This window comes from Rhipicephalus microplus, chromosome X, assembly GCF_043290135.1.
Source record: "Rhipicephalus microplus isolate Deutch F79 chromosome X, USDA_Rmic, whole genome shotgun sequence".
NCBI lineage: Eukaryota > Metazoa > Arthropoda > Arachnida > Ixodida > Ixodidae > Rhipicephalus > Rhipicephalus microplus.
The window spans coordinates 74,036,552-74,311,027 of record NC_134710.1 but is presented as its reverse complement, the minus strand read 5'-3'; the positions used below and the strand labels follow the sequence as shown (position 1 = coordinate 74,311,027).

The window sequence follows — 274,476 nt, the reverse complement described above, 5'->3', positions numbered from 1 at the left end:
CAAATATCATGACTCTGGTAGATCAACTGCTTACGACACAGACGGCCTGGGTTCTACCTCCACTTGGAGCTTAAATTTTTTTATTATTTGTTTTTAATTTTATTGAAATCTTCCTAAATTTTTGGATCATATACAGGATGATTTTTCACTAACAACCAACGACGCCAACGCCGAGACCATCGCCGAAATTTCTGCGAAATGAGCTATGTATCACTGTCACGTTAATAAAAACTGTCAGAAACGTGAGATTATCTTCAGGTCTCTTGTGTTGAACAGTTACTTATCAGAATGTTTACGGTTGAATTTTTCTATTCACTTCCGTTGTCACGAAAAACTCGTATCGTAAGCGGATTAATTTTAACGTATCTCACTTGCTTTGTACTTTTCTTATGTTCCCCCCTGTGACCTACCTACCAGTCAGACTTGTACATACATGAAATGTTCTATTGAAGTTACTCTATTTTAAGTACTTTCACACGACTGTGATACCTTGAAAGTAGTCTGATTGATTGATTGATTGATTGATTGATTGATTGATTGATTGATTGATTGATTGATTGATTGATGTGGGGGGTTTAACGTCCCAAAACCACCATATGATAGTCCACCATATGAAGTAGTCTGAGGGAGCAGTTTTTTTTTGTAACTTAACTACGCGCAAGCCTACGTGGCACGCCTACGTGGCGCAAGCCTTTCACTATACAGGAAGTAGAACTTGCCGTTCAACAATTGCTATTGTCAAAAATGCCAGGACCTGATAGAGTATCTGGCGAGTTTTACAAAGCATTTAAATCCATACTGTGCCCTGTACTGCTCGAAATTTTCACGCTGAGATTGAATCTGGAGACGCTTGCTCGCTCTTTTACTAAAAGCCACACTGTTCTAATCCCAAAATGCTCAGAGAGAGAAAAACTTCGTCACGTTGATGGCTACAGACCAGTTACATTGTGCAACATTGACTACAAAATCTTTGCAAAGGTACTTTCAAACAGACTTTAATTTGCAATGTCAATAATTATTGGTGCCCATCAGACGTGCGGTCTAAAAGGTCACTCAATACAAACTGATATACACATTTCTCGCACATCATTGGAACATTGTTCACACTCATATGAACAACTGGCAATACTGCAAGTAGACTTAGCGAAAGCCTTTGATCGGGTTCACCATTCTTTTCTGTTTTCTCTTCTCGAGCATGCCAACGTTGGCTCCACTATATTTAAAGGTATGAAATTATGCTGCAATGAATGTTTAACCCGTTTATTTGTTAGAGGCTACCTTTCGAAACCCGTGTTTCTCAACTCGTCTGTGAAACAGGGCTGTTCATTGTCGCCAATACTTTTTGCTCTTTACTTGGAACCACTGTGCTTAAGTGTAATTCGATCTAGTAACATCCGCGGTTTCAGTGCTTATGGGAATGAGGTAAAAGTATTGGCGTGTGCGGATGACCTAGCGTTCTTTTGCACAGATCTTTCTAGTATAAAAATGGTAGGGTCAACAATCGGAAAATTTGGAAAAGTTTCAGTGGCACGAGACGGTGGTTTGGCCCATGGACATATAAACCAACCCACTTTCAGGGTATAGAATGGTCTTGTGTACTGCAAAAATAGCCAGGCGTTCCATTAGATGCATATCGATCAAGTGCACATTATTGAAAATCCCCCCCCCCCTAATGCGCTATGCCCAGGCGTTTATTTCTCATAAACTTTCTATCATTGGCAGAGCTAAAGCATGCAACCTGTTCTTGGCAACAAAAATATTCTATGATCTGCAAATGATGTGTTGTTCGAAGCTTTACATGCAAATGTTTTATTGTATATTTGCTACCTTTATTTGGTCATCAACCTATGAACCGACAAGGCAAGATAATGTTTTTAGACCTGTCTGCACAGGTGGTCTTGGGTTGGTACATCTCTTTATTAGACAACTGGTGTGGCGCTTTTCCTATTTTAGTCACTGTGCTCATTCACTGCTTCGATCATTCTTACGAATGAGTTTCGCAGATGGTTTACGAAATTTAGTGTTATCTACAAATTTTGCATTGCCTCCTTATCTGCAAGGGTTCATGCGTGAAGTATACGAATCAGTGCGTTTCCTGACAGCCAGATTATCCAATGAGTACTTGTTCTCTAGCTCAAGAAAATACCTATATTATGCTGTGTTGGATGTGCTCTTTCCGGCCGACTTTACCGCTCACTATGTATTAGACTTTCTGGTCATGACGTCCTACTACGTGTAACGAAAATGCCTATTTCATCCATAACCAGGACATTTTTTACGAAGTGCATACAGAAACAATACCTGTAAAAACCTGGTTAAACGCAAAATGCATATTGGCATCCTCATTTGACTGCCACTTCTGTGAAGTTCCAGAAACAATCAAACATAGCTTTATTAGTTGTAAGGACACCATACCTTTTTGGGACGTCCTGCAGAGGGCTTTAAAAAAACGTCTGGATTTAAATTCTCATACCATCCGTTATCTTGTACCACTCAAATGCAACGACATACCAGTTGACATGCTGTTGTTAATGGACATGCGTAGTTTATGGAAAACTCACATGTTGGACAGGCATGTGAAACCAATGGTGTCTTCGCGATGCCATTTTGTGCAAATGACTGTGCGGCTAAGGAACTTTTATGACCAACTGCAATTTAAGCCAGACTGGTATGCTGAGCTCATGAAGTGTGCTACTCAAATACCCCTTTAGACATTTCGTTGTATGGGATTTATTTTATAACGTCCATTTTGCAATTGTCGACTTGACCATGTGTATGTTGTACACTATGTATATAGGAAAGCCACAGTTGTATTAAATACAATGTAAGAAAAAAACCCAGCATAGTTCAGAGGTAGAATACTGAACTGGCACACAGCGGACTCGTGTTCGAGCCCCACTGTGTCATTGGTGCCAATTTTCAAAAATAGTTTCGCGTGATCTGGTTACGGAAACCGGCAGCGGTGGACAACTGCGCGTGACCAGGGTTGTGATCTCATAACAGCTTTCGCTGTACAAACTTATTGATCCTAGGCTTTGTGTTCTACAAGATAAACATAGTCTGATTTCTTAATTCTCCTCACGACACCAGTCTGCTCACTGGGAACGAAATGAATGGGTGTATGCATGATTTAGGTTAGTTTTTAAGACTTTAAGTGTAAACTGACAAAGTAAACATACTTGAGCGAAATCTTGCGTAGTACAAATTGATCCACAGTGCCCCGCTATCCCGTACCTCGTCACCATACCACGATTTTGGCGCGTAAAAAAGGAACAGCAATTATTGTTAAGATAAGGTAAGCCCTGTACGCCCCATGCATTTTTGGTCATTCTTAAGAACCGTTACCTTCGCGATTAAGAACATTTTACACGATACATACATCATTTCCTTCCAAACTTCCCGCTCTTTGAACTGAAGCAGATTTATTTAAACCTACCCAATCTTAATATTTTGGTGCATTTTTAACAGTATATGACCTAAATTTTTAACTAATTCGCATCTATGAAAATTTGTAACGCAAAGCCATAAACTGCGTAGTCTCGACTCTGTTTCAGTACTGGCAGGCATTTATGTAGAATACGAATGAAAATAATCAAATGGTTATCTCGCAATGCATAGAAAATAAGGGTACTTAAGTTATAAAAGACATATTTTTATAGATAATCGAGTTTAAGGATTGAAAACAGCTGAAGAGCGAACATACTTTGTCACAAACATCGTTCGAATATTTTTAGTAGCTACAAACTTGGTTATTACTATGAAATTCAATTTCCCACTTTGAAGCCTCTGATTGCTTGCCTCGCTTATTTTGTGAGCTTTCATGCAGCTCTTACGGCAGTGTATGTACGTTTGTGGTCAACATTTTTGAACAAATTGTCGGTATTTTTGGCTAAGCTTCAATTCTAGCTATTTACTAATATCGGCTTGGGCAATACTACCATCATTAAACGAAAGAACAACATCCAGTGAGGCAATTATTCAAACTCTGAACCTAAACAAAGACAGCAAAAACTCTGTGACGTAATTCCCATTACCTCAACACTTGAATGGCACTCTGCACACGCAGCTCCGTCTAATTGCATCACAAACAATATGCATGTTCATTAGAGCACACCCATTGTAATCCTGCGCACGATTAGCCTTGAACGACGCTGGAAAGAAGAGAGGTTCAACGATTAAGGGCTTAGCGGTACAGCGTTCAGAACCTCAGTACGTCATCTGAGTCTATTCGCATTTGCAAAGGCATTTGTTGCCGTAAAATATACAGTCGCTGAAGACCTTTTTACCCTCATCAGTTCAACTTATTGACAAACACGACGAACGCAAGGTGAAACGAATAAGGTTATGTATGGGCTGAAAGTGTTCGAACCGATGCACTTCGAAGACCACGTGCACACGTAAAGGCGTCTTTGGACGGCCTCGGAATTAACAAACCATTCCCTATACACTGCTGCCTCCAGACAAGCATTTGGGCTTTCGCACACAAAGTTTTTTTAAGAAAAACAATCCGTAAGCACGGGGCGCCTACGAGGGACTTTCCCTATAATGTGCGTGTTAACTGACCACTTGCTATCTGAAAAAAGTGCTTTTGAGCCCTAAAAATACTGTTTAAGAAAATTAATAATGTGGAAGATGTGCACAAAGAGACACCCTTCATAAATTGCAAAGAAAAAAGTGATTTTTTTCTTCGAATTTCGCCTTGCCCAGTGCCTTCACACCAACCCAACGTGGGCAACAATTACATTATTTCATGCGTGACGAGGACGACGAATGAGGGCCGATCACAAGTGCTCGGTGCTGGATTGCTGCTCGTGCACCATTCCTGACCGTCACATTATCTTCAAATGCTTACGCTCCAACCCGCCGGATTCACCACTCTGTCTGTGCATCTATTGTTGCAGCAACGTCAGGAAAATGAGAGCTAACATAGATCACGAAATGCAGTTGCTCCAGTAGTCCCCTTTTCTGCTATGCTGTAAAGTTAGCTTCTCTGCTATGCAGTTTGAACAGCTAATAGCGGCTAGTCACTTACAGCAAATATGCTGTTCAAGCTCGGTTTGCTTACGCAACGACGTAGAAAATGTAGAGTCCGCTCTCGTGATATAAACACTCATAAGAGCCCCAGAACGTTCTACTTGGACCACGTGTCCACTTGAGGACCTTGAGGACCACAGATTCCCAAGGTCCTCAATACCAGGTGTCAGAGTTGGTACAGACTCTTGAAACAAAAAAACTGGGCCCAAAGAGCGCCGACCAAACGAACACCGCCTTTAGCCTACCCTTGTCTGTCATAGTGAAGTTCTTGTGTTTGCCCCTTTCTCCGGTGCGAATCGGGAAAGCCGGCTCTCGAATGTCGCTGCTGAGAATGAGACTCGGACTGGTTGTACGCAGTTTGTTTACACCACGTGCTCTCGGCGCGCTCCGGAATTCGTCTCTCCGAACCCTCCCCGCGCGTCTGTTATAAACACTGCTGCACGGGGTCTTCATAAGTTCGTGCACGGTGTTCTCGGGTAAAAGTCACGTCCCACGGTTTGGGCACAATGCTCTAATGCCTGCAACATTGGGCATACGCATGTCAGTAAAAGCAGAAAAGGAAGACACGATTGTGATAATTTACAATGTGTGGAGCTGTTGTATTTAATGTTTTTAGTGTGGCAGAGAAAGACAACTATCATCTTCAAGAACCAGTTAACACTCCTTTCGCCATCTTCTTCCTCGCTTCCGTCACTCCCAAAAGAAGCGCGTTGATCAGACCATGCATAGGAAAAGGAGGAAACCTCATTTTTACAACAATATCTGCGTGGTTCGGTGCCCTTACTATTCACACGATAATAAATATAATAAGACCATTTTTATTGAATAAAACGACAATACATTTTCCCTTTTCTAGCTTTGAAATGTTTTTTTTTTTTTGCTAGGCTACCCGAGGCTACCCGACTCAAGCTCAGACACCAGGGTAGGTGTAAACCACGATTTTAGTATGTATGAATTTAAATGTCAATCTTGGATGATGCAACGTGCATCTACACCTTATTCCAGACCGCTGCTGCTGCAAGGCGTTGCATGTGAAGTATTACCATTGGTGCCCAATGCTGCTCAGGAGCAACAACTCATCACTCGCCTGTAAATATTCATACTTTCTTCCTGAAAACTTATTGGCATACTTTATAATTTCCTTGGGCACGCGAAAGTATTCTTGATGTTGTTCATTGAAACAAAAGTTTGGGCATCGAAGGGTTAAAATTCAATTTGAATGGTTTTTGAGAACATTCAAGGCTACTTAGGCAATTTACCCTGTACCAGGCTCATCGCGCAGGAAGGTGCGTTTGCACGCATTTTTGCTATGACGTCACAACCATGTAGACAAGAATTGGGGACCTTCTTGCAGGTTTGTGAGTCGCAGTCGCAGTGCGTCATCGTCAGCGCTTTCTGTTGACACGTACTTGCAACTCTGCTTTACACGAGCGCACTTTCATTAATTACGATGAGAACTGAATACCTCAGTCGATTTCAGCACGCTTTTCAGGAGCCGGTAACGTTCGCGCGGTACAGCAATGGCGGCAAAGGTGACGCCCTTATGTTCAGGGGCTCAAATGCATGGATAATCTTTACCAACCTTATATCCGGTAAAGTTTGAAACGTTTTTCTTTTCTTGAGGAGTTGATGTATAGTGTGAATGTGATGCTTAAAGTATTTTCGTATCGTATTCCTCATATCACTGAGAGAAACTGCCTTTGCTGATTACTGAAGTTGCGTAAGTGTCATATATCTTTCAACTAATCAGCACGCAGGCGAGAAAAAATTCCCATTTTTCAGCGTCAAGGTTAACTTAAATTTGTCCACGTCATATATGAACTTCAACAAAAATGCAAGCAATTGTAACTGGAGCTTTATGCAAAATGCATGCATATGGGTAATTCAATGATGAGAACAAAAAAAAGTTACCCACCGATGTTGTTGCTGTTGTTGTTGTTGTTGTTGTTGTTGTTGATGATGATGATGATGATGATGTTGTTGTTGTTGTTGTTGTTTTGTCGTTGTTATTGTTGTTGTTTATGCTGCGCAGTTAAGTCATCAATCGATTATTTAGGTTATGATGGAGCTAAAGATTAACAGGCACAGACTTACGAGAGGAAGAATGCGGTGTGGATAAGAGCAAATGGGGTCACGCAATGCATACAGACTGTATATTACATATTCTCCAATACAACATGAGAATGTCATTAGGATATCAGAATGTCAAGGAATGTACATTTTGGGTTTGGTATAACCCTCAAGCATTTGCAGCAATAGGATCGTTTGAGCAGATTAGTACAATAACAGAGTAGTAGTGATGATGGCTGGAAGAGGGCTTCGTCCTTGAGTGGAAATAAACGAATGGATGAATGATAACCGATTAAGGTTATGTGTCATATACGTAGGAAGCCACTCAGCTCGACAAAGGCAGCCGCTTGTGAATATATGGTTATTATAAAGATACATTAACTGGACGAAATCTTTGTACGAAAAGAATATAGTAACCAGGTCATGCCCAAACACTTGGGTTGTTTGAAAATGGCGGGTCAGAAGCAAAATACCCTTGGGAAGCGCGGCAGCGCCGTCTCTTGGGTATATGCGAAAGGAGCCTGCGATCCGTAGCTGCACGCTGCATCGGAGGAAAGAAGAAAAACGCCAGTGAGTCACAAAACGCCCGCGAGATGACGGCCCCGTCGTATAAACGCACTACATCGGTTACTACGCTGTACCAATCCCTGTACCTCACTTATTGCCGCCGTTAGCTGATAAAAAGACACGTGGTCATATTGCGTGCCGTTTGAGCTTTCCGTTTTATGTTGCTGTCATTAACACGATAAGGCGACCCACATTCATAACAAAACACGCTTCAGTCGTCGTGCCATATAAAGCAATGGCTTCAATAACTCCCAGCTGTTTTTAAACTGCACGAAGCGAAATAGTTATTGTGCTACAGCTAGCGCTGATATAGGATGTCTACTTTTCATTCAACGTTGCGACTGTCGCGCAGGAACTAAGTAACCTATTTGTTTTGAACCGTTAACATGTTTGCAAACTATTGCGCTTAATATGAAAAAAAAAAATGTGCAACAATGCAGATCACTGTACTTACCAATTCACTCGCAGGCGTTGTTTCTTGGGGCCAACCCACGAAACACAAGAAAAGCTAAATACCTTATAGTAAATGTTCAAAAAGGATAGTCCAAAAGTATCTAAGAAGTCTTGTTGAGATGTTATTTAAACCTAAGCAGCTTGAATACCTCCTGTAGCTGTGCTAACGTCACGTTATTATACAGCCAGAAAACTTCTATCAAGAAGTCTAAAAAATGTCTTTCTTGATTTTTTTAAAGAAACTTTGTAAACGTTTACTATACTTATATTATCAGAAGCCTATTAAGCTTCTTGCCAAGATTCTAAAAAGACTTTTGTTTGATCTTTTACCACCTTTTTTAGACATTTCTTTTTCATGCAAACCAGCTTGTTGAGCATTTCCCGCGGTTAATTTGCTGCACCATGTCAGCGTTTTACAATCGGTACATTAAGCTGTTCACTGTCGAGAGTGACAAGTAGGAACAGCAACATAATTTGGCATCAAATTATTACTGGCACTATTCTAATTAGGAAAATTGGTGACATAATTGTTGAAAGAATTAACTAGTGATTGCCATCTATCATTACGATAATTTGTTTCGCTTGGAGACAATACGGGCTTTTAAACGTCAACTCATTATTGTTTCTGGTGTTGCCTGGAATGCATTGTACTGCACATCTAAAAGTAAATGCAAAATTTCAACAAATCTTGTTGCATACTTGTAACCTTTATTAAACATAACAATGACTGCACACTTTGTCCCAAAACTTGCATGCTTTATAGTAACTATAATTAAACAAAGCGATTTAGGGGCTGGCCAGTTGCTTGGTCCAGGAACCTGCACACATACAAAAGGCACAAACTGTTCTCTTCGAGCAGACTTCTATCAGTGCAACGAAATTAAGAAGGCTAGCTCAGCAAACACATTGGCCCAGTAGCAAATATATAAAGGTAGAAAATTTGTTATAGCCAAAAAGCAGCAGTCAAACAATTGATTTTTTTCGTATCCCTAAATTTAGGTATGTTAGAACCCTGAGTAGTTAAAATTAATGGGTTTTACCACAAATGTGGTTAACAGTAAAATTGGGATTTTCGCAACACCCCAAATTCTAATTCCATCTCAAAATACTCACACACAAAAACACAGCGAAGTTAAAAACTCTACAGTATTTCAAAATGCCTTCTGTCAGTCTTCATTAACAATGTAAAACATGGTTAGGTATTACTAATACATCACAAATGGTTAGGTATTGGCAAAGTTAGGTATGATTAAGTATGATAATAGAAAATCACTTGATTGCACTTACGGCATTAAATTCGAGAAGACAATGAAATAAGGTTACAAGAACAATAAAACAAAATATTCAGTCAATATTACAGTGAAAATAAAACCATTGATCTGCTACAGCCTTATTGCAAGCAAAAAGTTCAACTTTAAGTGAACTGCAGATTACACATAAATTAAACGTGACATAGTACCTTAGAAAGCAGCACAGACACATTCAGAGACATGCTTTGTGCTTGTAATAAAATTGAGCCTTAAGAACAGAAAACTGCCTTTGCAGATAAGCTATGTGTTCAGGGGAACACAAAGTAAGACAATAATGCCATCAGCTGCCCAATTAACTAAGAATACCGAAACTTTGGTGCCTACATTACGTGGGTACGTTTGCATAGAACAGTTTGTGGCAGTCGTGATTCTACACACTCCCACTTGCAAAAATTATTCGAGCATGTCTATGCTCTGAGATATTCCACTCGGAAGTTATTTGCGCTTTTCATGATTACGCATGCAAGGTAGCGAGGATCACCAAAACATTACTCCCTGGTGAGACAAGCAGTCAGCGCTTGCTATTCCAGCCGGTAGTAAAAAGGTAACCATTATAATGCTTGTGTATGGCTTTGATCCATGATCAAATTATATGCGGCACCTCATGGAGTAGTAGCTGTGTGCTAGTGCTCACTGTCCTGCATGCATAATGATACAAGCCACAACTATACTTTCCAGCGGGATATCTGAGCTCAAGCATGTCAGAATTCTTTGGACCTATGTACAAATGTGACTGGCTCAAATTTTTACTATGTGCATGGCCGCCTGCTGCAGTCACTAACAAGTTCAGTATTGAATCTTATTCAAGGGCACGGCTGACAGTGATAACTATTCTTGTATATTGTGTTCCCCTGAACACTTAGCTATCTGCAAAGGTGGCTTTTACACGCACAACTTACAGCAGCGACTTTAAAAAAAGGCTTAATATTGAACATCCCGAACATGCGAGCTTCTTGAATACAGCAACCAGGTGGCTCAGGGAAGTTCCCTTTCCATAGGAAACAGAAGTCATGCGCAGCTGCTGTACATTTAGTAGCCAACTTTTACACGAGCCACCATTGATGACAGTCTTGTCCGGAATTCTTCCACACTCAGTTCGTACGAGGTGCATGCATAGGCTGCAATGGAAATACTGAAAAAAAAACAATTTGTGTCTCTTAGAAACATGTGTCTCTTAGGAAAACTGAATTTGTCAGTATATTAAAAATGATTTGGAACAATGTGTCTTAAAACAAGCAGGATGTACACAAACTAGAGATGTTACAAGCAAAGCTTTCTTGATGTTTTTGGCGAACACATTTGCAACATTATGAAAGAAAATGCAATTTCCACATTGTAGATGTGTCAAAACCATACTGGAATTGCACTCGTGCATAATGCGTTGAAAGCAATCGTACCTCAACACATACATACATAATGGTATGCACTTTTATCAAGTATCTATTGCAGCTAACCTATGTTATTGAACAAGAATCGATTTCAAATACAACTAATGTAGCTTTTTTTAGGCTGATCACACTGGAACAATTATACCAATAATGTCATAAATTGGTGTCAATAAATTACTATTGTGTGCTGCCAAATTATGGTCATCAGTTTTAATGATTCTGGTTGGCTAAAATGGCAGCACCTCTCACTCAAGCACCACAGGCTGTCAATGCAAAAAAAAACATATGAGGCACCCTTCTTGAACTTGAACCACACACCATCTCAATAAAGCATGCAAGCTTCTGCAACGATCTCCGGGAACCAAAATCTTGGAAGCTATTGACCACGATTTAGCAATAAGATCTGATGAAACTGATTTCCGAATTTGTATAATTCCTTCAATGTCAATAACTTGAAAATTTGGAGTGTATATTTATTATACTCAAATAAATACGGTGTCCAATTTTATATTTTAACAGCAATACGTGCATGGCTTATGCATGCTTACCATGATTTATAACATTATTGCGAGTTTTGAGTGATAAATAAAATATTGACTCTGCACATACCACATATTCCGTCAACATAAGTAAGGCATGCCTAGAAAGTTTACTTTATCTGATATACTGTTAAGCTTGTCATTAGTCAAAAAATTTCATTAGAGGTGGTGCTATAAACAATTATTAATGTTCGTACACGTAAAAGTGCTTAGCAAAGTTTCAACACCAAGGTTGGGCAAGGTGCAAAAAAGATTTAATAAACCAAATCAAAATACAAGCATAGTAGCAACAAGCAGAGTAAAATCGATGGTTCTCGAACGCGTGGACTTATGACTGAATTAGTGCTCGCACATTAAGGTAAAACGATTTGGCCACATTTAGCCATAAAATATTCGTCCTAAAATACAGTTCAGGATAAACGAATGGCTTAAAATGCACGGATTCAGGCCGCATGAGGCAAGCTATGTTGCTGGTGTATACCGAAAGTTAGAATTTTAGTAAACGAGCTGCATGAACACTCAAGTGTAGGTGCGACCTTTGCGAGCCCTATGACGATGCAACACGCTGCACACGAACACGCATCAACTCGAGTATCACAGTAGTTTATAAAGACGCGTGCCAGCGTGGATGCACACACCGGCATACATTCTGCCACTCGCAAGGAAAAAATTGAGGGACGCCAAACAGAACCTTGCCAAAACTTCTCTGATAGTAGTCATAATGTATAAATACTGTAGCTGTTTAAAATGGAACGTACAGCAGATGAAACTGCCTTAGACACGTTCACTTCAACAGCGCACAATATGAACAGGCATCAACGCCTACAGCTAACAAACGCCCCAGAATTGATAAACAAAAATAGGGGTCGCTCGCGAGCTGCCCCCCTCCAACACTACTGCCAACTGAGGCGGACAGCCGCCACAACTCTGCTCTAATCTGCCGCCGGATTGCCGCTACGCGTGCATGCTTCACACTCCACACAAAAGAAAAAAAAATTGACCGCACTTAACTTCGCACTGCTTTGCCTTTACTCTGCTGAAGTAATACAGAAAAGCTGGGTCCCCGTGTAAACAAAAGCTCACTTATCGTGCACATGACAGGAAAAACGTGGTGAGTGATAACAAAGCGCCGACAGCAGCAGTGTGGTACATATCTTGCGAGTGCTCCACGATATCGGAACCCACACGTCTTCGCTTGAGTATAGCACATCTTCGTAATCAGCAGCACTGGCAGAACACAAAACACGAACACAAAGCGCAAGCGCACCTTTAGAACACGAGAGAAATCGACTCAAACCCGCTTCTTCGAGAAGCGACTGAGCGGCCGGTAAACACGTCCAGACAAGTAAAATTGTTCTAGCCGCGCAGGTGCACACCGAATTTGCGCATCTCAATTTGTTAATGCTGACTAGAGAGCTCAATTATTACATTTATATATGTAAAAATATATAAATATATATACTAGACAAATATGTAAAGCGAATATTGTTCTGGTACAAAAAAAAAGAAAGAAACCGTAGAAAACACCCCCGAAACCTCAACCGCGAATTCTACCAAAGTCCTAGAAAATAACTTTTGGTAAACGTTTTGAAAAAGACTTTTTGTAAAGAACGTTTCCTCAACGTCTTCTAAAAAACTTCCTTTGAAAAACGTTTATTCAACGTCAAATGTTATACCTAGATGTCGGCATACCTTTCTAGACGTTTTGAAAAGTTTATACGACGTTTCGTGTTTCTTGGGAAGAGGATCAATAATGACATTACAAAAGCCATAGCTAACCTAGTTGACGCCCATAAGGTTGCAAATATTAAAAACGACTTTATGTAACTCGTGGAATTAATGTTCAGCGTACACCGCATTCAATGCCATTTGAGCTTCATTACAGTGAAGCGCGCGATTCAGGCTGATCCACCACGTGTAGAACAACTCATTTGAAAACTCGATAAATAGTTTCTTCAGTTCTCCAGCATGGCAATTCGTAGTTGATTACCCTTCAGAGAAAGCTGTGCTCGTGCTCATAGCGAGGCCCGAAATTCGCTTGGAGGAGCTGGGTGTTTTACCGATGACAAATAATCAAAACAGGGGTTTTGAAGGCTTTGAACAAGTAGCCCCCCCCCCCCCCCAAAAAAAAAAAGAACTGGCTATGGGCCCAGCTGTACTGACAAATCTGATGAAATGCAAAGCAAGGACAAGAGTCATGTCTGTTCATGAAAGTCATGCTGCTCGAGGGAGCCGCACTCAGAAAGCTTCTAGTGCGTAAGTGAGCTTCACCACTGACCAGAAGTCTTCAAGGATTATGTGTGCAGCATTTGTATTGACTGAAATTTTCCTTCGCGAATGATCGATAAGAAGCTTTTATGAATGGGGACCCAGAGCGCCTCACAAGAACAACTGGTAAGCAGGTGTTCTGTCAGTTTATGCATAGTAAACATCTTTCCCGCACTTATTACAATTATGTTGGGGACAAGTTCTAGTGTATTTACCTCTCCGAAGCGACACGAGTAATATAGGAGCAACAAACAACACGGTATGGAATAGATGCTTAAAAAAAACGTGACACTCCTGCAGAAGCATATGAGAACCAAAAAGTTCCAGATTTTGTCATCAATCCAACCAATATTCCGCAATGTATTCAGAAACATGTGTTCCTTTATTTTTATTCTTTATTTATTTATAACACACTGAAGACCACACGATTCGGTGCTTGCAGGGAGGGCACTCATTTTATATACAAAACAGAGTGTCCAATACGAAAAACACCAGTACAGTTAGTTCAAACATATATTCAAATTTTCAAACATAGGGCTAAACGAACCCTAATATGAGTATATTAAAGGTACCTTACAACCAAGATATGAATACGGTTAGTACAAATAATATACCCACTTTCAAACACAACATTGAACATGGACAACGTGCCCGGATTTTAAAAAATTCAGCGCCACCGCGATGGCCTAGTGGCTAAGGTACTCGGCTGCTGACTCGCAAGTCGCGGGATCGAATCCCGGCTGCAGCGGCTGCATTTCCGATGAAGGCGGAATGTTGTAGGCGCGTGTGCTCAGATTTGGGTGCACGTTAAAGAACCCCAGGTGGTCGAAATTTCCGGAAACCTCCACTACGGCGTCTCTCATCATCATAGCGTGGTTTTGGGACGTTAAACCTCCAAATCAATCAATCAATAAACATTACATATGTTCTCATTGATACAGGCGACACGTCGGGTTAACGTCATTTGTAGTTGCCCCACCACGGTGGTCCAGTGGCTAAGGTACTCGGCTGCTGACCCTCAGGTCGCGGGATCGAATCTCGGATGCGGCGGCTGCATTTGTGATGGAGGCGGAACTGTTGTAGGCCCGTGTGCTCAGATTTGGGTGCACGTTAAAGCACCCCAGGTGGCCGAAATTTCCGGAGCCTTCCACTGCGACGTCGCTTATAATCATACAGTGGTTTTGGGACGTTATTCTCCGCATATCGGTCAATGTTGCACACACATACATACCTTGAAGAGTTGCATATGTTTATATAACCAGTCGTTTGCACTTGCGCAACGATGCCAACTGGGGCACGCGTATTAGCAACACCAGAAGCTGATATTGCCAAGTTCCTTTCCTCAAGTTTTATCGCCCCGTTACACTACGTTCAGCGCAAACCGCGCCATACGATGTTGGAGAAGCTTCAAAGCTTTTGTAGATCATTTTGTTAAGATTACGCCCACTTCGGGAACGTCACAGATTATTGAGGAACCTACGTCGCCGCTACTGATAACGCTAGAGTATTCGATGGCAAGGGTATAAGTACCGACACGCTTCGCCGCTTGTCAGTTGATCGACGGCCGACGCTCTGCCCGCTGCTATCAGTGCCAGTGCTTCGAGGTAATCTTACTTATCATTCCTTGGCCACAAGTTCACCCCGAATAAACTGTTTCATCTTCTATATGTAGTCGAATCCTTTCGGCCACGTCACGACTTTGTGACATCTGGTGGAGGTGCTGCTTCGTTCATGTACCAGACGCCGCCGTGAAGCCATGAACTAAGCCCAAGTGGCAAAGAAGACGCTAACGCTGAACATCGAGCAAGTCGCAGGCAGAGGCGACTGCAGCCAGAGTACGGGCCCCTTGCAGAAAACACCAGGCAGCTTCAGATCACGCCTAGGATGGTAACAACAATGACAAATCCCGCGCAGCCTACACCAATCGTTCTCCGATGGCCCAAGGAACAACCAACTTTCCGTGGATCGCCAGTCGAGGACCCGGAAAGCTGGCTCGAAGCATTCGATCGAGTCGCTGCTTTAAACACCTGGACCAGAGAAGGTAAGCTTCGTCATGTTTACTTCGCTTCAAAGATGCCACTCGTATATGGTTCAAGAACCAGGAGCGAACCCTGGAAACCTGGGAAACATTCCGCATTAGGTTCCTGGCTACATTAACGAGCGTCATTCGAAAAGAGTGGGCTTCCAAACGCTTCCAAACGAGAACGTAACACTCTTTGCCGAAGAGATGACCAAGCTATTCCACCATGCCGACCCCGAAATGCCTGATAATAAGAAAGTCCGTTTCCTAATGCGAGGAGTAAAGTAGGACCTGTTCGCGGGTCTGATGCGTAACCCACCAAGCACCGTCCAAGAATTCATCTCCGAAGCGACAACGATTGAAAAGACGCTGGAGATGCGCACCCGACAATTCATTCTGCGCTCGACGCCAGAGTACGCCGAAGTACAGCCACTGTACTCCGACGACCTCCGCGATACTATCCAAACGATCGTGTGGGAAGAGCTGCGCAAGCTGTTTGTTACCTTCGACGCAGCCTCAAGTGGATTCGATCGCCGACATTGTGCGAGAAGAATATCGGCAATCGCTTCGAATTCCCCAGGCATCGCTGCCCAAGCCGGAAGCTATGAGCTACGTCACTGAAGCGCACCACAACGCTCCTCCCCGCCCACGTCAGGATGCTGCCCCACCGCTGTTCCGGCGGCAGACACCACCGCAACCGCCATCATTGACGTCCTATAGGCCTCCCGTAGGCCAGTGCTACGCGTGAAGAAAAACCGACGTTTGGCGCGCCCCCGACGTTTGTCGCGCCCGCTTTGCTATCACTGCGGTGAGGTCGGCCACACCAACCGCCGTTGCCAGTATCGACAGATGGGTCTACGGGGTTTCGGCGTCAACGCGCCGTGTCCACAACGTAGTTAATGACCACACGACATCGCCAACTACGTGGAAGGAGCACAGCGGCCACCCCGGCGCTCTTTCCGTTCGCCGCCACCTGGCTGGTACGCCTCACCATATCGAAGGAACGCTAGCCCTGCTCGGGGCCGATCTCCAAGCCCTTACCTGGAAAACTAAGGGCGGCAACCGATGGAGGTGCGGTTGCACTACGACGAACTCCCGAAGATCATCAGCTGCCGCCGCTGACGACGACGCCAAGACGTCCCAAGAACCCACCGCTACCTCAACGTAGTCCCGTTGTCGAAACTTCGTGGCCAGAAAAATACCTGATTACGCAATGTCGAAACAGTAGTGCAAACCGTCGTAGCCGTGATCCGACGCCTCGACACAACCACAACGCCAGGTGACGAACTACTGACCTCGATATTCTCATCAACGGCCACAGCGTCACAGCTCTCGTCGACACCACAGCTGTTTATTCCGTCATCAGTGGGACTTTCGCCGCGAATTTGAATAAAGCTAGGACCGCTTGGGAAGGCCCTGAAATCCGTACAGCCAGAGGTCACCTAGTGACACCAGTATGAATCTTCGCAGCTGGAGTGACCATTAACAGCAGCATTTATCACGGAAGCTTCGTTGTACTGCAGCATTCCTCGAGAGGTATCATTCTTGGAATGGACTTCTTGAGCCTCCACGGTGCGGTTATTGACCTGAGAACAAAGTCGATAACACTTTAGAAAAAGCACTGCCGCCACACATGTCGTCAGGAAGGCACGCCTTAAATGTGCTGGACGATGAAGTCACTATTCATCCTCCCTCCAACGTCAGCATTTCCGTCAGCACTCAAGAATCAACAAATATGCAAGGCGTCGTTGAAGGCGGCCAGCAGCTGTTGATCATCTGCCAAATTTACGTCGCCAGAGGAATAGCCGAGCGGCGAGAAGGGAACGCAAGAGTGATGCTCACGAACTTGAGCAACGAGTAGAAGCATGTGAGCAAAGGCACGACGGTTGCCTACATCGAAGAGATACTGGAAGCCAGCAACGCTTTCGCCCTTACCGATTCCGCCGAATCTACTTCGACGACTGAAACCCTTCAACCAGCTCTCAACGTTAATCCGAGCCTTCGGACGCATAAATTAGAGCAGCTCAAAAACCTGCTCCTGAAATACAAGAACTACTTTTCGTCGTCATCGAGAATTCGACAGACCCCAGTCGCGAAACATCCAATTGTAATACAAGAAAACGCCAGGCCACTTCGTCAGAGTAAGTACAAAATTTTGACGCGAGAACGCGGGGCCATAAAAAAACAAGTCGACGAAATGCTCCGCGACAACATTATCCAGCCTTCAAAGGCCCCGCCGCGGTGGTCTAGTGGCTAAGGTACTCGGCTGCTGACCCGCAGGTCGCGGGTTCAAATCCCGGCTGCGGCGGCTGCCATTCCGATGGAGCCGAAAATCTTGTAGGCTCGTGTTCTGACATTTGTGTGCACGTTAAAGAACCTCAGGTGATTGAAGTTTCCGGAGCCCTCTACTACGGCGTCTATCATAATCTTATGGTGGTTGTGGGACATTGAATCGCAAATATCAATCAATCGTGCTTCATAGTACCTGCGACAAAACTTTGCAATCGGCGACAAAACTTTGCCCCTTCTCCCCCCCCCCCCTTTGATGAACAACCCTGTGCACGCTTCCCAGCTGTCCGCGCAGCCCTTCCATAAATGTTCGAGCTGAAATATTGCCTGAAAAGTTTTCTTATGAATATTCTCACACGGTATCTGAGTATTATTTAGTTCGATAAGAATATTCTCACACGGCATCTGAGTATTATTTAGTACGAAAACTGATTTTTAATCTGGCGTCTAATTAACAGTCTACTTTGATTTGTACAGGTAGAATATATAAACCAGGGTACTAATAAGTGCACAAGTTGCAGTGGCCACGTAGCTAATTAAGATATACCTGATTAGGTTTTCCAAACATGGTCCCTAATGGGCACATTTAAATCATGGAGCTGAAGCAGATCATTGGTAAGTAATATATGGCTCTTGCAGTGATTTCCAAACTATCACAACTTTCGAGATATCGACATTTTAAAGAATCGGTGAGCAATAAATCATTCAGATAGACTGAGGACAAAGCTACATTATTCAGTCTTTTGAAGTATATGCTGCCGCGTCGTATTTGTTTCCTTTCCCCCCGTTTATAGATATTCCTATTTTCTTCAATAATTTACGCTTTAGTTCTTTGTTCTTTTATTTATTTAGCTTTTCTTTCCTGTTTACTTCAGTCAGAAATCAGATATCGAAAACATGAACCTTTACAAAACGTGAACAGTAGAGGCATAGCAAGAATAAATGGGGCACGTTTCTCTCCAGCAATTCGTTAGAACACTAAGTGCGATGCCAATGCTCTTTCTAGCGAATTTTCGTAGCAGCTGCCTCGAAAGTGGCACCAATAAGAATTATTAGCCGGCACACATGGCTTTGATCAAAAGCTTAATTTTAGCAGCTTCAACGAAGAGTGCAAACATGAACACAAGAGAGGGTTACAAGACAGCGCATCTGTGTTTCTCTTCTCTTCAGTTCATGTTTGCATGCCTTAATTTGAAGTTTACGTCACCGGTTGCATTAACATGCGACTTGTGAGAGACATCATAACGGGCGGACCCATAATAACTTTATGACCTCCTGGGCTCCTTGCTCAAATAAAGACACACGAGTGTTCTCTGTATCGAACCTCAGAAGACCTAATGCTCGTAACGATATCTGCTGAGACATTCTAGCGAATATGTGCGAGAAAATAGAGAAACAGAAAGTTCCATGACCCCAGACACCACGCGCGAGGTTGAATCAAGAGGTGGAAACTCCCTAACACAGCACACAAACTTGCAAGCACACAACGTTCACGTAATATTACATGTACAACAATCACACTCACCACTGCTTGTTGCTCGTGCTGCACACCCACGCTTCGGTCACCGAGTATATATAGACACCATTTTCTGACATCCCATGTAGTTCTGGATGGACCCTTTTTTTACTAATAATTAAGCAATAAACAAGCACGGCGTAGGCATATATTTGCGGTGGCCTAATTTAAGCACTTATACACACACGCCTTTCATCTTAAACCGGTCTAATGTTCAGTACTCCTTTAACAATAACGAAAGTTCTTCATCAGTTGGTGCTCTGTCGTACTGGCTGATTTTGCGTTTGGAGTACTGTGTGAATCCGCAAAATGCACTGAATTGTACACAAAGCCCGAGCGTCCGTGCATGAACATTCAACAATGCATATTCAGCAGCTCCAGTGATGAACCGAGATACACCACCACTACCGCGTTCGACGACTATAGGCCTCATTCAGGAGTACGGCATGGTTATACGGCGAATGACAGCTGGCGATCACAAAATGCTTGCTGCTGTGCAGTTTTCGTCTCGTTATTCTTTCCATGCACAGAAATAGGTGTCCGCTATCCACGCAGTTTAAGCTACGGAGTGATAGACTTAAACGAACAAGACGGTGTGGAGTCGCGGTTTCTTATTGCTTGCATTTATTGCATAGGAATGCATTCCGTAGGCCGTTTCTCTGTGTCTCCGCCTCGTTCAGCGCTCGCCTTCAAGTTAGCCATTTGACAGCTGCGGTCGCAAGGCGCACTGTTACTCATTCAAGCAGCCTTTATTTTTTGTGAAACACATTCTTTGCCTCGCCGGTGGTCGGTGCTAGCTCGTAGAGCTCGCCACAGTGGCCGGCGCGCAGTGCGAGCTCGCTACGACACCGGTTTGATAGTTGATACCAATGGCATAGCGAGGCCTTCTAACCGCTTAGATGTGTCAGCAGGTGGTATAACGGTGACACTCCTAGAAGCCACCGTCGGCGGAGTCGGGACGAGGGCGTCCCCGGCGAAACTCTCACACCGGTCACCGGCCAACCTGCCGCGGTCCAGCGAAGCCTTCTTCGGACTGCTTTGAAGTTCTAGATGGTGAAACTCCAGGGGTAATCGCCGACGATCGCAACAGCTTACTTTTGTTACCATTGAATTATTCTTTAAAATTTTTTGTAACTCAGCCCTTTGACGTGAGGCATTCGCAGCGTTTCGTTAAGGAATCGAACCGATGTCCAGCGTGGTTCAACAGTGCGAAATTCCTTGAAACGGTCACACCTAACACCAACCGGTCGTTACAAACGTTCGCTGCACTGATAATTTCGCTGATTGTCGACAGATGCTCACATGATCAGCCACACAAAGCACTGGTGTTTCACACCGACCAGTGCAAACATATGGCCGTACACACACACACACACGCGCGCGCGCACGTCACGACTAAAGAGTGTTTTTAACTCCCATAGAAAGTTAGTAACCATGTGACCTGAAACTGTGTGGGGAGTTTATTTAACAAGATCATGTCTTTCATAAACTCTGTCATGAAGCAGGGGGCGTTTTACGACGACATGTGCCGAGTTTATTCCGTACTAGGGAGTAAATAATTGGGCAGGTGAGTTTTGGGGGCTCAATGTGCTGGAGAAACTTCCATCTCGGCTAATTTATGCTTACCTCCCATCTACGCACTCTCGCATGTTGATACCAGCGGCAGTGCCGCTTTCACCACTGGCGGCTGCCGGGCATCTAACTAGAAATAAGTCATGAAACGAACATTTGTTTCATCACGTCAATGGTGAAGTCACCAAATAGAGGGAGAGGGTTGGCGTGTTGATTGATATGTGAGGTTTAACGTCCCAAAACCACCATTTGATTATGAGAGACGCCGTAGTGGAGGGCTCCGGAAATTTCGACCACCTGGGGTTCTTTAACGTGCACCCAAATCTGAGCACACGGGCCTACAACATTTCCGCCTCGATCGGACATGCAGCCACCGCAGCCGGGGAGGGTTGGCGTGTAAACTCGTTCTTCCTACTTTGCATGCGAGCGGAATGTGTTCGTGCCTTCAACTGATCCTTTGGCTGCTAGGATGATGTGGCCATTCGTAAAGCTTTGTTAAGTCATTTTTTTATTCACCTGTTCGGAAGTGGTGAAAGTCAAGCTGATCGATTTTTAAATTGATGAAACTCGATCGACAAAAATAAAATGAATGCTTTGCACGTTTTACATAAAAAAACAGAGACAGGCACGTAGTATGAAAGTGTCAATCTACAAAAGCAGCTTTAATTTACAACTGACGTATAAACATAATGACCAAAAACTGAACGCAACGCAGAATATCCAGACCAATGTGAAAATCATCAAAAATCACGGGTTAGACAAATCGTATTTTACTCAATCAGCGCAGCGATGGCGTAGTGGTTAGAGCATCCGCCTCGCATGCAAAAGGCCCGTGTTCAAATCCCGGTGCCGCGCAGTTCCCAACCAGATAAAAAAAAATCCGCGTGGTGATGGAACTGCATTAAGAGGCCTGGGGTGTGGCCTCACCGGCAAAACACCGCCGGGAACGCACTCCCTCACCAGAGAAGGATTGGCCACCCTGGTGCAGTATCTGGCCACTACCTCTCACATGCATACGTCAAATAACCCACGGCCCACAGTCCCCAGCAGCTGTGAAGCAAATGACCACGGCGGCGGTCAGATCTGCAACGCAGCAGAGGGTGCTAAGAATCAGTGGATCCGGACAGGCCGCCATTGGAACCTGAACTTGGCAACGTTTAACGCTAGAACCTTATCTAGTCATTCATCATCATCAGCCTGACTACGTCTACGCTACATCATCATCAGCCAGATTACGTCTACGCTACGATGTAGACGTGACTACGTCTACGTCTACATCAGCCTGACTACGACACCGATCATCATCAGCCTGACTACGTCCACTGCAGGGCAAAGGCCAGCCCATGTTCAGCCAGTTAACCCGGTCCTGTGCTTGCTGCTGCCAATTTATACCCGCAAACTTCTTAATCTCATCTGCCCACCTAACCTTCTGTCTCCCCCTAACCCGCTTCCCTTCTCTGGGAATCCAGTTAGTTACCCTTAATGACCAGCGGTTATCCTGTCTACGCGCTACATGCCCGGCCCATGTCCATTTCCTCTTCTTGATTTCAACTATGATATCCTTAATCCCGTTTGTCCTCTAATCCACTCTGCTCTCTTCTTGTCTCTTAAGGTTACACCTACCATTTTTCTTTCCACTGCTCGCTGCGTCGTCCTCAATTTAAGCTGAACCCTCTTTGTAAGTCTCCAGGTTTCTGCTCCGTAGCTAAGTACCGGCAAGATACAGCTGTTATATACCTTCCTCTTGAGGGATAGTGGCAATCTACCTGTCATAATTTGAGAGTGCTTGCCGAATGTGCTCCACTCCATTCTTATTCTTCTAGTTACTTCAATCTCGTGGTTCGGCTCTGCGGTTATTACCTGCCCTAAGTAGACATAGTCTTTTACAACTTGAAGTGCACTATTACCTATCTCGAAGCGCTGCTCCTTTCCGAGGTTGTTGTACATTACTTTCGTTTTCTGCAGATTAATTTTAAGACCCCCCTTTCTGCTCTCCTTGTCTAAGTACGTAATCATGAGTTGCAATTCGTCCCCTGAGTTACTCAGCAATGCAATGTCATCGGCGAAGCGCAGGTTACTAAGGTATTCTCCATTAACTCTTATCCCTAACTGTTCTCATTCTAGGCTTCTGAAAACTTCCTGTAAGCACGTGGTAAATAGCATTGGAGAAATTGTGTCCCCCCGCCTTACACCCTTCTTGATTCGTATTCTGTTGCTTTCTTTATGAAGCACTATGGTAGCAGTTGATCCCCTGTAGATTTTTTCCAGGATGTTTATATATGCTTCATCGACACCCTGATTCCGCAGTGTCTGCATGACGGCTGATATTTCTACTGAATCAAACGCCTTCTCGTAATCTATGAATGCTATGTAGGTTATATTCTGAGCATTTCTCTATTACCTGATTGATAGTATGAATGTGGTCGATTGTTGAGTAGCTTGTTCGAAATCCATCTTGTTCCTTTGGTTGATTGAATTCTAATGTTTTCTTTACTCTGTTAGCAATTACCTTTGTAAATAGCTTGTGTACTACAGAGAGCAAGCTGAGCGGCCTGTAATTCTTCAAGTCCTTGTCATCGCCTTTCTTATGTATTAAGATGATGTTAGCGTTCTTCCAAGACTCTGGTACTCTTCCCGTTAGGAGACACCTCGTAAACAGGGTGGCTAGTTTTTATAACACAATCTGTCCTCCATCTTTCAGCAGATCTGATGTTACCTGATCCTCACCAGCAGCTTTGCCTCTTTTCATGTTCTCCAAAGCTTTTCTGACTTCTTCTATCATTACATGTGGGGTGTCATCTGGGTTACTGCTAGTTCTTATAGTATTGAGGTCGTGGTTGTCTCGGCTACTGCACAGATCTCTGTAAAACTCCTCCACCATTTTAACTATCCTATTCATATTGGTAATTATTTTGCCTTCTTTGTCCCTTAGTGCATACATTAGACTATTGCCTATCCCAAGTTTCCTCTTCACTGCTTTGACGCTTCCTCCGTTTTTCAAAGCGTGTTCAATTCTCTCCATGTTATACCTTCTTACATCGCATACCTTACGTCTATTAATCAACTTCGAAAGCTCTGCCAGTTCTATTTGGTCTTGTAGCGATCGGGCTATGCCTTGACCCAGCGAGTCATTTGCCACGCCGGATTAGTGCAAAAAGGACAGTCTCGCCACGTCTGGACGGAGGAAGCAACAGAGGCCGGCCCCACGAGACGTCGCCTACTGATTGACAGCGGCGCCAACGGGCTGGAATGTCGCCAAAGAGGGTTTTGGAGCCGCCACTCTATCTCCCGCCTGGGCCAGTCACGCATCGTTGGCGCGTTAACCGGCAGACGACGACGGCGCTGGTCAAAGGGCTCTCCCCAGAGGATTCCACGAACCGGGCACCTCTCAAAAGATCGGCGCTTGTTTAATCCATTGTCAAGTAGCCGACCGGCTGACTGCCTATGCCCGCCAGGCATTGTCCCGGGGTACGAGACGTAGTGTCGCCAAGACGCCACCCAGAGGACAACAGGGACGGCGTCTTCCTGGGGGAGACCGCGGCGGCTGCCGCGGATCGCCCCGCTAATTGAGCGAACATAATCGGCGGACCCTCTGAAGTATGCGGCCAGGATCGTGGGCACTCTCGACTAAAGACACACACGACGAGGAAGAGCCCGGCTGGCGCCACCAAAGTGCAGTGTTCACGTGGACCTTGCATGCTCGCCCCCCCCCCCCTCACCTGTGTGTGCGTGATTGGTGGTCGAGTCGTAGAGGAGGAGCCCGACAGGGCATAAAACGACGCGGCAGAGTGCTGGACGTCGCTTTGAACTATGTAAAGTTTAACCACCACGCTCGTGGTTTGTGAAACCACTAGTTCTTCTCTTCTCTTCTGTCATTTCAACAACTCACTGTAAAGATGTAAATAAATCCGTTAAGTTTGCTCAAAGCTCTCCCCTAGTCCTTGGCTCGACGGAGCGACGGCGATCGGCCCCGCTACCCGCAGACTACGGTCGCCGCGACGCGCAACAACTGGTGGCAGCGGTGGGATGTGAGCCTGGAGGACGTAGAATGAACAACACGCCGAGATCATGGAGACTGGCAGCTGTGGACTGGTGAGTGCTGGCTTTGGTTTTTTGGTTGCCAGGCTGATAAGATAGAAGTGCAATCTTTTCGCTGGTAGAGGCTACCACAGAAGCAGTTGTTTACGGAACTTCTGGGTAGAGAGTGAGCTGCACCACACTAGTTCTCTGTCATGGATTTGAAGCGTTTGTTGAAGAATCAGCTCCTGATTCTGGGGGAGGAGCTGGGAGCAGAAGTAGATACGGGGATGAAGAAACACGCAATTGTTGGCGCTATCGAGGGCTTGAATCTGACCAGTGAAGAAATTAAAGAAACGTGGAACGAGATTCAAAAGCAACAGGAACAGGAGCGCGAGAAAAAGCGTCAGGAAAGGCGTGAGGAACAGGAGCGTCAGGAAAGCCTTAAGGTAAAACTGGAAGAGACAAGAAGATCAATACAGTGCCTTAGATGGTCTCAAGTAAATTCGTGGATCCATGCATTCGAAGAGGGCGAGGATATAGAGAGTTACCTAACCTCTTACGAGAATGTTTGCACAGACCTAGGTCTCGACGAAGACTATTGGTCTATCGCCTTATTGAGTGTCTTTCCATGCGACTTAATTGGTAGAATAGGGTACCTTTCCGAGGACGAGTTCAACAGTTACAATGTAGCTAAGGCAGCCTTACTGCGGTGCTTCGGCATCAGAGTCGACAGAAAGCAAATTAAATGCAAGCTCATGAACGCTCCGTTGAAGAACGCGCGGTGGTGTGCTGGTATTAACACCAAGCCTGAGAGGGGTCCGCGTGTCTCTCATAGCACCAAGGTGAATAGTGAGAGCAAATGGGAGATAGAAAAACGGGAGCGAGGTGAAGAGTTCGAGCGAGCACTCAGCCTAGATATTGTACTGTCGGAACAAAAAGTCGAGGCAACGCGGTGGAAGATTCAGCCATCCGCAAGTATAAAGCACGAGAAGTGCGAGGTGCAGCCCAGAGCTTTAAAGAAGGCTAGCACGTGTGAACATAGCGGCGGATTCAAAGGCGAATCGAGTTTGAGTGCTGCGAATGAAGCTGCGCTGAGTAGAGAGGCCGACGAAGGCCAGAGCGAGTGCGACGAGGTGCTTTGCCAGTTAACTGTTAGCGAAACAGCTAGAATAGCTGTAGAGAATCTGGCACAGACCTCAACTGTGTTTTTCGCGGCGGTGAATCTTGCAAATGAGGTCGAAGTAGGCAAGAACACCGGAGAAGGCTCAGAAGCAGCGAGCGTAGAGAATAGTATCAGGACAGTTGCAGACAGCTCTCAGGAATGCGAGCAAGATTTTTCGAAGGGAAACAGCTGCTTTGTTCCTAAGTGTGTTAACCAGTCCGCCGGTCTAGAGGGTGAGAATAAAGATGACCAGGTCGAAAATCATTTAGACCGCGCGACTGAGACAGCTGACGAAAGCTGTGAGAGGATTCACGAGTGTGAGATGCGATCGGGAGGCTCGGAAGCGACACGCAAAAAGCGGCGCAGACGAAAGAGACGTCGCAAATCCGCGAGAAAGACGAACAGTACTACGCGTGTAAAAGAAGGCGCAAAACCTGTCAGCGTAGCAAATAAGAGCTTTGCAGCAGCGTCGAAATTACATTGCATGCGTCCGAGCAACCGGACGAAAGGTAAGAGGAAAGCGGGTTCGCGAATGGAATTGCGTGGAGAGCGCCGGTCTTTCCGTTCTATCCACAGAACGTTTCAGGGCGCACCTGAGTACCGCGTTAGCACAGGTGAATCGGCCAGACAGGGCGACAGAGCCAAGAAATCAAAGTGCTGAAACACTGTGGCCAGGTGGTGCAGAGGCACCCTTGAGCGGTAAAACCATTGATAACTCAACCGGCAACGAATTCACCAGCAGTGCAGGACAGGTCGGTCGCAGACGTCGCCGGAAACGAGAGAGGCGTACGCGAGCGACAAAGCGAAGGGGTGAAAGAAGGGGCAATCAGCCGGGCGAGCGGCCCAAGAGTAGGTTACCAGCCAGTTCAAAGAAAGGTCATTTGTGGCTTAAAGTAAGGTTCCAACGGCGGAAGGGTAGGCCCCAGCGCGCATCCCCGCGAGGGAATGTACGCAGGAGATTTAAAGCTTTGCGGGAACGGGATTGTAGAAGGAGTCCTAGAAAAAAAGGAAAAGCCACAATAGCTAAGCACCACACGCGAGCTAGCCCAAAGAAAGCATGGCCACTCTGTCCCACGCATCGCTCCGGTCCCCTACGCCGAACTGACAGAAGCCCGCCAAAATCGCGAATGAGGCGTAACGCTGCAGTTCAGCTTGTTGCTCGTGCACGTTGTCGTCTCGCGCGTTTTCAGAGTAGAAGACCACGACCGCCGCGTGTACGGCTGAAGGGGGAGCGGCGGCTGTAAACGGGAGAGTCAGACACAGGAGTTTTTTTGGAAACAAACTTGTTTGGTTATATTTGGTTTTAAAGTGGTGTTCCTGTGTCATCTCCACAGCTAGTTTGCTTGGACATTTTTTTCTTCCCTCTAGATTTTGTTTGCGTATAAGCTTTGTCAAAATTTCGAGTTGAAGTGTTAAGCGTTATGCGGAAGCAGTGACCCGCGTCGGTCAACCGACTGCTTCGAAATTAGTTTTTCTTTGAGAAAACAAAAATCGTAAATGAAGTGTGGTTTGCCCGCTAAATTGGAAAGCGTGGTAACGTTGGTCGAGCGGAGCAGGAGTTTCTATGCTTCGTGCCCTTTAGTGAAGCGCGGCATCGCATGCCGTCTTCAATAGAGTAAATGAGCAATGTTTGGGAAGGTTGTAGAATAAAACTAAACAAAAGCAATTTTCGAAAATTTTAGCTATGGGCAAGAGTATTAGTGTGGTTGCCATTTAAAAGAAAAAAAAGCGTAGGTGCATTGTGGCACATTTGAAAGACCGGCCTGGTTGCCGAAAACTCATTGCCGGCGCTTGCTGGTTCTAGCAGTTGGTCTTTGTGGTATCAATGGTGTTGGGAGACTGCGGTTACTGTGATCTCTCCCGTCGAGCAGCTGATACTACCCGACGTCCGAGATCTTCCCGTCGGCGGAGGAGCTGTAGCGATCGGGCTATGCCTTGACCCAGCGAGTCATTTGCCACGCCGGATTAGTGCAAAAAGGACAGTCTCGCCACGTCTGGACGGAGGAAGCAACAGAGGCCGGCCCCACGAGACGTCGCCTACTGATTGACAGCGGCGCCAACGGGCTGGAATGTCGCCAAAGAGGGTTTTGGAGCCGCCACTCTATCTCCCGCCTGGGCCAGTCACGCATCGTTGGCGCGTTAACCGGCAGACGACGACGGCGCTGGTCAAAGGGCTCTCCCCAGAGGATTCCACGAACCGGGCACCTCTCAAAAGATCGGCGCTTGTTTAATCCATTGTCAAGTAGCCGACCGGCTGACTGCCTATGCCCGCCAGGCATTGTCCCGGGGTACGAGACGTAGTGTCGCCAAGACGCCACCCAGAGGACAACAGGGACGGCGTCTTCCTGGGGGAGACCGCAGCGGCTGCCGCGGATCGCCCCGCTAATTGAGCGAACATAATCGGCGGACCCTCTGAAGTATGCGGCCAGGATCGTGGGCACTCTCGACTAAAGACACACACGACGAGGAAGAGCCCGGCTGGCGCCACCAAAGTGCAGTGTTCACGTGGACCTTGCATGCTCGCCCCCCCCCCCCCCCCCCTCCTCACCTGTGTGTGCGTGATTGGTGGTCGAGTCGTAGAGGAGGAGCCCGACAGGGCATAAAACGACGCGGCAGAGTGCTGGACGTCGCTCTGAACTATGTAAAGTTTAACCACCACGCTCGTGGTTTGTGAAACCACTAGTTCTTCTCTTCTCTTCTGTCATCTCAACAACTCACTGTAAAGATGTAAATAAATCCGTTAAGTTTGCTCAAAGCTCTCCCCTAGTCCTTGGCTCGACGGAGCGACGGCGATCGGCCCCGCTACCCGCAGACTACGGTCGCCGCGACGCGCAACAGTCTGTTGTACTTGACACTTTCATGATTTGACGCTTCTTATAGGTTCTTTGTTTCCTGGGAAAGCTTGTCAGTTTCCTGTCTAACTACCCTGCCTCCAACTTCCACTGCACACTCCGTAATGATACTTGTCATATTATCATTCATTTTATCTACGCTAAGGTAGGTTTCCTCACTAAGAGCCGAGTACCTGTTCTGAAGCGAGACTCTGAATTCCTGTACTTTCCCTCTCAGTGCTAGCTCATTGATTGGCTTCTTGCGTAACATTTTCTGCCGTTCCTTCCTCAAGTCTAGGCGAATTCGAGACCATACCATTTTATGGTCACTGCATCGTACCTTGCCAACCACTTCCACATCCTGCACGATTCCTGGGTGTGCACTCATTATAATATATAAGAAGTAAGGACCCACAAAACTTTAAACCGTGGCTACATGAATTTCATGAACAGGAAAGAGCCTATAATTACTTAAATCGTTTGAACTACATGGCGAAAGTAAAAGAAGCAAAAGCAATGTAGCCGAGCTAACACCGATTCAAGCAGCTTTGCTGCCATTGACCAATTAGTCTTCCTTCCTGCAGTGCATTCTGTCAGTCTAGTCAGGCTTGCTGAAAACTGGGTTGGCTCATGTACTCGTTCAAAACCAATACTTGCTTGAATAGTGAATCACATGTGCTCTCCCGTTGCCACTAGGAAACCTGAAAACCTTCGAGGAACTGGAAATCCCTGGGTTAGCACACCGCAGAGCAGCGAAAAACATGTCTTGCCCGATTTAGACATCTTCGTCGAATGCATGGTTCACTTTCGTTCTATGCCCACCGTGACTTTTCTTTATCTTTTCCGTAGTTAGAGTGTCAACCGAGTGAGATAACTGAGCGCGATCCAACTTGTAATATTGCTAAGCGAATGGCGAGAAGGAGCGTAGGCAAGTGCTACGAACTCAAGCGAACCACTTCGCGTGCTTCGCCTGATTTAAAATACACAAAATAAGAAATAAATAAAAATGCATATAAACAAAGGGAAAATCACAGCGGCATAGAATTTCTTTATTTGTAAAAACTTTTGAAAGCCAACGAATGCGAACATCCACATCAACCTCACTCCGTTCAGCCAGATCTTAGGATGCCTGGTAACCGCTACAGGCGTGAATGTTCCCCTGCAACTGAAACTGTAGTGGTGAGTTTTCGGGGCCTAGTTGCATCATTCATTCTGCGGAACATCGTTCTCCGACACGGGGCATACCGCGAATCGCTAAGCGACAGAGGACGCGTGTTGCTGTCCGACGTCATACAAGCCCTTGTCACTGCACACAGCATGGTCCCCGCACGTCTACAGCATACCACCCAAAAACGAATGGCATGACAGAGAGGTTCAACCGCACACTATAGCTTGGTCACACGATATATGTACGTCACGTCGGATCACAGTAACTGCATGGGACGCTGTTTTACCACTTGTGGCCTACGCCTAGAATTCTGCCATATCAGCCACCACTGGCTTTTTGCTGTTTTTGCCGTGGTTTAGCCGAAAGCTTTCTTGTGCAATGGACACAATGCTTCCATACCGACCCGACGCTTCCTTACGCGCGCCTGTGCCTGAAGTGGCGAAGTACGCAGAAGACTGCAGGCAGCTCGCTCGTAAACTTTCCACAGCCGCTCAAGGTGGCGAAAAACAGCGACAGAACAATGACGCACATGCACAAGATTTCTTAACTGGTTCTCTCGTTTGGTTGTGGATCCCGCCTCACAGCTATGGACTTACAGACAACTTTCTCGCACGCTATGATTGCCCCTGCTGCATGAAAGGCCGTACGTCTCCTGTCAACAGCATCCTGTGAACGAACCCGTGACGCTATCCCATGACCTCGTGACATCGCAAGCGGGACATGCTTCCTGTCAGTCGACTTAAACCGTACTATGACCCCTTCATACTGCCTTCTCCTTAAGACGCCAGGATGGCTGATCTTCTAGTACGGGAAGAAGAAATGCTCGGGCGTCTGTTGCTGATCAGCCTTCATGTTGGATCAGGGCTACATCAACTGCACACGTCATCATTGATTCACAATAAAATATCATACGACAATTAGCAAACCTACTTAATTGGCTGCTGTCCGGACATTATGGTTTCCTATGCAGGTAACTGTCACCTCATCTCTATATCCCCAAAAACCGCGTAATTTGTAATTGATTGAATACTATTATGGATATTTTACAGAGATAAGTATGCCCTTCACCTACTTTTAAAAGTAATTTTGCAGTCTTTACGGAGAAAGAAGAAAGGTTTTTCTCGCCTCAACGTATACGTTTTAACTCAAACACGCTTTTAATATTTTTTTCGTAAATCCGTTTCCCCCGATCTATGCGTGTGCAATTTTAGTGTTTTCTCGCAAAGCATGAAGGTGAAATGACTGCCGCGAATTCTCGGACAGCTACGATGAAACACAGGACACAAAGAAGAGCCTACTCGCAATTTAATTTTTGTTCCTCCAAAAGCACTGCTTAACCACCTTCAAGCGTGCGAGCGAAACCAAAGAAAGAGAATAACGGGATTTTTAGAAACACCGCCAAATCCTTCCAAGCAGGAAGCTATACGAATCCTGATAAATCGTCCCGGAAATAACGCTGATACATCGTTCGCCAAATCTGTGTATATACATAGCCTCAGTCAGTTCCCGATCCATCTTGTCTTTACTTTTCCGCAAAATGAATGCGTTGTTCTACTTTCTACTTTTGTAACTAACAGACAAGAGCGAGAGAGAGAGAATAAGGATGAAAGAAAGGCAGGGAGGTTAATAATGGCTGAGCCTGGTAGGCTACCTTGCACTGGGGAGGGGCTAAGGGGAATAAAAGTTAGAGAGAGAGAGAGAGAGAAGGAAAGAAATGTCACTCATGCCCCGTCGACAAAATGGCAGTTATGTGCTTAACATCACTGACGGTGAGTTACACCCGCATCTTAATCAAATGAGCACATTCGTTTCATTAACTTGTATGCACGGTCCCATGCACCCAAAATCTTGCCGACGGTGAAGCCATGATGGTGCCACTCGCGTCCTCAATCAGCAGACTTCCGAAGGCTTGCAAGAACTGGAGTGTTGGTGTCAAGCAGTTGCAACACGCTTCGAGCTGTCTGTGTCTACATTTTGCTCAGAAGCACACGCCTAGCACTGACCAGGGTGCTGACCATTCCAATAATTTGTCCTTCGTTCGTCAAGTTATGAGGTACTGATGAAGTGTCCCTCGTCTGATGCCTCTCATCAGGTGCATGTATCTTTGGTAGTTGGGGCCAAGCGTCACCTGCATTGCTGGTAGAGGCACCACTGTTCTTTGAGACGGTTGCGTTCGGACTGGGTAGTAAGAATGAAGTGTCAGCACCACTGCATATAGCAGAAGCGCCTTTGTTTTTAGAAGCTACAGCGCTTGGCCCGGGTGCATGAAGTGGAGGTGGTTTTGGACATGCTTCGTGAAACAACGAGGTTTTGGAGGCTTTGGTGCGGCGCCGGCGAAAACACTGTCGTTGCGTAATGGATGCAGCTGCTTCTCGGTATGAGATGCCATCTCTAGCCATTTTCTTCAGTGTTGTTAGCTCCCTTCGAATAAAAGGGCAGTCCTTCGAAGAGGCATCATATGGCAAATTGCAATTTGATCACTGCAGTATCGTGGCCTGGGACGTGTCTTTGTTATGGTGCCCAGTGCATCGGGAACAGACGGAACAGTTTGTGCACACACCACTTACGTGACCAGACTTTCATGCACCTGCAGCACCGAAGTGGTTTCGGCACAAAAAAGTGAACTGCGTGTCGGAAGGGGCCCACTTTTACGTGTGATGGAAGTGATTCTCTCTTAAATGTAATCCTAACGCATCGTGATGTTCCGATACGAAATATACTTGCAATGAAGGCATCTTCCGAAGCCGGCTTAATCAAGACTGGTAGGTCCGAGTTGGTAATGGCTTCGGCAATATCATATATTACCCCAGTGCTCACTTGTTTCCCCTGTGGTATATGAGAGCGGACTTTCATGCTTTTAAGTTCCGTAACTTCACGCAATATGTCAAGCGCAGTCGCATGATTGACGTCAATCGCTAGAATGTTCTTGTGGCTATTCACTCTGACTTCTTTTATTTCGTTCGACCCCAGTGCCTCTAGCTGTACAGACACGGCTTGCCGGTTAAGGCGTCTCATGTTGTCCCTAGCGAGAACTGGCGTGAAGATCACATGGTGGGCTTACTCGAATCGGGTAACGTTCTCAGAAACCGTCTCCTTCCCTTGTGGTTCCTCACAAGCTCGAAGGTGTCATCCCCTGATTCTTCACAGCTGACGTGACCGGGTACGGTGTCATCACTGTCAGTGCTGCTGTAGGAGATGTAGCGCTTCCTAGAAGAAACACCCGTGGTCGTTCTAGTGTCCGGTAGTCTTCCGTTCATCGCACCCTCTACCTCCATCGCACACCAGCAGGAGACCACGCTTGACAGGCGAAATAAAAATTACTCAGAAAGAACCATGGAGATGGAGCGAAAAGTGAACGAAAAATAACTTGCTATTGGCAAGTGGCCGGCCGTAACACACACACAGATATATATATATATATATATATATATATATATATATATATATATATATATATATATATATATATATATATATATATATATATATATATATATATATATATATATATATATATATATATATATATATAGAAAACACTGCGTCAAGTGCACCTTCATCTTTCATAGCACGAACATGCTACATTTAGTTAAGGATATTGGAAGCATGGCACTTCTCCGAGAAAGAAGGAACTGACAACGACAAGCGCTGCCCGAAAGAGCGCCAGTAAAGCCGACGAGAGAAGATACGGACGAGTGCGTGTGTTTGCCCAACCGTGTCGATAGGATATAAATTGTCTACTAATTGAAGCACGTAATCAACTACTCCCGGCAGCTTCTCACGCAGTCGTTCTATAGATGTTCGTCTGCCGTTTTTGATTAACACTCCGGGTTGCTCTGGAGAGCAAACGATAGCTGGAGAATCCAGAGAAGAAGCGACAATGGGGCGTGGCTCTTGATACGTCCTTGAGCACCCTCCTCTTTGGGGCGCCCGCCTTGTAGCACCGAGACGCCTCGTTGATAGATATTTCCATTACACAGGTGGAAAGCGCAAACGACGAGCGAGGCTGCCAAAGTTTCGACCAGGCTAAGAGCTCGGAGCAGCGGACGCGATGAAGCAGTGAAAATCGCTGACCGTTATTCGGGGCGTGTGCTGCGGACGAAGTGGCGGCCAGCGCTCCTCGGCTGATCCGAGCGGCCGATGATCGAGTCTCTTAGCGCAGTAATTGGGTTTCGAGAATGGGACGCCGGCAGAAGACAGCCGGGCAGGCCTAGAAAAGGAGCGGCTGTTCGACCTCTCGGAAAGGGCCGAGACACGCCTAAAGCGAACCCGCATAGCAGCTGCGTGTCTCCTCACCGTGATGACAGCTCGCACGCGCGAGAAGCACTCGTCGATCGGTGCGAAGAAAATCTCGAAGAAACGCGTGGTTCTTGTATGTATCTGCCGGACATCGCTGATGCGGGGGCCGTGCAAGAAAGCAGAAACGGGAAAACCAAAGAACGATCTCGAATCCGCAGGCGAAGCACCTGATTCTCTCTATACAGTCCCGCACTTTTGGTGTGTCTCTCTTCGCTTATCTAGACATCGTGGCCGCGTGATTGGGGGCCCGTATTTGAGGCGCGCTGCTCCCTTTTGCGATGGCACACGTGCCACCACGCACTTCTTAGCGGAAGTTTTTTTTTACTTCTAATCAAGAATACCTTCCTATCGGACTGTCTCCCGGGAAACATTTTTGAAACGGCGACTTTTGATGTCTGTGCCAAGCCTTGAACCTGGCCTTAAGTGTCCCCAAAACGTTGACTGATAAAAGCGAGAGAAGGCAAGTTGGCACGATTCATAAGCAATGTGTCATTTCGTTTACTTTCAAAACATTTTCCTCTTCTCTGTGTTTCTATATAGGCGCGTCTACAACCGTAAAATTAAAGGTCAGGAGAATCTTAGTTTGTACGATTTCTTTGAAGGTCTATACACTCAACATCTGACTTCTTCTTAACTCAGTTGCACGAAAAATTGAAGTACAAAAGGAAGACACCTGGACACAGCGCACACAGCTGGGTTCCAATTGTTTTCCTTTTGTAGTTCAATTTTTTGCGCAACTCAGTTAAGATGAATTACCAACTCGCCCAGCAGTCCGTGCTTCTCCTACCTAAAATCAAAGCGAAATACAATTATTAGCGATGATTATCAGACACATAACCATAAATAGTTGTTTATGTCTGCAGGACTACCCTCTTTTAGTTCGCGAACCGCGCACACTGCCAAGCGTGTCACCTGCACACCATATACCCCTTGCTTTACTGGTCTACGGCCCCTTACATTTACTTAAGTCATACTTTTCAAAAAACGATAGCTTTTTAGTTATCAGCACGTGTATTAAAGAACAGCTAAATAAATCCATGCTTACATCAGTTAAAGTATAAAAAATGTGCAACTGAAACGCGTCATAAAAGCTTAACAGGTGTAGAGCAACCGTAAACAACGGTAAAAAAGTGCAGTGACGATGTGCAAAAAGCTGCGCAAAAATTGGCTAACATGAGTATACCAACAACAAACAGAAAGTGAGGATGTGGAACAAGATGCATCAAAACAGGCGGACATGAGCACGCCAAAGACGAACAAAAAGTGAACATGTGGAACAAGATGCACAAGAAGGAGCTAACATGTGTATATCAACAACATTCAGAGGACGAAAGCAGAAAAAGCGGTAACCGCAGTCAAAGAGTTCGGCAAGGGAGGGCATGTCATAACGGCTAATAAAAGCACGTATAAAAAAGAAAAAGAAAGGAAAAAGAAAATGTGTGTGTGTGCGCGCGCGCGCACGTGTGTGTGTGTGTGTGTGTGTGTGTGTGTGTGTGTGTGTGTGTGTGTGTGTGTGTGTGTGTGTGTGTGTGTGTCACAGACACAAGCAACAATATGCACAATGAAGTAGACAGACGCGCGTAAGTGGCGATTTACTGACGCTGCGGCTAGGGTCTGGCCTACACGCACAACTAAATTTCATTTAGTGTTGCCTATAGCTGGTCGCATACTAAACGACGCAGCGTGTGGTGGAAATCAGCTGCATGATCTCCGTCGGTACTATGCAATTGGGCGTTTTGGAAGCGCAGCATTGTCTGCTACACAGCTTATGCTTTCACAATGATATTGTCTAAATAATAAAGGGTCACAACAAATAAGCAGGGAACTCCCGTTCGACATGTGCTCTGCGCGGGAACACATATATATGCATGGCAGGTGCAATTCCCGGTCGAAAGCGCTCTCTGCTCGATCACCGTCGTCTGGTCAAGGATGCGATTAACCGTGCGTCGACACATTGGGCTGTTGAGCAGGGCTTGCAATCGCCGTCGCTGCTTGTCGCATTCTGTATGTTGGCGAGCCGGTGATCTCGAGATGATAGAGTCGCGGAAATCGCTCTCCTTCGGTGTTGCCTGGCTGGAGCGCCGTATATCAACGGCCCGCTGGTTATACCGTCGCACATTTGCGTATACACGTTGCGTGAAACGAAGCGGGTTCAGAAACACTATAGCGGTAGATAGAAGGGTGATCGCGCAGCAGACTTGGGCGCTAAGAGCGAGCGCAATCTCCTATATACACGCGCTCAAATGCTCTGGAGTGGTCGGTAATGCTCCGCCGAAGCGACGGTTCATGAGCTCTAGACATGCCGATAATGCTCAGCTTTTTACCGCACGCGCCGCGAAAGAGTTTAACCCTGTTACGCCGAGTGCATCTCTCGAGGCTAAAGCACGTCCACAGGGCACCAATTTGTGGAGTAATCAATATAGGAGTAATCAACATGGGAGGGTGCATGCAGCACGATATTTACAAGCGCATGCATTAAAATGAGCCCACGTGATCTTCCTTACACGCTGTTTTCTTTCCCCGACCTCACCTTTTTATTTTTTATTATTGGCTGAGGAGTAATCACGCTTATTTGACTGATATGTAGGGTTTATCGTCCCCAAACCACTGTATGATTATGATAGACGCGGCTCCGGAGATTTCGACCACTTCGGGTTCTTTAACATGCGCCCACATCTGAGCAACAGGGCCTAAAGCATTTTCGCCTCTGTCAAAAATGCAGCCGTGACAGCCGGGATTCGATACCGCGACCTGCAAGTCAGCAGCTGAGTACCTGAGTCACTAGGCCACCGTGGCAGGGAGGAGTACTCATGCGATCAACTGGAACCAAAGCAGCGAATCTTCATTTTCGCGACTTAATAGGCCCAGTGATAACTTTTTATGTATATTGACACGATGCAGGTTGTGGGTGAAATATATTAAAAACACTCAGTATATTTGCTGCGTGTCGATAGCCTCTAAACGAGGGCTCACAAACAAGAGGCCCAGGAACCTTTCTGCGCTCGATGCCCAGCCCACGTGTGGCCATCTTCGCCTCAATTTTTTTGTTTTCTTTTTTCGTGATTATGTTCATATAGCTGCGCAGCCATGACCGGTATCAAGCATCTCCTTTGCGAGGCACCCCATCAGGTCAGCATGTGTTGGAAGGACACTAAAATAAAAAAATGAACCGCTTTCCATTGATCATTCTGCCCTGAAAACTCCAATGACGTTCCTTTCACTACCACAGGTCAAATAACAGATGAGGAAATCAAGGTAGAAGTTTCATTTTTAAATTTCGCACCGAAATCTGCTCGCATGACGCCACGCATTTCGAAATGTTATATGCGTAATTTGGCTACCTTGGCTCAGCGACATTTCCTGAAACATGGTATGTTAAGCCTCTGGCTTCCTATAAGAGAACAATGTACTTCATTTTTACCGAATAGGAACTATACGTAGGCCCTTGTAAACACTGCGAAAATGAACGAGGTCGCGACAATAGTTGCGGGAATGTTAAGATGGCGTCGACACCCACATATATATATTTTTGCGCGATTTCTTGTGGCAAGGCAAAGATGGGAAAAATCTAAGTGAAACTAATTTATTGTCCGCCCTATCTGACCCGAGACAGCATCAACGATTGCTACAATGACACTTATACACGTTCTGAAGAGAGCTGGATTGCTCTAATTTATTACGGAATTATTGTAAATGCGTATCACCTCTTTCTCTTGAGATCCTCTCAACTCCTTTTGCTCCTTTCTTTTTTCCCGTGTGAAGATTAGCAGGCATGCAAGAGGGACACGCTGAGGCCAACCACTCTGCTTTCTGATAATTTCGCGATCTGTCTCTTCTTGTGAAAAACGAGGTGATCTTGGTATTGTGAAAGGAAGTTACTGATGCCAAAAAGATCGTTTGTCTCTTCAGTGTTCAAGCAAAACAGTGGAACAAAAGCTTCATCTTTCTGAATCTGCGTCTAGAAACCACTCATGTTAGATATCAATATCGACGTGTTTCGCGAAACCTGACGTCAAATCCCCTCCATAAATGACCTATACATAAGATGTGGGAAAGTTCTCGTTTCAGGTAGCAACATCAGCTGGCATTTCGCTCAAACTGCTTCTCACCCAAAAACCTTCTTCGCCATTCCCGTCTTTCAAGAAAAAAAAAACGTGATTGTGTCTATTGTTTCCCTATGGGATGCGTCGTCTAATTTTCTTGTAGCTGACGTGTGCTTGAGTACTCTGCCCTACACGTTCCTGTGAATGACGCATTATTTAGAACTTGTCAGGAGAGTGTCATGGGAAGTTTATTCTAGAAAAAAAAAAAGAAATGACTTGCAAGAAAATGAAAGAAAAATAAAAACAAGCATGCCTTTCCAGCGAAATGTTGAACGAGTATGTAAAGTTCATTTCTGGAGTAACGCAATAAATGTTCGCGCTTGCGTAACACTGCCATCATTCGTGAGCAGAGGGACATGCCTGTTCAAAGCAGACCTCAACAATATACTGATCAGGTACTGTACTCGGAGAGATATAGCTATAGGCTGAATCTCTCTGGACAGTAGCAACAACATAACTTCGTCGCACTACAGCTGACTGGTACAATGTGCTGTGTATCAAGCAGTGCAGCGTCGAAAAAAGGTGCGAAGCTTCTCAGTTAAGACGACGTTCATTGTCATTCAAACATTCCCAGAAAGGAATACTTAACGATACAGACAGTACATGACTACCGGGAAACTGGAACGGTCGTTATATTCCCCGAGCCCGGAGAATGCATGCCTATAGCTTGGGTATATGGTAAACTATTTTGGAGCGCCTCTTCATAGTGATAGTGGTCCGCCAAAGCTCAGCCTCTTCGCTCAGTATTGGGATGATTTGCCGCCAAAGCCTGTGTTGCGTTCACCAAGGCGAGACCATTTCCTGCTGGTGGGGAAAATGTGTGCCGTCACGCAAGGCAGGGCTCGTGGGAACGCACTCTGAAAGCAATACGAGACGCAGATGAGCGGGCGCGCAAGGACAAAAAGATGGAGCACTGGCAGGTCTGTATTTGCAGTAGAAATCACATGTATCGACGTGGCGTCCACTTCCTCGTCATCAGACTTCCGCGTGGCGTACCTGAAACATCCGGAGTCAAAGGTGTGCGCTTCGCTAACGCACACAGACGAAAAAAAAAATATGTCGCGCATGAACGGCAGTGCCATAGTATACAGTACAAGGATTGAAACTAGTTCCGGTTGCGTAAACGGCTACGAACGTCTTCCTTCGGCTTCGTAAGTGCAGTTAGTTAACCCCTGTTCGAATTTTAAATGCACCGTCACGCTCTCAAACGCTCGACTTCTGCGGGACTGGAGCTTAGTCCGAACGCTTTCTGCATGCATGCAGTACACGTGTACTCAAACGCGCGGCTCGGTGGCTCACAGATCTGCTTTTACTGTGGCGGAATGCAGAAATTCATTCTGTTCTGTCGTGCGAAACTGGCCTAAAAACCGCAGTGGTTTAACGGATGGAGCCCGGCTATTACGCTGGCTGCATACGCGACGCGCCCGCGGTAGTGCCAGAACTCGCTGGGTGATGCCAGTCTATAGTTCTGAACGAACGACAAAATAACGCATGAACAGGAAGGACTGACGTTTTTTTTTCTTTCTTTTTTTCATTATACATTCCTTTAATGTAGCTTATTTTGAATTTGAAAGATAATCGATGAGCTTTCAAAGTTCTTCCGAAGCTTGAGTGTGACCCATGGTTCGTGTTTGCTGCTTGACATCTTGACCGCCATACCAAGGTACGAGGACAGTGCAAAGAACGATGACACGGGCGAAAAACTTTCAACTTACATAATCACAGCGACGCGTCAACAGAACAGATACACTCATAAGCTGATGCAACCGCGCACTTGCAAAAAAAAAAAAAACCTACACCTGCCTCTGATCGGAACTGCATATGAATGTATCACTATAAGAAAAATTGGCAGATCCCACGTACTTGGAAATCAACGTTATGCGAAGCATGCGGAGGGAAGATTACCGTGTTGCAATTCTTTATTGGGCGACACGTCATGAAATGGCGATAAATATATGTACAAATGTTGCACGCACAGACATACGTTGAAGAGTTGCTGATGTTCATATAAGCAGTTGTTTGCACTTGCGCAACAATGCCAACTAGAACATTCGTATTAGCAACACCAGAAGCAGATATGCAGCGCTGATGCTCACGAGGATGCTAGCCCTGCACACTGCTACATAAATCAACTTCAGCGCGTGACAACTAACCACAATTGAGGTTAACCCGACGTGACGGCTGTATCAAAGGAGTACATACGTGATGTTTATAAAATTGGGTAGGCAGTGCACTGCAACCACTATTGACGTTTCACGAACATTAGCGCCTATTTGAAAAGTAGCTCCTAGACCCAACGTAGCTCGGTAGTAAAATGCTTCATTGCCACGCAGAATACTTGGATTCAATTCCAGCCGGGACCCTGACGTTTATTCTTTGCATTCGTCGGGTCGACGCTGCCGATGACGGGTATTTCTTAACGCTCGCGTGTTAAAATTGTCCATGTGTGTTCTCGTCGTTCCTGTGTATAGATACTAAGCGTCGATCCCATTCGGCACATGCCCGCATACCAGCGGCACATACGCTCCCGTGGGTATGTGCCACTGTTTGGAGTGAAGTGTTTGACGACGCACGCGATGAGATTGTGAAATTATTGATGTCTTGGCCAGCGCGTCATATTCGTCAAACTATCTTACCCTCCACTACTAATTTTTGTTTACGCCAAGTTGAGGGGGTGACCACGCGAGCACCCAAACGTAAGCGGCTGGCTGGATAGATAGATAGATAGATAGATAGATAGATAGATAGATAGATAGATAGATAGATAGATAGATAGATAGATAGATAGATAAATAGATAGATAGATAGATAGATAGATAGATAGATAGATAGATAGATAGATAGATAGATAGATAGATAGATAGATAGATAGATAGATAGATAGATAGATAGATAGATAGATAGATAGATAGATAGATAGATAGATAGATAGATAGATAGATAGATAGATAGATAGATAGTAGATAGATAGTAGATAGATGGATAGATAGATAGATACGCTGAAAGCCGCCAAATTTCGCTAAGAAATACTTCGCATTCAATAAGAAAGAAATGTCAATTCAGTATTACCGATAGATCCATTGGCCTGCTTCAATCGGAGATGTTTTTTTTTAATGAGTAGTTGTCATACTAAAAGCTGATGAGTGCATTTGTTGGGTTCTGAGCATGTCACAATTGTCCATTTATCGCGACGTGTCACTGTCATTAAATAAGTTTAATATCTACGGCCCACGTCGTCGTTTAGTTAACTCACGGTCATCGTCTTTTGTTAGCGGTCACTTGCTCGCATTCGGGTTGTGAAAGCTGTCAAGTGTCGCCAGATCTTGAATATAGAAAAACGCATCGCCGTTCTGACTGGTTTAAATATAAAATAAGTGGCTTTTGCACACGCGTATACGGTCACTGCTAATTTCGCAAAGCTGAAGAATTCCCATATACACGCCGAGCACTGTGTGAGCGGGCCGCCTTCTGCGGGCATATATATGTATACCTCACCGTGACTCCAGCATTTCCAGCTTGTGTATCATTTGGTTTTGAGACGTTAAACCCCACATATCACTCAATCAGCTCGTGTGTCGCCGTAATGCAATAATAGGAGCATGCCGTCCGGCAAGCAGGGTTTTCTCTATAGTGCCACGTCGTCACCGTTGAGCAAGCAAATAAGAGTGTCGTCACGACTCAGCTAATATCATGGCCAGTCAGCGCTTCCTCGTGGTCGCGGCATTCTAATAGCCTCCCTTCGCTTCGTTGCGTCTATGCATGCGCATGTTTATGTCTGCGATTAAAACAGCGCACCCGTCCGGCCTATAGCTCTTACGAAACGAGCAATAGGCCTGTAAGGTTTCGCTGAGACTCGCGCACAGAATGGGGGAAGATATTACAAGCACGCGTTGCGTGCATGGTTAGTTGATTTCGTCAAATAGTCACTATATACTTACGAACAGTTTGCCCGTCGCCACCTGAAGCAAGCGAAACGTGCGCCTCTGTTTAACGCAAATGTATGATATTGCTGTTTATTACTTTAAATTCCAATCTAAATGACGAAAAACGTACAAAAATTGCCATTTTTAAGTCATAATTTTTTCGATGCAGGGTTGATTCTGAAAATATAATACATCATTGGTTTTTGTTTGTAATTTAAAAAAGTAAAAAAACACTTTTGAGTGTGGCTTTTTCTCAGTGCATGCCATAGTAGTGGGTCAGAATGTCGGAGCCGAAGTATTTATTTATTGCAACACACGGTCATTATCATCATCATCAGCATCAGCCTGACTACGTCCACTGCAGAACAAAGGCCTCTCTCATGTTCCGCCAGTTAGCCCGGTCCTGTGCGTGCTGCTGCCAATTTATACCCGCAAACTTCTTAATCTCATCTGCCAACCTAACCTTCTGTCTCCCCCTCACCCGCTTTCCTTCTCTAGGAATCCAGTTAGTTACCCTTAACGACCAGCGATTATCCTGTCTACGCGCCACATGCCCGGCCCATGTCCATTTCTTCTTCTTGATTTCAGCTATGATATCCTTAACCCCCGTTTGTTCTCTAATCCACTCTGCCCTCTTCTTGACTCTTAAGGTTACACCTACCATTTTTTCTTTCCATTGCTCGCTGCTTCGTCCTCAATTTAAGCTGAACCCTCTTTGTAAGTCTCCAGGTTTCTACTCCGTAGCTAAGTACCGGCAAGATGCAGCTGTTATATACCTTTCTCTTAAGGAATAGTGGCAATCTACCTGTCATAATTTGAGAGTGCTTGCCAAACGTGCTCCACCCCATTCTTATTCTTCTAGTTACTTCAATCTCGTGGTTCGGCTCCGCGGTTATTAGCTGCCCTAAGTAGGCATAGTCTTTCACAACTTGAAGTGCAGTATTATCTATCTCGAAGCGCTGCTCTTTTCCGAGGTAACTGTACATTACTTTCGTTTTCTACAGATTCATTTTAAGACCTACCTTTCTGCTCTCCTTGTCTAACTACGTAATAATGAGTTGCAATTCGTCCCCTGGGTTACTCAGCAATGCAATGTCATCGGCGAAGCGCAGGTTACTAAGGTACTCTCCATTAACTCTTATCCCTAACAGTTCCCATTCTAGGCTTCTGAAAACCTCCTGTAAGCACGCGGTAAATAGCATTGGAGAGATTGTGTCCCCCTGCCTTACACCCTTCTTGACTGGTATTCTGTTGCTTTCTTTACGAAGCACTAGGGTAGCAGTTGATCCCCTGTAGATTTCTTCCAGGATGTTTATATATACTTCATCGACGCCCTGATTCCGCAGTGTCTGCATGACGGCTGATATTTCTACTGAATCAAACGCCTTTTCGTAATCTATGAAGGCTATGTATAGTGGTTGGTTATATTCTGAGCATATCTCTATTACCTGATTGATAGTATGAATGTGGTCGATTGTTGAGGAGCCTGTTCCAAATCCTGCTTGTTCCTTTGGTTGATTGAATTCTAATGTTTTCTTTACTCTGTTAGCAATTACTTTTGTATATAGCTTGTATACTACAGAAAGCAAGCCAATCAACCTGTAATTCTTCAAGTCCTTGTCATCTCCTTTCTTATGTATTAAGATGATGTTAGCATTCTTCCAAGACTCTGGTACTCTTCCCGTGAGGAGACACCTCGTAAACAGGATGGCTAGTTTTTCTAACACAATCTGTCTTCCATCTTTCAGCAGATCTGATGTTACCTGATCCTCACCAGCAGCTTTGCCTCTTTGCATGCTCTCCAAAGCTTTTCTGACTTCTTCTATCATTACTGGTGGGGTGTCATCTGAGTTCCTGCTAGTTCTTATAGTATTAAAATCGTGGTTGTCCCGGCTACTGTACAGATCTCTGTAAAACTCCTCCGCTATTTTTACTATCCCATCCATATTGGTAGTTATTTTGCCTTCTTTGTCCCTTAGTGCATACATCCGATTTTTGCCTATCCCAAGTTTCCTCTTCACTGCTTTGACGCTTCCTCCGTTTTTCAGAGCGTGTTCAATTCTCTCCATGTGATACCTTCTTACGTCGGATACCTAACGCCTATTAATCAACTTCGAAAGCTCTGCCAGTTCTATTTTGTCTGTTGTACTTGAGACTGATGATTTGACGCTTTCTAATGAGATTCTTCGTTTCCTGGGCAAGCTTGCCAGTGTCTTGTCTAACTACCCTGCCTCCAACTTCCACTGCACACTCCGTAATGATACTCGTCAGATTACCATTCCTTGTATCTATGCTAAGGTTGGTTTCCTCACTAAGAGCCGAGTACCTGTTCTGAAGCGAGATTCTAAATTCCTGTACTTTCCCTCTCAGTGATAGCTTATCGATTCGCTTCTTGCGTATCAGTTTCTGTCGTTCCTTTCTCAAGTCTAGGCGAATTCGAGACCGTATCATTCTATGGTCACTGCATCGTACCTTGCCAACCACTTCCACATCCTGCACGATGCCTGGGTGTACACTCATTATAAAGTCTTAGCACCCTCTGCTGCGTTCCAGATCTGACCGCCACCATGGTCAATTGCTTCGCAGCTGCTGGGGACTGAGGGCCGTGAGTTATTTGACGTATGCATATGGGAGGTAGTGGCCAGATACTGCACCAGGGTGACCAATCCTTCTCTGGTGAGGATCCTTCTCTGGTGAGGCAACACACGGTAACACACCGCAAATTGCATGGACGTTGCTTCGTCATAAGAAGAACTTTCTAGAATAATAGTTGCTCTTTGTGTGGTATATAAATTTATAAGCATGGTGCCGAAGCATTGTCGTCGTCTTTCGTGGTTACCTGAAGCAATATCCAGGGTGAACACAACGTCCGAGTGGCTGCTGGACACAAAAACTATGTCGTCGAAAACGCTGGTTTCTGTACCGCTCCAATTAGGAAGCACCTCTTCTGCATTGCCACCACCGTCATTCTTTGAGAAGTGGCGTTATGAAATTACTCTTGCCAGCCATAAAACACGCGCAAGAGACACGGAATGCGGTTTTACATAGACAACTACCTCCGTCTTGGGTTCAAAATTGCAAGCGGAGCAAGTTACTAACGCGATGACCATGATATAGCTCTTTGGCGGTGTAAGCTACAGCAGAAGATCAGGCCGGACGAGTGTGACTCATCGTTGGCGACATTGGTAGAAACCTAATTGTGTGACGATTGACGAGTGCAGCTCGGGGTTGTGGTTATAAGGCGTAAAAAAATATTCCTCTCCGGCAGCTATATATAAGTGACTTTTGAAAGGCGAAAAGGAAGAAATAAGCGCAGCTCCGTGACTGCCTCTCTCTCAATGGAGGGCACCTCCACAGTTCTGCGCAGGGGATGCGGTAAGTGAGGATTAAAAAGGATAGGGAGGAATTAAAGGTATAGAGATAGAGAAAGGAGCAGGAAGAGAGAGAGGCGCAGGGACATGCCACATAAGGAGAAGATAGGAAAAATGGACACGGTCACAGAAGCCCGAGTACGGGGCACCACTCAGCGAGAGCTCTTGTTGGCGTCAGGAGATGGCGTAGGGCGAGCCAGTCGGCCAGAGCTGCGCTGTCGTCGGAGATCGCGGGGGCACAACCAGTCGGCATGGAATCTAGCGAGCGAGTCCCCTCTCGCACCTATACCGCATCTGTCTTACCCTAACGAAGAGTCGAAAGAAAGATTCCGTCTTCCTTCATACAGGGCGACTTTTCTGGAGAAGTGAAAAGATAAGCGCAATCCAAACTCACGATATATCAGCAGGCGTCTGCCCCCCTTATTCGAAAGCTTTATCAGACAAGCCGTAGTGCGATTAATTTCACAGTGTTTCTCGGCTTCCTTTAGATCTGGTTATTCGAAGAGCCGGTTACGGCAATATTGAATGGCAGACTTAGTGCAGAAGTGCTTGAAGCCCGTGGACTTACATTTAGTAGCACCTTAGAGGGACACTAAAGTGAACTATTAAGTCGAAGTTGACTGTTGCAAGGGCGCTCCAGAAAGCTTGTAGTGTTTACTTTTGTGCCAAGGAAGGACCTATTTTGAAATAAAATCACGTTTTAGTGCTCCGCATCGGGTTAGCCCACTTCAGATTACCCGCCTCAAGAAGCGGACCATCCGGACTAGTGTACTAGAATGTAACCGGAGAGACTCACGTCACTATTTTCATGCACAACGTTGCCCGGCTTTACTGCGCTAGTAGCAGAAGACCGAAAACAGCGGGAGCCACAGCAGCATCAACGGCCATTGATCAATTTCCCGCCATTGGCTTCGAGATTGCAGACGCTTTTTTTTCAACTGCTTTCCGCTAGATGACATCACCTGTCCGGTGTAACCATGGTTACACTGGACAGGTGATGGTTACACCAAAAGACATAGTATAGAGCATGATTTCATACGATGTCTTGTGGAGTGGAGGTGCGCCCCGATAGGTGATGCCAAAGTTATTGTATCATACGAGTTGCGAAACTACGTTCCGAAACCCGGACACGCCATCGGCTGACCTACCGGGAGTGAGCCGATCGTCACGCCATCTGGGAGCGACAGTTCAAAACACTGCATCGTCACTTGTGTGTGCGCTTTTTTTTTTTAGGCTGCTCAATGCCCCACGCAAAACTGGCGTTGTCACCTCAATAAATGGCATCAGCTTGCACGGCCCCCGCCACCGCTGTGAGCTGTTTTCGCTCTGAAAAGGCGTAATCAAAGCCGGGTCAAAGCGTCAAGGTTTGTTTCGTGCTACGGTGGTTCTAACGCTGCGCCCTGATTATTTCTATTACTCCTCGTTTGCTCCTTTGAAAATGTGCGCTTGAGATTGATTGCTCACGGGAAGTTTGACGAATCCTTTAACTGTTCCCCTCTGCGGTTCATGATGTGTCTGACTAACACGACGGGCGTGATGGCCGCACAAACAAGACACAGATACGGTAGAGTGCAAACCAAAGCACAACAATACCGATCAGTACTTACCGTGAATTGGCTGCTTTGTCTTGCACGCAGCGATCCAATTCCACTAATAGCGAAATCAATGAGACACTGGCTGGGATGCCACATAATTATGAAAGCCCGACGACAAGAAAGTGGGAACATTTAACATTGCTGTTTACTTGCAACTAGCACTGCAAGCGTTCTTTCCTTTTCAAGTGCTATGTTCGTGGAGTCTTTACAATGGCAGCGGCGTTTGCTGCTCGTGCAACATCGCCTGCTGCCGTCGACAGACTTACAGGTTGGATCCACCCGGATAAACGCTGCATCCCGCTTGCATCACGCCTTGCCGCTCAACATGAACATGCCGCTCATAGACACGTTACTTCTAGCGCAATGCCGAAAACATGAAAAAGGACACAGCATCAAGAGAACAAGCAGCTCCTCTGTCCCTTATCACGTCTCCACCACTGCGACAATGTAAGATTTTCAGCACCCTTAGGCAGCAACTCACCTTGGAACAAGTTCTAGGTGCTGCCATGCTGTTTGGTAGAATGCGGCGGCGCTCACGATCTCGCTGAATGCAAAAACACAAAATATTGCGTTTTCTAGTTAGTTTTGCTGTCAAGCGACAGCGCTTCAATCTACTCACTTCCACCATTTCAGCCAATGTTGCGTTCGGATTTTGATACATGAAGCCCATGGGGAGTTTCGCAACTCGTATGATTGAATAGCTCTGGGTGGCGCCGGTCGCTGCCATATTGGAAAAGGAAAGACTCGGAAGCAGACGACAAAGTTTGCTTCGTAGCTCCGCTCTTGCAGTGGTCTTTGGAGACTGTGACATGCTTTTGCAAAGCAGTTAAAGATCTTACAAGGTCGTGGTGACTTCGTGCGTCGCTTATGGCTGCACAAATCGCATAAAGAAGACACCTGGGATCACTCTTCACGTGTAAGTTTTCTCGCTTCGTTCGCTGACGATCGCCTGTTTTTTCGCGTATTTTGCTAAATTAGAAACAATATCAAAGGTGCGCATGCGTTTAATACATGCGTATAGCTGTATGGAAGGTAACTTGAAGCTGATTGCTGATTTATTTGTGGGGTTTAACGTGCCAAAACCACCATATAATTATGAGAGACGCCGTAGTGGAGGGCTCCAGAAATTTCGACCACCTGGGGTTCTTAAACGTGCACCCAAATCTGAGCACACGGGCCTACAACATTTCCGCCTCCATCAGAAATGCAGCCGCCGCAACCGGGATTTGATCCCGTGACCTGCGGGTCAGCAGCCGAGTACCTCAGCCACTAGACCACCGTGGCGGAGAAAATTGAAGCTTTAAATGCTCGCTGACATGACGTTGTGCATGAGTTTTTAAGTTTATGATGGACGAAGCACTTGCGGCCCACGGCTGCACGTATCAAACATTGGAACGAGTATAGGACGTCTGAATGCGCTTTGAATTCCAAGTTTTCTGGTGTTGTCTTACAAGGCAAGACTGACGGCGTGCATGCATATTTTTTTTTGGTGAGTGAATATTGAATTTGTGCATATTTATCGAGGAATTCGCAAACGTAGAAAATAATATCATGCCTTGATTATCCGTGTTACAGGTTTCCGAAAGACAGTGCGCTGCGTTCTGCCTGGGAACGTGCTGTTCGAAGAAATAGTTGGAGAGCTACGGACGGTGACCACCTCTGTTCTATTCACTTCGAAGAGTGCTGCTTCGACAGAACTGGGCAGACAATAACCAAATTGCGGCCTGGCAGTGCACCTTCGATTTTTCCTGCTTTCCGAGCGCATCTGCAAAAACCTGTTAGTTTCTACCTCTTTGACGTCGCTTCAATAGAGTGCAGTCACGAAAATAAGCAATTGCGTCTAAAACAAGATGAGACATCTTTCCGTTCTATCTTGCCGAAGAAACCGAAACCAAAACGCAGATAGACGAAGTTGCCAAAATGAGTGAGTGGCGTTATATCATACATCGAGCTACCTCATTTCTAGGCTCTGAAGGCTGCGTTTGCCATGACAACACACGTCCCCAACGGAAATTGATAAATATTATGCATAACTCACGCCACTGCAATCGTTCTTATAAACTGCTCATTTGGGGTACGTCTTCTAGAGTTTGTCGGTTGAACGCGACATCCGCCTGTAAATTGGTTATAATTCGATAACTCTAGAAAAATTACCGATGACTCCCAGTTTACTTAATTACCCTTTTTTTATAACTTTAGCTTTAATTATTTCAACTTCCTTATGAATATTCTCTGGTAATCTGCCGACACACACACGAGCACATATATGAAAGAGGCGAGCAAATATCGCGTTCCCCTTGATCATAAGTATCTGCAGGCACATTTCTTGAAACACCCAATGTACACTACAACCCTTTTGTACCGCAATAGTGCGCCAGCAAGCTCGATATGCGAAACATCCCTCGACAACACATTGATCTGAAAGCGCGCAGCTGACAATGGGTGCATGAAATAATTTGTTTCATAAACAAGAATAGGCATTTATTCGTTGGTGTAACCTAAAAGTGGTTTCCATCTTATTATTTTTTTTGTCATGGAACGGCAAACTGACGCACACAACGCACATATTCCATTGCAGTTTATGGCGCTTTTGCCCTGTTTTTTTTTTTTTTTGCTAGCAATATGGCCGCCGGCTGCTTCACTTGCTCCCGTTGGCGGTGGCCGGGACTGCCACTCCAGAGGTTCTATACAACCTCCTTGGGTGTAACCACGCGAAAATTGAATTTTTCAACCACTCGCGCCATTTCCCATAGTAACGTCCGGCGGTTCTTTTTTCCGTGAATCAAACAGAAACGAACAAGTAGCATTATATTGTGTCTCTCGATGCACGGAAGGTTCTTTATTTAGTGCAGTTAGATTGATTACTAGTGATTAATTGTAGATGGTCCGTCTGATGTCATTGGGATGATTTTGAAAATGTCCTACTGGGGCGCTTTTGTTCTTGTGCATTTACCTTAATTTATTGGTAAGTAGGGCACTGTTGTTGATAATATTGTCATTTTAGATATTGTCATACATTGAGCTTTCACTATAACGCAAATTGTTATTTCACCTTAGTGTCCCTGCCTCACCGTGGTGGTCTAGTGGCTGAGGTACTCGGCTGCTGACCCGCAGGTCGTGGGATGGAATCCAGGCTGCGGCGGCTGCATTTCCGATGGAGGCGGAAATGTTGTAGGCCCGTGTGCTCAGATTTGGATTTGGGTGCACGTTAAAGAAGCCCATGTGGTCGAAATTTCCGGAGCCCTCCACTATGGTGGCTCTCATAATGATATAAACCCCAAATATATATATATATATATATATATATATATATATATATATATATATATATATATATATATATATATATATATATATATATATATATATATATAACTAAGGTAGTAGGCGTATAACTTCATATGCCTCGTATATTTTTTCGGCCCTCACTCGGCTGTTCTACATATGAATGCCACAATTGCAGTGCTTGAATCAAGTGGAAGATCGTATATAGACCGTGGCAGTGATGGTAGCGATTTTTTAAGAAGAAAAATGGCACCTAATTTCTCTCAGTCATAAGGCGTCACGGCGCAAGCCCCAAGAGGAAATAAAAAATGTTTCCGTATCTGCACGTTTCACTACATATGTTGTCGATAGACGATAGTCTTGCGTCTTGAGAGAGTGAATAAAATGTTTATTTGATATTCTGCGTGAGAACATCGGTGAATGGTATTCTTGAGGCGCTGCGTTAGAGAGTCTTGATCCGTGCAGCGAAGGCGAACGAGCGCCTTGAGTCACGTATAGTCACGTTATACACGAGCGCTATCTGGCAGTTATCTTCGAAAACGAAGGAAGGCGTGCGTGCCTGTCTCGGAGGCGATAAGGTGCAGAACGCAAAGCGATGGGCAGGTGCCACCACCGTGTCGTCTCAGCAAAGCGTTGGAAACACTTGCCTTTTTGAGCATCACGTTGCACTGTCAGCGCAGAGTGATAAACGCTACGGTCCTTACAATTATTTATGTGTGCCTTCTCTAGTATAAAGACACACATACAAAATATTGATGCGTTGTTGTGGTGCTTCAGATATGCGCTATAATTGCTTTTTGAACGACAATCACACAAGTATGAGCGCTGAAACTTGAGCAATATGGGTGGGCACTGCGAATGGGTTTGGCCGTTTGGTGTGGCATTACAGTGGACAAACAGACAAATGTACAGACAGATATATCAAAATTCTGGTGTCGTAGGTCCCAAGAAAGATTATATATATATATATATATATATATATATATATATATATATATATATATATATATATATATATATATATATATATATATATATATATATATATATATGATATGTGGTGTTTAACGTCCCAAAACCACCATATGATTATGAGAGACGCCGTAGTGGAGGGCTCCGGAAATGTGTCGACCACCTGGGGTTCTTTAACGTGCACCCAAATCTGAGCACACGGGCCTACAACATTTCCGCCTCCATCGAAAATGCAGCCAAAATATATATATATATATATATATATATATATATATATATATATATATATATATATATATATATATATATATATATATATATATATATATTGTCTTTAAAAGAGAAACGGACGGCGGGGACTATGCGCTATGCCCACTTTGCTGGCCTCCAACCCGGGAGCGGCGGTGGTGAATCGGCCGACCATCGGCGACGGGGAAGAAGTAAAAGGAGTAGGCCAGCAGTTCACGTGCTCAAACGTGGCAGCGCCCGATTGCCGCTGCGGAAAACAGTACCGTATTGCAGCCACGGCAAAGGACTGTAGCAGTGGTGCCAATCGCGTCCTCCTGTGTGGTTCCACCCGCCAACCCCTAACCACCGGCTTCGCACCGATGTCATAGCGACCCACTCGTTACGAAAGAGCGTAAGCTCGCTTGGCACGAGTCAGTTAGCTTGTCTTTCCTTCGCCATTTGGTTAAAGGGGTCGTGAAGAGGTCGCTCCTGAAACGACATTGCGAAAGGACCGACAGCCGCACGCACTAAATGGGTGACGCAAGCCTAAGAAGAGTAGACATGCATGGATGATTATCGTGGCAAAGCTACCATGCTCAACAAGAATCCATGCTGGCCTAACTCTTTTTATACTGATGTCCCTAAGTTAGTGTGTGCAGCTGCCGGTGTTTTCACATTGTCCTTTTAAGAGGATCATCTCACGCCCCCTTTAAATGAAACCGAATCACCCAGGCCAGGTCTAGCAGTCGATCTGGCTATGTATATACTATTTATGCAGTAAAAGATATATAGCAAAGAACAAAATTATACGCCCACGATAAAATTTCGCAGAACTAGCGTTAACTCGAAAGAAAGAAAGAAAGAAGAAAGAAAGAAAAAGAGAGAGAGAGAAAGAAAGAAAGGAAGAAAGAAAGAGAAAAAGAGAACGAAAGAAAGAACGCAGAAAAGAAAGTAGGCTTCATTTCGATGTTAACACGAACAATTGGCAGTGTTAGTCCTGAGATTGTAACGACGCGGCAGCATCTAGATCTCCAACGGCAAACTTAAAATTTCTCGCTTTAAAGGAATAACGGAATGTCGGTCAGCAGCAGAATTAACCCAATTACACCTCCCATTTCTCCCAATCTCCCAGCGTGCGCAGCGCCACGTTCTCTGTGTGACAGTGTCCCGTGATAAAACAGAGTTGAAAAAAAAAAACATTTTCTCGGAATTTCCTTTGTGGACACACACTTGTCCGCACCCTCTCTGGAACTTAATTGAGTCACATGGCGAAGATATGTATGTAAGCACCAAAAAAGCAAAACAAAGCAAAACTTGTTCTTATACACCTTAGTTAGATTTGGGTGACTGTACCAATCCACAACTGCAAAACCTCACAAATTACTCAGTGAACAAACCATTGTTTCGCGCAACTGCAAGTTTTCACTATCACATATGCAACATGCACACCACGCTGTATTCCTACAATGCCGTCCTGGTAATTCCATACGGGATGGCTGCAAGCGTTGCATAACATCCAGGTCAATTGTTCTACATACATACGCCTCTAAGCAAAACACGGTTCACACGTACGATGCGGAAAGTCAGTAATTTCCGTTCGTGATTTTTTTTTTTTATAATCGCTGCGTCTTCGTACCGCAAAGGAAATATTCAACGGTGCGTAAGATTTCCTTCATGTGCGAATGGCAACACTTCGCGTCGTAGAAATTGTAGAAAGAAATAGGTTAGCAAAGGCGCTGAGTACACGATGTGTTATCACGTTTGCGTGGTGGAATCATTACGACACAACGACAGGTAATTATCGAGCAGGAGTATGCTGACTCAGTAGCAGCAGTGTATGTATGGTTAATGTAACTACTCTCCCAAGTTTGATGTGCAGATGAGGTTCGCATTCATGAATTGGTGCATAAATATTGTTCAACTGCTGCAGCCTTCGATCACTTCTCCATGGTATTTGCTGTGTTGCAGTAAGCGACACAGTCAGGGTCATTCCACGTCTCTTCTCGCTTATTTTGTTGGTTTGTTTGTTAAGGCAAGTAAGACGTGACTATCAACAACCCTTCTGGCTCACTATGCTCCGCACCCTCTCCCGCCCTTTTTTGCTCGCCCTAGTTTATATATCTCACTCACGCGGCACCGCGAACCCCGCACTGACGGCTCCCGTTCACGCTTTCGTCTGTTTGTTCTCTTTCTTTGTGAAACTACGCTGAAACAGGCAGTCGAGGGCACGTGACCGCGTCTCGCAGCCGGAATCTGCGCCGAGCAGCCGCTCACTCTGGAGCTCGCTCATTACACACGGCGCCCATTATTCTTCCTCTCAAGCACGCTTTCTTTATTCTCCAGCGCATTCCTCGCGTTTTCTGGTACGCGAAGAGAACGCCGCTCGCAAAGGCGGCCGCTCTTTAACGAGGAATGAGACAAAACGCGACACGCACGACGACTCCAAACAGGCAGGACCACTCAAGGAACCAAGCCACACGTCACGCAGCTGCCCCTGCCCGCCACCTCGTCTGCGAGCGGCGAGTTCCTGCTGTGCATCTCGCGGACGCCCTTGGCGCAACCGCGGTGAAAGCCACCACCACGGCGCACGCTGCGACATTACGCTGGTGCAGAAGACGGGTTGGCATGAGTACCTGTGTACCCTGGTCCCGCGCGAGTGTGGAACCAACTTCCACGCCGGCCTTTCCGCTACTCCTCGCAACCGCTACGGCGAACGCGGGTCCGTCGAAAGGAAGCGTCGCGGCGAGATGTTCTCCAGCCAACGCGTCCGAATCGCCAGGCACGCCTCGCCTCTCAGCGGGGTTTACACGTCGGCAGAGAAGAAGACGCACACGGAAACAGGATGTTTGTGCACGCGCAGTTTCATCTCGCATCAGAGGCACGCTCGGATAGGTTTTATCGGTGCGGAAACGGTTGCGCTGGCGGCAACCGTCGTACAGGAGGCGTTCTCTGCGTGGCCGAAAAAGAAAAAAAAGCGCATACGCTTAAGCCAGATCGACCCTGCCAGCTTCTTCTATTGCACTGCGTGTCAGTGTTTTTAGGGGCGAAGTTCCTTAGGGCGTGGGCTGTGCGTCCCCTGTAGCCTGTATGTAGCCACCTCTAGTTTAGTTCTTGCAGTGTTCACTAGATGGCGGTACCGTCCCCTGTATGTAGCCACCTCTATTTTAGTTCTTGCAGTGTTCACTAGATGGCGGTACCGTCTCCTGTATGTAGCCACCTCTCGTTTAGTTCTTGTAGTGTTTACTAGATGGTGGTACTTGTAGCTGATGATGAAAAGATGCAAGATGTTATAAACTAGAAAGCGGTACTTGTAGTTGATGAAAGACGCGAGATCTTATAAAATAGGAATGATGTCACATATGGCGCGTGTCATTGGTTGAAGGCAATCGTTCGATTTAGTGCGGCGACGTACGCTATGGGGAGCGATGTAATAAAATCGAGTGGGCAAAATGTACAGAGGATTCATGGTTTACCAGGTTTACCTCCAGAGCTTCGCCCACTCATCATCATTCACTTCGTGGATATGGCGCAATTTTTTTTTTAACTATACAGACGGTCGTTTACCGTTTCGTAGTGGTCCCAAGGTGTTTTCAGAGGAAACGGGCACTCACTAAACGAATAACGAAATACGCGGATTGGAAGGAAATCGTCCGAGAGAAGACAAAAAAGGAGCTGTGACGAGCACGTGGACACGAAAAAGCATTAGCTACTTCCCCTTGCTTTCAATACACATATGTTAAATTATAAGTATATATGTCTTCACGAAAAAGCCCGAACGTAATCGTTCTTTATTCTAAATAGTGCCATAGTCTTGTTAATTTCGAAGTGTTTGAAGTCTGTTTATCTTTATTATTATCATTATTATTATTATTATTATTATTATTTCTCACAAGTATATGGCCCACAGTCTGTGACGTATGTAAGCAACTGCAGAGACAAGAACCCCAACCTAAAACATCGGAGACAATTAATACTGATAAATCAATTGAGATCAATCTACATGTAGTGAATTTAGAAAACTTACAATACACAGACACAGACACAGACACACACACACATATATATATATATATATATATATATATATATATATATATATATATATATATATATATATATATATATATATATATATATTCGCAGTGAAGAAGACGCACATACAAAGTGATTTTATTGACGTTTCGGCCGTGGGTCCGGCCTTCATCAGAATGCAGTTTATGGCATAAGTGCTGTTTATATACATGTGCATATCGATGAGATAAAAATATGAAACTGGCATGAAAGGTGATATATGGACATATATAAATGCAAGTCACACAATTTGAAGGGCACCCGATACACGTGTAAAAAGATATCGTTTCCATGCGCAAACACGTGGCGAGCACGTTGTTTACAAATAAAAAATAAAACGCATGAAAGATAAAGCGAATGACATGAAGAATAGTCCGACCGGTAACTATTCTATATATATATATATATATATATATATATATATATATATATATATATATATATGTATGTATGTATGTATGTATATTGCCTCTATGGCTACAGGTGGTGCTGACTGACACTCCCACGTTTAAATTCACAATAAACCCAATAAGTGGCTGGGGGAATGGCCACCGTGGTAGCTCAGTGGTAGGGCATCGAACGCGTTATTAGAAGGTTACAGGTTAGGTTCCTGCTCATGACAAGTAGTCTTTTCGCCCACTTTTATTTCTTCACATTTACATTACAATTGGTGTAATAACTTCCCCTATACATTCCTTGGAATCATTGCCTGTAATATTTTATTAATATTGCGTTAAAACGCGGAAAAACGAGCCCTTGGGTATAGACTTCTTTCCCTTATTCATTAATGAGGGTCTCGTACTGACAGACTTGGTACCGTTAGATTGTATACGAGGGACTATTGGTCAGCTGCCACTATCTCGTAAGAAGTTCACGTGCTACGCGATGCCAAACAGGCTCATAAAGAGTGTGCCACACTCGCCTCTATGGCTACAGGTGGCGCTGACTGACACTCCCACGTTTAAATTCACATATAAACAAAATCAAGTGGCTGGGCGGACGGCCGCCGTGGTAGCTCATAGGTAGTGCATCGAACGCGTTATTCGGGGGTCGATGGTTTGGTTCCTGCTCACGGCAAGTTATATTTTCAGCAAACTTTTCTTTCTTCACATTTACATTACATTTTGTGTAGTAACTCCCCCAATATATTCCTTGGGAATATTGTCTGTTAGATCTGAATAATACTGTGTCAACACATGGGAAAACGAGCCCTTAAATATACACTTCTTTCCCTTATATATATATATATATATATATATATATATATATATATATATATATATATATATATATATATATATATATATATATATATATATATATATATATATATATATATATATATATATATATATATATATATATATATATATATATATATATATATATATATATATATATATATATATATATATGCCAGACTCTAGGCCGAAACGTCGAAATAAACCACGTTGTAACCGCTCACGGAGGATCTACTGGACTATATATATATATGCCATACGCTCATAAATTGATCATACAAAAACAAATTTTCACGGAGATGTGTGGGATCAAAATACTATATTAAAACACGTCTATTGATACTTACGCCTAAATAATTGCGAAAGCAGAACAAAATGATATACTCCAAGTTCGCACAAAATGTCTAATAGTTTGCCGTTATATTTGTGGGTTCATGAAAGTTGAATAATGAAGGTTCGCCCATAATTGCGTTGTTTCTGTTGTGCACACTAAATAACGCCTTCACAAGTGAAAGCAATGGGACCCGCGGCTATAACCTTTGCTGCCATTGTGTGTTACTGTAGCTCTCGTTGTGCGTTACTGTGCGTCACTGTACCTCTTGAAGTGTAACACCTGAAATGTACAAAATATGTTGTCCAGCGGGTCTCATTAGCGTAGCTGGCCCCCGTCGTCGACGGCTGGGCAGAAGTTTTCCAGTCAGAAGAATGATATCTTAAGGAAAATTGCTTTATTCACATAGTTACTAGTGAGCTCACCTCCCTCCATATTTCGCTTCTTATTTCACGTTTCTGTACGAACGCCTTCGACGTTTTAGCCCCACGCCTGCTAACTCTGAAGCATTCGGGAACCGGCGACAGTAGCTCCGGCAAACGTGTCGTAGTGCTGCGCCCACCGGAAGGGGGTGAATCCTTTATAGAGGCACTCCTTACTTGCGCTGTTGAGCAAGGTCGAGATGTCCAGTGAGGTTCCCGGCACAATGAAGACGTACGAATCCCGCGCTTCAGCGACTCCAATCTGTAAACGCCAGACGGCGAAGTTCAGTTCGGACAATATCTTCAGTTCGGACTTCGGACAATATCTTTGATGATGGCCATTGTTTCGAACACCTGAAAACGCTTTTGCTCGCGTTCGGGTTAAGACAGGCCCTGGTTAGATGGGAACCTCTCCAGTGGCCCCGAATCACGTTGAGGCTGCCTCGCAGGAAAGGGTGATCGTGACTCCTCAGTCGGGCTTCCTCGTAAAGCTCGACGACACACCACCTCGCTCACTCGAGCACAGATGCGTAAGCTCCTTCCAGGAAAATGCGGGGCTCAATGACTCCATCTAAGCACCCATCTCGGGGGGGGGGGGGCAGCTTTTTAGTTAACAGGGCCACATGTAATCAGGGCGACGCTGCTTGTTGCTCACGTGCGCATGTTTTTGCATTATCGCACTATTCACGTCGTTGCAGAATTTTGATTTATCCCCTTTCCCAGGCCCCTGCGATTTTATCTTCTATTTGGAACTGAAGAGCACTGCGCTGTTCAGTAGTTCTTACAGCAGCGCTGTTAGAGTTGATGTTTGCCGCGTGTAGCAGAGAGGAGGATAAGGATGAGGAGGAGGAGGAGGAGGGAGGGAAGGGAAGAAATGATAGGCAAAGAGGTCAACCAGACGCACATTCGGTTTAAAATTATGATCATGAACGCGTTCTCTTCGTCCTTCTCTTAATCACCTTCCTCTTATGCTCCTCTCCCAGCACATGTGCGCCGATTAATCCGGCATCGGATACAATAACTCTGATGGCAAAGAGAACAATTACAGGAATAGAGAAAGAAAGCGAAAGGAAAAGAGAATTTCTTGCAAAAAAAAATTTGTCCAGAAAGCCCCCGTCTTCATGATCCGCAGGCGAGAGTCGTCAGGACTCGGCTATACCCAGGCACACTAGCAGAGCATACCATACCCTTGTATATTATAGCAAAGGGGAGGGAGATGTAAGTGAAGGTGAGAACGATGGAAAGTAGAAGGGAGAGCGAAACAAAGAGAGGGAGAAAGAAAGAAAAAAAGATGGAAAGATACGAATACATTGAAATAAAGGGAGCAAATGGACATAGAAGAAGACAGAAAGACACAGAGGAAAAAAAAGAGGAAAATAGCAAGCGTAAACATGCATGCTATACTACAGCAAAGCAAGAGATGGGAAAGAGTGGATAAAAACCTCGCCAAGCCATTGACAAAGCTATAGGTGCCCACCAGCTCTGCTCTGACCCAGGCTGTGCTGCGCGATTGAGCGCAATAATTTTTCTTTTTTATAACTTGTACACAGTTGCGACAAGCATCATTCACCTCACCAGACTTTTGTACATATTCTCAGGCGCCTATCTGGTTATATCACTTCGTAACAGTTCATGAGCATCGGCAGGAGTTTATTGGAGGGGGCGGGGGGTGCCAACCAAGGTTGCATCGTGGCTGGCGGAGGGGGCGAGCACTGGTCTAGCTTGAGCAGGGGGCAAGTGCTTGTATGGTGGCTTGAGGGGGGCAAGTGGCTCTTCTGCACCATCTGCTGACGCCCATGTAAGAGTCATACCCCTGTCACACGGCCACCACTAAACTCCGTTGAACACCGCCAACGTAAATCTCCCCTAGGTGGTTCGACGGAGAAGGAGTTGTGGCAGTGTCACACGGCAATGAAAAGGTTGTAACGGTTGGCGCGAGGGGGCTCAGCTGGCGCTGTTTGATTTTCGGAAAAGTATTCTAATTTCATCTCTATTGATTTTTTTGTAAATCCTCGTTATGTGGTTTTTACAAAAAACACTATTAAGGAGGTAAGAGGCTAACAAACCATAAAAATATTTTTAAATAAAAAAGAATTTGCTAATTGTAGCGATGCTGCTAGTGACGCTGTCTACATTGTGCTTTTATTTGTTTTGTTGCCTGTGTTCATGCCCGTGTGCGAAAGTTCTTGTGCTCCCTTGCCTCGTGAGCGCACATTTTGTGTTCTTCAGCCATGAGTGACACAGCGACGACCACAACCACACGCATGGACAAAATATTTTTCAATGGCGCCGGCCAGCCCGACTCGCGAGGCACCACGTGCGAGGCACGGAGTGTAGAGCATCGGTGTTGAGAGTAAGTGAACTCTGGCGGGCGTAAATATATGTAAACAAACACGCGTTGTGAATAAGTAGTACAACAAAAGAACGTTTAAGATTGCCAAAATGTATTATTCTTTCACTGCGGCCACTTAGTGCTCGAAATTTTTCTCTGACCTCTAGACTGCTGGGGACGAGAGTACCTCGTTTCGCTGCGAAGGGAGATCGTTGAACGTCCTTTGCGAAATGCTCCGTTTACCTTCGTTTGCGTAAGGGTGACCGTGTGACACGGACCGCATCTTCGTTGTCGTAAGGACGAGGGAGTTAAACGGTCTTCGCGGGTGCCCGTGTGACAGGGGTATTATACCCCTGTCACATGTCCTTCGCGAAGACCGTTTAACGGTCTTCGCGAAGACCGTTTAACTCCCTCGTCCTTACGACAACGAAGATGCGGTCCGTGTCACACGGTCACCCTTACGCAAACGAAGGTGAACGGAGCATTTCGCAAAGGACGTTCAACGATCTTCGTTCGCAGCGAAACGAGGTACTCTCGTCCCCAGCAGTCTAGAGGTCAGAGAAAAATTTCGAGCACTAAATGGCCGCAGTGAAAGAATAACTCATTATGGCAATATTAAAAGTTCTTTCGTTGTAGTACTCATTTACAACGCGTGTTTGTTTACAAATATTTACGCCCGCCAGAGTTCACTTACTCTCAACACCGATGCCCTACACACCGTGCCTAGCGAGTCGGGCCGGCTGGCGCCAGCCGATCAACGTCATTACCAGCGCAATATCGTGCCACTTCCTCACGTCGTCCGCTGTGTCACTCATGGCTGAAGAACACAAAATGTGCGCTCACGAGGCAAGGAAGCTTAAGAACTTTCGTACCGGGCATGTACACAGGCAACAAAAAAACTAAAAGCACAATGTGGCCAGCGTCACTAGCAGCATCGCTGCATTTAGCAAATGCGTTTTTATTTGAAATTATTTTAATGGTTTGTTAGTCGCGTACCTACTTAATAGTGCTTTTTTGTAAAAACCGCATAACGAGGATTCGCAAAAAATTAATACAGATGAAATTAGAATACTTTTTTGAAAATAAAGAGCGCCCGCTGAGCTCCCTCGCGGCAACTGTTACAACCTTGTCGCTGCCGTGTGCACTGCCACAACTCCTTCTCCGTCGAACCCCCTAGCAGAGATTTACGTTGACGGTGTTCAACGGAGTTTGGTGGTGACCGTGTGACAGGGGTTATTAACCACGAGGACTGCTTTTCTTGGTTCCTTCTTTACCTGCACTCCTGCGAGAAGGCCAAAGGCCACGCTTCGGTGCAGACGCGAACGCCTACCGTAATGCACAACACAGATGATACGCTCTTTGCACTTTATCCTCTAGTTCCGGGGTGGAGAAAAAATGTGCGCGGGTGGGCTTTAGAAAATTGTTTGAATCGGTCACTGCCTGCGTTGAAAGCAGGAAAGTGCGATGTCGTCCTCGCGAGCGAGATTAGGGTCGTCTCGATGAGAGTGTATCCGTGGCCGGATTAAGATCAACCGGGCCACCTCCAGGAAAGTCTTCGCGTGGTCTTTCAACTCTCGTCTACAGGCGCCCTCTGCAGCGGAATACGGCGCGTCTAAAGGTGATCGCATGGTGAAAAGCTGTACGGATAACGTACAGAACGAAGGAGGAAAAAAGCCTAAGCGCATTTTGCACTTGGTCAACCTCATGCCAGTGCAATTTTTATTCATCTGCAATCGCAACAGTATGGTTTCGCGCATACGACATCGACTGATATGCAGAGTTGGGAAATGAAAAACTGTGTCATTCATGCAGTACCAAAGATGGTTCAAAATTCTGTCGCATTCAGTTTGTTGTCAGCCTATGACCACGTTGATTTTCGTTTACTGGCTACAAAGTCGTAATACATTCTGCATGTTTATCGAAAGCACCTCAACACTTGAGGTGAGGCATTTCTGTGAGCCAGGCTTCAAGCTGAACCACACGAGTGGGGACAAGAACAGGTAGCTGTACATAACGGTAAAGTTTTCTGTTTGGAAATTTGGGAAGTTGAATCGACTTTCAATTCATGAAAAATATTTATTGCTTCCTCTATTGATTTTGCCCCGCCGTGGTGGTCTAGTGGCTAAGATACTCGGCTGCTGACCCGCTGGTCACGGGATCAAATCCCGGCTGCGGCGGCTGCATTTCCGATGGAGGCGGAAATGTTGTAGGCCCGTGTGCTCAGATTTGGGTGCACGTTAAAGAGCCCCAGGTGGTCGAAATTTCCGGAGCCCTCCACTACGGCGTCTTTCATAATCATATGGCTGTTTTGGGACGTTAAGCCCCACATAACAATCAATCAATCTATTGACCTTTACGAGAGACACCAGTCAACACCCTACCATTGTTACTGACGTGTCAGATTGCTCTTCACCGAACGCTACGTGCAGCATACACACCTTTACCTGAGTTGAGTTTGAGACTCGGGACCTATCATATGCCGATCAAAGCAACGCATCATGAAGTTTTTACTTAAAACTCAAAAATTACGCGATATTCTACATTTCTTAAATTTTCCACAAGAAAAATATGCCACACCAGAACAGACAAGTTTCTCAGCTGTTCAACATTCCATGCATCTTGTTGTTCATACAAGCGTGTGCACGGGGGGGGGGGGGCGCTTATGAGTTCATATACCTACTACACAATAGTGTTCATTGAAAGAGGCCACTTATTTATACACATTAGCATAATTTTGTAACAGTTCTCGCTTGATGGTGTTTACCGACGAATGCCCACCAGGAAACGATCAAATCACCAGTGAGGGCATATCAGGCCACCTAGGCCATGTGGTGCCAAATATTGTATCATATAGCAATCCCATGACAAGAAGCCTTAGGATATACCAATAGGTTGCTTTACACATAGATGAACAGGGTTAGCCTTCAAGACATGGTTATAAAGACATGGTTCACTTTAACAGTATACGTCTTCAGGTTCGGGTGCACGTTAAAGAACCCCAGGTGCTCAAAACTTCCAGAGCCCTCCACTACAGCGTCTCTCATAATCATATGGTGGATTTTGGATGCTAAACCCCACATCAACCATCAATCAATCATTTAGCAGTATACGTGCTACTGTCGAATATTGTAGTGCTTCATATCGCTGTTCTTTCTAGGTGCATCAAATGTTTCCTGGTTCATTAAACACACTTTAATCAGACCTGGTATTATGACCTTGCGGGTGACTTGCCTGTCTTGACATTAACAGTAATAAAGTTACAGAAGGCTGCTGTCTTCTTTGTTAGGCGGTCATTTTTTTTTTGTTATGTCAATTGGTAATGGCTAGACAGTTACAGGGGGCGTTACTACACACACACAAACGCAGACACACACACGCACAGATATATATATATATATATATATATATATATATATATATATATATATATATATATATATATATATATAGAGAGAGAGAGAGAGAGAGAGAGAGAGAGAAAGAGAGAGAGAGAGAGATAAAAGAAAGGTCTGGTGTTTATAAATAAACAAGCAAACAAAATTATCACACAGCGCTCGCCCTCGTCGCAGAATAGGTATACTGTCACTAGTTGGCGGGGGGGGGGGGGGGCAACTTTTCACTTCGGCTAGCGAAGCGCTCAGGTACAACGTAATTGTAAACCATGAAAGCCACTCAAAGATCATAATACGCCCTTTATTCTGGGCATGATGAAATCGAATCACCTATTTCCGACACCAACTTCTCGTATGTTGAGTGCCGTAACTCCGAATACAAGCTTGACATTTGAACTGTTTTTTCAATCAAGAAAGTCCACCTCATTTTGCATATATCCATAATGAGATTTGCCGACAGCAGGTCTAGGTACTCCAAAGCTCCTATTTGAAGTACGTACATAGATGAGTGTCAATGTCATCTAATTGGTTACTCAAGCCATTTTCAGCGCTAGTGAGATCAATTTTCAGCTTACAAGCTGTTTCTCCCCCCCCCCCCCCGAGAGAAAAATGAGAAAATTGAACCGTTATGTTCTGGTAACACCGTTTTACCTCCCTAAAGGGGTGGTTTGTATTTTGGTTGATCACAGTGGTGCGTTGAATATTTTCCTGTAGGAGTATTTCCGCATAAAAGTCTCATGAATAGCGGTGAATGAGGCACAACCACTTACTATTGAAATCCCTACTAAGTATGTGAAATGGCCCCAAGTTGCCCTATAGAACGCGGCTCCGTGAGTTACCTAGTGAAAAGACTCTAGTGTCACATACTTTTATGCAAAGCATATCTCCTCGAGAATAGGAGCTCATTTTAAAGGAGGTTAGGCCGTTTGTTGTGCTCAACAAAACTCTAACGAAGACTTCACTATGCGTCACTTAGCAACGCGTTGGGGGAAGGAAAGGGGGAGTAGTGGAGAACATAAGTGGAGAGAACAGAAGAAATAAATATAATAAAAAATAGTCTGCCTTGCACTGCAGCGATACAATGCTAAAGAGACAGCAGAGCTGTTGGGCAAACCTTGACTCTTGCTGTTTCGCTAACTTTTGCAAACTTTCTTCTCCTCGCGGGCAAGAACTTGTCTCAGACGATACGTGGACTTCGACCATAAGTTCAGGCGCACTCGATGGTAGCGGCACTTGGTGCGCAGCAGTGCTAGAGACGCGTAGGAACGAATGCCGCTTCCATGGCTGCACACGTAGTGCCAAGACAATAATAATGTCTGGGACTTTACGCCTCCAAACCGGGATTTGATGACGGGGCACGCTGTAGTGGAGAGCTCCGGACGTTTAGACCATTTGTTTTTTTTTTAAGGTGAATTTGCATCGCCCAGTGCACAGGCCTTTTCATCGTTTGATGGATACGGTGCTAGGTAAAACAAAGACAGCAAAAACGTGGAGCTACACTAGTGTTGCGGAAACCCTGTGTTGTTTCTTGTTTCGCTCAGAGTCTTACTTGGTAGCGAATAAAAAAAGTAGACGCCTGTCAAACAGGCCCCTATCACAGCCCTAATAACATGGGCCGCTAGCATTTCGCCTCCATCGATGTGTCATGATAGTCGAGTGCACCTGAAGTGTCGATCTGTGACCAACGCTTGCTCGCGAGGAGACATCAGCGGCGTAACGCGTCAGACGCCAGTGAGCCCACTACCTTCCTTCATAGATTTCACTGTAAAAAGGACCAAGAGAGCGGAAGATGCTAATCTTTCACTTGACCAGTGTTAGATGATATTGGCGAGAACATGCCATGTGACTGGTGTTGAAGTAGCAGTGACACAAAGGTTTTGCACCTTGTTTTTTGTTCTTTTTTTTTGCAATAGGTGGCTCATGACCCACTTATCACGGCTAAAAACTTTGTTTGCGTGAGTGCGCGATGGTTATTTATTTAAAAACATTGTGAGAGCACCCAGTCTCAGTTTCGTTTTCAAAGAGCATCGAGCTAGGCAGGAGCAGTCCTGGCGGCAAGGTAAACACAGCTGACTACGTGACCATGCCAAACTGTGACGTGAGCGGGCGCCGCACTGAAAGCCAGCACACGCAAAGCCGCAAGCATGGAGGAGGAAATCGGAGAACGCGAAAGCGCAAGAAACCAGCCAACACGAACTCATGACGTAGGTTTGTTCACATTGCCATCGCATTGATGTAGGCGTCGTGAGGGGCACCGCATTTCGCTCAGTCACGTAAAATGCACTTTAGCATTGAGTTTAAATATGTTCTAGGCTAAATTTGCCCTCAATTTTCCTTAGATGTTGTGTATGTCTTCACATAAATCTATCTCGATAATTATCTCACCTCCGAAATATTGTACCAGTGCTTCTTTAAAGGGGCATCACACCACTTTTCCAGCATGGTCATAAAACGCTGCCGATTGGTTGCAGAGGCTTGCGAGAACACGCAAGCCGTATATTATTGCACTGCATTCAGCGAGGAATTCACAATAAATTATCAAAGTAAGCTAAACATTGCTTGCTCTTCTCTCGACTAATGACGGAGAAAAGCCGAAAATCACTCGTAGAAGGCCATCTATCAAACAATGGCTGATTTAAATATGGCGCGCTTGGTCATTACAGGGATCACTGCGAGAGGCCGCGACTTGCCCACACGTGCGTATGCGATCACACTTAAAAAACCGTGTATTCGAAGAAAAAAGAAAAAACAATGCTCAAGTTCACGAGGCGTGCGTGACGTATTTTGTTTACCCATGCCATCCCTCCCTCCTTAGCTTTCGGCACTTTCGTCGGGACGACAGTAGATAGAATGCAATTGGAGCGTGCGATAGATCTTTGCAAATCCACTCGCGCTGGACGGATTTTTAAAATTTTTGCGGTGTTGAATTCGTGAGGTAATAAGCCTTTTTAGTGAACCCCTTCCATTGTTACATAAAAAAGTGTTTCAGGGCCCCTTTATGTTAATTTACGCCGCATGAGTAGTTATGAGATTTTGGAAGGAAGATGTCGCATAAGGCACGACTAACGTTACGTGATTTTATGAAGTGACATAAAATCACGTGACTTGTTCGCACCAAAAAAAAAACACGTCACGTGGATATCGCTAAGCGATTTTGTCACGAATATTTATTTCTTTGTATTTTAACCTTTTCCTGTTCCCTTTTTTTCTATATTTCTCTCGCTAGCTGTTTCTCCCTCCCTCTGTGCTCACTCTCTCACTTTTTTCTCTCCTATCTATCTATCTATTTATCTATCTATCTATCTATCTATCTATCTATCTATCTATCTATCTATCTATCTATCTATCTATCTATCTATCTATCTATCTATCTATCTATCTATACAGGGTCTCTCACTCATCAGAGTTATTGTATTCAACGCGAAATTGGCGCAAGTGGTCTGGGAGCGAGAAAGTAGATGAAGTGGACGAAGGTAGCGCGTGCTGGTTCCTGGGGAAGGAAGCATTTATGGGAAATAGATGGTTGCGTAGCTGTGGGCGAGAGAAGAAAAGAAAGAGAGAAAGCAATAGTGAGATAGAGAAAGAGCCTTAGCTTAGATTTCCTACAGGCTTTCCTCAACTTGGCTTTTCTGGCTTAACATGCCCCTCGTTCTGCTCATGTGTCTATATCAAGACTCTGCTTGGCTTGTATGCTAAGGAAGAGGCCACCCCATCCCCGTTGTTAATTCAAGCTTGGCACTACGAGAGCGAAGCAGCTGTTTTTTTTTTTTTCTCTCCTGATAGCACTGCCGCCAGCAAATTATGTTGTAAACTTCGCATTGAAAGCGCCTTTGCGAACAACGATGCTTCCTGAGAGGCAACTAAATGACACTATATGCATACTTTTTTCAGCTATAACATGAAAAAAAACTTGAAGAAACGCTTGTTATTGAAACACGAAACCATAATAATTAAACTGCAACGAAACAAAAACTATTGGTGGTACGAAACTAGCTTTTGTAATTGCCATGTTTCAACAGCAATTTGAAAAAACCTAGGTCGTTAAAAATAGGTGTAGAAATTCCGGAACTCTGTAAATAGCAAATATCACAGAATGAAATGAAACGAACGCTGCGGCTACAGTTCGTGGCAATCTGCAATCGAGGGACGCTTAATTTTTATCAATGAACCTCTAATATACTCGACTAATCTAATCGAATTGTGTGAACGAACAATCACTACACTATCCCAGGGCAGTGGCGGATCCGGTAGAGGAAGGGTGGGGGCATCATACGCCAGTTTTTCGGCCATCCCATCGTGATTATCATGTGTTAGTTTTTGTTTTATTTCTCGCATTTTAAAAGCGCGAATGCAGCAGCTTTGAAGGTACTAAATATTTTTCGACAGCGGGCCGATCAAGCTGCCTGCTCAGCCCACACAGAAGATAATAAACTGCGACTACCACTTTCTAGGACAGATGCTGCACGAAAGCTCCGCAGGCTTGCTCGCCAGCAAACCACATCACAATGGAATCAGCCACACTTCAAGCATGCCCGACTGTACTCGCTTGACCCTACACTAAGTCTTCAAGTCCCGTCGAGGCTTTGCCGAGCAGACCAGACCCTGTTATGTAGGCTGTGGTTGGGCGTTGCGTTTACCAACGCCTACGCTTTCCGCATTGGGTTGGCCGACACCGCAGCCTGTGGCCACTGTGGCAAAGAGGAAACAATTCAACATATTCTTTGTGAGTGCCTAGCCTATAGTAAACAACGACTATGCCTTCGCAAGGAACTCAACAAATTAGATGATCAACTTCTGTCGGAGCAGGGAATTCTGCAGTTATCGTCAGGATGCGACTTCACAGAAGAGGTCCCTGAAAGCGCTACTAGACTTTTTGTGATCGACCGGCCTTACTGAACGGTTGTAGCTAGGACGCCCTTCCTTTGTGTGTTTTCGTTTTTTTTATGAGTGCGCGTGCGTTTTTTTTTCTCTCTCTATCTACCCCCTTTTTCTTGCCCCTACTTCCCCGCCCCCTGTGCTGGGTAGCAAACCAGATGCTAATATCTGGTTAACCTCCCAGCCTTTCCTTTCTCTCTCTCTCTCTCTCTCTCTCTCTCGACAGACCCCAGAACTCTCACGCGACTTTCAACCAGTTCCTATCTTGTACCCATAAAAATTTGAAGTTGTTGATCTCGCTAGTTCATACTGATCCTTAAGTGAAGCGAAAAAATGAACATCAGGGAGGGGTTACGCGATTTCATCGTGAGCGTAAATTATTTGCCATCGAAGCAACGAAAATAACGTCCATGTCTGTTGCGAAAGACTGGAGATTTTAATCTGAGAACGGGAGCTGGCTCCTGTCCACGGGCTACATGTAATAATAGTAAATGCTGGGGCTTTGGGTCCCAAGTGAATGGCGTATATAGATATGCATGCATACGGAATTTATTTTTACGCCAAAAAATAGTTCGTTGAATCTGTCTCTTTTTTTCCCAAAATATGTCGACTTCTGACTAGGCAAATAATGTTACAATACATGAAATTGTGTCTCAAACAATGAACGTGCTGTATTTTTTTTTTTACCGTAAGTTTCACCACCTTTAAAAGTAGTGCACCTTTCTCCCAAAGAGCCGTCTCTCCCTTTTTCTTTTCTCGTGGTAAAATGGGAACCTTATTTATAATTTACCACAAATTCATGTACGTGGCTCAAGTGAAGAAAGCTGTCACAGTATCTTACACTAACACGACATGACATACGTAAAATACTTGCTTCAGGAAAAATAGCGGAGATGTAGCAAGAGAGCCATTCAGCAACCGAAGCAATTTAAGAATTAGCATAGGCGTTGGCATGGCTCAGAGCAGACCATTTCTTCTTGTTGTACCAAGAAAATGCAAGAGGTGGCGAAGTGTTCGCAACAACGCGGGTTACCGATGCCTTGACAGAATTGCAGGGTATTATTTTGTTTATGTATTCGTTACTTTAAAGTAATGCTGCCCCTCACTGCCTCGAGGCACCGTCGTAATGGTGGCGTCTCTCCTCGAAGGCACCGATCTCGAGCACGTTCTGTCGATCTTCGCGGAGCCGGAAGACTTGTGCGGCACGTCCCGGAAGCGACGAGGACCAAAAACCAAAGAGCTCCCCCTGCACACCCTCCTCTACCGCTGCCTCTACCCTGTTCTCCTCCCAAAATCGGAGCATGAGAAAGTAGCCATAACACAAAGGAGGAAAACAACAATAACAGGGCTGGTGGGGAGGGGGATGAAAGAACAAGAAAATGAGAGCAAACAGTTGCGGCGTCAGGCCGCTGAAAACGCAACCGTTTTTCCGGTAGAGTGCCACGCGGGCCATCAAGCCCAGTTCGACGTTTGTACCACACGCGACGATTGTTAGACGGCCGGCAGTGGAGCGTGCGCGGGGGAGAGCAGCGCTCGTTGTGCGGTGACTGGCCAACCGCGTCGGATCGAAAACAAACGAGGGAAGCGGGAACGATCAGCGGGGGCCTCTTTTGTACAGCCTCGCGCCCGTCCGTACGAAGGCCGGCGGCCCGAGAGGGGTGCGGACGGTCGCACCAATGGCCGGCAGCAGGGTCGCGACCTGTCCCGTTTTTTTTTTACTTTTATTTTTTAGGCGCTGCGCCGTGTTCCCAACTGGAGTAAAGTGTGGGATTGGGCTAGTTGGTAATCTATTATCAAACTTCTCAGCGCAAAAACGGCCGACAACTAACACGAGGATGAGCGCAGACTTTCAACTAATTTATTACCACTACGACGCATATGAACGTGTTACAAAAAAAGACGATAAAATCACTTGCTTAAGCAGAAACAAAAAAACACAAAAACACACAAAACTAAGAAGTCAAAAGAGCTTGCAAGAAACCACGTGCTCACCCCGGACCCTCACGTGCCGAATTTAAAAACGCCAATTCTTTTTCCAGATAACGCTATTGGTGATTTGCTGATGCAGCTGCCTCGAGCGATTGCTGCAGCTTAGATTACAAGTCTTGTGCCTTCGTGGGGGTAGGACGTGATAACCCTTGTCTTTTCCAACAAAGGCTGGCACCCCCATACGGAACAATGAGTGGCCAAAAAATCATCCCATCCTGCACTTCTTACTTTCTGGCAATGTTCCTGAAGTCTTACATTAAGGCACCTGCCTGATTGACGTATACGTATTCAAGTCCACAAGACAGAGGTACACCATAAACAATCCCTGTTGCACACTTACTCTACAAAAGCGCTACTGACGTTCTTACGGGCCACAGGCTTGAACGAAACGTTGTAAATAGTGCAGTGCGTGTGAGTGACTTTGTGTTATGTGACTGTTAGGCGTTTATGTAACTGTATGTGTTGTGTGTTTATTATTGTATATATCACTGTCATCTCCCGGCAACTGGAGTAGACTGTCAGGTGAAAAACCAGGCAAACCTCTCCAGCTTCCCATTAAAATATTTCTCTCTCTCACCTGTTGCACACCCAACAAACTTTTTACGGTGCTTCATCTTGCAGCTGCTCACGGTGGTTCCGACGGGACTAGTTCAGACAGATAACTGAACCAATTTATTCGGTGTGAAAAAAACCACTGACACGCCCGCTCTTTGGGCTATTTTCTTGAGTTTATGCGAGATATCATGCAGATACGGTATCACTGCCACCCTCTTGGGAGTTGCTTCTTGTAAGGCGTCCCCATCATTACCTACTCTTGACTGTCGGCGCAGCTTCTCACAAACAGAAACTAGCAACGAACCGGGATAGCATGCTGCCTCTAAATGGAGAATATGCCTGTCGAAATCTCGCGCCACTAAGTGGAAGCAAGGTTTCGCCAAAGCGTTGTGTATACATGCTTTTACAATTCCACGCTTTACCAGTTTGTTATGAGAAGACGCGTTCGGCAAAAGGGCTTTCCTGCATCGTGGCTGGACGTATAAGGACTTGAGTACGTAGGTCAGTAACACAGTGGCCTTAATTTAAGACTTCAGCAACATTGCCAGAAAGTAAGTAGTGCCGGACGGGACGGTTTTTTAAACTGCGTTGCCTTGCGCCGAAAGGCTATAGGGTTGGGTGCTTCTTGGCGCTAAGAGAAACAACTGGCTTTGACAGCGAGGCACAATCACGCAGTATAAAAAAACACTGTTTATCGCAAAGGCAAAGCAATGATGCGACAGCAGCGAACTGAAATGTTATACGATAGAAGTTCCCGAGCATGTTGGTCCCAGAAACCCTGCTAAGCTCTAATAAGTGCCAAGGCACCTCTCCCCCTAGCCCCGCTTTAATGCAAGCATTTTTTATTCTTTTCACCCTACATTTATAATAATGGTGTTCAGCATCCCGAAACCATTACATTACATGTTGATGAGAGATGCCATAGTGGAGGGCTCCGGAAATTTTGACCACCTGAGGTTCTTTAACGTGCACCCAAATCAAAGTAAATGGGCCTCGAACATCTTCGCAAAACCATATACGCCACCGGGCGAGCAGCGCGTTGATACAACCATGTTGGGCAGGTGCTGCCCCAGGCAAAATTGACAGACAGTGCGTAGAAACGGGTTACTAGCGTCCTAAAAAATAAAGCGACTGACTACTTGTCTTAAAAACAAGCGGGACAAACTCAGTCCTCCATTTCACACTCGAAGGAATAAATTGGTGCGACTGGATCTCTCCGAGGACGATGCCCGCACAAACACAGCAAACACTCGGTAAAATATTTGGACGTTAACCTTTAAACAGTGCGAAGGATGTACCAAATTTTGTTCACTAAAAACATATTGCAAATCGTGGCTTTGGAAATCCTAAACTAATTCAAGTCATTCCACTTATTTATTTTCTCTCGCAGTTTATCCATTTCGTTTCTCCAGAACAAATCACTGTCTCTGTAGCCATCGAGGAGAGTACCCAAATATTTCACCCGTGTAGAAACTAAACGCATGCTCACAAAAGTGTACGCTTTTCTGAGCAGTCACCGTGCCGAAACCCGAGGAACTTGCTCCAGTTTCCGGCACTGCCACTCGCAAAGCAAAATCTGTTAACACATGTCAGAGCTCGAGTTATGATGTCTGAATTGGCACAGAACATGGTGATATCGTCCGCATAAACCAACAACCGGACTTCAACTTCATGCAGTTTCAACCCGCGAACACAGTCATACTTCGTTACACTCAAACAAAAAGACTCTATGTACAAACAGAACAATAGGGGCGAAAAAGGGCAACCCTGGTGGATCGAACTCTTGACCTAGATGCGCTCTCCCAGCGTTTTGTTGACTATTAGCCGCGTAGAGCAATCTCGGTACGCCGTGGCAACCCCTTCTCTAATTACTTTACCTGAATTGACGTGATCTAAAATGCACAAAAGAATTTCGTGAGCCACCCTGTCAAAAGCTTTCTGTGCAGATCGATTTGGTGCATCGCCACCCGTGCCCCCACAGCATCGCAACATTCGAGGATACTTCATGCTATGTGAATGTTAGAAACGATAGTTCGCCCTTTGATGCCACACGTCTGATGCGATCTCACGAGCTCTGTAATGACTCTGTGCAGACTCCGGGCTAAAACTTTCATCTATATTTTATAATGTCCATTAGTTAGGCAAATTGGGCGATAAGAACTTACTGTGTGGAGTGCGATAGTGTCTTCAAATTTCGGTATAAGAACAGTGTGGGAGGATGAAAAGGACGGCGGTAATACTTTGAGTTCGAATGCCTCGTTGTATACGTCAGCTAAAACAGGGAATACTTCTTCTTTGAAGCCTTTATAGAAGGCGGAAGTCAGACCATCAGGGCACGGAGATTTCCCCGGATGCATACTTCTAATAACGCTTTTGACTTCCTCTTCTCAAATCGGTTTTACCGGTATTTCGCACTGTTGTCAAGCTTTGGCATTAGGGTTAAGAAATCTTTTTAAAAGGTCAATATCTACTGAGCAGGCGGCGAATAAACCACTGAAGTGCTCAAAGAAAGCAAACTCGATATCTTCTGCTGCTTCGCTGACTTTACCCCCATAATCAATTTTCGTTATCTGATTGCGTCGCGCGTGCCACTTTTCAGAGCCCAACGCCCGCTTTGAAGCTGCTTCGCTCATTATCAATCTTTCATACATTGCCCAAACCATAGCTTCGCGATATCTTTTCACGTCGAACTGTTTTATTTTTTGCTTCAATGCACGAATATCGTCACCAAACATACCGTGCATCCTACACTCATCGTTGATCAATTTTTGCAGGCTTCTGTGCATGTGCTTTTCTTCTGCTCCTTTTTCTGTACGTATAGCACTTGAGTGCTTTGCTTTCATTTTTATTGCCTGCTTGAAGTTCTCCCATTTTTCTCTGCCTGTCATGTTGCATGCTCCTTTCATTTCCCTAACCAGCCTCACTACTTCCTCTAAAAACGTTTCATCACTCAGCACCTTCGAATTCAACTTCCATAGCTGTCATTCGATGCCTTTTTCTTCTCATTCATACTTGTGACTAAAAAGCTCAACAAGCAGTGATCGCTAAATGAAACGGTACTAACACGGTAATCTTTCCAAATGGCACCGAATCTAGACTCACGTACGCTCTATCTAGTCGGGTGTGACTTGCTGCCTGAAAGTGGGTGTACTGTGTAGTCCTCCCACCGCCAAGACATTCAGTGACGTCCTCCAAGTTATATTCATTTATAATGTCGCATGAAACAGCAGTGCTTGCTTCCTTGTACTGTCAAGCGCTATAGTTTTGTTCCTGGCTGAAGAACGTGATTGAAGTTGCCAATCATAATAAGGAGCTTGTTACACAGGGTATACTTCTTCAGTTGTTCAAAAACTGCACGACTTTCATCAGCAACAGTCAGTACGTACAAACAAATTACACGCAATTCTAAAGAAGAAAACAAAATATCACACACAATGAGCCAACCTGGAAGACATGACGTTACGGCTTCAATTCTGACTCCAACACTCTGTCATACAAACAACACACAGCCGGAAGAAGTTCCTACAGTATGGCTAACTAAAGCAGGGTAACGCGGCAAAAATGGGGTACCAAGCCCCCAGGTTCTTCTTCCCCCTCAACCTTGCTCTCTTGCACTGCCAAAATATTAAGGTAAAGGTCGGTTCAATTGTATGCGCTTTCTCCTTGAGGCAAGACCACGCACCTTTAAGGTGGTCACATGAATTGGCTTTTCAGTTACCATCATCGTAAGGCTGTGAGAAAACCCAGGGCATGGCGCTTACCTCAAACATTACGAATTCGATCTCCCGGTGTTGAAGGCGGCGTCTCCACCATCCTACGCACTGCCGAAAAGTTCGGCCGTGGCATTAGGAGCGGCCGCCGCGCTGGAATTGTTTTGGCGGGTGGCTCGTCCGTCATGGTCGCCCTGGGTCCCTTCTCACTTTTTTCCGCGTCATAGGGACGCTTCCCAGTCGTACTGGCACTGTCGTCAATCTCAGACATCAGTTCCGGCTCGGGGTGGGTCTCCACGGCTTCGCCGGAAAGGATGTCGGTAGTGCTACTTGCATCAACCTTTTCTTTCTTTATTTCGTTGACTTTGTCTGGTAGCCCGACTTCGGACTTACCTGTTGCTTCACGGTTGCCATCCTGTTGAGCATTCGGCGACAAGTCCTGTGCAATGGAGCTTAGGATAACTCCTGCTGTTTCCTCCGCATCCACCTCGTCCACGAGGTGCTCCTGTACGTCGTTTGCCTGTTCCGCCCGGTAACGCTGGCATGGGTCTTCGCGCAGTCTGCATCCACGTGACCAAAACGGCAACATCGAGCACATCTATGCACTCTGCAGTCACGTCGAATGCACCCGGTTCTTTTGCAGCGTAATCACAGGGGAGCACGGCCCGAAACAACGAGCGTCAGCTCTCCGGCAATCTTGAGCTGGTGCGGAATGTCGTCGACTTTGACGTCGGAATGCAATATTAGGTCCATAGACCGTGCTGTCGAGCCCTTCTCGGTGACGCCCTGGGCTCTCCATTTCTCTCGCGTCACTTCCAAAACTTTTCCGTAGGGGTTCAACGGCCCGCGAACGTCTTCGTCGGTCACGCCGTGCAGCAGCCAGTGTAGCTTCAAGCGAACCTCACGGCTATTTGGGTTGCAGGGAGACGTGGGGCGTTCGATTTCCAACATATTTTATTTATCCCTGCTCTGGCATGCACGTCCACAGACGCTGTCGTTCTTGCTCGCGCCGTCTTCTCTCGTGCTGGCTCCAACACGCGGAGCCGCTGCGGCACAACTTCTTCGTCTTCGAGACGCTGATAGTTTGCCATAGGGCCCCCCCTCTAGCAAGGTAGCCCGTGCGCTAAGGAGCGAACCCTATGAGCAGGTTGTAGGTTCTGCTATTGCGAAGCGCGTTCGTCTGGTTTTCGCGGATGGCTTGTAGTCTTCGAGGACGGCGTCAGTGTGGAGGAAAGCCGGCTTTATGCAGTCAATGAAGACACTGTCTTCGCGTCCGTTAAGCAACAGAACGAAATGCTTCGGACAACGCTTAGCGACCTTAAAGGATCCGTCGTAAGGAGGTTGCAGTGGTGGTCTGATTGCGTCATGCCATACGAAGACGTACGTGCGGTCGTGGAGCGCACGACTGACGAAACTTGGGCGTGAGTGTTGACGTGCAGGAATAGGGGACACATTTCTCAATGCATTCCTGAGGCAACTGGCATAACCAGCTACGTCCAATGGTGATACCGGCGGCGTGTCGAAAAACTGTGCGCGAAGCCTTTGGGTAGTGCCAAATACGAGCTCAGCTGAGGAGCAGGGCACGTCCGTACGTATCGTGCTGCGAAAGGCGAAGAGGCCGAATGGTAGTCGCTCCGTCCAGGGTATCAACGATTGCGAGGCCATGAGCGAAGCTTTGAGTTCGCGGTGAAATTGATCAACCATGCCATTCGACATCGGGTGGTAGGCTGTCATTCTGATGTGGTTGACCCCAAGCATTCGGGACAAGGTGTGGAAGAGCGCGGAGTCAAATTGACGACCTCGATTCGTTGTGATGGTCTTGGGAACTCCGTAGCGGCTTATCCACACGGCGATGAGGCCGCGGGCGACTGACTCTGCCGTGATGTCGGTGAGGGGTAGTGCCTCTGGCCACCGTGTGAACCGGTCTACGCAGGTTAGCATATACTGGCTGTTTTGCGATGGGGGCAAAGGGCCTACGAGGTCCAGGTACACGTGACTGAACCACGAGTCAGGAGGCGTGAAGGTACCCAGTGGGCTAACCGTGTTGCGTGGGACTTTGGTTAGCTGGCACTTGAGGCAAGCATGTGTCCAGCGGCGGACGTCGATGTTCATTCGAGGCCATAGATATCGTCCTGTGATGAGGCGCCGAGTCGAACGTATACCGGGGTGCGACAAGGAATCCAAGGCGTCAAAGACTGTGGCGAAATGGTGCTGGAACGTAAGGGCGAGGACATTCGGTAAAGGTGTCGCAAACGAGGGGAATCGCGCAGCCTGTAAGTTGGACATCTTCGAGCTTGAGGAAGTTATCTTGTAGTCGCAATATCTGAAGCTCGCTGTCATCCTGTTGTGCAGTAGCCATGGTTGAAAAATTGACTGGTGGGTGCTCATCCAAAGTTGCCTTGATTTCTATTCAGGAGAGCCCGTCAGCAAATGGGTTGTCTTTGCCACTGATCTGCCGGATATCACTCGTGAACTTCGATATTTAGGCAAGCTGACGGATCTCACGAAGGGTGTGGGCAGAGTTGGTAGCGGTCGATTGACACGTAAGCGGCTTGTGGTCGGTGAGGATATGGAACTGACGATTTTCTAGAAAGTGTCGAAAGTGCTCGACAGCCAAATAGGCCACGAACAGTTCGCGACCGAATGTGCTATAACGACGCTCGGTCGTTGAGAGCTTCCGTGAGAAGAAAGCGACAAACTGCCAAACTCCGTTGACCAACTGCTGCAAGACTGCTCCTATAGCAACGTCCGAGGCGTCCACTGTGAGTGACGTGATGTCGTCACTCTTTGGATGTGCGAGGAGCGTTGCACTAGCCATAGCTTTCTGATGGAACTGAAAGCTGTCTCTGTATCACGAGGCAAGAGGATGGGAGCGTTGGGCTTCGTGTGACCAAATAGAAGTGCGTGGAGTGGTTGCAAGATGGCAGCGCAATGAGAAATGAACCGCCGGTGATAGTCGGCAAGCCCGAAGAATTCACATAGTTTCTTCGTATTTGTTGGTCGTATAAACAGCAATATAGCTTCACCACGCGCGGCCGGTGGAGAGATCCCACGCGAATCTACGTGATGGGTGAGAAAGTCTAGTGAGGAAACGCCGAACTCGCTCTTTGGTCCGTTGACGACTTGTCCATATTTGCGGAGTCGTGTGAAAACCTGACGCAGGTGAAGTTCGCGGTCTTCTGCAGTGGTGCTGAAGACAAGGATGTCGATGATGTACGCGAAGCAGAAGGTCAAACCACGAAGTACCTGGTCCACGAACCATTGAAAGGCTTGTGTGGCGTTTCGTAGACCGAAGGGCATACGCGTGTATTCAAACATGCCAAGAGGTGTTATTATGGCAATCTTCGGTACGTCGGAAGGCTCGACAGGTATTTGATGGTATGCCTTTACTAAGTAGATTTTGCTAAATATGGTGAGACCATGCAGCAATGCCGTGAAGTCCTGGATGTGCGGTATCGGATAGTGGTCCGGTACCGTCACTTTGTTGAGGGCGCGGTAGTCACCGCATGGTCTCCGCATGGTCTCCGGGCTTGGGAAACATGTGTAGCGGTGACGACCAGGCACCGTAAGAGGGGCGGACGTATCCGAGTTCAAGCATATGTGCTTGAATTCTCGGCGTGCAATTTTGTAGCTATCAGGAGCGAAACGATGAGCACGTGCAAACACCGGCGCTCCTACTTACTGTCACTATGTGATTAGTGACATTGTGGCGTATCGGGTCTTCAAGAGATGGAGCACAGAAGAGGTCGGAAAATTCTTGCAAAAGCGTACACCACGGCGGGGAGGCTTTGTCATGAGCTTGCACGAGACGCAAGGGTGGCAAATTTGGTGTCACGTCCTGAACTGTGAGGACGGTCTCAGAATCCACGAGACGGCTATGTCGTAGGTCTACTACAAGCTTAAAATGCCAAAGGAAACCCGCACCAATGATGAGTACACGCACGTCGGCGATTAAGAAAATCCACCGAAACGTGGTCTCAGGCCGATGTCAAGAGTGACAGACCTCGGTCCGTAGGTCCGTATGGTCGAAACATTGACCGCAGTGACAGGCGGCGAGGTCTGGCGTCGTCGGCTGTCCTCCAACGTAGGAGGAACAACACACACTTCGGCACCTGTGTCAGCGAGGTAGCGGACTTTGGTGACGCAGTCCGTGACGTGGAATAGGCAGCTGTATGTCGGGCCTGAAACATTGGCCGCCGTCAGTGCGTGGCCCATGCGTTTCCCGCAAATTGGCATGTCTGTTTGCACTAACGAGCTCGAGCTCCGTATTGGTGGTGGTACCAGCAGACGCTTAAAAGCAGACTTAGCGATCTTTCGTGGTTTTGGCACCGTTGTCGTGACGCATTGCGGTGGTGGTCTATCTTGAGCGTGCTCAGTTCAGTGGCCAACTGATACACCTTGCGCTTGAGCTCTTCATTAGCTTGAAGAAGGTGGTCCAAGTTGTCGTCGCGGACTGGTGCAGAGAGAGTAGATTCGCGCGGTCTGTCAATCGCAGATATGGACGGCACACCAATATCCATAATCTTGTCCGCCATCCGCGCTAGTGAGTCGAGGGTGTGTTAAATGGCATACGGTTCCTTGGCAAGAAGTGAGGCTTAAACACTACGAAGGACATTTATTTTCAGCTGTTTTGGTCGATTCCTGGCTGCAAGTGCCCGTGAGCACAGACTTGCTCGTGGAAGGAGGCGCTTCTTCTTCTTCGGTTTGACCTGGTGCTGCGCTTGATTAAACATACTCCGGGCCGCCAAGTGACTACTTCCGCTCAAGCGAATAAATTTTTCGTATCGGCCTTGTGGTAACAACCCCTCGGTGTTGTTGGACTTTGCATGAACGGACATGGTAATCAGCTCCTCTGTAGACTTCCAGAACCCTAGCAAGTTTCCACATTTGTCGGGGTGATTTTTCTTAATGGGCTATGACGATGTCTCCTGCTTTAACTTTTTTGGTGGGTCTAGAACGCGAAAAGCGCGCTGATCGAACTTGAAGCAGATATTCTTTTGACCACCGGTTCCAAACGTTTTCACTTAGCCGTTTTTTGTATGCATGTCATCGTAAAGCTTCCGTGCGCGTTAGGTTCATTGGCGTGTCATTGCCGCCCTGTGGTAGCACCGTAAGTTCCCTTCCAATAATGAGGTCTGCTGGGGTTAACGCACGAGGTTCCCCGCTGTAAGACGGGATGTAGGTGAAAGGCCTCAAGTTCACAACCGCCTCCACTTCCGATAGCACAGTAGTCAGCTCCTTGAAGTTAAGTCGAGCTTTGCCGAGAGCCTTTCTCACTGGAAGCTTGATAGCCCGGACCAGACGCTCCCACCATCCGCCACACCATGGAGCGCTGGGAAGAATAAACTTCCAGGTGATCTTCTTGTGACCCAAGTATGCTGATGCGTCCTCTTGAGAAACCACCCGACAGAGCTTCTCCAAGTCTCTTGGTTTCCTTGAACGTTCTTGCATTGTCTGAATAAATTGCGTGAGGGAGACCCCTTCGTGCTACAAAGCGTCGTAAACACATGAGGAAGGCTTCTGAGGTAAGGCTCGAAACCAGTTCCAGGTCGACTGCTCTGGATGTAGCACATATCAAAAGTGCTATGTAGCATTTGCTCTCTGCGGCCCCGGCTATAGTCACAACAATTAGCGGTCCTTCAAAGTCAACTCCAGTGACTTCGAATGGGTTCGTCCTTGTCAAACAACGGCGTGCTATAGGAGCTGTCGGAGCATCGCCTGGGCTTATACTGAAGTGCCTGCACGTATAGCATCCGTGTATCACTTTCTCACCAGTGTTTGTGCCCAGTAGATTAAATATTGCTCTCTTAACTGTGAGAAAGTGTCTCTCACGCCTCCATGTAAACTTTCGCAATGTGCTCGTACTGTCAATAATGTGCAAAAGCGATGATCGTGCGAGAGGATGACTGGGTGTTTTACCTCTTCAGATGCTTCAAGGTGTAACAAGCGCCCACCAACCCGAAGGATACTATCGTCATCCAAGAACGGGTTGAGCTCTTTGATTATAGAGTCCTCCTTTCCACTTGTGCCTGTTCGAAATGAGCTCATTTCTTCTCTGAAGGATTGTTGCAGCACATGCTTGATCTAATAATTTTCAGCTTCAGCAATCTCTTCAGCTACTGAAAATCCAGTGTGCGTTGCGATTTTCATTCGGCAGCGTTCCATGAATCTGAATACCCAGGCTATGACCCTGAGTAGCCTTTCGATTTTGCTGTAACTGTTTATGTTCAGGACTGGTATCGACGGTGTCTCACTGGATATCGCAATGTGCACGGCAATCTTTTCAGAAGAAATCTTGTCGTCGGTGCTGATAACTTCTGGCGGTGGTTGAGGCCCTCGGTCTTCTGATTCGCATGGACAGTCTATTCCATGTCACCACATGTTACTGGATAATAATTTCTCCATAGAAACTTCACGTGCGAGCAGGTCGGCTGAATTCACATGACCAGGGCAATACCTCCTCACAGAAGGATCTGTTTTTTTCCTGATCTCTTTCACTCTGTTCGACACAAACTGCTTCAATTTCGTCATGTCACCTTTTATCCATGAAAGTGTGATTGTGGAATCCGACCACAACATACAGTGGATCTCGAAGCTCGTGAGTGCACTTGACACTGTAGCCTTGCTCCAGTCAAGGCTCCTAGAAGCTCTAGCCATGGTAGTGGCATTGTCTTGATATATGCTACACGGGCTTTTGCGATCAGCAATTCGGGCTTCGCTGAACAGCTCGGTACGACGTGAAGCATTGCACCGTATACCAAAGAGCTTGCGTCGCAAAATACGTGCACATGTAGCTCCCTGGGTGATGTGGGTAATTTGTCTCCGCTGCCAAGATAACACCGCATGGAAATATTCTGAAAAAGCGGTAGTTGATGCACCCATTCACGCCACTCATCCTGAAGGTCCGGAGGTAGCTGCTCATCCCATGCTATTATTCTACGTGTCCATAACTTCTGGAAGAAGATTTTATAGCAATGGTGAATGGCGCAACAAATCTCATGGGGTCGAATCTTCTGGAAGCCGTTTGAAAAACGAACCGCTTGGTATCACGTTTTTCTTTCATAAACTCGAGAAGTCTCCTCAAATAAAATGTGAAATTATTCGTGTGTAGATTCTATGTAATTCCAAGTACTTTCACAATTGTCTCATGGAGGATAGCCAGTTCCTTGCCTGCGGTCTGTTCTTCGTGCTCTAATGCGATAATCAATCCATCCGAGTTAGTCGTCCATTTCCTCAGTGTCATTCCTGCTTGCTGCATAATCTCCTTCGCTTCTCTGCAGACTTGAAGTGCTTCTTCATCTGACTCTGCTCCAGCCACTAGATCGTCTTCGTAGAATGATTCACAGAGAAGTCTTGCGGTTCTGATTTTGCTTGAATGCACGCTCCTCAGATAGTGGAGTATGGTTGCCGTCAGTAGGTAGAGACTGCACGTCGCTCCGAATGGCACTCTCGTCATTCTCCACTCTTGAATATCCTCCTATGAGAAATAAGTCTTCTCTCGAAACTATAGGAACCTAACGGCATCTCTGTCTTTCTCAGCGATTGAAATTTGAAGGAAGGCCGTTTTATTGTCGGCAAGAAGAACTGTACGGTGCATTCTGAAACGTAATAATACTTTCACGAGATCCTGGTACAGATTTTCACCCTTTTCCAGGCATTCATTCAATGAAAAGCACCCTTTTGCGTGAGAGGAAGCGTCGAAAACGATCCAGACCTTTTTGGTGAGTGCATGCTCTCGAATAACTTCTCTATGCGGCACATAGTAAACTTTTGACGAATCCAGGGGTGGCCCGTCGACAACTTCTGCATGTCCCGCTCGTAGGTACTCCCGTATGGTTGTGTCATACATCTCCAAGAGTCCTTGCTTATTCGACAGTCGGGAGAGAAGTTTCCTAAGTCTTGTCATAGCCACTTGCTTGTTGTTCGAGAGCTCCCTCGAGCTCACCTCGTATCTTCCGCTCCTCAGGCAGACGGTCTGTTCAAATTGTTGGAGTGCTGGACTGAGCTTGCTCTCACTGTCGACGGTGTCTGTTATTCCTACGCTCTCGAGTTCCCAAAACTAACAAATTCGTCGCTCTCTTGTACACTAGTTTTCAATACGCAAACCGAAATCCGTGAATGTGTAATGTCCGATGCCACGCTGGTGTTTCCTTGAAATATTCACCCCAGGTGCGAGTTCATAGCAATAAGAGTGTCATTGCCTGCGCATCGAGTGACCTCTCCTGTCATCATTTGGTCGGAACCGATTAGAACACTGATGCCTTCTTCCCCGACAAGGTATCCGTATAGTAGTTGATCAGCGATGTTTTTTCCAGCTCTCTGTATTATCGCGACGAACGGCGAATTTGTTGTACTTGCTACGATATCTTGGCATATGGGCGGAGTTTCTATTGCTTTCAAGGTAACTTCAGTGTGTAAAAACTGACTCTTCAATCAAAGCTGCACAACACGCTGCCTCTGCGCTGCTCGACTTGACTTGCTTGCGAAAGTGTTGAGCGCAATGATGGTGGATCCCACACATGGCAACTTCAGCGTCTTTGATAGCTTCTCTGCGACGAATGTGCGCTGACTTCCTCCGTCTATGACACATCTGACATACCGATATGCAACATCTGTAACGGCCCCAGCCCGAAACGTCTGAAGAAGTACGCTCGTTGATAAACTCTCGAGGATATGTCGATTCTTCCCTAGAGATGCACATACAGTCGTGTTGGTGCTTGGATTACTTGCCGGTATTCTAGTATATGTCCTGCCTGTTTCTCGTGTCTTCTGGTTTAATTTCTGCGGATCACACACGCTTGTGGTATGACGCCCTTGAAAGGTAGAGCACGTAATCTTGCGCCTGCCATCACACGCCCTGTGACCTTTCGTCGTTCATCGAAAACTCTGGCTCTGGTAAATATCAACAAAGCCACTACCCTCCACCTCTCGGCTTTTTCCGTCGTGCTTTTCACTTGGTCTTGCCAATAATCCGCACTGTCCCAATACGCGTCAAGTGGGACGCCCAAGTACTTGCCCGGGATCGTCGTTCAGGGCACATTCGCAAAGTGAATGGGTTTCATGGGCCATAATCTGTGTTAGAGCCCAAGACACTTGGACCAGTTAACTCGGCTCCCTGTGACAAGGCTAAAATTACGAACAGTTTCTACAGCATGTTCAATACTGCGTTAATCCACAGTGGAAAAAATTGCCACATCGTCAGCATAAGCGAGCAGCTTGACTTCAGCTGATTGCAACTGAAAACCACCAACACGATTGTCTCTGACTATGTTTAAGCAAAGGGTTTCAATATACAAGCAAAATAACAGGATACTGAGAGGGCAGCCCTGACGCACCGGACGTTCCACATTGATGGGGGCCCCCAGAGTCTTATTTATGATCAATTTTGTGGTAGTTCCAGTACGCCAGGGCCACTTCCTCACATATAACTGAACCAACATTAGCCTGATTTAAAACGGCGAACAAAATTCTGTGATCGACACAATCAAAAGCTTTTTCGAAATCAATTTGTAAAATGGCAACATGTTCATTAGAAAAATCACAGCACTCGAGAATGCTGCGCGCTTTGTGTATGTTTAGGACTATGGATCGCCCTTTGATGCCACATTTTTTATGTGGCCCCACGATGTCCTGTGTAATTGTCTGCAGTCTTCGAGCCAATACATTCGTATAAATTTTGTACTCGACATTAGTCGTGGCTTTTGGGCGTTAAGCTGTTACTGACCGGAGTTTATGTGGATCATCTGTTTTCGGAATGAGAACTGTGTGGGACGACCGGTATGAAGGAGGCAAAGTATTCACTTTATACGCCTCATTAGAAATGACTGTCAAAATAGGGCTGATCTCGTCTTTGAACTCTTTGTAAAAAGCGGTGGTGAAACCGTCCGGTCCAGGTGGTTTTCCAGAATTTAACTTCTTAATAGCTTCGTCTACTTTGGCGACTGCTATTTCACACTCCAAACTCTTTTTTCCCTCATCCCCCAGACGGGGTAACACGGGCAAAAATTTATCTTTGAAGTTTTGGATAGTCTGTCGCGTGCACTGCAAACAGTTCTCAATAATGCTTCGTGAAAGCTTTAGTGATACCATTCGTATCGGTTGATACGGCACCGTCCCACTCAATCTCATGTATGTGGTTGTTTTCAGTGCGTGATTTTTTCAAACTAAGCGCCCATTTAGATGGCGTTTCGTCCGCAGCGGTATCTTCTGCCCTTGCCCTCACGAGCGCACCGTGAAATCGCTGCTCGTCTAGTTCCTCTAACCTTTGTTTCATTTTTTATGTACACAGTGCATTTTCCAGGAGCCCGGTATTCATGATTTAGCAACTTATCGAGAAGTGCTTTCAATTCGCTCTCTTTTCTTCTCTCGTCAAACCGAATGCGTGTGTCCCTGTCAATGGCTTTCAATTTCAAGCTTTCTTTAATGATTTCCCACTGCTGCCAAATATGCAGCTTTTGCTGGCGTGTATATTACTAATTGCCTCCCTTACATAACCAATAAATTCTTCGTCTTTGAGAAGTTTATTGTTTAATTTTCAGGTGTCCCGCGAGAAAGAATTACCTCACTTGATAGATCCGATGGAGCACAGGACGAAGCAGTGGTCCGAGAATTACACAGGTACTACTTCATAACTGGAACAGTGTGGAAGGATGTCGACCGATACGTAAGTGCGAGCAAATATCGCATGGCTTGGGCCTTCCAATCGCGTGTACTTCAGCGCACTTTCACATTTTATGCATTCTGCTAGATCCTCAAGCTCCCAGTTCTTGACAATCCGCCTCAACACAGCCGTGCTCTTGTCTGTAAAACTTCGAGTGCTTATCTTGTCATGTGCGCTGAGAACCAAGTCAAAATCACCCAACACTATTAACTGATTTCCTTCACTTGGCTGTTGTTTTAGGCCGTGAAAAAACAAATCCCTTTCCTCCACCTTGTTGGGTGCGTACACGCACACGACCCACCGCTCGGAGTTGTTCAGAGAAAGGTCGAGCATAGCACATCGGCCAGCCGAACGAGAAAAATGGGCATTCACCTGAAGCCCCGGCAGCTGCATGCAGCCAGCCGATCTGCCAACCGCATGGCTAACAACTACAAAAAACCTAGACACGAAACGCTGCCTCATGCGGCGGGTTTCTTCATCGCCGTCGACTTTCGTTTTTTGCACCACCAGGATGTCTATGTCTTTTTCCGTTACTAGTCTGTAAAGTTGGATTTGCTTCCTTTTCACTGCCCGACCCCTAACATTGATAGTAGCGACTTTGAACGGAAAGACAGGCGCCATTTAAATGAAAGCAAAAGAGACCTGCAGCGTGGCACTTACCTCTCGCGCCTAGCACATGGCTAGACGGTGCCATCACTGGCATTGCCGTCCGGCGGAACTGCTGGGACTTGCTCCACATTCTCCACATTGCTGACTCACTTGTCGGCCGTCAGGTTTGAATACGGCCGAAGGGAAAGACGCCATCCATGGGCAGTCTAGGTGGGAGCTTCCTCCACAACCGGCACAACTCTCTCAGCACTGCCGTCGCTCGCCTAGGGGTGGGGCCGCTTCGAAGCAGCCACACTGTTCGACGAAGGGGCACCGCTCTTCTCGAGCCGCTGCTCGTTCAGGCTTTTAAGCTCACTGGCCTGGTTGCCTGCTGAGCACGCCGTCACTTTCAACGTCACCTCAATAGCCACAGTGGAGTTGCCAGACACTCTTACGGGCGTTGCTGCTACAATCTTCCCGGTGCCACCTAAGGGAGCGCGTCTGGCTTCCGGAGCCTCAACCTTGGAGGCGTCACAGCCGGAAGGCGATGACGACACTGGTGGTCCCGCCTGTTTGTTCGTCTCGTCGGTTTTATGGGCAGCCTTCTCAGCCTCGACGACGTCTATAAGTTTGTCATGTTCATCAGCCCTAAGAAGCCCAGTTGCCGACACGTAAGTGCGGATACCGTCCGCGTCCACGTGTCTGTAACGCCGGCACATCAAGCAGCGGGGCACCCTGCAATCTCGGCGTACGTGGCCCGTGCCGTTTGAACGCAAACACTGCATCGCCCGCCCCGGAACGACGACGAGGGCCAACTCAAAGCGACATGCAACTGGTGGAGCAGGTCTACCACCTTCATTCCCGGCTTCAACTTTAGGAGTACGCTTCTCGTGGTTGAGCCCTTCTCCGTCATGCCTGGCACACGCCACCATTCTCGAGTCACTTCAGTGACGTTGCCGAATGCGGCGAAGGCCGTCCGAATGTCATCTTGGACGCCGTGTAGCATCCAGTGCAGGCGAAGCTTTACCTGCTGATCCTCAGGATCAACAATTATGCACCGGCGGCCCTTGACCTTCAATTCTTTCACGGCGGCTAGTTTCTTGGTAACTTCTACGCTGGTGAGGGTGACTACCCAGGCGTGGTTTATCTGCTACTCCCTTAAGGCGACGACTTCGGGAAGCACACCAGCCGTCACGAGACGTCTCTGAAGTCCTCCACTTTGTGCGTTCACTCACGCGCATCACCATGCAAAAAGAAACCGTTCAGTACAACGCGGCCAGTGGAACACGTAAGAGCATGACATCGTAGTCTCTGTCATCTACACCATCAATCCATATCATCTACATCATCGAGCCGCTATCACCACTCTATCGAAGCTCATGATTCTCTTACCGTCCGCTTGCGCTGCCAGAAGAAGAATGACTACATAATCACAGTATTCAAGCTTGAACGGAAACAGTTGCCAACAATAAAGTAAGTCTTCTAATAGCGCAGCACTCAAATAGAGTGAAGAAACTGCGAAAAGTAAATTGCTCGAGCCTGTCAAGATTCGAACCTGGAATCTCCTGATCCGAAGTCGGACGCCTTATCCGTTGCTTCATAGGCCCACGGCGTTCGAGCTTGAACAGAAACAGTTTCCAACAATAAAATAAGTCTTCTAATAGCACAACACACTAAGAGAGCGAAGAAACTGCGAAAAAAATTTGTTCGAGCCTGTCAGGATTCGAACCTGGAATCTTCTGATCCGTAGTCAGACGCCTTATCCGTTGCGCCACAGGCCCTTTTTTTTCTTTATTGCCTGTTTTCGGCTCACGTAAACAATACACATATTAACTGATAATTACACAACACAATCCAAAACATTGTAAAAACCGTGGCTCAAATGATGTGGCCACGCACCTGTTAAAATGTTTATATGTCAATAGTAATTCGACGCGCGGCAACCATTCTGGGGTGAATTCCTGCAACTTTTGTTCATCCACAAAATTTCTTATATACTCTTTGAAGTACTGGGTGGGTGCTCGTGCATCTACATCAATGTGCATGGCTGCCATCCTGGATTTCCAAATGCTATGAAGAGCCATAAGCATTATCATATCATATGGGTACCATCGTCACTTTGTATTTGCAAATAGCGGATGCCATATGCATCAATGGGGAAGTCTTTTTTGATCGTGCGCTGGAGCACGTCCCAAAGAAAGATAGCATCCCAGCAGTCAATGAATACATGCTCAATTGTCTCCTCCTTTCTGCATATTATGCAATGCGTGCCCCAAGGAACGTAGAACCCCTTTGCAGCCATCCAGGTTTTGACGGTCAGCGTACCGGTATGTAATTTAAAAAAGAAATTCTTAGCACCTGGCGATATTTTCATCGCCTTGACGCGCTTTAGTACAGAGTGGCCATGGCATACATTGTAAAGGGACCGATACAAAGGCACTGGTAAAAACACATCACATAGGTCCTTGTACAACTTTCTTCGTCGGACTTGACTCAAGTATTCAAGTGAAAACCGCACTGACAGAAACCTACAAGAAAGTACAACTTCGCGGAGAAAGCCATAAACACCACCAGGTACGCTGCAGGTTGATACAACCATGTTAGGCAAGTGTTGCCCCAGGCGAAGTTGACAGACAGTGCGAAGAATGGGTTGTCGACGTCTCTAAAGAAACAAAATCGATTGACTACCTGTCTTAAAAACAAATGCGACAAGCCGAGTCCTCCATTTCGCACTCGAAGAAATAAATTGGTCCGACTCGATCTTTCCCAAGACGATTCCCACACAAAGACAGCGAACACACGGTGAAATTTTTGGATGTTTACCCTTGAACAATGTAAGACTTGTAAGATATACCAAATTTTACTCACTAAGAATATGTTGCAAATTAAGGCTTTAGAAAACATAGACCAATTCCAGCCATTCCACTTGTTCACTCTTTCCCGCAGGTTATCCACTTGGCTCCTCCAGTACGAGTCGCTGTCTTTGTAGCATTCGAGGGGGGCACCCAAGTATTTCACCGGTGTCGTAACAAACCTTATGCTGGCAAAACTGTCTGGGGTTTCTGCCCAGTCACCGTGCCAAAAGCCAAGGCATTTTCCCCAGTTTACAGCGCTGCCACTTGCAACACAGAAGTTAGTAACGCATTTGACAGCATCTGCTATGCTGTCAGAGTCCGTGCAAAAAATGGCAATATCGTCCGCATAAGCCAACAGTCGGACTTCAACCTCGTGCAGCTTAAACCCACGGACACTGTCATTCTTTATGACACTCAAACAAAAGGACTCTATGTACAAACAAAACAATAGTGGTGAGAGAGGACAACCCTGACGAACCGAACGCTTGACTGGGATGCGCTTCCCCACCACCTTGTTAACGATGAGCCGCGTTGAGCAGTCTCGGTACGCCATGACAACCCCCTCTTTGATTATTTTCCCTAAGTTCACATAATCTAGGATGCACAGCAGAATTTCATGAGGCACCCTGTCAAAAGCCTTCTCGAGGTCGATTTGCAGCATTGCGACTCGCGCACCAATAGCGTCGCAACATTCGAGGATGCTCCGGGCTGCGTGTATATTCGTGAGGATAGTTCGACCTTTAATGCCGCACGTCTGATGCGGCCCCACGAGCTCCGTAATGACTGTTTGCAACCTTTTAGCTAAGATTTTCATGAATATCTTGTAATCTCCATTAGTGAGGCAGATTGGGCGGTAAGAATTTACTCTGCGCAGTGCAACGGGGTCTTCCGATTTTGGTATAAGAACAGTGTGAGATGATGAAAAGGACGGGGGTAATATTTTCAGCTCGAATGCCTCATTATAAACGTCGGCCAAGACTGGTGTTATTTCAAACTTGAAACACTTATAAAAGGCGGAAGTCAGACCATCAGGGCCAGGCGATTTCCCGGGATGCATACTTTCAATAGCACTGTTAACTTCCTCTTCTGAAATGGGTTCCTCCAATATTTCTTTTGTATTATTGTCAAGCTTTGGCATCAGCGGTAAAAAATCCTTTTTAAAACGATCGACATCAACTGGGCTGGCGGCGAATAAACCATTGAAGTGCTCAAAGAAAGCACGCTCGATAACATCTGCGTCATCGTTGACTTCACCCTCGTGTTCAATTTCTGTTATCTGATTACGACGCGCATGCCACTTTTCTGAGCTCAACGCCCTTTTTGACGGTGCTTCTTCCGTTATCAGTCGCTCGGCTCTTGCCCGAACCATAGCACCGCGGTATCTTTCGACATCGAACCGCTCAATTTTACTTTTCAACGCGCGAATATCTTCAAGAAACATGCCGGGCATTCTACATTCTTCGAGGAGCAATTTTTCCAGGTTTCTGCGCATGAGCGTTTCTTCTGCTCCTTTTTCTCTGCTTATAGTGCTCGAGCGTTCCAAAGCCTTCAATTTAACGACCTGCTTGAAGTTCTCCCATTTTTCTCTAAACGTCATTTTACTGCGAACTTTCATTTTTTCAACTTCCGTCATTACTTCCTCCATAAATTTTTCATCACTCAGCAAATTCGAATTCAATTTCCATAGTTGCCACTCGAAGGCCCTTTTCGTTTCTTTCGTGCTAGCTACTACAAAGCTAACCAAGCAGTGGTCACTAAATGAAACGGCGTTAACACGGTATGCCTTGCAAAGCGGTACCAATTCTACACTCACGTACGCCCTATCTAGTCGGGCATGGCTGGCTGCCTGAAAGTGGGTGTACTGCATAGTCCGGCCACCACCGAGACATTCAGCCACATCCTCCAAACCATGTTCTCTTACTATATCGCTTAAGACAGCCGTACTTGCATCCCTGTAATGTCGTTCGCTAGTTTTGTCTTTGGCTGAAAGGACGCAGTTGAAATCGCCAATAATGATTAGGAGCCTATTACAATTGGTATACTGCTTTAGTTGTTCGAAAAATATGCGTCTTTCGTCAGTGACAGTCGGTGCGTACAAGCATATTACGCGCCATTCCAATCCCGAAAACAAAAGATCGCAAACAATGAGCCGACCAGACGGACATGACGTTGAGGCTTCTACTTTAGCACCCAGACTCTGTCTGACGAACAAAACGCAACCGGAAGAAGTCCCTATGGCATGGCTAACTATAACAGAATACCGCGGCAAGAATTGGCGCACCATGCCCCCAGTTTCATCGTCGCCATGGACTTTAGTCTCTTGGACTGCCAGTATGTCAAGGTCGAGGTCACTTACTAGCCGATAAATCTGACATTGTTTTCTCCGTGAGGCCAGGCCACGCACATTTAAAGTGGCCACACGGATTGAATTTTCTATTTGCACCATTGTAAGGCTACGAAAAACCCAGGGGCATGGCGCTTACCTTACAACTGCAATTCCTTCCTGAACGCCTTGTCCCAGTACAGTCCTTAAGTTGGCGAAGGCGGCGTTTCCGCCGTCTTGCGCTCCGTCGAAATGTTTGGCCGTGGCCGGATGAGAGGCCGCCGAGCGGGAGTCGTTTTGGCGGGTGGTTCGTCCGGCGAGGCAGCAGTGGTGCTCTTGTCTTTTTTCCCTTCGTCACGGGGACGCTTCCCCGTCACAGTGCCACTGTCGCTTTCAATCCCAGTCATCAGTTCAGCCTCGGAGGGGGTCTCGTCTGCTGAGCCGAGACACGTGTCGCCGGTGCTGCTTGCATCCACCTTTTCACTACTTTCGCCTACGCCTTCGTATGGAAGCCCGGCGTCGGGCTTACCTGGTGCTTCACACACGCCCTCTTCTTGACGGCATGACGACCCATCTTCCACAGCAGAGTTCGGGTTAACTCCTGCTGTTTCTTCCGAGTCTGCTTCGTCCATGAGGTGTTCCAGTGCATCACTTTCCTGCGCTGGTCCGGTCACACTGGCATATGTCTTCGCGCAGTCGGCGTCATCGTGGCCGAAGCGGCGACAACGACTGCAGCGGGGTACTCGGCAGTCGCGACGTATGTGACCGGTACTCTTGCACCGTAGGCACAACGGTGCACGGCCTGGAACGACAACGAGAGTCAGCTCTCCGGCAATCTTGAGCTGGTGCGGAATGTCATCCACCTTGACGTCGGAGTGCAGCTTTAGTCCCACAGACCGTGTCGTTGAGCCCTTTTCTGTGATGCCCGGTGCTCGCCACTTCTCCCGTTTCACTTCGAACACTTTCCCATAGGGAGTCAAGGCAACACGCACGTCTTCGTCGGTCACGCCGTGCAGCAACCAGTGAAGCTTCAAGCGAACCTCGCGGTTATTTGGGTCAATGAGCAAACATGGGCGATCCTTTACCTTCACATCGATGGCGGAGAGCAACTTCCGAGCAGCCTCAGCACTCGTCAGTGTCACAGCCCATACGTGGTTCATTTGATACGCCCCCAACGCCAAAACGTCGTCGAGCGCACCAAGCTTGGCCAAAGTGTCCCGGTAATCTTCGACGCGGTGAGGCCGGGCTCTCGGATCACCATGCATGAAAACGGTATTCGCAGCGATGCGTCCGGAAGGCAAATTGGGCAAAATCACCTGATAATCGTCGGCGCTAGGCGCAAAAACCCTGTCACCGCGGCCCGGTCGGGCCGCTGATACCGCTCCGTCGGAGCCGAACATTCCGCGACCGTATCGCTCGAAAGCCGGAAGTGGAATGCTGCGCCACAGGCCCACGGCGTTCGAGCTTGAACAGGAACAGTTTCCAACAATAAAATAGGTCTTCTAATAGCACAACGCTCTAAGATAACGAAGAAACTGCGAAAAAAATTGTTCGAGCCTGCCAGAATTCGAACCTGGAATCTTCTTACCTGTAGTCAGACGCGTTATCCGTTGCGCCACAGGCCCACGGTCTTCGAGCTTGAACAGAAGCAGATGCCAACAATAAATTAGGTATTCTAATAGCACAACACTCTAACAGAGCGAAGAAACTGCGAACAAATTTGTTCGAGCCTGCCAGGATTCGAACCTGGAATCCTATTATCCGTAGTCAGGCGCGTTATCCGTTGCGCCACAGGCCCACGGCGTTCGAACTTGAACAGGAACAGTTGCCGACAATAAAATAAGTCTTCTAATAGCACAACACTCTACCAGAGGGAAGAAACTGCGAAAAATAAATTGCTCGAGCCTGCCAGGATTCGAACCTGGAATGTCCTGATCCGAAGTCAGACGCCTTATGCGTTGCGCCACAGGCCCACGGCGTTCGAGCTTGAACAGGAACAGTTGCCAACAATAAAATAAGTCTTCTAATAGCACAACACTCTAAGGGAGCGAAGAAACTGTGAAAAGAGTTTGTTCGAGCCTGCCAGGACTCGAACCTGGAATCTGCTGATCCGTAGTCAGACGCGTTATCCGTTGTGCCACAGGCCCGTGATGTTTTATCTTGAACAGGAACAGATGCCAACAATTAAATTAGTCTAATAATAGCGCCGCACTTAAATAGAGTGAAGAAACTGCGAAAAATAAAATGCTCAAGCCTGCAAGAATTTGAACCTGGAATCTCCTTATCCGAAGTCAGACGCGTTATCCGTTGCGCCACAGGCCCATGGCGTTCGAGCTTGAACAGGAACAGTCGCCAACAATAAAATAAGTCTTCTAATAGCACAGCACTCTAAGAGAGCGAAGAAACTGCGAAAAAATTTTGTTCGAGCCTTCCAGAATTCGAACCTGGAATCTTCTGATCCGAAGCCAGACGCGTTATCAGTTGCGCCACAGGCCCACGGCGTTCGAGATTGAACAGGAACAGCTGCCAACAATAAAATAAGTCTTCTAATAGTACAACACTCTAAGAGAGGGAAGAAACTGCGAAAAAAAATTGTTCGAGCCTGCCCGGATTCGAACCTAGAATCTTCTGATCCGTAGTCAGACGCGTTATGCGTTGCGCCACAGGCCCATACTTTCTTTCGTTAATGAATGAGATTATCACCAGTAAGTACACAGAACAGACTTCATCAGAAGTCGGGCAAACACACACAAGCGTCAAGAATAGGAAGCCACTCCGGAACGAGGTCAAAAGTCACGACAACACTGCGCACTTGAGGAGATCCTTCTCGGAAGACAGATCTCGTCGACCGTGGTGGCTCGGCGTGTCAATCGATCATGCTTTTTTTCCATAATGAATAAAGTCAACACCATAAACAAGTCGTAAGGAGTACTATCAGTCAGACTCTTTTTGAACGGAAGGAACCTAATACCATGGGCTGTGATTGGAAGTTCTTCCCTTAACATTCTTTTTAGAATGTCCCAAAAATAAAAAGCATCACGAATATGAATAAAACAATGCTCTATCGTCTCAGGTTAGCTGCAGAGTCTACAAATCACTGTGTAGGTTATGTATAATTATTTTTCATTCAGCCAAGTTTTGACTGGCAGCGTGGAAGTGTGCCGATTAAAGAAAAATGTTTTCGCTGAAGGAGATATACACATTCTACGTACACGAAATAATACAACGTGACCAGACAGAAGCGGCGTTCGAGCATGAACAGGAACAGTTGACACGCATTTCCGATGGAGGCGGAAATGTTGTAGGCCCGTGTGCTCAGATTTGGGTGCACGTTAAAGAACCCCAGGTGGTCTAAATTTCCGGAGCCCTCCACTACGGCGTCTCTCATAATCATAGAGTGGTTTTGGGATGTTAAACCCCACATATCAATCAATCAGGAACAGTTGACACAAAATAAAATAAGTCTTCTATTAGCACAACACTCTAAGAGAGCGAAGAAACTGCGAAAAATATTTGTTCGAGCCTGACAGGATTCGAACCTGGAATCTTCTGATCCGTAGTCAGACGCGTTATCCGTTGCGCCACAGGCCCACGGTGTTCGAGCATGAACAGAAGCAGTTGCCAAAGTTAAAATAAGTCTTTTAATAGCACAATACTCTAAGAGAGCGAAGAAACTACAAAAAGCAAATGCTCGAGCCTGCAAGGATTCGAACCTGAAATCTTCTGATCCGTAGTCAGCCGCGTTATCCGTTGCGCCACAGGCCCGCGGTGCTCGAGCCTAAACAGGAACACTTGCCAACTATAAGATAGGTCTTCTTATAGCGCAACACTCAAAGAGAGCGAAGAAACTGCAAAAAGAAAATGATCGAGCCTGCCAGGATTCGAACCTGGAATCTTCTTATCCGTAGCCTGACGCGTTATCTGTTGCGCCACAGGCCCGCGGTGCTCGAGCCTAGACAGGAAATGTTGCCAACAATAAAATAAGTCTCCTAATAGCACAATACTCTAAGAGAGCGAAGAAACTGCGAACAAAATTTGTTCGAGCCTGCCAGGATTCGAACCTGGAATCTTCTTATCCGTAGTCAGACGCGTTATCCGTTACGCCTCGGTCCCGCAGTGCTCGAGCCTAGACAGGAACAATTGCCAACCATGAGATAGGTCTTCTTATAGCGCAACACCCAAAGAGAGCGAAGAAACTACAAAAAGAAAATGCTCGAGCCTGCCTGCATTCGAACCTGGAAATTTCTGATCTGTTGTCAGACGCGTTATCCATTACGCCTCGGGCCCGCGGTGCTCGAGCCTAGACAGGAACACTTGCCAACCATGAGATAGGTCTTCTTATAGCGCATATCTCAAAGAGAGCGAAGAAACTACAAAAAAAACATGCCTGAGTCTGCCAGGATTCTAGCCAGGCATCTTCTCATCCATAGTCAGACGCGTTAGCCATTGCGCCACAGGCCACGGCGTTCGAGCTTGAACAGGAACAGTTTCCAACAATAAAATAAGTCTTCTATTAGCATAACACTCTAAGATAGCGAAGAAACTGCAAAAAAAATTTGTTCGAGCCTGCAAGAACTCGAACCAGGAATCTTCTGATCCGTAGTCAAACGTGTTATTCGTTGCGCCACAGGCCCGTGGTGTTCTAGCTTGAAGAGGAACAGTTGCCAACAGTCAAGTAAGTCACCTAATAGGGCAGCACTCACTTATAGTGAAGAAACTGCGAACAAAATTTGTTCGAGCCCGCCAGGATTCAAACCTGGAATCTTCTGATCCGTAGTCAGACGCGTTATCCGTTGCGCCATAGGCCCACGTTGTTTGAGCTTGAACAGAGGCAGTTGCCAAAGTTAAAATGAGTCTTCTAATAGCACAATACTCTAAGATAGCGAAAAAACAACAAAAAGAAAAGGCTCGAGCCTGCCAGGATTCGAACCTGGAATCTTCTGATCCATAGTAAGACGCGTTATGCGTTGCGCCACAGGCCCACAGTGCTCGAGCCTAGACAGGAACAGTTGCCAACTATAAGATAGGTCTTCTTATAGCGCAACACTCAAAAAGAGCGAGAAATTACAAAAAGAAAACGGTCGAGCCTGCCAGGATTCGAACCTGGAATCTTCTGATCCTAGTTAGACGGGTTATCCGTTGCCTCACAGGCTCGTGGCGCTCGAGCCTGAACAGGAACTGCTCCCAACTATAAGATAGGTCTTCTTATAGCGCAACACTCAAAGAGAGCAAAAGAACTAAAAAAATAAGCTCGAGCCTGCCAGGATTCGTTCTCCGTTGCGCCACAGGCCCACGGTGCTTGAGCTTGAACAGGAATAATTGCCAACCTTTAGATAGGTCTTCTTATAGCGCAACACTCAAAGAGAGCGAAGAAACTACAAAAATAAAATGCTTGAGCCTGCCAGGATTCGAACCTGGAATCTTCTGATCCGTAGTTAGACGCGTTATCCGTTGCGCCACAGGCCCACGGTACCCGAGCCTAGACAGAATTAGTTGCCAACTATACGATAGGTCTTCTTATAGCGACACACTCAAAAAGAGCGAGAAACTACAAAAAGAAAATGCTCGAGCCTGCCAGGATTCGAACCTGGAACCTTCTGATCCGTAGTCAGACGCGTTATCCGTTGCGCCACAGGCCCACGGCGTTCGGGCTTGAATACGAACAGTTTCCAACAATAAAGTAAGTCTTCTAATAGCACAACACTCTAAGAGAGCGAGGAAACTACGAAAAATATTCATTCGAGTGTGCCAGGATTCGAACCTGGAATCTCCTGATCCGTAGTCAGACGCGTTATCCGTTGCGCCATAGGCCCACATTGTTCGAGCTTGAACCGAAGCAGTTGCCAAAGTTAAAATAAGTCTTCTAATAGCACAATACTCTAAGATAGTGAAGAAACTACAAAAAGAAAATGCTTGAGCCGGCCAGAATTCGAACCTGGAAACTTCTGATTCATAGTAAGACGCGTTATCCGTTGCGCCAAAGGCCCACGGGGCTCGAGCCTAGACAGGAACAGTTGCCAACTATAGGACAGGTCTTCTTATAGCGCAACACTCAAAAAGAGCGAGAAACTACAAAAAGAAAACGCTCGAGCCTGCCAGGATTCGAACCTGGAATCTTCTGAACCGTAGTCAGACGCGTTATGCGTTGCGCCACAGGCCCGTGGCGCTCGAGCCTGGACAGGAACTGTTGCCAACTATAAGATAGGTCTTCTTATAGCGCAACACTCAAAGAGAGCGAAGAAACTACAAAAAAATATGCTCGAGCCTGCCAGGATTCGTTATCCGTTGCGCCACAGGCCCACGGTGTTTGAGCTTGAGCAGGAACAATTGGCAACCTTGAGATAGGCCTTTTTATAGCGCAACACTCAAAGAGAGCGAAGAAACTACAAAAAGAAAGTGCTTGAGTCTGCCAGGATTCAAACCTGGAATCTTCTGATCCGTAGTCAGACGCGTTATCCGTTGCGCCACAGGCCCGCAGTGCTCGAGCCTAGACAGGAACAGTTGCCAACCATGAGATAGGTCTTCTTATAGCGCGACACTCAAAGAGAGCGAAGAAACTACAAAAAAACACGCCCCAGCCTGCCAGGATTCCAACCAGGCATCTTCTCATCCATAGTCAGACACGTTATCCGTTGCGTCCACGGTGTTCGAGCTTGAAAAGGAACAGTTGCCAACAATAAAATAGGTCTACTTATAGCGCAGCACTCAAATGGGTTGAAGAAACTGCGAAAAATAAATTGCTCGAGCCTCCCAGGATTCCAACCTGGAATCTTCTGATCCGTAGTCAGACGCGTTATCCGTTGCGCCAAAGGCCCGCGGTGTTCGAGCTTGAAAAAGCAGTTGCCAACAATAAATTAAGTCTTCTAAGAGCACAACACGCTAAGAGAGCGAAGAAACTGCGAACAAAGTTATTCGAGCCTGCCAGGATTCGAACCTGGTATCTTCTGATCCGTAGTCAGACGCGTTAGCCGTTGCGCCACAGGCCACGGCGTTCGAGCTTGAACAGGAAGAGTTTCAACAATAAAGTAAGTCTTCTATTAGCACAAGACTCTAAGCTAGCGAAGAAACTGCGAAAAAAAATTGTTCGAACCTGCAAGAATTCGAACCAGGAATCTTCTGATCCGTAGTCAAACGTGTTATCCATTGCGCCACAGGCCCGTGGTGTTCTAGCTTGAACAGGAACAGTTGCCAACAAACAAGTAAGTCACCTAATAGCGCAGCACTCACTTATAGTGAAGAAACTGCGAACAAAATTTGTTCGAGCCCACCAGGATTCGAACCTGGAATCTTCTGATCCGTAGTCAGACGCGTTATCCGTTGCGCCACAGGCCACGGCGTAGGAGCTTGAACAGGAACAGTTGCCAACAATATAATAGGTCTACTAATAGCGCAGCACTCAAATAGGTTGAAGAAACTGCGAAAAATAAATTTCACGAGCCTGCCAGGATTCGAACCTGGAATCTTCTGATCCGTAGTCAGACGCGTTATCCGTTGCGCCACAGGCCCACGGCGTTCGAGCTTGAACAGGAACAGTTTCCAACAATAAATTAAGTCTTCTAATAGCACAACACTCTAAGATTGCGAAGAAACTGCGAAAAAAATTTGTTCGAGCCTGCCAGAATTCGAACCTCGAATCTTCTGATCCGTAGTCAAGCGTGTTATCCGTTGCGCCATAGGCCCACTTTGTTCGAGCTTGAACAGGAACTGTTGCCAACTATAAGATAGATCTTCTTATAGCGCAACACTCAAAAAGATCGCGAAAAACTAGAAAAAACGCTCGAGCCTGCCAGGATTCGAACCTGGAATCTTCTTATCTGTTGTGCCACTGCCCCCGACTGGTGGAAGTTGGGCATGTGCCATTCATTCGTTGTGAACAGTTTTTTCGAGCACACACACACAGACACACACACACACACACACACACACACACACATATATATATATATATATATATATATATATATAGAGAGAGAGAGAGAGAGAGAGAGAAAATAACGGGATTTAACAGACAGTAATGCCAAGGAATGTACAGGGGAAGTTATTAGAACCAATGGAATGTAAATAAAAAGAAAGAAAAATGGGTGAAGGCTGCTATGACAGCTGAGTGGTTAGAGCATCGAACACGTTATTCGAAGGTCATAGGGTAGATTCATGCTCACGGCTGGTTATTTTTTCACCCACAGTTCTTTCTTCTTATTTACATTCCATTGCTTCTAATAACTTCCCCTGTACATTCCTTGGCATTGCTGTCTGTTAGATCTCATTATGATCGTGTCAACAAACGCAAAAACGAGCCCGTAGGTATACACTTCTTCCCCTTATTCATTAACGAGGGTCTCGTACTGGCAGTCTTGGTGTCATTAGATTGTATACGAGGGACCATTAATCAGCTGCCTGCTCGTAATAAGTTCACGTGCTACGTGACGCCAAACATGCGCATAAAAGTGTGTTTCACACTCTTCGCTTGGCTTATAGATGGCGCTGACTGACACTCCTACTTCTAAATTCACATAGAAACCCAAATAAGTGCATGGAGGGAAGGCTGCTGTGATAGCTGAGATTCCACTTCCGGCTTTCGAGCGATATGGTCGCGGAGGGTTTTTGCGCTAGCGCCGACGATTATCAGGTGATTCTGCCGAATCTGCCTTCCGGACGTATCGTTGCCAATACCGTTTTCATGCATGGTGATCCGAGAGCCCGGCCTTACCGCGTCGAAGATTACTGGGACACTTTGGCCAAGCTTGGTGCGCTCGACGACGTTTTGGCGTTGGGGGCGTATCAAATGAACCACGTATGGTCTGTGACACTGACGAGTGCTGAGGCTGCTCGGAAGTTGCTCTCCGCCGTCGTTGCGCCACAGGCCCACAGCGTTCGAGCTTGAACAGGAACAGTTGCCAACAATAAAATAAGTCTTCTAATAGCACAACACTTTACAAAAGCGAAGAAACTGCGAAAAATATTTGTTCGAGCATGCCAGGATTCGAACCTGGAGTCTTCTGATCCGTAGTCAGACGCGTTATCCGTTGCGCCACTGGCCCGCGGTGCTCGAGCCTAGGCAGGGACAGTTGCCAACTATAGGATAGGGCTTCTTATGGCTCAACACTCAAAAAGAGCAAAAAACTACAAAAAGAAAATGTTCGAGCCTGCCAGGATTCGAACCTGGAATCTTCTGATCCGTAGTCAGACGCGTTATCCTTTGCGCCACAGGCCCGCGGTGCTCGAGCCTTGACAGGAACAGTTGCCAACTATAGGATAGGTCTTCTTATGGCACAACACTCAAAAAGAGCGAAAAATTACAAAAAGAAAATGTTCGAGCCTGCCATGATTCGAACCTGGAATCTTCTGATCCGTAGTCGGACGCGTTATCTGTTGCGCCACAGGCCCGTGGTGCTCGAGCCTGGACAGGAACAGTTGCCAACTATAAGATAGGTCTTCTTATAGCGCAACACTCAAAGAGAGCGAAGAAACTACAAAAAAAACATGCCCGAGCCTGCCAGGATTCCAACCAGGCATCTTCTCATCCATAGTCAGACGCGTTAGCCGTTGTGCCACAGGCCACGGCGTTCGAGCCTAACAGGAACAGTTTCCAACAATAAAATGAGTCTTCTAATAGTACAACACTCTAAGATATCGAAGAAACTGCGAAAAAAATTTGTTCGAGCCTGCAAGAATTTGAACCTGGAATCTTCTGACTCGTAGTCAAACGTGTTATCAGTTGCGCCAAAGGCCCGTGGTGTTCTAGCTTCAACAGGAACAGTTGCCAACAATAATATAGGTCACCTGATTGCGCAGCACTATATTATAGTGAAAAAACTGAGAATAACATTTGTTCGAGCCCGCCAGGATTCGAACCTGGAATCTACTGATCCTTATTCAGACGCGTTATTCGTTGCGCCACAGGCCACGGCGTTCGAGCTTGTACAGGAACAGTTTCCAACAATAAAATAAGTCTTTTATTAGCAAAACACTCTAAGAGAGTGAATAAACTGAAAAAAAGTTTGTTCAAGCCTGCCAGGATTCGAACCTTGAATCTTCTGATCCGTAGTCAGACGCGTTATCCGTTGCGCCATAGGCCCATGGTGTTCGAGCTTGAACAGGAACAGTTGCCAAAAATAAAATAAGTCTTCTAATAGCACAACATTTAAGAGAGCGAGGAAATTGCGAAAAATATTTATATGAGCATGCCAGGATTCGAACCTGGAATCTTCCGATCCGTAGCCAGACGCGTTATCCTTTCCGCACTAGGCCCACGTTGTTCGAGCTTGAACAGAAGCAGTTGCCAAATTTCAAATAAGTCTTCCAATAGCACAATACTCTAAGATAGCGAAAAACTACAAAAAGAAAATGTTCTAGCCTGCCAGGATTCGAACCTGGAATCTTCTGATCCATAGTAAGACGCGTTATGCGTTGCGCCAAAGGCCCACCGTGCTCGAGCCTAGGCAGGAACAGTTTCCAACTATAAGATAGGTCTTCTTATAGCGTCTTCTTATAGCGACACACTCAAAAAGATCGAGAAACTACAAAAAGAAATTCCTTGAGCTTGCCAGGATTCAAACCTGGAATCTTTTGATCCTAGTCAGACGCGTTATCCGTTGTGCCACAGGCCCGTGGCGCTCGAGCCTGGACAGGATCTGTTGCACTATAAGATAGGTCTTCTTATAGCGAAACACTCAAAGAGAGCGAACAAACTGCAAAAAAATATGCGCGAGCCTGCCAGGATTCGTCATCCGTTGCGCCACAGGCCCACGGTGCTTGAGCTTGAACAGGAACAATTGCCAACCTTGAGGTAGGTCTTCTTATAGCGCAACACTCAAAGAGAGCGAAGAAACTACAAAAAGAAAATGCTCGAGCCTGCCAGGATTCGAACCTAGAATCTTCTGATCCGTAGTCAGACGCGTTATCCGTTGCGCCACAGGCCCGCGGTGCTCCAGCCCAGAAAATAACAGTTGCCAACTATAAGATAGCTCTTCTTATAGCGCAACACTCAAAGAGAGCGAAGAAACAACATAAAAGAAAATGCTCGAGCCTGCCAGGATTCGAACCTGGAATCTTCTGATCTGTAGTCAGACGCGTTATCCGTTGCGCCACAGGCCGGCGGTGCTCGAGCCTTGACAGGAACAGTTGCCAATCATGACATAGGTCTTCTTATAGCACAACACTAAAAGAGAGCAAAGAAAATACCAAAAAACATGCCAGAGCCTGCCAGGATTCCCACCAGGCATCTTCTCATCCATAGTCAGACGCGTTATCCGTTGCGCCCATGGTGTTCGAGCTTGAAAAGGAACAGTTGCCAACAATAAAATAAGTCTACTTATAGCGCAGCACTCAAATAGGTTGAAGAAACTGCGAAAAATAAATTGCACGAGCCTGCCAGGATTCGAACCTGGAATCTTCTGATCCGTAGTCAGACGCGTTATCCGTTGCGCCCCAGGCCAACGGCGTTCGAGCTTCAACAGGAACAGTTGCCAACAATAAAATACGTCTTTTAATAGCACAACACTCTAAGAGAGCGAAGAAACCGCGAACAAAATTTGTTCGAGCCTGCCAGGGTTCGAACCTGGAATCTTCTGTTCCGTAGTCAGACGCGTTATCCGTTGCGCCACAGGCCCACGGCTTTCGAGCTTGAACGGGAACTGTTTCGAACAATTAAATAACTCTTCTAATAGCACAACACTCTAACAGAGCGAAGAAACTACAAAAAATGCTCGAGCCTGCCAGGATTCGAACCTGGAATCTTCTGATCCTTAGTCAGACGCGTTATCCATTTCGCCACAGGCCCGTGGCGCTCTAGCCTAGACAGGAACAGTTGCCAACTATAAGATAGGTCTTCTTATAGCGCTACACTCAAAAAGAGCGAAAAACTACAAAAAATGCTCGAGCCTGCCAGGATTCAAACTTTTCATCCGTAGTAGGACGCATTATCCGTTGCGCCACAGGCCCGCGGTGCTCGAGTCTGGACGGTAACAGTTGCCAACTATAAGATAGGTCTTCTTATAGCGAAACACTCAAAGAGAGCGAAGAAACTACAAAAAAACATGCTCGAGCCTGCCAGGATTCGAACCTGGAATCTTCTGATCCATAGTCAGACGCGTTATCCGTTGCGCCACAGGCCCGCGGTGCTCGTGCCTGGACAGCAACAGTTGCCAACTATAAGATAGGTCTCCTTATAGCGCAATACTCAAAGAGTGCGAAGAAACTACAAAAAGAAACTGCTCGAGCCTGCTACGATTCGAACCTGGAATCTTCTGATCCGTAGTCTGACGCGTTATCTGTTGCACCCACGGTGTCCGAGCTTAAAAAGGAACAGTTGCCAACTTTGAGATAGGTCTTCTTACAGCGCAGCACTCAAAAAGAGCGAAAAAACTAAAAAAAAGAAAATGCTCGAGCCTGGAATTTTCTGATTCGTAGTCAGACGCGTTAGCTGTTGCGCCACAGGCCCGCGGTGCTCGAGCCTGGTCAGGAACAGTTGCCAACTATAAGATAGGTCTTCTTACAGCGCAACACTCAAAGAGAGCGAAGAAACTGCAAAAAGAAAATGATTGGGCCTGCCAGGATTCGAACCTGGAATCTTCTGATCCGTAGTCAGACGCGTTATCCGTTGTGCCACAGGCCCGTGGCGCTCGAGCCTGGACAGGAACTGTTGCCAACTATAAGATAGGTCTTCTTATAGCGCAACACTCTAAGAGAGCGAAGAAACTACAAAAAAATATGCTCGAGCCTGCCAGGATTCGTTATCCATTGCGCCACAGGCCCACGGTGTTTGAGCTTGAACAGGAACAATTGCCAACCTTGAGATAGGTCTTCTTATAGCGCAACACTCAAAGAGAGCGAAGATACTACAAAAAGAAAATGCTCGAGCCTGCCAAGCTTCGAACCTGGAATCTTCTGATCCGTAGTCAGACGCGTTATTCGTTGCGCCAAAGGCCCGCGGTTCTCGAGCCTAGAAGGGATCAAGTGCCAACTATAAGATAGGTCTTCTTATAGCGCAACACGCAAAAAGAGCGAAGAAACTAGAAAAAGAAAATGCTCGAGCCTGCAAGGATTCGAACCTAGAATCTTCTGACCCGTAGTCAGACGCGTTATTCGTGTCGCCACAGGCCCGCGGTGATCGAGCCTAGACAGGAACAGAGCCCAACCATGAGATAGGTCTTCTTATAGCGCAACAGTCAAAGAGAGCGAAGAAACTACAAAAAAAACATGCCCGAGCCTGCCAGGATTCCAACCAGGCATCTTCTCATCCATAGTCAGACGCGTTATCCGTTGCGCCCATGGTGTTCGAGCTTGAAAAGGAACAGTTGCCAACAATAAAATAAGTCTACTTATAGCGCAGCACTCAAATAGGTTGAAGAAACTGCGAAAAATAAATTGCTCGAGCCTGCCAGGATTCGAACCTGGAATCTTCTGATCCGTAGTCAGACGCGTTATCAGTTGCGCCGCAGGCCAACGGCGTTCGAGCTTCAACAGGAACAGTTGCCAACAATAAAATACGTCTTTTAATAGCACAACACTCTAAGAGAGCGAAGAAACTGCGAACAAAACTTGTTCGAGCCTGCCAGGGTTCGAACCTGGAATCTTCTGTTCCGTAGTCAGACGCGTTATCCGTTGCGCCACAGGCCCACGGCTTTCTAGCTTGAACGGGAACTGTTTCGAACAATAAAATAACTCTTCTAAAAGCACAACACTCTAAGAGAGTGAAGAAACTGCAAAAAAATTTGTTTGTGCCGGCCAGAATTCGAGCCTGGAATCTTGTGATTCGTAGTCAGACGCGTTATCCGTATCGCCACAGGCCCACGGTGTTCGAGCTTGAACACGAACAGTTTCCAACTATAAAATAAGTCTTCTAATAGCACAACACACTAAGAGAGCGAAGAAACTGCGAAAAAACTTTGTTCGAGCCAGCCCGGATTCGAACCTGGAATCTTCTGATCCGTAGTCGGGCGCGTTATCGGTTGCGCCACATGCCTACGGCGTTCGAGCTTGAACACGAACAGTTGCCAACAATAAAATAAGTCTTCTAGTAGCACAACACTCTAAAAGAGGGAAGAAACTGCGAAAAGTATTTGTTCGAGCCTGCCAGGATTCGAACCTTGAATCTTCTGATCCGTAGTCACACGTGTTATCCGTTGCGCCATAGGCCCACGGTGTTCGAGCTTGAACAGGAACAGTTGCCAACAATAAAATAAGTCTTCTAATAGCACAACACTCTAAGAGAGCGAGGAAATTGCAAAAAATATTTATTCCAGCGTGGCAGGATTCGAACCTGGAATCTCCTGATCCGTAGTCAGACGCGTTATCCATTGCGCCATAGGCCCACGTTGTACGAGCTTGAACAGAAGCAGTTGCCAAAGTTGAAATAAGTCTTCTACTAGCACAATACTCTAAAATAGCGAAGAACCTACAAAAAGAAAATGCTCGAGCCTGCCAGGATTCAAACCTGGCGTCTTTTGATCCATAGTAAGACGCGTTATCCGTTGCGCCACAAGCCCACGGCGCTCGAGCCTAGACAGGAACAGTTGCCAACTATAGGATAGGTCTTCTTATAGCGCAACACTCATAAAGAGTGAGAAACTACAAAAAGGAAATGCTCGAGCCTGCCAGGATTCGAACCTGGAATCTTCTGATCCGTAGTCAGACGCGTTATCCGTTGCGCCACAGGCCCGCGGTGCTCGAGCCTAGACAGGGTCAGTTGCCAACTATATGATAGGTCTTCTTATAGCGCAACACGCAAAGAGAGCGAAGAAACTACAAAAAGAAAATGCTCGAGCCTGCCAGGATTCGAACCTGGAATCTTCTGATCTGTAGTCAGACGCGTTATCCGTTGCGCCACAGGCCCGCGGAGCTCGAGCCTAGACAGGAACAGTTGCCAACCATGAGATAGGTCTTCTTATAGCGCAACAGTCAAAGAGAGCGAAGAAACTACAAAAAAAACATGCCCGAGCCTGCCAGGATTCCAACCAGGCATCTTCTCATCCATAGTCAGACGCGTTATCCGTTGCGCCCATGGTGTTCGAGCTTGAAAAGGAACAGTTGCCAACAATAAAATAAGTCTACTTATAGCGCAGCACTCAAATAGGTTGAAGAAACTGCGCAAAATAAATTGCTCGAGCCTGCCAGGATTCGAACCTGGAATCTTCTGATCCGTAGTCAGACGCGTTATCCGTTGCGCCCCAGGCCAACGGCGTTCGAGCTTCAACAGGAACAGTTGCCAACAATAAAATACGTCTTTTAATAGCACAACACTCTAAGAGAGCGAAGAAACTGCGAACAAAACTTGTTCGAGCCTGCCAGGGTTCGAACCTGGAATCTTCTGTTCCGTAGTCATACGCGTTATCCGTTGCGCCACTGGCCCACGATGTTCGAGGTTGAACACAAGCAGTTGCGAAAGTTAAAATAAGTCTTCCAATAGCATGTAGTGCCATCATCACCATCATCATTTTTTCTATCACCGCGCCGCGTCTCTCGCGCAGCTGGCGCTAGCTCGAGCTGCGCTAGAATTAGAACGAGCTCACGCACCTGGCGCGTCGGACGTGGACAGCCACCGCGGCTCCACTTCAGGCGTGGAATAAAGTGGCGAGATTAGCACGGCCCCGTCTGCCGCCTTCGACGCCGTCTCACGTCTCTCTTCTCTCGCCGCTACATTGGTGACCCGGAGAACACGCCCTTCGCCGAGCGGCCTGCGGCCATGTTCCCGCAACTCTGCCCGCCAGTGCCGCCTTTCCAATCGACCTACCCCAAGGTTTGGTTAATGCAGCTCGATGCCGTTCTGGCGGTGAATGGCGTCACGGACCAGCCGCTGATGCACGCTATTCTTCATGACGCCCTTCCGGTAGAGTTGCGTCATCTCGCTGCCACTTCAAGCACCAGCCCGCAGCCTTATGATGCCCTCTGCACTGCGGTGCTCGCCCGCAATGGCCTCACGTACCAACCGCTTCTAGGGGCCCGCAACTTTGGTGTTGTCACTGCGTCGCAACGTGTGCTACCAACCGTGACCCCACCAGACTTCATGACGGCCACCCTGTCGCCCGCCTCGGAGCCTGGCACAGGTGACCTTTCACCCGTTATTGACCTCCCGACTTCCTCTCGTCTGGCCACTAGCGACGCGTGTCCCGCGTACGAACTGCGTACACCATCTGTAGAGCCAACTGAACTATCTACGACATCTGTCGAGCCAAGTGAACTGTCTCCGACCCCTGTCTAGCCAACTGAAGTGCCTACGACATCTGTGGAGCCAACTCAACTGCCTACGACATCTGTTGAGCCAACTGAGCTGCCTACGACGTATGACCAGCCAACTGAACTGTCTATGACGTCTGTCAAGTCAACCGACCTAACTACAACCACTGTGGAGCCAACTGAAAGCATGGGAACAAGCACTGCCACCAGTCCACCAGCGTCGAATACCTCGACAGTGACTGAGGCGACAACTGAACCTGTCTTTCCTGCACAGCCTCCCATGACGCCATTTCCCGTGGTCCGCGTATTCGGCACGGCGACGAACAAGTCACAACCGCTGCCTGCGGACGGCGTGTGTGACTACACCTTCTACGACGGCCTCTACGACACAGGCCCGTTTGACACGTTTTAAAGCCCGCACTTTAGTGCACCAGTTGAGCACGTTCTCAGTCACGCGTCGCTTCACAGCGTCACTGAGTACGGCCTCTCTTTCGCCTACAGAAACCCATCACAAGTGGCGCGAGACCTCGAAATTCCAGAGGTGCTTTCCACGGTTGAAGACCTCTGAGACCGAGCCATCCGTCATTACGGATTTCTTTCCATCGAGCGCTTACTTCTTCGTCCACTGCGCAACTCTCAGTGTCGCCCACCAGAGACCCACTGGTTCCCGATGGTCACTACACGTTGACAAACTGGACTTGCCAAAGGAACACTTTATGGACTGCCGTTTATGTACATAGCATTTGTCGCCCTCTTTCTTTTTTTTTCATATGCCTTCAAATCGCGCAAAGCGCTAGGGGGGGAGCCCTGTAGTGCCATCATCACCATCATCATTTTTTCCATCACCGCGCCGCGTCTCTCGCGCAGCTTGCGCTAGCTCGAGCTGCGCGAGAATGAGAACGAGCTCACGCACCTGGCGCGTCGGACGTGGACAGCCACCGCGGCTCCGCTTCAGGCGTGGAATAAAGTGGCGAGATCAGCACGGCCCCGTCTGCCGCCTTCGACGCCGTCTCACGTCTCTCTTCTCTCGCCGCTACAAGCACAATACTCTAAGAGAGCAAAGAAACTACAAAAAATGCTCGAGCCTGCCAGGATTCGAACCTGAATCTTCTGATCCTTAGTCAGACGCGTTATCCATTTCGCCACAGGCCCGCGGCGCGCTAGCCTAGACAGGAACAGTTGCCAACTATAAGATAGGTCTTCTTATAGCGCAACACTCAAAAGAGCGAAAAACTACAAAAACAAATGCTCGAGCCTGCCAGGATTCAAACTTCTGATCCGTAGTAGGACGCATTATCCATTGCGCCACAGGCCCGCGGTGCTCGAGTCTGGACGGTAACAGTTGCCAACTATAAGATAGGTCTTCTTATAGCAAAACACTCAAAGAGAGCGAAGAAACTACAAAAAAACATGCTCGAGCCTGCCAGAATTCGAACCTGGAATCTTCTGATCCATAGTCAGACGCGTTATCCGTTGCGCCACAGGCCCGCGGTGCTCGTGCCTGGACAGCAAGAGTTGCCAACTATAAGATAGGTCTTCTTATAGCGCAATCTACATTCCATTGCTTCTAATAACTTCCCCTGTACATTCCTTGGCAATACTGTCTGTTAGATCTCATCAATATTGTGTCAACAAACGCAAAAACGAGTCCTTAGGTATACACTTCTTCCCCTTATTCATTAACGAGGGTCTCGTACTGGCAGTCTTGGTGTCATTAGGTTGTATATGAGGGACCAATAATCAGCTGCCCGCTCGTAATAAGTTCACGTGCTACGTGACGCCAAACATGCGCATAAAAGTGTGTTTCACGCTCGTCGCTTGGCTTATAGATGGCGCTGACTGACACTCCTACTTCTAAATTCACATATAAACCCAAATAAGTGGATGGAGGGAAGGCTGCTGTGATAGCTCGGATTCCACTTCCGGCTTACGAGCGATACGGTCGCAGAGGGTTTTTGCGCTAGCGCCGACGATTATCAGGTGATTCTGCCAAATCTGCCTTCCGGACGTATCGCTGCGAATACCGTTTTCATGCATGGTGATCCGAGAGCCCGGCCTTACCGCGTCGAAGATTACCGGGACACTTTGGCCAAGCTTGGTGCGCACGACGACGTTTTGGCGTTGGGGGCGTATCAAATGAACCACGTATGGGCTGTGACACTGACGAGTGCTGAGGCTGCTCGGAAGTTGCTCTCCGCCGTCGTTGCGCCAAGGGCCAACAGCGTTCGAGCTTGAACAGGAAAAGTTGCCAACAATAAAAAAAGTCTTCTAATAGCACAACACTCTGAGAGAGCGAAGAAACTGCGAAAAAAATTCGTTCGAGCCTGCCAGTATTTGAATCAGGAATCTTCTTATCCGTAGTCAGACGCGTCATCCTTTGCGCCACAGTCCCACGGCATTCGAGCTTGAACAGGAACAGTTGCCAACAATAAAATGAGTCTTCTAATATCACAACACTTTACAAAAGCGAAGAAACTGCGAAAAACATTTGTTCGAGCATTCAAGGATTCGAACCTTGAGTCTTCTGATCCGTGGTCAGACGCGTTATCTGTTGCGCCACGGGCCCACGGTGTTCGAGCCTAGGCAGGAACAGTTGCCAACTATAGGATAGGGCTTCTTATGGCTCAACACTCAAAAAGAGCGAAAAACTACAAAAAGAAAATGCTCGAGCCTGCCAGGATTCGAACCTGGAATCTTCTGATCCGTAGTCAGACGCGTTATCCGTTGCGCCACAGGCCCGCGGTGCTCAAGCCTAGACAGGAACAGTTGCCAACTATAAGATAGGTCTTATAGCGCTACACTCAAAGAGAGCGAAGAAACTGCAAAAAGAAAATGATCGCGCCTGCCAGGATTCGAACCTGGAATCTTCCGATCCGTAGTCAGACGCGCTATCCGTTGCGCCACTGGCATGCGGTGCTCGAGCCTAGGCAGGAACAGTTGCCAACAATAGGATAGGGCTTCTTATGGCTCAACACTCAAAAAGAGCGAAAAACTACAAAAAGAAAATGCTCGAGCCTGCCAGGATTCGAACCTGGAATCTTCTGATCCGTAGTCAGACGCGTTATCTGTTGCGCCACAGGCCCGTGGTGCTCGAGCCTGGACAGGAACAGTTGCCAACTATAAGATAGGTCTTCTTATAGCGCAACACTCAAAGAGAGCGAAGAAACTACAAAAAAAAACATGCTCGAGCCTGCCAGGATTCGTAATCCGTTGCGCCACTGGCCCACGGTGTTTGAGCTTGAACAGGCACAGTTGCCAACCATGAGATAGGTCTTCTTATAGCACAACACTCAAAGAGAGTGAACAAACTACAAAAAGAAAATGCTCGAGCCTGCCAGGATTCGATCCTGGAATCTCCTGATCCGTAGTCAGAGCGTTATCCGTTGCGCCACAGGCCCGCGGTCCTCGAGCCTCGACAGGAACAGTTGTCAACAATAAGATGGGTCTTCTTATAGCGCAACACTCAAAAAGAGCGAAAAACTACAAAAAGAAAATGCTCGAGGCTGCCAGGATTCGAACCTGGAATCTTCTGATCCATAGTAAGACGTGTTATCTGTTGCGCCACACGCCCATGGTGTTTGAGCTTGAACAGGAACAGTTGCCAACCATGAGATAAGTCTTCTTATAGCGCAACACTCAAAGAGAGCGAAGAATCTACAAAAAAACGTGCTCGAGCCTGCCAGGATTCCTACAAGATATCTTCTGATCCATGGTCAGACGCATTATCCGTTGCGCCCACGGTGTTCGAGCTTGAAAAGGAACAGTTGCCAACTATGAGGTAGATCTTATAGCGTAACAATCAAAAAGAGCGAAAAAACTAACAAAAGAATCTGCTCGAGCATGGAATCTTCTGATCCGTAGTCAGACGCGTTATCCGTTGCGCCACAGGCCCACGGTGTTCGAGCTCGAACAGAAGCTGTTGCGAACAATAAAACAATCTTCTTGTAGCAAAACACTCTAAGATAGCGAAGAAACTGCGAAAAAAATTTGTTCAAGCCTGCCAGGATTCGAACCTGGAATCTTCTGATCCGTAGTCAGACGTGTTATTCGTTGCGCCACAGGCCCACGGCGTTCGAGCTTGAACCCGAACAGTTGCCAACAAGAAAATAAGTCTTATAATAGCGCAGTACTCAAAGAGGACGAAGACACTGCGAAAAACAAAGTGCTCGAGCCTGCGAGGATTCAAACCTGTAATCTTCTATTCCGTAGTCGGACGCGTTATTCGTTGTGCCACAGGCCCACGGTGTTCGTGTTTGAACAGAAGCAGTTGCCAACAATAAAATAAGTCTTCTAATAGCACAACAATCTAAGAGAGCGAAGAAACTGCGAAAAATCTTTGTTCGAACCTGCCAGGGCTCGAACCTAGAATCTTCTGACCCGTAGTCAATCAATCAATCAATCAATGAAGCTTTATTTTCATAAATAGATATATGCAATTACAGGGATTATTTGGACCGATAGCCTAAAGTGGCTAGTGGACGGTCCAATACAATGTGCAACATAAAAAAGTGTACAGGTCAGCTCTGAGGTAACAACATAAAAAAACAATCATGTGATACAGATAACACAGTAATACATTTTTTCTTGCAGATATGCATACTTATTAGCTTGCAGCTAGTTTCTATACATAGGCACTTATTAAAAAAATACAATGAAAATCGAATCACACACACATGCTTACATGTCTTGACTCCACAGAAAAAATGATTTACATGCCATGCTGAAATTACGTGCCGTTTTAATCTCTAGGGGGACCGTGTTCCATATTTTTGTTCCACTAAACTGTATCAGTCTTTCTCCGTAAACATTAAAACATTTGGGCAGATTGAAATTACCATTCGAAGCATGTCGCGTATTGCGTTTAGGAATTGAAAAAAGATCAGCAGGCAAAGGTGAATTTCTATTAATTATGTTATTTACTGAAACAGCAATTTTGTAGTCACGCAACATCGGAACCGAGAGAATGCGTTGTGATTGGAAAATATTACTTACTGATTCACCTTGGCTTATGATTTTCAGTGTACGCTTTTGAAGTCGTTCAAGAGTTTTTAGATAACTGTTGTACGTCACACCCCACGATTCCAGACAGTAACCTCTGTGACAATGACACAATGAAAAGTAGAGTGTGCGGAGTATAGCTTGTGGAAAATATTGGCGAGCTTTTATTAGAGAATAGCAGCCATAGGCTAGCTTTGCGCACACACTTTGTACTTGCTCATGCCAGTGTAAGTGTTCATCAAAAGTGACGCCTAAATATTTAAAACAAGGAACTTGTTGAATAGGAGTGTTGTTTATTGTTAGGTTAAGAGATTCAGCGTCAATATGTTTCCTACGAGAGTGAAACACCATATACTTTGTTTTAGTACAGTTAACAGTCAGCTGATTCCTGGCAAACCATTCCGAAATGTTCGATAAATCGGTCATCGCGTCATTTTGTAAATCTGCTAAGGAGTGTCCTGTGAAAACTAAAACAGTGTCGTCCGCGTACATCAGTGCCCTTGACCTTTGTAGGGATCGCGGGACATCATTAATATAAAGAGAGAACAATATAGGGCCCAAAACTGAACCCTGTGGCACCCCGCATTTAATATAACCGTAGGATGATTTGATGTCACCAATGACTACCTTTTGTTTGCGTGCCGATAGATAACTAGAAAAAAAAATCAAACGAGTTACCTTTTATCCCATAAGAATGCATTTTTTCCAGTAAAATGGAATGACTAATAGCATCAAATGCCTTTCGTATGTCTAAAAATACTGCTATTGCTATGTTGTTTTCATGTAGCGCGGAATTGATATATTGCGTAAGCATCGAAACAGCAGTTGAAGTGGACCTGTTTGCAACAAAGCCGTGTTGCTGGGGACAAAGTACATTCTGTTCACCCAGGAAGCGCCTTAATTGCGACGAAATTAGTTTTTCAAGCGTAGTGTTAATACTACTCAGAACAGATATTGGTCTGTAGCTGTCCGGAAGATTCCGATCACCAGATTTGTACACTGGTATTACTTTGGCGGTCTTAAGTATACTAGGATAAGTTTTAGAGGAAAATGCATGATTAAATATATGGCATAAGGGACCACACAATACATCAATATTCTCCTTTAAAATCCTTGATGATATGGCGTCATGTCCAGCTGCCTTGTTCCCTGGTAACTTATTAATTACTTGTCGGATGTCATCCTCAGTTACATCACATAAATCAAAATTATTGGTAACAGTACAGGGTGCATTTAAATTCTGCATATGAGTAGGGAACTTCCTCGCAAGGCTGAGACCAGTATTAGTAAAGTAATCGTTAAAGTTGTCGGCCACTTCACGAGTTGGATTATCAGGTGTAATGCGTTCTTTGCTACCCATGCCAGTGACGTCTTTAACAATCTGCCATATTTTCTTCGTGTTACCATCATTTTTTTTCACTAGGTTGGTATAGTAGCACTTCTTGGATTTTCTTATCATTGCTACTGACTTGTTTCTGTAAAGCTTAAAATTTTGATGGTAGTATTCATTGCTCCTGTTATTTTTCCATTTGTCGTAGTAAAAATCTTTCAGCTTCAAAACCTCAAGTATATTTCTATTCATCCATGGACATATGGCATGGTCATAATTTCGGCGCGAACAGCTACGCGTTGATCGTTCAATGACATCCATAATGCATTTTACAATGTTATCACACTCGACGTCCACGTCTTCATCATAGAGGGCATCAAAATTCGTTCCTTGTAGTAGTTTTTGCACGGAATTATAGTCGACACGTGTTGTTCGTTTAATGGCAGGTATGGCAGGAGCACAAATGTATTTCTGGGGTAAAAATAGAAAGGTGGGATTGTGATCCGCAATAGCAACAGCGTATACGCCTGCCGATACATCCAGGTCAGCGTTACACAACACGTGATCAATAATCGACTCCGAGTGGTCTGTTATGCGAGTGGGTGATGAAATAACATTTCTCAGATTAACTGATTGTAGCAAAAACACGTAATCATCACATGTATCTCCAGACACGTCTATGTTAATATCACCGCAGACAATAATAGGTGCTTTAGAGGCCACAATGGGTATCATGGTACTTTCCATCACAGTAATGAAATCAGCCACACTGGAAATTGGTGGACGATATATTACACCGATGATGACACCATTCTGAAGATGAATAAAAAGAGTCTCTGCCGATGAACTGCAGCATGAGCTATTGCTAAGGTGAACGAAACTAAAGCAGTCTTTGATAAATAGCGCCACACCCCCTCCTCGTGTAGCACTGTTTCTAGGTTGCGAAAGCATGACGTAGCCGGGTAAATGAACTGATTCGCTTTCTCGAAGCCAAGTTTCAGTTATAGCGATGACATCATATTTAAACGAGTGCTGTGATAAGTACGAAAGCAGATGATCGAAGTTCTTTTTTATGCTGCGAATATTACAATGTAATACTGCGAAATGATCCTGCTGCAGCCATATGTTTTCAACCTCAGAAAAAGAAAACGCCATTTAAAAGTATAGGAAAATCCAGGTTACAGAAACAAGCAGGCAATCCTCAAACAACTTTGGAAAGATCCTCAGCACATGTGACGTGAAGCACACGTGAATTATCCGCCTTCCGCATCAAAATCTTTCCACCAGTTACCCAGGTGTACTTCCACTTTTTTTCCCGCTTTGTCTTTAGAGCCGCGTCAGACGCGTTACTTGTTGCGCCACAGGCCCACGGTGTTCGAGCTTGAACAGAAGCAGTTGCCAAAGTCAAAATAAGTCTTCTAATAGCACAATACTCTAAGACAGCGAAGAAACTACAAAAAGAAAATGCTCGAGCCTGCCAGGATTCGAACCGGGAATCTTCTGATCCGTAGTCAGACGCGTTATTCGTTGCGCCACAGGCCCGTGGTGCTCGAGCCTGGACAGGAACAGTTGCCAACTGTGAGATATGTCTTCTTATAGCGCAACACTCAAAAAGAGCGAAAGAACTGCAAAAAACGCTCGAGCTTGCCAGGATTCGAACCTGGAATCTTCGTATCTGTGTTGCCACAGCCCCCGACTGTTGGAAGTTGGGCATGTGCCATTCATTCGTTGTCAACAGTTTTTTCTAGCACGCACGCACACACACACACACACACAGAGACACTATATATACATATATATATATATATATATATATATATATATATATATATATATATATATATATATGACTCTGACGAAGGCCGTGCCACGGCCGAAACGTTAGTAAATACGATCCTTTTCTTATGTGCTATCTTCAAGTTATTTCAATATAGAAAATACCCGGACCTGTCGTGCCTTCCCTTCAAGTTCTATATATATATATATATATATATATATATATATATATATATATATATATATATTTATTTATTTATTTATTTATATATATATATATATATATATTTATTTATATATATATATATATATATATATATATTTATATATATATATATATATATATATATATATATATATATATATATATATATATTTAGATTGTGATGTAACGTTGAAGGCAACCTTTATTAGGCCCAGAAGACAGGATGAAGCGACCACGCCCAAGACACAGAGCTCAGACTAGCCAAGTCCCCACAGCAGATGAAGATGACGATCACTCATGATGATGAATATGTGTAAAGAAAGTAGATGTGCTTAATGAATGCCTACACTAACTTCCCCCCCACGTGAAAGCGGTCATCCTGACCGCAGTTCTTGGCCGCAGTTTAAAGCGAAGATGAACGCCGTATGAAAGGCTTCATGTGAGGTACGTGGACTTTTTCTGCTGCCCTGTAGCGGCAGTCCGTCGGAAGAAGAACGGGTGCCACGCGATAATCCATAGCAGACGTTTGCTCCAAGACAGTGCAGGGGCCAATAAAACGTAATTGAAACTTCTCGCACAGTCCTGGAGTGCGAATGGGTGTAAGAAGAAGGACTTCGTCACCAGGGCTGAAAGACACGGCACGATGAAAGGCATCATATTCAAGCTTGCGATCCTGTTGCTTGGCTTCAGTGTTGACGCGAGCCAGCTGGCGGCAATGAAGTAGACGAGACACGTATTCTTCACTTGAACATGAACATGGTTTGACAGGCGCAGAGAAGAACGAAACATTGAGGAAAGAAGGAGGGAAGCGACCATGGACGAGGTAGAACGGCGAGAAACCGGTTGTGCGCTGTACAGAGGTATCATACGCAAAAGTGACAAATGGCAAAATGGTGTCCCAGTTTCTGTGGTCGGGTTTGATATACATCGCTATCATATGTGACAGTGTACGATGAAACGCTCAGTCAGGCCGTTCGTCTGAGGATGGTAACTGGAGCTTCTTTTGTGTGTAGTGCCGGATGCCTTGAGCGCTTCTTCGACGAGTTCTGAAAGAAATACTCTTCGACGGTCGCTCAGGAAGGATTATTGCTCGAAGGATGAAGTCGGCCACTTCCGAAGCTGATGCAGAAGGCGCGGGAGCTGTTTCGGCGTAGCGGGTCAGGTGGTCGACAGCTGTAACTATCCATCGATTGCCCGGAAGAGTCATAGTAAGCGGACCATACAGGTCAATGCCAACTGCCTCGAATGGTTGCAGGGGACACGGGAGCGGTTGTAATTGTCCACTTCGAGTTAATGTAGGTAGCTTGCGACGCTGACAAAGGGTGCATGAGGCAAGGTTCTTCGCGACACAGGTGGACAAGCCCGGCCAGTAGTAGTGACACCTTATACGATCATACGTTTTATGGAAGCCCATGTGTCCAGCAGACATGCCATCGTGATATGTCTTGAGGACTTGAGCCCGAAGAGAGCGAGGTAGAAAGGGCACCCAGCGTTGACCATCAGGGTGGTAGATATGCCGGTACAAGACGGGGTTGTTCAGCTTGAAATGCGTCAGCTGTCGGTGAAGACGGGCGTTAGGGGGCCGGCAAGTCCCGTCAAGGCGGTCCATGATGCGGCGACAGTAAGGGTCAGCACGTTGGTGAGCCAAGAACAAACCACACTCGCTTGGAGAAGTTGGGTCCACAGTAGCTAATGACGAAACATGTAGGGAAGAGACGGCCGAAAGCTTCTCGAGTGCGGCAGTGGCGGGTTTATTAAGTGGCTCCGAAGAGAGCGGACAACGCGAAAGTGCGTCGGCGTCTTGATGCTTGTTTCCCGACTTGTATGTGATCGTGAAGTCGTATTCTTGTAAGCGAAGAATCCAGCGACCAAAGCGGCCGGACAAGTTCTTGATTGTCGAGAGCCACCACAAGGCGTGATGGTCCGTAACCACAGTAAAGTGGCGGCCGTGGAGATAAGGTCGAAATTTTTGTATCGATCATACGACCGCTAGGCACTCCTGTTCGGTGATGGTATAATTTTTTTCGGCAGGGGTCAGTGCACGGCTCGCGTATGCGACGACTTTCTCACGTGAAGATTTGTCTCGCTGTAGGAGAATTCCACCAATGCCTCGACCACTAGCGTCTGTATGCAGGAGCGTTGGCGCGGTTTCGTCGAAATGGCAGAGGACTGGTTCGGATGTGAGTGCACACTTCAGTTCGGCAAACGCCGCTTCACATTCAGGAGACCACACAAAGGTGATGCCTGATCCGAGCAACTTGTGCAATGGTGAAGCTATTGAGGCGAAGTCTCGAATGAATCGGCGAAAATAAGAAGCGAGGCCGAGGAAACTGCGCAAATCTTTGGCTTTTTCAGGACGCGGGAAGTATGGGACAGCGGAAATCTTGTCAGGATCGGGACGAATACCATCCTTGCTTACGACGTGGCCTAACACTTTAATCGTCTTGCTCAAAAACGGCACTTCTTGGTGTTCAGCTGAAGGCCTGCGTTTGCAAGGCACGTAAGAACTTCGTCCAGTCGTTGCAAGTGCAGGGAGAAGGTTGACGAGAAAATAACGATATCGTCAAAGTAGCACAAACAAGTCTTCCAATTCAAGCCTCGTAAAACTGTGTCGATCATCCACTCTAATGTTGCTGGAGCATTGCAAAGGCCGAATGGCATGACGTTCAATTCGTACAGCCCATCTGGTGTTGAAAACGCTGTCTTTTCTTTGTCATCCTCGTGCATGGGTATTTGCCAGTAACCTGAACGCAGGTCTAGGCTTGAGAAGTACTCAGCACCTTGCAGTGAATCCAAAGCATCGTCTATGCGCGGCATGGGGTAAACATCCTTGTGGGTAATCTTATTAAGTTCTCTGTAGTCCACGCAAAATCGCACGGAGCCATCTTTTTTCCTTACTAAAAACACAAGGGATGACCAAGGACTCACGGAAGAACGTGTAATGTTCCGTTGCAGCATATCGGCTACATTTTGTTCAATGATCTCACGCTTGGACGAAGAGACACGATATGTTCGACGGCGTACGATGGAAGTGCCATCGGTCTGAATACGATGCCTAATAATGGACGTCTGTCCCAGAGGTGAGGAATGGGCATCAAACAATCTCCTATGCTTTCGTAGCAAGGCAAGCAACTCATCTGTCTGTAAAGAGGTCAGTTCTGGACTACTAGTCGCAGCAAGAACAGAAACGCTTGATGAACGTCCAATAGAAGGAAGGCCAGAACACGCTGGAATAAGCGGGACAACAGAGACAGGTTGAGATTCAGAAACGCAAGCCATTGTGGTGCCTGTAGAAATGAGAATTTTCTCAGAAGTCTGGTTTGTGACGTAGAGAAGTCCGGAGCCATTGTGGAACCCCGCTACACCCGAAGCAAGGGCTATATCTCCTGCGAGACAGCGTGCAGATGGTTGGACAAACACGTCACCAGAGTCGATCACATTAGAAGTGATGGCAACTATCCGCTGATGACCTGGTGGTAGCTCGGTATCTTCAGCAGCGAGCAAGTGAACGGGCTTGTCATCCACATACAGGGCATAGTCAGTTTCCATCATATGAACAACACTTTCTCGACAGCAGATGGAAGCGTTCGCCGTAGACAGAAAATCACAGCCTAATATAAGCTGGTGGGCACACGAACTCAGCACAGCAAATTGCACAAAATGAAGAAGCCCAGCTATGAAAACACGAGCGGCGCACATAGCGGCAGGTCTAATGGCGTCCCTTTGAGCAGCGTGCAGTGTAGGTCCAACATAACGGGTGGTGACTTTTCGCAGACGTGAGCACAAAGAACGATGAATCACAGACAAACAAGCACCAGTGTCTAATAAAGCGTCCACGTACACACCTTCTATTAAAACAGATATCGTATTGTATGGACGCACTGGAGGAATTTCTGTCTTTTGTTCGATGCAGCTTTTCCTCCAAAAGCTGCAGAGGTTAGTTTTCCGGGCGTTGGTTGGTGCATTGCGAGACAGGTCGCAATGGAGACGTGGAACGGCGGAGGGGTGATGGTGAGCGGCGTCTAGTGGAGCGGTAAGAACTGGTTGGCTCAGATGTCGCAGTTGGAAACGGTGAGTGGCGTAGCGGCGGATCATAAGGACGACGTTGGAAAGCGTACCAGCTTGTCCCATCATCTCGTCCGTAGGTGTCGAATCCACGACGCTCATCCTGCTGATGCTTCCGACAGACGCGTGCAATGTGGCCCCGATAGCCGCAGTAATAACAGATCGGACAACGCGGCCGCCACAGTGGGTGAAAGGGCTGGCTAGTCACACTCGGAGTCAACGAAGCCAGCGGGGCAGGCGTCGAGTGTGCGGGCATCGGTTGTTCGACGGGTGGTGAGCCAGCGAGGACTTGTGCGTACGTCGGCTGGAGTCGAGGTACTGGAAAGTCTACATACTCTGGCCCGGTCATGGACGCCAACTCCTCTTTGATAACGTCGCGCAAAACAGCGTTGGAGGGGGCAGGTGGACTCGGTGTCATTGAGAGGCCGAAAGATTGCAGCTCTTCCCGTATAATTGCCCGGATGATGGCACGCAATGAGGCATCAGTCGTGGTGGTGTTTTCAGCGCTGTCCGGCGGTAACCGTTGGGATTCAAGTTCTTCTAGGCGTTGGCACGTGGCAACAACGTCAGCGACTGTAGTCGGGTTTTGAATGACCAAGGCATTGAACGCGACCGTGCCGATCCCTTTCAATAGATGACGAACTCTCTTTGATTCAGACATGGACGTGCTGAAACAATGAGAGAGCGCAAGCACATCCTCTATGTACGATGTGTAGAACTCACCGCATTGTTGCTTGCGAGCATCCAGTGTCTTGTTCGCGAGAACTGAACGAACCCCGGGATGCCGAAAATTTGGCGAAGCGGTTGCTTGAAACGTGTCCAGTCCGTAATGTCCGTTTCATGATTGAAAAACCATGTTTTTGCTACGCCTGTCAGATAGAAAGAAACACGGCGAAGCTTGGTAGGATCATCCCAGTTGTTAGTGGAACTCGGTCGATTGAACTGGTCCAACCAATCCTCCACAACTTCCCCTCGAAGTCCGGCGAACGTGGGCGGCTCACGCTGGTGCGCGGTGATAATCCACGATGGATAGGCCGCGGTAGCCGGGGCTGTGGAGGTAGACGAAGAAGCGCCGGTCGGCTAATCCTGAGGCATGTTACCGGACACCTGGCACAAACAACGACCTGAGCGGAGCTCCAGGAGGCAGATCGGGCTGGGAGAGGACGGAAGATCGTAGAGCACACTCCACCACTTGTGATGTAACGGTGAAGCCAACCTTTATTAGGCCCAGAAGACACGATGAAGCGACCACGCCCAAGGCACAGAGATCAGACAAGCCAAGTCCCCACAGCAGATGAAGATAACGACCACTCATGATGATGAATATGTGTAAAGATAGTAGATGTGCTTAATGAATGCCTACAATATATATATATATATATATATATATATATATATATATATATATATATATATATATATATATATATATATATATATATATATATATATATATATATATATATATATATAATGAGATCTAACAGACAGTAATGCCAAGGAATGTACAGGGGAAGTTATTAGAACATATGGAATGTAAATAAGAAGAAAGAAAAGTGGGTGAAGGCCGCTGTGACAGCTCAGTGGTTAGAGCATCGAACACGTTATTCGAAGGTCGTAGGGTAGATTCCTGCTCACGGCTGGTTATTTTTTCACCCACATTTCTTTCTTCTTATTTACATTTCATTGGTTCTAATAACTTCTACTGTACATTCCTTGGCATTACTGTCTGTTAGATCTCATTAATATTGTGTCAAAAAACGCAAAAACGAGCCCTTAGGTATACACTTCTTTCCCTTATTCATTAACGAGGGTCTCGTTTGGCAGTCTTGGTGTCATTAGGTTGTATACGAGGGACCATTAATCAGCTGCCCGCTCCTAATAAGTTCACGTGCTACGTGACGCCAAACATGCGCATAAAAGTGTGTTTCACACTCGTCGCTTGGCTTATAGATGGCGCTGACTGACACTCCTACTTTTAAATTCACATATAAACCCAAATTAGTGGATGGAGGGAAGGCTGCTGTGATAGCTCGGATTCCACTTCCGGCTTACGAGCGATACGGTCGCAGAGGGTTTTTGCGCTAGCGCCGACGATTATCAGGTGATTCTGCCAAATCTGCCTTCCGGACGTATCGCTGCGAATACCGTTTTCATGCATGGTGATCCGAGAGCCCGGCCTTACCGCGTCGAAGATTACCGGGACACTTTGGCCAAGCTTGCTGCGCTCAACGACGTTTGGGCGTTGGGGGCGTATCAAATGAACCACGTATGGGATGTGACACTCACGAGTGCTGAGGCTGCTCGGAAGTTGATCTCCGCCGTTGTTGCGCCACAGGCCCACAGCGTTCGAGCTTGAACAGGAACAGTTGCCAACAATAAAATAAGTCTTCTAATAGCACAACACTCTAAGAAAGCGAAGAAACTGCGAAAAAAATTTGTTCGAGCCTGCCAGGATTCGAACCTGGAATCTTCTGATCCGTAGTTAGACGCGTCATCCGTTGCGCCACAGTCCCACGGCGTTCGAGCTTGAACAGGAACAGTTTCCAACAATAAAATAAGTCTTCTAATAGCACAACGCTTTACGAGAGCGAAGAAACTGCGAAAAATATTTGTTCGACTATGCTAGGATTCGAACCTGGAGTCTTCTGATCCGTAGTTAGACGCGTTATCCGTTGCGCCACGGGCCCATGGTGTTCGAGCTTGAACATAAGCAGTTGCCAACTATAAGATATGTCTTATAGCGCTACACTCGAAGAGAGCGAAGAAACTACGAAAAGAAAATTATCGAGCCTGCCAGGATTCGAACGTGGAATCTTCTCATCCGTAGTCAGACGCGTTATCCGTTGCGCCACAGGCCCGTGGCGCTCGAGCCTAGGCAGGAACAGTTGCCAATTATAGGATAGGGCCTCTTATAGCGCAACACTCAAAGAGAGCGAAGAAACTACAAAAAAAACATGCTCGAGCCTGCCAGGATTCGAACCTGGAATCTTGTGATCCGTAATCAGACGCGTTATCCGTTGCGCCACAGGCCCTTTTTTTCTTTATTGCCTGCTTAGACGTACACACAGAAACACAAATACAGTCAGGGAACACAAGTAATAATGCAAGGCACATAAGACATAGAATGGGCATGGGTAAAAGGAGACACCAAACTTTCGCTGGCGTGTAATGGCTAAAATCGTCTCATGTTCATGAGTGGCTCGATCCTCGATACCCATTCAGGTATCGGATCTAAAGATTTATGTGCTTCCAGGAACCTGCCCACTGATTCGCGGAAGTACTCTTGTGCCGATCTTGCATCTATATCTACATGTCGTGCGGCCATGCAGGCCTTCCATATGCAGTGCAAACCCGGTAGCATAACAGCATCAAACGGGACACCTTCTTCGTTGTCCACAGTTAGGTAACGAATTCCTTGTGGGTCTAAAGGGAGGTCTTTCTTTAGCGTTCTTTGTAATATATCCCAGAAGAACACGCCTTCACAGCATTCTAAGAAGACGTGCTCAATGGTTTCGGGCTTTCTGCATAAAAAACAGTGCACTCCCCATGGTACATACATTCCTTTTTCCTGTAGCCATGTTTTTACCTCTAGTGTCCCGGTGTGCAATCTGAAGAAAAAGGACTTGGCTCCTGGAGCTACATACATATGTTTGACACGCTTCAGGACATCACTTCCAGACTTGGCACTATATATTGTGCGATACAAAGGCACGGGGAGTAGTATATCCACAAGATCTTTGTATAGCTTCCTTCGTTTCACTCCCGCCAGATATTCGCATGAGAATCGAGCACGCAAGAAGGTATAAGCCATCACAACCTCCTTCAAAAAACCAAAAACCCCGCCTTCAATACATTCGGTGGATACCACAAAGTCTGGCACAAGTTTGCAAAGTCTGAGCTGTAATACAGTGCGCAAAAAGGGGTCCTTCACATCCCTAAGGAAGCAGAACCGGTTCACTATTTGCCTCAGGAATAAGTGCGACAGGCTAAGACCTCCATCACGTACACGTCGGAACAAGTTGGTGCGGCTTGTCCTCTCCCAACTCGATCCCCAAACAAAAACAGCCAGAATTCTGTGGAGCTTTTGTATGTTAATGCGTGAGCAGTGCAAAACACTCAACACATACCAAAGTTTAGTAATGAAAAACACATTACACACCGTGGTACTTGCAAACATAGACAATTCCGAGCCTTTTGTCCTCTCAGTCCTTCCACGCATTTCCGCAACTTGGTTCTGCCAGTATGGTTCACTGTCCCGGTAAAACTCTAAAGGAACACCTAGGTATTTCGTGGGAGTGGAAATCCATTGAATGTTGGCAAAGGTACTGGGTTTCATTGTCCATGCTCCATGCCCGATTCCGAGGCTCTTGCCCCAGTTAACTGCACTGCCACTAGTAACAGAATAACGCTTCACAATTTCCACAGTTTTCATGACTGGCGTGGTCCCCACAAAACACCGCGATGTCGTCCGCATAAGCGAGTAGTTTTACCTCCGCTTGCTGCATTTTAAAGCCATTGATACAGTTAGCCCGTATTACGCTGAGGCACAAGGGCTCAATATATAAAGCGAAAAGTAACGGCGATAGTGGGCACCCCTGGCGCACCGACCGCTGCACTTCGATAAGCTCTCCTACTGACTTATTTATTATCAACCTTGTCGTGCAACCCCTGTACGCCATTGCGACACCTTCCATGATAACAGATCCTACGTTCACGTACTCCAGAATGGCAAATAGTATGTCGTGCGGTACCCGGTCGAACGCCTTTTCCAGATCCAACTGGAGCATTGCGACCTTCTTGCACAATACGTCACAACACTCTAGTATGCTTCTCGCCGTATGAATGTTCGTGAAAATGGTTCGTTTCTTGATACCGCACGTCTGGTGTGGTCGAACTATATCTTTCACTACTGTTTGCAGTCTTTTAGCCAACACTTTCATGAATATCTTATAGTCGACGTTCGCTAAGCTGATAGGGCGATATGCTGTTACCCGCTTTAATGTGTCGCGATCATGTGTTTTCGGGATAAGAACTGTGTGTGTGGACAGGAATGAAGGTGGTAGTCGTTTGCGCTCATATGCATCGTCTAAAACTGCAGCCAGTGTAGGGGCTACTTCGTACTTGAACGCCTTATATAAATCGGCTCCTAGCCCGTCGGGCCCGGGAGATTTCCCACGTTTCAAATCGTCTATCGCCACCGCAATCTCATCGGCCGTAATACGGCGCTCTAACATTTCCTTTGAGCTATCGTCAATCTTTGGCATTAAAGGCATGAATTCCGTCTCGAAACCCTCTGCGTCCACCGGGCAACGCGCGAACAGCTTTCTATAGAATGCTGTGAACACGTGTTCGATGCCGCTCTGATCATATAAGATAACACCGTCTTGTTCCACTTCGTGAATCTCGTTCCGGCGGGCCCACTTTTTTTCCTTTGCGAGGGCTCGTTTAGTTGGCGCCTCGCCTGTTATCGTTGCTTCTACTCTAGCTCGCACCAACGCCCCCCGATAGCGTTCGATATCAGCCTGCTCAAGTTTTTGCTTCTGTGTGTTAATGTTGTCTTTGAACGTCCAAGGCGATAGGCTTTCTTCATAAGTTAGCATTTGCAAGCTTTGCCGCAGGTTTTCCTCGTACTTATTCTTTTCGTGCTTTAAAGCGCTGGCTCGTTCAAGTGCCTTCAATTTAGCTGTTCGCTTAAATGTTTCCCATTTCTCATATATTGTTGTGTTTGTCTGGTTCTTTATCTCTTCGAGCAGGGCTAACACTTTCTCACAGAAAACCTCATCCTCCAAAATTTTAGCATGAAGTTTCCATAATTCCCACGCAAACTTATTTCGGTTTTTCGCTTTCTTATTAACATCGAATATGACTAGACAGTGGTCACTGAATGACACCGACTGCACACGATGTTCTTGCGCAAGTGCTATCAATTCAGCCGGAACATACACACTGTCCAGTCGGGCGTGGCTGGCTGCTTGGAAATGCGTGAAGCGCACAATGCGGTCGCACTCCAAGCAGTGCGCCACGTCCTCAAGCCCGTATTCATCAATTAATTCGCGAAGCTCAGCCGTGCTGGCGTCTCTATACGCTGTACCACTTGATTTATCACGCGCTGCCAGTACACAATTAAAGTCCTCCATCAGTACCAGGTTCCTTTCGACGTTGCAGTAATTTCTGACACTCTCGAAGAAATGTCTTCGTTCGTCGAGCAAATTAGGAGCATAAAGGCATATCACTCGCCATTCAAGTGAACCATAACGAAAATCACACAAAACCATGCGCCCCGCCATATCTGACCTCACGCCCCTCACTTCAAGGCCTGGGTGTTGGCGCACAAAAATAACGCACCCCGCGGATTGCCCTATGGCGTGACTCACACCCGCGTAGTACATTGACATGAAAGGTAGCACCATACTCTTGGTCTCATCATCACTTCCAATTTTGGTTTCTTGTATGGCAATGATGTCTAACTCATGTTCGATCACCAGTCTATACAACTGTCGTTGTTTTCTCCTCGCCGCAAGCCCTCGAACATTGATTGTAGCAAATCGCAAGGATTTATCTGGCAGCGCCATTTGAATAATTAATAATAGAGACCCAGAGTATGGGCTTATGCTCCTGTCTACACAAGACCTTGGGGCCTGCGACATAGGTCGAGGCTTACACAGCTTACTGCTACGTGACCGGGGGCGGTGGCGGCGGCTTCGTCGTCGCCGTCAGCCTCCGATCCTGTGGGATGTTCGGCCGTGGCCGCACTGTCGGTTGACGTACAGGGGTTGCTTTTGCTGGAGGTTCATCGCGACTGCTTGGGTCGGTAGATTCGCTCTCTCCCTCGGCGCCTTCGTGTGATCGCTTATTCGTCGTGGTGCCCTCCTTGGAAATGTCCATTTCCTCCACTACTTCCCTGTTGACCTCCTCTGTCACGTTGCTTTTGTCCTCCTGCGTCTGCAGTGCTTCCGAGGAATCATTTTTCACCAACATTGTATCTTCGGCTTTGAGGTTCGTCGACTTTACGTGAGCACTCTCACCTGAGATTTGCTCAGCTGGCACGCTGTCCATCGTGGCACTTTCTGCCTCCACTCTCGCTGCTGCCTCGGAATCTGCTTCGTCCATTAGGAGCTCCGAAGTGTCGTCGCTTCCCACGGGCCCTGCAACACTGGCGTAGGTACGCACGCATTCCGACTCGTTGTGTCCAAAACGATGACACAACGTGCACCGTGGTACCTTACAGTCCCGACGAATGTGTCCAGTGCACTGGCAACGAAGGCATAGCGGTGCCCTTCCCGGCACCACCACAAGAGCCAGCTCACCAGCCATCCTTATTTGATGGGGTAAATCTTCTGGCTTGACTCCCGCCTTAAGTGTCATCGTCACATTTCGCGTCGTTGACGCCTTGTCAGTCACACCAATGACCTTCCACCGTTCCTTGATAATGTCCGTCACCCTGCCATAGTTCAGGAAGGCCGCTCGCACGTCGTCGTCCGGTACGGTAGGCAGGAGCCAGTGCAGCTTCAACCGAAGCTCCTGGTTCGATGGATCGATGAGGAGGCAACGCTGGCCCTTCACTTTAACTTCCGCTTTTTCCAGCAGCCTCTTCGCACCTTCGGCACATTTGAACGCGACGGTCCAAACGTGATTCATTTGATACGCCCCCAAGGCCGTAACCTCGGAGAGCAGTTTCAAATCACTCAGCGTATCCCTGAAGTCTTCTACACGGTAGGGCCGTGCCCTCACATCCGCGTGCACAAAAACAGTATTCAAAACCAGACGTCCTGAAGGCACTCTAGGCAGAACAACGCGATACTCGTTATCCGAGGCAGCTATCACCCTGTTTCCGCGGCCAGAAACGGCCGCTGATACCGCTCCGACAGAGCCCATTCCAAACGCGTCCGCTCGCTATCGCGGCCGGAAGTGGAATCCTGCGCCACAGGCCCGCGGTGCTCGAGCCTGGACAGAAACAGTTGCCAACTATAAGATAGGTCTTCTTATAGCACAACATTCAAAAAGAGCGAAAAACTACAAAAAGAAAATGCTCGAGCCTGCCAGGATTCGAACCTGGAAGCTTCTGATCCGTAGTCAGACGCGTTATCCGTTGCGCCACAGGCCCGCGGTGCTCGATCATGGACAGGAACAGTTGCCAACTATAAGATAGGTTTTCTTATAGCACAACATTAAAAAAGAGGGAAAAATTACAAAAAGAAAATGTTCGAGTCTTCCAGGATTCGAACCTGGAATCTTCTGATCCGTAGTCAGACGCGTTATCCGTCGCGCCACAGGCCCGCGGTGCTCGAGCCTGGACAGTACCAGTTGCCAACTATAAGATAGGTCTTCTATAGCACAACACTCAAAAAGAGGGAAAAATAACAAAAAGAAAATGTTCGAGCCTGCCAGGATTCGAACCTGGAATCTTCTGATCCGTAGTCAGACAAGTTATCCGTTGCGCCACAGGCCCGCGGTGCTCGAGCCTAGGCAGGAACAGTTGCCAACTATAGGATAGGGCTTCTTATAGCTCAACACTCAAAAAGGGCGAAAAACTTCAGAAAGAAAATGCTCGAGCCTGCCAGGATTCGAACCTGGAATCTCCTGATCCGTAGTCTGACGCGTTATCCGTTGCGCCACAGTCCCTTTTTTTTCTTTATTGCCTGCTTAGACGTACACATAGAAACACAAATACCGTCAGGGAACACAAGTAATAATGCAAGGCACATAAGACATAGAATGGGCATGGGTAAAAGGAGACACCAAAGTTTGGCTGGCGTGTAATGGCTAAAATCGTCTCATTTTCATGAGTGGCTCGATCATCGATACCCATTCAGGTATCGGATCTAAAGATTTATGTGCTTCCAGGAACCTGCTAACTGATTCGCGGAAGTACTCTTGTGCCGATCTTGCATCTATATCTACATGTCGTGTGGCCATGCAGGCCTTCCATATGCAGTGCAAACCCAGTAGCATAACAGCATCAAACGGGACACCTTCTTCGTTGTCCACAGTTAGGTAACGAATTCCTTGTGGGTCTAAAGGGAGGTCTTTCTTTAGCATTCTTTGTAATATATCCCAGAAGAACACGCCTTCCCAGCATTCTAAGAAGACGTGCTCAATGGTTTCGGGCTTTCTGCATAAAAAACAGTGCACTCCCCATGGTACATACATTCCTTTTTCCTGTAGCCATGTTTTTACCTCTAGTGTCCCGGTGTGCAATCTGAAGAAAAAGGACTTGGCTCCTGGAGCTACATACATATGTTTGACACGCTTCAGGACTTCACTTCCAGACTTGGCGCTATATATTGTGCGATACAAAGGCACGGGGAGTAGTATATCCACAAGATCTTTGTATAGCTTTCTTCGTTTCACTCCCGCCAGATATTCGCATGAGAATCGAGCACGCAAGAACTTATAAGCCATCACAACCTCCTTCAAAAAACCAAAAACCCCGCCTTCAATACATTCGGTGGATACCACAAAGTCCGGCACAAGTTTGCAAAGTCTGAGCTGTAATACAGTGCGCAAAAAGGGGTCCTTCACATTCCTAAGGAAGCAGAACCGCTCACTATTTGCCTCAGGAATAAGTGCGACAGGCTAAGACCTCCATCACGTACACGTCGGAACAAGTTGGTGTGGCTTGTCTTCTCCCAACTCGATCCCCAAACAAAAACAGCCAGAATTCTGTGGAGCTTTTGTATGTTAATGCGTGAGCAGTGCAAAACACTCAACACATACCAAAGTTTAGTAATGAAAAACACATTACACACCGTGGTACTTGCAAACATAGACAATTCCGAGCCTTTTGTCCTCTCAGTCCTTCCACGCATTTCCGCAACTTGGTTCTGCCAGTATGGTTCACTGTCCCGGTAAAACTCTAAAGGAACGCCTAGGTATTTCGTGGGAGTGGAAATCCATTGAATGTTGGCAAAGGTACTGGGTTTCATTGTCCATGCTCCATGCCAAATTCCGAGGCTCTTGCCCCAGTTAACTGCACCGCCACTAGTAATACAATAACGCTTCACAATTTCCACAGTTTTCATGATACTGGCGTGGTCCCCACACAAGACCGCGATGTCGTCCGCATAAGCGAGTATTTTTACCTCCGCTTGCTGCATTTTAAAGCCATTGATACAGTTAGCCCGTATTACGCTGAGGCACAAGGGCTCAATATAAAAGGCGAAAAGTAACGGCGATAGTGGGCACCCCTGGCGCACCGACCGCTGCACTTCGATAAGCTCTCCTACTGACTTATTTATTATCAACCTTGTCGTGCAACCCCTGTACGCCATTGCGACACCTTCCATGATAACAGATCCTACGTTCACGTACTCCAGAATGGCAAATAGTATGTCGTGCGGTACCCGGTCGAACGCCTTTTCCAGATCCAACTGGAGCATTGCGACCTTCTTGCACAATACGTCACAACACTCTAGTATGCTTCTCGCCGTATGAATGTTCGTGAAAATGGTTCGTTCCTTGATACCCCACGTCTGGTGTGGTCCAACTATATCTTTCACTACTGTTTGCAGTCTTTTAGCCAACACTTTCATGAATATCTTATAGTCGACGTTCGCTAAGCTGATAGGGCGATATGCTGTTACCCGCTTTAATGTGTCGCGATCATCTGTTTTCGGGATAAGAACTGTGTGTGTGGACAGGAATGAAGGTGGTAGTCGTTTGCGCTCATATGCATCGTCTAAAATTGCAGCCAGTATAGGGGCTACTTCGTACTTGAATGCCTTATAAAAATCGGCTCCTAGCCCGTCGGGCCCGGGAGATTTCCCACGTTTCAAATCGTCTATCGCCACCGCAATCTCATCGGCCGTAATACGGCGCTCTAACATTTCCTTTGAGCTATCGTCAATCTTTGGCATTAAAGGCATGAATTCCGTCTCGGAACCCTCTGCGTCCACCGGGCAACGCGCGAACAGCTTTCTGTAGAACGCTGTGAACACGTGTTCGATGCCGCTCTGATCATATAAGATAACACCGTCTTGTTCCACTTCGTGAATCTCGTTCCGTCGGGCCCACTTTTTTTCCTTTGCGAGGGCTCGTTTAGTTGGCGCCTCGCCTGTTATCGTTGCTTCTACTCTAGCTCGCACCAACGCCCCCCGATAGCGTTCGATATCAGCCTGCTCAAGTTTTTGCTTCAGTGTGTTAATGTCGTCTTTGAACGTCCCAGGCGATAAGCTTTCTTCATAAGTTAGCATTTGCAAGCTTTGCCGCAGGTTTTCCTCGTAGTTATTCTTTTCGTGCTTTAAAGCGCTGGCTTGTTCAAGTGCCTTCAATTTAGCTGTTTGCTTAAATGTTTCCCATTTCTCACATATTGTTGTGTTTGTCTGGTTCTTTATCTCTTCGAGCAGGGCTAACACTTTCTCACAGAAAACCTCATCCTCCAAAATTTTAGCATGAAGTTTCCATAATTCCCACGCAAACTTATTTCGGTTTTTCGCTTTCTTATTAACATCGAACATGACTAGACAGTGGTCACTGAATGACAACGACTGCACACAATATTCTTGCGCAAGTGCTATCAATTCAGCCGGAACATACACACTGTCCAGTCGGGCGTGGCTGGCTGCTTGGAAATGCGTGAAGCGCACAATGCGGTCGCACTCCAAGCAGTGCGCCACGTCCTCAAGCCCGTATTCATCAATTAATTCGCGAAGCTCAGCCGTGCTGGCGTCTCTATACGCTGTACCACTTGATTTATCACGCGCTGCCAGTACACAATTAAAGTCCCCCATCAGTACCAGGTTCCTTTCGACGTTGCAGTAAATTCTGACACTCTCGAAGAAATGTCTTCGTTCGTCGAGCAAATTAGGAGCATAAAGGCATATCACTCGCCATTCAAGTGAACCATAACGAAAATCACACAAAACCATACGCCCCGCCAAATCTGACCTCACGCCCCTCACTTCAAGGCCTGGGTGTTGGCGCACAAAAAGAACGCACCCCGCGGATTGCTCTATGGCGTGACTCACACCCGCGTAGTACATTGACATGAAAGGTAGCACCATACTCTTGGTCTCATCATCACTTCCAATTTTGGTTTCTTGTATGGCAATGATGTCTAAATCATGTTCGATCACCAGTCTATACAACTGTCGTTGTTTTCTCTTCGCCGCAAGCCCTCGAACATTGATTGTAGCAAATCGCAAGGATTTATCTGGCAGCGCCATTTGAATAATTAATAATAGAGACCCAGAGTATGGGCTTATGCTCCTGTCTACACAAGACCTTGGGGCCCGCGACATAGGTCGGGGCTTACACAGCTTACTGCTACGTGACCGGGGGCGGCGGCTTCGTCGTCGCCGTCAGCCTCCGATCCTGTGGGATGTTCGGCCGTGGCCGCACTGTCGGTCGACGTACAGGGGTTGCTTTTGCTGGAGGTTCATCGCGACTGCTTGGGTCGGTAGATTCGCTCTCTCCCTCGGCGCCTTCGTGTGATCGCTTATTCGTCGTGGTGCCCTCCTTGGAAATGTCCATTTCCTCCACTACTTCCCTGTTGACCTCCTCTGTCACGTTGCTTTTGTCCTCCTGCGTCTGCAGTGCTTCCGAGGAATCATTTTTCACCAACATTGTATCTTCGGCTTTGAGGTTCGTCGACTTTACGTGAGCACTCTCACCTGAGATTTGCTCAGTTGGCACGCTGTCCATCGTGGCACTTTCTGCCTCCACTCTCGCTGCTGCCTCGGAATCTGCTTCGTCCATTAGGAGCTCCGAAGTGTCGTCGCTTCCCACGGGCCCTGCAACACTGGCGTAGGTACGCACGCAATCCGACTCGCTGTGTCCAAAACGATGACACAACGTGCACCGTGGTACCTTACAGTCCCGACGAATGTGTCCAGTGCACTGGCAACGAAGGCGTAGCGGTGCCCTTCCCGGCACCGCCACGAGAGCCAGCTCACCAGCAATCCTTATTTGATGGGGTAAATCTTCTGGCTTGACTCCCGCCTTAAGTGTCATCGTCACATTTCGCGTCGTTGACGCTTTGTCAGCCACACCACTAACCTTCCACCGTTCCTTGATAATGTCCGTCACCCTGCCTTAGTTCAGGAAGGCCGCTCGCACGTCGTCGTCCGGTACTGTAGGCAGGAGCCAGTGCAGCTTCAACCGAAGCTCCTCGTTCGATGGATCGATGAGGAGGCAACGCTGGCCCTTCACTTTCACTTCCGCTTTTTCCAGCAGCCTCTTCGCACCTTCGGCACATTTGAACGTGACGGCCCAAACGTGATTCATTTGATACGCCCCCAAGGCCGTAACCTCGGAGAGCAGTTTCAAATCACTCAGCGTATCCCTGAAGTCTTCTACACGGTAGGGCCGTGCCCTCGCATCCGCGTGCACAAAAACAGTATTCAAAACCAGACGTCCTGAAGGCAGACTAGGCAGAACAACGCGATACTCGTTATCCGAGGCAGCTATCACCCTGTTTCCGCGGCCAGAAACGGCCGCTGATACCGCTCCGACAGAGCCCATTATAAACGCGTCCGCTCGCTATCGCGGCCGGAAGTGGCTTGCGCCACAGGCCCACGGTGCTAGAGCCTGGACAGTAACAGTTGCCAACTATAAGATAGGTCTTCTTCTTGCACAACACTCAAAAAGAGGGAAAAATTACAAAAAGCAAACGTTCGAGCCTGCCAGGATTTGAACCTCGAATCTTCTGATCCGTAGTCAGACGCGTTATCCGTTCCAGATGCGTGGCCACATCATTTGAGCCACGGTTTTTACAATGTTTTGGATTGTGTTGTGTAATTATCTGTTAATATGTGTATTGTTTACGTGATCCGCCACAGGCCCGAGGTGCTCGAGTCTGGACAGGAACAGTTGCCAACTATAAGATAGGTCTTCTTATAGCGCAACACTCAAAGAGAGCGAAGAAACTACAAAAAACCATGCTTGAGCCTGCCAGGATTCGTTATCCGTTGCGCCACAGGCCCACGGTGTTTGAGCTTGAACAGGAACAGTTGCCAACCATGAGATAGGTCTTCTTATAGCGCAACACTCAGAGAGAGTGAAGAAACTACAAAAAGAAAATGCTGGACCCTGCCAGGATTCGAACCTGGAATCTCCTGATCCGTAGTCTGACGCGTTATCCGTTGCGCCACAGTCCCTTTTTTTTCTTTATTGCCTGCTTAGACGTACACATAGAAACACAAATACCGTCAGGGAACACAAGTAATAATGCAAGGCACATAAGACATAGAATGGGCATGGGTAAAAGGAGACACCAAACTTTGGCTGGCGTGTAATGGCTAAAATCGTCTCATGTTCATGAGTGGCTCGATCCTCGATACCCATTCAGGTATCGGATCTAAAGATTTATGTGCTTCCAGGAACCTGCCCACTGATTCGCGGAAGTACTCTTGTGCCGATCTTGCATCTATATCTACATGTCGTGCGGCCATGCAGGCCTTCCATATGCAGTGCAAACCCAGTAGCATAACAGCACCAAACGGGACACCTTCTTCGTTGTCCACAGTTAGGTAACGAATTCCTTGTGGGTCTAAAGGGAGGTCTTTCTTTAGCGTTCTTTGTAATATATCCCAGAAGAACACGCCTTCCCAGCATCCTAAGAAGACGTGCTCAATGGTTTCGGGCTTTCTGCATAAAAAACAGCGCACTCCCCATGGTACATACATTCCTTTTTCCTGTAGCCATGTTTTCACCTCTAGTGTCCCGGTGTGCAATCTGAAGAAAAAGGACTTGGCTCCTGGAGCTACATAAATATGTTTGACACGCTTCAGGACATCACTTCCAGACTTGGCACTATATATTGTGCGATACAAAGGCACGGGGAGTAGTATATCCACAAGATCTTTGTATAGCTTCCTTCGTTTCACTCCCGCCTGATATTCGCATGAGAATCGAGCACGCAAGAACTTATAAGCCATCACAACCTCCTTCAAAAAACCGAAAACCCCGCCTTCAATACATTTGGTGGATACCACAAAGTCCGGCACAAGTTTGCAAAGTCTGAGCTGTAATACAGTGCGCAAAAAGGGGTCCTTCACATCCCTAAGGAAGCAGAACCGGTTCACTATTTGCCTCAGGAATAAGTGCGACAGGCTAAGACCTCCATCACGTACACGTCGGAAGAAGTTGGTGCGGCTTGTCCTCTCCCAACTCGATCCCCAAACAAAAACAGCCAGAATTCTGTGGAGCTTTCGTATGTTAATGCGTGAGCAGTGCAAAACACTCAACACATACCAAAGTTTAGTAATGAAAAACACATTACACACCGTGGTACGTGCAAACATAGACAATTCCGAGCCTTTTGTCTTCTCAGTCCTTCCACGCATTTCCGCAACTTGGTTCTGCCAGTATGGTTCACTGTCCCGGTAAAACTCTAAAGGAACGCCTAGGTATTTCGTGGAAGTGGAAATCCATTGAATGTTGGCAAAGGTACTGGGTTTCATTGTCCATGCTCCATGCCACATTCCGAGGCTCTTGCCCCAGTTAACTGCACTGCCACTAATAACACAATAACGCTTCACAATTTCCACAGATTTCATGATACTGGCGTTGTCCCCACAAAACACCGCGATGTCGTCCGCATAAGCGAGTTGTTTTACCTCCGCTTGCTGCATTTTAAAGCCATTGATACAGTTAGCCCGTATTACGCTGAGGCACAAGGGCTCAATATATAAAGCGAAAAGTAACGGCGATAGTGGGCACCCCTGGCGCACCGACCGCTGCACTTCGATAAGCTCTCCTACTGACTTATTTATTATCAACCTTGTCGTGCAACCCCTGTACGCCATTGCGACACCTTCCATGATAACAGATCCTACGTTCACGTACTCCAGAATGGCAAATAGTATGTCGTGCGGTACCCGGTCGAACGCCTTTTCCAGATCCAACTGGAGCATTGCGACCTTCTTGCACAATACGTCACAACACTCTAGTATGCTTCTCGCCGTATGAATGTTCGTGAAAATGGTTCGTTTCTTGATACCGCACGTCTGGTGTGGTCCAACTATATCTTTCACTACTGTTTGCAGTCTTTTAGCCAACACTTTCATGAATATCTTATAGTCGACGTTCGCTAAGCTGATAGGGCGATATGCTGTTACCCGCTTTATTGTGTCGCGATCATCTGTTTTCGGGGTAAGAACTGTGAGCCAGCGCTTTAAAGCACGAAAAGAATAAGTACGAGGAAAACCTGCGCCACAGTCCCACGGCGTTCGAGCTTGAACAGGAACAGTTGCCAACAATAAAATAAGTCTTCTAATAGCACAACACTTTACGAGAGCGAAGAAACTGCGAAAAATATTTGTTCGAGCATGCCAGGATTCGAACCTGGAGTCTTCTGATCTGTAGTCAGACGCGTTATCCGTTGCGCCACGGACCCACGGTGTTCGAGCTTGAACATAAGCAGTTGCCAACTATAAGATAGGTCTTATAGCGCTACACTCAAAGAGGGTGAAAAAACTGCAAAAAGAAAATGATCTAGCCTGCCAGGATTCGAACCTGGAATCTTCTGATCCGTAGTCAGACGCGTTATCCGTTGCGCCACAGGCCGGCGGTGCGCGAGCTTAGGTAGGAACAGTTGCCAACTATAAGATAGGTCTTTTTATAGCACAACACTCAAAAAGAGCGAAAAATTACAAAAAGAAAATGTTCGAGTCTTCCAGGATTCGAACCTGGAATCTTCTGATCCGTAGTCAGACGCGTTATCCGTCGCGCCACAGGCCCGCGGTGCTCGAGCCTGGCCAGTAACAGTTGCCAACTATAAGATAGGTCTTCTTATAGCACAACACTCAAAAAGAGCGAAGAAACTACAAAAAAACATGCTTGACCCTGACAAGATTCTTACAAGGAATCTTCTGATCCATGATCAGACGAATTATCCGTTGCACCCAAGGTATTCGAGCTTGAAAAGGAACATTTGCCAACTATGAGGTAGGTCGTCTTATAGCGCAACACTCAAAAAGAGCGAAAAACCTAAAAAAAGAATATGCTAAAGCCTGGAATCTTCTGATGCGTAGTCAGACGCGTTATCCGTTGCACCACTGACCCGCGGTGCTCGATCCTGGACAGGAACAGTTGCCAACTATAAGATAGGTCTTCTTATAGCGCAACACTCAAAGAAAGCGAAGAAACTACAAAAAAACATGCTTGAGCCTGCCAGGATTCGTTACCCGTTGCGCCACAGGCCCACGGTGTTTGAGCTTGAACAGTAACAGTTGCCAACTATGAGATAGGTCTTCTTATAGCGCAACACTCAAAGAGAGAGAAGAAACTACAAAAAGAAAATGCTCGAGCCTGCCAGGATTCGAACCTGGAATCTCCTGATCCATAGTCAGACGCGTTATCTGTTGCGCCACAGGCCCGCAGTCCTCGAGCCTAGACAGGAACAGTTGCCAACTATAAGATAGGTCTTTTTATAACACAACACTCAAAAAGAGGGAAAATTACAAAAAGAAAATGTTCGAGCCTGCCAGGATTCGAACCAGGAATCTTCTGATCCGTAGTCAGACGCTTTATTCGTTGTGCCACAGGCCCGCAGTGTTCGAGCCTAGGAAGGAACAGTTGCCAACTATAGGATAGGGCTTCTTATAGCTCAACACTACAAAAGGGCGAAAAACTTCAAGAAGAAAATGCTCGAGCCTGCCAGGATTCCAACCTGGAATCTGCTGATCCGTAGTCAGACACGTTATCCGTTGCGCCACAGACCCGCGGTGCTAGAGCCTGGACAGTAACAGTTGCCAACTATAAGATAGGTCTTCTTCATGCACAACACTCAAAAAGAGGGAAAAATTACAAAAAGCAAATGTTCGAGCCTGCCAGGATTCGAACCTGGAATCTTCTGATCCGTAGTCAGACGCGTTATCCGTTGCGCCACAGGCCCGCGGTGCTCGAGCTTAGGCAGTAACTGTTGCCAACTATGAGATAGGTCTTCTTATAGCGCAACACTCAAAGAGAGAGAAGAAACTACAAAAAGAAAATGCTCGACCCTGCCAGGATTCGAACCTGGAATCTCCTGATCCATAGTCAGACGCGTTATCTGTTGCGCCACAGGCCCGCAGTCCTCGAGCCTAGACAGGAACAGTTGCCAACTATAAGATGGGTCTTCTTATAGCGCAACACTCAAAAAGAGCGAAAAACTACAAAAAGAAAATGCTCGAGGCTGCCAGGATTCGAACCTGGAATCTTCTGATCCATAGTAAGACGCGTTATCCGTTCCTCCAAAGGCCCAAGGTGTTTGAGTTTGCACAGGAACAGTTGCCAACCTTGATATAGGTCTTCTTATAGCTCAACACTCAGAAACAGCGAAGAAACTACAAAAAAACATGCTCGACCCTGCCAGGATTCTTACAAGGAATCTTTTGATCCATGGTCAGACGCGTTATCCGTTGCGCCTAAGGTATTCGAGCTTGAAAAGGAACATTTGCCAACTATGAGGTAGGTCTTCTTATAGCGCAACACTCAAAAAGAGCGAAAAACCTAAAAAAAGAATATGCTGAAGCCTGGAATCTTCTGATGCGTATTCAGACGCGTTATCCGTTGCACCACTGGCCCGCGGTGCTCGACCCTGGACAGGAACAGCTGCCAACTATAAGATAAGTCTTCTTATAGCACAACACTCAAAGAGAGCGAAGAAACTACAAAAAAACATGCTTGAGCCTGCCAGGATTCGTTACCCGTTGCGCCAGAGGCCCACGGTGTTTGAGCTTGAACAGTAACAGTTGCCAACTATGAGATAGGTCTTCTTATAGCGCAACACTCAAAGAGAGAGAAGAAACTACAAAAAGAAAATGCTCGAGCTGCCAGGATTCGAACCTGGAATCTCCTGATCCGTAGTCTGACGCGTTATCCGTTGCGCCACAGGCCCGCTTTTTTTTTCTTTATTGCCTGTTTTCGGCTCACATAAACAATACACATATTAACTGATAATTACACAACACAATCCAAAACATTGTAAAAACCGTGGCTCAAACGATGTGGCCACGCATCTGTTAAAATATTTTTATCGTCGATAGTAATTCGACGCGCGGCAACCATTCTGGGGGGAATTCCTGCAACTTTTGTTCGTCCACAAAATTTCTTATATACTCTTTGAAGTACTGGGTGGGTGCTCGTGCATCTACATCAAAGTGCATGGCTGCCATCCTGGATTTCCAAATGCTATGAAGAGCCATAAGCATTATCATATCATATGGGGTACCATCGTCACTTTGTATTTGCAAATAGCGGATGCCTTATGCATCAATGGGGAAGTCTTTTTTGATCGTGCGCTGGAGCACGTCCCAAAGAAAGATAGCATCCCAGCAGTGAATGAATACATGCTCAATTGTCTCCTCCTTTCTGCATATTATGCAATGCGTGCCCCAAGGAACGTAGAACCCCTTTGCAGCCATCCAGGTTTTGACGGTCAGCGTACCGGTATGTAACTTAAAAAAGAAATTTTTAGCACCTGGCGATATTTTCATCGCCTTGACGCGCTTTAGTACAGTGTGGCCATGGCATACATTGCAAAGGGACCGATACAAAGGCACTGGTAAAAACACATCACATAGGTCCTTGTACAACCTTCTTCGCCGGACTTGACTCAAGTATTCAAGTGAAAACCGCACTGACAGAAACCTACAAGAAAGTACAACTTCGCGGAGAAAGCCATAAACACCACCAGGTACGCTGCAGGTTGATACAACCATGTTAGGCAAGTGTTGCCCCAGGCGAAGTTGACAGACAGTGCGAAGGAATGGGTTGTCGACGTCTCTAAAGAAACAAAATCGATTGACTACCTGTCTTAAAAACAAATGCGACAAGCCGAGTCCTCCATTTCGCACTCGAAGAAATAAATTGGTCCGACTCGATCTTTCCCAAGACGATTCCCACACAAAGACAGCGAACACACGGTTAAATTTTTGGATGTTTACCCTTGAACAATGTAAGACTTGTAAGATATACCAAATTTTACTCACTAAGAATATGTTGCAAATTGTGGCTTTAGAAAACATAGACCAATTCCAGCCATTCCACGTGTTCACTCTTTCCCGCAGGTTATCCACTTGGCTCCTCCAGTACGAGTCGCTGTCTTTGTAGCATTCGAGGGGGGCACCCAAGTATTTCACCGGTGTCGTAACAAACCTTATGCTGGCAAAACTGTCTGGGGTTTCTGCCCAGTCACCGTGCCAAAAGCCAAGGCATTTCCCCCAGTTTACAGCGCTGCCACTTGCAGCAAAGAGTTAGTGACGCATTTGACAGCATCTGCTATGCTGTCAGAGTCCGCGCAAAAAATGGCAATATTGTCCGCATAAGCCAACAGTCGGACTTCAACCTCGTGCAGCTTAAACCCAAGGACACAGTCATTTTCTATGACACTTAAACAAAAGGACTCTATGTACAAACAAAACAATAGTGGTGAGAGAGGACAACCCTGACGGACCGAACGCTTGACTGGGATGCGCTTCCCCACCACCTTGTTAACGATTAGCCGCGTTGAGCAGTCTCGGTACGCCATGACAACCCCCTCTTTGATTATTTTCCCTAAATTCACATAATCTAGGATGCACAGCAGAATTTCATGAGGCACCCTGTCAAAAGCCTTCTCGAGGTCAATTTGCAGCATTTTGACTCGCGCACCTATAGCGTCGCAACATTCGAGGATGCTCCGGGCTGCGTGTATATTCGTCAGGATAGTTCGACCTTTAATGCCGCACGTCTGATGCGGCCCCACGAGCTCCGTAATGACTGTTTGCAACCTTTTAGCTAGGATTTTCATGAATATCTTGTAATCTCCATTAGTGAGGCAGATTGGGCGGTAAGAATTTACTTTGCGCAGTGCAACGGGGTCTTCCGATTTTGGTATAAGAACAGTGTGAGATGATGAAAAGGACGGGGGTAATATTTTCAGCTCGAATGCCTCATTATAAACGTCGGCTAAGACTGGTGTTATTTCAAACTTGAAACACTTATAAAAGGCGGAAGTCAGACCATCAGGGCCAGGCGATTTCCCGGGATGCATACTTTCAATCGCACTCTTAACTTCCTCTTCCGAAATGGGTTCCTCCAATAATTCTTTTGCATTATTGTCAACCTTTGGCATCAGCGGTAAAAAATCTTTTTTAAAACGATCGACATCAACTGAGCTGGCGGCGAATAAGCCATTGAAGTGCTCAAAGAAAGCACGCTCGATAACATCTGCGACATCGCTGACTTCACCCTCGTGTTCAATTTCTGTTATCTGATTACGACGCGCATGCCACTTTTCTGAGCCTAACGCCCGTTTTGACGGTGCTTCTGCCGTTATCAGTCGCTCGGCTCTTGCCCGAACCATAGCACCGCGGTATCTTTCGACATCAAACCGCTCAATTTTACTTTTCAACGCGCGAATATCTTCAAGAAACATGCCGGGCATTCTACATTCTTCGAGGAGCAATTTTTCCAGGTTTCTGTGCATGAGCTTCTCTTCTGCTCCTTTTTCTCTGCTTATAGCGCTTGAGCGTTCCAAAGCCGTCAATTTAACGACCTGCTTGAAGTTCTCCCATTTTTCTCTAAACGTTTTTTTTTACTGCGAACTTTCATTTTTTCAACTTCCGTCATTACTTCCTCCATAAATTTTTCATCACTCAGCAGATTCGAATTCAATTTCCATAGTTGCCACTCGAAGGCCCTTTTCGTTTCTTTCGTGCTAGCTACTACAAAGCTAACCAAGCAGTGGTCACTAAATGAAACGGCGTTAACACGGTATGCCTAGCAAAGCGGTACCAATTCTACACTCACGTACGCCCTATCTAGTCGGGCATGGCTGGCTGCCTGAAAGTGGGTGTACTGCATAGTCCGGCCACCACCGAGACATTCAGCCACATCCTCCAAACCATGTTCTCTTACTATATCGCTTAAGACAGCCGTACTTGCATCCCTGTATTGTCGTTCGCTAGTTTTGTCTTTGGCTGAAAGGACGCAGTTGAAATCGCCAATAATGATTAGGAGCCTATTACATTTGGTATACTGCTTTAGTTGTTCGAAAAATATGCGTCTTTCGTCAGTGACACTCGGTGCGTACAAGCATATTACGCGCCATTCCAATCCTGAAAGTAAAAGATCGCAAACAATGAGCCGACCAGACGGACAGGACGTTCAGGCTTCTACTTTAGCACCCAGACTCTGTCTGACGAACAAAACGCAACCGGAAGAAGTCTCTATGGCATGGCTAACTATAACAGAATACCGCGGCAAGAATTGGCACACCATGCCCCCAGTTTCATCGTCGCCATGGACTTTAGTTTCTTGGACTGCCAGTATGTCAAGGTCGAGGTCACTTACTAGCCGATAAATCTGACATTGTTTTCTCCGTGAGGCCAGGCCACGCACATTTAAAGTGGCCACACGGATTGAATTTTCTATTTGCACCAATGTAAGGCTGCGAAAAACCCAGGGGCATGGCGCTCACCTTACAACTGCAATTCCTTCCTGAACGCCTTGTTCCAGTACAGTCCTTAAGGTGGCGAAGGTGGCGTTTCCGCCGTCTTGCGCTCCGACGAAATGTTTGGCCGTGGCCGAAGGAGAGGCCGCCGAGCGGGAGTCGTTTTGGCGGGTGGTTCGTCTGGCGTGGCAGCAGTGGTGCCCTTCTCTTTTTTCCCTTCGTCACGGGGACGCTTCCCCGTCACAGTGCCACTGTAACTTTCAATTCCAGTCATCGGTTCCGCCTTGGAGGGGGTCTCGTCTGCTAAGCCAAGAAACGTGTCGTTGGTGCTGCTTGCATCCACCTTTTCACTGCTTTCTCCTACGCCTTCGTATGGAAGCCCAGCGTCGAGCTTACCTGGTGCTTCACACACGCCCTCTTCTTGACAACATGACGACCCATCTTGCACAGCAGAGTTTGGGTTAACTCCTGCTGTTTCTTCCTAGTCTGCTTCGTCCATGAGGTGCTCCAGTGCGTAACTTTCCTGCGCTTGTCCGGTCACACTGGCATATGTCTTCGCGCAGTCGTCGTCTTCGTGGCCGAAGCGGCGACAACGACTGCAGCGGGGTACTCCGCAGTCGCGATGAATGTAACCGGTACTCTCGCACCGTAGCCACAACGGTGCACGGCCCGGAACGAAAACAAGAGTCAACTCTCCGGCAATCTTGAGCTGGTGCAGAATGTCATCCACCTTGACGTCGGAGTGCAGCTTTAGTCCCACAAACCGCGTCGTTGAGCCCTTTTCTGTGATGCCCGGTGCTCGCCACTTCTCCCGTTTCACTTCGAACACTTTCCCGTAGGGAGTCAAGGCAACACGCACGTCGTCGTCAGTCACGCCGTGCAGCAACCAGTGAAGCTTCAAGCGAACCTCGCGGTTATTTGGGTCAATGAGCAAACATGGGCGATCCTTTACCTTCACATCGATGGCGGAGAGCAACTTCCGAGTAGCCTCAGCACTCGTCAGTGTCACAGCCCATACGTGGTTCATTTGATAGGCCCCCAATGCCAAAACGTCGTCGAGCGCACCAAGCTTGGCCAAAGTGTCCCGGTAATCTTCGACGCGGTAAGGCCGGGCTCTCGGATCACCATGCATGAAAACGGTATTCGCAGCGATGCGTCCGGAAGGCAGATTGGGCAGAATCACCTGATAATCGTCGGCGCTAGGCGCAAAAACCCTGTTACCGCGGCCCGGTCGGGCCGCTCATACCGCTCCGTCGGAGCCGAACATTCCGCGACCGTATCGCTCGAAAGCTGGAAGTGGAATGCGTTGCGCCACAGCCCCACGGTGTTTGAGTTTGCACAGGAACAGTTGCCAGCCTTGAGATAGGTCTTCTTATAGCTCAACACTCAAAAAGAGCGAAGAAACTACAAAAAAACATGATCGACCCTGCCAGGATTCTTACAAGGAATCTTCTGATCCATGATCAGACGCATTATCCGTTGCGCCCAAGGTATTCGAGCTTGAAAAGGAACTTTTGCCAACTATGAGGTAGGTCTTCTTATAGCGCAAAACTCAAAAAGAGCGAAAAACCTAAAAAAAGGATATGCTAAAGCCTGGAATCTTCTGATGCGTAGTCAGACGCGTTATCCGTTGTACCACTGGCCCGCGGTACTCGATCCTGGACAGGAACAGTTGCCAATTATAAGATAGGTCTTCTTATAGCGCAACACTCAAAGAGAGCGAAGAAACTACAAAAAAACATGCTTGAGCCTGCCAGGATTCGTTACCCGTTGCGCCACAGGCCCACGGTGTTTGAGCTTGAACAGTAACAGTTGCCAACTATGAGATAGGTCTTCTTATAGCGCAACACTCAAAGAGAGAGAAGAAACTACAAAAAGAAAATGCTCGAGCCTGCCAGGATTCGAACCTGGAATCTCCTGATCCGTAGTCTGACGCGTTATCCGTTGCGCCACAGGCCCGCGGTGCTCGAACTTAGGCAGGAACAGTTGCCAATTATAAGATAGGTCTTCTTATAGCACAACACTCAAAAAGAGACAAAAATTACAAAAAGAAAATGTTCGAGCCTGCCAGGATTCGAACCTGGAATCTTCTGATCCGTAGTCACACGCGTTATCCGTTGCGCCACAGGCCTTTTTTTTTTCGTGGTATTTATTAAAGTACTTGGGCAATAAAGACAATATCAAGCGAACAAAAGTACAATCAAATCGCCAAAGTAAGCGCTCAAGCGTTACTCATAAACACTAAATGGCTAACACAGCGTGAGTTCCTCACACGAAGAGTTCTTCACATCGTGTTATACAAACAAAAAAGGGGTGAGGTCAAACAGTTCTCTTAGACGGAGTACCAGTCCGGTCTAAAGTCTAGCTCGTCGTAGATGTTTTTTAGGTGGATAGCCATTTGAATGAAGTGTGCGCTTGAAGAGGTGGTGGGCTCTGCATTGCGGTCTTGCATTCGTGTCTTCCACAAGCTGTGCAAACCCATGAGGAAAAACATATCATATGGTACTTCATCAAGTGTTGCTGGCAGAAGATAACGTATTGTGTGAGAATTTCTGACGAAACGTTTTTTCAGTGCTCGCTGAAGGACATCCCAAAATAGTATGGCATCTTTGCAGCTAACAAAGCAATGTTCAATCGTTTCCGGCACATCACATAGACGGCAGTTAACAGACGGAATGAAAATACCTTTTCTTTCTAACCATGTGTTTACCGCCAATGTTTCGGAGTGAAGTTTATAGAAGAATGTTTTTGAATTCGGTGGAATGTACATTTTGCGCACTCGCTTCAACACATCGTGACCAGGAAGATTGGCGTACACTGAACGGTACAATGGAGGTGGGAAAAGTGTACTCAGTAGGTCCTTATAAAGCACCTTGCGCGTTACTGAGTACAGGTATTATACAGAGAAGCGAGCTTTAAGGAACTGAACTGCGAGGTAAACTTCCTGCATGAATCCCCACAAGCATGGGCGTTCGGAGAAGTTGGATGAAACAATTAAATCTGGTAAGCAATCAACAAGTTTAACCTGCAAGAAGGAACGGATTACAGGATGGGAATTGTCTCGAAAAAAGAAGGATCGGGACACTATTTGCCATAGATAAAGGTGTTTTAGTCCTAACCCACCCTCACTAACTAGCTTGAATATATTATCACGACGCATGGGCTCAAAAGTCGAAGACCATATGAAAGTAGCGAAAATCCGATGAAAGCGTTGTATATAGAATCTTGCGCAATGAATAAGTTGCAATACATAGTAAAGTTTTGTCGCTAAGAAAGTATTGCAAGCTTCAGCTCTCCCAAATATCGAGAGTCGATAGGGCACAAATGTCTGGGCCTGTCGTTCAAGCTTAGGGACACGTTCTTTCCAGTAGTGCGCACTGAATCTATATGCATGCAATGGTACACCGAGGTATGTTGGAGGTGTTCTTGTCCAATTAATCCCTGCAAAGTAGTTCGGTGTGCTACCCCACAAGCCAAACCACAGTCCTAAACTTTTAGAGGCATTTAAACGAGCTCCTGATACTACGCCAAACTTTTCAATAGTATATACCACATTTTCGACACTTGGTTTATCTGTGCAAAAGAATGCGACATTATCTGCATAAGCCAATACTTTAACCTCACTGCCTAATATTCTAAAGCCATGAATGCAACTCGACTGTAGTGGTTCTAGATAAAGTGCAAATAAAAGAGGTGACATCGGGCATCCCTGTTTTACAGAAGAGCGAATAGAAACTGGCTTGGAGAATTGACCATTAACTATCAGACGAGTTGAGCATTCATTATAGCATAATTTAACGCCTTTAAGAACAACTTTGCCAACATTAGCTTGTTCGAGAAGAGAAAAAAGGAAGGAATGACGAACAAAATCAAAAGCTTTTGCAAGGTCTACCTGTAGCATTGCAAGATGTTCTTGAGAACCATGACAGTATTGAAGCATTGTTCGAGCGACATGTATATTGGTTTGTATGGATCGACCTCTGATCCCACATGTCTGATGAGACCCAATGAGGATCGACATAGCAAATTGCAACCTATTTGCTAATACTTTTGCGAAAATTTTGTAGTCCACATTTGACAGCGATATTGGTCTGTAGCCCTCAACGAAGCGAAGTTTTTCCTTATCAGTTGTTTTCGGTTTAACACAATGTGACTTTTGCAAAAAGATTGTGGGAGTGTATCCATGTCGTAACTCATCTGAAAAATATTCAGCAATATAGGAGCAAGCGTTTTCTTGAAAGCTTTGTAAAATTCACCTGAGATGCCATCAGGCTCCGGTGTTTTCAATAAAGGCAAGTTGTCGATTGCTTGCTCGATTTCCTGTAGAGTAATGGGCCCATTAATGACTTCACAGTCACTGTTCTTCAAGGGGTTCACAAGAGAAACAAAACTAGCCTTGAGGTGAGCGTCAGGATCATCAGAGGGAGAGCTAAATAAGCTGTTATAGTACGTTTCGAATGCCAAAGTAATGTCTCCGTTATCTTTTATGAGCACATCGTTAAAGTACAAGTCTGGAATAACTTTAGAAATCACATGGAGTTGCTCATCAAGTAAAGCTTGGCGTGTCGGTTGCTCAGAATTTAAAGTGCGCTGGTTCCGAGATCTAATACGTGCCCCTTGGTAGCGAGCAGCATCATATCTCTGTAGTGGGCACTTAATATTCTCAATATCTTTGATGTACTTTCCCGGCATTTCGCATTCCATCTCATAAAGATTGCAAAGACTTTTAACAAGTATCTTTTCATCATTAATTCTATAGAAAGACTTAACAGCCCCAATTTCTAAAGCTATAGAGCGAACTTCTTGTTTAAAAAGCTCCCAAGCAGCGAAGATATGAAAACCAATCGAAAAAGATTGCCTCAATGCCATCTGGACGCGATTCATGAATTCCTGATCACAGAGGAGCTTCGAATTCATTTTTCAAAGGGCCCACTGGGGACGGAATTGTTTGTGACGATTTTCGCCAATTTGCGCTATGACAATACAATGGTCTGAGAATGATACAGCTTCGGTGCTGCAGGAAATTTTACGAGATAGGAGTGATGAGGACACGTAAATCCGGTCAAGGCGAGCATGAGAGCTGCCTTGTACTCTTGTATATGCTGTTGCCCGATTCGAGACCCCGATGTCAATTAGTCCTGCATTATCTACAATACCGGATAAAAGCTCACCACTCCTGTCTCTCTTTCCAGACGAATTATAACGATCAATAGCTTCACATACGCAGTTGAAATCTCCCATAAGTACCGTGCATCTGTCGACGTCAATTAAATTACGCACTTTTTCAAATAACTCAAGCCGTTTCAGAACATCATTAAACGCATATAGATTGATGATTCTCCATGGCACTCCTTGCAACAAAAAATCACAGCATATATACCTGCCCTCTTCATCAACACTAGTGCACAATGCTGAACAGAGTAGGCTTTTTCTCAGAAACAACCAACAGCCCGCAGATAAACCTTTAGCATGTGAGACACATACATTAAACTGAGACAGAAAAGGCCGCAGGGCCTTCTCGGTCTCTTCCTCGCTCTCGATCTTTGTCTCTTGAATGGCGACAAAGTCGAGACGCTTCCGAGTGAGAAGTCTACGGAGCTGTGCTTGTTTCTGCGAAGACCTAAGGCCGCGTACGTTCAAGGTGGCAAATATGAGTCGCTCAGACTGCGCCATGGTGACTACCTTCTAATTCGCTTATCGTTCCACTTGATCAGTCCCAAGAGTTGGCGCTGAGGCTTCCCGTGAGCCCCCAGCAGGCCTCCTAGATCGGGATCGGCGACACTTCCCCTTTGGCGTGGACTTTCGGCGACGGCGTGACTCCCTAGTCACTGACGCTGGGTCACTCCCTTTGCTTGTATCCGAGCTGGACGATGCGCGACGTTTCAGTATTGCTGTATCCGTAGAGATCTGCATATCATCTTCCGACACTGCACCATGATGAAAAAGCTGCTGCGGAGCTGCAGCGCAAGCAGGTGATGAACTTTCTGCGGCATCCAGCCCAGAGTCTCTATCTTGTACTGGTGGTTCTTCGGCATCTTTATGGGTCAGCGCTACAGCACTCTCCAAAGGAACTCCTACTTGTGCTAGGGGTGGTGCGGAGTCGTTTTGGGTATGCTGCTTGCATGATTCACTTGGCTCTTTGCACGCAGAAGTTTCAACTGTGTCAACAGCGAGTGACTTTCTTTCCTCTTCTGGATTTCTTGTGGTAGAGCTTGCAGCATATGACATTGACGGAGTGTCTCCCGTTGCATCCAAAACCTCGGTGGCATCCATAATATGCTCTTGTAGGTTATCATCTGGCTGTTTTGTGTGCTGTCGCAGCTTGTTGGCGTATGTCATAACACAATCTTCGGCCGAATGACCGAAGCGTCGACAGTTGTCACAGCGAGGGGTCCTGCAGCTTCGACGGATGTGTCCAACCTTACTGCACCGAAGGCAAAGTGGTGGGCGGCCAGGTATCAGGACGAGGCTTTGCACTGCGCAGACAACAAGAATGTGAGGAATATCCGCAATGCGAACTCCATCAGCAAGGGACAAAACAACATCTCTATTTAGCGTCCGCATTTGTTCCATGTCCGCTACTTTCCAGCTTTCTTGTGATATTGTCTTGACCTTCCCAAAAGCTTGCAGTGCCTCGCACACATAGGCGTCCTCCAAGCGCTCAGGAAGCCACATAAGCTTCAACTTCACTTCCGTGGGCTCCGGGTCTATAACGAGGCATCGACGACTTTTGACAAAAATTCGCCTCTTGTGACCAACTTTGTTTTCGTCAGCGTTGACTTGCATGTGACCATCCAAGCATGAGACATTTGAAATTGACCTATGGAGCTTATTTCCTTCAAGTCAATGATGTCCCGAAGAGCATCTCTAAAATCTTGAACCCGGTAGGGGCGACCAGCTAAGTCCGCATGTAAAAAGACAGAGTCCACAACAAGCTTACCGGTGGGAAGGCGAGGAAGTACAACACGGTAGTCGTTGCCGCTGGCTGAAGACTGAGCAGCACCTCGGCCCATGGCCGATAAATCCTTCGAAGCGGAGAACATGAAAAACGCGTCCGTTCAGAACGTCGTCTTCGTCTTTCTCCTTGCGCCACAGGCCCTCGGTGCTGGAGCATGCACAGGAACAGTTGCCAACTATAAGATAGGTCTTCCTATAGCACAACACTCAAAAAGAGGGAAAAATTACAAAAAAAATGTTCGAGTCTTTCAGGATTCGAACCTGGAATCTTCTGATCCGTAGTCAGACGCGTTATCCGTCGCGCCACAGGCCCGCGGTGCTCGAGCCTGGACAGTAACCGTTGCAAACTATCAGATAGGTCTTCTTATAGCATAACACTCAGAAACAGGGAAAAATTACAAAAAGAAAATGTTCGAGCCTGCCAGGATTCGAACCTGGAATCTTCTGATCCGTAGTCAGACGCGTTATCCGTTGCGCCACAGGCCCGCGGTGCTCGAGCCTTGGCAGGAACAGTTTCCAACTATAGGATAGGGCTTCCTATAGCTCAACACTCAAAAAGAGCGAAAAACTTCAAAAAGAAAATGCTCGAGCCTGTCAGGGTTCGAACCTGGAATCTTCTTATCCCTAGTCAGACGCGTTATCTCTTGCGCCACAGGCCCGCGGGGCTAGAGCCTGGACAGTAACAGTTGCCAACTATAAGATATGTCTTCTTCTAGCACAACACCCAAAAAGAGGGAAAAATTACAAAAAGAAAACGTTCGAGCCTGCCGGGAATCGAACCTGGAATCTTCTGATCCGTAGTCAGACGCGTTATCCGTTGCGCCACAGGCCCGTGGTGCTCGAGTCTGGACCGGAACAGTTGCCAACTATAAGATAGGCCTTCTTATAGCGCAATACTCGAAGAGAGCAAAGAAACTACAAAAAAGTGCCGCCATATCCACGAAGTGAATGATGATGAGTGGGCGAAGTTCCGGAGGTAAACCTGGAAAACCATGAATCCTCTGTACATTTTGCCCACTCGATTTTATTACATCGCTCCCCCTAGCGTACGTCGCCGCACTAAATCGAACGATTGCCTTCAACCAATGACACGCGCCATATGTGACATCATTCCTATTTTATAAGTTCTCGCGTCTTTCATCAACTACAAGTACCGCTTTCTAGTTTATAACATCTTGCATCTTTTCATCATCAGCTACAAGTACCACCATCTAGTAAACACTACAAGAACTAAACGAGAGGTGGCTACATACAGGAGACGGTACCGCCATCTAGTGAACACTGCAAGAACTAAACTAGAGGTGGCTACATACAGGGGACGGTACCGCCATCTAGTGAACACTGCAAGAACTAAACTAGAGGTGGCTACATACAGGCTACAGGGGACGCACAGCCCACGCCCTAAGGAGCTTCGCCCCTAAAAACATGCTTGAGCCTGCCAGGATTCGTTATCCGTTGCGCCACAGGCCCACGGTGTTTGAGCTTGAACAGGAACAGTTGCCAACCATGAGATAGGTCTTCTTATAGCGCAACACTCAAAGAGAGTGAAGAAACTACAAAAAGAAAATGATCGAGCCTGCCAGGATTCGAACCTGGAATCTCCTGACTGTAGTCAGACGCGTTATCCGTTGCGCCACAGGCCCGCAGTCCTCGAGCCTAGACAGGAACAGTTGCCAACTATAAGATGGGTCTTCTTATAGCACAACACTCAAAAAGAGCGAAAAACTACAAAAAGAAAATGCTCGAGGCTGCCAGGAATCGAACCTGGAATCTTCTGATCCATAGTAAGACGCGTTATCCGTTGCGCCACAGCCCCACGGTGTTTGAGTTTGCACAGGAACAGTTGCCAGCCTTGAGATAGGTCTTCTTATAGCTCAACACTCAAAAAGAGCGAAGAAACAACAAAAAACATGCTTTAGCCTGCCAGGATTCGTTACCCGTTGCGCCAGAGGCCCACGCTGTTTGAGCTTGAACAGTAACAGTTGCCAACTATGAGATAGGTCTTCTTATAGCGCAACACTCAAAGAGAGAGAAGAAACTACAAAAAGAAAATGCTCGACCCTGCCAGGATTCGAGCCTGGAATCTCCTGATCCGTAGTCTGACGCGTTATCCGTTGCGCCACAGGCCCGAGGTGCTCGAGCCTAGGTAGGAACAGCTTCCAACTACAGGATAGGGCTACTTATAGCTCAACACTCAAAAAGGGCGAAAAACTTCAAAAACAAAATGCTCGAGCCTGCCAGGATTCCAACCTGGAATCTTCTGATCCGTAGTCAGACGCGTTATCCGTTGCGCCACAGGCCCGCGGTGCTAGAGCCTGGACAGTAACAGTTGCCAACTATAAGATAAGTCTTCTTCTAGCACAACACTCAAAAAGAGGGAAAAATTACAAAAAAAATGTTCGAGCCTGCCAGGATTCGAACCTGGAATCTTCTGATCCGTAGTCAGACGCGTTATCCGTTGCGCCACAGGCCCGTGGTACTCGAGTCTGGACAGGAACAGTTGCCAACTATAAGATAGGTCTTCTTATAGCGCAACACTCAAAGAGACCGAAGAAACTACAAAAAACATGCTTGAGCCTGCCAGGATTCGTTATCCATTGCGCCACAGGCCCACGGTGTTTGAGCTTGAACAAGAACAGTTGCCAACTATGAGATAGGTCTTCTTATAGCGCAACACTCAAAGAGAGTGAAGAAACTACAAAAAGAAAATGCTGGACCCTGCCAGGATTCGAACCTGGAATCTCCTGATCCATAGTCAGACGCGTTATCCGTTGCGTCACAGGCCCGCAGTCCTCGAGCTTAGACAGGAACAGTTGCCAACTATAAGATGGGTCTTCTTATAGCGCAACACTCAAAAAGAGCGAAAAACTACAAAAAGAAAATCCTCGAGGCTGCCAGGATTTGAACCTGAAATCTTCTGATCCGTAGTCAGACGCGTTATCCGTTGCGCCACAGGCCCGCAGTGCTAGAGCCTGGACAGTAACAGTTGCCAACTATAAGATACGTCTTCTTCTAGCACAACACTCAAAGAGACCGAAGAAACTACAAAAAACATGCTTGAGCCTGCCAGGATTCGTTATCCGTTGCGCCACAGGCCCACGGTGTTTGAGCTTGAACAAGAACAGTTGCCAACCATGAGATAGGTCTTCTTATAGCGCAACACTCAAAGAGAGTGAAGAAACTACAAAAAGAAAATGCTGGACCCTGCCAGGATTCGAACCTGGAATCTCCTGATCCATAGTCAGACGCGTTATCCGTTGCGCCACAGGCCCGCAGTCCTCGAGCTTAGACAGGAACAGTTGCCAACTATAAGATGGGTCTTCTTATAGCGCAACACTCAAAAAGAGCGAAAAACTACAAAAAGAAAATGCTCGAGGCTGCCAGGATTTGAACCTGAAATCTTCTGATCCATAGTAAGACGCGTTATCCGTTCCGCCACAGGCCCACGGTGTTTGAGTTTGCACAGGAACAGTTGCCTACCTTGAGATAGGTCTTGTTATAGCTCAACACTCAAAAAGAGCGAAGAAACTACAAAAAAAACATGCTCGACCCTGCCAGGATTCTTACAAGGAATCTTCTGATCCATGGTCAGACGCATTATCCGTTGCGCCCAAGGTATTCTAGCTTGAAAAGGAACATTTGCCAACTATGAGGTAGGTCTTCTTATAGCGCAACACTCAAAAAAAGCGAAAAACCTAAAAAAAGAATATGCTTGAGCCTAGAATCTTCTGATGGGTAGTCAGACGCGTTATCCGTCACAACTGGCCCGCGGTGCTCGATCCTGGACAGGAACAGTTGCCAACTATAAGATAGGTCTTCTTATAGCGCAACACTCAAAGAGAGCCAAGAAACTACAAAACAACATGCTTGAGCCTGCCAGGATTCGTTATCCGTTGCGCCACAGGCCCACGGTGTTTGAGCTTGAACAGTAACAGTTGCCAACTATGAGATAGGTCTTCTTATAGCGCAACACTCAAAGAGAGAGAAGAAACTACAAAAAGGAAATGCTCGAGCCTGCCAGGATTCGAACCTGGAATCTCCTGATCCGTAGTCTGACGCGTTACCCGTTGCGCCACAGTCCCTTTTTTTTTCTATATTGCCTGTTTTCGGCTCACGTAAACAATACACATATTAACTGATACACAACACAATCCAAAACATTGTAAAAACCGTGGCTCAAAGATGTGGCCACGCATCTGTTAAAATGTTTTTATCGTCGATAGTAATTCGACGCGCGGCAACCATTCTGGGGGGAATTCCTCCAACTTTTGTTCATCCACAAAATTTCTTATATACTCTTTGAAGTACTGGGTGGGTGCTCGTGCATCTACATCAAAGTGCATGGCTGCCATCCTGGATTTCCGAATGCTATGAAGAGCCATAAGCATTATCATATCATATGGGGTACCATCGTCACTTTGTATTTGCAAATAGCGGATGCCATATGCATCAATGGGGAAATCTTTTTTGATCGTGCGCTGGAGCACGTCCCAAAGAAAAACAGCATCCCAGCAGTCAATGAATACATGCTCAATTGTCTCCTCCTTTCTGCATATTATGCAATGCGTGCCCCAAAGAACGTAAAACCCCTTTGCAGCCATCCAGGTTTTGACGGTCAGCGTACCGGTATGTAATTTAAAAAAGAAATTCTTAGCACCTGGCGATATTTTCATCGCCTTGACGCGCTTTAGTACAGTGTGGCCATGGCATACATTGTAAAGGGACCGATACAAAGGCACTGGTAAAAACACATCACATAGGTCCTTGTACAACTTTCTTCGTCGGACTTGACTCAAGTATTCAAGTGAAAACCGCACTGACAGAAACCTACAAGAAAGTACAACTTCGCGGAGAAAGCCATAAACACCACCAGGTACGCTGCAGGTTGATACAACCATGTTAGGCAAGTGTTGCCCCAGGCGAAGTTGACAGACAGTGCGAAGGAATGGGTTATCGACGTCTCTAAAGAAACAAAATCGATTGACTACCTGTCTTAAAAACAAATGCGACAAGCCGAGTCCTCCATTTCGCACTCGAAGAAATAAATTGGTCCGACTCGATCTTTCCCAAGACGATTCCCACACAAAGACAGCGAACACACGGTTAAATTTTTGGATGTTTACCCTTGAACAATGTAAGACTTGTAAGATATACCAAATTTTACTCACTAAGAATATGTTGCAAATTGTGGCTTTAGAAAACATAGACCAATTCCAGCCATTCCACTTGTTCACTCTTTCCCGCAGGTTATCCACTTGGCTCCTCCAGTACGAGTCGCTGTCTTTGTAGCATTCGAGGGGGGCACCCAAGTATTTCACCGGTGTCGTAACAAACCTTATGCTGGCAAAACTGTCTGGGGTTTCTGCCCAGTCACCGTGCCAAAAGCCAAGGCATTTTCCCCAGTTTACAGCGCTGCCACTTGCAGCACAGAAGTTAGTAACGCATTTGACAGCATGTGCTATGCTGTCAGAGTTCGCGCAAAAAATGGCAATATCGTCCGCATAAGCCAACAGTCGGACTTCAACCTCGTGCAGCTTAAACCCACGGACACAGTCATTCTCTATGACACTCAAACAAAAGGACTCTGTGTACAAACAAAACAATAACGGTGAGAGAGGACAACCCTGACGGACCGAACGCTTGACTGGGATGCGCTTCCCCACCACCTTGTTAACGATTAGCCGCGTTGAGCAGTCTCGGTACGCCATGACAACCCCCTCTTTGATTATTTTCCCTAAATTCACATAATCTAGGATGCACAGCAGAATTTCATGAGGCACCCTGTCAAAAGCCTTCTCGAGGTCGATTTGCAGCATTGCGACTCGCGCACCAATAGCGTCGCAACATTCGAGGATGCTCCGGGCTGCGTGTATATTCGTGAGGATAGTTCGACCTTTAATGCCGCACGTTTGATGCGGCCCCACGAGCTCCGTAATGACTGTTTGCAACCTTTTAGCTAGGATTTTCATGAATATCTTGTAATCTCCATTAGTGAGGCAGATTGGGCGGTAAGAATTTACTTTGCGCAGTGCAACGGGGTCTTCCGATTTTGGTATAAGAACAGTGTGAGATGATGAAAAGGACGGGGGTAATATTTTCAGCTCGAATGCCTCATTATAAACGTCGGCTAAGACTGGTGTTATTTCAAACTTGAAACACTTATAAAAGGCGGAAGTCAGACCATCAGGGCCAGGCGATTTCCCGGGATGCATACTTTCAATAGCACTGTTAACTTCCTCTTCCGAAATGGGTTCCTCCAATAATTCTTTTGCATTATTGTCAAGCTTTGGCATCAGCGGTAAAAAATCTTTTTTAAAACGATCGACATCAACAGAGCTGGCGGCGAATAAACCATTGAAGTGCTCAAAGAAAGCACGCTCGATAACATCTGCGACGTCGCTGACTTCACCCTCGTGTTCAATTTCTGTTATCTGATTACGACGCGCATGCCACTTTTCTGAGCCCAACGCCCTTTTTGACGGTGCTTCTGCCGTTATCAGTCGCTCGGCTCTTGCCCGAACCATAGCACCGCGGTATCTTTCGACATCGAACCGCTCAATTTTACTTTTCAACGCGCGAATATCTTCAAGAAACATGCCGGGCAATCTACATTCTTCGAGGAGCAATTTTTCCAGGTTTCTGCGCATGAGCTTTTCTTCTGCTCCTTTTTCTCTGCTTATAGCGCTCGAGCGTTCCAAAGCCTTCAATTTAACGACCTGCTTGAAGTTCTCCCATTTTTCTCTAAACGTCTTTTTACTGCGAACTTTCATTTTTTCAACTTCCGTCATTACTTCCTCCATAAATTTTTCATCACTCAGCAGATTCGAATTCAATTTCCATAGTTGCCACTCGAAGGCCCTTTTCGTTTCTTTCGTGCTAGCTACTACAAAGCTAACCAAGCAGTGGTCACTAAATGAAACGGCGTTAACACGGTATGCCTTGCAAAGCGGTACCAATTCTACACTCACGTACGCCCTATCTAGTCGGGCATGGCTGGCTGCCTGAAAGTGGGTGTACTGCATAGTCCGGCCACCACCGAGACATTCGGCCACATCCTCCAAACCATGTTCTCTTACTATATCGCTTAAGACAGCCGTACTTGCATCCCTGTAATGTCGTTCGCTAGTTTTGTCTTTGGCTGAAAGGACGCAGTTGAAATCGCCAATAATGATTAGGAGCCTATTACATTTGGTATACTGCTTTAGTTGTTCGAAAAATATGCGTCTTTCGTCAGTGACAGTCGGTGCGTACAAGCATATTACGCGCCATTCCAATCCCGAAAACAAAAAATCACAAACAATGAGCCGACCAGACGGACATGACGTTGAGGCTTCTACTTTAGCACCCAGACTCTGTCTGACGAACAAAACGCAACCGGAAGAAGTCCCTATGGCATGGCTAACTATAACAGAATACCGCGGCAAGAATTGGCGCACCATGCCCCCAGTTTCATCGTCACCATGGACTTTAGTCTCTTGGACTGCCAGTATGTCAAGGTCGAGGTCACTTACTAGCCGATAAAGTTGACATTGTTTTCTCCGTGAGGCCAGGCCACGCACATTTAAAGTGGCCACACGGATTGAATTTTCTATTTGCACCATTGTAAGGCTACGAAAAACCCAGGGGCATGGCGCTTACCTTACAACTGCAATTCCTTCCTGAACGCCTTGTCCCAGTACAGTCCTTAAGTTGGCGAAGGCGGCGTTTCCACCGTCTTGCGCTCCGACAAAATGTTTGGCCGTGGCCGGATGGTAGGCCGCCGAGCGGGAGTCGTCTTGGCGGGTGGTTCGTCCGGCGAGGCAGCAGTGGTGCCCTTGTCTTTTTTCCCTTCGTCACGGGGACGCTTCCCCGTCACAGTGCCACTGTCGCTTTCAATCCCAGTCATCGGTTCAGCCTCGGAGGGGGTCTCGTCTGCTGAGCCAAGACACGTGTCGCCGGTGCTGCTTGCATCCACCTTTTCACTACTTTCGCCTACGCCTTCATATGGAAGCCCGGCGTCGGGCTTACCTGGTGCTTCACACACGCCCTCTTCTTGACGGCATGACGACCCATCTTCCACAGCACAGCTCGGGTTAACTCCTGCTGTTTCTTCCGAGTCTGCTTCGTCCATGAGGTGCTCCAGTGCATCACTTTCCTGCGCTGGTCCAGTCACACTGGCATATGTCTTCGCGCAGTCGGCGTCTTCGTGGCCGAAGCGGCGACAACGACTGCAGCGGGGTACTCGGCAGTCGCGACGTATGTGACCGGTACTCTTGCACCGTAGGCACAACGGTGCACGGCCTGGAACGACAACGAGAGTCAGCTCTCCGGCAATCTTGAGCTGGTGCGGAATGTCATCCACCTTGACGTCGGAGTGCAGCTTTAGTCCCACAGACCGCGTCGTTGAGCCCTTTTATGTGATGCCCGGTGCTCGCCACTTCTCCCGTTTCACTTCGAACACTTTCCCATCGGGAGTCAAGGCAACACGCACGTCTTCGTCGGTCACGCCGTGCAGCAACCAGTGAAGCTTCAAGCGAACCTCGCGGTTATTTGGGTCAATGAGCAAACATGGGCGAACCTTTACCTTCACATCGATGGCGGAGAGCAACTTCCGAGCAGCCTCAGCACTAGTTAGTGTCACAGCCCATACGTGGTTCATTTGATACGCCCCCAACGCCAAAACGTCGTCGAGCGCACCAAGCTTGGCCAAAGTGTCCCTGTAGTCTTCGACGCGGTAAGGCCGGGCTCTCGGATCACCATGCATGAAAACGGTATTCGCAGCGATGCTTCCGGAAGGCAGATTGGGCAGAATCACCTGATAATCGTCGGCGCTAGGCGCAAAAACCCTGTTAACGCGGCCCGGTCGGGCCGCTGATACCGCTCCGTCGGAGCCGAACATTCCGCGACCGTATCGCTCGAAAGCTGGAAGTGGAATGTTGCGCCACAGGCCCGTGGTGCTCGAGTCTGGACCGGAACAGTTGCCAACTATAAGATAGGCCTTCTTATAGCGCAATACTCAAAGAGAGCGAAGAAACTACAAAAAAGTGCCGCCATATCCACGAAGTGAATGATGATGAGTGGGCGAAGTTCCGGAGGTAAACCTGGTAAATCATGAATCCTCTGTACATTTTTCCCACTCGATTTTATTACATCGCTCCCCCTAGCGTACCTCGCCGCACTAAATCGAACGATTGCCTTCAACCAATGACACGCGCCATATGTGACATCATTCCTATTTTATAAGATGTCGCGTCTTTCATCAACTACAAGTACCACTTTCTAGTTTATAACATCTTGCATCTTTTCATCATCAGCTACAAGTACCACCATCTAGTAAACACTACAAGAACTAAACGAGAGGTGGCTACATAGAGTAGACGGTACCGCCATCTAGTGAACACTGCAAGAACTAAACTAGAGGTGGCTACATGGATGGATGGATGGATATGGCTGTACCCTTTAGATCGGGCGGTGGCTAGCGCCACCAAGCCGTAATATATAATGAACCAAAAACTATATATATTTTTTTTCCTTAAAAAAGAGTTTGAGGATTCGTACTTTGCAGTGAAGAGTTTAATTTTCATTCGCGCCTTGACTTTAGCCACCAATCAGACAACCTCCTTCTAGTGAAGTCTACCCGCTTAAAGTTTATTTTGCCCTCCCAGTCCCTAAACCCCAGTGCTTTGAAAAACTCTACGCCATCATCCTGAACTATAGGGTGAAGCCCTTTACAGAACATTATCAAGTGTTCGGCAGTTTCTTCTTCCTCTCCACACGCACTGCATACTGTGTCTACCCCTTGGTATTTGGCCCGATATGTCTTGGTTCGCAGTACTCCCGTTCTGGCCTCAAAAAGTAGAGAACTACCCCGAGTATTATCATAGATCCTTTCCTTGGCAATTTCCTGCTTAAACTTCCGATAGACCTCTAGTGCGAACTTCTTAATCATGCCCATTCTCCACATGTCAGTCTCCATTTCCTTCACTTTCTTCTTAACCGATAGTTCTTTTTGGTTTGGCCACCTGCTGTTTTCTAAGTATTTACCAGTCAACTTCCTGGTTCGCTTCCTCCATTTTGTATCGACATTCTTCATGTACAAGTAGCTGAAAACCTTCCTAGCCCAACGCTCTTCCCCCATTTCTCTCAATCGCTTCTCAAATTTTATCTTGCTGCTAGCTTCCCTGCCCTCAAATGATGTCCATCCCATATCACCTTGTACTCCCTGATTTGGTGTATTCCCGTGAGCTCCTAAAGCAAGCCTACCTATTCCACGTTGCTTAATTTCTAATCTTGCTTGAACTTCTGATCTCATGCACAAGACCGCATTGCCGAACGTCAGCCCAGGAACCATGACCCCTTTCCATATTCCTCTCACAACATCATACCTATTGTAATTCCACAGTGCCCTATTTTTCATGACTGCTGCATTCCTGTTACCTTTAGTCGTCACGTATATTTCGTGTTCCCTCAGATACTCGGTCCTATTGCTTATCCATACGCCCAGATATTTGTATTTATCTGTTATCTCTAGCGTGACCTCCTGTATTCTAAGCTCACTACCTTCGTTGTAATTGAAAATCATGACTGCTGATTTTTCCTTACTGAAGCTGAAATCTAACCTATCTCCCTCATTACCGCAGATGTCCATCAATCTCTGCAAATCTTCCTTGTTGTTGGCCATTAGCACTATATCATCTGCGTACATTAATGCTGGTAGTGCCTGATCAATAAGTTTTCCTTGTTTGTCTAAAGAGAGGTTGAAGCCCAGTCTACTTCCCTCTAATTTTGCCTCTAATCCTTGTAGGTACATCATGAATAATAAGGGTGACAGGGGGCACCCTTGCCTAAGCCCCCGTTTTACCTCTGCAGGCTTCGATACCTGTTTTTCCCACTTTATAACTACCTTGTTACCTTTATAGATACCCTTTAAAAGATTAGTGACTACATAATCCACGCCTAGTGTGTCCAGTATTCCCCACAATTCCTCTTGAACCACGCTATCGTACGCTCCCTTGATATCCAAAAATGCTAGCCACAGGGGCCTGTGTTCCTTTTCTGCTATTTCGATGCACTGCGTCAGTGAGAACAGATTGTCTTCCAACCTCCTGTGTTTCCGAAATCCATTCTGCAGTTCCCCCAGCACCCCCTCATCCTCTATCCACACCTGCAGTCTTTCCTTTATAATCTGCATCGCCAGCCTGTAGACCACTGATGTCACTGTTATAGGACGGTAGTTGTTTATGTCAGCTTTGTCCCCCTTTCCTTTATAGATCATGCTCATCCTGCTAAGTTTCCATCCATCGGGAACTTCACCATCGATTATTATTGTGCTCACTGCCTCTCTCAAAGCCTGCTTAGACTTCGGACCTAATGTCTTTATCAGCCTAATTGGAATGCCATCTGGGCCTGTTGATGTACTACTAGGAACCCTTTTCTCAGCGCTTACCCACTCTTGTTGTGAAAATGGAGCCATTGCACCACTTGATTCGTCCTTGTCTATTGTGGTGCATAAAGTACTTCTTTGTCGAAATTTTTCTGTCACTTTTGTTCTTATATTGTTACGAATAAATATAGCACCTGGTACTATATAAACTCTTTATTCAGGGCGAACTTGTGCCCGTAAACTTGAAGCTAAAAATGGTCAGCCAAAATGTCTGCGCCCCTGACTCTAACTTCGTCGCTCTCCTCTTCTGCCCCTCGAGTCTCGTGCCAGTCCCATGGCGTAGCATCGTGGCGCGTGCAGGACGGCGTTCCATGGCGCGGCTTTCTTGCTACTTGCTTGACGGCTTTTACGAACGCGAATTGTGGTACGCGTCTTCTGCGATGGTCGAGCTGTGGCATTAGTCCCCCTCCTAGCACGCATCGCCCCGATGCGTAGAGCCGGCTGACAGTTTCTAAACAATAGGACTTCTCCTTGTGTTAGACGACGTTGTTCAGTTCCTGTCGTAGTACGGTTTCATACGTACTACATGTACAACTTCCGGGAGATTCCTGCGTCGTGTTGTGCATACTGTTGCGTCCCGCTGCCAGTGACGTCTTCGAGACGAGCGCGATGTCGTCGCCACTCAGTTCCGCGAACGCAGCGACTGTTGAGGCTGACCATTGTGTCGCGGGACGGTGCGCTGGCGCCACGGCTGGGCCCTGCGGAATGCGGCGGCGGTTTCGGGGAACGAAAGATTCGTCGCTGCTTCTTGGAGGGATGGGTCCACCCGGAACAACTGAGCATAGAGCTGAGGGGAAGGTGCGCTGGCGCCACGGCTGGGCCCTGCGGAATGCGGCGGCGGTTTCGGGGAACGAAAGATTCGTCGCTGCTTCTTGGAGGGATGGGTCCACCCGGAACAACTGAGCATAGAGCTGAGGGGAAGTCGGGTTCCGGGTGGACGATTCACCCCCTTGATCCCCCCCTCTTACTGCGGGCCGCCCCTGCCTTTCGTGAAGTGGACTGATGGACCGAGATAGAGGGAGAGGGGCGGCAACGAGAGGGATAAAAAGGACGGAGGAGACGGCGGGCGCAGAAGGGGGAACAACGATGACCAGTTAACTTTTCTTTGAATGCAAATAAATCCCTTTTTTCAAGTTTCCTAAATGGACGTCCTGCTTTCATGACCTGCCTGATCTTGGTCATCCCACCCAATCTACCCCGACGACGCTACAATACTTGACCTTCAGGGATCACTTCGTAGTTTAATGGGCCTAGCTGACGAAGAACCCTGTAAGGGCCAAAATAGCGCCGCATAAGCTTTTCTGATAGGCCACGTGCACGTACAGGCGTCCAGACCCACACTTGGTCTCCAGGGGAGTACTGAACATCCCTTCGTCTTAGATTGTAACGGTGCGCGTCGACGTTCTGCTGTTGAATGATGCGGTTCCGTGCTAGTTGTCGCGCCTCTTCTGCCCTTTCTACATATTCGCTTATGTCAGGGTCCTCTTCATTCGTGCTGTTGACAGGCAGCATCGCGTCTAATATCGTTATTACTGTCCGACCATAAACAAGTTGAAATGGCGTGAAGTGGGTTGTCTCTTGTACTGCGGTATTGTATGCAAATGTAGCATACGGTAATATGGTGTCCCAAGTCCGATGCTCGACGTCCACATACATCGCGATCATGTCAGCAAGAGTCCTGTTCAGCCTTTCAGTTAACCCGTTAGTTTGCGGATGGTATGCGGTAGTTCTTCTGTGGTCGGTGTGCGTTAGTTTCATGACAGACTGTACTAGCCTGGCAGTGAACGCAGTTCCTTTGTCAGTTATAAGAACTCTAGGTGCGCCATGTCGCAGCACTATCTGGGTCACAAAAAACTGAGCCACTTCATTTGCCGTTCCTTTTGTGAGAGATGACGTCTCGGCATACCGGGTCATGTAGTCGGTTGCTACAACTATCCAGCGCTTCCCAAACGATGACATAGGAAATGGTCCTAGCAAATCCATTCCGACCTGCTCAAACGGGACTTTCGGTGGCTCTATCGGTTTCAAAAGACCTGCTGGTTTTAGGGGTGGTACTTTGCGTCTTTGGCATTCTCGACATGATCTTACGTAATGCTGTACTGAATCCATCAATTTTGGCCAGTAATATCTGCGGCGGATTTTTGCCAAAGTCCTACTAATGCCCAAGTGACCTGCCGATGGGTCATCATGACACGCTTCTAAAATTTCCGCTCGCAGTGATGATGGTATCAGCAGTAGGAACGTTTCACCGGTGTGTTGAAAGTTTCTCTTGTAGAGAACGTTGTTGCGGAGGACGTAGGAACGTAGTCCACGGATGAAAACTCGCGGTACTTCGACTTGCTGCCCCTCTAAGTATTGAATGAGCAGAAGTAATTCTGGGTCCATTCGTTGATCATGAGCCATCTCCGACACATTCACAGCTCCAAGAAATGCGGAGTCTTGTTCATGCTCAGGAGACGAGTTCTGGATTGGTGCTCGTGACAAGCAGTCCGCGTCATTGTGCTTGTGGCCAGACTTGTAGACTACGGTGATGTCATATTCTTGTAGACGTAGGCTCCATCTAGCAAGTCTTCCGGAAGGATCCTTGAGGTTCGCAAGCCAGCACAATGAATGATGGTCACTGATGGCTCGGAATGGTCTACCGTATAAATATGGACGGAACTTACTGATAGCCCATATCACTGCGAGACATTCCTTTTCCGTAGCTGAATAATTATACTCAGCTTTCGACAGAGTGCGGCTTGCATAAGCAATAACTTTTTCTTCCCCGTTCTGCCATTGAACAAGAATAGCACCGAGGCCAACGTTGCTGGCGTCCGTATGAATGTCTGTTTTGGCATCTTCGTCAAAATGAGCAAGTATGGGAGGTGACTGCAAACGCCGTCGTAACTCAGAGAAGGCGTCTTCTTGCTCTTGGTGCCAGATGAATGGCACACCTTCCTTCGTAAGCCGTGTCAGTGGTTCCGCAATCTTGGAGAAATTTTCAACAAAGCGCCTATAGTAGGCACAAAGCCCCAGGAAACGTCGCATAGCTTTCTTGTCTCTTGGCCTTGGGAAATTTTCAACCGCAGTGATCTTATCCGGATCTGGGCGGACACCGTGAGAACTGACAATGTGCCCGAGGAACCGGAGCTCCCGGAACCCGAAGTGGCACTTTTCGGGTTTGATCGTAAGTGCAGCCATACGAATAGCGTCCAGTACCGTTCTCAATCTCTGTACATGCTGCTCGAACGTAGTGGGAAAAATTACTACGTCATCCAGATAGACAAGACATGACTGCCATTTGAGGCCGGAGAGCACAGTGTCCATCATCCTCTGGAAGGTAGCGGGAGCAGAACACAAACCAAATGGGAGTACTTTGAACTCGTAGAGTCCGTCGGGTGTCACAAACGCCGTCTTTTCCCGATCTCGTTCGTCGACTTCTATTTGCCAGTACCCGCTCTTTAGATCCAACGATGAAAAAAGTGAGCATTGCGCAGTTTATCCAACGTATCGTCGACTCGTGGGAGTGGGTACACGTCTCGCTTCGTGACGAGGTTGAGTTTTCTGTAATCAACACAGAACCGCATGGTGTTGTCCTTCTTCTTCACCAATACTACCGGCGATGCCCATGGGCTTTTGGAGGGCTGTATGACATCGTCGTCGAGCATCTCCTGTACTTGCTTCTTTATCGCCTCCCTTTCTTTTGGAGCTACTCGGTATGGATGCTGACATACTGGTCTAACATGCCCTTCGATTACAATGCGGTGCTTTGCTACAGGCGTACGTCCGACTTTCGAAGAAGAAGAAAAACACTCTGCGAATTCCTTGATCAACTCCACAATCTGGTCTTTCTGCAGAGATGAAAGCTCTCGGTCAATATCTATTTTCTCGAGGACACTTTCCACTGTTGAGGGCGTTGTAGGTACTTTTTCTATGGTGCAAACATCTGAGACTTGTAAGTAGTCATGAAGTGATGCTATGGCTGCTCCCTTCGCCACATGCTGTACCTCGTTGGTAAAGTTAGTCAATAGCACATCAGTATATCCGTTCCGCAGGTTCACTAGACCTCTCGCCACGCGTATTCCCTTTGTGAGCAGCAGTTCGACATTTCCATCAGCTAGTCCGGCATATTCACGAAAAATGTCGCTTTTCACAGAAACTGTCACGCTGCTACGTGGCGGCACTGTCACACCTTCATCCACAATACGAAGAGACGAAACAATTGGTTGCTCCGCATGACACACGGCAACAGTGTTCTCTGTAGAGAAAGAAACTTGGGATTTCTGCAAGTCGATGATGGCACTGTTTGCTTGCAGAAAGTCCATGCCCAGAATTGCCTCACGGGAACATTCAGGAAGAACAATAAAACTGCAGGCGTACACATGGCCTCTTATTCCCACTCTCGCAGTGCACAATCCTACGGGGCTGACTAAGTGCCCGCCGGCGGTGCGTATCTGCGGTCCGGTCCAATGAGTGAGCACTTTCTTCAGCTTCTTTGCGAGCATGCTACTTATTACTGAGTAATCTGCACCTGTGTCTATTAACGCTATGGTTTCTACGTCGTCTATTCTGACTTGTAGCTCGGATGTCACGTCACCATTACTGCGCTTGTCCGTCGTTGTGTCAGTGTCGTCGTCTGATCCGGTTAGCGATGGAGGGTTTTCAGTTTTTCGAAAATCAGCGGCCCTGCCTCCACAGGTCGCCGGTTCTAGTTTTCCCGTCGCGGGCTTGGTGAACGACGCCTCGGGAAAGTAGATGATGGGTGTGGACTCGGCGACCTATTGCGCATTGGTGCAATCGACCGCGATTCATGTCGCTGAGTGTTTGGATAGGCATAGCGCGAAGACAAATATTCTTCGATTTCGTAAGGGCGCTCACCGTTACGAGGGCAGGGCGCATTCACTGGGAAGCCACGTAGCCCGACCCGACGGTAGTGGCATGTCCGATAAAGATGACCTGCCTCCCCACAGTGGTAGCAGAGGGGCCGCCGGTCTGCCGTGCGCCATACATCACTTTTGCGGGGTCTTGCTTCTGGCATCGGCGCTGGAGTACTGCGAGGAAAGGTCGGTGGCATAACGGAAGCTTGTGCAAAGCTCGGGCGTCTCATGTCTTGCCGTACGACTTGCGCGTATGACAGCTGTGGCTGAGGTTCCGGTTGCGTGTAGTGTGGCACCTGAGGCTGCGGTTGAATAATTGCTTGCCGCACTTCTTCACGCACAACGTCCGCGATTGAGGGCATCGCTGAAGGACTTTGAGGAAGTTGCAGTTTCTGGAGCTCCTCCTTAACAATAGCCCTCACCATTTCCCGGAGGACGTCAACGTTGGTGGGGAAGGTTGTTGACTCCACCCTGACTGAAGAGACGCTGAAGTCTCTGTTGTACAGTCGCGCACGTTGTTGTAGCGTCCTTTCCATGGTCGTTGCCTCGGACCGGAACTCCGCCACAGTTCGCGGTGGATTACGCACCAGGCCTGCAAAAATTTCTTCCTTTACTCCGCGCATTAGGTGCCGCAACTTCTTCTCCTCGGCCATGTTTTGGTCGGCTCGGCGGAAGAGCCGTGACATGTCTTCTATGTACATGGCCACGCTCTCGTTATTCCGCTGGTTCCTCGCCTGAAGAGCAGCCTCTGCCTTCTCTTTGCGGTCCGTGTTCGGATAGGTTGCGATTAGCTCTCGTCGGAAGTCGTCCCATGACAGCATGCACGCTTCGTGGTTCTCAAACCACGTACGTGCCGAATCTTGCAGGGCGACGTAAACGTAACGAAGCTTTCGGGCTTCGTCCCAACCATTCAAACGTGCAACGCGCTCGAAGCCTTCAAGCCAGTCCTCGGCGTCTTCAAAGGTCTCACCGTGGAAGACCTCTGGTGTACGTGGCGAATCCACGATGAGGTGAGATGGAGATGGCATCGACTGGGTGGCCATCGTAGTGACGCTTGTGCTTGAGGTCTCGACAGGTCTTGATGAGTCAATTAGGGGGCCAAACTCGGGCTGCTCCCCACGTAGTCGGCGACTCGTGCGTTGGTGCACAGGTGTCAATTCTGCTGGCTCCAATCTTCTGGGATCTGGGCTTCTCCTTGCCTGTGGTGGGCTTGGAATCATACCCAGCACGTCCACCAGATTGTTACGAATAAATATAGCACCTGGTACTATATAAACTCTTTATTCAGGGCGAACTTGTGCCCGTAAACTTGAAGCTAAAAATGGTCAGCCAAAATGTCTGCGCCCCTGACTCTAACTTCGTCGCTCTCCTCTTCTGCCCCTCGAGTCTCGTGCCAGTCCCATGGCGTAGCATCGTGGCGCGTGCAGGACGGCGTTCCATGGCGCGGCTTTCTTGCTACTTGCTTGACGGCTTTTACGAACGCGAATTGTGGTACGCGTCTTCTGCGATGGTCGAGCTGTGGCAATATATTCAATAGCTTCGTCCCCTTCTAGCCTAGCACCTTGGGCTGTAGTTATAAATCTCTGCTCTAGGCTCGTCTCATTTCTTAGGGAGTTTAGATGGTTCCAAAATTTCGCAGCTGCCTTTCTATCTTTTTTATGTACTTCTGCCAGCCACTGAGCTCCCTTCCATCTAATCTTTTCATTGATCAGAAGGGATGCATCTCTTCTACAGCTTAGAAAGGTTGCCCATTTTCTTTCAACATCATCTGTCGGTTCACCCCGCTGCTTAGCATGTCTGTGTTCCCTAGAGGCTTCCTGACGTTTTGCTATGGCTCTCTTAACTTCCTCATCCCACCAACTTTTGGGTTTGTGTCTTCTTTTCCGGGGTGACTTGTCACGCGTCTTAGCAAGCTCTAGCTCAAAGAGTCTAATTAGATTCGTGTATGTCCATACTGTCTTATTATCCTCTGTGATTACTTTCTCAATTTGTTTAGTGGCTATTTCAATTTGTCTTTCCGGATAAAAATTTTCCTGTAGTTGCTCATCTTGTCTCCTTCCCACTTTCACTGCTCTTCCAAAACTTAGCTTGATACGTTTGTGATCGCTACCCAGACTTCTGGAGCCACCTTCATCTATGTGCATTCCCCTGAGCTTATCATACATCCTATGTGACATCAGTGCATAATCTATCGTCGACTGAAGCCTTCCTACCTCCCATGTTATTTGCCCTTCACACTTCTCGGTACTGTTGCAAATGATCAAATCGAGCCTTTCACACATATCCATGATCATTTTGCCTGTCGGGTCGGTATACCCATCTATATCTTCTATGTGCGCATTCATGTCTCCTAGTATAATTATCTCGCACTCTCTTCCTAACTCTTGAATGTCCTTTGATATACACTCTACCATTGTCTGGTTTTCCTTTCTGGCCTTTGCTCCCGTCCATGGTACACGAAACCAAGGAGTGTCATTTGACCTGCCACTTTCCCTTTTAGCCATAAATGTTCCTTGCACTCCTGCTTGACCCTTTGCCAGTGTGTACTTTTATGAATGAATGCCCCAATACCACCCCCCTTTCTGCTGCCTTCTGTTCTATTACAATATTCCCACGCGTAGTCCGGATTGTTCGGAGGTTGTTCCATGTCCCTGAGATGTGTTTCTTCAAAACCGTATACCATCGGCCTCTCTTCCCTTAGCTGTTCTTCTATCTCTTCCCACTTCAGCCTGTTCCTACCACCCTGCATGTTAATATACCCTATGTCTGAATTGGCTCGGTGCTCGTGGCTACGTCTATTTATGCCCCGGACTCTACCTATCTTAGATATTGGTACCACTTTGGAATCGTCTCTGTCCATACCACCTGTCGAAGAGTCTCCCTGGTTGTTTTCCTCGTTACTAGCTATCCTGCACCCCGAATGGCTCGCTTGCCCCCCAAAAAAGCTACTGCGCGTCCTGCAAGTCGCCAACCCACCTCATGACCTAGCCGCCCATCGAAGTGAATTCTGTCTCGTAGAAAACCCCCCCACCTATGCACCTCTCTGTTTATTTCCACCACCTCAAAGCCTTTCTCTACATACAGGGGACGGTACCGCCATCTAGTGAACACTGCAAGAACTAAACTAGAGGTGGCTACATAGAGGCTACAAGGGACGCACAGCCCACGCCCTAAGGAGCTTCGCTCTAAAAATATGCTTGAGCCTGCCAGGATTCGTTATCCGTTGCGCCACAGGCCCACGGTGTTCGAACTTGAACAGGAACAGTTGCCAACCATGAGATAGGTCTTCTTATAGCACAACACTCAAAGAGAGTGAAGAAACTACAAAAAGAAAATGCTCGAGCCTGCAAGGATTCGAACCTGGAATCACCTGATCCGTAGTCAGACGCGTTATCCGTTGCGCCACAGGCCCGCATTCCTCGGGCCTAGACAGGAACAGTTGCCAACTATAAGATGGGTATTCTTATAGCGCAACACTCAAAAAGAGCGAAAAACTACAAAAAGAAAATGCTCGAGGCTGGCAGGAATCGAACCTGGAATCTTCTGATCCATAGTAAGACGCGTCATCCGTTGCACCACAGGCCCACGGTGTTTGAGCTTGCACAGGAACAGTTGCCAAATATAAGATGGTTCTTCTTATAGCGCAACACTCAAAAAGAGCGAAAAACTACAAAAAGAAAATGCTCAAGGCTGCCAGGAATCGAACCTGGAATCTTCTGATCCATAGTCAGACGCGTTATCCGTTGCACCACAGGCCCACGGTGTTTGAGCTTGCACAGGAACAGTTGCCAGCCTTGAGATATTTCTTCTTATAGCTCAACACTCAAAAAGAGCGAAGAAACTACAAAAAACATGCTCGACCCTGCCAGGATTCTTACAAGGAATCTTCTGATCCATGGTCAGACACATTATCCGTTGCGCCCACGGTATTCGAGCTTGAAAAGGAACATTTGCCAACTATGAGGTAGGTCTTCTTTTAGCGAAACACTCAAAAAGAGCGAAACACCTAAAAAAAGAATATGCTCGAGCCTGGAAACCTCTGATCCGTAGTCAGACGCGTTATCCGTTGCACCACAGGCCCGCGGTGCTCGATCCTGGACAGGAACAGTTGCCAACTATAAGATAGGTCGTGTTATAGCGCAACACTCAAAGAGAGCGAAGAAACTTCAAAAAAACATGCTTGAGCCTGCCAGGATTCGTTATCCGTTGCGCCACAGGCCCACGGTGTTTGAGCTTAACAGTAACAGTTGCCAACGTTGAGACAGGTCTTCTTATAACGCAACACTCAAATAGAGAGAAGAAACTACAAAAAGAAAATGCTCGAGCCTGCCAGGATTCGAAACTGGAATCTCCTGATCCGTAGTCAGACGCGTTATCCGTTGCGCCACAGGCCCGCGGTGCTGAAGCATGGACAGGAACAGTTGCCAACTATAAGATAGGTCTTCTTATAGCACAAACCTGAAAAAGAGGGAAAAATTACAAAAAGAAAATGTTCCAGTCTTCCAGGATTCGAACCTGGAATCTTCCGATCCGTAGGCAGACGCGTTATCCGTCGCGCCATAGGCCCGCGGTGCTCGAGCCTGGACAGTAACAGTTGCCAACTATAAGATAGGTCTTCTTATAGCACAACACTCAAAAAGAGGGAAAAAGTACAAAAAGAAAATGTCCGAGCCTGCCAGGATTCGAACCTGAAATCTTCTGATCCGTAGTCAGACGCGTTATCCGTTGCGCCACAGGCCCGCAGTCCTCGAGCCTAGACAGGAACAGTTGCCAAATATAAGATGGTTCTTCTTATAGCGCAACACTCAAAAAGAGCGAAAAACTACAAAAAGAAAATGCTCAAGGCTGCCAGGATTCGAAACTGGAATCTTCTGATCCGTAGTCAAACGCGTTATCCGTTGCGCCACAGGCCCGTGGTGCTCGAGCCTGGACAGTAACAGTTGTCAACTATAAAATAGGTCTTCTTCTAGCACAACACCCAAAAAGAGGGAAAAATTACAAAAAGAAAATGTTCGAGCTTGCAAGGATTCGAACCTGGAATCTCCTGATCCGTAGTCAGACGCGTTATCAGTTGCGACACAGGCCCGCAGTCCTCGAGCCTAGACAGGAACAGTTGCCAAATATAAGATGGTTCTTCTTATAGCGCAACACTCAAAAAGAGCGAAAAACTACAAAAAGAAAATGCTCAAGGCTGCCAGGATTCGAATCTGGAATCTTATGATCCGCAGTCAAACGCGTTATCCGTTGCGCCACAGGCCCGTGGTGCTCGAGCCTGGACAGTAACAGTTGTCAACTATACGATAGGTCTTCTTCTAGCACAACACCCAAAAAGAGGGAAAAATTACAAAAAGAAAATGTTCGAGCCTGTCTGGATTCGAACCTGGAATCTTCTGATCCGTAGTGAGACGCGTTACCCGTTGCGCCGAAGGCCCGCGGTGCTAGAGTCTGGACAGTAACAGTTGTCAACTATAAGATAGGTCTTCTTCTAGCACAACACCCAAAAAGAGGGAAAAATTACAAAAAGAAAATGTTCGTGCTTGCAAGGATTCGAACCTGGAATCTCCTGATCCGTAGTCAGACGCGTTATACGTTGCGCCACAATCCCGCAGTCCTCGAGCCTAGACAGGAACAGTTGCCAAATATAAGATGGTTCTTCTTATAGCGCAACACTCAAAAAGAGCGAAAAACTACAAAAAGAAAATGCTCAAGGCTGCCAGGAATCGAACCTGGAATCTTCTGATCCATAGTCAGACGCGTTATCCGTTGCACCACAGGCCCACGGTGTTTGAGCTTGCACAGGAACAGTTGCCAGCCTTGAGATATTTCTTCTTATAGCTCAACACTCAAAAAGAGCGAAGAAACTACAAAAAACATGCTCGATCCTGCCAGGATTCTTACAAGGAATCTTCTGATCCATGGTCAGACACATTATCCGTTGCGCCCACGGTATTCGAGCTTGAAAAGGAACATTTGCCAACTATGAGGTAGGTCTTCTTTTAGCGAAACACTCAAAAAGAGCGAAACACCTAAAAAAAGAATATGCTCGAGCCTGGAAACCTCTGATCCGTAGTCAGACGCGTTATCCGTTGCACCACAGGCCCGCGGTGCTCGATCCTGGACAGGAACAGTTGCCAACTATAAGATAGGTCGTGTTATAGCGCAACACTCAAAGAGAGCGAAGAAACTTCAAAAAAACATGCTTGAGCCTGCCAGGATTCGTTATCCGTTGCGCCACAGGCCCACGGTGTTTGAGCTTAACAGTAACAGTTGCCAACGTTGAGATAGGTCTTCTTATAACGCAACACTCAAATAGAGAGAAGAAACTACAAAAAGAAAATGCTCGAGCCTGCCAGGATTCGAAACTGGAATCTCCTGATCCGTAGTCAGACGCGTTATCCGTTGCGCCACAGGCCCGCGGTGCTGGAGCATGGACAGGAACAGTTGCCAACTATAAGATAGGTCTTCTTATAGCACAAACCTGAAAAAGAGGGAAAAATTACAAAAAGAAAATGTTCCAGTCTTCCAGGATTCAAACCTAGAATCTTCCGATCCGTAGGCAGACGCGTTATCCGTCGCGCCATAGGCCCGCGGTGCTCGAGCCTGGACAGTAACAGTTGCCAACTATAAGATAGGTCTTCTTATAGCACAACACTCAAAAAGAGGGAAAAAGTACAAAAAGAAAATGTCCGAGCCTGCCAGGATTCGAACCTGAAATCTTCTGATCCGTAGTCAGACGCGTTATCCGTTGCGCCACAGGCCCGCAGTCCTCGAGCCTAGACAGGAACAGTTGCCAAATATAAGATGGTTCTTCTTATAGCGCAACACTCAAAAAGAGCGAAAAACTACAAAAAGAAAATGCTCAAGGCTGCCAGGATTCGAAACTGGAATCTTCTGATCCGTAGTCAAACGCGTTATCCGTTGCGCCACAGGCCCGTGGTGCTCGAGCCTGGACAGTAACAGTTGTCAACTATAAAATAGGTCTTCTTCTAGCACAACACCCAAAAAGAGGGAAAAATTACAAAAAGAAAATGTTCGAGCTTGCAAGGATTCGAACCTGGAATCTCCTGATCCGTAGTCAGACGCGTTATCAGTTGCGCCACAGGCCCGCAGTCCTCGAGCCTAGACAGGAACAGTTGCCAAATATAAGATGTTTCTTCTTATAGCGCAACACTCAAAAAGAGCGAAAAACTACAAAAAGAAAATGCTCAAGGCTGCCAGGATTCGAATCTGGAATCTTCTGATCCGCAGTCAAACGCGTTATCCGTTGCGCCACAGGCCCGTGGTGCTCGAGCCTGGACAGTAACAGTTGTCAACTATACGATAGGTCTTCTTCTAGCACAACACCCAAAAAGAGGGAAAAATTACAAAAAGAAAATGTTCGAGTCTGTCTGGATTCGAACCTGGAATCTTCTGATCCGTAGTGAGACGCGTTACCCGTTGCGCCGAAGGCCCGCGGTGCTAGAGTCTGGACAGTAACAGTTGTCAACTATAAGATAGGTCTTCTTCTAGCACAACACCCAAAAAGAGGGAAAAATTACAAAAAGAAAATGTTCGAGCTTGCAAGGATTCGAACCTGGAATCTCCTGATCCGTAGTCAGACGCGTTATACGTTGCGCCACAATCCCGCAGTCCTCGAGCCTAGACAGGAACAGTTGCCAAATATAAGATGGTTCTTCTTATAGCGCAACACTCAAAAAGAGCGAAAAACTACAAAAAGAAAATGCTCAAGGCTGCCAGGAATCGAACCTGGAATCTTCTGATCCATAGTCAGACGCGTTATCCGTTGCACCACAGGCCCACGGTGTTTGAGCTTGCACAGGAACAGTTGCCAGCCTTGAGATATTTCTTCTTATAGCTCAACACTCAAAAAGAGCGAAGAAACTACAAAAAACATGCTCGACCCTGCCAGGATTCTTACAAGGAATCTTCTGATCCATGGTCAGACACATTATCCGTTGCGCCCACGGTATTCGAGCTTGAAAAGGAACATTTGCCAACTATGAGGTAGGTCTTCTTTTAGCGAAACACTCAAAAAGAGCGAAACACCTTAAAAAAGAATATGCTCGAGCCTGGAAACCTCTGATCCGTAGTCAGACGCGTTATCCGTTGCACCACAGGCCCGCCGTGCTCGATCCTGGACAGGAACAGTTGCCAACTATAAGATAGGTCGTGTTATAGCGCAACACTCAAAGAGAGCGAAGAAACTTCAAAAAAACATGCTTGAGCCTGCCAGGATTCGTTATCCGTTGCGCCACAGGCCCACGGTGTTTGAGCTTAACAGTAACAGTTGCCAACGTTGAGATAGGTCTTCTTATAACGCAACACTCAAATAGAGAGAAGAAACTACAAAAAGAAAATGCTCGAGCCTGCCAGGATTCGAAACTGGAATCTCCTGATCCGTAGTCAGACGCGTTATCCGTTGCGCCACAGGCCCGCGGTGCTGAAGCATGGACAGGAACAGTTGCCAACTATAAGATAGGTCTTCTTATAGCACAAACCTGAAAAAGAGGGAAAAATTACAAAAAGAAAATGTTCCAGTCTTCCAGGATTCGAACCTGGAATCTTCCGATCCGTAGGCAGACGCGTTATCCGTCGCGCCATAGGCCCGCGGTGCTCGAGCCTGGACAGTAACAGTTGCCAACTATAAGATAGGTCTTCTTATAGCACAACACTCAAAAAGAGGGAAAAAGTACAAAAAGAAAATGTCCGAGCCTGCCAGGATTCGAACCTGAAATCTTCTGATCCGTAGTCAGACGCGTTATCCGTTGCGCCACAGGCCCGCAGTCCTCGAGCCTAGACAGGAACAGGTGCCAAATATAAGATGGTTCTTCTTATAGCGCAACACTCAAAAAGAGCGAAAAACTACAAAAAGAAAATGCTCAAGGCTGCCAGGATTCGAAACTGGAATCTTCTGATCCGTAGTCAAACGCGTTATCCGTTGCGCCACAGGCCCGTGGTGCTCGAGCCTGGACAGTAACAGTTGTCAACTATAAAATAGGTCTTCTTCTAGCACAACACCCAAAAAGAGGGAAAAATTACAAAAAGAAAATGTTCGAGCTTGCAAGGATTCGAACCTGGAATCTCCTGATCCGTAGTCAGACGCGTTATCAGTTGCGCCACAGGCCCGCAGTCCTCGAGCCTAGACAGGAACAGTTGCCAAATATAAGATGGTTCTTCTTATAGCGCAACACTCAAAAAGAGCGAAAAACTACAAAAAGAAAATGCTCAAGGCTGCCAGGATTCGAATCTGGAATCTTCTGATCCGCAGTCAAACGCGTTATCCGTTGCGCCACAGGCCCGTGGTGCTCGAGCCTGGACAGTAACAGTTGTCAACTATACGATAGGTCTTCTTCTAGCACAACACCCAAAAAGAGGGAAAAATTACAAAAAGAAAATGTTCGAGCCTGTCTGGATTCGAACCTGGAATCTTCTAATCCGTAGTGAGACGCGTTACCCGTTGCGCCGAAGGCCCGCGGTGCTAGAGTCTGGACAGTAACAGTTGTCAACTATAAGATAGGTCTTCTTCTAGCACAACACCCAAAAAGAGGGAAAAATTACAAAAAGAAAATGTTCGTGCTTGCAAGGATTCGAACCTGGAATCTCCTGATCCGTAGTCAGACGCGTTATACGTTGCGCCACAATCCCGCAGTCCTCGAGCCTAGACAGGAACAGTTGCCAAATATAAGATGGTTCTTCTTATAGCGCAACACTCAAAAAGAGCGAAAAACTACAAAAAGAAAATGCTCAAGGCTGCCAGGAATCGAACCTGGAATCTTCTGATCCATAGTCAGACGCGTTATCCGTTGCACCACAGGCCCACGGTGTTTGAGCTTGCACAGGAACAGTTGCCAGCCTTGAGATATTTCTTCTTATAGCTCAACACTCAAAAAGAGCGAAGAAACTACAAAAAACATGCTCGACCCTGCCAGGATTCTTACAAGGAATCTTCTGATCCATGGTCAGACACATTATCCGTTGCGCCCACGGTATTCGAGCTTGAAAAGGAACATTTGCCAACTATGAGGTAGGTCTTCTTTTATCGAAACACTCAAAAAGAGCGAAACACCTAAAAAAAGAATATGCTCGAGCCTGGAAACCTCTGATCCGTAGTCAGACGCGTTATCCGTTGCACCACAGGCCCGCGGTGCTCGATCCTGGACAGGAACAGTTGCCAACTATAAGATAGGTCGTGTTATAGCGCAACACTCAAAGAGAGCGAAGAAACTTCAAAAAAACATGCTTGAGCCTGCCAGGATTCGTTATCCGTTGCGCCACAGGCCCACGGTGTTTGAGCTTAACAGTAACAGTTGCCAACGTTGAGATAGGTCTTCTTATAACGCAACACTCAAATAGAGAGAAGAAACTACAAAAAGAAAATGCTCGAGCCTGCCAGGATTCGAAACTGGAATCTCCTGATCCGTAGTCAGACGCGTTATCCGTTGCGCCACAGGCCCGCGGTGCTGGAGCATGGACAGGAACAGTTGCCAACTATAAGATAGGTCTTCTTATAGCACAAACCTGAAAAAGAGGGAAAAATTACAAAAAGAAAATGTTCCAGTCTTCCAGGATTCGAACCTGGAATCTTCCGATCCGTAGTCAGACGCGTTATCCGTCGCGCCATAGGCCCGCGGTGCTCGAGCCTGGACAGTAACAGTTGCCTACTATAAGATAGGTCTTCTTATAGCACAACACTCAAAAATAGGGAAAAATTACAAAAAGAAAATGTTCGAGCCTGCCAGGATTCGAGCCTGAAATCTTCTGATCCGTAGTCAGACGCGTTATCCGTCGCGCCACAGGCCCGCGGTGCTCGAGCCTGGACAGTAACAGTTGTCAACTATAAGATAGGTCTTCTTCTAGCACAACACCCAAAAAGAGGAACAAATTACAAAAAGAAAATGTTCGAGCCTGCCAGGATTCGAACCTGGAATCTTCTGATCCGTAGTCAGACGCGTTATCCGTTGCGCCACAGGCCCTCGGTGTTTGAGCTTGAACAGTAACAGTTGCCAACTATGAGATAGGTCTTCCTATAGCGCAACACTTAGAGAGAAGAAACTACAAAAAGAAAATGCTCGAGCCTGCCAGGACTCGAACCTGGAATCTCCTGATCCATAGTCTGACGCGTTATCCGTTGCGCCACAGGCCCGCGGTGCTCCAACTTAGGCAAGAACAGTTGCCAACTATAAGATAGGTCTTCTTATAGCACAACACTCAAAAAGAGACAAAAATTACAAAAAGAAAATGTTCGAGCCTGCCAGGATTCGAACCTGGAATCTTCTGATCCGTAGTCAGACGCGTTATCCGTTGCGCCACAGGCCCCGGTGCTCGAGCTTTGGCAGGAACAGTTTCCAACTATAGCATAGGGCTCCTTATAGCTCAACACTTAAAAAGAGCGAAAATAATCAAAAAGTAAATGCTCGAGCCTGCCAGGATTCGAACCTGGAATCTTCCGATCCGTAGTCAGACGCGTTATCCGTCGCGCCATAGGCCCACGGTGCTCGAGCCTGGACAGTAACAGTTGCCAACTATAAGATAGGTCTTCCTATAGCACAACACTCAAAAAGAGGGAAAAATTACAAAAAGAAAATGTTCGAGCCTGCCAGGATTCGAACCTGAAATCTTCTGATCCGTAGTCAGACGCGTTATCCGTCGCGCCACAGGCCCGCGGTGCTGGAGCATGGACAGGAACAGTTGCAAACTATAAGATAGGTCTTCTTATAGCACAACACTCAAAAAGAGGGAAAAATTACAAAAAGAAAATGTTCGAGCCTGCCAGGATTCGAACCGGGAATCTTCTGATCCGTAGTCGGACGCGTTATCCGTTGCGCCACAGGCCCGCGGTGCTCGAGCCTAGGCAGGAACAGTTGCCAACTATAGGATAGGGCTTCCTATAGCTCAACACTCAAAAATAGCGAAAAACTTCAAAACGAAAACCCTCGAGCCTGCCAGGATTCGAATCTGGAATCTTCTGATCCGTAGTCAAACGCGTTATCCGTTGCGCCACAGGCCCGTGGTGTTTGAGTTTGCACAGGAACAGTTGCCAGCCTTGAGATAGGTCTTCTTATAGCTCAACACTCAAAAAGAGCGAAGAAACTACAAAAAACATGCTCGACCCTGCCAGGATTCTTACAAGGAATCTTCTGATCCATGGTCAGACGCATTATCCGTTGCGCCCACGGTATTCGAGCTTGAAAAGGAACATTTGCCAACTATGAGGTAGGTCTTCTTTTAGCGCAACACTCAAAAAGAGCGAAACACCTAAAAAAAGAATATGCTCGAGCCTGGAAACTTCTGATCCGTAGTCAGACGCGTTATCCGTTGCACCACAGGCCCGCGGTGCTCGATCCTGGACAGGAACAGTTGCCAACTATAAGATAGGTCGTCTTATAGCGCAACACTCAAAGAGAGCGAAGAAACTTCAAAAAAACATGCTTGAGCCTGCCAGGATTCGTTAACCGTTGCGCCACAGGCCCACGGTGTTTGAGCTTGAACAGTAACAGTTGCCAACTATGAGATAGGTCTTCTTATAACGCAACACTCAAATAGAGAGAAGAAACTACAAAAAGAAAATGCTCGAGCCTGCCAGGATTCGAAACTGGAATCTCCTGATCCGTAGTCAGACGCGTTATCCGTTGCGCCACAGGCCCGCGGTGCTGGAGCATGGACAGGAACAGTTGCCAACTATAAGATAGGTCTTCTTATAGCACAAACCTGAAAAAGAGGGAAAAATTACAAAAAGAAAATGTTCCAGTCTTCCAGGATTCGATCCTGGAATCTTCCGATCCGTAGGCAGACGCGTTATCCGTCGCGCCATAGGCCCGCGGTGCTCGAGCCTGGACAGTAACAGTTGCGAACTATAAGATAGGTCTTCTTATAGCACAACACTCAAAAAGAGGGAAAAATTACAAAAAGAAAATGTCCGAGCCTGCCAGGATTCGAACCTGAAATCTTCTGATCCGTAGTCAGACGCGTTATCCGTCGCGCCAAAGGCCCGCGGTGCTCGAGCCTGGACAGTAACAGTTGTCAACTATAAGATAGGTCTTCTTCTAGCACAACATCCAAAAAGAGGAAAAAATTACAAAAAGAAAAATGTTCGAGCCTGCCAGGATTCGAACCTGGAATCTTCTGATTCGTAGTCAGACGCGTTATCCGTTGCGCCACAGGCCCGCGGTGCTCGAGCCTAGGCAGGAACAATTGCCAACTATAGCATAGGGCTTCTTATAGCTCAACACTCAAAAAGAGCGAAAATATACAAAAAGTAAATGCTCGAGCCTGCCAGGATTCGAACCTGGAATCTTCTGATCCGTAGTCAGACGCGTTATCTGTTGCGCCACAGGCCCGCGGTGCTGGAGCATGGACAGGAACAGTTGCCAACTATAAGATAGGTCTTCTTATAGCTCAACACTCAAAAATAGCGAAAAACTTCAAAAAGAAAACCCTCGAGCATGCCAGGATTCGAATCTGGAATCTTCTGATCCGCAGTCAAACGCGTTATCCGTTGCGCCACAGGCCCGTGGTGCTCGAGCCTGGACAGTAACAGTTGTCAACTATAAGATAGGTCTTCTTCTAGCACAACACCCAAAAAGAGGGAAAAATTACAAAAAGAAAATGTTCGAGCCTGCCTGGATTCGAACCTGGAATCTTCTGATCCGTAGTCAGACGCGTTACCCGTTGCGCCAAAGGCCCGCGGTGCTAGAGTCTGGACAGTAACAGTTGTCAACTATAAGATAGGTCTTCTTCTAGCACAACACCCAAAAAGAGGGAAAAATTACAAAAAGAAAATGTTCGAGCTTGCAAGGATTCGAACCTGGAATCTCCTGATCCGTAGTCAGACGCGTTATCCGTTGCGCCACAGGCCCGCAGTCCTCGAGCCTAGACAGGAACAGTTGCCAAATATAAGATGGTTTTTCTTATAGCGCAACACCCAAAAAGAGCGAAAAACTACAAAAAGAAAATGCTCAAGGCTGCCAGGAATCGAACCTGGAATCTTCTGATCCATAGTAAGACGCGTTATCCGTTGCAACACAGGCCCACGGTGTTTGAGCTTGCACAGGAACAGTTGCCAGCCTTGAGATATTTCTTCTTATAGCTCAACACTCAAAAAGAGCGAAGAAACTACAAAAAACATGCTCGACCCTGCCAGGATTCTTACAAGGAATCTTCTGATCCATGGTCAGACGCATTATCCGATGCGCCCACGGTATTCGAGCTTGAAAAGGAACATTTGCCAACTATGAGGTAGGTCTTCTTTTAGCGAAACACTCAAAAAGAGCGAAACACCTAAAAAAAGAATATGCTCGAGCCTGGAAACCTCTGATCCGTAGTCAGACGCGTTATCCGTTGCACCACAGGCCCGCGGTGCTCGATCCTGGACAGGAACAGTTGCCAACTATAAGATAGGTCGTCTTATAGCGCAACACTCAAAGAGAGCGAAGAAACTTCAAAAAAACATGCTTGAGCCTGCCAGGATTCGTTATCCGTTGCGCCACAGGCCCACGGTGTTTGAGCTTGAACAGTAACAGTTGCCAACTATGAGATAGGTCTTCTTATAACGCAACACTCAAATAGAGAGAAGAAACTACAAAAAGAAAATGCTCGAGCCTGCCAGGATTCGAAACTGGAATCTCCTGATCCGTAGTCAGACGCGTTATCCGTTGCGCCACAGGCCCGCGGTGCTGGAGCATGGACAGGAACAGTTGCCAACTATAAGATAGGTCTTCTTATAGCACAAACCTGAAAAAGAGGGAAAAATTACAAAAAGAAAATGTTCCAGTCTTCCAGGATTCGAACCTGGAATCTTCCGATCCGTAGGCAGACGCGTTATCCGTCGCGCCATAGGCCCGCGGTGCTCGAGCCTGGACAGTAACAGTTGCCAACTATAAGATAGGTCTTCTTATAGCACAACACTCAAAAAGAGGGAAAAAGTACAAAAAGAAAATGTCCGAGCCTGCCAGGATTCGAACCTGAAATCTTCTGATCCGTAGTCAGACGCGTTATCCGTTGCGCCACAGGCCCGCAGTCCTCGAGCCTAGACAGGAACAGTTGCCAAATATAAGATGGTTCTTCTTATAGCGCAACACTCAAAAAGAGCGAAAAACTACAAAAAGAAAATGCTCAAGGCTGCCAGGATTCGAAACTGGAATCTTCTGATCCGTAGTCAAACGCGTTATCCGTTGCGCCACAGGCCCGTGGTGCTCGAGCCTGGACAGTAACAGTTGTCAACTATAAAATAGGTCTTCTTCTAGCACAACACCCAAAAAGAGGGAAAAATTACAAAAAGAAAATGTTCGAGCTTGCAAGGATTCGAACCTGGAATCTCCTGATCCGTAGTCAGACGCGTTATCAGTTGCGCCACAGGCCCGCAGTCCTCGAGCCTAGACAGGAACAGTTGCCAAATATAAGATGGTTCTTCTTATAGCGCAACACTCAAAAAGAGCGAAAAACTACAAAAAGAAAATGCTCAAGGCTGCCAGGATTCGAATCTGGAATCTTCTGATCCGCAGTCAAACGCGTTATCCGTTGCGCCACAGGCCCGTGGTGCTCGAGCCTGGACAGTAACAGTTGTCAACTATACGATAGGTCTTCTTCTAGCACAACACCCAAAAAGAGGGAAAAATTACAAAAAGAAAATGTTCGAGCCTGCCAGGATTTGAACCTGGAATCTTCTGATCCGTAGTCAGACGCGTTATCCGTTGCGCCACAGGCCCGCGGTGCTAGAGCCTGGACAGTAACAGTTGTCAACTATAAGATAGGTCTTCTTCTAGCACAACACCCAAAAAGAGGGAAAAATTACAAAAAGAAAATGTTCGAGCTTGCAAGGATTCGAACCTGGAATCTTCTGATCCGTAGTCAGACGCGTTATCTCTTGCGCCACAGGCCCGCGGTGCTCGAGCCTAGGCAGGAACAGTTGCCAACTATAGCATAGGGCTTCTTATAGCTCAACACTCAAAAAGAGCGAAAATATACAAAAAGTAAATGCTCGAGCCTGCCAGGATTCGAACCTGAAATCTTCTGATCCGTAGTCAGACGCGTTATCCGTTTCACCACAGGCCCGCGGTGCTGGAGCATGGACAGGAACAGTTACTATAAGATAGGTCTTCTTATAGCACAAACCTGAAAAAGAGGGAAAAATTACAAAAAGAAAATGTTCGAGCCTGCCAGGATTCGAACCTGGAATCTTCTGATCCGTAGTCAGACGCGTTACCCGTTGCGCCACAGGCCCGCGGTGCTAGAGCATGGACAGTAACAGTTGTCAACTATAAGATAGGTCTTCTTCTAGCACAACACCCAAAAAGAGGGAAAAATTACAAAAAGAAAATGTTCGAGCTTGCAAGGATTCGAACCTGGAATCTCCTGATCCGTAGTCAGACGCGTTATCCGTTGCGCCACAGGCCCGCAGTCCTCGAGCATAGACAGGAACAGTTGCCAAATATAAGATGGTTCTTCTTATAGCGCAACACTCAAAAAGAGCGAAAAACTACAAAAAGAAAATGCTCGAGGCTGCCAGGAATCGAACCTGGAACCTTCTGATCCATAGTAAGACGCGTTATCCGTTGCACCACAGGCCCACGGTGTTTGAGTTTGCACAGGAACAGTTGCCAGCCTTGAGATAGGTCTTCTTATAGCTCAACACTCAAAAAGAGGGAAAAATTACAAAAAGAAAATGTTCGAGAATGCCAGGATTCGAACCTGGAATCTTCTGATCCGTAGTCAGATGCGTTATCCGTTGCGCCACAGGCCCGCGGTACTCGAGCCTAGGCAGGAACAGTTGCCAACTATAAGATAGGTCTTCTTATAGCACAACACTCAAAAAGAGGGAAAAATTACAAAAAGAAAATGTCCGAGCCTGCCAGGATTCGAACCTGAAATCTTCTGATCCGTAGTCAGACGCGTTATCCGTCACGCCACAGGCCCACGGTGCTCGAGCCTGGACAGTAACAGTTGTCAACTATAAGACAGGTCTTCTTCTAGCACAACACCCAAAAAGAGGAAAAAATACAAAAAGAAAATGTTCGAGCCTGCCAGGATTCGAACCAGGAATCTTCTGATCCGTAGTCAGACGCGTTATCCGTTGCGCCACAGGCCCGTGGTGCTCGAGCCTAGGCAGGAACAATTGCCAACTATAGCATAGGGCTTCTTATAGCTCAACACTCAAAAAGAGCGAAAATATACAAAAAGTAAATGCTCGAGCCTGCCAGGATTCGAACTTGAAATCTTCTGATCCGTAGTCAGACGCGTTATCTGTTGCGCCACAGGCCCGCGGTGCTGGAGCATGGACAGGAACAGTTGCCAACTATAAGATAGGTCTTCTTATAGCACAACACTCAAAAAGAGGGAAAAATTACAAAAAGAACATGTTCGAGCCTGCCAGGATTCGAACCAGGAATCTTCTGATCCGTAGTCAGACGCGTTATTCGTTGCGCCACAGGCCCGCGGTGCTCGAGCCTAGGCAGGAACAGTTGCCAACTATAGGATAGGGCTTCCTATAGCTCAACACTCAAAAATAGCGAAAAGCTTCAAAAAGAAAACCCTCGAGCCTGCCAGGATTCGAATCTGGAATCTTCTGATCCGTAGTCAAACGCGTTATCCGTTGCGCCACAGGCCCGTGGTGCTCGAGCCTGGACAGTAACAGTTGTCAACTATAAGATAGGTCTTCTTCTAGCACAACACCCAAAATGAGGGAAAAATTACAAAAAGAAAATGTTCGAGCCTGCCAGGATTCGAACCTGGAATCTTCTGATCCGTAGTCAGACGCGTTACCCGTTGCGCCAAAGGCCCGCGGTGCTAGAGCCTGGACAGTAACAGTTGTCAACTATAAGATAGGTCTTCTTCTAGCACAACACCCAAAAAGAGGGAAAAATTACAAAAAGAAAATGTTCGAGCTTGCAAGGATTCGAACCTGGAATCTCCTGATCCGTAGTCAGACGCGTTATCCGTTGCGCCACAGGCCCGCAGTCCTCGAGCATAGACAGGAACAATTGCCAAATATAAGATGGTTCTTCTTATAGCGCAACACTCAAAAAGAGCGAAAAACTACAAAAAGGAAATGCCCAAGGCTGCCAGGAATCGAACCTGGAATCTTCTGATCCATAGTAAGACGCGTTATCCGTTGCACCACAGGCCCACGGTGTTTGAGTTTGCACAGGAACAGTTGCCAGCCTTGAGATAGGTCTTCTTATAGCTCAACACTCAAAAAGAGGGAAAAATTACAAAAAGAAAATGTTCCAGCCTGCCAGGATTCGAACGTGGAATCTTCTGATCCGCAGTCAGACGCGTTATCCGTTGCGCCAAAGGCCCGCGGTGCTCGAGCCTAGGCAGGAACAGTTGCCAACTATAGGATTCGTCTTCTTATAGCACAACACTCAAAAAGAGGGAAAAATTACAAAAAGAAAATGTTCGAGCCAGCCAGGATTCGAACCTGGAATCTTCTGATCCGTAGTCAGACGCGTTATCCGTTGCGCCACAGGCCCGCGGTGCTCGAGCCTAGGCAGGAACAATTGCCAACTATAGGATAGGTCTTCTTCTAGCACAACACCCAAAAAAGGAAAAAATTACAAAAAGAAAATGTTCGAGCCTGCCAGGATTCGAACCTGGAATCTTCTGATCCGTAGTCAGACGCGTTATCCGTTGCGCCACAGGCCCGCGGTGCTAGAGCCTGGACAGTAACAGTTGTCAACTATAAGATAGGTCTTCTTCTAGCACAACACCCAAAAAGAGGAAAAAATTACAAAAAGAAAATGTTCGAGCCTGCCAGGATTCGAACCTGGAATCTTCTGATCCGTAGTCAGACGCGTTATCCGTTGCGCCACAGGCCCGCGGTGCTAGAGCCTGGACAGTAACAGTTGTCAACTATAAGATAGGTCTTCTTCTAGCACAACACCCAAAAAGAGGGAAAAATTACAAAAAGAAAATGTTCGAGCTTGCAAGGATTCGAACCTGGAATCTTCTGATCCGTAGTCAGACGCGTTATCTCTTGCGCCACAGGCCCGCGGTGCTCGAGCCTAGGCAGGAACAGTTGCCAACTATAGCATAGGGCTTCTTATAGCTCAACACTCAAAAATAGCGAAAATATACAAAAAGTAAATGCTCGAGCCTGCCAGGATTCGAACCTGGAATCTTCTGATCCGTAGTCAGACGCGTTATCCGTTGCGCAACAGGCCCGCGGTGCTGGAGCATGGACAGGAACAGTTACTATAAGATAGGTCTTCTTATAGCACAAACCTGAAAAAGAGGGAAAAATTACAAAAAGAAAATGTTCGAGCCTGCCAGGATTCGAACCTGGAATCTTCTGATCCGTAGTCAGACGCGTTACCCGTTGTGCCACAGGCCCGCGGTGCTAGAGCCTGGACAGTAACAGTTGTCAACTATAAGATAGGTCTTCTTCTAGCACAACACCTAAATAGAGGGAAAAATTACAAAAAGAAAATGTTCGAGCTTGCAAGGATTCGAACCTGGAATCTCCTGATCCGTAGTCAGACGCGTTATCCGTTGCGCCACAGGCCCGCAGTCCTCGAGCATAGACAGGAACAATTGCCAAATATAAGATGGTTCTTCTTATAGCGCAACACTCAAAAAGAGCGAAAAACTACAAAAAGAAAATTCTCAAGGCTGCCAGGAATCGAACCTGGAATCTTCTGACCCATAGTAAGACGCGTTATCCGTTGCACCACAGGCCCACGGTGTTTGTGTTTGCACAGGAACAGTTGCCAGCCTTGAGATAGGTCTTCTTATAGCTCAACACTCAAAAAGAGGGAAAAATTACAAAAAGAAAATGTTCGAGCCTGCCAGGATTCGAACCTGGAATCTTCTGATCCGTAGTCAGACGCGTTATCCGTTGAGCCACAGGCCCGCGGTGCTCGAGCCTAGGCAGGAACAGTTGCCAACTATAGGATTGGTCTTCTTATAGCACAACACTCAAAAAGAGGGAAAAATTACAAAAAGAAAATGTTCGAGCCAGCCAGGATTCGAACCTGGAATCTTCTGATCCGTAGTCAGACGCGTTATCCGTTGCGCCACAGGCCCGTGGTGCTCGAGCCTAGGCAGGAACAGTTGCCAACTATAGGATAGGTCTTCTTCTAGCACAACACCCAAAAAAAGGAAAAAATTACAAAAAGAAAATGTTCGAGCCTGCCAGGATTTGAACCTGGAATCTTCTGATCCATAGTCAGACGCGTTATCCGTTGCGCCACAGGCCCGCGGTGCTCGAGCCTAGGCAGGAACAATTGCCAACTATAGCATAGGGCTTCTTATAGCTCAACACTCAAAAAGAGCGAAAATATACAAAAAGTAAATGCTCGAGCCTGCCAGGATTCGAACCTGAAATCTTCTGATCCGTAGTCAGACGCGTTATCTGTTGCGCCACAGGCCCGCGGTGCTGGAGCATGGACAGGAAGAGTTACTATAAGATAGGTCTTCTTATAGCACAAACCTGAAAAAGAGGGAAAAATTACAAAAAGAAAATGTTCGAGCCTGCCAGGATTCGAACTTGAAATCTTCTGATCCGTAGTCAGACGCGTTACCCGTTGCGCCACAGGCCCGCGGTGCTAGAGCCTGGACAGGAACAGTTGCCAACTATAGCATAGGGCTTCTTATAGCTCAACACTCAAAAAGAGCGAAAATATACAAAAAGTAAATGCTCGAGCCTGCCAGGATTCGAACCTGGAATCTTCTGATCCCTAGTCAGACGCGTTATCTCTTGCACCACAGGCCCGCGGTGCTCGAGCCTAGGCAGGAACAGTTGCCAACTATAGCATAGGGCTTCTTATAGCTCAACACTCAAAAATAGCGAAAATATACAAAAAGTAAATGCTCGAGCCTGCCAGGATTCGAACCTGGAATCTTCTGATTCGTAGTCAGACGCGTTATCCGTTGCGCCAAAGGCCCGCGGTGCTGGAGCATGGACAGGAACAGTTGCCAACTATAAGATAGGTCTTCTTATAGCACAAACCTCAAAAAGAGGGAAAAAACAAAAAGAAAATGTTCGAGCCTGCCAGGATTCGAACCTGGAATCTTCTGATCCGTAGTCAGACGCGTTATCCGTTGCGCCACAGGCCCGCGGTGCTCGAGCCTAGGCAGGAACAATTGCCAACTATAGCATAGGGCTTCTTATAGCTCAACACTCAAAAAGAGCGAAAATATACAAAAAGTAAATGCTCGAGCCTGCCAGGATTCGAACCTGAAATCTTCTGATCCGTAGTCAGACGCGTTATCTGTTGCGCCACAGGCCCGCGGTGCTGGAGCATGGACAGGAACAGTTGCAAACTATAAGATAGGTATTCTTATAGCACAACACTCAAAAAGAGGGAAAAATTACAAAAAGAAAATGTTCGAGCCTGCCAGGATTCGAACCTGGAATCTTCTGATCCGTAGTCGGACGCGTTATCCGTTGCGCCACAGGCCCGCGGTGCTCGAGCCTAGGCAGGAACAGTTGCCAACTATAGGATAGGGCTTCTTCTAGCACAACACCCAAAAAAAGGAAAAAATTACAAAAAGAAATTGTTCGAGCCTGCCAGGATTCGAACCTGGAATCTTCTGATCCGTAGTCAGACGCGTTATCCGTTGCGCCACAGGCCCGCGGTGCTAGAGCCTGGACAGTAACAGTTGTCAACTATAAGATAGGTCTTCTTCTAGCACAACACCCAAAAAGAGGGTAAAATTACAAAAAGGAAATGTTCGAGCTTGCAAGGATTCGAACCTGGAATCTTCTGATCCGTAGTCAGACGCGTTATCTCTTGCGCCACAGGCCCGCGGTGCGCGAGCCTAGGCAGGAACACTTGCCAACTATAGCATAGGGCTTCTTATAGCTCAACACTCAAAAAGAGCGAAAATATACAAAAAGTAAATGCTCGAGCCTGCCAGGATTCGAACCTGGAATCTTCTGATCCGTAGTCAGACGCGTTATCCGTTGCGCCACAGGCCCGCGGTGCTCGAGCCTAGGCAGGAACAATTGCCAACTATAGCATAGGGCTTCTTATAGCTCAACACTCAAAAAGAGCGAAAATATACAAAAAGTAAATGCTCGAGCCTGCCAGGATTCGAACCTGAAATCTTCTGATCCGTAGTCAGACGCGTTATCTGTTGCGCCACAGGCCCGCGGTGCTGGAGCATGGACAGGAACAGTTACTATAAGATAGGTCTTCTTATAGCACAAACCTGAAAAAGAGGGAAAAATTACAAAAAGAAAATGTTCGAGCCTGCCAGGATTCGAACCTGGAATCTTCTGATCCGTAGTCAGACGCGTTACCCGTTGCGCCACAGGCCCGCGGTGCTAGAGCCTGGACAGTAACAGTTGTCAACTATAAGATAGGTCTTCTTCTAGCACAACACCCAAAAAGAGGGAAAAATTACAAAAAGAAAATGTTCGAGCTTGCAAGGATTCGAACCTGGAATCTTCTGATCCGTAGTCAGACGCGTTATCTCTTGCGCCACAGGCCCGCGGTGCTCGAGCCTAGGCAGGAACAGTTGCCAACTATAGCATAGGGCTTCTTATAGCTCAACACTCAAAAAGAGCGAAAAATATACAAAAAGTAAATGCTCGAGCCTGCCAGGATTCGAACCTGGAATCTTCTGATCCGTAGTCAGACGCGTTATCCGTTTCGCCACAGGCCCGCGGTGCTGGAGCATGGACAGGAACAGTTACTATAAGATAGGTCTTCTTATAGCACAAACCTGAAAAAGAGGGAAAAATTACAAAAAGAAAATGTTCGAGCCTGCCAGGATTCGAACCTGGAATCTTCTGATCCGTAGTCAGACGCGTTACCCGTTGCGCCACAGGCCCGCGGTGCTAGAGCCTGGACAGTAACAGTTGTCAACTATAAGATAGGTCTTCTTCTAGCACAACACCCAAAAAGAGGGAAAAATTACAAAAAGAAAATGTTCGAGTTTGCAAGGATTCGAACCTGGAATCTCCTGATCCATAGTAAGACGCGTTATCCGTTGCACCACAGGCCCACGGTGTTTGAGTTTGCACAGGAACAGTTGCCAGCCTTGAGATAGGTCTTCTTATAGCTCAACACTCAAAAAGAGGGAAAAATTACAAAAAGAAAATGTTCGAGCCTGCCAGGATTCGAACCTGGAATCTTCTGATCCGTAGTCAGACGCGTTATCCGTTGCGCCACAGGCCCGCGGTACTCGAGCCTAGGCAGGAACAGTTGCCAACTATAAGATAGGTCTTCTTATAGCACAACACTCAAAAAGAGGGAAAAATTACAAAAAGAAAATGTCCGAGCCTGCCAGGATTCGAACCTGAAATCTTCTGATCCGTAGTCAGACGCGTTATCCGTCACGCCACAGGCCCACGGTGCTCGAGCCTGGACAGTAACAGTTGTCAACTATAAGACAGGTCTTCTTCTAGCACAACACCCAAAAAGAGGAAAAAATACAAAAAGAAAATGTTCGAGCCTGCCAGGATTCGAACCTGGAATCTTCTGATCCATAGTAAGACGCGTTATCCGTTGCACCACAGGCCCACGGTGTTTGAGTTTGCACAGGAACAGTTGCCAGCCTTGAGATAGGTCTTCTTATAGCTCAACACTCAAAAAGAGGGAAAAATTACAAAAAGAAAATGTTCCAGCCTGCCAGGATTCGAACCTGGAATCTTCTGATCCGTAGTCAGACGCGTTATCCGTTGCGCCACAGGCCCGTGGTGCTCGAGCCTAGGCAGGAACAATTGCCAACTATAGCATAGGGCTTCTTATAGCTCAACACTCAAAAAGAGCGAAAATATACAAAAAGTAAATGCTCGAGCCTGCCAGGATTCGAACTTGAAATCTTCTGATCCGTAGTCGGACGCGTTATCTGTTGCGCCACAGGCCCGCGGAGCTGGAGCATGGACAGGAACAGTTGCCAACTATAAGATAGGTCTTCTTATAGCACAACACTCAAAAAGAGGGAAAAATTACAAAAAGAAAATGTTCGAGCCTGTCAGGATTCGAACCTGGAATCTTCTGATCCGTAGTCGGACGCGTTATCCGTTGCGCCACAGGCCCGCGGTGCTCGAGCCTAGGCAGGAACAGTTGCCAACTATAGGATAGGGCTTCTTCTAGCACAACACCCAAAAAAAGGGAAAAATTACACAAAGAAATTGTTCGAGCCTGCCAGGATTCGAACTTGGAATCTTCTGATCCGTAGTCAGACGCGTTATCCGTTGCGCCACAGGCCCGCGGTGCTAGAGCCTGGACAGTAACAGTTGTCAACTATAAGATAGGTCTTCTTCTAGCACAACACCCAAAAAGAGGGTAAAATTACAAAAAGGAAATGTTCGAGCTTGCAAGGATTCGAACCTGGAATCTTCTGATCCGTAGTCAGACGCGTTATCTCTTGCGCCACAGGCCCGCGGTGCTCGAGCCTAGGCAGGAACACTTGCCAACTATAGCATAGGGCTTCTTATAGCTCAACACTCAAAAAGAGCGAAAATATACAAAAAGTAAATGCTCGAGCCTGCCAGGATTCGAACCTGGAATCTTCTGATCCGTAGTCAGACGCGTTATCCGTTGCGCCACAGGCCCGCGGTGCTCGAGCCTAGGCAGGAACAATTGCCAACTATAGCATAGGGCTTCTTATAGCTCAACACTCAAAAAGAGCGAAAATATACAAAAAGTAAATGCTCGAGCCTGCCAGGATTCGAACCTGAAATCTTCTGATCCGTAGTCAGACGCGTTATCTGTTGCGCCACAGGCCCGCGGTGCTGGAGCATGGACAGGAAGAGTTACTATAAGATAGGTCTTCTTATAGCACAAACCTGAAAAAGAGGGAAAAATTACAAAAAGAAAATGTTCGAGCCTGCCAGGATTCGAACTTGAAATCTTCTGATCCGTAGTCAGACGCGTTACCCGTTGCGCCACAGGCCCGCGGTGCTAGAGCCTGGACAGGAACAGTTGCCAACTATAGCATAGGGCTTCTTATAGCTCAACACTCAAAAAGAGCGAAAATATACAAAAAGTAAATGCTCGAGCCTGCCAGGATTCGAACCTGGAATCTTCTGATCCCTAGTCAGACGCGTTATCTCTTGCACCACAGGCCCGCGGTGCTCGAGCCTAGGCAGGAACAGTTGCCAACTATAGCATAGGGCTTCTTATAGCTCAACACTCAAAAATAGCGAAAATATACAAAAAGTAAATGCTCGAGCCTGCCAGGATTCGAACCTGGAATCTTCTGATTCGTAGTCAGACGCGTTATCCGTTGCGCCAAAGGCCCGCGGTGCTGGAGCATGGACAGGAACAGTTGCCAACTATAAGATAGGTCTTCTTATAGCACAAACCTCAAAAAGAGGGAAAAAACAAAAAGAAAATGTTCGAGCCTGCCAGGATTCGAACCTGGAATCTTCTGATCCGTAGTCAGACGCGTTATCCGTTGCGCCACAGGCCCGCGGTGCTCGAGCCTAGGCAGGAACAATTGCCAACTATAGCATAGGGCTTCTTATAGCTCAACACTCAAAAAGAGCGAAAATATACAAAAAGTAAATGCTCGAGCCTGCCAGGATTCGAACCTGAAATCTTCTGATCCGTAGTCAGACGCGTTATCTGTTGCGCCACAGGCCCGCGGTGCTGGAGCATGGACAGGAACAGTTGCAAACTATAAGATAGGTATTCTTATAGCACAACACTCAAAAAGAGGGAAAAATTACAAAAAGAAAATGTTCGAGCCTGCCAGGATTCGAACCTGGAATCTTCTGATCCGTAGTCGGACGCGTTATCCGTTGCGCCACAGGCCCGCGGTGCTCGAGCCTAGGCAGGAACAGTTGCCAACTATAGGATAGGGCTTCTTCTAGCACAACACCCAAAAAAAGGAAAAAATTACAAAAAGAAATTGTTCGAGCCTGCCAGGATTCGAACCTGGAATCTTCTGATCCGTAGTCAGACGCGTTATCCGTTGCGCCACAGGCCCGCGGTGCTAGAGCCTGGACAGTAACAGTTGTCAACTATAAGATAGGTCTTCTTCTAGCACAACACCCAAAAAGAGGGTAAAATTACAAAAAGGAAATGTTCGAGCTTGCAAGGATTCGAACCTGGAATCTTCTGATCCGTAGTCAGACGCGTTATCTCTTGCGCCACAGGCCCGCGGTGCGCGAGCCTAGGCAGGAACACTTGCCAACTATAGCATAGGGCTTCTTATAGCTCAACACTCAAAAAGAGCGAAAATATACAAAAAGTAAATGCTCGAGCCTGCCAGGATTCGAACCTGGAATCTTCTGATCCGTAGTCAGACGCGTTATCCGTTGCGCCACAGGCCCGCGGTGCTCGAGCCTAGGCAGGAACAATTGCCAACTATAGCATAGGGCTTCTTATAGCTCAACACTCAAAAAGAGCGAAAATATACAAAAAGTAAATGCTCGAGCCTGCCAGGATTCGAACCTGAAATCTTCTGATCCGTAGTCAGACGCGTTATCTGTTGCGCCACAGGCCCGCGGTGCTGGAGCATGGACAGGAACAGTTACTATAAGATAGGTCTTCTTATAGCACAAACCTGAAAAAGAGGGAAAAATTACAAAAAGAAAATGTTCGAGCCTGCCAGGATTCGAACCTGGAATCTTCTGATCCGTAGTCAGACGCGTTACCCGTTGCGCCACAGGCCCGCGGTGCTAGAGCCTGGACAGTAACAGTTGTCAACTATAAGATAGGTCTTCTTCTAGCACAACACCCAAAAAGAGGGAAAAATTACAAAAAGAAAATGTTCGAGCTTGCAAGGATTCGAACCTGGAATCTTCTGATCCGTAGTCAGACGCGTTATCTCTTGCGCCACAGGCCCGCGGTGCTCGAGCCTAGGCAGGAACAGTTGCCAACTATAGCATAGGGCTTCTTATAGCTCAACACTCAAAAAGAGCGAAAAATATACAAAAAGTAAATGCTCGAGCCTGCCAGGATTCGAACCTGGAATCTTCTGATCCGTAGTCAGACGCGTTATCCGTTTCGCCACAGGCCCGCGGTGCTGGAGCATGGACAGGAACAGTTACTATAAGATAGGTCTTCTTATAGCACAAACCTGAAAAAGAGGGAAAAATTACAAAAAGAAAATGTTCGAGCCTGCCAGGATTCGAACCTGGAATCTTCTGATCCGTAGTCAGACGCGTTACCCGTTGCGCCACAGGCCCGCGGTGCTAGAGCCTGGACAGTAACAGTTGTCAACTATAAGATAGGTCTTCTTCTAGCACAACACCCAAAAAGAGGGAAAAATTACAAAAAGAAAATGTTCGAGTTTGCAAGGATTCGAACCTGGAATCTCCTGATCCATAGTAAGACGCGTTATCCGTTGCACCACAGGCCCACGGTGTTTGAGTTTGCACAGGAACAGTTGCCAGCCTTGAGATAGGTCTTCTTATAGCTCAACACTCAAAAAGAGGGAAAAATTACAAAAAGAAAATGTTCGAGCCTGCCAGGATTCGAACCTGGAATCTTCTGATCCGTAGTCAGACGCGTTATCCGTTGCGCCACAGGCCCGCGGTACTCGAGCCTAGGCAGGAACAGTTGCCAACTATAAGATAGGTCTTCTTATAGCACAACACTCAAAAAGAGGGAAAAATTACAAAAAGAAAATGTCCGAGCCTGCCAGGATTCGAACCTGAAATCTTCTGATCCGTAGTCAGACGCGTTATCCGTCACGCCACAGGCCCACGGTGCTCGAGCCTGGACAGTAACAGTTGTCAACTATAAGACAGGTCTTCTTCTAGCACAACACCCAAAAAGAGGAAAAAATACAAAAAGAAAATGTTCGAGCCTGCCAGGATTCGAACCTGGAATCTTCTGATCCATAGTAAGACGCGTTATCCGTTGCACCACAGGCCCACGGTGTTTGAGTTTGCACAGGAACAGTTGCCAGCCTTGAGATAGGTCTTCTTATAGCTCAACACTCAAAAAGAGGGAAAAATTACAAAAAGAAAATGTTCCAGCCTGCCAGGATTCGAACCTGGAATCTTCTGATCCGTAGTCAGACGCGTTATCCGTTGCGCCACAGGCCCGTGGTGCTCGAGCCTAGGCAGGAACAATTGCCAACTATAGCATAGGGCTTCTTATAGCTCAACACTCAAAAAGAGCGAAAATATACAAAAAGTAAATGCTCGAGCCTGCCAGGATTCGAACTTGAAATCTTCTGATCCGTAGTCGGACGCGTTATCTGTTGCGCCACAGGCCCGCGGAGCTGGAGCATGGACAGGAACAGTTGCCAACTATAAGATAGGTCTTCTTATAGCACAACACTCAAAAAGAGGGAAAAATTACAAAAAGAAAATGTTCGAGCCTGTCAGGATTCGAACCTGGAATCTTCTGATCCGTAGTCGGACGCGTTATCCGTTGCGCCACAGGCCCGCGGTGCTCGAGCCTAGGCAGGAACAGTTGCCAACTATAGGATAGGGCTTCTTCTAGCACAACACCCAAAAAAAGGGAAAAATTACACAAAGAAATTGTTCGAGCCTGCCAGGATTCGAACTTGGAATCTTCTGATCCGTAGTCAGACGCGTTATCCGTTGCGCCACAGGCCCGCGGTGCTAGAGCCTGGACAGTAACAGTTGTCAACTATAAGATAGGTCTTCTTCTAGCACAACACCCAAAAAGAGGGTAAAATTACAAAAAGGAAATGTTCGAGCTTGCAAGGATTCGAACCTGGAATCTTCTGATCCGTAGTCAGACGCGTTATCTCTTGCGCCACAGGCCCGCGGTGCTCGAGCCTAGGCAGGAACACTTGCCAACTATAGCATAGGGCTTCTTATAGCTCAACACTCAAAAAGAGCGAAAATATACAAAAAGTAAATGCTCGAGCCTGCCAGGATTCGAACCTGGAATCTTCTGATCCGTAGTCAGACGCGTTATCCGTTGCGCCACAGGCCCGCGGTGCTCGAGCCTAGGCAGGAACAATTGCCAACTATAGCATAGGGCTTCTTATAGCTCAACACTCAAAAAGAGCGAAAATATACAAAAAGTAAATGCTCGAGCCTGCCAGGATTCGAACCTGAAATCTTCTGATCCGTAGTCAGACGCGTTATCTGTTGCGCCACAGGCCCGCGGTGCTGGAGCATGGACAGGAACAGTTACTATAAGATAGGTCTTCTTATAGCACAAACCTGAAAAAGAGGGAAAAATTACAAAAAGAAAATGTTCGAGCCTGCCAGGATTCGAACCTGGAATCTTCTGATCCGTAGTCAGACGCGTTACCCGTTGCGCCACAGGCCCGCGGTGCTAGAGCCTGGACAGTAACAGTTGTCAACTATAAGATAGGTCTTCTTCTAGCACAACACCCAAAAAGAGGGAAAAATTACAAAAAGAAAATGTTCGAGCTTGCAAGGATTCGAACCTGGAATCTTCTGATCCGTAGTCAGACGCGTTATCTCTTGCGCCACAGGCCCGCGGTGCTCGAGCCTAGGCAGGAACAGTTGCCAACTATAGCATAGGGCTTCTTATAGCTCAACACTCAAAAAGAGCGAAAATATACAAAAAGTAAATGCTCGAGCCTGCCAGGATTCGAACCTGGAATCTTCTGATCCGTAGTCAGACGCGTTATCCGTTTCGCCACAGGCCCGCGGTGCTGGAGCATGGACAGGAACAGTTACTATAAGATAGGTCTTCTTATAGCACAAACCTGAAAAAGAGGGAAAAATTACAAAAAGAAAATGTTCGAGCCTGCCAGGATTCGAACCTGGAATCTTCTGATCCGTAGTCAGACGCGTTACCCGTTGCGCCACAGGCCCGCGGTGCTAGAGCCTGGACAGTAACAGTTGTCAACTATAAGATAGGTCTTCTTCTAGCACAACACCCAAAAAGAGGGAAAAATTACAAAAAGAAAATGTTCGAGCTTGCAAGGATTCGAACCTGGAATCTCCTGATCCATAGTAAGACGCGTTATCCGTTGCACCACAGGCCCACGGTGTTTGAGTTTGCACAGGAACAGTTGCCAGCCTTGAGATAGGTCTTCTTATAGCTCAACACTCAAAAAGAGGGAAAAATTACAAAAAGAAAATGTTCGAGCCTGCCAGGATTCGAACCTGGAATCTTCTGATCCGTAGTCAGACGCGTTATCCGTTGCGCCACAGGCCCGCGGTACTCGAGCCTAGGCAGGAACAGTTGCCAACTATAAGATAGGTCTTCTTATAGCACAACACTCAAAAAGAGGGAAAAATTACAAAAAGAAAATGTCCGAGCCTGCCAGGATTCGAACCTGAAATCTTCTGATCCGTAGTCAGACGCGTTATCCGTCACGCCACAGGCCCACGGTGCTCGAGCCTGGACAGTAACAGTTGTCAACTATAAGACAGGTCTTCTTCTAGCACAACACCCAAAAAGAGGAAAAAATACAAAAAGAAAATGTTCGAGCCTGCCAGGATTCGAACCTGGAATCTTCTGATCCATAGTAAGACGCGTTATCCGTTGCACCACAGGCCCACGGTGTTTGAGTTTGCACAGGAACAGTTGCCAGCCTTGAGATAGGTCTTCTTATAGCTCAACACTCAAAAAGAGGGAAAAATTACAAAAAGAAAATGTTCCAGCCTGCCAGGATTCAAACCTGGAATCTTCTGATCCGTAGTCAGACGCGTTATCCGTTGCGCCACAGGCCCGTGGTGCTCGAGCCTAGGCAGGAACAATTGCCAACTATAGCATAGGGCTTCTTATAGCTCAACACTCAAAAAGAGCGAAAATATACAAAAAGTAAATGCTCGAGCCTGCCAGGATTCGAACTTGAAATCTTCTGATCCGTAGTCGGACGCGTTATCTGTTGCGCCACAGGCCCGCGGAGCTGGAGCATGGACAGGAACAGTTGCCAACTATAAGATAGGTCTTCTTATAGCACAACACTCAAAAAGAGGGAAAAATTACAAAAAGAAAATGTTCGAGCCTGCCAGGATTCGAACCAGGAATCTTCTGATCCGTAGTCAGACGCGTTATTCGTTGCGCCACAGGCCCGCGGTGCTCGAGCCTAGGCAGGAACAGTTGCCAACTATAGGATAGGGCTTCCTATAGCTCAACACTCAAAAATAGCGAAAAGCTTCAAAAAGAAAACCCTCGAGCCTGCCAGGATTCGAATCTGGAATCTTCTGATCCGTAGTCAAACGCGTTATCCGTTGCGCCACAGACCCTTTTTTTTTTTTTTTTTTTTTTCTTTATTGCCGGCTTCGCACAAAAGAAATACAATTTACGATCACATTTAAACAAGTTTAAAAAACACCAGCCTGGCTGTGACTAGTTTCATTTAAAACTGCTTCATTGTAGCCAACACGTTCAACAACGACACCCATTCGGGTCTTTCTTCTCTGGAAGATAACACGTCTCTTATGTATACAATACTTTCCGTGAAGTATTCATGCGCACATCGGGCATCTTTATCTACGTGTCTTACTGCCATTCTAGTTCGCCACACGCTGTGAAGCACAAGCAACATAAACATATCATAAGGCACACCATCCTCATTTTCTACAGCCAAGAATCTAATACCGTGTGGTGTGATAGGCAAGTCCTTTTTCAAAGTACGCTGCAGAATGTCCCACAGAAAAACAGCATCCCAGCAATCAAGAAAAATGTGGTTGACAGTCTCGGGTTTCTTACAGATAAGGCAGTCCATCGACCACGGAACAAAGAAACCCTTTTCTTGTAACCATGGTTTTACGGGCAATGTTCCGCTGTGCAGCTGAAAAAAAAATGTCTTTGCACTTGCGCGTACGGTCATCATTTTCACTCTCTTCAATACGTCACGTTCAGCACCAACCTGGTATACTGATCTGTAGATAGGCTGAGGCAGCATTACGTCACGTAAATCTCTGTAAAGACGTTTTCTCTTTACAACAGATAAATATTCCATTGAAAATCTCACTTTCAGTATTTCATATGCCATTATAACTTCTCTTAAATATCCGCGTAGGTTACATTTCACAGGCATACTTGATACCACATAATCAGGAATCTTATTAGAAAGTACAATTTGTAGAAATGTTCTCACAAACGGATTACATTGGTCGCGTAAAAAAATATATCTAGACACAATTTGCTTGAGGAAGAGGTGAGCCAATCCTAAACCACCATTTCTTAGTGAATGAAATAAGTTTGTTCGACTCGTACGCTCCCAAACCGACCCCCAAACAAACACAGCTAAGACTCGATGCAATTTCTGCACATTTGCTCTTGACATAAATAGGAACTGCAGAACATACCATACTTTGCAAACAATGAACCAATTGCATGCAGTCGCTCTAGAAAACATAGAAAGTTCCCTACCACCCCAGTTTCTTGTCTTCTCACGAGTGCTCTCACATATCTCTTTCCAGTAATCATCCGTGTTTTTATAATGCTGGAGGGGTACTCCGAGATACTTCGTCGGTACAAGTGACCAGTTCATATTTGCAAAGTTTTGTGGGGTGGTCTCCCAAGAACCATGCCACAAGCCTAGGCATTTGTCCCAGTTTACTGCACTGCCTGTCATCTTGCAAAAATAGGCCACATGACGTATCACTTCACTGACACTTTCCTTATCGCTACAAAACACGGCGATATCGTCAGCATATGTTAGCATTTTAACTTCACTGTTCATTAGCTGATACCCTTTTATTGTTTCATTGCTAATAATCTTCATGCAGAAAGGTTCCATATATATTGCAAATAATAAAGCCGAAATGGGATCACCTTGCCGCACACCGTTTGTCACTTGAAAGCTTTCAGTAAGTCGCCCATTAATTACAGTACTCGTAAAGCACTCTCTATAGGCCATTTTTACCCCTTCCAAAATGACAGACCCTACATTAACATATTCTAATATCAAAAAAAGGATATCATGATTTACACGGTCAAAGGCTTTTTCCAGATCTAATTGCAACATTGCAACCTTGCCACCAAACACATCGCAGCTCTCCAGCACGCTTCTCGCTACATGAACATTTGTATTTATTGTGCGTCCTTTTATACCACAAGTCTGGTGTGGTCCAACTAGTATTTTCATCATCCTTTGCAACCTGCCTGCAAGAACCTTCATAAACACTTTATAGTCTGTGTTGGCTAAACTGATTGGTCGGTACGACTTGACGGACAATAATTTTTTGGGGTCGTCAGTTTTCGGTATGAGTATTACGTGCGTCTTTTTAAATGAGCCGGGCAGAACCTTTAATCTTATAGCCTCCGTGAAGACACGATGTAAGGCAACAGGAATAACACCTTTAAAAGTCTTGTACAATGCGGCACCAAATCCATCAGGTCCCGGTGCTTTGCCAGCCGCTAGGTCATCAATAGCCTTTTCTATTTCGGACACTTCAATCGCTATCTCCAGCTGCTCTCTCTCGTTATCAGAGAGCTTTGGTATCAAATGCAGAAACTGAGCCTCAAACCCTTCCTCTGCCTTCACTTTTCGGCCAAGTATGCCTCGGAAATATTCGACAAATACTTGCTCAATTGCTGTCGCTTCACGTACAATACCGCTATCAGTTGCAATCGCTTTGATTTCATTTCGCTTGGCGTATCTTTTTTCATCCCCAAGTGCACGCTTTGTTGGTGTTTCGCCGAGAGATAATTTTTCTGCACGTGCCCTTATCACCGCCCCTCTATATTTTTCAATGTCAATTGCCTCCAATTGGTTTTTTCAACTGCCTTATTTCTTTTGTGTACTTTCCTGGCATTTTACTTTCTAGACTCAATGCGAAGTCTAACTGACATTGCAAATCTTTTTCTTTTTCCTTTTTGGCTCTATGTAACACACCGGATCTTTCTATGGCTTTCATCTTTGTCACCTCCTTAAAACGCTCCCAGGCTTCAATCACGTTCGCTTGAGGCTCAGCTAACATTTTGTTAATGGAATCCTGCACGGCTTCAACGAACAATTCATCTTTTAATAATAAGTCGTTTAATTTCCACACATCCCAGTTAAAGCGTGTCTTCTTCTGTTTATACCCTATAGTGAACATTACTAAACTGTGGTCACTGAAAGACACACTTTTTACTTCATAATTCGAACATACTCGCATTAACTCTACTGACACATAGGCTCTGTCTAGCCTCGCATGGCTTTCGTTCTGAAAGTGTGTGAAGTGCTCTTCTGCAGAGAGCACATCACCAACATCTTCGAGATGACAATCTTGTACAATAGTGCAGAGTAGCGTTGCACTTTGGTCTTTTATGGCTGCTTTTTTTGCTCTGTCCTGAGGGTTGCAAACACAATTAAAGTCGCCGAGCATAATGACAATCCTGCCACAGCTAAGAAAAGTCTGTAAATTCTCAAACAATAATTTACGTTCAACTTCTTTGTTCGGTGCGTAAACACAGACAACTCGCCATTTTTTATTATTATATGTAAAATCGCAAACTATGAATCTCCCAGTACTAGACACAGTTACAGTCTCCTCAACTATACCAATAGAATTTTTAAGGAACAGTGCACAACCCGCCGACATTCCAACGGCATGAGACACACACACATCGTACCGGGCTCTAAAAGGGGACACCATTCGGTCAGTCTGATCTTGCCCTTCAACTTTTGTTTCCTGAATGGCAATAACATCGAGATCACGTTCCAGCATCAAACGACTTAATTGATACTGCCTTCGTCGAGCGGCAAGTCCCCTGACATTGAGAGTCGCAACTCTCAATTCTGCTTCGACGCTCATAGCCATTAGGACGTGAATGGCCGTCCCGGCCACATGGTTCTCACCTCTGATACTCCTTTATCACCATCAGGTCCAAGGTTCGATATGGTCTGATAGGTCCCCTTTCTTTTGATCACAAAAGTAGAGCGCCGCGCACGTTTCACGCAGCACATTATGCACACTTCACCACTGCGCTCCATTTGTTGGTGCTTCCGCCGGGTCAATACTTGTGTCACTTAATCCAGACCCCCACCTTACGGGGGCTTTTGATCTGAAGGGGGCCCCGCTGAAGGCCCCTTCTGTTGTTGATCTGTCAGTCGCTGATGCAATGCCTGCTGATTCGGCACTGGTTGCTGCTGCGGCAGTTGTGTCTGTTGCACCTGGGTTGGTGGGAGGTTCTCGGCTATTCGACGTTCGCTGAGGATGTTAGGTGCCGGTCTACGGCGCACGTTCATCGCCTTGGCCGGTGGTTCCTCCACTTCTTTCGTTGTAGCAGCCTTCTTGCCTTCCGCCTCTTCCCTGGGCCTTTTACATGTATTTGACGTGTCCATGTTTTCCGACATTTCTTCCTGTGCTGCAAGCGCCGTTATATCTTGTGTGTTCCTCGTGGATTGCACGTCTTTTGTAGAACCCTTGTCTTTGTTAGACGTCGTCTCAGCACCTGTGGGGCGTGGCGTAAGGGGCGTCAACTTGGGTTTCGGTTCCTCCCGACGCGCCCCTATCAGCTCTTCTGCTTCAGCCTCGTCCATGTGATGCTCGGAAAGTTCTTCGCCTCCCGCGGGCCCTGCTACACTTGCATATGTTCTCATACAGCCGCTCTCATTATGCCCAAAACGCCGACACACTGTACAACGTGGGGCTCGGCAATCCCTCCTAATATGACCTGTTCCGCGGCAACGCAGGCATAACGGTGCTCTTCCCGCGACGACAACTAGCGTGAGGTCTCCGGCAATCCGCAACTGATGTGGGAGGTCATCCACCGTGAGGCCAGCTTTGAGCCTGATGCTCACCACTCGCGTCGAAGAGCCTTTGTCGGTGCATCCGTACACGCGCCAGCGCTCTCGCACTATTTCGTTCACCTTGCCATAAGGAGCCAACGCTGCCCTCACCTCGTCGTCAGGAACGTTAAACAGTAGCCAGTGTATCTTCAGCTTCGTATCCTGGTGGTTAGGGTCGATAGTGACACAGCGCTGGTTCTTCACCACAATGTCCCCAGCAGCGAGTATTCTCTTCTTGCCCTCCTCGTCCTTGAAAGTGATGGCCCAAACATGATTCATTTGGTACGCCCCCAAGGCAGCAACCTCGGGAAGCAAAGCCAAACGAATAAGAGCGTCCCTGAAATCCTCAACGCGATACGGCCGCGCCTTGATATCAGCGTGCAAAAAGACAGTATGCAGCGTTGAATCATTTGATGGCAGTCGGGGCAAAATAATCTGATAATCCTGTGACGATTCGTCCATGTTCCTGGTACCGCGACCGAGCTGGGCCGTTGATGCCGCTCCGATATCGCCGGAGCTCATGCCGCCACGTCCGTACACTACGGTGGCCGGAAGTGGAATCTTGCGCCACAGACCCGTGGTGCTCGAGCCTGGACAGTAACAGTTGTCAACTATAGGATAGGTCTTCTTCTAGCACAACACCCAAAAAAGAAAAAAAATTACAAAAAGAAAATGTTCGAGCCTGCCAGGATTCGAACCTGGAATCTTCTGATCCATAGTAAGACGCGTTATCCGTTGCACCACAGGCCTACGGTGTTTGAGTTTGCACAGGAACAGTTGCCAGCCTTGAGATAGGTCTTCTTATAGCTCAACACTCAAAAAGAGGGAAAAATTACAAAAAGAAAATGTTCCAGCCTGCCAGGATTCGAACCTGGAATCTTCTGATCCGCAGTCAGACGCGTTATCCGTTGCGCCACAGGCCCGCGGTGCTCGAGCCTAGGCAGGAACAGTTGCCAACTATAGGATTGGTCTTCTTATAGCACAACACTCAAAAAGAGGGAAAAATTACAAAAAGAAAATGTTCGAGCCAGCCAGGATTCGAACCTGGAATCTTCTGATCCGTAGTCAGACGCGTTATCCGTTGCGCCACAGGCCCGCGGTGCTCGAGCCTAGGCAGGAACAGTTGCCAACTATAGGATAGGTCTTCTTCTAGCACAACACCCAAAAAAGGAAAAAATTACAAAAAGAAAATGTTCGAGCCTGCCAGGATTCGAACCTGGAATCTTCTGATCCGTAGTCAGACGCGTTATCCGTTGCGCCACAGGCCCGCGGTGCTAGAGCCTGGACAGTAACAGTTGTCAACTATAAGATAGGTCTTCTTCTAGCACAACACCCAAAAAGAGGAAAAAATTACAAAAATAAAATGTTCGAGCCTGCCAGGATTCGAACCTGGAATCTTCTGATCCGTAGTCAGACGCGTTATCCGTTGCGCCACACGCCCGCGGCGCTAAAGCCTGGACAGTAACAGTTGTCAACTATAAGATAGGTCTTCTTCTAGCACAACACCCAAAAAGAGGGAAAAATTACAAAAAGAAAATGTTCGAGCTTGCAAGGATTCGAACCTGGAATCTTCTGATCCGTAGTCAGACGCGTTATCTCTTGCGCCACAGGCCCGCGGTGCTCGAGCCTAGGCAGGAACAGTTGCCAACTATAGCATAGGGCTTCTTATAGCTCAACACTCAAAAAGAGCGAAAATATACAAAAAGTAAATGCTCGAGCCTGCCAGGATTCGAACCTGGAATCTTCTGATCCGTAGTCAGACGCGTTATCCGTTGCGCCACAGGCCCGCGGTGCTGGAGCATGGACAGGAACAGTTACTATAAGATAGGTCTTCTTATAGCACAAACCTGAAAAAGAGGGAAAAATTACAAAAAGAAAATGTTCGAGCCTGCCAGGATTCGAACCTGGAATCTTCTGATCCGTAGTCAGACGCGTTATCCGTTGCGCCACAGGCCCGCGGTGCTAGAGCCTGGACAGTAACAGTTGTCAACTATAAGATAGGTCTTCTTCTAGCACAACACCCAAAAAGAGGAAAAAATTACAAAAAGAAAATGTTCGAGCCTGCCAGGATTCGAACCTGGAATCTTCTGATCCGTAGTCAGACGCGTTATCCGTTGCGCCACAGGCCCGCGGTGCTAGAGCCTGGACAGTAACAGTTGTCAACTATAAGATAGGTCTTCTTCTAGCACAACACCCAAAAAGAGGGAAAAATTACAAAAAGAAAATGTTCGAGCTTGCAAGGATTCGAACCTGGAATCTTCTGATCCGTAGTCAGACGCGTTATCCGTTGCGCCACAGGCCCGCGGTGCTGGAGCATGGACAGGAACAGTTACTATAAGATAGGTCTTCTTATAGCACAAACCTGAAAAAGAGGGAAAAATTACAAAAAGAAAATGTTCGAGCCTGCCAGGATTCGAACCTGGAATCTTCTGATCCGTAGTCAGACGCGTTACCCGTTGCGCCACAGGCCCGCGGTGCTAGAGCCTGGACACTAACAGTTGTCAACTATAAGATAGGTCTTCTTCTAGCACAACACCCAAAAAGAGGGAAAAATTACAAAAAGAAAATGTTCGAGCTTGCAAGGATTCGAACCTGGAATCTCCTGATCCGTAGTCAGACGCGTTATCCATTGCGCCACAGGCCCGCAGTCCTCGAGCATAGACAGGAACAATTGCCAAATATAAGATGGTTCTTCTTATAGCGCAACACTCAAAAAGAGCGAAAAACTACAAAAAGAAAATGCTCAAGGCTGCCAGGAATCGAACCTGGAATCTTCTGATCCATAGTAAGACGCGTTATCCGTTGCACCACAGGCCCACGGTGTTTGTGTTTGCACAGGAACAGTTGCCAGCCTTGAGATAGGTCTTCTTATAGCTCAACACTCAAAAAGAGGGAAAAATTACAAAAAGAAAATGTTCGAGCCTGCCAGGATTCGAACCTGGAATCTTCTGATCCGTAGTCAGACGCGTTATCCGTTGCGCCACAGGCCCGCGGTGCTAGAGCCTGGACAGTAACAGTTGTCAACTATAAGATAGGTCTTCGTCTAGCACAACACCCAAAAAGAGGGTAAAATTACAAAAAGAAAATGTTCGAGCTTGCAAGGATTCGAACCTGGAATCTTCTGATCCGTAGTCAGACGCGTTATCTCTTGCGCCACAGGCCCGCGGTGCTCGAGCCTAGGCAGGAACAGTTGCCAACTATAGCATAGGGCTTCTTATAGCTCAACACTCAAAAAGAGCGAAAATATACAAAAAGTAAATGCTCGAGCCTGCCAGGATTCGAACCTGAAATCTTCTGATCCGTAGTCAGACGCGTTATCCGTTGCGCCACAGGCCCGCGGTGCTCGAGCCTAGGCAGGAACAATTGCCAACTATAGCATAGGGCTTCTTATAGCTCAACACTCAAAAAGAGCGAAAATATACAAAAAGTAAATGCTCGAGCCTGCCAGGATTCGAACCTGAAATCTTCTGATCCGTAGTCAGACGCGTTATCTGTTGCGCCACAGGCCCGCGGTGCTGGAGCATGGACAGGAACAGTTACTATAAGATAGGTCTTCTTATAGCACAAACCTGAAAAAGAGGGAAAAATTACAAAAAGAAAATGTTCGAGCCTGCCAGGATTCGAATCTGGAATCTTCTGATCCGTAGTCAGACGCGTTACCCGTTGCGCCACAGGCCCGCGGTGCTAGAGCCTGGACAGTAACAGTTGTCAACTATAAGATAGGTCTTCTTCTAGCACAACACCCAAAAAGAGGGAAAAATTACAAAAAGAAAATGTTCGAGCTTGCAAGGATTCGAACCTGGAATCTTCTGATCCCTAGTCAGACGCGTTATCTCTTGCACCACAGGCCCGCGGTGCTCGAGCCTAGGCAGGAACAGTTGCCAAATATAAGATGGTTCTTCTTATAGCGCAACACTCAAAAAGAGCGAAAAACTACAAAAACAAAATGCTCAAGGCTGCCAGGAATCGAACCTGGAATCTTCTGATCCATAGTAAGACGCGTTATCCGTTGCACCACAGGCCCACGGTGTTTGAGTTTGCACAGGAACAGTTGCCAGCCTTGAGATAGGTCTTCTTATAGCTCAACACTCAAAAAGAGGGAAAAATTACAAAAAGAAAATGTTCGAGCCTGCCAGGATTCGAACCTGGAATCTTCTGATCCGTAGTCAGACGCGTTATCCGTTGCGCCACAGGCCCGCGGTGCTCGAGCCTAGGCAGGAACAGTTGCCAACTATAGGATAGGGCTTCCTATAGCTCAACACTCAAAAATAGCGAAAAACTTCAAAAAGAAAACCCTCGAGCCTGCCATGATTCGAACCATGAATCTTCTGATCCGTAGTCAGACGCGTTATCCGTCGCGCCACAGGCCCACGGTGCTAGAGCCTGGACAGTAACAGTTGCCAACTATAAGATAGGTCTTCTTATAGCACAACACTCAAAAAGAGGGAAAAATTACAAAAAGAAAATGTTCGAGCCTGCCAGGATTCGAACCTGGAATCTTCTGATCCGTAGTCAGACGCGTTATCCGTTGCGCCACAGGCCCGCGGTGCTCGAGCCTAGGCAGGAACAGTTGCCAACTATAGGATAGGTCTTCTTCTAGCACAACACCCAAAAAAAGGAAAAAATTACAAAAAGAAAATGTTCGAGCCTGCCAGGATTCGAACCTGGAATCTTCTGATCCGTAGTCAGACGCGTTATCCGTTGCGCCAAAGGCCCGCGGTGCTAGAGCCTGGACAGTAACAGTTGCCAGCCTTGAGATAGGTCTTCTTATAGCTCAACACTCAAAAAGAGCGAAGAAACTACAAAAAACATGCTCGACCCTGCCAGGATTCTTACAAGGAATCTTCTGATCCATGGTCAGACGCATTATCCGTTGCGCCCACGGTATTCGAGCTTGAAAAGGAACATTTACCAACTATGAGGTAGGTCTTCTTATAGCGCAACACTCAAAAAGAGCGAAACACCTAAAATAAGAATATGCTCGAACCTGGAAACTTCTGATCCGTAGTCAGACGCGTTATCCGTTGCACCACAGGCCCGCGGTGCTCGATCCTGGACAGGAGCAGTTGCCAACTATAAGATAGGTCGTCTTATAGCGCAACACTCAAAGAGAGCGAAGAAACTTCAAAAAAACATGCTTGAGCCTGCCAGGATTCGTTATCCGTTGCGCCACAGGCCCACGGTGTTTGAGCTTGAAGAGTAACAGTTGCCAACTATGAGATAGGTCTTCTTATAACGCAACACTCAAATAGAGAGAAGAAACTACAAAAAGAAAATGCTCGAGCCTGCCAGGATTCGAAACTGGAATCTCCTGATCCGTAGTCAGACGCGTTATCCGTTGCGCCACAGGCCCGCAATGCTGGAGCATGGACAGGAACAGTTGCCATCTATAAGATAGGTCTTCTTATAGCACAAACCTGAAAAAGAGGGAAAAATTGCAAAAAGAAAATGTTCCAGTCTTCCAGGATTCGAACCTGGAATCTTCTGATCCGTAGTCAGACGCGTTACCCGTTGCGCCAAAGGCCCGCGGTGCTAGTGCCTGGACAGTAACAGTTGTCAACTGTAAGATGGGTCTTCTTATAGCGCAACACTTAAAAAGAGCGAAAAACTACTAAAAGAAAATGCTCGAGCCTGCCAGGATTCGAACCTGGAATCTTCTGATCCGTAGTCAGACGCGTTATCCGTTGCGCCACAGGCCCGCGGTGCTAGAGCCTGGACAGTAACAGTTGTCAACTATAAGATAGGTCTTCATCTAGCACAACACCCAAAAAGAGGGTAAAATTACAAAAAGAAAATGTTCGAGCTTGCAAGGATTCGAACCTGGAATCTTCTGATCCGTAGTCAGACGCGTTATCTCTTGCGCCACAGGCCCGCGGTGCTCGAGCCTAGGCAGGAACAGTTGCCAACTATAGCATAGGGCTTCTTATAGCTCAACACTCAAAAAGAGCGAAAATATACAAAAAGTAAATGCTCGAGCCTGCCAGGATTCGAACCTGGAATCTTCTGATCCGTAGTCAGACGCGTTATCCGTTGCGCCACAGGCCCGCGGTGCTCGAGCCTAGGCAGGAACAATTGCCAACTATAGCATAGGGCTTCTTATAGCTCAACACTCAAAAAGAGCGAAAATATACAAAAAGTAAATGCTCGAGCCTGCCAGGATTCGAACCTGAAATCTTCTGATCCGTAGTCAGACGCGTTATCTGTTGCGCCACAGGCCCGCGGTGCTGGAGCATGGACAGGAACAGTTACTATAAGATAGGTCTTCTTATAGCACAAACCTGAAAAAGAGGGAAAAATTACAAAAAGAAAATGTTCGAGCCTGCCAGGATTCGAATCTGGAATCTTCTGATCCGTAGTCAGACGCGTTACCCGTTGCGCCACAGGCCCGCGGTGCTAGAGCCTGGACAGTAACAGTTGTCAACTATAAGATAGGTCTTCTTCTAGCACAACACCCAAAAAGAGGGAAAAATTACAAAAAGAAAATGTTCGAGCTTGCAAGGATTCGAACCTGGAATCTTCTGATCCCTAGTCAGACGCGTTATCTCTTGCACCACAGGCCCGCGGTGCTCGAGCCTAGGCAGGAACAGTTGCCAAATATAAGATGGTTCTTCTTATAGCGCAACACTCAAAAAGAGCGAAAAACTACAAAAACAAAATGCTCAAGGCTGCCAGGAATCGAACCTGGAATCTTCTGATCCATAGTAAGACGCGTTATCCGTTGCACCACAGGCCCACGGTGTTTGAGTTTGCACAGGAACAGTTGCCAGCCTTGAGATAGGTCTTCTTATAGCTCAACACTCAAAAAGAGGGAAAAATTACAAAAAGAAAATGTTCGAGCCTGCCAGGATTCGAACCTGGAATCTTCTGATCCGTAGTCAGACGCGTTATCCGTTGCGCCACAGGCCCGCGGTGCTCGAGCCTAGGCAGGAACAGTTGCCAACTATAGGATAGGTCTTCTTCTAGCACAACACCCAAAAAAAGGAAAAAATTACAAAAAGAAAATGTTCGAGCCTGCCAGGATTCGAACCTGGAATCTTCTGATCCGTAGTCAGACGCGTTATCCGTTGCGCCAAAGGCCCGCGGTGCTAGAGCCTGGACAGTAACAGTTGCCAGCCTTGAGATAGGTCTTCTTATAGCTCAACACTCAAAAAGAGCGAAGAAACTACAAAAAACATGCTCGACCCTGCCAGGATTCTTACAAGGAATCTTCTGATCCATGGTCAGACGCATTATCCGTTGCGCCCACGGTATTCGAGCTTGAAAAGGAACATTTACCAACTATGAGGTAGGTCTTCTTATAGCGCAACACTCAAAAAGAGCGAAACACCTAAAATAAGAATATGCTCGAACCTGGAAACTTCTGATCCGTAGTCAGACGCGTTATCCGTTGCACCACAGGCCCGCGGTGCTCGATCCTGGACAGGAGCAGTTGCCAACTATAAGATAGGTCGTCTTATAGCGCAACACTCAAAGAGAGCGAAGAAACTTCAAAAAAACATGCTTGAGCCTGCCAGGATTCGTTATCCGTTGCGCCACAGGCCCACGGTGTTTGAGCTTGAAGAGTAACAGTTGCCAACTATGAGATAGGTCTTCTTATAACGCAACACTCAAATAGAGAGAAGAAACTACAAAAAGAAAATGCTCGAGCCTGCCAGGATTCGAAACTGGAATCTCCTGATCCGTAGTCAGACGCGTTATCCGTTGCGCCACAGGCCCGCAATGCTGGAGCATGGACAGGAACAGTTGCCATCTATAAGATAGGTCTTCTTATAGCACAAACCTGAAAAAGAGGGAAAAATTGCAAAAAGAAAATGTTCCAGTCTTCCAGGATTCGAACCTGGAATCTTCTGATCCGTAGTCAGACGCGTTACCCGTTGCGCCAAAGGCCCGCGGTGCTAGTGCCTGGACAGTAACAGTTGTCAACTGTAAGATGGGTCTTCTTATAGCGCAACACTTAAAAAGAGCGAAAAACTACTAAAAGAAAATGCTCGAGGCTGCCAGGATTCGAACCTGGAATCTTCTGATCCATAGTAAGACGTGTTATCCGTTGCGCCACAGGCCCACGGTGTTTGAGCTTGAACAGGAACAGTTGCCAACCATGAGATAAGTCTTCTTATAGCGCAACACTCAAAGAGAGCGAAGAATCTACAAAAAAACGTGCTCGAGCCTGCCAGGATTCCTACAAGATATCTTCTGATCCATGGTCAGACGCATTATCCGTTGCGCCCACGGTGTTCGAGCTTGAAAAGGAACAGTTGCCAACTATGAGGTAGGTCTTCTTATAGCGCAACAATCAAAAAGAGCGAAAAAACTAACAAAAGAATCTGCTCGAGCATGGAATCTTCTGATCCGTAGTCAGACGCGTTATCCGTTGCGCCACAGGCCCACGGTGTTCGAGCTCGAACAGAAGCTGTTGCGAACAATAAAACAATCTTCTTGTAGCAAAACACTCTAAGATAGCGAAGAAACTGCGAAAAAAATTTGTTCGAGCCTGCCAGGATTCGAACCTGGAATCTTCTGATCCGTAGTCAGACGCGTTATTTGTTGCGCCACAGGCCCACGGCGTTCGAGCTTGAACCCGAACAGTTGCCAACAAGAAAATAAGTCTTATAATAGCGCAGTACTCAAAGAGGACGAAGAAACTGCGAAAAACAAAGTGCTCGAGCCTGCGAGGATTCAAACCTGTAATCTTCTATTCCGTAGTCGGACGCGTTATTCGTTGTGCCACAGGCCCACGGCGTTCGTGTTTGAACAGAAGCAGTTGCCAACAATAAAATAAGTCTTCTAATAGCACAACAATCTAAGAGAGCGAAGAAACTGCGAAAAATCTTTGTTCGAACCTGCCAGGGCTCGAACCTAGAATCTTCTGACCCGTAGTCAGACGCGTTACTCGTTGCGCCACAGGCCCACGGTGTTCGAGCTTGAACAGAAGCAGTTGCCAAAGTCAAAATAAGTCTTCTAATAGCACAATACTCTAAGACAGCGAAGAAACTACAAAAAGAAAATGCTCGAGCCTGCCAGGATTCGAACCGGGAATCTTCTGATCCGTAGTCAGACGCGTTATTCGTTGCGCCACAGGCCCGTGGTGCTCGAGCCTGGACAGGAACAGTTGCCAACTGTGAGATATGTCTTCTTATAGCGCAACACTCAAAAAGAGCGAAAGAACTGCAAAAAACGCTCGAGCTTGCCAGGATTCGAACCTGGAATCTTCGTATCTGTGTTGCCACAGCCCCCGACTGTTGGAAGTTGGGCATGTGCCATTCATTCGTTGTCAACAGTTTTTTCGAGCACGCACGCACACACACACACACACACACAGAGACACTATATATATATATATATATATATATATATATATATATATATATATATATATATATATATATATATATATATATATATATATATATATATATATATATATATATATATATATATATATATATATATTTATTTATTTATTTATTTATTTATATATATATATATTTATATATATATATATATATTTAGATTGTGATGTAACGTTGAAGGCAACCTTTATTAGGCCCAGAAGACACGATGAAGCGACCACGCCCAAGACACAGAGCTCAGACTAGCCAAGTCCCCACAGCAGATGAAGATGACGACCACTCATGATGATGAATATGTGTAAAGAAAGTAGATGTGCTTAATGAATGCCTACACTAACTTCCCCCCCACGTGATACCGGTCATCCTGGCCGCAGTTCTTGGCCGCAGTTTAAAGCGAAGATGAACGCCGTATGAAAGGCTTCATATGAGGTACGTGGACTATTTCTGCTGCCCTGTAGCGGCAGTCCGTCGGAAGAAGAACGGGTGCCACGCGATAATTCATAGGAGACGTTTGCTCCAAGACAGTGCAGGGGCCAATAAAACGTAATTGAAACTTCTCGCACAGTCCTGGAGTGCGAATGGGTGTAAGAAGAAGGACTTCGTCACCAGGGCTGAAAGAGACGGCACGATGAAAGGCATCATATTCAAGCTTGCGATCCTGTTGCTTGGCTTCAGTGTTGACGCGAGCCAGCTGGCGGCAATGAAGTAGACGAGACACGTATTCTTCACTTGAACATGAACATGGTTTGACAGGCGCAGAGAAGAACGAAACATTGAGGAAAGAAGGAGGGAAGCGACCATGGACGAGGTAGAACGGCGAGAAACCGGTTGTGCGCTGTACAGAGGTATCATACGCAAAAGTGACAAATGGCAAAATTGTGTCCCAGTTTCTGTGGTCGGGTTTGATATACATCGCTATCATATGTGACAGTGTACGATGAAAGCGCTCAGTCAGGCCGTTCGTCTCAGGATGGTAACTGGAGCTTCTTTTGTGTGTAGTGCCGGATGCCTTGAGCGCTTCTTCGACGAGTTCTGAAAGAAATACTCTTCGACGGTCGCTCAGGAAGGATTATTGCTCGAAGGATGAAGTCGGCCACTTCCGAAGCTGATGCAGAAGGCACGGGAGCTGTTTCGGCGTAGCGGGTCAGGTGGTCGACAGCTGTAACTATCCATCGATTGCCCGGAAGAGTCATAGTAAGCGGACCATACAGGTCAATGCCAACTGCCTCGAATGGTTGCAGGGGACACGGGAGCGGTTGTAATTGTCCACTTCGAATTAATGTAGGTAGCTTGCGACGCTGACAAAGGGTGCATGAGGCAAGGTTCTTCGCGACACAGGTGGACAAGCCCGGCCAGTAGTAGTGACACCTTATGCAATCATACGTTTTATGCAAGCCCATGTGTCCAGCAGACATGCCATCGTGATATGTCTTGAGGACTTGAGCCCGAAGAGAGCGAGGTAGAAAGGGCACCCAGCGTTGACCATCAGGGTGGTAGATATGGCGGTACAAGACGAATTGTTGAGCTTTAAATGCTTCAGCTGTCGGTGAAGACGGGCGTTAGGGGGCCGGCAAGTCCCGTCAAGGCGGTCCATGATGCGGCGACAGTAAGGGTCAGCACGTTGGTGAGCCAAGAACAAACCACACTCGCTTGGAGAAGTTGGGTCCACAGTAGCTAATGACGAAACATGTAGAGAAGAGACGGCCGAAAGCTTCTCGAGTGCGGCAGTGGCGAGTTCGTTAAGTGGCTCCGAAGAGAGCGGGCAACGCGAAAGTGCGTCGGCGTCTTGATGCTTGTTTCCCGACTTGTATGTGATCGTGAAGTCGTATTCTTGTAAGCGAAGAATCCAGCGACCAAGGCGGCTGGACAAGTTCTTGATTGTCGAGAGCCACCACAAGGCGTGATGGTCCGTAACCACAGTAAAGTGGCGGCCGTGGAGATAAGGTCGAAACTTTTGTATCGACCATACGACCGCTAGGCACTCCTGTTCGGTGATGGTATAATTTTTTTCGGCAGGGGTCAGTGCACGGCTCGCGTATGCGACGACTTTCTCACGTGAAGATTTGTCTCGCTGTTGGAGAATTCCACCAATGCCTCGACCACTAGCGTCTGTATGCAGGAGCGTAGGCGCGGTTTCGTCCAAATGGCAGAGGACTGGTTCGGATGTGAGTGCACACTTCAGTTCGGCAAACGCCGCTTCACATTCAGGAGACCACACAAAGGTGATGCCTGATCCGAGCAACTTGTGCAATGGTGAAGCTATTGAGGCGAAGTCTCGAATGAATCGGCGAAAATAAGAAGCGAGGCCGAGGAAACTGCGCAAATCTTTGGCTTTTTCAGGACGCGGGAAGTATGGGACAGCGGAAATCTTGTCAGGATCGGGACGAATACCATCCTTGCTTACGACGTGGCCTAACACTTTAATCGTCTTGCTCAAGAGAAGTACTCAGCACCTTGCAGTACTCAGCACCTTGCTTGAGAAGTACTCAGCACCTTGCAGTGAATCCAAAGCATCGTCTATGCGCGGCATGGGGTAAACATCCTTGTGGGTAATCTTATTAGGTGCTCTGTATTCCACGCAAAATCGCACGGAGCCATCTTTTTCCTTACTAAAAACACAAGGGATGACCAAGGACTCACGGAAGAACGTGTTATGTTCCGTTGCAGCATATCGGCTACATTTTGTTCAATGATCTCACGCTTGGACGAAGAGACACGATATGTTCGACGGCGTACGATGGAAGTGCCATCGGTCTGAATACGATGCCTAATAATGGACGTCTGTCCCAGGGGTGAGGAGTGGGCATCAAACAATCTCCTATGCTTTCGTAGCAAGGCAAGCAACTCATCTGTCTGAAGAGGTCAGTTCTGGACTACTAGTCGCAGCAAGAACAGAAACGCTTGATGAACGTCCAATAGAAGGAAGGCCAGAACACGCTAGAATAAGCGGGACAACAGAGACAGGTTGAAATTCGGAAACGCAAGCCATTGTGGTGCCTTTAGAAATGAGAATTTTCTCAGAAGTCTGGTTTGTGGCGTAGAGAAGTCCGGAGCCATTGTGGAACCGCGCTAGACCTGAAGCAAGGGCTATATCTCTTGCGAGACAGCGTGCAGATGGTTGGACAAACACGTCACCAGAGTCGATCACATTAGAAGTGATGGCAACTATCCGCTGATGACCAGGTGGTAGCTCGGTATTTTCAGCAGCGAGCAAGTGAACGGGCTTGTCATCCACATACAGGACATAGTCAGTTTCCATCATATGAACAACATTTTCTCATCAGCAGATGGAAGCGTTCGCCGTAGACAGAAAATCACAGCCTAATATAAGCTGGTGGGCACACGAACTCAGCACAGCAAATTGCACAAAATGAAGAAGACCAGCTATGAAAACATGAGCGGTGCACATAGCGGCAGGTCTAATGGCGTCCCTTTGAGCAGCGTGCAGTGTAGGTCCAACATAAGGGGTGGTGACTTTCGCAGACGTGAGCACAAAGAACGATGAATCACAGACAAACAAGCACCAGTGTCTATTAGAGCGTCCACGTACACACCTTCTATTAAAACAGATATCGTATAGTGTGGACACACTGGAGGAATTTCTGTCTTTTTGTTCGATGCAGCTTTTCCTCCAAAAGCTGCAGAGGTTAGTTTTCCGGGCGTTGGTTGGTGAATTGCGAGACAGGTCGCAATGGAGACGTGGAACGGCGGAGGGGTGAGGGTGAGCGGCGTCTAGTGGAGCGGTAAGAACTGGTTGGCTCAGATGTCGCAGTTGGAAACGGTGAGTGGCGTAGCGGCGGATCATAAGGACGACGTTGGAAAGCGTACCAGCTTGTCCCATCATCCCGTCCGTAGGTGTCGAATCCACGACGCTCATCCTGCTAATGCTTCCGACAGACGCATGAAATGTGGCCCCGATAGCCGCAGTAATAACAGATCGGACTATGCGGCCGCCATGGTGGGTGAAAGGGCTGGCTAGTCACACTCGGAGTCAACGAAGCCAGCGGGACAGGCGTCGAGTGTGCGGGCATCGGTTGTTCGACGAGCCAGCGAGGACTTGTGCGCACATCGGCTGGAGTCGAGGTACTGGAAAGTCTACATACTCTGGCCCGGTCATTGAGGCCAACTTCTCTTTTGATAACGTCGCGCAAAACAGCGTTGGAGGGGGCAGGTGGACTCGGTGTCATTGAGAGGCCGAAAGATTGCAGCTCTTCCCGTATAATCGCCCGGATGATGGCCCGCAATGAGGCATCAGTCGTGGTGGTGTTTTCAGCGCTGTCCGGCGGTAACCATTGGGATTCAAGTTCCTCTAGGCGTTGGCACGTGGCAACAACGTCAGCGACTGTTGTCGGGTTTTGAATGACCAAGGCATTGAACGCGACCGTGCCGATCCCTTTCAATAGATGACGAACTCTCTCTGATTCAGACATGGACGTGCTGAAACGGTGACAGAGCGCAAGCACATCCTCTATGTACGATGTGTAGAACTCACCGCATTGTTGCTTGCGAGCATCCAGTGTCTTGTTCGCGAGAACTGAACGAACCCCGGGATGCCGAAAATTTGGCGAAGCGGTTGCTTGAAACGTGTCCAGTCCGTAATGTCCGTTTCATGATTGAAAAACCATGTTTTTGCTACGCCTGTCAGATAAAAGGAAACACGGCGAAGCTTGGTAGGATCATCCCAGTTGTTAGTGGAACTCGGTCGATTCAACTGGTCCAACCAATCCTCCACAACTTCCCCTCGAAGTCCGGCGAACGTGGGCGGCTCACGCTGGTGCGCGGTGATAATCCACCATGGATAGGCCGCGGTAGCCGGGGCCGTGGAGGTCGACGCAGAAGCGCCGGTCGGCTAATCCTGAGGCATGTTACCGGACACCTGGCACAAACGACGACCTGAGCGCAGCTCCAGGAGGCAGATCGGGCTGGGAGAGGACGGAAGATCGTAGGGCACACTCCACCACTTGTTATGTAACGGTGAAGGCAACCTTTATTAGGCCTAGAAGACACGATGAAGCGACCACGCCCAAGGCACAGAGCTCAGACAAGCCAAGTCCCCACAGCAGATAAAGATAACGACCACTCATGATGATGAATATGTGTAAAGATAGTAGATGTGCTTAATGAATGCCTGCCTACAATATATAAATATATATATATATATATATATATATATATATATATATATATATAATGAGATCTAACAGACAGTAATGCAAGGAATGTACAGGGGAAGTTATTAGAACCAATGGAATGTAAATAAGAAGAAAGAAAAGTGGGTGAAGGCCGCTGTGACAGCTCAGTGGTTAGAGCATCGAACACGTTATTCGAAGGTCGTAGGGTAGATTCCTGCTCACGGCTGGTTATTTTTTCACCCACATTTCTTTCTTCTTATTTACATTCCATTGGTTCTAATAACTTCTCCTGTACATTCCTTGGCATTACTGTCTGTTAGATCTCATTAATATTGTGTAAAAAAACGCAAAAACGAGCCCTTAGGTATACGCTTCTTCCCCTTATTCATTAACGAGGGTCTCGTACTGGCAGTCTTGGTGTCATTAGGTTGTATACGAGGGACCATTAATCAGCTGCCCGCTCCTAATAAGTTCACGTGCTACGTGACGCCAAACATGTGCATAAAAGTGTGTTTCACACTCGTCGCTTGGCTTATAGATGGCGCTGACTGACACTCCTACTTCTAAATTCACATATAAACCCAAATTAGTGGATGGAGGGAAGGCTGCTGCGATAGCTCAGATTCCACTTCCGGCTTACGAGCGATACGGTCGCAGAGGGTTTTTGCGCTAGCGCCGACGATTATCAGGTGATTCTGCCAAATCTGCCTTCCGGACGTATCGCTGCGAATACCGTTTTCATGCATGGTGATCCGAGAGCCCGGCCTTACCGCGTCGAAGATTACCGGGACACTTTGGCCAAGCTTGCTGCGCTCGACGACGTTTTGGCGTTGGGGGCGTATCAAATGAACCACATATGGGCTGTGACACTGACGAGTGCTGAGGCTGCTCGGAAGTTGCTCTCCGCCGTTGTTGCGCCACAGGCCCACAGCGTTCGAGCTTGAACAGTAACAGTTGCCAACAATAAAATAAGTCATCTAATAGCACAACACTCTAAGAGAGCGAAGAAACTGCGAAAAAAATTTGTTCGAGCCTGCCAGGATTCGAACCTGGAATCTTCTGATCCGTAGTCAGACGCGTCATCCGTTGCGCCACAGTCACACGGCGTTCGAGCTTGAACAGGAACAGTTGCCAACAACAAAATAAGTCTTTTATTAGCACAACACTTTACGAGAGCGAAGAAACTGCGAAAAATATTTGTTCGAGCATGCCAAGATTCGAACCTGGAGTCTTCTGATCCGTAGTCAGACGCGTTATCTGTTGCGCCACGGGCCCGCTTTTTTTTTATTGCCGTTTTCGGCTCACGTAAACAATACACATATTAACAGATAATTACACAACACAATCCAAAACATTGTAAAAACCGTGGCTCAAATGATGTGGCCACGCATTTGTTAAAATGTTTTTATCGTCGATAGTAATTCGACGCGCGGCAACCATTCTGGGGGGAATTCCTGCAACTTTTGTTCATCCACAAAATTTCTTATATACTCTTTGAATTACTGGGTGGGTGGCTCGTGCATCTACATCAAAGTGCATGGCTGCCATCCTGGATTTCGAAATGCTATGAAGAGCAATAAGCATTATATCATATCATATGGGGTACCGTCGTCACTTTGTATTTGCAAATAGCGGATGCCATGTGCATCAATGGTGAAATCTTTTTTATCGTGCGCTGGAGCACGTCCCAAAGAAAGATAGCATCCCAGCAGTCAACGAATACATGCTCAATTCTTTCCTCCTTTGTGCGTATTATGCAATGCGTGCCCCAAGGAACGTAAAACCCCTTTGCAGCCATCCAGGTTTTGACGGTCAGCGTACCGGTATGTAATTTAAAAAAGAAATTCTTAGCACCTGGCGATATTTTCATCGCCTTGACGCGCTTTAGTACAGTGTGGCCATGGCATACATTGTAAAGGGACCGATACAAAGGCACTGTCAAAAACACATCACATAGGTCCTTGTACAACTTTCTTCGTCGGACTTGACTCAAGTATTCAAGTGAAAACTGCACTGACAGAAACCTACAAGAAAGTACAACTTCGCGGAGAAAGCCATAAACACCACCGGGTACGCTGCAGGTTGATACAACCATGTTAGGCAAGTGTTGCCCCAGGCGAAGTTGACAGACAGTGCGAAGGAATGGGTTGTCGACGTCTCTAAAGAAACAAAATCGATTGACTACCTGTCTTAAAAACAAATGCGACATGCCGAGTCCTCCATTTCGCACTCGAAGAAATAAATTGGTCCGACTCGATCTTTCCCAAGACGATTCCCACACAAAGACAGCGAACACACGGTGAAATTTTTGGATGTTTACCCTTGAACAATGTAAGACTTGTAAGATATACCAAATTTTACTCACTAAGAATATGTTGCAAATTGTGGCTTTAGAAAACATAGACCAATTCCAGCCATTCCACTTGTTCACTCTTTCCCGCAGGTTATCCACTTGGCTCCTCCAGTACGAGTCGCTGTCTTTGTAGCATTCGAGGGGGGCACCCAAGTATTTAACCGGTGTCGTAACAAACCTTATGCTGGCAAAACTGTCTGGGGTTTCTGCCCAGTCACCGTGCCAAAAGCCAAGGCATTTTCCCCAGTTTACAGCACTGCCACTTGCAGCACAGAAGTTAGTAGCGCATTTGACAGCATCTGCTATGCTGTCAGAGTCCGCGCAAAAAATGGCAATATCGTCCGCATAAGCCAACAGTCGGACTTCAACCTCGTGCAGCTTAAACCCACGGACACAGTCATTCTCTATGACACTCAAACAAAAGGACTCTATGTACAAACAAAACAATAGTGGTGAGAGAGGACAACCCTGACGGACCGAACGCTTGACTGGGATGCGCTTCCCCACCACCTTGTTAACGATTAGCCGCGTTGAGCAGTCTCGGTACGTCATGACAACCCCCTCTTTGATTATTTTCCCTAAATTCACATAATCTAGGATGCACAGCAGAATTTCATGAGGCACCCTGTCAAAAGCCTTCTCGAGGTCGATTTGCAGCATTGCGACTCGTGCACCAATAGCGTCGCAACATTCGAGGATGCTCCGGGCTGCGTGTATATTCGTAAGGATAGTTCGGCCTTTATGACGCACGTCTGATGTGGCCCCACGAGCTCCGCAATGACTGCTTGCAACCTTTTAGCTAGGTTTTTCATGAATATCTTGTAATCGCCATTAGTGAGGCAGATTGGGCGGTAAGAATTTACTTTGCGCAGTGCAACGGGGTCTTCCGATTTTGGTATAAGAACAGTGTGAGATGATGAAAAGGACGGGGGTACTATTTTCCGCTCGAATGCCTCATTATAAACGTCGGCTAAGACTGGTGTTATTTCAAACTTGAAACACTTATAAAAGGCGGAAGTCAGACCATCCGGGCCCGGCGATTTCCCGGGATGCATACTTTCAATAGCACTGCTAACTTCCTCTTCCGAAATGGGTTCCTCCAATATTTCTTTTGTATTATTGTCAAGCTTTGGCATCAGCGGTAAAAAATCTTTTTCAAAACGATCGACATCAACTGAGCTGGCGGCGAATAAGCCATTGAAGTGCTCAAAGAAAGCACGCTCGATAACATCTGCGACATCGCTGACTTCACCCTCGTGTTCAATTTCTGTTATCTGATTACGACGCGCATGCCACTTTTCTGAGCCCAACGCCCTTTTTGACGGTGCTTCTGCCGTTATCAGTCGCTCGGCTCTTGCCCGAACCATAGAACCGCGGTATCTTTCGACATCGAACCGCTCAATTTTACTTTTCAACGCGCGAATATCCTCAAGAAACATGCCGGGCATTCTACATTCTTCGAGGAGCAATTTTTCCAGGTTTCTGTGCATGAGCTTTTCTTCTGCTCCTTTTTCTCTGCTTATAGCGCTCGAGCGTTCCGAAGCCTTCAATTTAACGACCTGCTTGAAGTTCTCCCATTTTTCTCTAAACGTCTTTTTACTGCGAACTTTCATTTTTTCAACTTCCGTCATTACTTCCTCCATAAATTTTTCATCACTCAGCAGATTCGAATTCAATTTCCATAGTTGCCACTCGAAGGCCCTTTTCGTTTCTTTCGTGCTAGCTACTACAAAGCTAACCAAGCAGTGGTCACTAAATGAAACGGCGTTAACACGGTATGCCTAGCAAAGCGGTACCAATTCTACACTCACGTACGCCCTATCTAGTCGGGCATGGCTGGCTGCCTGAAAGTGGGTGTACTGCATAGTCCGGCCACCACCGAGACATTCAGCCACATCCTCCAAACCATGTTCTCTTACTATATCGCTCAAGACAGCCGTACTTGCATCCCTGTATTGTCGTTCGCTAGTTTTGTCTTTGGCTGAAAGGACGCAGTTGAAATCGCCAATAATGATTAGGAGCCTATTACATTTGGTATACTGCTTTAGTTGTTCGAAAAATATGCGTCTTTCGTCAGTGACACTCGGTGCGTACAAGCATATTACGCGCCATTCCAATCCCGAAAATAAAAGATCGCAAACAATGAGCCGACTAGACGGACATGACGTTGAGGCTTCTACTTTAGCACCCAGACTCTGTCTGACGAACAAAACGCAACCGGAAGAAGTCTCTATGGCATGGCTAACTATAACAGAATACCGCGGCAAGAATTGGCACACCATGCCCCCAGTTTCATCGTCGCCATGGACTTTAGTTTCTTGGACTGCCAGTATGTCAAGATCGAGGTCACTTACTAGCCGATAAAGCTGACATTGTTTTCTCCGTGAGGCCAGGCCACGCACATTTAAAGTGGCCACACGGATTGAATTTTCTATTTGCACCATTGTAAGGCTGCGAAAAACCCAGGGGCATGGCGCTTACCTTACAACTGATATTCCTTCCTGAACGCCTTGTTGCAGTACAGTCCTTAAGGTGGCGTTTCCGCCGTCTTGCGCTCCGACGAAATGTTTGGCCGTGGCCGAAGGAGAGGCCGCCGAGCGGGAGTCGTTTTGGCGGGTGGTTCGTCTGGCGTGGCAGCAGTGGTGCCCTTCTCTTTTTTCCCTTCGTCACGGGGACGCTTCCCCGTCACAGTTCCACTGTCGCTTTCAATTCCAGTCATCGGTTCCGCCTTGGAGGGGGTCTCGTCTGCTAAGCCAAGAAACGTGTCGCCGGTGCTGCTTGCATCCACCTTTTCACTGCTTTCTCCTACGCCTTGGTATGGAAGCCCAGCGTCGAGCTTACCTGGTGCTTCACACATGCCCTCTTCTTGACAGCATGACAACCCATCTTCCACAGCAGAGTTTGGGTTAACTCCTGCTGTTTCTTCCTAGTCTGCTTCGTCCATGAGGTGCTCCAGTGCGTAACTTTCCTGCGCTTGTCCGGTCACACTGGCACATGTCTTCGCGCAGTCATCGTCTTCGTGGCCGAAGCGGCGACAACGACTGCAGTGGGGTACTCCGCAGTCGTGATGAATGTAACCGGTACTCTTGCACCGTAGCCACAACGGTGCACGGCCCGGAACGAAAACAAGAGTCAACTCTCCGGCAATCTTGAGCTGGTGCAGAATGTCATCCACCTTGACGTCGGAGTGCAGCTTTAGTCCCACAGACCGCGTCGTTGAGCCCTTTTCAGTGATGCCGGGTGCTCTCCTATTATCCCGCTTCACTTCGAATACTTTCCCATAGGGAATCAAGGCAACACGCGCGTCTTCATCGGTCACGCCGTGCAGCAACTAGTGAAGCTTCAAGCGAACGTCGCAGTTATTTGGGTCAATAAGCAAACATGGGCGATCCTTTACCTTCACATCGAAGGCGGAGAGCAACTTCCGAGCAGCCTCAGCACTCGTCAGTGTCACAGCCCATACGTGGTTTATTTGATACGCCCTCAACGCTAAAACATCGGCGAGCGCACCAAGCTTGGCCAAAGTGTCCCGGTAATCTTCGAGGCGGTAAGGCCGGGCTCTCGGATCACCATGCATGAAAACGGTATTCGCAGCGATACGTCCGGAAGGCAGATTGGGCAGGATCACCTGATAATCGTCGGCGCTATGCGCAAAAACCCTATTACCACGGCCCGCTCGGATCGCTGAAACCGCTCCGTCGGATCCGAACATTCCGCCACCGTATCGCTCGAAAGCCGGAAGTGGAATGCGGTGTTCGACCTTGAACAGGAACAGTTGCCAACTATGAGATAGGTCTTCTTATAGTGCAACACTCAAAAAGAGCGAAAACTACAAAAAAAATGCTCGAGCCTGCCAGGATTCGAACCTGGTTTCAGTTGATCCATCGTCGGAAGCATTATCCGTTGCGCAACAGGCCCGCGGTGTTCGAGCTTGAACAGGAACAGTTACCAACTATAAGATAGGTCTTTTTATAGCACAACACTCAAAAAGAGGGAAAAATTACAAAAAGAAAATGTTCGAGCCTGCCAGGATTCGAACCTGGAATCTTCTGATCCGTAGTCGGACGCGTTATCCGTTGCGCCACAGGCGCGCGGTGCTCGAGCCTAGGCAGGAACAGTTGCCAACTATAGGATAGGGCTTCCTATAGCTCAACACTCAAAAATAGCGAAAAACTTCAAAACGAAAACCCTCGAGCCTGCCAGGATTCGAATCTGGAATCTTCTGATCCGTAGTCAACCGCGTTATCCGTTGCGCCACAGGCCCGTGGTGCTCGAGCCTGGACAGTAACAGTTGTCAACTATAAGATAGGTCTTCTTCTAGCACAACACCCAAAAAGAGGGAAAAATTACAAAAAGAAAATGTTCGAGCCTGCCACGATTCGAACCTGGAATCTTCTGATCCGCAGTCAGACGCATTACCCGTTGCGCCAAAGGCCCGCGGTGCTAGAGCCTGGACAGTAACAGTTGTCAACTATAAGATAGGTCTTCTTCTAGCACAACACCCAAAAAGAGGGAAAAATTACAAAAAGAAAATGTTCGAGCTTGCAAGGATTCGAACCTCGAATCTACTGATCCGTAGTCAGACGCGTTATCCGTTGCGCCACAGGCCCGCAGTCCTTGAGCCTAGACAGGAACAGTTGCCAAATATAAGATGGTTCTTCTTATAGCGCAACACTCAAAAAGAGCGAAAAACTACAAAAACAAAATGCTCAAGGCTGCCAGGAATCGAACCTGGAATCTTCTGATCCATAGTAAGACGCGTTATCCGTTGCACCACAGGCCCACGGTGTTTGAGTTTGCACAGGAACAGTTGCCAGCCTTGAGATAGGTCTTCTTATAACTCAACACTCAAAAAGAGGGAAAAAAACAAAAAGAAAATGTTCGAGCCTGCCAGGATTCGAACCTGGAATCTTCTGATCCGTAGTCAGACGCGTTATCCGTTGCGCCACAGGCCCGCGGTGCTCGAGCCTAGGCAGGAACAGTTGCCAACTATAGGATAGGGCTTCCTATAGCTCAACACTCAAAAATAGCGAAAAACTTCAAAAAGAAAACCCTCGAGCCTGCCATGATTCGAACCATGAATCTTCTGATCCGTAGTCAGACGCGTTATCCGTCGCGCCACAGGCCCACGGTGCTAGAGCCTGGACAGTAACAGTTGCCAACTATAAGATAGGTCTTCTTATAGCACAACACTCAAAAAGAGGGAAAAATTACAAAAAGAAAATGTTCGAGCCTGCCAGGATTCAAACCTGGAATCTTCTGATCCGTAGTCAGACGCGTTATCCGTTGCGCCACAGGCCCGCGGAGCTCGAGCCTAGGCAGGAACAGTTGCCAACTATAGGATAGGTCTTCTTCTAGCACAACACCCAAAAAAAGGAAAAAATTACAAAAAGAAAATGTTCGAGCCTGCCAGGATTCGAACCTGGAATCTTCTGATCCGTAGTCAGACGCGTTATCCGTTGCGCCACAGGCCCGCGGTGCTAGAGCCTGGACAGTAACAGTTGTCAACTATAAGATAGGTCTTCTTCTAGCACAACACCCAAAAAGAGGAAAAAATTACAAAAAGAAAATGTTCGAGCCTGCCAGGATTTGAACATGGAACCTTCTGATCCGTAGTCAGACGCGTTATCCGTTGCGCCACAGGCCCTTTTTTTTTATTTATTGCCTGTTTTCGGCTCACGTAAACAATACACATATTAACTGATACACAACACAATCCAAAACATTGTAAAAACCGTGGCTCAAACGATGTGGCCACGCATCTGTTAAAATGTTTTTATCGTCGATAGTAATTCGACGCGCGGCAACCATTCTGGGGTGAATTCCTGCAACTTTTGTTCATTCACCCGCGGTGCTAGAGCCTGGACAGTAACAGTTGTCAACTATAAGATAGGTCTTCTTCTAGCACAACACCCAAAAAGAGGGAAAAATTACAAAAAGAAAATGTTCGAGCTTGCAAGGATTCGAAACTGGAATCTTCTGATCCGTAGTCAGACGCGCTATCTCTTGCGCCACAGGCCCGCGGTGCTCGAGCCTAGGCAGGGACAGTTGCCAACTATAGCATAGGGGTTCTTATAGCTCAACACTCAAAAAGAGCGAAAATATACAACAAGTAAATGTTCGAGTCTTCCAGGATTCGAACCTGGAATCTTTTGATCCGTAGTCAGACGCGTTATCCGTCGCGCCACAGGCCCACGGTGCTCGAGCCTGGACAGTAACAGTTGCCAACTATAAGAGAGGTCTTCTTATAGCACAACACTCAAAAAGAGGGAAAAATTACAAAAAGAAAATGTTCGAGCCTGCCAGGATTCGAACCTGGAATCTTCTGATCCGTAGTCAGACGCGTTACCCGTTGCGCTACAGGCCCGCGGTGCTAGAGCCTGGACAGTAACAGTTGTCAACTATAAGATAGGCCTTCTTATAGCGCAACACTCAAAGAGAGCGAAGAAACTACAAAAAAACATGCTTGAGCCCGCCAGGATTCGTTATCCGTTGCGCCACAGGCCCACGGTGTTTGAGCTTAAACAGGAACAGGTGCCAACCATGAGATAGGTCTTCTTATAGCGCAACACTCAAAGAGAGTGAAGAAACTACAAAAAGAAAATGCTCGAGCCTGCCAGGATTCGAACCTGGAATCTCCTGATCCGTAGTCAGACGCGTTATCCGTTGCGCCACAGGCCCGCAGTCCTCGAGCCTAGACAGGAACAGTTGCCAAATATAAGATGGTTCTTCTTATAGCGCAACACTCAAAAAGAGCGAAAAACTACAAAAAGAAAATGCTCGAGGCTGCCAGGAATCGAACCTGGAACCTTCTGATCCATAGTAAGACGCGTTGTCCGTTGCACCACAGGCCCACGGTGTTTGAGTTTGCACAGGAACAGTTGCCAGCCTTGAGATAGGTCGTCTTATAGCTCAACACTCAAAAAGAGCGAACAAAACTACAAAAAACATGCTCGACCCTGCCAGGATTCTTACAAGGAATCTTCTGATCCATGGTCAGACGCATTATCCGTTGCGCCCACGGTATTCGAGCTTGAAAAGGAACATTTTCCAACTATGAGGTAGGTCTTCTTATAGCGCAACACTCAAAAAGAGCGAAACACCTAAAATAAGAATATGCTCGAACCTGGAAACTTCTGATCCGTAGTCAGACGCGTTATCCGTTGCACCACAGGCCCGCGGTGCTCGATCCTGGACAGGAGCAGTTGCCAACTATAAGATAGGTCGTCTTATAGCGCAACACTCAAAGAGAGCGAAGAAACTTCAAAAAAACATGCTTGAGCCTGCCAGGATTCGTTATCCGTTGCGCCACAGGCCCACGGTGTTTGAGCTTGAAGAGTAACAGTTGCCAACTATGAGATAGGTCTTCTTATAACGCAACACTCAAATAGAGAGAAGAAACTACAAAAAGAAAATGCTCGAGCCTGCCAGGATTCGAACCTGGAATCTCCTGATCCGTAGTCTGACGCGTTATCCGTTGCGCCACAGTCCCTTTTTTTTCTTTATTGCCTGCTTAGACGTACACATAGAAACACAAATACCGTCAGGGAACACAAGTAATAATGCAAGGCACATAAGACAGAATGGGCATGGGTAAAAGGAGACACCAAACTTTGGCTGGCGTGTAATGGCTAAAATCGTCTCATGTTCATGAGTGGCTCGATCCTCGATACCCATTCAGGTATCGGATCTAAAGATTTATGTGCTTCCAGGAACCTGCCCACTGATTCGCGGAAGTACTCTTGTGCCGATCTTGCATCTATATCTACATGTCGTGCGGCCATGCAGGCCTTCCATATGCAGTGCAAACCCAGTAGCATAACAGCACCAAACGGGACACCTTCTTCGTTGTCCACAGTTAGGTAACGAATTCCTTGTGGGTCTAAAGGGAGGTCTTTCTTTAGCGTTCTTTGTAATATATCCCAGAAGAACACGCCTTCCCAGCATCCTAAGAAGACGTGCTCAATGGTTTCGGGCTTTCTGCATAAAAAACAGCGCACTCCCCATGGTACATACATTCCTTTTTCCTGTAGCCATGTTTTCACCTCTAGTGTCCCGGTGTGCAATCTGAAGAAAAAGGACTTGGCTCCTGGAGCTACATACATATGTTTGACACGCTTCAGGACATCACTTCCAGACTTGGCACTATATATTGTGCGATACAAAGGCACGGGGAGTAGTATATCCACAAGATCTTTGTATAGCTTCCTTCGTTTCACTCCCGCCTGATATTCGCATGAGAATCGAGCACGCAAGAACCTATAAGCCATCACAACCTCCTTCAAAAAACCGAAAACCCCGCCTTCAATACATTTGGTGGATACCACAAAGTCCGGCACAAGTTTGCAAAGTCTGAGCTGTGATACAGTGCGCAAAAAGGGGTCCTTCACATCCCTAAGGAAGCAGAACCGGTTCACTATTTGCCTCAGGAATAAGTGCGACAGGCTAAGACCTCCATGACGTACACGTCGGAACAAGTTGGTGCGGCTTGTCCTCTCCCAACTCGATCCCCAAACAAAAACAGCCAGAATTCTGTGGAGCTTTTGTATGTTAATGCGTGAGCAGTGCAAAACACTCAACACATACCAAAGTTTAGTAATGAAAAACACATTACACACCGTGGTACGAGCAAACATAGACAATTCCGAGCCCTTTGTCCTCTCAGTCCTTCCACGCATTTCCGCAACTTCGTTCTGCCAGTATGGTTCACTGTCCCGGTAAAACTCTAAAGGAACGCCTAGGTATTTCGTGGGAGTGGAAATCCATTGAATGTTGGCAAAGGTACTGGGTTTCATTGTCCATGCTCCATGCCAGATTCCGAGGCTCTTGCCCCAGTTAACTGCACTGCCACTAGTAACACAATAACGCTTCACAATTTCCACAGTTTTCATGATACTGGCGTGGTCCCCACAAAACACCGCGATGTCGTCCGCATAAGCGAGTAGTTTTACCTCCGCTTGCTGCATTTTAAAGCCATTGATACAGTTAGCCCGTATTACGCTGAGGCACAAGGGCTCAATATATAAAGCGAAAAGTAACGGCGATAGTGGGCACCCCTGGCGCACCGACCGCTGCACTTCGATAAGCTCTCCTACTGACTTATTTATTATCAACCTTGTCGTGCAACCCCTGTACGCCATTGCGACACCTTCCATGATAACAGATCCTACGTTCACGTACTCCAGAATGGCAAATAGTATGTCGTGCGGTACCCGGTCGAACGCCTTTTCCAGATCCAACTGGAGCATTGCGACCTTCTCGCACAATACGTCACAACACTCTAGTATGCTTCTCGCCGTATGAATGTTCGTGAAAATGGTTCGTTCCTTGATACCGCACGTCTGGTGTGGTCCAACTATATCTTTCACTACTGTTTGCAGTCTTTTAGCCAACACTTTCATGAATATCTTATAGTCGACGTTCGCTAAGCTGATAGGGCGATATGCTGTTACCCGCTTTAATGTGTCGCGATCATCTGTTTTCGGGATAAGAACTGTGTGTGTGGACAGGAATGAAGGTGGTAGTCGTTTGCGCTCATATGCATCGTCTAAAATTGCGGCCAGTATCGGGGCTACTTCGTACTTGAACGCCTTATAAAAATCGGCTCCTAGCCCGTCGGGCCCGGGAGATTTCCCACGTTTCAAATCGTCTATCGCCACCGCAATCTCATCGGCCGTAATACGGCGCTCTAACATTTCCTTTGAGCTATCGTCGATCTTTGGCATTAAAGGCATGAATTCCGTCTCGAAACCCTCTGCGTCCACCGGACAACGCGCGAACAGCTTTCTGTAGAACGCTGTGAACACGTGTTCGATGCCGCTCTGATCATATAAGATAACACCGTCTTGTTCCACTTCGTGAATCTCGTTCCGGCGGGCCCACTTTTTTTCCTTTGCGAGGGCTCGTTTAGTTGGCGCCTCGCCTGTTATCGTTGCTTCTACTCTAGCTCGCACCAACGCCCCCCGATAGCGTTCGATATCAGCCCGCTCAAGTTTTTGCTTCAGTGTGTTAATGTCGTCTTTGAACGTCCCAGGCGATAGGCTTTCTTCGTAAGTTAGCATTTGCAAGCTTTGCCGCAGGTTTTCCTCGTACTTATTCTTTTCGTGCTTTAAAGCGCTGGCTCGTTCAAGTGCCTTCAATTTAGCTGTTTGCTTAAATGTTTCCCATTTCTCACATATTGTTGTGTTTGTCTGGTTCTTTATCTCTTCGAGCAGGGCTAACACTTTCTCACAGAAAACCTCATCCTCCAAAATTTTAGCATTAAGTTTCCATAATTCCCACGCAAACTTATTTCGGTTTTTCGCTTTCTTATTAACATCGAACATGACTAGACAGTGGTCACTGAATGACAACGACTGCACACAATATTCTTGCGCAAGTGCTATCAATTCAGCCGGAACATACACACTGTCCAGTCGGGCGTGGCTGGCTGCTTGGAAATGCGTGAAGCGCACAATGCGGTCGCACTCCAAGCAGTGCGCCACGTCCTCAAGCCCGTATTCATCAATTAATTCGCGAAGCTCAGCCGTGCTGGCGTCTCTATACGCTGTACCACTTGATTTATCACGCGCTGCCAGTACACAATTAAAGTCCCCCATCAGTACCAGGTTCCTTTCGACGTTGCAGTAATTTCTGACACTCTCGAAGAAATGTCTTCGTTCGTCGAGCAAATTAGGAGCATAAAGGCATATCACTCGCCATTCAAGTGAACCATAACGAAAATCACACAAAACCATGCGCCCCGCCAAATCTGACCTCACGCCCCTCACTTCAAGGCCTGGGTGTTGGCGCACAAAAAGAACGCACCCCGCGGATTGCTCTATGGCGTGACTCACACCCGCGTAGTACATTGACATGAAAGGTAGCACCATACTCTTGGTCTCATCATCACTTCCAATTTTGGTTTCTTGTATGGCAATGATGTCTAAATCATGTTCGATCACCAGTCTATACAACTGTCGTTGTTTTCTCTTCGCCGCAAGCCCTCGAACATTGATTGTAGCAAATCGCAAGGATTTATCTGGCAGCGCCATTTGAATAATTAATAATAGAGACCCAGAGTATGGGCTTATGCTCCTGTCTACACAAGACCTTGGGGCCCGCGACATAGGTCGGGGCTTACACAGCTTACTGCTACGTGACCGGGGGCGGCGGCTTCGTCGTCGCCGTCAGCCTCCGATCCTGTGGGATGTTCGGCCGTGGCCGCACTGTCGGTCGACGTACAGGGGTTGCTTTTGCTGGAGGTTCATCGCGACTGCTTGGGTCGGTAGATTCGCTCTCTCCCTCGGCGCCTTCGTGTGATCGCTTATTCGTCGTGGTGCCCTCCTTGGAAATGTCCATTTCCTCCACTACTTCCCTGTTGACCTCCTCTGTCACGTTACTTTTGTCCTCCTGCGTCTGCAGTGCTTCCGAGGAATCATTTTTCACCAACATTGTATCTTCGGCTTTGAGGTTCGTCGACTTTACGTGAGCACTCTCACCTGAGATTTGCTCAGTTGGCACGCTGTCCATCGTGGCACTTTCTGCCTCCACTCTCGCTGCTGCCTCGGAATCTGCTTCGTCCATTAGGAGCTCCGAAGTGTCGTCGCTTCCCACGGGCCCTGCAACACTGGCGTAGGTACGCACGCAATCCGACTCGCTGTGTCCAAAACGATGACACAACGTGCACCGTGGTACCTTACAGTCCCGACGAATGTGTCCAGTGCACTGGCAACGAAGGCATAGCGGTGCCCTTCCCGGCACCGCCACGAGAGCCAGCTCACCAGCAATCCTTATTTGATGGGGTAAATCTTCTGGCTTGACTCCCGCCTTAAGTGTCATCGTCACATTTCGCGTCGTTGATGCTTTGTCAGCCACACCACTAACCTTCCACCGTTCCTTGATAATGTCCGTCAACCTGCCATAGTTCAGGAAGGCCGCTCGCACGTCGTCGTCCGGTACTGTAGGCACGAGCCAGTGCAGCTTCAACCGAAGCTCCTCGTTCGATGGATCGATGAGGAGGCAACGCTGGCCCTTCACTTTCACTTCCGCTTTTTCCAGCAGCCTCTTCGCACCTTCGGCACATTTGAACGTGACGGCCCAAACGTGATTCATTTGATACGCCCCCAAGGCCGTAACCTCGGAGAGCAGTTTCAAATCACTCAGCGTATCCCTGAAGTCTTCTACACGGTAGGGCCGTGCCCTCACATCCGCGTGCACAAAAACAGTATTCAAAACCAGACGTCCTGAAGGCAGACTAGGCAGAACAACGCGATACTCGTTATCCGACGCAGCTATCACCCTGTTTCCGCGGCCAGAAACGGCCGCTGATACCGCTCCGACAGAGCCCATTATAAACGCGTCCGCTCGCTATCGCGGCCGGAAGTGGCTTGCGCCACAGGCCCACGGTGCTAGAGCCTGGACAGTAACAGTTGCCAACTATAAGATAGGTCTTCTTCTTGCACAACACTCAAAAAGAGGGAAAAATTACAAAAAGCAAACGTTCGAGCCTGCCAGGATTTGAACCTCGAATCTTCTGATCCGTAGTCAGACGCGTTATCCGTTCCAGATGCGTGGCCACATCATTTGAGCCACGGTTTTTACAATGTTTTGGATTGTGTTGTGTAATTATCTGTTAATATGTGTATTGTTTACGTGATCCGCCACAGGCCCGAGGTGCTCGAGTCTGGACAGGAACAGTTGCCAACTATAAGATAGGTCTTCTTATAGCGCAACACTCAAAGAGAGCGAAGAAACTACAAAAAACCATGCTTGAGCCTGCCAGGATTCGTTATCCGTTGCGCCACAGGCACACGGTGTTTGAGCTTGAAAAGGAACTTTTGCCAACTATGAGGTAGGTCTTCTTATAGCGCAAAACTCAAAAAGAGCGAAAAACCTAAAAAAATGATATGCTAAAGCCTGGAATCTTCTGATGCGTAGTCAGACGCGTTATCCGTTGTACCACTGGCCCGCGGTACTCGATCCTGGACAGGAACAGTTGCCAATTATAAGATAGGTCTTCTTATAGCGCAACACTCAAAGAGAGCGAAGAAACTACAAAAAAACATGCTTGAGCCTGCCAGGATTCGTTATCCGTTGCGCCACTGGCCCACGGTGTTTGAGCTTGAACAGGAACAGTTGCCAACCATGAGATAGGTCTTCTTATAGCGCAACACTCAAAGAGAGTGAAGAAACTACAAAAAGAAAATGATCGAGCCTGCCAGGATTCGAACCTGGAATCTCCTGACGGTAGTCAGACGCGTTATCCGTTGCGCCACAGGCCCGCAGTCCTCGAGCCTAGACAGGAACAGTTGCCAACTATAAGATGGGTCTTCTTATAGCACAACACTCAAAAAGAGCGAAAAACTACAAAAAGAAAATGCTCGAGGCTGCCAGGAATCGAACCTGGAATCTTCTGATCCATAGTAAGACGCGTTATCCGTTGCGCCACAGCCCCACGGTGTTTGAGTTTGCACAGGAACAGTTGCCAGCCTTGAGATAGGTCTTCTTATAGCTCAACACTCAAAAAGAGCGAAGAAACAACAAAAAAACATGCTTTAGCCTGCCAGGATTCGTTACCCGTTGCGCCAGAGGCCCACGCTGTTTGAGCTTGAACAGTAACAGTTGCCAACTATGAGATAGGTCTTCTTATAGCGCAACACTCAAAGAGAGAGAAGAAACTACAAAAAGAAAATGCTCGACCCTGCCAGGATTCGAGCCTGGAATCTCCTGATCCGTAGTCTGACGCGTTATCCGTTGCGCCACAGGCCCGAGGTGCTCGAGCCTAGGCAGGAACAGCTTCCAACTATAGGATAGGGCTACTTATAGCTCAACACTCAAAAAGGGCGAAAAACTTCAAAAACAAAATGCTCGAGCCTGCCAGGATTCGAACCTGGAATCTTCTGATCCGTAGTCAGACGCGTTATCCGTTGCGCCACAGGCCCGCGGTGCTAGAGCCTGGACAGTAACAGTTGCCAACTATAAGATAGGTCTTCTTATAGCACAAACCTCAAAAAGAGGGAAAAATTACAAAAAGAAAATGTTCGAGCCTGCCAGGATTCGAACCTGGAATCTTCTGATCCGTAGTCAAAAGCGTTATTCGTTGCGCCACAGGCCCGCGGTGCTCGAGCCTAGGCAGGAACAATTGCCAACTATAGCATAGGGCTTCTTATAGCTCAACACTCAAAAAGAGCGAAAATATACAAAAAGTAAATGCTCGAGCCTGCCAGGATTCGAACCTGAAATCTTCTGATCCGTAGTCAGACGCGTTATCTGTTGCGCCACAGGCCCGCGGTGCTGGAGCATGGACAGGAACAGTTGCAAACTATAAGATAGGTCTTCTTATAGCACAACACTCAAAAAGAGGGAAAAATTACAAAAAGAAAATGTTCGAGCCTGCCAGGATTCGAACCTGGAATCTTCTGATCCGTAGTCGGACGCGTTATCCGTTGCGCCACGGGCCCGCGGTGCTCCAGCCTAGGCAGGAACAGTTGCCAACTATAGGATAGGGCTTCCTATAGCTCAACACTCAAAAATAGCGAAAAACTTCAAAACGAAAACCCTCGAGCCTGCCAGGATTCAAATCTGGAATCTTCTGATCCGTAGTCAACCGCGTTATCCGTTGCGCCACAGGCCCGTGGTGCTCGAGCCTGGACAGTAACAGTTGTCAACTATAAGATAGGTCTTCTTCTAGCACAACACCCAAAAAGAGGGAAAAATTACAAAAAGAAAATGTTCGAGCCTGCCACGATTCGAACCTGGAATCTTCTGATCCGCAGTCAGACGCGTTACCCGTTGCGCCAAAGGCCCGCGGTGCTAGAGCCTGGACAGTAACAGTTGTCAACTATAAGATAGGTCTTCTTCTAGCACAACACCCAAAAAGAGGGAAAAAAACAAAAAGAAAATGTTCGAGCCTGCCAGGATTCGAACCTGGAATCTTCTGATCCGTAGTCAGACGCGTTATCCGTTGCGCCACAGGCCCGCGGTGCTCGAGCCTAGGCAGGAACAGTTGCCAACTATAGGATAGGGCTTCCTATAGCTCAACACTCAAAAATAGCGAAAAACTTCAAAAAGAAAACCCTCGAGCCTGCCATGATTTGAACCATGAATCTTCTGATCCGTAGTCAGACGCGTTATCCGTCGCGCCACAGGCCCACGGTGCTAGAGCCTGGACAGTAACAGTTGCCAACTATAAGATAGGTCTTCTTATAGCACAACACTCAAAAAGAGGGAAAAATTACAAAAAGAAAATGTTCGAGCCTGCCAGGATTCGAACCTGGAATCTTCTGATCCGTAGTCAGACGCGTTATCCGTTGCGCCACAGGCCCGTGGTGCTCGAGCCTAGGCAGGAACAGTTGCCAACTATAGGATAGGTCTTCTTCTAGCACAACACCCAAAAAGAGGGAAAAATTACAAAAAGAAAATGTTCGAGCTTGCAAGGATTCGAACCTGGAATCTTCTGATCCGTAGTCAGACGCGCTATCTCTTGCGCCACAGGCCCGCGGTGCTCGAGCCTAGGCAGGAACAGTTGCCAACTATAGCATAGGGGTTCTTATAGCTCAACACTCAAAAAGAGCGAAAATATACAAAAAGTAAATGTTCGAGTCTTCCAGGATTCGAACCTGGAATCTTTTGATCCGTAGTCAGACGCGTTATCCGTCGCGCCACAGGCCCACGGTGCTCGAGCCTGGACAGTAACAGTTGCCAACTATAAGAGAGGTCTTCTTATAGCACAACACTCAAAAAGAGGGAAAAATTACAAAAAGAAAATGTTCGAGCCTGCCAGGATTCGAACCTGGAATCTTCTGATCCGTAGTCAGACGCGTTACCCGTTGCGCTACAGGCCCGCGGTGCTAGAGCCTGGACAGTAACAGTTGTCAACTATAAGATAGGCCTTCTTATAGCGCCACACTCAAAGAGAGCGAAGAAACTACAAAAAAACATGCTTGAGCCCGCCAGGATTCGTTATCCGTTGTGCCACAGGCCCACGGTGTTTGAGCTTAAACAGGAACAAGTGCCAACCATGAGATAGGTCTTCTTATAGCGCAACACTCAAAGAGAGTGAAGAAACTACAAAAAGAAAATGCTCGAGCCTGCCAGGATTTGAACCTGGAATCTCCTGATCCGTAGTCAGACGCGTTATCCGTTGCGCCACAGGCCCGCAGTCCTCGAGCCTAGACAGGAACAGTTGCCAAATATAAGATGGTTCTTCTTATAGCGCAACACTCAAAAAGAGCGAAAAACTACAAAAAGAAAATGCTCGAGGCTGCCAGGAATCGAACCTGGAACCTTCTGATCCATAGTAAGACGCGTTGTCCGTTGCACCACAGGCCCACGGTGTTTGAGTTTGCACAGGAACAGTTGCCAGCCTTGAGATAGGTCTTCTTATAGCTCAACATTAAAAAGAGCGAAGAAACTACAAAAAACATGCTCGACCCTGCCAGGATTCTTACAAGGAATCTTCTGATCCATGGTCAGACGCATTATCCGTTGCGCCCACGGTATTCGAGCTTGAAAAGGAACATTTTCCAACTATGAGGTAGGTCTTCTTATAGCGCAACACTCAAAAAGAGCGAAACACCTAAAATAAGAATATGCTCGAACCTGGAATCTTCTGATCCGTAGTCAGACGCGTTACCCGTTGCGCTACAGGCCCGCGGTGCTAGAGCCTGGACAGTAACAGTTGCCAACTATAAGATAGGTCGTCTTATAGCGCAACACTCAAAGAGAGCGAAGAAACTTCAAAAAAACATGCTTGAGCCTGCCAGGATTCGTTATCCGTTGCGCCACAGGCCCACGGTGTTTGAGCTTGAAGAGTAACAGTTGCCAACTCTGAGATAGGTCTTCTTATAACGCAACACTCAAATAGAGAGAAGAAACTACAAAAAGAAAATGCTCGAGCCTGCCAGGATTCGAAACTGGAATCTCCTGATCCGTAGTCAGACGCGTTATCCGTTGCGCCACAGGCCCGCAATGCTGGAGCATGGACAGGAACAGTTGCCAACTATAAGATAGGTCTTCTTATAGCACAAACCTGAAAAAGAGGGAAAAATTACAAAAAGAAAATGTTCCAGTCTTCCAGGATTCGAACCTGGAATCTTCCGATCCGTAGTCAGACGCGTTATTCGTCGCGCCATAGGCCCGCGGTGCTCGAGCCTGGACAGTAACAGTTGCCAACTATAAGATAGGTTTTCTTATAGCACAACACTCAAAAAGAGGGAAAAATTACAAAAAGAAAATGTCCGAGCCTGCCAGGATTCGAACCTGAAATCTTCTGATCCGTAGTCAGACGCGTTATCCGTCGCGCCATAGGCCCGCGGTGCTCGAGCCTGCACAGTAACAGTTGTCAACTATAGCATAGGGCTTCTTATAGCTCAACACTCAAAAAGAGCGAAAATATACAAAAAGTAAATGCTCGAGCCTGCCAGGATTCGAACCTGGAATCTTCTGATCCGTAGTCAGACGCGTTATCTGTTGCGCCACAGGCCCGCGGTGCTGGAGCATGGACAGGAACAGTTGCCAACTATAAGATAGGTCTTCTTATAGCACAACACTCAAAAAGAGGGAAAAATTACAAAAAGAAAATGTTCGAGCCTGCCAGGATTTGAACCTGGAATCTTCTGATCCGTAGTCAGACGCGTTATCCGTTGCGCCACAGGCCCGCGGTGCTCGAGCCTAGGCAGGAACAGTTGCCAATTATAGGATAGGGCTTCCTATAGCTCAACACTCAAAAATAGCGAAAAACTTCAAAAATAAAACCCTCGAGCCTGCCAGGATTCGAATCTGGAATCTACTGATCCGTAGTCAAACGCGTTATCCGTTGCGCCACAGGCCCATGGTGCTCGAGCCTGGACAGTAACAGTTGTCAACTATAAGATAGGTCTTCTTCTAGCACAACACCCAAAAAGAGGGAAAAATTACAAAAAGAAAATGTTCGAGCCTGCCAGGATTCGAACCTGGAATCTTCTGATCCGTAGTCAGACGCGTTACCCGTTGCGCCAAAGGCCCGCGGTGCTAGTGCCTGGACAGTAACAGTTGTCAACTGTAAGATGGGTCTTCTTATAGCGCAACACTTAAAAAGAGCGAAAAACTACTAAAAGAAAATGCTCGAGGCTGCCAGGATTCGAACCTGGAATCTTCTGATCCATAGTAAGACGTGTTATCCGTTGCGCCACAGACCCACGGTGTTTGAGCTTGAACAGGAACAGTTGCCAACCATGAGATAAGTCTTCTTATAGCGCAACACTCAAAGAGAGCGAAGAATCTACAAAAAAAAACGTGCTCGAGCCTGCCAGGATTCCTACAAGATATCTTCTGATCCATGGTCAGACGCATTATCCGTTGCGCCCACGGTGTTCGAGCTTGAAAAGGAACAGTTGCCAACTATGAGGTAGGTCTTCTTATAGCGCAACAATCAAAAAGAGCGAAAAAACTAACAAAAGAATCTGCTCGAGCATGGAATCTTCTGATCCGTAGTCAGACGCGTTATCCGTTGCGCCACAGGCCCACGGTGTTCGAGCTCGAACAGAAGCTGTTGCGAACAATAAAACAATCTTCTTGTAGCAAAACACTCTAAGATAGCGAAGAAACTGCGAAAAAAATTTGTTCGAGCCTGCCAGGATTCGAACCTGGAATCTTCTGATCCGTAGTCAGACGCGTTATTCGTTGCGCCACAGGCCCACGGCGTTCGAGCTTGAACCCGAACAGTTGCCAACAAGAAAATAAGTCTTATAATAGCGCAGTACTCAAAGAGGACGAAGAAACTGCGAAAAACAAAGTGCTCGAGCCTGCGAGGATTCAAACCTGTAATCTTCTATTCCGTAGTCGGACGCGTTATTCGTTGTGCCACAGGCCCACGGTGTTCGTGTTTGAACAGAAGCAGTTGCCAACAATAAAATAAGTCTTCTAATAGCACAACAATCTAAGAGAGCGAAGAAACTGCGAAAAATCTTTGTTCGAACCTGCCAGGGCTCGAACCTAGAATCTTCTGACCCGTAGTCAGACGCGTTACTCGTTGCGCCACAGGCCCACGGTGTTCGAGCTTGAACAGAAGCAGTTGCCAAAGTCAAAATAAGTCTTCTAATAGCACAATACTCTAAGACAGCGAAGAAACTACAAAAAGAAAATGCTCGAGCCTGCCAGGATTCGAACCGGGAATCTTCTGATCCGTAGTCAGACGCGTTATTCGTTGCGCCACAGGGCCGTGGTGCTCGAGCCTGGACAGGAACAGTTGCCAACTGTGAGATATGTCTTCTTATAGCGCAACACTCAAAAAGAGCGAAAGAACTGCAAAAAACGCTCGAGCTTGCCAGGATTCGAACCTGGAATCTTCGTATCTGTGTTGCCACAGCCCCCGACTGTTGGAAGTTGGGCATGTGCCATTCATTCGTTGTCAACAGTTTTTTCGAGCACGCACGCACACACACACACACACACACACACAGAGACACTATATATATATATATATATATATATATATATATATATATATATATATATATATATATATATATATATATATATATATATATATATATATATATATATATATATATATATATTTAGATTGTGATGTAACGTTGAAGGCAACCTTTATTAGGCCCAGAAGACACGATGAAGCGACCACGCCCAAGACACAGAGCTCAGACTAGCCAAGTCCCCACAGCAGATGAAGATGACGACCACTCATGATGATGAATATGTGTAAAGAAAGTAGATGTGCTTAATGAATGCCTACACTAACTTCCCCCCCACGTGATACCGGTCATCCTGACCGCAGTTCTTGGCCGCAGTTTAAAGCGAAGATGAACGCCGTATGAAAGGCTTCATATGAGGTACGTGGACTATTTCTGCTGCCCTGTAGCGGCAGTCCGTCGGAAGAAGAACGGGTGCCACGCGATAATTCATAGGAGACGTTTGCTCCAAGACAGTGCAGGGGCCAATAAAACGTAATTGAAACTTCTCGCACAGTCCTGGAGTGCGAATGGGTGTAAGAAGAAGGACTTCGTCACCAGGGCTGAAAGAGACGGCACGATGAAAGGCATCATATTCAAGCTTGCGATCCTGTTGCTTGGCTTCAGTGTTGACGCGAGCCAGCTGGCGGCAATGAAGTAGACGAGACACGTATTCTTCACTTGAACATGAACATGGTTTGACAGGCGCAGAGAAGAACGAAACATTGAGGAAAGAAGGAGGGAAGCGACCATGGACGAGGTAGAACGGCGAGAAACCGGTTGTGCGCTGTACAGAGGTATCATACGCAAAAGTGACAAATGGCAAAATTGTGTCCCAGTTTCTGTGGTCGGGTTTGATATACATCGCTATCATATGTGACAGTGTACGATGAAAGCGCTCAGTCAGGCCGTTCGTCTCAGGATGGTAACTGGAGCTTCTTTTGTGTGTAGTGCCGGATGCCTTGAGCGCTTCTTCGACGAGTTCTGAAAGAAATACTCTTCGACGGTCGCTCAGGAAGGATTATTGCTCGAAGGATGAAGTCGGCCACTTCCGAAGCTGATGCAGAAGGCACGGGAGCTGTTTCGGCGTAGCGGGTCAGGTGGTCGACAGCTGTAACTATCCATCGATTGCCCGGAAGAGTCATAGTAAGCGGACCATACAGGTCAATGCCAACTGCCTCGAATGGTTGCAGGGGACACGGGAGCGGTTGTAATTGTCAACTTCGAATTAATGTAGGTAGCTTGCGACGCTGACAAAGGGTGCATGAGGCAAGGTTCTTCGCGACACAGGTGGACAAGCCCGGCCAGTAGTAGTGACACCTTATGCAATCATACGTTTTATGCAAGCCCATGTGTCCAGCAGACATGCCATCGTGATATGTCTTGAGGACTTGAGCCCGAAGAGAGCGAGGTAGAAAGGGCACCCAGCGTTGACCATCAGGGTGGTAGATATGGCGGTACAAGACGAATTGTTGAGCTTTAAATGCTTCAGCTGTCGGTGAAGACGGGCGTTAGGGGGCCGGCAAGTCCCGTCAAGGCGGTCCGTAATGCGGCGACAGTAAGGGTCAGCACGTTGGTGAGCCAAGAACAAACCACACTCGCTTGGAGAAGTTGGGTCCACAGTAGCTAATGACGAAACATGTAGAGAAGAGACGGCCGAAAGCTTCTCGAGTGCGGCAGTGGCGAGTTCGTTAGGTGGCTCCGAAGAGAGCGGGCAACGCGAAAGTGCGTCGGCGTCTTGATGCTTGTTTCCCGACTTGTATGTGATCGTGAAGTCGTATTCTTGTAAGCGAAGAATCCAGCGACCAAGGCGGCTGGACAAGTTCTTGATTGTCGAGAGCCACCACAAGGCGTGATGGTCCGTAACCACAGTAAAGTGGCGGCCGTGTAGATAAGGTCGAAACTTTTGTATCGACCATACGACCGCTAGGCACTCCTGTTCGGTGATGGTATAATTTTTTTCGGCAGGGGTCAGTGCACGGCTCGCGTATGCGACGACTTTCTCACGTGAAGATTTGTCTCGCTGTTGGAGAATTCCACCAATGCCTCGACCACTAGCGTCTGTATGCAGGAGCGTAGGCGCGGTTTCGTCCAAATGGCAGAGGACTGGTTCGGATGTGAGTGCACACTTCAGTTCGGCAAACGCCGCTTCACATTCAGGAGACCACACAAAGGTGATGCCTGATCCGAGCAACTTGTGTAATGGTGAAGCTATTGAGGCGAAGTCTCGAATGAATCGGCGAAAATAAGAAGCGAGGCCGAGGAAACTGCGCAAATCTTTGGCTTTTTCAGGACGCGGGAAGTATGGGACAGCGGAAATCTTGTCAGGATCGGGACGAATACCATCCTTGCTTACGACGTGGCCTAACACTTTAATCGTCTTGCTCAAGAGAAGTACTCAGCACCTTGCAGTACTCAGCACCTTGCTTGAGAAGTACTCAGCACCTTGCAGTGAATCCAAAGCATCGTCTATGCGCGGCATGGGGTAAACATCCTTGTGGGTAATCTTATTAGGTGCTCTGTATTCCACGCAAAATCGCACGGAGCCATCTTTTTCCTTACTAAAAACACAAGGGATGACCAAGGACTCACGGAAGAACGTGTTATGTTCCGTTGCAGCATATCGGCTACATTTTGTTCAATGATCTCACGCTTGGACGAAGAGACACGATATGTTCGACGGCGTACGATGGAAGTGCCATCGGTCTGAATACGATGCCTAATAATGGACGTCTGTCCCAGGGGTGAGGAGTGGGCATCAAACAATCTCCTATGCTTTCGTAGCAAGGCAAGCAACTCATCTGTCTGTGAAGAGGTCAGTTCTGGACTACTAGTCGCAGCAAGAACAGAAATGCTTGATGAACGTCCAATAGAAGGAAGGCCAGAACACGCTGGAATAAGCGGGACAACAGAGACAGGTTGAGATTCGGAAACGCAAGCCATTGTGGTGCCTTTAAAAATGAGAATTTTCTCAGAAGTCTGGTTTGTGGCGTAGAGAAGTCCGGAGCCATTGTGGAACCGCGCTAGACCTGAAGCAAGGGCTATATCTCTTGCGAGACAGCGTGCAGATGGTTGGACAAACACGTCACCAGAGTCGATCACATTAGAAGTGATGGCAACTATCCGCTGATGACCAGGTGGTAGCTCGGTATTTTCAGCAGCGAGCAAGTGAACGGGCTTGTCATCCACATACAGGACATAGTCAGTTTCCATCATATGAACAACATTTTCTCATCAGCAGATGGAAGCGTTCGCCGTAGACAGAAAATCACAGCCTAATATAAGCTGGTGGGCACACGAACTCAGCACAGCAAATTGCACAAAATGAAGAAGACCAGCTATGAAAACATGAGCGGTGCACATAGCGGCAGGTCTAATGGCGTCCCTTTGAGCAGCGTGCAGTGTAGGTCCAACATAAGGGGTGGTGACTTTCGCAGACGTGAGCACAAAGAACGATGAATCACAGACAAACAAGCACCAGTGTCTATTAGAGCGTCCACGTACACACCTTCTATTAAAACAGATATCGTATTGTGTGGACACACTGGAGGAATTTCTGTCTTTTTGTTCGATGCAGCTTTTCCTCCAAAAGCTGCAGAGGTTAGTTTTCCGGGCGTTGGTTGGTGAATTGCGAGACAGGTCGCAATGGAGACGTGGAACGGCGGAGGGGTGAGGGTGAGCGGCGTCTAGTGGAGCGGTAAGAACTGGTTGGCTCAGATGTCGCAGTTGGAAACGGTGAGTGGCGTAGCGGCGGATCATAAGGACGACGTTGGAAAGCGTACCAGCTTGTCCCATCATCCCGTCCGTAGGTGTCGAATCCACGACGCTCATCCTGCTGATGCTTCCGACAGACGCATGAAATGTGGCCCCGATAGCCGCAGTAATAACAGATCGGACTATGCGGCCGCCTTGGTGGGTGAAAGGGCTGGCTAGTCACACTCGGAGTCAACGAAGCCAGCGGGACAGGCGTCGAGTGTGCGGGCATCGGTTGTTCGACGAGCCAGCGAGGACTTGTGCGCACATCGGCTGGAGTCGAGGTACTGGAAAGTCTACATACTCTGGCCCGGTCATGGAGGCCAACTTCTCTTTGATAACGTCGCGCAAAACAGCGTTGGAGGGGGCAGGTGGACTCGGTGTCATTGAGAGGCCGAAAGATTGCAGCTCTTCCCGTATAATCGCCCGGATGATGGCCCGCAATGAGGCATCAGTCGTGGTGGTGTTTTCAGCGCTGTCCGGCGGTAACCATTGGGATTCAAGTTCCTCTAGGCGTTGGCACGTGGCAACAACGTCAGCGACTGTTGTCGGGTTTTGAATGACCAAGGCATTGAACGCGACCGTGCCGATCCCTTTCAATAGATGACGAACTCTCTCTGATTCAGACATGGACGTGCTGAAACGGTGACAGAGCGCAAGCACATCCTCTATGTACGATGTGTAGAACTCACCGCATTGTTGCTTGCGAGCATCCAGTGTCTTGTTCGCGAGAACTGAACGAACCCCGGGATGCCGAAAATTTGGCGAAGCGGTTGCTTGAAACGTGTCCAGTCCGTAATGTCCGTTTCATGATTGAAAAACCATGTTTTTGCTACGCCTGTCAGATAAAAGGAAACACGGCGAAGCTTGGTAGGATCATCCCAGTTGTTAGTGGAACTCGGTCGATTCAACTGGTCCAACCAATCCTCCACAACTTCCCCTCGAAGTCCGGCGAACGTGGGCGGCTCACGCTGGTGCGCGGTGATAATCCACCATGGATAGGCCGCGGTAGCCGGGGCCGTGGAGGTCGACGCAGAAGCGCCGGTCGGCTAATCCTGAGGCATGTTACCGGACACCTGGCACAAACGACGACCTGAGCGCAGCTCCAGGAGGCAGATCGGGCTGGGAGAGGACGGAAGATCGTAGGGCACACTCCACCACTTGTTATGTAACGGTGAAGGCAACCTTTATTAGGCCTAGAAGACACGATGAAGCGACCACGCCCAAGGCACAGAGCTCAGACAAGCCAAGTCCCCACAGCAGATAAAGATAACGACCACTCATGATGATGAATATGTGTAAAGATAGTAGATGTGCTTAATGAATGCCTGCCTACAATATATATATATATATATATATATATATATATATATATATATATATATATATATATATATATATATATAATGAGATCTAACAGACAGTAATGCAAGGAATGTACAGGGGAAGTTATTAGAACCAATGGAATGTAAATAAGAAGAAAGAAAAGTGGGTGAAGGCCGCTGTGACAGCTCAGTGGTTAGAGCATCGAACACGTTATTCGAAGGTCGTAGGGTAGATTCCTGCTCACGGCTGGTTATTTTTTCACCCACATTTCTTTCTTCTTATTTACATTCCATTGGTTCTAATAACTTCTCCTGTACATTCCTTGGCATTACTGTCTGTTAGATCTCATTAATATTGTGTAAAAAAACGCAAAAACGAGCCCTTAGGTATACGCTTCTTCCCCTTATTCATTAACGAGGGTCTCGTACTGGCAGTCTTGGTGTCATTAGGTTGTATACGAGGGACCATTAATCAGCTGCCCGCTCCTAATAAGTTCACGTGCTACGTGACGCCAAACATGTGCATAAAAGTGTGTTTCACACTCGTCGCTTGGCTTATAGATGGCGCTGACTGACACTCCTACTTCTAAATTCACATATAAACCCAAATTAGTGGATGGAGGGAAGGCTGCTGCGATAGCTCAGATTCCACTTCCGGCTTACGAGCGATACGGTCGCAGAGGGTTTTTGCGCTAGCGCCGACGATTATCAGGTGATTCTGCCAAATCTGCCTTCCGGACGTATCGCTGCGAATACCGTTTTCATGCATGGTGATCCGAGAGCCCGGCCTTACCGCGTCGAAGATTACCGGGACACTTTGGCCAAGCTTGCTGCGCTCGACGACGTTTTGGCGTTGGGGGCGTATCAAATGAACCACATATGGGCTGTGACACTGACGAGTGCTGAGGCTGCTCGGAAGTTGCTCTCCGCCGTTGTTGCGCCACAGGCCCACAGCGTTCGAGCTTGAACAGTAACAGTTGCCAACAATAAAATAAGTCATCTAATAGCACAACACTCTAAGAGAGCGAAGAAACTGCGAAAAAAATTTGTTCGAGCCTGCCAGGATTCGAACCTGGAATCTTCTGATCCGTAGTCAGACGCGTCATCCGTTGCGCCACAGTCACACGGCGTTCGAGCTTGAACAGGAACAGTTGCCAACAACAAAATAAGTCTTTTATTAGCACAACACTTTACGAGAGCGAAGAAACTGCGAAAAATATTTGTTCGAGCATGCCAAGATTCGAACCTGGAGTCTTCTGATCCGTAGTCAGACGCGTTATCTGTTGCGCCACGGGCCCGCTTTTTTTTTTTATTGCCGTTTTCGGCTCACGTAACCAATACACATATTAACAGATAATTACACAACACAATCCAAAACATTGTAAAAACCGTGGCTCAAATGATGTGGCCACGCATTTGTTAAAATGTTTTTATCGTCGATAGTAATTCGACGCGCGGCAACCATTCTGGGGTGAATTCCTGCAACTTTTGTTCATCCACAAAATTTCTTATATACTCTTTGAAGTACTGGGTGGGTGGCTCGTGCATCTACATCAAAGTGCATGGCTGCCATCCTGGATTTCGAAATGCTATGAAGAGCCATAAGCATTATATCATATCATATGGGGTACCGTCGTCACTTTGTATTTGCAAATAGCGGATGCCATGTGCATCAATGGTGAAATCTTTTTTATCGTGCGCTGGAGCACGTCCCAAAGAAAGATAGCATCCCAGCAGTCAACGAATACATGCTCAATTCTTTCCTCCTTTGTGCATATTATGCAATGCGTGCCCCAAGGAACGTAAAACCCCTTTGCAGCCATCCAGGTTTTGACGGTCAGCGTACCGGTATGTAATTTAAAAAAGAAATTCTTAGCACCTGGCGATATTTTCATCGCCTTGACGCGCTTTAGTACAGTGTGGCCATGGCATACATTGTAAAGGGACCGATACAAAGGCACTGTCAAAAACACATCACATAGGTCCTTGTACAACTTTCTTCGTCGGACTTGACTCAAGTATTCAAGTGAAAACTGCACTGACAGAAACCTACAAGAAAGTACAACTTCGCGGAGAAAGCCATAAACACCACCAGGTACGCTGCAGGTTGTTACAACCATGTTAGGCAAGTGTTGCCCCAGGCGAAGTTGACAGACAGTGCGAAGGAATGGGTTGTCGACGTCTCTAAAGAAACAAAATCGATTGACTACCTGTCTTAAAAACAAATGCGACAATCCCAGTCCTCCATTTCGCACTCGAAGAAATAAATTGGTCCGACTCGATCTTTCCCAAGACGATTCCCACACAAAGACAGCGAACACACGGTGAAATTTTTGGATGTTTACCCTTGAACAATGTAAGACTTGTAAGATATACCAAATTTTACTCACTAAGAATATGTTGCAAATTGTGGCTTTAGAAAACATAGACCAATTCAAGCCATTCCACTTGTTCACTCTTTCCCGCAGGTTATCCACTTGGCTCCTCCAGTACGAGTCGCTGTCTTTGTAGCATTCGAGGGGGGCACCCAAGTATTTCACTGGTGTCGTAACAAACCTTATGCTGGCAAAACTGTCTGGGGTTTCTGCCCAGTCACCGTGCCAAAAGCCAAGGCATTTTCCCCAGTTTACAGCGCTGCCACTTGCAGCACAGAAGTTGGTAGCGCATTTGACAGCATCTGCTATGCTGTCAGAGTCCGCGCAAACAATTACAATATCGTCCGCATAAGCCAACAGTCGGACTTCAACCTCGTGCAGCTTAAACCCACGGACACAGTCATTCTCTATGACACTCAAACAAAAGGACTCTATGTACAAACAAAACAATAGTGGTGAGAGAGGACAACCCTGACGGACCGAACGCTTGACTGGGATGCGCTTCCCCACCACCTTGTTAACGATTAGCCGCGTTGAGCAGTCTCGGTACGTCATGACAACCCCCTCTTTGATTATTTTCCCTAAATTCACATAATCTAGGATGCACAGCAGAATTTCATGAGGCACCCTGTCAAAAGCCTTCTCGAGGTCGATTTGCAGCATTGCGACTCGTGCACCAATAGCGTCGCAACATTCGAGGATGCTCCGGGCTGCGTGTATATTCGTAAGGATAGTTCGGCCTTTATGACGCACGTCTGATGTGGCCCCACGAGCTCCGCAATGACTGTTTGCAACCTTTTGGCTAGGTTTTTCATGAATATCTTGTAATCGCCATTAGTGAGGCAGATTGGGCGGTAAGAATTTACTTTGCGCAGTGCAACGGGGTCTTCCGATTTTGGTATAAGAACAGTGTGAGATGATGAAAAGGACGGGGGTACTATTTTCCGCTCGAATGCCTCATTATAAACGTCGGCTAAGACTGGTGTTATTTCAAACTTGACACACTTATAAAAGGCGGAAGTCAGACCATCCGGGCCAGGCGATTTCCCGGGATGCATACTTTCAATAGCACTGCTAACTTCCTCTTCCGAAATGGGTTCCTCCAATATTTCTTTTGTATTATTGTCAAGCTTTGGCATCAGCGGTAAAAAATCTTTTTTAAAACGATCGACATCAACTGAGCTGGCGGCGAATAAGCCATTGAAGTGCTCAAAGAAAGCACGCTCGATAACATCTGCGACATCGCTGACTTCACCCTCGTGTTCAATTTCTGTTATCTGATTACGACGCGCATGCCACTTTTCTGAGCCCAACGCCCTTTTTGACGGTGCTTCTGCCGTTATCAGTCGCTCGGCTCTTGCCCGAACCATAGCACCGCGGTATCTTTCGACATCGAACCGCTCAATTTTACTTTTCAACGCGCGAATATCTTCAAGAAACATGCCGGGCATTCTACATTCTTCGAGGAGCAATTTTTCCAGGTTTCTGTGCATGAGCTTTTCTTCTGCTCCTTTTTCTCTGCTTATAGCGCTCGAGCGTTCCGAAGCCTTCAATTTAACGACCTGCTTGAAGTTCTCCCATTTTTCTCTAAACGTCTTATTACTGCGAACTTTCATTTTTTCAACTTCCGTCATTACTTCCTCCATAAATTTTTCATCACTCAGCAGATTCGAATTCAATTTCCATTGTTGCCACTCGAAGGCCCTTTTCGTTTCTTTCGTGCTAGCTACTACAAAGCTAACCAAGCAGTGGTCACTAAATGAAACGGCGTTAACACGGTATGCCTAGCAAAGCGGTACCAATTCTACACTCACGTACGCCCTATCTAGTCGGGCATGGCTGGCTGCCTGAAAGTGGGTGTACTGCATAGTCCGGCCACCACCGAGACATTCAGCCACATCCTCCAAACCATGTTCTCTTACTATATCGCTCAAGACAGCCGTACTTGCATCCCTGTATTGTCGTTCGCTAGTTTTGTCTTTGGCTGAAAGGACGCAGTTGAAATCGCCAATAATGATTAGGAGCCTATTACATTTGGTATACTGCTTTAGTTGTTCGAAAAATATGCGTCTTTCGTCAGTGACACTCGGTGCGTACAAGCATATTACGCGCCATTCCAATCCCGAAAATAAAAGATCGCAAACAATGAGCCGACTAGACGGACATGACGTTGAGGCTTCTACTTTAGCACCCGGACTCTGTCTGACGAACAAAACGCAACCGGAAGAAGTCTCTATGGCATGGCTAACTATAACAGAATACCGCGGCAAGAATTGGCACACCATGCCCCCAGTTTCATCGTCGCCATGGACTTTAGTTTCTTGGACTGCCAGTATGTCAAGGTCGAGGTCACTTACTAGCCGATAAAGCTGACATTGTTTTCTCCGTGAGGCCAGGCCACGCACATTTAAAGTGGCCACACGGATTGAATTTTCTATTTGCACCATTGTAAGGCTGCGAAAAACCCAGGGGCATGGCGCTTACCTTACAACTGCAATTCCTTCCTGAACGCCTTGTTGCAGTACAGTCCTTAAGGTGGCGAAGGTGGCGTTTCCGCCGTCTTGCGCTCCGACGAAATGTTTGGCCGTGGCCGAAGGAGAGGCCGCCGAGCGGGAGTCGTTTTGGCGGGTGGTTCGTCTGGCGTGGCAGCAGTGGTGCCCTTCTCTTTTTTCCCTTCGTCACGGGGACGCTTCCCCGTCACAGTTCCACTGTCGCTTTCAATTCCAGTCATCGGTTCCGCCTTGGAGGGGGTCTCGTCTGCTAAACCAAGAAACGTGTCGCCGGTGCTGCTTGCATCCACCTTTTCACTGCTTTCTCCTACGCCTTGGTATGGAAGCCCAGCGTCGAGCTTACCTGGTGCTTCACACATGCCCTCTTCTTGACAGCATGACAACCCATCTTCCACAGCAGAGTTTGGGTTAACTCCTGCTGTTTCTTCCTAGTCTGCTTCGTCCATGAGGTGCTCCAGTGCGTAACTTTCCTGCGCTTGTCCGGTCACACTGGCACATGTCTTCGCGCAGTCATCGTCTTCGTGGCCGAAGCGGCGACAACGACTGCAGCGGGGTACTCCGCAGTCGCGATGAATGTAACCGGTACTCTTGCACCGTAGCCACAACGGTGCACGGCCCGGAACGAAAACAAGAGTCAACTCTCCGGCAATCTTGAGCTGGTGCAGAATGTCATCCACCTTGACGTCGGAGTGCAGCTTTAGTCCCACAGACCGCGTCGTTGAGCCCTTTTCAGTGATGCCGGGTGCTCTCCTATTATCCCGCTTCACTTCGAATACTTTCCCATAGGGAATCAAGGCAACACGCACGTCTTCATCGGTCACGCCGTGCAGCAACTAGTGAAGCTTCAAGCGAACGTCGCGGTTATTTGGGTCAATAAGCAAACATGGGCGATCCTTTACCTTCACATCGAAGGCGGAGAGCAACTTCCGAGCAGCCTCAGCACTCGTCAGTGTCACAGCCCATACGTGGTTTATTTGATACGCCCTCAACGCTAAAACATCGGCGAGCGCACCAAGCTTGGCCAAAGTGTCCCGGTAATCTTCGAGGCGGTAAGGCCGGGCTCTCGGATCACCATGCATGAAAACGGTATTCGCAGCGATACGTCCGGAAGGCAGATTGGGCAGGATCACCTGATAATCGTCGGCGCTATGCGCAAACACCCTATTACCACGGCCCGCTCGGATCGCTGAAACCGCTCCGTCGGATCCGAACATTCCGCCACCGTATCGCTCGAAAGCCGGAAGTGGAATGCGGTGTTGGACCTTGAACAGGAACAGTTGCCAACTATGAGATAGGTCTTCTTATAGTGCAACACTCAAAAAGCGCGAAAACTACAAAAAAAATGCTCGAGCCTGCCAGGATTCGAACCTGGTTTCAGTTGATCCATAGTCGGAAGCATTATCCGTTGCGCAACAGGCCCGCGGTGTTCGAGCTTGAACAGGAACAGTTACCAACTATAAGATAGGTCTTCTTATAGCGCATCACTCAAAGAGATCGAAGAAACTACAAAAAGGAAATGTTCGATCCTCCCAGGATTCGAACCTGAAATCTTCTGATCCGTAGTCAGACGCGTTATCCGTTGCGCCAAAGGCCCACGGTGTTCACGCTTAAACAGGAACAGTTGCCAACTATAAGGTAGGTCTTCTTATAGCGCAACACTCAAAGAGAGCAAAGAAACTACAAAAAAACATGCTCCAGCCTGCCAGGATTCGAACCTTGAATCTTCTGATCCGAAGTCAGACGCTTTATTCGTTGCGCCAAAGGCCCACGGTGTTTGAGCATGAACAGAAACAGCTGCCAACCATGAGAGAGGTCTTCTTATAGCGCAAAACTCAAAGAGAGCGAAGAAACTACAAAAAAACATGCTCGAGCCTGTCAGGATTCCAACCAGGAATCTTTTTATCCGTAGTCAGACGCGTTATCCGTTCCGGCAAAGGCCCGCGGTGTTCGAACTTGAACAGGAACAATTGCCAACTATAAGATAGGTCTTTTTATAGCGCAACACTCAAAGAGAGCGAAAAAACTGCAAAAAGAAAATGCCCGAGCCTGCCAGGATTCGAACCTGGAATCTTCTGATCTGTAGTCAGACGCGTTATCCGTTGCGCCACAGGTCCGCGGTGCTCGAGCTTAGACAGCAACAGTTGCCAACTATAAGATAGCTCTTCTAATAGCGCAAAACTCGAAAAGAGAGAAAAACTACAAACGAAAAATGCTCGAGCCTGCCAGGATTCGAACCTAAATTCTTCTGATTCGTCGTCAGACGCGTTATCCGTTGCGCCACAGGCCCACGGTGTTTGAGCTTGAACAGGAACAGTTGCCAACCATGAGATAGGTCTTCTTATTGCGCGACACTCAAAGAGAGCGAAGAAACTACAAAAAGAAAATGCTCGAGCCTGCCAGGATTCGAACCTGGAATCTTCTGATCCGTAGTCAGACGCGTTATCCGTTGCGCCCACGGTGTTCGAGCTCGAAAAGGAACAGTTGCCAACTATGAGGTAGGTCTTCTTATAGCACAACATTCAAAAAGAGCAAAAAACTATAAAAAATAAAATGCTCGAGCCTGGAATCTTCTGATCCGTAGTCAGACGCGTTATCCGTTGCACCACAGTCCTGCGGTGCTCGATCCTGGACAGGAACAGTTGCCAACTATAAGATAGGTCTTATAGCGCTACACTCAAAGAGAGCGAAGAAACTGCAAAAAGGAAACGGTCGAGCCTGCCAGGATTCGAACCTGGAATCTTCTGATCCGTAGTCAGACGCGTTATCCGTTGCGCCACAGGCCCGCTGTGCTCGAGCATGGACAGGAACAGTTGCCAACTATGAGATAGGTCTTCTTATAGCGCAACACTCAAAGAAAGCGAAGAAACTGCAAAAAGAAAATGATCGAGCCTTCCAGGATTCGAACCTGGAATCTTCTGATCCGTAGTCAGACGCGCTAACTGTTGCGCCACAGGCTTTTTTTTTCTTTATTGCCTGTTTTCGGCTCACGTAAACAATACACATATTAACTGATAATTACACAACGCAATCCAAAACATTGTAAAAACCGTGGCTCAAACGATGTGGCCAAGCATCTGTTAAAATTTTTTTATCGTCGATAGTAATTCGACGCGCGGCAACCATTCTGGGGGGAATTCCTGCAACTTTTGTTCATCCACAAAATTTCTTATATACTCTTTGAAGTACTGGGTGGGTGCTCGTGCATCTACATCAAAGTGCATGGCTGCCATCCTGGATTTCCAAATGCTATGAAGAGCCATAAGCATTATCATATCATATGGGGTACCATCGTCACTTTGTATTTGCAAATAGCGGATGCCATATGCATCAATGGGGAAGTCTTTTTTGATCGTGCGCTGGAGCACGTCCCAAAGAAAGATAGCATCCCAGCAGTCAATGAATACATGCTCAATTGTCTCCTCCTTTCTGCATATTACGCAATGCGTGCCCCAAGGAACGTAGAACCCCTTTGCAGCCATCCAGGTTTTGACGGTCAGCGTACCGGTATGTAATTTAAAAAAGAAATTCTTAGCACCTGGCGATATTTTCATCGCCTTGACGCGCTTTAGTACAGTGTGGCCATGGCATACATTGTAAAGGGACCGATACAAAGGCACTGGTAAAAACACATCACATAGGTCCTTGTACAACCTTCTTCGTCGGACTTGACTCAAGTATTCAAGTGAACACCGCACTGACAGAAACCTACAAGAAAGTACAACTTCGCGGAGAAAGCCATAAACACCACCAGGTACGCTGCAGGTTGATACAACCATGTTAGGCAAGTGTTGCCCCAGGCGAAGTTGACAGACAGTGCGAAGGAATGGGTTGTCGACGTCTCTAAAGAAACAAAATCGATTGACTACCTGTCTTAAAAACAAATGCGACATGCCGAGTCCTCCATTTCGCACTCGAAGAAATAAATTGGTCCGACTCGATCTTTCCCAAGACGATTCCCACACAAAGACAGCGAACACACGGTGAAATTTTTGGATGTTTACCCTTGAACAATGTAAGACTTGTAAGATATACCAAATTTTACTCACTAAGAATATGTTGCAAATTGTGGCTTTAGAAAACATAGACCAATTCCAGCCATTCCACTTGTTCACTCTTTCCCGCAGGTTATCCACTTGGCTCCTCCAGTACGAGTCGCTGTCTTTGTAGCATTCGAGGGGGGCACCCAAGTATTTAACCGGTGTCGTAACAAACCTTATGCTGGCAAAACTGTCTGGGGTTTCTGCCCAGTCACCGTGCCAAAAGCCAAGGCATTTTCCCCAGTTTACAGCACTGCCACTTGCAACACAGAAGTTAGTAACGCATTTGACAGCATCTGCTATGCTGTCAGAGTCCGTGCAAAAAATGGCGATATCGTCCGCATAAGCCAACAGTCGGACTTCAACCTCGTGCAGCTTAAACCCACGGACACTGTCGTTCTTTATGACACTCAAACAAAAGGACTCTATGTACAAACACTTGCACCACAGGCCCGCGGTGCTCGAGCCTAGGCAGGAACAGTTGCCGACTATAGCATAGGGCTTCTTGTAGCTCAACACTCAGAAAGAGCGAAAAAGTACAAAAAGAAAATGTTCGAGCCTGCCAGGATTCGAACCTGGAATCTTCTGATCCGTAGTCAGACGCGTTATCCGTTGCGCCACAGGCCCGTGGTGCTCGAGTCTGGACAGGAACAGTTGCCAACTATAAGATAGGTCTTCTTATAGCGCAACACTCAAAGAGAGCGAAGAAACTACAAAAAAACATGCTTGAGCCTGCCAGGATTCGTTATCCGTTGCGCCACAGGCCCAAGGTGTTTGAGCTTGAACAGGAACAGTTGCCAACCATGAGATAGGTCTTCTTATAGCGCAACACTCAAAGAGAGAGAAGAAACTACAAAAAGAAAATGCTCGAGCCTGCCAGGATTCGAAGCTGGAATCTACTGATCCGTAGTCAGACGCGTTATCCGTTGCGCTACATTCCCACGGCGTTCGAGCTTGAACAGGAATAGTTGCCAACAATAAAATAAGTCTTCTAATAGCACAACACTTTACGAGAGCGAAGAAACTGCAAAAAGAAAATAATTGAGCCTGCCAAGATTCGAACCTGGAATCTTCTGATCCGTAGTCAGACGCGTTATCCTTTGCGCCACAGGCCCACGGTGCTCGAGCTTAGGCAGGAAAAGTTGTTAACTATAGGATAGGGCTTCTTATAGCTCAACACTCAGAAAGAGCGGAAAAATACAAAAAGAAAATGCTCGAGCCTGCCAGGATTCGAACCTGGAATCTTCTGATCCGTAGTCAGACGCGTTATCCGTTGCGCCACAGGCCCGCGGTGCTCGGGCCTGGACAGGAACAGTTGCCAACTATCATCATTATCATCATCAGCCTGACTACGTCCACTGCAGGACAAAGGCCTCTCCCATGTTCCGCCAGTTAATCCGGTCCTGTGCTTGCCGCTGCCAATTTATACCCGCAAACTTCTTGATCTCATCGGCCCACCTAACCTTCTGTCTCCCCCTAACCCGCTATCTGCTCTGGGAATCCAGTTAGTTACCCTTAATGACCAGCGGTTATCCTGTCTACGCGCTACATGCCCGGCCCATGTCCATTTCCTCTTCTTCATTTCAACTATGATATCCTCAACCCCCGTTTGTCCTCTAATCCACTCTGCTCTCTTCTTGTCTCTTAAGGTTACACCTACCATTTTTTTTCCATTGCTCACTGCGTCGTCCTCAATTTAAGCTGAACCCTCTTTGTAAGTCTTCAGGTTCCTGCTCCATAGCTAAGTACCGGCAAGATACAGCTGTTATATACCTTCCTCTTGAGGGATAGTGGCAATCTACCTGTCATAATTTGAGAGTGCTTGCCGAATGTGCTCCACCCCATTCTTATTCTTCTAGTTACTTCAATCTCGTGGTTAGGCTCAGCGGTTATTACCTGCCCTAAGTAGACATAGGCTTTTACAACTTCAAGTGCACTTTTACCTATCTGGAAGCGCTGCTTCTTTCCGAGGTTGTTGTACATTACTTTCGTTTTCTGCAGATTAATTTTAAGACCTACCTTTCTGCTCTCCTTGTCTAACTCCGTAATCATGAGTTGCAATTTGTCCCCTGAGTTACTCATCAATGCAATGTCATCGGCGAAGCGCGGGTTAATAAGGTATTCTCCATTAACTCTTATCCCTAACTGTTCCCATTCTAGGCTTTTGAAAACCTCCTGTAAGCACGCGGTAAATAGCATTCGGGAGATTGTGTCCCCCTGCCTTACACGCTTTCTGATTGGTATTCTGTTGCTTTCATTATGAAGCAATATAGTAGCAGTTGATCCCCTGTAGATTTCTTCCAGAATGATTATATATACTTCATCTACGCCCTGATTCCGCAGTGTCTGCATGACGGCTGATATTTCTACTGAATCAAATGCCTTCTCGTAATCTATGAAGGCTATGTATAGTGGTTGGTTATACTCTGAGCATTTCTCTATTACCTGATTGATAGTATGAATGTGGTCAATTGTTGAGTAGCCTGTTCGAAATCCTGCTTGTTCCTTTGGTTGATTGAATTCTAATGTTTTCTTTACTCTGTTAGCAATTACCTTTGTAAATAGTTTGTATACTACAGAGAGCAAGCTGATCGGCCTGTAATTATTTAAGTCCTTGTCATCTCCTTTCTTATGTATTAAGATGATGTTAGCGTTCTTCCAAGACTATGGTACCCTTCCCGTCAGGAGACACCTCGTAAACAGGGTGGCTAGTTTTTCTAACACAATCTGTCCTCCATCTTTCAGCAGATCTGATGTTACCTGATCCTCACCAGCAGCTTTGCCTCTTTGCATGCTCTCCAAAGCTTTTCTGACTTCTTCTATCATTACTGGTGGGGTGTCATCTGGGTTACTGCTAGTTCTTATAGTATTAAGGTCGTGGTTGTCTCGGCTACTGTACAGATCTCCGTAAAACTCCTCCGCTATTTTAACTATCCTATCCATATTGGTAGTTATTTTGCCTTCTTTGTCCGTTAGTGCATACATCCGACTTTTGTCTATCCCAAGTTTTCTCTTCACTGCTTTGACGCTTCCTCCGTTTTTCAGAGCGTGTTCAATTCTCTCCAAGTTATACCTTCTTACATCGCATACTTTACGTCTATCAATCAACTTCGAAAGCTCTGCCAGTTCTATTTTGTCTGTTGTACTTGACACTTTCATGATTTGACGCTTCTTAATTAGGTTCTTCGTTTTCTGGGAAAGCTTGCCAGTGTCCTGTCTAACTACCCTGCCTCCAACTTCCACTGCACACTCCGTAATGATACTCGTCAGATTATCATTCATTGTATCTACGCTAAGGTTGGTTTTCTCACTAAGAGCCGAGTACCTGTTCTGCAGCGAAACTCTGCCAACTATAAGATAGGTCTTCTTATAGCACAACACTCAAAAAGAGGGAAAAATTACAAAAAGAAAATGTTCGAGCCTGCCAGGATTCGAACCTGGAATCTTCTGATCCGTAGTCAGACGCGTTATCCGTTGCGCCACAGGCCCGCGGTGCTCGAGCATGGACAGGAATAGTTGCCAACTATAAGATGGGTCTTCTTATAGCGCAACACTCAAAAAGAGCGAAAAACTACAAAAAGAAAATGCTCGAGGCTGCCAGGATTCGAACCTGGAATCTTCTGATCCAAAGTAAGACGCGTTATCCGTTGCGCCACAGGCCCACGGTGTTTGAGCTTGAACAGGAACAGTTGCCAACCTTGAGATAGGTCTTCTTATAGCGCAACACTTAAAAAGAGCGAAGAAACTACAAAAAACATGCTCGACCCTGCCAGGATTCTTACAAGGAATCTTCTGATCCATGGTCAGACGCATTATCCGTTGCGCCCACGGTGTTCGAGCTTGAAAAGGAACATTTGCCAACTATGAGGTAGGTCTTCTTATAGCGCAACACTCAAAAAGAGCGAAAAACCTAAAAAAAAGAATATGCTCGAGCCTGGAATCTTCTTATCCGTAGTCAGACGCGTTATTCGTTGCACCACAGGCCCACGGTGCTCGATCCTGGACAGAAACAGTTGCCAACTATAAGATAGGTCTTCTTATAGCGCAACACTAAAAAAGAGCGAAAAACAACAAAAAGAAAATGCTCGAGCCTGCCAGGACTCGAACCTGGAATCTTTTGATCCGTAGTCAGACGCGTTATCTGTTGCGCCACAGGCCCATGGTGTTCGATCTGAAGCAGGAACAGTTGCCAACTATGAGATAGGTATTCTTATAGCGCAACAGTCAAAAAGAGCGAAAAAACTCCAAAAAAATGCTCGAGCCTGCCAGGATTCGAACCTGGAATCTTCTTATCTGTTGTGCCACAGCCCCGACTGGTGGAAGTTGGGCATGTGCCATTCATTCATATTCAACAGTTTTTTTCGAGCACACACACACACACACACACACACACACACACACACACACACACACACACACACACACACACACACACACACACACACACACACACACACACACACACACACACACACACACACACATACACACACATACATACATACATATATATATATATATATATATATATATATATATATATATATATATATATATATTGTTAAGGCGTTTATTAGCCGGCAACGAGCGAGAATATATAATGGCGACCGTCACAGCCAAGCACGGGCTCTCAGCGCGAGCGGCGTCCTTGTTGGGTAGCCCCACTAGAAGGTACTAAAGAGTTCGACCCATTTCATAGTTCGGAGGCTTCGCTACAATTACCCCGGGGTCGAAGAGGGAGCCGCCTGGTGACCTAACAGCTTGTTATTATGAGCGGGTCATAATAAGCCTTCAGGCGCTCCACGTTGACGATGTCTCGCCCACGGCGGCGCATGTCCAAAGATTGTTCAACGGGTTCGATCAGATAGTTGACGGGTGAGGTGCGCTCGATGACACGGTAGGGGCCTTCGTATTCGGGACGTAGTTTGGAAGAGAGGCCAGCGGCAGAGGTCGGGATCGAGAGCCATACAAGCGCACCAGGAAGGAACGTGGGCTCAGAAGTGGTGGAGCCATCACCGATACTCTTCTGCCGCTCTTGCTCTTGCGTCGTAAAAGTCTTGGCAAGCTCGCGACACTCTTCAGCAAGCCTGGCTGTCTCGGAAATAGGTGTACACTCAGATGGATCCGGCGTGTACGGGAGTATCGTGTCCATGGTGTGCGACGGGTGCCTTCCGTACAGCAAGTAGAAAGGTGAAAAACCAGTCGTGCTCGCAGGGGCGGTGTTGTAGGCGTAGGTGACGAAGGGCAGTATATTATTCCAATTAGTGTGGTTGGCAGCGACGTACATAGAAAGCATGTCGCCGAGGGTGCGGTTAAAGCGTTCGGTGAGACCATTCGTCTGTGGGTGGTAAGCAGTAGTTTTGCGGTGGACAGAATGGCACTCCGTCAGAATGGCTTCGACGACTTCCGACAAGAAGACACGGCCTCGATCGCTGAGAAGCTCTTGGGGTGGTCCGTGGCGCAGTATAAATCGATGCAGCAGGAAGGACGCGAAATCGCGCGCAGCAGCCGCAGGGAGAGCGGCGGTTTCGGCGTATCGCGGTAAATGGTCAACGGCAACGATGGTCCAGCGGTTACCAGCGGACGTCAGAGGAAGTGGTCCATACAAATCGATACCTACGCGCCCAAAGGGACGGTCAGGGCAAGGTAACGGTTGTAGACTGGCGTGCGACATGTGGGCTGACGGTTTACGGCGTTGGCAAGTGAGGCAAGAGCGAATGAACTGCTGCACTTAGCGGTACATCCCGCGCCAGAAGTAGCGTTGTCGAATGCGATGGTAGGTTTTGACTACCCTAGAGTGCGCGAATTGCGGATCAGAATGGAAGGATTCACATATCTCTGACCGCAAACTGCGTGGTATCACGAGTAACCACTGCCGGCCGTCGGCGTCGTAATTGCGTCGGTGTAGGAGGCCGTCACGAATGGCGAAATGGCCAGCTTGACGACGCAATGCACGCGTGGATGGCGTTGCGGATGGATCAGAGAGCATGTCGATGAGCGGGCCGATCCAATTATCCTTTCGCTGTTCGGTAGCGATGATGTCAACATCAATGGCAGAAACAGCAGCCGAGGATACTGAGCAGAGCACATCACCATCAGGCAGAGGGGAGCGCGAGAGGGCGTCGGCGTCAGCATGCTGGCGTCCGTTGCGGTACAGCACGCGGATATCGTAGTCTTGTAAGCGAAGAGCCCAACGGGCGAGACGGCCTGAGGGATCCTTCAATGATGAAAGCCAGCATAGTGCATGATGGTCGGTGACGACATCGAATGGGCGACCATACAAATAAGGTCGAAACTTTGTAAGAGCCCAGACGATCGCCAGGCACTCTTTCTCCGTGACAGTGTAGTTTTTCTCGGCTCTCGTGAGCGTACGGCTTGCATATGCTACGACATATTCAGGGAATCCGGGTTTTCGCTGCGCCAGGACAGCACCGAGGCCTACTCCGCTGGCGTCCGTGTGCAACTCCGTTGGGGCTGTAGGGTCATAGTGGCGTAGAATGGGAGGCGACGTCAACAAATGGCGGAGCTTCGCGAACGCGTCGTCGCACTCGGATGACCATGAATTGAAGGGCCCGTTGCTTTCAAGGAGCTTCGTCAGCGGTGATATGATCGTGGCGAAATTTCGTATGAAGCGTCGGAAGTATGAGCACAGGCCCACGAAACTACGCAGTTCTTTGACAGATGCAGGTTTGGGGAATTCGGCCACGGCCTGAAGCTTGGCAGGATCAGGAAGAATGCCGTCTTTGGACACGACGTACCCCAGTATGGTGAGTTGCCGTGCTGCAAAGCGGCACTTTTTCAGATTTAGTTGTAAGCCGGCATTGCTCACACGTGCGAAAACTTCTTTCAGACGTTGGAGATGCGTGGAGAAATCCGGAGCAAAGACAATGACATCGTCGAGGTAACACAAGCACGTGTACCAGTTCAAGTTGCGCAGAACGGTGTCCGTCATGCGCTCAAAGGTCGCAGGTGCATTACATAGACCAAACGGCATGACGTTAAACTCGTACAAGCCGTCTGGCGTGACGAAGGTGGTCTTTGGTCGAGCGTCGTCAGCCATGGGTACTTGCCAGTACCCCGAGCGCAGATCGAGAGAAGAAAAAAACATCGGCTCCATGAAGGCTGTCAATCGCGTCATCGATGCGTGGCAGTGGATAAACATCCTTGCGAGTGATCTTATTGAGCCGTCTGTAGTCCACACAGATCCGCACAGAACCGTATTTCTTCGCAACAAGAACAACAGGAGACGCCCATGGACTGTCGGAGGGCCGAATAACGCCACGTCGGAGCATATCGTCAACCTGATCATTAATTACTCGACGTTCAGCAGGCGACACGCGATATGGACGTTGCCGTAAAGGTGGATGGGCACCAGTGTCGATGCGATGCGTAACAACGGACGTGCGACCGAGAGAACTTCGCCCGACATCGAAAGAAGAACGATATTCTTGTAACAGGTCCAGAAGTTGGGAACGCTGTACGGCCGTAAGGTTGTCAGCGATGGAGGGGCCAAATACATCAGCAGACGACGAATCAGAAGTGGAAACAGCATTGATGGTACACGACCTGGGAGCGCGCGTGTCATCGGGTACGTCCAGGACTTGTGCGTCGTCGACTGGTTCCACTCTGCCGAGACATTCCCCTCGAAGCAAGGTAACAGCGTACGGGAACGGGTTGGTTACAAAAATAGCAGTGTTGCCCTGGTTGACCTGCACGGTCGCGAAAGGTACTAGCAACCCTTTCCTGCTGCAAGCGCGGTCAGATGGCGAAACATGTCCAATGGTGTCGGAGAGACCAGCGCAGTAGACAGACACAGCCGTCGTCGAGCTTGGAGGCACTGTTGTATCGTCTTTCGTTAGAATCTTGCTCAGTGTCGGGGGACTGTCTTCTGGCGTCAAATGCGAAAAGGGTGAGAGCTCAATTTCGGCGGCGGCACAATGGATGACGGCGTCATGGCGGGAGAGAAAGCCCCATCCCAGGATGACGTCATGAGAGCATGCCTGAATGATGATGAACTGGGTGACATACAGAACGTCCTGGATGACAACGCGAGCTGTGCACCCTGCTGTAGGATGAATCCGGTGCAAACTTGCAGTACGGAGGGATAACCCAGAAAGTGGCGTCGTCACTTTTCGAAGTAAGCGGCAGAGTTTTTCGTCCATAACTGATACGGCAGCTCCAGTGTCAATAAGAGCCGATGCACAAACACCGTCCACAAGCACGTCAATGACATTCGAGGGGCTGCTCTGAGGGCTTTCACATTGCGATAGCGTCGCAGTCCTTGCCTCAGGGACTGCGACGACTAGTTTTCCCGCTCATGAGCTGCCGCACTTGGCCGCATGGGAGACAGGGAACGGCGTCGTGGAGACGGTGATCTTCGAGATGGACCTGGGCGAGATCGAGGTGGCATAGACGGCGGTTCTTCGCGATAAGGACGGCTGAGTTGGCCAGCAACAGGTGAAGAAATTGGAGCCGGCTGTACGCGATGGCAATAACGGGCCACGTGACCGGCGTAACCGCAGGCAAAGCAGATGGGCCGGTTGTCGGGTGTGCGCCATCTGTTCACCGGGGTAGGTCTCACCCATGTCGCAAGGGCTGATGGACGGAACGGTGGCTGCATGGTGTACTGAAGCTGAGGCTGAGGGGTTACGTCAACATACGTAGCGGGCATACCCGCTGCAACGGACGGAGGTCGTGCAGCAGCTTCAGCGTAGGTCAGAGGGGCGGGTGCTTGAACGACTTGGGGTGGCCTGGCGACCACTTGCGCGTAACTCAGGGACGCAGGAGCCGGAGGCTGTTGGGGGTGGTAAGCAGGCATTACCTCCGCTATTTCCTGTTCAATCGCTCGGCGGATGGGAGGGAGAAGGGTAGTAGCCGATTGTTGAACAGCAGGTTGGTGGGAAAAGGGCAGGAGGGAGAACTAACGCGCGATTTCCTCACGGATAAAGGACTTCAGTTCTGCCATCAACGCCACTTGGTCACAACTGGCCTCCAAGCCAGCAAGCGTTGCAGCTCGTGGTGGGGAACGTCGGGTCATCGAACGCTGCCGGCGGAGCTTCTCGTAGCTCTGGCACAGTGTGATGACCTCAGCCACCGTGCCGGGGTTTTTGGCGAGCAGCATCGTGAATGCATCATCGTCGATGCCTTTCATGATGTTTCGGATCTTGTCAGACTCGGACATGGTGTGATTGAATTTGTTACATAGGTCCAGGACATCTTCAATATAGCTGGTGAATGACTCACCAGCCTCCTGAGCACGTTCACGCAAGCGCTGCTCGGCTTGCAGCTTGCGAACAGCAGGGCGGCCGAAGACGTTGACGATTGCGGTCTTGAAATCGGACCAGGTGGCAAAATCGGACGCGTGGTTGTTGTACCACAAACTGGCGACACCGGCAAGGTAAAACACCAAGTTGGTCAGCTTGCCGTCCTCGTCCCATTTGTTGGGAACGCTCACGCGGTCGTAAATGGCGAGCCAGTCCTCCACGTCAGTGCCATCAGCGCCAGTGAAGATGGGTGGATCGCGGATTCTGGGGACACCGGGACAAGGGGGTGGCATTGGAGGAGGCGTTTGCTGGGAAGCGTCTTGGTACATAGTAGATGACAGGGTACGTGATCGTAGCTCCAAAGGCATAGACAGGGATCGCAGCTCTCTCCACCAAATTGTTAGGGCGTTTATTAGCCGGCAACGAGCGAGAATATATAATGGCGACAGTCACAGCCAAGCACAGGCTCTCAGCGCGAGTGGGGCTACCCTTGTTGGGTAGCCCCACTAGAAGGTACTCAAGAGTTCGACCCATTTCATAGTTCGGAGGCTTCGCTACAATATATATATATATATATATATATATATATATATATATATATATATATATATATATATATATATATATATATATATATATATATATATATAAGTATGTATGTATATATATATAAAATAATGAGATCTAACAAACAGTAATCCCGAGGAATGTACAGGAAAAGTTATTAGAACCAATAGAATGTAAATAAGAAGAAAGAAAAGTGGGTGAAGGCCGCTGTGCCAGCTCAGTGGTTAGAGCATCGAACACGTTATTGGAAGGTCGTAGGGTCGATTACTGCTCACGGCTGGTTATTTTTTCTCCCACTTTTCTTTCTTCTTATTTACAATCCATTGGTTCTAATAACTTCCCTTGTACATTCCTTGACATTACTGTCTGTTAGATCTCATTATTATTGTGTCAAAACACGGAAAAACGAGCCCTTAGGTATACACTTCTTTCCCTTATTCATTAACGAGGGTCTCGTACTGGCAGACTTGGTGTCATTATGTTGTATACGAGGAACTAATAATCAGCTGCCCGCTCGTAATAAGTTCACGTGCTACGTGACGCCAAACCTGCGCATAAAAGTGTGTTTTACACTCGTCGCTTGGCTTATAGATGGCGCTGACTGACACTCCTACTTCTGAATTCACATATAAACCCAAAAGAGTGGATGGAGGAAAGGCTGCTGTCATAGCTCAGATTCTACTTCCGGCTTTCGAGCGATACAGTCGCGGAATGTTCGGCTCCGACGGAGTGGTTTCAGCGGCCCGAACGGGCCGCAGTAACAGTGTTTTTGCGCCTAGCGCCGACGATTATCAGGTGATTCTGCCCAATCTGCCTTGCGGACGTACCGCTGCGAATACCGTTTTCATGCATGGTGATCCCAGAGTCCGGTCTTACCGCGTGGAAGATTACCGAGACACTTTGGCCAAGCTTGGTGCGCTCGAAACGTTTTGGCGTTGGGGGCGTATCAAATGAACCACGTATGGGCTGTGACACTAACGAGTGCTGAGGCTGCTCGGAAGTTGCTCTCCGCCGTCGTTGCGCCCCAGGCCCACGGCGTTCGAGGTTGAACAGGAACAGTTGCCAACAATAAAATAAGTCTTCTAATAGCACAACACTCTAAGAGAGCGAAGAAACTGCGAAAAAAATTTGTTCAAGCCTGCCAGGATTCGAACCTGGAATCTTCTGATCCGTAGTCAGACGCGTTATCTGTTGTGCCACAGGTCGGCGTTTTTTTTACTACCTGTCTTCAGTACATAACGTACAACACAAACAGCACTGATGGTAAAACCACACCATGAACCACGTACATACGATGACATTGCTCTCAGCCAGCGTGATGCTGGTATCGTCGGATTAAAATTCTGGTAACGTGACCAGTGGTTCTACTCTTGAGAGCCAGTCGGGTGGTTCCGGTACCACTCTGTGAATCTCAACAAACCAGTGGACGCTCTTTCTGAAGTAGGCTTGAGCAGGGCGTGCATCTTTATCAAAATGATAGCCTGCCATTCTTTAACGCCACAACGAGTGGAGGCCCATGAGCATAATTGCGTCGAATGGCAGCCCATCTTCATCCTGTACACTCAAGAACCAAATCCCGTGTGGGTTCAGCGGGAATTCTTTCTTAAGAGCTCTTTGCAACACATCCCAAAAATAAACTCCTTCCCAGCAATGTAAAAACACATGGTCTATGGTTTCTGGGAGCTTACAAATTAGGCAATGCGTGCCCCAGGGCAAATAGCATCCTTTTCCTTCCAAACATTTTTTCACAGGCAATGTACCAGTATGCAACTTAAAGAAAAAAGTTTTTGCTCCAGGCTGTACATACATTTTCTTCCCTCTCTTCAAAACGTTTGTGCCTGGGCCTTTGCCGTACAATGACCTGTACAACGGCACAGGAAAGACAATGTCGCACAAAGCGAAATACAGTTATTTTCGTTTAACAATCGCAAGGTATTCTCTTGAAAACCGTACACTTAAAAATCTCATACTAGACACTATTTCTTTGTAATAGCCCCCTATCCCTCCTACACTCTCTTCTGTGGTTACAACATATTCCGGCAGATGTCTACCTAGTCGCAGTTGACATAGGGTGCGAAGGAAGAAATCGGTAACGTCTCGAAAAAACAAAAACCGATTAACTAGCTGCCATAGAAATAGGTGACCTAACCCCAGTCCTCCGTCTTTCACTCTTCGGAACAAGTTAGTACGGCTGCAACAATCCCATCCTGAAGCCCACACAAAGACGGCAAATATTCTGTGGAACTCTTGCACATTCGTCCTTGAAGAGTGTAGTACCTGCATGACGTACCACAGCTTGCTTATAAAAAATAGGTTGCAAACGGTGGCTCTGGCAAAAATCGACAACGCGCCTCCTTTCCACTTCTCCCCTTTCTCCTGTGTGTCCTTAATTTGGCCTTTCCAAAACTGGTCGCTGTCACGATATGCGCCAAGCGGGACGCCTAAGTACTTGCCTGGGATTGTTGCCCAGGGCACGTTAGCGAAGTGGTCTGGCTTCGTTGGCCATGATCCATTCCAGAGCCCCAAACATTTTGACCAGTTAACACCGCTCCCAGTAGCTTGACTGAAAGCACGCACAATACCAACAGCTCGTTTAATACTGTCTTGATCCCTTGAGAAAATAGTGACATCATCTGCATACGCCAGCAGCTTGACTTCAGCTGCCTGCAACTCAAAACCGTGTATTTCTTTGTCATTGATTATTTTCAAGCACAGTGTTTCTACATATATACAAAATAACAAAGGGCTGAGGGGGCAACCCTGACGAACCGAACGCTGCACGTTAATGGGGGCCGCCTGATTCTTATTCACAGTCAACCTCATCGTGCAGTCCCTGCACGCCAGGACCACTCCCTCTCAAATAACAGAACCGACGTGATGCCGCACGTTTGGAGCGGCCCCACGATGTCCTTTATCACTGCCTGTAATCTACGAGCTAATACCTTCATGTAGATTTTATAGTCAACGTTTGTTAGGACTATAGGACGATACGCTGAGACAGCTTTCAGTTTACGTGAATCCTCTATTTTCGGTATCAGAACCGTATGGGACGTCCTGTATGATGGCTGCAAGGAACTTAATTTGTAGGCTTCGATAAATATTCCTGTCAAAATAGGGCTAATTTTGTGCTTAAACTCTTTATAAAAGGCAGCTGTGAAACCTCCGGACCGGGTGAATTTCCTGGGTTTAACTTGTCTATGGCAGCTTCTACTTCGGTCACAGTTATTGCACGCTCCAAGCTTTCTTTTCTTTCGTCATCCAGGCGGGGTAACAATGGCAGAAATTCGGTCTGGAAGCTCACTGAATTCGCGTCGTGCAACGCGAACAACTCGCGATAATGGTCCGTGAAAGCTCTTGTGATGCCTTCGGTATCAGTTAATACGGTGCCGCCCCGGTCTATCTCGCGTACGCAGTTTCTTTCCGCGCGGGCTTTTTCCAAGCCTAGAGCGCGTTTCGACGGCATTTCGCCTGCTGCAGTGTCCTCCGCCCTTGCCCTAACCAGCGCGCCCCGATAACGCTCTTCATCCAGCTGCTCTAACTTTCTTTTTACTTTTCTGATGCCTTCGCTCCACTTTCCCGGGGCTCGGCACTCATGCATGAGTAACTTGTCGAGTAACACCCTCAACTCAGTCTCCTTTTTTGCCTCGTACCGAATGCTCGTGGCCCTATTTATTGCTTTAAGTTTAAGCTTTTCTTTGCAAAGTTCCCACTGTTGCCAAAGGTGCATCTTTTCGCTGGGACTGATTTTACTAATTTCTTCTTTCGCTTGCGGATTATAAATGTCGTCATGCAGTAGGTTATCATTTGATTTCCACAGTGCCCATGAGAATGGCTTATTTCGCTTCGTAATACCGATAAAGCAGAGGGCTAAGCAGTGATCGGAAAAAGACACAGGGATGACGTCATAACTAGTGCATTCTGGTAGGATGTCGACGGAAACGTAAATTCTGTCAAGTCTTGCGTGGCTAGGGCCTTCAAAACGCGTGTACTTGACCGCCCTTGTGCCTGTAATACACCTCCGCTACATCCTCGACGTCCCATTTTGCGATAATACTAGTCAAGATGTCGGTACTCTTATCTCGGTAACCCCGAGTGCTTGTTTTGTCGTGTGCGCTCAGGACGCAATTAAAATCGCCCAGCATTAGTAATTTCTTTCCCACAAAGAGGTGTTGCTCAAGGCCGAGAAAAAACTGTGCCCTTTCTTCAACCCTGTTGGGCGCGTACACGCACACGACCCACCACTCGGTGTTATTCAGAGCAAAGTCAAGAACAGCACATCGACCCGCTTCACAGGAAAAATGGGCGTTCACTTCAAGCCCAGGAAACTTTTTAACAAAAAGTACGCAGCCAGCTGATGTGTCCACCGCGTGGCTAACTACAACAAAATACCTTGACGCAAACAGTTGCACCATGCTGCCCGTCTCTGCATCGCCATCAACTTTCGTTTCTTGTACCGCTAACACGTAAATGTCGCGCTCCGTTACGAGACGGTAAAGCTGGCTTTGTTTTCGTTTGCCTGCCAGTCCTCTGACGTTAAGAGTGGCGACATTCAACACTAAAGCAGGCGCCATTTTGAAGATAAAGGAAACCGGCAGCATTGTGCTCACCCTTCGCGTCTAGCCATAGGCTAGACCATACCATCGCCGGCGGTGCCGTCCGGCGAAGCTGTTGACTGCCCGACTGGCTCGACGTTGCCGCCGCGCTTTTCAGCCGGAATGTTGGGACGTGGTCGAATAGACGGCCGCCGTCCTTGCGAAGTCTTTGCTGGTGGTTCCTCGAGCCCAGGCATGGCCGTTTCAGCAGTGTCATTGCTGGCTGGGGGGTGGGGGCGTTTGGGAGCCGCGGCGACGTTGGTCGGTGTTTGAACGCCACTCTTCCCCAAGGGTAGCTCGTTGGCATCTTTGCGCTCGTCGACTTTGGGTGTTGGTGAGTTTTCGGGTGCTTTCACCGTCACAACGGATGACATGGATGTGTCGCCCGCCGCTTCTGGGAGGTTTGGTGTGTCACCCTTGCTGGTGTCGACTCTCAAAGCCGCAGGCAGAGCCTGTGCCACCGGCTGGTTGACAGACCCTGCCGAGTCGCCTTGCGCTTCTTGGTCCACCGGGGTGTTCCTTTTCGGCGCTTCACTGCAGAAAGGCGCCAACGAGTCTCGAGGTCTGGCCTGCTTTGTGGCCTCGTCCGTGCCCCGAGCCACCTCCTCTGCCTCAACGACATCCATCATTTCCTCCCGGTCGTCCGCCTTCGTCTGTCCTGTCGCCGACGCATAGGTGCGTACGCAGTCCACGTCCGCATGCCCATAACGGCGGCACTTGGAGCACCGGGGCACCTTGCAGTCTCGGCGGACGTGTCCCGTGCCATGACATCGTAAGCAGTGCATGGCTCGTCCGGGCACCACAACGAGGGCCAACTCACCTGCAACTCGGACTTGGTGGGGACGGTCGTCCACTTTGTATCCGGGCTTCAACTTCAGCAGGACGGTTCTTGTGGTTGAGCCCTTCTCCTTCATACCTTGGACCCGCCAACGCTCTCGAGTCACCTCGGTGACGTTGCCAAAGGCCGCAAAAGCCGTGCGAATATCTTCGTCCAGGACGCCGTGAAGAATCCAGTGGAGGCGAAGCTTCACTTGCTGGTCTTCTGGATCCAAGATGATACACCGGCGGCCTTTCACTTTCAGTTCCTTAAGCGCAGCCAGTTTCTTGGTGGCTTCACTGGTGTTCAAGGTCACCGCCCACACGTGGTTAATTTGGTATGCGCCTATCGCCACGACGTCAGGAAGCACACCAACTGATGCGAGGGCGTCCCGGAAATCCTCGGCTCTGTAGGGCCTTTCACGCACGTCGCCGTGCAAAACAACGTGTTCAGTACAACACGGCCGGTGGGCAATGTAGGCAGCACGATCTCGTAGTCCTTATCATCTGCACCATCATTCCTGTTTCCGCGGCTGGCGCGGGCCGCTATCGTCGCTCCGTTGGAGCTCATGATTCTGCGTCCGTTCGCTTGCGCTGCCGGAAGAAGAATGTCGCGCCACAGGGCGATGGTGTTCGAGCTTGAAAAGAAGCAGTTGCCAACAATAAAATAAGTCTTCTAATAGCACAACACTCTAAGAGAGCGAAGAAAACTGCGAACAAAATTTGTTCGAGCCTGCCAGGATTCGAACCTGGAATCTTCTGATCCGTAGTCAGACGTGTTATCCGTTGCGCCACAGGCCCACGGCGTTCGAGCTTGAACAGGGACAGTTTCTAACAATGAAATAAGTCTTGTAACAGCACAACACTCTAAGAGAGCGAAGAAACTGCGAAAAAAATTCGTTCGAGCCTGCCAGGATTCAAACAATACGCATATTAACAGATATTTACACAACACAATCCAAAACATTGTAAAAACCGTGGCTCAAAGGTTGTGGCCACGCATCTGTTAAAATGTTTTTATCGTCGATAATAATTCGACGCGCGGCAACCACTCTGGGGTGAATTCCTGCAACTTTCGTTCATCCACAAAACTTCTTATATATTCTTTGGAGTACTGGGTGGGCGCTCGTGCATCAACATCAAAGTGGATGGCTGCCATCTTGGATTTCCAAATGCTATGAAGAGCCATAAGCATTATCATATCATATGGGGTACCGTCGTCACTTTGTATTTGCAAATAGCGGATGCTATGTGCATCAAGGGGGAAATCTTTCTTGATCGTGCGCTGAAGCACATCCCAAAGAAATACAGCATCCAAGCAGTCAACGAATACATGCTCAATTACCTCCTCCTTTCTGCATACTTTGCAATGCGTGCCCCAATGAACGTAAAACCCCTTTGCAGCCATCCAGAGTTTGACGATCAGCGTACCGGTATGTAATTTGAAAAAGAAATTCTGAGCACCTGGCGGTATTTTCATCGCCTTGAGGCGCTTTAGTACGGTGTGGCCTTGGCATACATTGTAAAGGGACCGATACAAAGGCACTGGTGAAAACACATCACATAGGTCCTTGTACAACTTTTTACGTCGGACTTGACTCAAGTACCCAAGTGAAAACCGCACTGACAGAAACCTACAAGAAAGCACAACTTTGCGGAGAAAGCCATAAACGCCACCGGGTACGCTGCAGGTTGAGACAACCATGTTAGGCAAGTGTTGCCCCAGGCGAAGTTGACAGACAGTGCGAAGGAATGGGTTGCTGACGTCTCTAAGGAAACAAAATCGATTGACTACCTGTCTGAAAAGCAAATGCGACAAGCCTAGTCCTCCATTTTGCACTCGAAGAAATAAATTGGTCCGACTCGATCATTCCCAAGACGATTCCCACACGAAGACAGCGAACACACGGTGAAATTTTTGGATGTTTACCCTTGAACAATGTAAGACTTGTAAAATATACCAAAATTTACCAAATTTTACTCACTAAGAATATGTTGCAAATTGTGGCTTTAGAAAACATATACCAATTCCAGCCATTCCACTTGTTCGCTCTTTCCCGCAGGTTATCCACTTGGCTCCTCCAGTACGAATCGCTGTCTTTGTAGCATTCGAGGGGGGCACCCAAGTACTTCACCGGTTTCGTAACAAACCTCATGCTGGCAAAACTGTCTGGGGTTTCTGCCCAGTCACCGTGCCAAAAGCCAAGGCATTTCCCCCAGTTTACAGCGCTGCCACTTGCAGCACAGAAGTTAGTAGCACATTTGACAGCATCTGCTATGCTGTCAAAGTCCGCGCAAAAAATGGCAATATCGTCCGCATAAGCCAACAGCCGGACATCAACCTCATGCAGCTTAAACCCACGGACACAGTCATTCTCTATGACACTCAAACAAAAGGACTCAATGTACAAAGAAAACAATAGTGGTGAGAGAGGAGAACCCTAGCGTACCGAACGCTTGACTGGGATGCGCTTCCTTACCACCTTGTTAACGATTAGCCGCGTTGAGCAGTCTCGGTACGCCATGGCAACCCCCTCTTTGATTATTTTCCCTAAATTCACATAATCTAGGATGCACAGCAGAATTTCATGCGGCACCCTGTCGAAAGCCTTCTCAAGGTCGATTTGCAGCATAGCCACTCGCTCACCAATAGCGTCGAAAGATTCGAGGATGCTCCGTGCTGCGTGTATATTAGTGAGGATAGTTCGACCTTTAATGCTGCACGTCTGATGCGGCCCCACGAGCTCCGTAATGACTGTTTGCAACCTTTTAGCTAGGATTTTCATGAATATCTTGTAATCTCCATTAGTGAGGCAGATTGGGTAGTAAGAAGTTACTCTGCGCAGTGCAACGGGGTCTTCCGATTTTGGTATAAGAACAGTGTGAGAAGATGAAAAGGACGGGGGTAATATTTTCAGCTATAGAATGCCTCATTATAAACGTCGGCTGAGACTGGTGTTATTTCTAACTTTAAACACTTATAAAAGGCGGAAGTCAGACCATCAGGGCCAGGGGATTTCCCCAGTTGCATACTTTCAATAGCACTGCTAACTTCCTCTTCCGAAATGGGTTCCTCCAATATTTCTTTTGTAATATTGTCAAGCTTTGGCCTCAGCGTTAAAAACTCTTTTTGAAAGCGATCGACATCAACTGAGCTGGAGGAGAATAAACCATTGAAGTGCTCAAAGAAAGCACGCTCGAAAACATCTGCGACATCGCTGACTTCACCCTCGTGTTCAATTTCTGTTATCTGATTACGTCCCGCATGCCACTTTTCTGAGCCCAACGCCCTTTTTGACGGTGCTTCTGCCATTATCAGTCGCTTGGCTTTTGCCCGGACCATAGCACTGCAGTATCCTTCGATATCGAACCGTTTATTTTACATTTCAATTCGCGAATATCTTCAATAAACATGCCAGGCATACTACACTCTTCGAGGTGCAATTTTTGCAGGTTTCTGCGCATGTGCTTTTCTTCTGCTCCTTTTTCTCTGCTTATAGCGCTCGAGCGCTCCAAAGCCTTCAATTTAATGACCTGCTTGAAGTTCTCCCATTTTTCTCTTAACGTCTTTTTACTGCGAACTTTCATTTGTTCAACTTCCGTCATTACTTCCGCCATAATTTTTTCATCTCTCAGCACATTCGAATTCAATTTCCATAGTTGCCACTCGAAGGCCCTTTTCGTTTCTTTCGTGCTAGCTACTACAAAGCTAACCAAGCAGTGGTCACTAAATGAAATGGCGTTAACACGGTATGCCTTGCAAAGCGGTACCAATTCAACACTCACGTACGCCCTATCTAGTCGGGCGTGGCTGGCTGCCTGAAAGTGGGTGTACTGCATAGTCCGGCCACCACCGAGACATTCAGCCACATCTTCCAAACAATGTTCTCTTAGTGTATTGCTTAAGACAGCGGTACTTGCATCCCTGTAATGTCGTTCGCTAGTTTTGTCTTTGGCTGAAAGGACGCAGTTGAAATCGCCAATAATGATAAGGAGCCTATTACATTTGGTATACTGTTTTAGTTGTTCGAAAAATATGCGTCTTTCGTCAGTGACAGTCGGTGCGTACTAGCATATTACGCACCATTCCAAACACGAAAACAAAAGATCACAAACAATGAGCCGACCATACGGACATGACGTTAAGGTTTCTATTTTAGCGCCCAGACTCTGTCTGACGAACAACACGCAGCCGGAAGACGTCCCTACGGCATGGCTAACTATAGCAGAATACTGCGGAGAGAATTGGCGCACCATGCCCCTAGTTTCATCTTCGCCATGGACTTTAGTCTCTTGGACTACCAGGATGTCAAGGTCTAGATCACTTACTAGTCGATAAAGCTGACATTGTTTTCTCCGTGAGGCCAGGCCACGCACATTTAAAGTGGCCACACGGATAGAATTTTCTATTTGCACCATTGTAAGGCTGCGAAAAACCCAGGGGCATGGCGCTTACCTTACAACTGCAATTCCTTCCTGAACGCCTTGTCCCAGTACAGTCCTTAAGGTGGCGAAGGCGGCGTTTCCGCCGTCTTGCGCTCCGACGAAATGTTTGGCCGTGGCCGAAGGAGAGGCCGCCGAGCGGGAGTCGTTTTGGCAGGTGGTTCGTCTGGCGTGGCAGCAGCGGTGCCCTTCTCTTTTTTCCCTTCGTCACGGGGACGCTTCCCCGTCACAGTGCCACTGTCGCTTTCAATTCCAGTCATCGGTTCCGCCTCGGAGGGGGTCTCGTCTGCTAAGCCAAGAAACGTGTCGCCGGTGCTGCTTGCATCAACCTTTTCACTGCTTTCTCCTACGCCTTCGTATGGAAGCCCAGCGTCGGGCTTACCTGGTGCTTCACACACGCCCTCTTCTTGACAACATGACGACCCATCTTGCACAGCAGAGTTTGGGTTAACTCCTGCTGTTTCTTCCTAGTCTGCTTCGTCCATGAGGTGCTCCAGTGCGTAACTTTCCTGCGCTTGTCCGGTCTCACTGGCATATGTCTTCGCGCAGTCGTCGTCTTCGTGGCCGAAGAGGCGACAACGACTGCAGCGCGGTACTCCGCAGTCGCGATGAATGTAACCGGTACTCTTGCACCGTAGCCACAACGGTTCACGGCCCGGAACGAAAACAAGAGTCAACTCTCCGGCAATCTTGAGCTGGTGCAGAATGTCATCCACCTTGACGTCGGAGTGCAGCTTTAGTCCCACAGACCGCGTCGTTGAGCCCTTTTCAGTGATGCCGGGTGCTCTCCTATTCTCCCGCTTCACTTTGAATACTTTCCCATAGGGAATCAAGGCAACAAGCACGTCTTCATCGGTCACGCCGTGCAGCAACCAGTGAAGTTTCAAGCGAACGTCTCGGTTATTTGGGTCAATAAGCAAACATGGGCGATCCTTTACCTTCACATCGACGGCGGAGAGCAACTTCCGAGCAGCCTCAGCACTCGTCAGTGTCACAGCCCATACGTGGTTTATTTGATAGGCCCTCAACGCTAAAACATCGGCGAGCGCACCAAGCTTGGCCAAAGTGTCCAGGTAATCTTCGAGGCGGTAAGGCCGGGCTCTCGGATCACCATGCATGAAAACGGTATTCGCAGCGATACGTCCGGAAGGCAGATTGGGCAGGATCACCTCATAATCGTCGGCGCTATGCGCAAAAACCCTATTACCACGGCCCGCTCGGACCGCTGAAACCGCTCCGTCGGATCCGTACATTCCGCCACCGTATCGCTCGAAAGCCGGAAGTGGAATGCGGTGTTCGACCTTGAACAGGAAAAGTTGCCAACTATGAGATAGGTCTTCTTATAGTGCAACACTCAAAAAGAGCGAAAAACTACAAAAAAATGCTCGAGCCTGCCAGGATTTAAACCTGGTTTGAGTTGATCCATAGTCAGAAGCATTATCCGTTGCGCAACAGGCCCGCGGTGTTTGAGCTTGAACAGAAACAGCTGCCAACCATGAAAGAGGTCTTCTTATAGCGCAACACTCAAAGAGAGCGAAGAAACTACAAAAAAACATGCTCGAGCCTGTCAGGATTCCAACCAGGAATCTTTTGATTCGTAGTCAGACGCGTTATCCGTTCCGGCAAAGGCCCGCGGTGTTCGAACTTGAACAGGAACAGTTGCCAACTATAAGATAGGTCTTATAGCGCAACACTCAAAGAGAGCGAAGAAACTGCAAAAAGAAAATGCTCGAGCCTGCCAGGATTCGAACCAGGAATCTTCTGATCCGTAGTCAGACGCGTTATTCGTCGCGCCACAGGCCCGCGGTGCTCGAGCCTAGACAGGAACAGTTGCCAACTATAAGATAGCTGTTCTAATAGCGCAACACTCAAAAAGAGAGAAAAACTACAAACAAAAAATGCTCGAGCCTGCCAGGATTCGAACCTAAAATCTTCTGATTCGTCGTCAGACGCGGTATCCGTTGCGCCACAGGCCCACGGTGTTTGAGCTTGAACAGGAACAGTTGCCAACCATGAGATAGGTCTTCTTATTGCGCAACACTCAAAGAGAGCGAAAAAACTACAAAAAGAAAATGCTCGAGCCTGCCAGGATTCAAACCTGGAATCTTCTGATCCGTAGTCAGACGCGTTATCCGTTGCGCCCACGGTGTTCGAGCTCGAAAAGGAACAGTTGCCAACTATGAGGTAGGTCTTCTTATAGCACAACATTCAAAAAGAGCAAAAAACTATAAAAAATAAAATGCTCGAGCCTGGAATCTTCTGATCCGTAGACAGACGCCTTATCCGTTGCACCACAGGCCTGCGGTGCTCGAGCATGGACAGGAACAGTTGCCAACTATGAGATAGGTCTTCTTATAGCGCAACACTCAAAGAGAGCGAAGAAACTGCAAAAAGAAAATGATCGAGCCTTCCAGGATTCGAACCTGGAATCTTCTGATCCGTAGTCAGACGCGCGATCTGTTGCGCCACAAACCCATGGTGCTCCAGCTTGAACAGGAACAGTGGCCAACTATGAGATAGGTCTTCCTATAGCGCAACACTCAAAAAGAGCGAAAAAACTGCAAAAAAAATGCTCGAGCCTGCCAGGATTTGAACCTGGAATCTTCTTATCTGTTGTGCCACAGCCCCCGACTGGTGGAAGTTGGGCATGTGCCATTCGATCGTTGTCAACAGTTGTTTCGAGCACGCACGCACACACACACACCGACACACAGATATATATATATATATATATATATATATATATATATATATATATATATATATATATTGAAATCTAACAGACCGTAATGCCAAGGAATATACAGGGGAAGTTATTAGAACTAATGGAATGTAAATAAGAAGAAAGAAAATTGGGTGAAGGCCGCTGTGACAGCTCAGTGGTTAGAGCATCGAAAACGTTATTCGAATGTCGTAGGGTCGATTCCTGCTCACGGCTGGTTATTTTTTCTCCCACTTTTCTTTCTTCTTATTTACATTCCATTGGTTCTAATAACTTCCCCTGTACATTCCTTGGCATTACTGTCTGTTAGATCTCATTAATATTGTGTAAAAAAACGCAAAAACGAGCCCTTAGGTATACGCTTCTTCCCCTTATTCATTAACGAGGGTCTCGTACTGGCAGTCTTGGTGTCATTAGGTTGTATACGAGGGACCATTAATCAGCTGCCCGCTCCTAATAAGTTCACGTGCTACGTGACGCCAAACATGTGCATAAAAGTGTGTTTCACACTCGTCGCTTGGCTTATAGATGGCGCTGACTGACACTCCTACTTCTAAATTCACATATCAACCCAAAAAAGTAGATGGAGAGAAGGCTGCTGTGATAGCTCAGTGGTTAGAGCATCGTACGCATTACTCGAAGGTCGTAGGTTCGATTTCTGCTCACGGCTGGTTATTTTTTCACCCACTTTTCTTTGTTCTTATTCACATTCCATTGGTTCTAATAACTTCCCCTGTACATTCCTTGGCATTACTGTCTGTTAGATATCATTAATATTGTGTCAAAACACGGAAAAACGAG

The 274,476-nt window shown here is 47.2% G+C and overlaps 1 protein-coding gene, 145 non-coding genes and 1 pseudogene across 146 annotated transcripts; all 147 read right to left on the bottom strand.

Moving 5' to 3' along the window:
• Positions 1–94,845: 94,845 nt before the first annotated feature.
• On the bottom strand, positions 94,846–94,918 carry TRNAR-ACG (transfer RNA arginine (anticodon ACG)). The gene has a single exon. It is a non-coding gene; the product is annotated as a tRNA-Arg (tRNA).
• A 1,802-nt stretch (positions 94,919–96,720) lies between these two features.
• On the bottom strand, positions 96,721–96,793 carry TRNAR-ACG (transfer RNA arginine (anticodon ACG)). The gene has a single exon. It is a non-coding gene; the product is annotated as a tRNA-Arg (tRNA).
• A 100-nt stretch (positions 96,794–96,893) lies between these two features.
• Positions 96,894–96,966, bottom strand: TRNAR-ACG (transfer RNA arginine (anticodon ACG)). The gene has a single exon. It is a non-coding gene; the product is annotated as a tRNA-Arg (tRNA).
• Positions 96,967–97,414: 448 nt separating this feature from the next.
• TRNAR-ACG (transfer RNA arginine (anticodon ACG)) lies at positions 97,415–97,487 on the bottom strand. Its single transcript has one exon. It is a non-coding gene; the product is annotated as a tRNA-Arg (tRNA).
• A 241-nt stretch (positions 97,488–97,728) lies between these two features.
• Positions 97,729–97,801, bottom strand: TRNAR-ACG (transfer RNA arginine (anticodon ACG)). Its single transcript has one exon. It is a non-coding gene; the product is annotated as a tRNA-Arg (tRNA).
• A 959-nt stretch (positions 97,802–98,760) lies between these two features.
• TRNAR-ACG (transfer RNA arginine (anticodon ACG)) lies at positions 98,761–98,833 on the bottom strand. The gene has a single exon. It is a non-coding gene; the product is annotated as a tRNA-Arg (tRNA).
• Positions 98,834–100,465: 1,632 nt separating this feature from the next.
• TRNAR-ACG (transfer RNA arginine (anticodon ACG)) lies at positions 100,466–100,538 on the bottom strand. Its single transcript has one exon. It is a non-coding gene; the product is annotated as a tRNA-Arg (tRNA).
• Positions 100,539–102,173: 1,635 nt separating this feature from the next.
• On the bottom strand, positions 102,174–102,246 carry TRNAR-ACG (transfer RNA arginine (anticodon ACG)). Its single transcript has one exon. It is a non-coding gene; the product is annotated as a tRNA-Arg (tRNA).
• Positions 102,247–102,347: 101 nt separating this feature from the next.
• TRNAC-ACA (transfer RNA cysteine (anticodon ACA)) lies at positions 102,348–102,421 on the bottom strand. Its single transcript has one exon. It is a non-coding gene; the product is annotated as a tRNA-Cys (tRNA).
• A 442-nt stretch (positions 102,422–102,863) lies between these two features.
• On the bottom strand, positions 102,864–102,936 carry TRNAR-ACG (transfer RNA arginine (anticodon ACG)). The gene has a single exon. It is a non-coding gene; the product is annotated as a tRNA-Arg (tRNA).
• Positions 102,937–103,033: 97 nt separating this feature from the next.
• Positions 103,034–103,106, bottom strand: TRNAL-AAG (transfer RNA leucine (anticodon AAG)). The gene has a single exon. It is a non-coding gene; the product is annotated as a tRNA-Leu (tRNA).
• A 261-nt stretch (positions 103,107–103,367) lies between these two features.
• On the bottom strand, positions 103,368–103,440 carry TRNAH-AUG (transfer RNA histidin (anticodon AUG)). The gene has a single exon. It is a non-coding gene; the product is annotated as a tRNA-His (tRNA).
• A 427-nt stretch (positions 103,441–103,867) lies between these two features.
• On the bottom strand, positions 103,868–103,940 carry TRNAR-ACG (transfer RNA arginine (anticodon ACG)). Its single transcript has one exon. It is a non-coding gene; the product is annotated as a tRNA-Arg (tRNA).
• Positions 103,941–104,871: 931 nt separating this feature from the next.
• Positions 104,872–104,944, bottom strand: TRNAR-ACG (transfer RNA arginine (anticodon ACG)). The gene has a single exon. It is a non-coding gene; the product is annotated as a tRNA-Arg (tRNA).
• Positions 104,945–105,913: 969 nt separating this feature from the next.
• Positions 105,914–105,986, bottom strand: TRNAR-ACG (transfer RNA arginine (anticodon ACG)). The gene has a single exon. It is a non-coding gene; the product is annotated as a tRNA-Arg (tRNA).
• Positions 105,987–106,087: 101 nt separating this feature from the next.
• TRNAC-ACA (transfer RNA cysteine (anticodon ACA)) lies at positions 106,088–106,160 on the bottom strand. The gene has a single exon. It is a non-coding gene; the product is annotated as a tRNA-Cys (tRNA).
• Positions 106,161–108,580: 2,420 nt separating this feature from the next.
• Positions 108,581–108,652, bottom strand: TRNAL-AAG (transfer RNA leucine (anticodon AAG)). The gene has a single exon. It is a non-coding gene; the product is annotated as a tRNA-Leu (tRNA).
• A 263-nt stretch (positions 108,653–108,915) lies between these two features.
• TRNAH-AUG (transfer RNA histidin (anticodon AUG)) lies at positions 108,916–108,988 on the bottom strand. The gene has a single exon. It is a non-coding gene; the product is annotated as a tRNA-His (tRNA).
• A 1,178-nt stretch (positions 108,989–110,166) lies between these two features.
• Positions 110,167–110,239, bottom strand: TRNAR-ACG (transfer RNA arginine (anticodon ACG)). The gene has a single exon. It is a non-coding gene; the product is annotated as a tRNA-Arg (tRNA).
• A 271-nt stretch (positions 110,240–110,510) lies between these two features.
• On the bottom strand, positions 110,511–110,583 carry TRNAR-ACG (transfer RNA arginine (anticodon ACG)). The gene has a single exon. It is a non-coding gene; the product is annotated as a tRNA-Arg (tRNA).
• A 12,253-nt stretch (positions 110,584–122,836) lies between these two features.
• Positions 122,837–122,909, bottom strand: TRNAR-ACG (transfer RNA arginine (anticodon ACG)). Its single transcript has one exon. It is a non-coding gene; the product is annotated as a tRNA-Arg (tRNA).
• Positions 122,910–127,908: 4,999 nt separating this feature from the next.
• TRNAR-ACG (transfer RNA arginine (anticodon ACG)) lies at positions 127,909–127,981 on the bottom strand. Its single transcript has one exon. It is a non-coding gene; the product is annotated as a tRNA-Arg (tRNA).
• Positions 127,982–128,253: 272 nt separating this feature from the next.
• On the bottom strand, positions 128,254–128,326 carry TRNAR-ACG (transfer RNA arginine (anticodon ACG)). The gene has a single exon. It is a non-coding gene; the product is annotated as a tRNA-Arg (tRNA).
• A 4,583-nt stretch (positions 128,327–132,909) lies between these two features.
• On the bottom strand, positions 132,910–149,277 carry LOC142775047 (uncharacterized; annotated as a pseudogene).
• Positions 136,312–136,384, bottom strand: TRNAR-ACG (transfer RNA arginine (anticodon ACG)). Its single transcript has one exon. It is a non-coding gene; the product is annotated as a tRNA-Arg (tRNA).
• Positions 137,123–137,195, bottom strand: TRNAH-AUG (transfer RNA histidin (anticodon AUG)). The gene has a single exon. It is a non-coding gene; the product is annotated as a tRNA-His (tRNA).
• Positions 137,641–137,713, bottom strand: TRNAR-ACG (transfer RNA arginine (anticodon ACG)). Its single transcript has one exon. It is a non-coding gene; the product is annotated as a tRNA-Arg (tRNA).
• TRNAR-ACG (transfer RNA arginine (anticodon ACG)) lies at positions 144,121–144,193 on the bottom strand. Its single transcript has one exon. It is a non-coding gene; the product is annotated as a tRNA-Arg (tRNA).
• Positions 149,278–149,604: 327 nt separating the features above from the next.
• TRNAR-ACG (transfer RNA arginine (anticodon ACG)) lies at positions 149,605–149,677 on the bottom strand. Its single transcript has one exon. It is a non-coding gene; the product is annotated as a tRNA-Arg (tRNA).
• Positions 149,678–149,950: 273 nt separating this feature from the next.
• On the bottom strand, positions 149,951–150,023 carry TRNAR-ACG (transfer RNA arginine (anticodon ACG)). Its single transcript has one exon. It is a non-coding gene; the product is annotated as a tRNA-Arg (tRNA).
• A 911-nt stretch (positions 150,024–150,934) lies between these two features.
• TRNAH-AUG (transfer RNA histidin (anticodon AUG)) lies at positions 150,935–151,007 on the bottom strand. The gene has a single exon. It is a non-coding gene; the product is annotated as a tRNA-His (tRNA).
• A 413-nt stretch (positions 151,008–151,420) lies between these two features.
• Positions 151,421–151,493, bottom strand: TRNAR-ACG (transfer RNA arginine (anticodon ACG)). Its single transcript has one exon. It is a non-coding gene; the product is annotated as a tRNA-Arg (tRNA).
• A 98-nt stretch (positions 151,494–151,591) lies between these two features.
• TRNAR-ACG (transfer RNA arginine (anticodon ACG)) lies at positions 151,592–151,664 on the bottom strand. The gene has a single exon. It is a non-coding gene; the product is annotated as a tRNA-Arg (tRNA).
• A 725-nt stretch (positions 151,665–152,389) lies between these two features.
• Positions 152,390–152,463, bottom strand: TRNAH-AUG (transfer RNA histidin (anticodon AUG)). The gene has a single exon. It is a non-coding gene; the product is annotated as a tRNA-His (tRNA).
• A 16,348-nt stretch (positions 152,464–168,811) lies between these two features.
• Positions 168,812–168,884, bottom strand: TRNAR-ACG (transfer RNA arginine (anticodon ACG)). The gene has a single exon. It is a non-coding gene; the product is annotated as a tRNA-Arg (tRNA).
• A 909-nt stretch (positions 168,885–169,793) lies between these two features.
• Positions 169,794–169,866, bottom strand: TRNAR-ACG (transfer RNA arginine (anticodon ACG)). The gene has a single exon. It is a non-coding gene; the product is annotated as a tRNA-Arg (tRNA).
• A 273-nt stretch (positions 169,867–170,139) lies between these two features.
• Positions 170,140–170,212, bottom strand: TRNAR-ACG (transfer RNA arginine (anticodon ACG)). Its single transcript has one exon. It is a non-coding gene; the product is annotated as a tRNA-Arg (tRNA).
• Positions 170,213–171,813: 1,601 nt separating this feature from the next.
• On the bottom strand, positions 171,814–171,886 carry TRNAR-ACG (transfer RNA arginine (anticodon ACG)). Its single transcript has one exon. It is a non-coding gene; the product is annotated as a tRNA-Arg (tRNA).
• Positions 171,887–172,159: 273 nt separating this feature from the next.
• Positions 172,160–172,232, bottom strand: TRNAR-ACG (transfer RNA arginine (anticodon ACG)). Its single transcript has one exon. It is a non-coding gene; the product is annotated as a tRNA-Arg (tRNA).
• A 1,601-nt stretch (positions 172,233–173,833) lies between these two features.
• On the bottom strand, positions 173,834–173,906 carry TRNAR-ACG (transfer RNA arginine (anticodon ACG)). The gene has a single exon. It is a non-coding gene; the product is annotated as a tRNA-Arg (tRNA).
• Positions 173,907–174,179: 273 nt separating this feature from the next.
• On the bottom strand, positions 174,180–174,252 carry TRNAR-ACG (transfer RNA arginine (anticodon ACG)). Its single transcript has one exon. It is a non-coding gene; the product is annotated as a tRNA-Arg (tRNA).
• Positions 174,253–175,853: 1,601 nt separating this feature from the next.
• Positions 175,854–175,926, bottom strand: TRNAR-ACG (transfer RNA arginine (anticodon ACG)). Its single transcript has one exon. It is a non-coding gene; the product is annotated as a tRNA-Arg (tRNA).
• A 446-nt stretch (positions 175,927–176,372) lies between these two features.
• On the bottom strand, positions 176,373–176,445 carry TRNAR-ACG (transfer RNA arginine (anticodon ACG)). Its single transcript has one exon. It is a non-coding gene; the product is annotated as a tRNA-Arg (tRNA).
• Positions 176,446–176,542: 97 nt separating this feature from the next.
• On the bottom strand, positions 176,543–176,615 carry TRNAH-AUG (transfer RNA histidin (anticodon AUG)). The gene has a single exon. It is a non-coding gene; the product is annotated as a tRNA-His (tRNA).
• A 100-nt stretch (positions 176,616–176,715) lies between these two features.
• Positions 176,716–176,788, bottom strand: TRNAR-ACG (transfer RNA arginine (anticodon ACG)). The gene has a single exon. It is a non-coding gene; the product is annotated as a tRNA-Arg (tRNA).
• Positions 176,789–177,406: 618 nt separating this feature from the next.
• Positions 177,407–177,479, bottom strand: TRNAR-ACG (transfer RNA arginine (anticodon ACG)). Its single transcript has one exon. It is a non-coding gene; the product is annotated as a tRNA-Arg (tRNA).
• A 564-nt stretch (positions 177,480–178,043) lies between these two features.
• TRNAR-ACG (transfer RNA arginine (anticodon ACG)) lies at positions 178,044–178,116 on the bottom strand. Its single transcript has one exon. It is a non-coding gene; the product is annotated as a tRNA-Arg (tRNA).
• Positions 178,117–178,563: 447 nt separating this feature from the next.
• On the bottom strand, positions 178,564–178,636 carry TRNAR-ACG (transfer RNA arginine (anticodon ACG)). Its single transcript has one exon. It is a non-coding gene; the product is annotated as a tRNA-Arg (tRNA).
• A 100-nt stretch (positions 178,637–178,736) lies between these two features.
• TRNAR-ACG (transfer RNA arginine (anticodon ACG)) lies at positions 178,737–178,809 on the bottom strand. Its single transcript has one exon. It is a non-coding gene; the product is annotated as a tRNA-Arg (tRNA).
• A 1,256-nt stretch (positions 178,810–180,065) lies between these two features.
• Positions 180,066–180,138, bottom strand: TRNAR-ACG (transfer RNA arginine (anticodon ACG)). Its single transcript has one exon. It is a non-coding gene; the product is annotated as a tRNA-Arg (tRNA).
• A 273-nt stretch (positions 180,139–180,411) lies between these two features.
• On the bottom strand, positions 180,412–180,484 carry TRNAR-ACG (transfer RNA arginine (anticodon ACG)). Its single transcript has one exon. It is a non-coding gene; the product is annotated as a tRNA-Arg (tRNA).
• A 619-nt stretch (positions 180,485–181,103) lies between these two features.
• On the bottom strand, positions 181,104–181,176 carry TRNAR-ACG (transfer RNA arginine (anticodon ACG)). The gene has a single exon. It is a non-coding gene; the product is annotated as a tRNA-Arg (tRNA).
• Positions 181,177–181,449: 273 nt separating this feature from the next.
• On the bottom strand, positions 181,450–181,522 carry TRNAR-ACG (transfer RNA arginine (anticodon ACG)). Its single transcript has one exon. It is a non-coding gene; the product is annotated as a tRNA-Arg (tRNA).
• Positions 181,523–181,618: 96 nt separating this feature from the next.
• On the bottom strand, positions 181,619–181,691 carry TRNAR-ACG (transfer RNA arginine (anticodon ACG)). The gene has a single exon. It is a non-coding gene; the product is annotated as a tRNA-Arg (tRNA).
• Positions 181,692–182,310: 619 nt separating this feature from the next.
• On the bottom strand, positions 182,311–182,383 carry TRNAR-ACG (transfer RNA arginine (anticodon ACG)). The gene has a single exon. It is a non-coding gene; the product is annotated as a tRNA-Arg (tRNA).
• A 99-nt stretch (positions 182,384–182,482) lies between these two features.
• On the bottom strand, positions 182,483–182,555 carry TRNAR-ACG (transfer RNA arginine (anticodon ACG)). Its single transcript has one exon. It is a non-coding gene; the product is annotated as a tRNA-Arg (tRNA).
• Positions 182,556–182,828: 273 nt separating this feature from the next.
• Positions 182,829–182,901, bottom strand: TRNAR-ACG (transfer RNA arginine (anticodon ACG)). The gene has a single exon. It is a non-coding gene; the product is annotated as a tRNA-Arg (tRNA).
• Positions 182,902–183,001: 100 nt separating this feature from the next.
• TRNAR-ACG (transfer RNA arginine (anticodon ACG)) lies at positions 183,002–183,074 on the bottom strand. The gene has a single exon. It is a non-coding gene; the product is annotated as a tRNA-Arg (tRNA).
• Positions 183,075–183,174: 100 nt separating this feature from the next.
• TRNAR-ACG (transfer RNA arginine (anticodon ACG)) lies at positions 183,175–183,247 on the bottom strand. The gene has a single exon. It is a non-coding gene; the product is annotated as a tRNA-Arg (tRNA).
• A 619-nt stretch (positions 183,248–183,866) lies between these two features.
• Positions 183,867–183,939, bottom strand: TRNAR-ACG (transfer RNA arginine (anticodon ACG)). Its single transcript has one exon. It is a non-coding gene; the product is annotated as a tRNA-Arg (tRNA).
• Positions 183,940–184,038: 99 nt separating this feature from the next.
• On the bottom strand, positions 184,039–184,111 carry TRNAR-ACG (transfer RNA arginine (anticodon ACG)). Its single transcript has one exon. It is a non-coding gene; the product is annotated as a tRNA-Arg (tRNA).
• Positions 184,112–184,211: 100 nt separating this feature from the next.
• On the bottom strand, positions 184,212–184,284 carry TRNAR-ACG (transfer RNA arginine (anticodon ACG)). The gene has a single exon. It is a non-coding gene; the product is annotated as a tRNA-Arg (tRNA).
• A 273-nt stretch (positions 184,285–184,557) lies between these two features.
• TRNAR-ACG (transfer RNA arginine (anticodon ACG)) lies at positions 184,558–184,630 on the bottom strand. The gene has a single exon. It is a non-coding gene; the product is annotated as a tRNA-Arg (tRNA).
• Positions 184,631–184,726: 96 nt separating this feature from the next.
• TRNAR-ACG (transfer RNA arginine (anticodon ACG)) lies at positions 184,727–184,799 on the bottom strand. Its single transcript has one exon. It is a non-coding gene; the product is annotated as a tRNA-Arg (tRNA).
• Positions 184,800–185,245: 446 nt separating this feature from the next.
• TRNAR-ACG (transfer RNA arginine (anticodon ACG)) lies at positions 185,246–185,318 on the bottom strand. The gene has a single exon. It is a non-coding gene; the product is annotated as a tRNA-Arg (tRNA).
• A 100-nt stretch (positions 185,319–185,418) lies between these two features.
• On the bottom strand, positions 185,419–185,491 carry TRNAR-ACG (transfer RNA arginine (anticodon ACG)). The gene has a single exon. It is a non-coding gene; the product is annotated as a tRNA-Arg (tRNA).
• A 100-nt stretch (positions 185,492–185,591) lies between these two features.
• Positions 185,592–185,664, bottom strand: TRNAH-AUG (transfer RNA histidin (anticodon AUG)). Its single transcript has one exon. It is a non-coding gene; the product is annotated as a tRNA-His (tRNA).
• Positions 185,665–186,279: 615 nt separating this feature from the next.
• On the bottom strand, positions 186,280–186,352 carry TRNAR-ACG (transfer RNA arginine (anticodon ACG)). Its single transcript has one exon. It is a non-coding gene; the product is annotated as a tRNA-Arg (tRNA).
• A 98-nt stretch (positions 186,353–186,450) lies between these two features.
• On the bottom strand, positions 186,451–186,523 carry TRNAR-ACG (transfer RNA arginine (anticodon ACG)). Its single transcript has one exon. It is a non-coding gene; the product is annotated as a tRNA-Arg (tRNA).
• A 273-nt stretch (positions 186,524–186,796) lies between these two features.
• On the bottom strand, positions 186,797–186,869 carry TRNAR-ACG (transfer RNA arginine (anticodon ACG)). Its single transcript has one exon. It is a non-coding gene; the product is annotated as a tRNA-Arg (tRNA).
• Positions 186,870–186,969: 100 nt separating this feature from the next.
• On the bottom strand, positions 186,970–187,042 carry TRNAR-ACG (transfer RNA arginine (anticodon ACG)). Its single transcript has one exon. It is a non-coding gene; the product is annotated as a tRNA-Arg (tRNA).
• A 273-nt stretch (positions 187,043–187,315) lies between these two features.
• Positions 187,316–187,388, bottom strand: TRNAR-ACG (transfer RNA arginine (anticodon ACG)). Its single transcript has one exon. It is a non-coding gene; the product is annotated as a tRNA-Arg (tRNA).
• Positions 187,389–187,657: 269 nt separating this feature from the next.
• On the bottom strand, positions 187,658–187,730 carry TRNAR-ACG (transfer RNA arginine (anticodon ACG)). Its single transcript has one exon. It is a non-coding gene; the product is annotated as a tRNA-Arg (tRNA).
• Positions 187,731–188,004: 274 nt separating this feature from the next.
• Positions 188,005–188,077, bottom strand: TRNAR-ACG (transfer RNA arginine (anticodon ACG)). Its single transcript has one exon. It is a non-coding gene; the product is annotated as a tRNA-Arg (tRNA).
• Positions 188,078–188,173: 96 nt separating this feature from the next.
• TRNAR-ACG (transfer RNA arginine (anticodon ACG)) lies at positions 188,174–188,246 on the bottom strand. The gene has a single exon. It is a non-coding gene; the product is annotated as a tRNA-Arg (tRNA).
• A 273-nt stretch (positions 188,247–188,519) lies between these two features.
• On the bottom strand, positions 188,520–188,592 carry TRNAR-ACG (transfer RNA arginine (anticodon ACG)). The gene has a single exon. It is a non-coding gene; the product is annotated as a tRNA-Arg (tRNA).
• Positions 188,593–188,692: 100 nt separating this feature from the next.
• TRNAR-ACG (transfer RNA arginine (anticodon ACG)) lies at positions 188,693–188,765 on the bottom strand. The gene has a single exon. It is a non-coding gene; the product is annotated as a tRNA-Arg (tRNA).
• Positions 188,766–189,033: 268 nt separating this feature from the next.
• TRNAR-ACG (transfer RNA arginine (anticodon ACG)) lies at positions 189,034–189,110 on the bottom strand. The gene has a single exon. It is a non-coding gene; the product is annotated as a tRNA-Arg (tRNA).
• Positions 189,111–189,556: 446 nt separating this feature from the next.
• On the bottom strand, positions 189,557–189,629 carry TRNAR-ACG (transfer RNA arginine (anticodon ACG)). The gene has a single exon. It is a non-coding gene; the product is annotated as a tRNA-Arg (tRNA).
• A 273-nt stretch (positions 189,630–189,902) lies between these two features.
• Positions 189,903–189,975, bottom strand: TRNAR-ACG (transfer RNA arginine (anticodon ACG)). The gene has a single exon. It is a non-coding gene; the product is annotated as a tRNA-Arg (tRNA).
• A 615-nt stretch (positions 189,976–190,590) lies between these two features.
• On the bottom strand, positions 190,591–190,663 carry TRNAR-ACG (transfer RNA arginine (anticodon ACG)). Its single transcript has one exon. It is a non-coding gene; the product is annotated as a tRNA-Arg (tRNA).
• Positions 190,664–190,761: 98 nt separating this feature from the next.
• TRNAR-ACG (transfer RNA arginine (anticodon ACG)) lies at positions 190,762–190,834 on the bottom strand. The gene has a single exon. It is a non-coding gene; the product is annotated as a tRNA-Arg (tRNA).
• A 273-nt stretch (positions 190,835–191,107) lies between these two features.
• On the bottom strand, positions 191,108–191,180 carry TRNAR-ACG (transfer RNA arginine (anticodon ACG)). The gene has a single exon. It is a non-coding gene; the product is annotated as a tRNA-Arg (tRNA).
• A 100-nt stretch (positions 191,181–191,280) lies between these two features.
• TRNAR-ACG (transfer RNA arginine (anticodon ACG)) lies at positions 191,281–191,353 on the bottom strand. Its single transcript has one exon. It is a non-coding gene; the product is annotated as a tRNA-Arg (tRNA).
• Positions 191,354–191,626: 273 nt separating this feature from the next.
• Positions 191,627–191,699, bottom strand: TRNAR-ACG (transfer RNA arginine (anticodon ACG)). Its single transcript has one exon. It is a non-coding gene; the product is annotated as a tRNA-Arg (tRNA).
• A 269-nt stretch (positions 191,700–191,968) lies between these two features.
• On the bottom strand, positions 191,969–192,041 carry TRNAR-ACG (transfer RNA arginine (anticodon ACG)). Its single transcript has one exon. It is a non-coding gene; the product is annotated as a tRNA-Arg (tRNA).
• A 274-nt stretch (positions 192,042–192,315) lies between these two features.
• On the bottom strand, positions 192,316–192,388 carry TRNAR-ACG (transfer RNA arginine (anticodon ACG)). Its single transcript has one exon. It is a non-coding gene; the product is annotated as a tRNA-Arg (tRNA).
• A 96-nt stretch (positions 192,389–192,484) lies between these two features.
• On the bottom strand, positions 192,485–192,557 carry TRNAR-ACG (transfer RNA arginine (anticodon ACG)). The gene has a single exon. It is a non-coding gene; the product is annotated as a tRNA-Arg (tRNA).
• A 273-nt stretch (positions 192,558–192,830) lies between these two features.
• TRNAR-ACG (transfer RNA arginine (anticodon ACG)) lies at positions 192,831–192,903 on the bottom strand. The gene has a single exon. It is a non-coding gene; the product is annotated as a tRNA-Arg (tRNA).
• Positions 192,904–193,003: 100 nt separating this feature from the next.
• TRNAR-ACG (transfer RNA arginine (anticodon ACG)) lies at positions 193,004–193,076 on the bottom strand. Its single transcript has one exon. It is a non-coding gene; the product is annotated as a tRNA-Arg (tRNA).
• A 268-nt stretch (positions 193,077–193,344) lies between these two features.
• Positions 193,345–193,421, bottom strand: TRNAR-ACG (transfer RNA arginine (anticodon ACG)). The gene has a single exon. It is a non-coding gene; the product is annotated as a tRNA-Arg (tRNA).
• A 446-nt stretch (positions 193,422–193,867) lies between these two features.
• TRNAR-ACG (transfer RNA arginine (anticodon ACG)) lies at positions 193,868–193,940 on the bottom strand. The gene has a single exon. It is a non-coding gene; the product is annotated as a tRNA-Arg (tRNA).
• Positions 193,941–194,213: 273 nt separating this feature from the next.
• TRNAR-ACG (transfer RNA arginine (anticodon ACG)) lies at positions 194,214–194,286 on the bottom strand. Its single transcript has one exon. It is a non-coding gene; the product is annotated as a tRNA-Arg (tRNA).
• Positions 194,287–194,555: 269 nt separating this feature from the next.
• On the bottom strand, positions 194,556–194,628 carry TRNAR-ACG (transfer RNA arginine (anticodon ACG)). Its single transcript has one exon. It is a non-coding gene; the product is annotated as a tRNA-Arg (tRNA).
• Positions 194,629–194,901: 273 nt separating this feature from the next.
• On the bottom strand, positions 194,902–194,974 carry TRNAR-ACG (transfer RNA arginine (anticodon ACG)). The gene has a single exon. It is a non-coding gene; the product is annotated as a tRNA-Arg (tRNA).
• A 96-nt stretch (positions 194,975–195,070) lies between these two features.
• TRNAR-ACG (transfer RNA arginine (anticodon ACG)) lies at positions 195,071–195,143 on the bottom strand. The gene has a single exon. It is a non-coding gene; the product is annotated as a tRNA-Arg (tRNA).
• Positions 195,144–195,416: 273 nt separating this feature from the next.
• TRNAR-ACG (transfer RNA arginine (anticodon ACG)) lies at positions 195,417–195,489 on the bottom strand. The gene has a single exon. It is a non-coding gene; the product is annotated as a tRNA-Arg (tRNA).
• A 100-nt stretch (positions 195,490–195,589) lies between these two features.
• Positions 195,590–195,662, bottom strand: TRNAR-ACG (transfer RNA arginine (anticodon ACG)). Its single transcript has one exon. It is a non-coding gene; the product is annotated as a tRNA-Arg (tRNA).
• Positions 195,663–196,280: 618 nt separating this feature from the next.
• On the bottom strand, positions 196,281–196,353 carry TRNAR-ACG (transfer RNA arginine (anticodon ACG)). Its single transcript has one exon. It is a non-coding gene; the product is annotated as a tRNA-Arg (tRNA).
• Positions 196,354–199,235: 2,882 nt separating this feature from the next.
• LOC142776884 (uncharacterized) lies at positions 199,236–201,529 on the bottom strand. Its single transcript, XM_075881218.1, has one exon. It carries the CDS (start codon positions 201,527–201,529, stop codon positions 200,264–200,266), a length of 1,266 nt encoding a protein of 421 aa, XP_075737333.1. The 3' UTR covers positions 199,236–200,263.
• A 324-nt stretch (positions 201,530–201,853) lies between these two features.
• Positions 201,854–201,930, bottom strand: TRNAR-GCG (transfer RNA arginine (anticodon GCG)). The gene has a single exon. It is a non-coding gene; the product is annotated as a tRNA-Arg (tRNA).
• Positions 201,931–202,030: 100 nt separating this feature from the next.
• TRNAR-ACG (transfer RNA arginine (anticodon ACG)) lies at positions 202,031–202,103 on the bottom strand. Its single transcript has one exon. It is a non-coding gene; the product is annotated as a tRNA-Arg (tRNA).
• Positions 202,104–202,202: 99 nt separating this feature from the next.
• TRNAR-ACG (transfer RNA arginine (anticodon ACG)) lies at positions 202,203–202,275 on the bottom strand. Its single transcript has one exon. It is a non-coding gene; the product is annotated as a tRNA-Arg (tRNA).
• Positions 202,276–202,375: 100 nt separating this feature from the next.
• On the bottom strand, positions 202,376–202,448 carry TRNAR-ACG (transfer RNA arginine (anticodon ACG)). Its single transcript has one exon. It is a non-coding gene; the product is annotated as a tRNA-Arg (tRNA).
• Positions 202,449–202,721: 273 nt separating this feature from the next.
• Positions 202,722–202,794, bottom strand: TRNAR-ACG (transfer RNA arginine (anticodon ACG)). The gene has a single exon. It is a non-coding gene; the product is annotated as a tRNA-Arg (tRNA).
• Positions 202,795–202,890: 96 nt separating this feature from the next.
• On the bottom strand, positions 202,891–202,963 carry TRNAR-ACG (transfer RNA arginine (anticodon ACG)). The gene has a single exon. It is a non-coding gene; the product is annotated as a tRNA-Arg (tRNA).
• Positions 202,964–203,063: 100 nt separating this feature from the next.
• On the bottom strand, positions 203,064–203,136 carry TRNAR-ACG (transfer RNA arginine (anticodon ACG)). Its single transcript has one exon. It is a non-coding gene; the product is annotated as a tRNA-Arg (tRNA).
• A 269-nt stretch (positions 203,137–203,405) lies between these two features.
• On the bottom strand, positions 203,406–203,478 carry TRNAR-ACG (transfer RNA arginine (anticodon ACG)). The gene has a single exon. It is a non-coding gene; the product is annotated as a tRNA-Arg (tRNA).
• A 446-nt stretch (positions 203,479–203,924) lies between these two features.
• TRNAR-ACG (transfer RNA arginine (anticodon ACG)) lies at positions 203,925–203,997 on the bottom strand. The gene has a single exon. It is a non-coding gene; the product is annotated as a tRNA-Arg (tRNA).
• A 273-nt stretch (positions 203,998–204,270) lies between these two features.
• TRNAR-ACG (transfer RNA arginine (anticodon ACG)) lies at positions 204,271–204,343 on the bottom strand. Its single transcript has one exon. It is a non-coding gene; the product is annotated as a tRNA-Arg (tRNA).
• Positions 204,344–204,612: 269 nt separating this feature from the next.
• TRNAR-ACG (transfer RNA arginine (anticodon ACG)) lies at positions 204,613–204,685 on the bottom strand. Its single transcript has one exon. It is a non-coding gene; the product is annotated as a tRNA-Arg (tRNA).
• A 446-nt stretch (positions 204,686–205,131) lies between these two features.
• Positions 205,132–205,204, bottom strand: TRNAR-ACG (transfer RNA arginine (anticodon ACG)). The gene has a single exon. It is a non-coding gene; the product is annotated as a tRNA-Arg (tRNA).
• Positions 205,205–205,477: 273 nt separating this feature from the next.
• On the bottom strand, positions 205,478–205,550 carry TRNAR-ACG (transfer RNA arginine (anticodon ACG)). The gene has a single exon. It is a non-coding gene; the product is annotated as a tRNA-Arg (tRNA).
• Positions 205,551–205,650: 100 nt separating this feature from the next.
• TRNAR-ACG (transfer RNA arginine (anticodon ACG)) lies at positions 205,651–205,723 on the bottom strand. The gene has a single exon. It is a non-coding gene; the product is annotated as a tRNA-Arg (tRNA).
• Positions 205,724–206,287: 564 nt separating this feature from the next.
• TRNAR-ACG (transfer RNA arginine (anticodon ACG)) lies at positions 206,288–206,360 on the bottom strand. Its single transcript has one exon. It is a non-coding gene; the product is annotated as a tRNA-Arg (tRNA).
• Positions 206,361–206,633: 273 nt separating this feature from the next.
• TRNAR-ACG (transfer RNA arginine (anticodon ACG)) lies at positions 206,634–206,706 on the bottom strand. The gene has a single exon. It is a non-coding gene; the product is annotated as a tRNA-Arg (tRNA).
• A 273-nt stretch (positions 206,707–206,979) lies between these two features.
• On the bottom strand, positions 206,980–207,052 carry TRNAR-ACG (transfer RNA arginine (anticodon ACG)). The gene has a single exon. It is a non-coding gene; the product is annotated as a tRNA-Arg (tRNA).
• Positions 207,053–207,321: 269 nt separating this feature from the next.
• TRNAR-ACG (transfer RNA arginine (anticodon ACG)) lies at positions 207,322–207,394 on the bottom strand. The gene has a single exon. It is a non-coding gene; the product is annotated as a tRNA-Arg (tRNA).
• Positions 207,395–207,840: 446 nt separating this feature from the next.
• TRNAR-ACG (transfer RNA arginine (anticodon ACG)) lies at positions 207,841–207,913 on the bottom strand. Its single transcript has one exon. It is a non-coding gene; the product is annotated as a tRNA-Arg (tRNA).
• Positions 207,914–208,013: 100 nt separating this feature from the next.
• TRNAR-ACG (transfer RNA arginine (anticodon ACG)) lies at positions 208,014–208,086 on the bottom strand. Its single transcript has one exon. It is a non-coding gene; the product is annotated as a tRNA-Arg (tRNA).
• A 564-nt stretch (positions 208,087–208,650) lies between these two features.
• On the bottom strand, positions 208,651–208,723 carry TRNAR-ACG (transfer RNA arginine (anticodon ACG)). Its single transcript has one exon. It is a non-coding gene; the product is annotated as a tRNA-Arg (tRNA).
• Positions 208,724–209,493: 770 nt separating this feature from the next.
• Positions 209,494–209,566, bottom strand: TRNAR-ACG (transfer RNA arginine (anticodon ACG)). Its single transcript has one exon. It is a non-coding gene; the product is annotated as a tRNA-Arg (tRNA).
• A 13,158-nt stretch (positions 209,567–222,724) lies between these two features.
• Positions 222,725–222,797, bottom strand: TRNAR-ACG (transfer RNA arginine (anticodon ACG)). The gene has a single exon. It is a non-coding gene; the product is annotated as a tRNA-Arg (tRNA).
• Positions 222,798–223,070: 273 nt separating this feature from the next.
• TRNAR-ACG (transfer RNA arginine (anticodon ACG)) lies at positions 223,071–223,143 on the bottom strand. The gene has a single exon. It is a non-coding gene; the product is annotated as a tRNA-Arg (tRNA).
• Positions 223,144–223,243: 100 nt separating this feature from the next.
• Positions 223,244–223,316, bottom strand: TRNAR-ACG (transfer RNA arginine (anticodon ACG)). The gene has a single exon. It is a non-coding gene; the product is annotated as a tRNA-Arg (tRNA).
• A 100-nt stretch (positions 223,317–223,416) lies between these two features.
• Positions 223,417–223,489, bottom strand: TRNAR-ACG (transfer RNA arginine (anticodon ACG)). Its single transcript has one exon. It is a non-coding gene; the product is annotated as a tRNA-Arg (tRNA).
• Positions 223,490–224,136: 647 nt separating this feature from the next.
• TRNAR-ACG (transfer RNA arginine (anticodon ACG)) lies at positions 224,137–224,209 on the bottom strand. The gene has a single exon. It is a non-coding gene; the product is annotated as a tRNA-Arg (tRNA).
• Positions 224,210–224,450: 241 nt separating this feature from the next.
• Positions 224,451–224,523, bottom strand: TRNAR-ACG (transfer RNA arginine (anticodon ACG)). The gene has a single exon. It is a non-coding gene; the product is annotated as a tRNA-Arg (tRNA).
• A 6,681-nt stretch (positions 224,524–231,204) lies between these two features.
• Positions 231,205–231,277, bottom strand: TRNAH-AUG (transfer RNA histidin (anticodon AUG)). The gene has a single exon. It is a non-coding gene; the product is annotated as a tRNA-His (tRNA).
• Positions 231,278–231,691: 414 nt separating this feature from the next.
• On the bottom strand, positions 231,692–231,764 carry TRNAR-ACG (transfer RNA arginine (anticodon ACG)). The gene has a single exon. It is a non-coding gene; the product is annotated as a tRNA-Arg (tRNA).
• Positions 231,765–231,864: 100 nt separating this feature from the next.
• TRNAR-ACG (transfer RNA cysteine (anticodon ACA)) lies at positions 231,865–231,937 on the bottom strand. Its single transcript has one exon. It is a non-coding gene; the product is annotated as a tRNA-Arg (tRNA).
• A 791-nt stretch (positions 231,938–232,728) lies between these two features.
• Positions 232,729–232,801, bottom strand: TRNAR-ACG (transfer RNA arginine (anticodon ACG)). The gene has a single exon. It is a non-coding gene; the product is annotated as a tRNA-Arg (tRNA).
• Positions 232,802–233,074: 273 nt separating this feature from the next.
• On the bottom strand, positions 233,075–233,147 carry TRNAR-ACG (transfer RNA arginine (anticodon ACG)). Its single transcript has one exon. It is a non-coding gene; the product is annotated as a tRNA-Arg (tRNA).
• A 446-nt stretch (positions 233,148–233,593) lies between these two features.
• Positions 233,594–233,666, bottom strand: TRNAR-ACG (transfer RNA arginine (anticodon ACG)). The gene has a single exon. It is a non-coding gene; the product is annotated as a tRNA-Arg (tRNA).
• A 241-nt stretch (positions 233,667–233,907) lies between these two features.
• TRNAR-ACG (transfer RNA arginine (anticodon ACG)) lies at positions 233,908–233,980 on the bottom strand. The gene has a single exon. It is a non-coding gene; the product is annotated as a tRNA-Arg (tRNA).
• Positions 233,981–234,716: 736 nt separating this feature from the next.
• On the bottom strand, positions 234,717–234,789 carry TRNAR-ACG (transfer RNA arginine (anticodon ACG)). Its single transcript has one exon. It is a non-coding gene; the product is annotated as a tRNA-Arg (tRNA).
• Positions 234,790–235,235: 446 nt separating this feature from the next.
• TRNAR-ACG (transfer RNA arginine (anticodon ACG)) lies at positions 235,236–235,308 on the bottom strand. The gene has a single exon. It is a non-coding gene; the product is annotated as a tRNA-Arg (tRNA).
• Positions 235,309–235,408: 100 nt separating this feature from the next.
• Positions 235,409–235,481, bottom strand: TRNAR-ACG (transfer RNA arginine (anticodon ACG)). Its single transcript has one exon. It is a non-coding gene; the product is annotated as a tRNA-Arg (tRNA).
• Positions 235,482–235,754: 273 nt separating this feature from the next.
• On the bottom strand, positions 235,755–235,827 carry TRNAR-ACG (transfer RNA arginine (anticodon ACG)). Its single transcript has one exon. It is a non-coding gene; the product is annotated as a tRNA-Arg (tRNA).
• A 599-nt stretch (positions 235,828–236,426) lies between these two features.
• On the bottom strand, positions 236,427–236,499 carry TRNAR-ACG (transfer RNA arginine (anticodon ACG)). The gene has a single exon. It is a non-coding gene; the product is annotated as a tRNA-Arg (tRNA).
• A 12,777-nt stretch (positions 236,500–249,276) lies between these two features.
• TRNAC-ACA (transfer RNA cysteine (anticodon ACA)) lies at positions 249,277–249,349 on the bottom strand. Its single transcript has one exon. It is a non-coding gene; the product is annotated as a tRNA-Cys (tRNA).
• A 596-nt stretch (positions 249,350–249,945) lies between these two features.
• Positions 249,946–250,018, bottom strand: TRNAR-ACG (transfer RNA arginine (anticodon ACG)). Its single transcript has one exon. It is a non-coding gene; the product is annotated as a tRNA-Arg (tRNA).
• Positions 250,019–251,826: 1,808 nt separating this feature from the next.
• On the bottom strand, positions 251,827–251,899 carry TRNAR-ACG (transfer RNA arginine (anticodon ACG)). The gene has a single exon. It is a non-coding gene; the product is annotated as a tRNA-Arg (tRNA).
• A 415-nt stretch (positions 251,900–252,314) lies between these two features.
• TRNAR-ACG (transfer RNA arginine (anticodon ACG)) lies at positions 252,315–252,387 on the bottom strand. The gene has a single exon. It is a non-coding gene; the product is annotated as a tRNA-Arg (tRNA).
• A 100-nt stretch (positions 252,388–252,487) lies between these two features.
• On the bottom strand, positions 252,488–252,560 carry TRNAR-ACG (transfer RNA arginine (anticodon ACG)). Its single transcript has one exon. It is a non-coding gene; the product is annotated as a tRNA-Arg (tRNA).
• A 2,128-nt stretch (positions 252,561–254,688) lies between these two features.
• TRNAR-ACG (transfer RNA arginine (anticodon ACG)) lies at positions 254,689–254,761 on the bottom strand. Its single transcript has one exon. It is a non-coding gene; the product is annotated as a tRNA-Arg (tRNA).
• Positions 254,762–267,238: 12,477 nt separating this feature from the next.
• Positions 267,239–267,311, bottom strand: TRNAR-ACG (transfer RNA arginine (anticodon ACG)). Its single transcript has one exon. It is a non-coding gene; the product is annotated as a tRNA-Arg (tRNA).
• Positions 267,312–274,476: the final 7,165 nt, after the last annotated feature.

Excerpts from the sequence above, each read along its gene's own strand:
- LOC142776884 (XM_075881218.1), bottom strand. The coding sequence starts at position 201,529 with ATGAGCTCCGGCGATATCGGAGCGGCATCAACGGCCCAGCTCGGTCGC.